The following is a 285,437-nucleotide window of genomic DNA, read 5'->3' as shown; positions in this document are numbered from 1 at the left end:
GATCCCACGTGAAAATACCCTAAAGGAGTTTTAAAAAAAAAAGGAATTTGACCAACCAATAAAAACTCTCAAGAGAATTGGGGTGGTGTTGTGGTGTGTGTTGGGCGCGGGGAGAAGAATAGCCCATGATGTGGGGAAGAACCCACCATGAAGTCAAAAGCAAAGGGGGAAGGCAGCCGTGAGGCTGTGAAAAAAGAAAAAAGAAAAAAGAAAAAAGAAAAAAGAAGCTTATGAAACAGAGCAAACCAAATGCTCCAAATCAATGAAACTGGCAGTTTCAATTCAAGAAGGTGAGCCACTTCAGTTCAACACCTTTATTTTTTTTTTGCATCGTCAACAAAGTTCCTCTCTGGAAGTCTTTTAGCTTGGGTATGAAACCCACAAACCAAATTATATGGATCACCAATCCATCATTGGTGGCAACCCGCAATCAAACAAATGGATGGCAATCCATGCTTGGGTATAAAACCCGCAAGTCAATAATACTCTGCCGAGCGAATCTCTATGTTCCCCCGAGCAAACCTCCATCATTGGGTACACCATACAAAACCCCACGGCAATTGAATTGCCTTCAACATGAAACACTTGCTGCCATCAAGTCAGCAAAAGGGAGGTCATCTCCATAAACTCCATAAAAGCATGAAAAAAGAAAAAGAAAAGAGCAATAAATAAAAAAAGGTAGGTGGTCACCACGTCAAACTTCTAATTAATTGGAAAGATTGTGTCTTTCCTTGTGATGCAGCACATGACAAAGAAATTTAGTGGCTGCCCTCCAATGCCATCTGCAAAAGTATTAAGAAGCATGATTTCTCTAATCCTATTTGGACGAGTTAGTTTCTTTAATGCTTTGGGAGTTCCAATCCAGCAAAGAGAAAGCAGTTGTTTCAAGCAATTTGCTTGGGTGTCCTAATCAAATTATGGGACATATGTTTGCGGTAAACGTATACTTGTTTTTGTCACCAAGTTGCAAGATGTCAGTTAAATATGAGACCCACAAAGCCACAACTCTCAAGTTGGCTTAGCAAGCAGATTTCTACCATGAAGACAATACTCCAATTCAAAATTAATTGGGACCAGTTAAAGGCTGCTGTGCATCTCTCTCTCAACATGAGAGTCTCAAGCCGATATTTAAAGACTTAATGGCCTCAAACACAATGGGCTCATTTATTGTAAGTGTTAAGCCCAATGGACTTACCTATTATAAGATTCAGTTGGCAAACAATTGGTGCGAAATTGCAAGTTTGCAAATTATGGATTAATGAGCTTGAATTCTAAAATGCCCATTAATTCCCAAATCATCAAATTGAAGCCCAAGTGGTACAAAACCATGTCACAAGCCCAAGTGGTACAAAACAACGCAAATTAAATTCAATTTTTGGAACTAAGTTGGTTTGATCTCATTAAGGGTACGTATGCAGTCTAGCATCCTACTTGACGCAATCGCAACCCAATTTGAATCCCTAGTTTATCCTAACCAAATTCGTCAAAACACTTTTCCAAGTTCAAATGTCAATTTTAGAAAATTAGTGAGTTAATCAAAATTGCTCATTATTTTTCTTGGACATTGACAATAAGAAAAATGGTACAAAACCATCTAATTTTTCCCATGGTCATCTATCCATGCAAATTTCAATGAGATTAAATTCAAATCTCTCAAATACAAATTCCCAATTAGTAGGCTACACTTGCCCATTAATTTCCAATCTTTCCTACGGGTCATCTACCCATGCAAATTTCAATGAGATTAAGTTCAAATCTCTCAAACACAAATTCTCAATTAGTGGGCTACACTCACCCATTAATTTCCATGGGTTATCTACCCATGCAAATTTCAATGAAATTAAATTCAAATTTCTCAAACACAAATTCTCCATTAGTGCGCCACACTTACCCATTAATTTTCAATTTTTCTCATGGGTCATCTACCTATGAAAATCTTCAAATCGTCTCAAAGACACAAATTCTAAAGTATTAGGCCACACTTACCCATTAATTCCAAACTTTGGAACTACGCCGGTTTGATCCCATCAAGGGTACATAGGCAGTTTAGCATCCCAATAGACGCAACCGCAACCAAAGTTTGAATAACTGGTTATATCAACCAAATTCCCACAAATCAAATATCTATCTCTACACAAATCAATTCCAAACTACGTTGGTTTGATCACATCAAGGGTACGTAGGTAGTCTAGCATCCTAATAGACGCAACAACAACCAAATTTGAATCCCTAGTTTATTCTTAGCCAAATTCACCCCAAATACACATCAAAAATCGAATCTCTGATTTATTAAGCTAAATTCACTCAAACATTCTTTTCAATCAAATTCATTCAAATTCCCCTTTTTACAATGAGTCATTTATTCATTGCAATTCTTTAAATTACGAGTGGCTTGATTCCCACATGGGATACGTAGACACTCTGAGGTTGGACTTGGGAGCAGCCGCAAGACCAAACATACACGTTCTGTTTCTTTATGATGGAATCAAAGGGTGTTCCCTTGAAGCAAGAGATTGTAATTAAGAGACATTGCGTCTCGAATGGGTCGAACCTAAAATAATAAAACCCCATTATTTAATTAGTGATGGTAAAATTATGTTGGGAGGATCATATTTTCCTTGAACTGTGACCAAAATTCACTTCCCCTTTCAACTGCTCTCTTAGCTTTTCTCACATCAGCTTTAGAAGTAGCTCCTGGAGTGCTTAGCAGGTAGTTTGAATGGACAAGGTGCCTGGCTGATTCAACAAAGCATGAAAAAGGCAGGAGAAAACAGGTCAAGAGGCAAATGTACTCCGCCTCTCTTATTGGAGAGTCCGGACAAAAAAATATCAGTATTCATCTAAACAGAACTTACGACAAATGTATATACTAGAAAAGATGCTTTGAAGAACCCACATGTTACAACAATGCCAAAATACCAATTATTATTATTATTATTATTATTATTATTATTATTATTATTATTATTTTATGAATGGTTGTACAACTACATTATATATGATATATAAGAGGTATATAATTAGTAGGCATGCTAATTAATTATTAATTCATTCTATATAGATATATTATTTTATTTTGAAGAGAAACAAAACGTTAAAAACCGACGCACATGAAGGCCAGGGACCAAAACTGTTCAACCCACGCTCAAATAGCACAGAGGAAAGCATTCATATTAAAGCCAACCAGAAGAAAGCAACAACGCCAAAGACAGCCAACACACCTTTTAATAATTTGAGGTAAGTGGTATTCCAGTATCATATAATAATTTCATATAGTTGTATTTTAGTATTATATAATAATTTCACATTAATTATTATTAATGTAATTTAAAAAAAAGGATTACCAAGCGAATCAAATAGAAGTATCATCTGATGATGTAAAATTAATACAAGTTTCCTATGAAAAATTGGAAGAAATTATAAGTAAAAAGAATATATCTGTAGCCTAATTAATTAAGGGTAGGTACAAAATGTTTCATTTTTTATACAAAGAAATAACCTCTCGTATGCTAATGCCATCTTTCTTGCAGTAAACATGGAATTTGCATATTCTCGGCATGCCTTTCCTCTTTGGGCAGCCCTCTTTGACCCTTCCTTCACACCCAATTCCAAAGCCTCCAACAACGACTCTACGTTTGGCGAAAACATAAAGCCAAACTCATTATCCACAACAATCGTACCTTTGATGCTTGGAAACCTTGACGCCATAACCGGCTTCCCGCTCATCATCGCCTCCATGAGAGTCAGATCGAGACCCTGCGGTCGCAGGGTCGGATTCACAAAAATATCGATGCCGTTGTAAAACGCATGTAACTTAGATGGACTCATAGACCCAAGAACTAGAACTTGAGGACCCAAATCCTTATACCTTTGCTCCCATGGCCCCGAACCGGCCACGACCAAATACACATTCGGGTACTTTTCGATGAGCTTGGAGAATGCTTCATAAAGTATAGGATGGCCTTTGTCCTTCACCAATCTACCAGCCACTCCGAACACCAAACTCGCATTTTTCGATATGCCGATCAACGACCTAAACTTTTGGCCAAGTTTATGATCTTCGCTAAAGCCAGCTTCATTGACCCCATTAACAATCACATGGACTCTTTTATTCGGTATTTGGTACACATCCCTTAGCATCTCCCCACAGCTATCACTAATAGCAACATGATGGGCATAGTTATGGAAGAACCTTATCTCATTCAACACCTTTGGCACAACCCCTTGAATGCTTCTGTTGAAATCTGGGGACATAGGCTCGGTAGGCTTACGTGTCAAGTCTTGGAATATGCCTGAGTGCAGGCTCTCTAGAGCAATCCCATGCCATGACACTGCCAGGTTTGGTAGGTTCCGGGCCAGCCAATGAGGAAGCGCCACGCTTTCGGAGTGAACCACGTCGAATTCTTCACGCTGGTTTTCTTCCAAAAACTGCTCCCATGCTTTGTTGTAACGCCAGCGCCCGGGCTCACCCTCGTGGAAGTGGATGTGTAGGGATGATGAGCTAGTGCTTCCTTGTTGAGTCTCGAGTTTGAGCTCTTGGGGGAGGACTGGGGAGGTGAACACGTGGACTTGGTGGCCAAGGAGAGAGAGGGCTGTGTGTAAAGTGTGAGCATGGCGTTCCATGCCTCCGGGGACCGTGCCGATAGGCCATTTCCTCGAGAACACGGCGATCTTGAGGGAGACCGGTCTAGGACGGTCCAGAGGGAAGGAGAGGCGGTTCCAGGCGAACTCCGCGGTTCGAAGATCCCCAGACCAAGGGCTGGGACGGGTGGAGAAAGTGGTGCAGTGAGTTGTGGTGGGTGTGTGGAGGAGAAAAAGGGCAGGGATGGTGAAGAGGACGATGAAGAAGAGGGTGGTGCAAAGATTTGATTGGGAAGAGGAAATGGGTTTCTTGGGTTTGATAATGTTAGAGGCCATATTTTGTTGGGAATTGAGTGGGGGAAAGGGAGAAAATTGGGGGGGTTAGGTTTTGGTAGATCCATGTTTGGTTCCTGTGTTTTGAATTTTATAATTTGTATTGCTGTATGGGAAAGTGGGGGAGGTGCCCACGCACTGAAGCAAGTGCGTCGACTGGTTGGAATTTCTTTGAGTGCGTTTCTCACGCCCCTTTTCTGAGAAAAAAGAAAATTCATGTGCCATATGCATGATTTTTGTTGTGACTTCTTTTAAGGGTTTGACTGAATTATAAATTAAATTCTCCCGCAATAATGAAAACGAGACAAATTCTATTTCCGTGGGGCAGTGAGGAAAATTGGAGCTTGTTTTATACGAGAGTTACATAATGAGCTAGGAACAGTGACGGATTTACAGAGAGACAAGCATTTACTTAATAAAGAACTGTGACGGATTTATAAAGGGATAAATGTGGGAGCATATATTTTCATCTCCAATCAGGGCACGTCACGTGGAAAAGAAGATTATCTCTTTAATTAATTAATTAAATCAGTTTATCTGACTAATTAATTAATTTGGATAAATATCTTAATTAATATGATATTATCTTTATTTAAAGAGATAATATCATTAATTAAGATATTATCACAATAAAGAGAAGATAATATCATTTAAATCAGATATTATCTTCTTAAGAGATAATGTCTATTTAATTCAGATATTATCAGGCCCATTCCTGCGAACCTAGCCCCGAGGCTCCTATAAATAGATGACCTCATTCATCATTCAAGGTACATCTAAACCTACTCCTTATACCCGAGAAATACCCGAAGCTCTCTCTCCTTCTCCACTCTCCATATTTTCTCCCCACGGCTCCAGCCACCACACGCGGCTCCGGCCACCCGGTTTACACCCTACATAAAACTCCGTACCCTTTGCTTAGCTATTGTTTTCCTACAAACACTCGAACTAACTTAGGCATCGGAGGGCCTTTGGCCAACACCCCCCGGGTGTGGTCTATTTACTCCAGTCTTTTTTACAGGAATCGAGGAAGAGAGAGAAGGAAGATCGAAGGTTAAAGGATCTAGAAGCGAATATTCTCCCGTGAGATTATTTGCACAAACAATAAACATGAGCGAGGATAGTTTCAAATGCAAAAAATATTAGAATGAGATGGGTTTAATAATTAGAAAGTTTTGGGGTCTAAATAAAATCGGCCTAGGCATAGAGAGAAGACCTGTCACATGTGTTGTGGTTTGGTTGCGTTTGACTTAGAAGACTTTAAGTAGACGCATCTGCATGTGGATTTTGACTTAGGGTGATTTGTAAGTCTAAGTCAGGTTTTTGGGTGATTTGTGAGGCACGTATTTGATTTAAATCCAAGCACATTGGACTTTTTGAGTCCCCTGCTTAATTTCCTTTCACTTTTGTTAATGTTAGTCAACCATATAATATTTTGCTTTGCAACGAAGCAGTTACTTCCTTTGCTTTTCCTTTGTATATCCAGCCAATTCCTAGATATACATAGGTGTGTAGCCGTTTGTAAATAATGATCACATGCTGCTTCTTATACTCGAAGAAATATTTTGGATTTTCCATTCAGGTCATACGTACAGTGAATGATTTCACTGCTACTCTTCTGTAAAATAAAAAATAAAAATAAAATTACGCAATTATGATCATAAAATAAAACGTATACCGTGAATAATTTCACTACTAATCTTATAAAAACAAATAAATCTAAATATTTGATGGGATTGAAAGAAAAATAAATCTCACTTTTTGAGGTAGTGATTTCAGCTGTATGATCTTCCTATGAGATTCTACCCATTGAAAGAAAAGTTGAATTTCTTAATAGCTCAACATGCAATATGCTCTAAGTCAAAAGACAATTGTTGTTGGCGTGATCCATAATTCAGGAATTTCGTGATTTCTGATGTCTTGGTGTAATTTATGTTATTTAATTAGAATAATTACTTAGTTAGAATTCCTTGTAATTAGCTAATTATTTTTTCTTGTAGGAAAGTTAACTTGTACTTGTATAAACAGTGACAGAGTCAGGAATTAATGTGTTGGGTGGCCAACATATAAACCAAACAAGACATTAAAAAATTTCAATTTTTCAACGTTAACAATGTTTGGAAAAATAAAAGGCAGAAAATAATTGTTTATTCAATTAGGTATCAAAATAACACTCGTTGTTCTTTCACATCTCGAAAACCATCTATGATTGAGTTAATGCTAAACTTTTCTACAATTTCCCTTTCGATGTACATAAATAAAGAGTCTGTGAGAAATTCGTCTTCCATCTTGTTATGAAGCCTAGTTTTTACTATACGCATAGCAGAAAATAATCACTCTGTAATTGCAGTAGAAACATGAAGAGTAAGCACAAGCACAACCACTCTATAAACAAGTGGATATGTTGTTGATCTTCTAGTCGTTACCATCCATTGAGATAGATCAGAAATTGTTGACAAGTTTTTGAACTCTAGAAGTCGAAGGACATCACTCTCAAAATGTTTTACGATCCTGGAATTACCTAGATCAACATACATGAATTCGGGTTCCAAAGTGTTGGTATCCAAAGCGATACCACTCGCCGGAAAATCTCAAGGGCCAAGCTTCCTACCCTAGGTTTAGAATATCAATTGGAGCCACTTTTGTTCTTAGACATACCCCTAAAAATGGCAGGAAGTGGCCGGAATTTCATCCCGAAATCTAGCCAAACTTTGGGTTCCAAATCAAGTTACTTATGCTAGGAATTGATCAAATCCTACCTAACAAGCAGCTAGAGCAAGAAGAATAAATAAAAATCCATACCTTGATCACCAAAAATGGCGGCATGAGGAGTGAGATTGGAGCCGGAGAAAACTCGTGAAGTTCCAGCTATTTTCTTCGTTTTTCTGGCACCTAGAGCAGCTGTTGATGATGCGGAAGAGCCGGGATGTGACGGCGGGGCTAGGCCTGTCCTTTTGGCACCGATCCCGTGCGCTACCGTGGCCGGTGGCAATGGAATCGAAGAGAGATAGGGAGTCGGGCCGAGAGAGAGAGAGAGAGAGAGAGAGAGAGAGAGAGAGAGAGAGAGAGAGAGAGAGAGAGAGAGGTTTTAAAATCTGATTTGAAAAATTACCATTTTGCCCCTAAATGTATTTTGATCATATCTCCCTCAATACAATTCGGATTCGGGCCCACTACGTGTCTACGGACTTATTTCGACGTGATCTATGCAATGGTACAATTGAAATTCTCAAATCCCTTTCCAGTAAAAAAGTCAACTTTGATACTAATAAAATATTTCGTGAGCAAAATAGCCTTTCATCTTAATAAATTAATAATTAAAAATTTATTTATGACCAGGTTGTTACATGGGTGGTGGGGGGCGGAAGAGTAGGATAACTGCCACATCCAGAAAGTGAATTTTGTGTGTTTTTTTTAATCAAATATATATATATATATATTCTCTGGCAGGAATTATTCTTAGGTATATATATATAAAGCAAAAGGTAAAGAATGGTGAAACATTCAAATAATAGAATATAAGTGCTACTTTTATGGAACATAACCACCCATATTGTCTTTTCTTAATTCTAAAAATAATATAAAAAGGAAAAAAGAAAACCATGTGCCAAGGGCCTAGTAGAATATAATGGAACAACTTGAAAGACTGAAGGACAAAAAATGTAAGTTTTGTGATTTTTAATATGTTTTAAATTATTTTATTTAAATGATAATTGTTATATCACATATATTTTTATTAAGTTTTGTGATTTTACATATATTTTAAATTTTTGGATATAGAAGCTCATTTCTTATATATTTTTATTTTATTTGTCCTTTTAAAATGAAGTAGTTGTGTTTTAAATTTCTTTTTTTCTCAAATGAGGATAACTTTGGGTTGTTTTAAATTTTACCATAAACTCATCTTCTTCATGATAATTAGTAGAGTTAATTAGACTTTCCACCCCTATATTTTGGGGGATGTAATTGTTTAGTCCATATAATTTAGAATTTCTATAAAGAACCTTGAAGTTAAAAATTGTTACACTACTAGCCCCTTCGTCCAATGTATCAAGTTAACCTATATGTATTGTTACAGAGCACTCAGACGTCAGTTTAATGATGTATGAATTAACGAATATCATATGGACAAAAACCAAGATTTTTTATTAAAAAGAAAACTTAACGGCTTCTAGAGATACAGAGAAGGATAAAAACTGGCCCACATGGCAACACTATGAGGTACATTTAAGCAAAATATGAGCTTAGTAATGGCCGGTTTGAGATTGATGTCACTTTTTAATTTAATTTATCTCTTAGTTAATCATGTGAAATACATCGTTAAAGTATTCCTTCATGAATATTCTACAAATACTCCCTCAATAATACATGGACCACAAGCTGCCTCGTTGATTGATTCTCTGTTGACAACCCAATTTGTTTTCTCCCTCCAAAATTTAGAGAAGAAAACCTAATTAATGCTTTATCTTTTGCCTCCAAACAGCAAGCGATAATAATTCTATTAGTAGAGTTGCGTCGAACGGTTATGTTCAAAATGGTCATAGGCGTGTCTGGTTCTTAAGAATAAAAGCACACTTGAAGCCAGCCCCAGAACCGAAATGCATGCCCACCACACAAAGGTTAGGAAATAGCAGTCCCTCCCCATGCACACTACTGAATCACTAAAAGTTAAGATGCTTAGGCCAGAGCTCGCGTTTGAATCATAAACTATTGCGGCAAGAAGCCCGTAGACGAGTGAACCGATTGGTATGTTTGTAATGACGATGTTGTGGTTGACGCCTACGCTGTTTGGCCCAAACAACTCTGACGTGATGGAAACAGCGGCAGAGAAAATGAATCCGGAGCTCAATCCGATTAGTGCAGTGCCGGTGTGCAAAGCAAGGCTACCGCCTGAGGAAGCAAGCAACATGAAAGCAATTGGGGTAGGCAAAAGTGCAATAGCCAGCCACCCTGTCCTTGCAAAGTAAAGCTTCCTGCAAAATTTTGGTGACAATATTTTGTTAGCCTAGTTGATCAACATGTAAAAATCACACAAGCTTGTAGAAATGAACATATCCCTTTGGATTGTCTTTTCAAACAAACTATTAATTACACATCAACTGTCACATGTGATCAATTAATTTTGTCTAAATAAAAGCAAAGTAAAAGAAGTATGTATTCGGATTACTTACGCACGTATGTAGTCCGGTGCAGCTGAGAGCAGCCGGCCAAAGAAGGAGAAGGATGAATAAAGCGTGACAAGTGTTGTAGTATTGGAGCTCTGTCCTAGTGATTGAGCTATCTGCCCCATATTGTTACTGTACACAAGACCAATAGTGCCCCCACAAAAATATGCAACGTAGTATAGCCAAAAATCCAACCTTCGCACAAGCGCTCGTGCTGTGTGGTCTTCCCCAAGCATTGCCAACTGATCCTTACCCACAATTGCCCCACAACACCCTGCGCTCTGATATCCATTCTTCTGTCTAAATGACAAAGTTGTAGTAGGGCCATCATTATTGTTCACGGGTTGAACAACCGATCCATTCCCATAATTAAGACTGTTCTCACGCGTAAGAAGCTCTTTATGAAGCTCGAGGTCATCGACATCAACAAGAACGAAGCCCGAGCCTTCAATGCGGATGCTAGAATGAATAGCACGATGAAACCAGTCACGAGCGTAGACAATGCCAGGGATAAATAGAGGAAAAATGAGTAGGAAAATGGCTCCACCTAAGAAGAGACGAGCTGTTTCTGTATCATATGAGGTTGAGCCAAAGAGAAGAAGGTAAATTCCAGTTAGAACAGCCAAGATATTCAAAAGGAGAAAGATGAGGGAGTCACGGCGAACTCCATCAGGTGGAAGAGGGTCTAGGGAGGGTTGGCGGACAATCGGGATCAAGGCGGCTACAGAAGTGAGAAGGGGGATAACAGCATTCAATATGAGAAATAAAGAAGTAGAGGATGAATCGATTGCATCAGCAGCAAGGTTGTACAAGGCTGCACTTACACCATTGAAGCTTACTGTGAGTGATATTGCTAAAGGTTGATTGGCTGGGAAGTTCCGAATGCAAAGAACGAAACACACAGTGTTGAACCAACAGATGCTACACCCAGCCAACAAACACAGAAGAAACATCTGCGTGAAATTCAAACATACAAAACAAAAACAAGATAAGTTAGCTACACCCATGAAAAAGAAAATTAGTATGTGATACTGATCAACAGTAAAGCTATGGATCTTTCACATGCAAGGTTTCAAAGTTTGGTATGAGGATTCGTTGTCATAGAGATGGAGCACCAAACAGGTTTGTTGATTATAATTGTGTGGTTTAGATGTCAAGATCATGTCATTAAAACAGATTCAATGTCAATGAAAGATAATTACATTCTAGGTCATCAGTAGAATAAGAATCATCAATCAACTGCGAACGAAAAAAGTTCCAAGATCTGAATTTTAACATGGAGCAGGAAACTTTAGGACTTAATAATTACTTATTGTTTTTGTCTGTAACCAAAAATTCCAAGATAAAAACGTTTACATGCTCAACAGCAAAAACAAAAACCATTTGGTATACATCATTATTGATCTTGACCTTGAATCCTAACTCTCAATCAATTGCTCTAAATAGGAGAAGAACACAATTTACGCTGGAATTGTCTTCTCAATAATTTCTTAAGCAAAAAATAATTCGCACTGTGTCGAGAGACATATGATCGACACGATCGACTAATACTAACCAATAGATATTTGGAAATATCCATGATTCATAGTCACAAGTTGAATGATTGTTGAAAGTATCCCACATCAACCGACAAAAGTTTAGCTTAAGAGCTTAAAAGATGTTAAGCGTCTTCACCTATATATTGTCACGCCATTTTTGGATGGATGTTCAAATTCTAATATTAATAGTCAACTGAATTCAAATTTTGTTGTCCAACATATTATTTTCCTTCAAGAGAATGAAAAATGACAAAGGTAAAGTATGTTGTGTAATTTTTTTCCATCAAGCAGAAATTGAATTTAGGTACGATATAACCAACTAATTAGAAGTGCCTTTAAGCTGTTCTATCCCATTTTATTTTGATCTATTTGGACATGCGTGCCCGTAATTTCTGCTTGTAAACTTAACTCCAACCGAAAATAAAAACAAAACAAAAATAGTGAAAGACAAATGCAAAGATAAGGCAAAGAAAGGTGAGGAAAAGTGAAAACAAAAGCAAATATTGACAAGTCTAAGAAGTTACCAGGTAAGCCCGTTCCAACAAGTCTGGTCATCATATTCAATGTGTTATTGTACAAATATTACGGCCCAAATTGAAAGCAGATTTTGGAGTGAAAGCAGATATTTTAAAGGAAGCTTCTTCCAAGTTCCAACCAACTCTTTTTTGGTTTCACATGGAAAAAATTTCATGCTAAATTCGCAATTTGAAATTTTGGGGAAAGATAAAACAAAACCAATTTTGTTCATCATGTAAAAGCCACCAAATAATTTTTAATATAAAATAATGTTCCTCCAAACCAAAAGTACAAAAAACACATAATATTTAGGCCCTTTTTGGAAAGAGTTAATTGGGGTCCACTTGATACTGAAAGCTACCAAAAAGTCACTTGATAACTAGTGAGATGGTCCTCTATTGGGCCCCGCCCTCAGAATTATGGAGATCTATCTATCAACGATGACTATGCCTTTTCCTGGAACAGTTTCTCCTATTAATAAATTTGAAAGAATCTAGCTATAGAATAAATAAATAAATTGTCCAAAAAGAAAAAGAAAGAAAAGGTTGGGTCACGGTTTTTTTTCCTTTTTTTTTCCTTTCCTTTTAACTCTGAAAAGAAGAAAAAATTAAGGGAAAAAATAACAGAATATCTCTATTTTGGAGGAGAGCAGGGATTTTGGTTCGTTGAACTCTAACCACAAACAGAGCAACATGAAACTTGCAACAATTTTTTTAGAAAAAAAAATTGAAAATAGCATGAATTTGCATCAAACACAGAACACCCAGAACAGAATTAAGAATCAAAGGAAGAAAAACAATGTAATGAAATCCCAATTAACCAAACAACATAAACAGCATGGCAATGGCATAGAATGTTGTAGAAATTAGAGGGAGCGAGAGAGAGAGAGAGAAGATGAATAAAATTACCAGGAAATAAGGCAAGGAAATGATTTGCCTAATGACAAGCCACTGAATGCCATAGCCAACGAAGCCCATGAAGGCAGCAATGAAAAGCACAACCCACAAAGGAAAATACATCAAAGCCAGCCCAGAAGACCATCCCAACACCTTCCCCAAATCAGAGGCCGTCGCCAAATAATTGAGCTGCACCTGAGAAATCCCCAGCACAGATTTCAACGACGAAGAATACGACGAGAAATCGAAATTCGTCCCTGTAAACGCCTGAATCCAAATAGTCGCCACCAAAATCATCCATTTTCTCGACTGCCCCGCCATCATAAATATTATCGCTCTCACAATCTGGTGGCTCCGCCTCCTAAAACGATCAGCTGCGGCGGAAACGGGGACGTTTCGCCGCGAACAAGAACACAACAGTCGCTGCTGCTTGGTTCAGTTTGTGCTGTTAAATGGTTTGCGTCTCTCGGTCTCTCTACGTGGCCTCATTTATAAACCAATGATCCCAGCATATCGCTTTGCTGGGGGCCACGCAATATTGTCGCTTTTGTAATAATGATGCTGACGTTCGCTTCTCTCTCATTTGTTATGTTTTGTGTTGTTTTATTTTTTGGTTACGATCAGATTCAATATCTGTTGGGGGGAATTTTTACTATATTTGATTTTTGGGGGTGATTTTTCTATTAACGACGATGAGGCTGTCATTCCTGGTAGGCACGTGATAATGTGATATAGCATCCAAGGGCGAGAGACCACTTGGCTTCGATGAGGATCGCTAGTCGACTCGTTACGTTCGTCTGGTTGAAACCGCCACATAACAGTATTTATCTATGACTTATTTTTGGCGAGCATATAAAAAACTACGAGATATAATATAAGAGTTTGTAGTTGAAGTGATTAAGATTATTGACTCGTGTATTCGAGGTCTTAAATTCATTTATCATATAGCTTTTATGTGATTAGATAACGTAATTAGTATGTTATAAACCTTAAATATAGTATTGCTAAATAGGGTTTTCTAGATCTAGGTCCAAAACTATTAGCTGTCATTAGGTTTAGTCCACGCGTTTTGGGTTTTAGATGTAGGTCCTTTGATATTTATTATTTTTTTGTTGTGTCGATTTTATCCTTTGGGGTAACTAAGGAAAACACATTGAAATCTAAATTTAATGCATTATTTCCTTGTAATTGAATTTCAGAATTTAAATTTTGAATTCTTTCCTTGATAATATTTACCTAATATATGGATAAAATACAATTTAATCAATGAAAAGTAAAGTCCCACATATTATACCAATCGATTAGACAAGCACCCACATGAAATTATGTCCTCAACATACAAGTAAATAATGTTATTATTAGCAGAAAAAAAATTTAGTGATAAATAGTGTCACCTATAAGTTAGGAACATAAATTAGAAGACTACCTATAAGTTAAGAACATAATTTAAGAGACTACCTATAAGTCATATACAAATAATAGACAAATAAAATTGTATATTACCTATAAAAAAAAGTACATAAAATACTATTACATATTGTCGAAAATAAGAAAAAACACATATATACCTATGCAATAGGCAATAGGACAACATACCTACACCATAAAATAATATATCTACAAGAGTATATAATATGCCTCTATCATAGGATGAACAAAAAAAAAAATTGTTACCTAAACTCATGTGCATAAACTAAAACACCTACTATACATCAAGTCGGGAGCATAGAAAAACATACATATATTAGTTTACCTACATAACAAGGTAAACTTAGGTACCTACAAAATGCCATAAGCATATACACAAAAAAAATTTAGATTAAAAAAGAAAATACGATATACCTATTCTGATGAAAAAAAACCCAACAAAGACAACGTTCTGTTAGTATTAGTACAAGCTAAATTAACCCATATAATAGGTACAATATGGAATGCACCAATTCTCTACCTAGGTACCTAGAAGAAGAAGATAGATACATTAACATAGCAAAAAATATATGAAAAAAATGAAGAAGAAGAGTATGTATATTAACATAGCAAAAAATAGATGAAGAAAAGATGAAGATGGAGAACAAAGAATAAGGAAGAAGAACAAGAAAGAATAAAATGGAGACAAAGAGCAAGACAGAAAAACGTCCAATGGTATGGGATTTATTAACCTATGTATGTCTCTATATTAAAATAATATTATAATAAAATCTCGTCATTATTGTACTGTAAATTAATTTTTACATAATTTATACTTCGAGGGCATAATAAGAATAATTAGATAATTTAAAATAATAAAAAAATCTATATTAGAAAATTCAAAAAATGAATGTAATTCTATTTGGCAAAAAAATCGAAGGACTTATATCAGCTGCAGCAAATGCAAGGATTAATCCCAACTTATGTTCTCAATTTTGGACTTATCCCAAATTTTCTATAATAAATAAATACACATATTTATATAACTTAAGTAAAATAACAATAACACATAATACTATGTAGGGGTGTACGTTGATTCGAAACCAATACAATTTAGTTAATTCGCATCCGATTCAATATAGATTGAATTGTGATTTTTTCAATCCGGTCCAAACATATTAGATGTTTAAATCCAATCTGATCCGATCCAATTGATGTTGAATTGGATTGGATTGGATTGGATAATTAGGTTTGATAATAGAAAAAGACAATAATGAAATATTAAATGTTTAATATAATCAAACTTATTAATAGACATAAATGTAAAATATAAATGAAATATTAGAGAAAAATACCTATAAGAGCAAAATAAGTATAAAACTAACTAGACTAAATTGGATTTCATCCGATCCGATCATTTTGGTTTTGAAAATTATGGATTAGATCCAATAGAATGCGCCAAATCTTCGAAACAGATTAAAATTAGATTGAATTAGTCGATTTGAGTGAATTGGATTAGATCTTATATACCCCAAACACTATGACCGTGACCCCAAAAAATTTATAATTTTCTTGATTTTACGAGGAGGAGTTTTTGGTTGTGGGTCATTGTATAAATATTCTCACTTGTTTCAGGAGAAGAATGAGGATCACAATATCAGAATATATCAATCAATCAATTAATTAATGGTCGGAATAATAGGTTGGAGGCCATTCTGCGGGTCCTATTCCAACCTAAGAAGCAAGTTTAGGTCACGATCTATTGGACTTGAGACCATATGCACGTGCATGCATTAGGAATTTCGTATTGAGATTTAGGTAGTCATTACCTCCCTTAAGCCTGCCCTCGAGGTTAACTACTCGTATGCACATGCAAACACTTAAGACACATTGAGGAGCACTTCCAAAAATTTCTTTTGAAGGGGAAAAAAACAAATTAATTTCCTCATCACTGTTGTATTTGGTTGTGCCTTTCTGGAATATTGGAACATGATCTAATAATACCTTTCAATAAATCCAAGGATTCGCAATCTCGAACATGATTAATCTGAAAAAACACATAATTTAAGTATAATTACATAATTACATATGTACAAGAGCTGCATGCACACGTGCAGATTTACTCTTAACTCTGTATGTGAAAAAATAACACGCTTTTATTTTATTAGAAGCGTGTGACATCCTTCACACTCACTGCCTTTGGTGGATATAACGATCCCTTAGCCCAAGCCAAACAGTTAATTGGTGAGATAGGCAATAGAAATGGAACTTGGGCTTCTCATCTCAAACAATTGTGGTAGATTAAATGGTTGGTTACAACGGTGGTGCTCAAGATATTTTAAAGATCTTGGTGATATAGCTACGTGAAATCGAAATAAAACTATTTTTAGGGCTATATTTTTCATCTATCTTTCAAACGGTGGGAGTTAAATCCACTTCATTAGTAACATTTGCTTGGAGGTTTTGTGGGCCTCAATTTGGCATCTCCTCTAGTCATTTGTCATATAAGATAGAGATGCTTTTATTATCAAGAACTCAAGAAAAATAAAAATAAAAAAATCAAAGTCCATAAGAATCACAAGAAATGATTTCCGATCGATTTTTCAATTCTTTACCTCTTTTGGCGCAGTACTAATGAATGTCGATAAGATGTATCTATCTTTCTTTCTTGTTGTACTCAAGTTGGAAACGCAGGGTTATAAAACATCTCACCAAAGGTTTCTTATCCGCCTACTCAAAGGGATTTGCTTCACACAGCATCCACCAATCCTACCCTCATCACCACTTGCCAAATAGTTCAAGGACTTTTTGGACCAACATCTCGGATTTTCTGAATGCTCTCTTTCGAATGTTTTCTTTTCAATTTCATATCATATTTGAAGATTTCCCCATTTCATAAATTTATAAGTTGTGTCCAAAACTTATATTAATAATATCAAACACAATATATTATTACTGTTATCAAGAAATGGAACTTGAGTCTCTGGTCTCGTATTTTCAACTAATTTTGTGTTGAATTGTTCTAAATATAGCTATGTAACGGTCCGTATCAAAGTCATGTTATCCACTTATTTTGCTCGAGTGACTCTACACTCAGTAGTGAAAAAATCTTATAGCTTTTTTCATGCCCTAGTTAATTTTAGATTGAATGCTCTCTAATTCTATGAATGGTCACAAATCAATCTAGCTGGCCAGTTTTTATTAACATATGTTAATCCTTTTCTGTTTTAAACAAGATGGAAAAAAAAAAAATTTATTAAAAAAAAAGAAAAAAAAGGCTAATCATGTGTGATCAACCTTTAGAATCCAAGCTTTGTCGAAGAGAGACATGTTGGCAGGTACTGAATTATTTGTCTTAATTTGCAAGATTGAAGAATCAATTCCACAAACTTGTTCTCATTCATTACCTCCAATCCAAATTTGCTGCCAAAACATAAATAATACAATACAAAAAATAAAAATCTTCGGAAGCACATGCATGTCATTGGTCCAAGCATTCAAGTTTTGTCAATATATTTGGATGTTACATCTCTCCTTGCTTCCAAGGGCGGAACTAGTTCGTAGCCTTAAAAAAAAAAGGAAGATTCATTATTATATTTAATATAAGAGCTCAAATTATAATAAAAAAATCCTATATGAAATGGACTTTAGAAACACACACAAAACTCATTTACAACATAACAAAAAGGCTTTTAACTTCTTTTAAATTACAAAACTGCCATTGATTTCTTAAAACAAACTCAACCCCAAAACTTCATAAAAAAGCCAAAAACACTCACTAGGGTATCAAAGTAATTCAATAATCAAAATTAAATTCAATATGGTCAGTTATCATTTTTTGGGTTCATTTTGGGTTTGTGTATAGAAATTAAATGTTATATGGTTTATTTATAGTTTTAGTGCTAATAATGGGTATATGACTAAATATCTCTTAAAAAAAATAAAAATAGACTATATGTATTCTAATGTGATTTACCCCATAAAAATTTAGTAGTTCACCAAATGCAGCTTAGTAATTCATTGCCCACTCAATTTTATAGGTCTATAATAATCGTATATTAATTTGTTTGCTCAATTAGAGATATAATCCCTTCGTAAACATTCACGACTTTGACTCTTTACATTTTTATATGCAATAACAAAATATTTCACTTCTCTCAAGGATCATAGAGTACAACACGAATAGGTACAATTTAAATTCTGTTGTTGAACATATTTTTATTTTGTGATGTGTTTTTATGTTGTGTTGAATATGTAATTGTTTTTTTTTTTTAATGTTTCATTATGTCGTTAAAAAATTCGTACTTCCACTCTTGCTTGGTTCTTGGAATTTCTTCAAGGTTTATGTTTTGGGGTATATACGGACAAGGCAATATTACGTGGACCACGATGATGCATGGGCTATTGTTCTGGCGACGCTGAGAAAATAAATATATTCTTAGACCATGTTGCAATAATTAATGGAAGTTGCCAGAACCAACTAGCCAGGAGTTTCCCAGAAATATGTATTCGATTTGGGGGAGTGGTTTTATTACTTTTCATTAGAGTTCAACCTTAAATTTGGCACGGCAAATTGGAAACATGGACACGTCATCAAAGATCATGGGTCACTTAATTATACAATTAACCTGGCTGCTCAGCCACGCATGATATATATGCCAAAGCCCCACAGCGCACGCAGTAATGGCAAAGATGACACAACTTTTTTGTGTTCAAAATATATGATTGGGGAAAAAAGTTAGTGTTAATCTTTACTAGTTAGTAATCGGTATGGAGGAATTGAATTAAGTAGGAGTTCAATTGAGAATGAGTATAATTTGAGTTCTCAATGAAGCTGTTTACTAAACTATCTAGAATCGGGGTAAGAATGGTATTGACTCCATATAAATTGTTTACTAAGTTCCCCTTAATCGGAATTGAAACTAGTTTGATTACTAAATGCGCTTATTCTCAATAAATTATTTTATATGGAAATTTTTGTTGGGTTCAAATGACAAACAAATTTGAAATTTTAAAAATTGTGTGAGGATTTAATGGGTAAAAAATATGAATTTCTAATGGAAACGCTCTCTAAGAATTAGAATATACCACCTCACACCCAAGAGTCCCATTCCTTATTCAAAATCAAGAGTTTTATATGGGCTCCACTTGCATATTTCATTCCTTTATATGAAGTAAACACATGAGTAGTCCGGAATCAGAATTTGATTACGGATTAATAAACATGCCATAAAATATTACGCTTATAACAATCGGTGGTATGTACCACTTGTACAAAATAGGGCCTGTTAAGAGGGTATATATGACAAGTTCAATTTACTGCCAAACAAGTCAAGGAAGGCTTCATTGATATTCCATACTGATTACATCAAAGCACACCTAATCATACAAATAGACCAACATACACAAATAACTCAATAAGAGAAAATGGATATTATCCTATAAGCTTAGTGTCTAGAATATCTGCTAAAGCCGTTTTATTTTTGCACATAGCTTATGGATTACAAAGAGCCCAAAGTACTTACAAACACAATCCAATAATATAAGGAAAAGATCTATAAGCTTAGCTTCTAGACTATCTCTACTAGAGCCAATAGCTTATGGATCACGAAGAGCCCAAAGTACTTACAAACACAATCCAATAACAAAAGGATAATATCTATAAGCTTAGCTTCTAGACTATCTGCTAGAGCAGTTTTATTTTTATACATAGCTTATGGATCACGAAGAGCCCAAAGTACTTACAAACACAATCCAATAACAAAAGGATAATATCTATAAGCTTAGCTTCTAGACTATCTGCTAGAGCCGTCTTATTTTTACACATAGCTTATGAATCACAAAGAGCCCAAAGTACTTACAAACACAATCCAATAACATAAGGATAATATCTATCTAAAAGCTTACCTTCTAGACTATCTCTGCTCGAGCCATCTTATTTTTACACATAGCTTATGGATCACGAAGAGCCCAAAGTACTTACAAACACAATCCAATAACAAAAGGATAATATCTATAAGCTTAACTTCTAGACTATCTGCTAGAACCGTCTTATTTTTACACATAGCTTATAGACAAAGTTTATTTTTGCTACATCAATTCTTGGAAATTGATGCAACGGGAGAGTGCATCCACGAGCTTCTCAATATCGTGCCTTGTGTGCATTGCGCTCAATGTCACTCGTAGTCTGAGCACAAAAACATAAATGAAGATGTAAGTTTTGGAAAGTTAGGTTTCAATTTCCCAACTCAAGTGACCGCTAATGAAGAATTGCAACAAACCTGCATGAGTTGGGTGGCACTGATGGAGGCCTGATTGCAGTGACATGGAAACCGTATTTTAATAAACTCCTGTTCTTCATCAATTGACGATCATAAACAAATTCAGTTAGATATCTGCAGTTGTAGTGTTATCGATCTCTAAATTAATCACACATAAAAAGATAATAGAGAGGGAAAGAAACAAAACTGGCTAGCTTGTAGAGCCTTCTCTTCACTCCCTACGACAAGAGAGATTATTGGACTTTTTATGGGGATCCCAGTAAGAGCACGAAAGTCTTCCACCCGATTCCAAATTGCCCGTCTACGCCATGTTTCCTTTCTTGCCACAATAAGAGCAGCTGCAAATTTATACTGGTAGTGTTAACACATGTGAATAATGCATGCATGATAAATTAATGCTAGGGTTTTACCATGGGCAGCAGCAGCAATTGGTACTGGCGTAGATGTGGAAAATATAAAAGAGCGACCCCTTGATTGTATGAGCTGCTTCCACTTTTTGCTGTATTAAAAGATGAAGAGATCAAACATGCAACTGTAAATCTCACTATTTGTATTGTTGCTACAAATCAAGGGAAAATAAAGCAAGAATATATAATTACCTGCATGCAATGAATCCGCCTTGGCAACCAACAGCTTTACTCAAAGTGCCAACACAAATATCAACATCTCTTTCACAGTTGAATTCCTCAGCTACTCCTCCGCCATTTTTTCCAAAAACCAGTGTACCATGAGCCTGAATAAAAAGGCAGGTTTAGGATTTTTAATATCTTATACTTATATAAAGAGCATTTCAAATCCGCCTTTATATTGTCGGGGCCAAGACAACCCAAATTCTGCACAAGAAGCCATATAAAAAATGTGATGAATTGGGGCTTAATTGTGCTAAAAAATTTAAGGACTTCTTAGATCTAAATCCAAAACGATTAGTTGTCATTAGGCTAAGTCCTCATTGTTTTGGTTTTAGATGCAGATCCTTTGAATTTTTTTTATTTATTGGTGTCGATTTTACCCTTTTGAGGTAAATAAGTAAACACATTGAAAATCCAAATTTAATGCATCATTTCATTGTAATTGAATTTCAGAATTTAAAATTTGAATGCTTTCCTTGTGAATATTTACCTAATATGGATAAAATACAATTTAATCAATAAAAGTAAAATCCCACATATTATACTAATCGATGAGGCAAGCGCCTACATGAAATTATGTACCTATGCATCAGGTAAACATCCAAATATTGAAAACACAATATGTTTAATACTTATCAAGTTGATTCGTGTGTTTAAGCATAGCAACAAATAAAAAACTTGAGAAAAATAATATAAATAAGAGAACTATGGTTATGCTCACAGACACATGTCAAGTGTTGAGAAGGGTGGTGATGGTAAACAATAAGAAAGAAAGCCAATGATTTTTTTGGGTTAAAATAAGAAGAAAAAAAAAACAACATTAATATACAAAATCATGGATGCAATTCTTTCCCGTAATTATCACATAAATTACAGTTACTCGATTTAAGGCATAAAGAAAAATATTTTGGAACAAAAAATGATTTTTAAAAAAAAAAGATTACATTATAAAATATTTAAAAAAGAATGTAATTCTATATGGTACAAAAGTCAAAGGACTTGTATCAAAGTCATCAACTCTAAGAATTGAAACCAACTTCTCAATGGGAATTTAAATCTATATCAACTTTTCTATTATAATTATACTCTTTCAAAAAACAATTTATTTATTTATTTAGAGCCAATAACAATTCACTTATTTAATTCTCCCTCTCTCTCCATCCCTTTGACAACGTTGTTATATGGATGGGGCCTTAAGGTGCAATTCTCCCTCCCCTCGCTCAAATATGTACGGTAAAAAACGCCTTTTCTTCACATGCATTAACACGTGTGAAAGGCTAATATAAATTAAGTAGTTCAACCAATTCAAGATGATCCAACAACTCTACATGTAAGTGTATAAGTAGTAGTTACCCTTTTTAAAATAAAATAAAATAAAATAAAATGAGTAGTTGTTACTTTAAATTGAGTAATCATAATGAGTCAAAAAGAAAGAAAAACTGAACTTGTTCTGCAGTTGCCGATAAAAGTAGGAGACAACCACCTTCAATATTTTAAGCTTTTTAGATATTTTTTTAAATAAAATAATTATAAAACTCAGTTTTTTAAATTAAAAGCAGAACAAGAGAATGACAAAAAACCCCAAATGGTACACACGCGGTTGTCATAGAGGTTACTATATATTAAATTAAACAGTTATATGGGTATCTTAATGCGGAGAAACGTTTATATGAAATAAGGATAACATTATTTTGCTATTCCAGGTCAATTACGGAATGTCACGTGTGATAACTTTTTTATGTGACAGACTATGATTGATCCGGAATAATAAAACTGTGTAATTCCCTTTTCATACAAGTTTTTCTGCTTAATGCGGTGGCCAACTTTCTTGATGGATTGCCCTAGAGGACTTACATCATCAATAACTAACAAAAAGTCATGCTCTTTGCGTAGCTTCACAAGCTCAACCATTGGTGCAACGTCTCCGTCCATACTAAACACGCTGTAATAAGAAAATTGCAACTCATAAGAAAGAAAGCAAAAAACAAAATCAAAATAGAAACACTATATCTAAACCAGAAATTGATTCGAACTGAAATGACATTATAGAAAGCATCACTAACCTATCAGTCACGACCACTTTCTTCATAATTTTGCAACTTGATCTATCAAAGCACAAATGCAATGCTAATTAAGCTATGAAAAAAATGAAGTATATATGTATATCTAATTATAAGAAGAGGCACACAAAGATTAAAAGAGAAGTTTAAGACTTACAACAAGGCATCAAGGTGATTCATGTCACAATGTCTATAGACGAATATCTGTACAGACTTTTGCTTGTCAGCAATACGAATACCATCAATTATTGACGCATGGTTCAGTGCATCAGAAAAAATGGCAATCTTTTCATCAGGTAAAGGTGTTTTGCCAGCAGCCAAGAGAGTGCCAACAGATCCCAAAGCTACCATCAAGGACGTATTGGCTGCAAATCCCGTTGGACAAAGAAGACAATCCTAGAGGATACATTGTAAACAAGATATATTGCATCATTTTCAATTGAATATACCTAAAACATCACGTGAGTAGCACATGACTATAAGAGAATGAAAGGTTAGCAGCTCATACCTCTTTCTCCTTCAAGTCTGCCAGGCATGACTCGAGTAACCTATGGTAATCAGTATATCCACAGATTAAAGCAGAACTCCTTGGGCCCATTCCGTGTTCTAGGGCAACCTGGTTGAATATATATAATTATATTATTATTGCATGGTTTTCAAAACTGATAGTAAACAGTAAATTAATGATACAATCTTCGCGCAAGTTGGTAGCGTCATCAAGAGAACCTTAGCTGCAGCTTTTCCAATAGTAGGATGTGAACCCAAGCCCAAATAATCATTCGTAGAAAACAGTAGCAGCTTTTTGAAACTCTGGATACCATCATCGTCCCCTATAAAATTCAAGAAACGTGATTCGTAACTTCAAAATTGAAAGAAAAAAAAAATTCTAAAACAAGTGAGAAATGGTTGAACTGAACCCTACCTGAACTGGGAATGTCATGGACCCATTTTTGGAATGTGGCTTCAGTAATTTGAACCTGCACAGCGGATCGATCCCATGGTTGCAGTTCATCGAACACATTGAATTCATCTTCAATAGGTTTTTGTGCTTCTAGAGCTGGTGCACTATGGAGGTGAATGGGTCTGAGAGACCCAACCAGTTGCAGGTGTTGGAGTTTCTGAAGAGCCTCTTCAACCCAGTGATCCCACGACCTCATCATCTCAAGTTGGGCAAATTCAAAGCAGAGAAGGGAAGATTGAAATATTGGAGAGTAGAGTAGTGCCCTTAGCTCTACATTCGGATGTAAGCACATTAAACCAATATATACTAATTGAAGAACCAATTGTTCCTCCCAATCCTCAATTTTTAAATCAAGATAAACTTTTTCGTGACATAATTAGAATAATTAAGTAAGCTTCATGATTGCTGTTAAAATCTCTCTCTCTCTCTCTCTCTCTCTCTCTCTCTCTGTGTGTCTTTGTTGAAAGACAAATTATATGTAGTTTTAACAATCATTGATAACGTGTTGTAATTGTTGTCGTGCTTGAAATAGACATTGCTGCACCTGAGATTTTCAAAAACCCTTCTTCTTTCGGGTATTAGACAGAGGGTTTTTAGGGTAGGTTGGGGTTGATGGTAGAGTATTAGTGTGTGTGTGTGTTTTAAAATCTATTTATAAAAAAAAATTATTATTATTTATATTTTTAAAAAAAAAAATTGAATAGGAAATGACTCATTTGTCCTAAAAAATGCCTAAATAGTTTAGCTTTTTTTTTTTTTTAACACTTTTACACTATGACCTATGACCCAACACTAGTAAAAAAAACCCCTTGCGCGACCAAATTTTGCGCGACGAAACTTGAAACTTCGTCACTCAAAGTCTTGCACGACCAAATTTTGCGTGACGAAAAATAATTCGTCGTGCAAAGTCACTTCGCGCGACAAACTTTTGCGCGACGACAATACATCGTCGCTCCAAGTCTTGCGCGACCAATTTTTGTTGACTTTTCCAACTTTGCTTGCTTCTTAAAGATGAGAATGGGCATAGTTGGATTGTTCCCTGCAGCTCTAATTTGGAAGTAGCACGCTTTCTTATATATATATATATATATATATATGCACATTAGTTTCGTGTAACTTTGTTGTGTCTAGGTTTGTTGACTTTTCTACTTTGTTTGCTTCCTTTTCAGGTTATATATATTTTTCCCAACTATCCTGACTATTTGTATTATGTTGCCTAATATAGAACATGCCTACTCATATATGACTCAATTCTTTGTTTGTTTCTTGGAAGAAAGAATAGGGAAAGTTAGACTGTGGCCTTCAACTTTAAATTCAGAAGAAGCATGGCTTTTAATATAGACACACATGGATAACTTTGTTGACTCTGCTTGTTAATGTGTTTCTTAAGCTACGTGTTTTCTCAATTATCCTTAAGCTACGTATTATTTTGCTCAAACACACTTAGTTATATTTGAACTAGTTTAAATAAGAAAACACACTTAGTCATTACGAATCAGTTTTATGTGGACAAGTTTGTTGACTTTTCCTACTTTGTCTGCTTCTTAGCAGAAATAATGGGGGAAGTTAGACTGTTGCCTTCAGCCTTAAATTAACAAGTAGCACAACAATGTGGACAACGTCATTGATCCTATTGTGGGAACATGAATTTTGGAATTCAATCACAAAGTGATACGTAAATGGGGGAAGTGACACGTAAATTGATCCTATTGTTGGAACATCATTTATCCTGTTGTGCGAACATGAATTTTGGAATTCAATCACGGAGAAGTGACACGTAAATTGATCCTTTTGTTGGAACATCATTGATCCTATTGTGGAAACATGAATTTTGGAATTCAATCGCAGAGTGATATGTAAATAGGGGAAGTGACACGAAAATTTTGTGGGATTGAATAAGGGCCCCCACCAAGTTGAACAAGTATCAAAAATATTGAAGGCAAGTTTAAAACATTAAAAAAGGCGGGTCTGATTGACAGACCTGATCCGAATTTCCCTTGGAATTTGTGTCAAATTCTGCTTTCTTCTTGACACCTATAGGATGTCGGACCCATTTATTAAAAAGAATTTTTTTTCTCTCTATAAAAGCATAAAAGGGTCAAGACTTCTAGTGAAATTTCGGCATAGCATTCCCTATAAAACGAACATTTTCAAAATTTACACTTGCAATAAAAACACAAATAAAGTACACAAGCACCAGCACACAGAATTAAAAGCACACATAGTTTACAAATGGCCTCTGGCCACAAATCCAACCCTACATTGGTGTATTTAGAGCATATTAAGAATTTCGTTAGTTTACAAGTTGAAAACAGTAGAAAAGTCACGAAAGGAAAATCCTACGATGGCGACGGTCGTGCGAAGAAGGAGGTTTCTGGTCTTGGTTGTTAAGCTCCTCAAGTCACGACCCGGGGGGCGCAAAACCATAAAAGATGTGACTGGACGAAAAGTAAGCTTAAACATATGTAAAACAAACATACTAACCCCGCCTTTTAGAAAACATTAGCCCCAAAGCCATGCATGTAAAACCTTTTAACCCGTGCTTGATTTAAAAACCTGTTTGATCTGAAAAATCTTTTTTATACAAATAAACGCAAGAACATCCATAGCTATGTACCAAGGGAAAACAATTCAACGCGGGGATTGTTTTACTAGACCACATGGTAGAATCTTCAATGCTCATGTGGCTAGGGAATGAGCAGTTCAATCGGGGGACTATTGCTCCCTAAACACGCATAGTAGAATCCTCAATACACGTGCAGCTGAAATAAGTCATACACGCGTTGACAGCCCGTCAAGGCCTTTGGTACACCTGGTCAGGGGTGCCCGATTCCCAACACGCCTCTGAAGAATTATTGCGTGTCAAACATAAATATCTGAAGTAACAATAATAGGGGAAGTACATACTATAGTAAACATATACACAAATCAAAACCACTGCATGCACAAATCAATACTTAAATTCTTTTTTACTTCCAAATAGTGCCACAAAACCCCTTATAATTCCTAAATGCAAACATGCATAAATTTCCAATATTTCCCATATCCAAGTAAAAACAAATATAAATTGAAAAATTCCATTTTATGCATGAAATTTGTACTTTAAAAAAAATGCTTATTCAAAACAAAGTCCACTCACGGCAAGTCCAAGTTGGTATGGCCCAGTGGGGGTCCCGCATGCTGGCTAGCCGGAGCCTAAGCACCTATTGAAGAAATATCAAGATATGTTAAAAATTGTATTTCGAACATGAACTTTAAATTAGAAAAAAAACCCTAATTCTCGGGATTTAAATGCGTAGTTCCTGTTAAGACGGTCTCGATAAGTTTATGGTTAACGGTTTGGTCAACCGGGCCCACGGGTCCCACGACCTCTGATTTTCAAACAGAGAGTTCCCAAAGGTCCAACTCAAAACAAACAACATATCCCGAGGGTTTGGTCTCGATTGAGCGGTCGGATTACTCTCGATCACACAATCGAATAGTTTTCGATTACCTAACCGTAAACTCTTTGAATCGAAGTATCTGAAACTCTGATTCCCGATCTGCGAATTCCTAACCAATCCTAAAGGTACGGAAAATAACATACTTGAAATTGGAGTCAATCCAACTGTCTGAAGATAACGAACCCAGATATCGCCTAATAGGTGTAGATCCGTTCGATTGTCATACGATAACCAAATTCGAATCCGAGCATACCGTCGCACTCGAGACGATATGGGGATCAAATCAGAACACAATGGGCCACCACACTATGACCCATGCTCCGCCACACCCGTTGGCAGCACGTGGGTGGCTTGAGAAATTTTCGACATAGGAAATTTCTCAAATCACCCAACAATACCTACACCTACGTGATCAGGGCAACTAGGGGAGCAACTTATACAACTAGGCCGACCTCTAATTTAGCCGGGAAGTGACTGAAAAATGCTGCCAAAGTTGGACAAAACCTAGGTTTCCAATCAAACACTCACAATTTCAAATCGACCCAAACCAACTATCAAAACAGTTGGAACACGAAAAATGGATGAAGAAGCATACCTTACTCCATGGATTCTGTCGCCAAAATCGCCGAAAACGACGACGGAAAAACTGAGACTTTTCTCCTTGTTCCAGTCGCTTCAAGGCTCAAAATTGGGTATGGAAAATTTGTGTATCTTGTAGAGGAGGTAGAAATGAGTGTTTTGCAAGTCGTGGTGTCATATTTGGTGGCCGGATGGCCTCAGAAACGCCGTCTGAAATGGTGATATCGTGATGGAGAAAGAGAGGGAGGAGAGAGAGAGAGAGAGAGAGAGAGAGAAGATGCGTAAGGGAGAGAGAGCATATCAGATTTTTAAAACCCAACTTAAAAAAATTTACGTTTGTGCCATTATACTTCCATTGACCACAATTTCTTCATTAAAACTCCGATTTGGGCCCACTACGTGTCTACAAACTCGTAAGAGCGAGCTCTATGGAACGGTGCAACTCAGTTTACCCTTACTCTTAAGGGTAAAAATGTAATTTCACAATTAAATTTTTAATCTAATAAATTATTTTAGGTCGAGATGTTACAGTGATCCACACGCATATATTCATTTTTTTTTCCAACACAAATTGAAATATCTAAGAAATTCAGTTGGCTTTAGTTTCATGGCAAAGAAAGGTGTTGCTTTAAACATCAACATCACTTCAACTCAAACTCTCCATTCAATAACCTATAAAAAGGCGTGACGACTTAAGTAAAAAAAAAAAAAAAGGAGCCACAGGAACAAAAAGGAGGAGCAAGCATGCAAGAGGAGCATAAGGCAGGGAAGAGCAGCGGCATAGAGGAGGACCCATCATTAGAAGAAGGTAACCTCGCTTTTCATCGAATGCTTCTAGGCACCTCAATTCGCAATTAATCCAAAAGGATTCCTGGCTATGATGACTTCTATCATCATAACTAAAGTTAGGAATCTCTCTATGGCAAGGCTCAGCTCAAAGACTTCCAAGGATGCATTTAGCATCCAGTACACTTAATTTGTGGGAGCAAATATTTTGGCCTCCAATCACAAGGCGCCATATGGACAAGAAGAATATATCCTAGGTCAATTAATTAGACCCATTTATTTGGTAAATTAATTGATGCTAAAAATAAGGATGTTGTCTTTATTTTAAAAAGATGATATCACAAATTAAGATATTATCCTAATTTGGAGATGCCTAAAGCCCTATGAAAAACCCTAGATGCCTCTAGAGCCCTATAAATACATGGCTTCATTCAACACACAAGATAATTAACCTAATCTTGAAATCCGACAAAAATACCCGAAATTCTCCATTCTCTCTCCCTCTCTCTCTCCTATCCGACCACACCATCACTGCTATTGACCACACCTCTCTCCTCTCTCCATATTTTCATACACAGCTCAACCACCCGATTCTCCCCGTAGAGAAAACTCCATATCCGTTTTTAGCTATTATTTCTCCTAAATACAATTAACCTAACTTAGGCATAGGAAGGCCTTTGGCCAAGACCCCCCAGGTATGGTCTATTTACTTAGGTCTTTTTTACAGGAACCGGGGAAGAGAGAGAAGGAAGTTCAAAGGGGAAAGGATCTTCAAGCAGATATTCTCTCGAGAAAATATTTGCACAAACATTTTGTGCTTTCATTGGGAGCACGAGTTATACTCAACGTGTGTTCTTGAATCAAATGAATTTTTTTCCTCCATTTTTTCACTCGACCAAAGCCTTTCGAATAACCATGGCTGGAAGCAAGCGTATGAGAAGCAAGACCACCAATATGGCTCAATTCACGATGGATCCAAACTACCAAGATGGCGCGATATTGAGCCATCCTTCATGCTCTGCCGCTGACGTCATGGACCGAACCATCATCGTGGTAGCTCATCATCTTGGCCTTGTGGACGAGAGCGCAATTACGGCCACCAAAGCTGCTTTGGCTCCCCGCCATCTCTTTACAAGCACGACTGTCACGGCCTTCATCCAGCCTACGGCACATCCATACGTCTAGCCTGCTATAGCACCCTTGCAGCCTCACGGAGACGCAGCCGCCATCGTCGTTACGCATGGGACCAGAGGTAATTTCCTTCACAGCCCCGCGGCCAATTTCGTCATGCCTCATGGCTCCTTAGTTAGAACCTACTTGGATTCTCAAAACCTAGCGGCCATATTCGGCCATCATCACTGCCCCACCGCTCAACTACCATCTCGGCCACCCTGTCGCTGCTATGAGCAACGACCCATTTTTGGAACAAGTGCAACCATTCCCTTCTTTGCCTCTACACTTGACATACGCTCCCGTGTGCACCTCCAATGAAACCTTAGCCCGTGTGCAATTCGGCTCCACATAATTATCTCATCCCAGTCGACGAAGTCAAGTAGACCTCAGTCTTAAGGTCGACCAGCTGACCTAGAGAATAGACGATCAAAATGGGGGAGGACACCATTGTGGTACTTGCTCTCAACATTATGAGACTTTTATTCAAATAATGACTGAATGGAACAATTGTTGTAGGAGGTGGATATCATTCATTATCTCCACGTTTTGGCTAGCAGTTGTCTCTTAATAGGTGAGTCAATTGTAAAGCAACTTTTATAAAAGGCTTGGTATCTGCTCTCATGTTCATATGTTCATATTATGTATGCTTGTCCTATTGTAAGCCTTGATATTTTTGAATATTGAGAGGAGAAGATCATCGTGTATATTTGATTATGGCTAATCCAAGTAAGTCTTATCTCTAATCATTCTTTTGTTCAAATGTCTTCCTGAGTTAAGATGTGGTTTAAGTGCTCACTTGGTTTAGAAATGTTTTTCATACAGAAACTCTTACATGTGGTATCAGATCACCCAATTAAGCCTTAAACTCATTTAAATAGGTTAAAGTTTATCAAAATTGTGTCGTTTATGATTAGAGCATTTTTTTGAAACAAAGATTCTTTTTCCGATGCGTTAATGATTATCCTTCTGATTTTATATCATTATATTTTGATGCATTGTGATGCTAGCTGATTATTCAATTAGATCAGTAAACATTAGGGATCAAATTCTGTCTCAATTGATTTGTCTAATGGTTTTTTGATGAATTTTGTTGATTCAATTCAATTAACAAGATTATTATACTGGGTTGATTTTGGGATTGGATGGGCAAACTGCCAAAGTGGTTTATATGATCCTTTGCTATTTAAAATCAATTTTGATGCTCAGTTTGTAGTTTATAAGCATTACTAGGTAGATTTTCTTCCAAAGAAGTTGTCTACTGGGTTTAACTATAAACTAATGTCTAGTAAGTCATGGAAAACTTGGTTAGTATTGTTTCATCTCACCCAAAGGTGTTGCATTTGTACTAATGCTTGTGCTTTATTCTTGGCTATACAAATTTTTTGATAATTCATTACATTTATAGAGTGATTTCTTGCCAAAGGTGTGATCAGTTTCTACAACTTAAGTATGACTAAAGCATTTAGATTCAATTTTAGTCACAACTGTTGTGAACTTCGAAGCTTATATTCTGTTTCTATAATTAATGGCAGGTTTCAATATGTTAAACCTTATTAACATTGAGAAACTGAATGGGACCAACTTCAAGGCATGAAAGCAATAGATTAACATGAATTTTGGATTACTTGAGTTCACCATAGCTTTTAAGGAGCCTAAGCCAGCATCCTAGAAAGATGTTAGTAGTCAAGAAGAAAAGAATGCTTTTAAGAAGTGGGAGAGAGAAAATGATATGTCTTTGCTTATAATGCAAAATTCAATGAAAGAGCACATTAGATGTGGCATTCCAGGCTGTGATCTTGCCAAGGATCATATGGCAGCTATGAAGGAAAAGTTTAAGAGGTTTAACAAGACTGAATCTGGTTCTTATCTTACCACTCTCACTTCAACCAAGTTTGATGGAACTGGAAGCATGAAAGAGCATCTCCTCAAACTTGTTAATGCGGCAAACAAACTCAACAATCTAGATTTGCAGATTATTGACCAAGTCCTTGTTCATATGGCTCTCAATTCCTTGTCTTCCGATTATGAGCAAGTGAAGATCAACTACAATACCTTGAAAAAGACTTGGACTGTCAATGAACTTATTGCTATTTGTTGTCAAGAGGAGGAGAGATTGAAAAAGGGCAAAGCTAAAGTTGTCAATTTGGTTCATGCTGGGAAAGGAAAGAAAGTAGCTACTGTCAATAAGTTTGGAAATCTCAATTAGAAGACTGGTGCACCTTAAACAAGTTCAAATTCCAATTCAAAGAAAAATGCTAATAACTCTGTCGTGCCAGCTCATAACTCTACTGCTACCACTAGTTCTGGTCTTAAACCTAACAAAGACAATTTCGAAAAATGTTTCTTTTACAAATCTGCTAAGCATGTGAGAAAAGATTGTCGTGGTTTTAAGGCATGACTCATCAAGGTATTCAAATTGTTGATGTTTTTGTTATTGTTGAAACAAATTTGGTTTTTTTCCACAAAACTCATGGTGGTTTTACATTGGTTGCACTATTCATATCACCAATTCCTTGCAGGGATTCAAAAGCCAGAAGGACCAAAATGGAGAGATCTACAAAGTCTTTGTTAAAAATGGAACAAAAGTTGACAGGACTCGACCCAAATTCCACTTTGAAATCCGAACCAAACCCTGTGCGTGTCCGACACTTGGCAAGTGCCGAGCATAATGACTAAATTGCCCTTCTAGGTAAAATTCAAGTTTATTACTAGTTCAACTTCTACCGAAAATTCGGTAGAATCTCCCCTGTAACTTGATTATTTCCCTGAATTTCAACCTGTAGCATATATATAAATATCTCAACTGCCAGCATGCTTCCAATTTACATCCAAATAGTTCTAATAAACTAAACGGCCTCAGGCCATACAGAAAGTCCTAGGGCAATTCATCAGAGCAACTAATTCAAGAATATACAACAGAACAATTTGATTTCAAAAGAAAATTCTATATAAGGAGGGTGGAGAGGAGTGTGGAATCTGCCCAGTTGTGGCGTTCTGGTGCACTTCTATTGCCTGGGGGCGCAAAACATTCAAAAATGTGAGTGGACAAAAATAAAGGTTTAGAAAATAACATATGAACATACTAACCCTGCTGTAAAAACAGTTATGCAAAACTAAATTATCCTCTTCATTATATTCGTACTGAAATCAATGCATTCATATATTTATGTACGTATATGCCAATCATACTCATGGTCAATAAAACTCTCTTAAAAGCATTGAAATCAATTTAAAACTACCACCTAGGTGTACCCCTTTATTTCCGTCAATTCCTGATATCCATCAATTCCTTATATCCGTCGATTCCTAGTGTCATAATTTGTGACACGTCCTCGCAGGTCTCGGTAGTACAAGGTGAATCCAAGCCGCAATCTCGCAGGATTCAAGAGACATTTAGTCAACTTGATCCGCATTCCTCGCTCCCACGGTCCAGGCGTCCCTGAAACTCATGGGGCAACTATCAAGCGCGCTGACTAAACTGAAGTCAACTATTATGTCCATGGACATTATCATAACTGAAGGCAACAATTTACTCTGTAGGCAACATTCATTCCGAAGGCAACATTTAATCCGAAGGCAACCTTGGGTACATAAGGTGGTTTTTAAAATAAATACATATTTATGAAAAATATTAGAATTTATAAAACTATTTCTTAATTATCCTTAAATCCTGCTGCCATTCAATCCGATAATATCTCAATCTTTACTTTCCAATCCTTTTAGCATATTTAACTAGGCATCATATAAATACAGATATTTAACTTCAACAAATCATGCTAGGAAAGCCATAATCAATAAAACTTATTCAAGATCAAATAAGGAAATTAAATTGCATAAAAATCATTTATAAAACAAAAGTCCACTCACTGCTGATCCGAGCTAGCCGGACCTTTTGAAGGTCCCTCTTACGGGTTTGTCTGAGCCAGTATGCCTGATTAAACCATCATAATATTTTATTAATAATCTTGATCAATATAATCTTTAATTTAAAACCCTGACTCCCGTCTCTTAAGAGTGCGTGCACCAATTTAAGATAATTTCTATGCCCACTTAAGCATTCGGATGGTTAGAACGGTTTGAAAGGACCCGAGACTCACTAAGCGATAAACTTCCATATTGGTCAACCCGAGACCCCGTGTGGTCCATGACCTCCAATCAACAATTCGGAAGTTTCTATAGATTCTACATATTTTAATAATGATGTCCTGCAAGTTTGGTCCAAACGGACAGTCGGATTGATCACGATCGCACGATCGCACGATTACGGTTATTTAACCCTAGGGTTCACGATTTCGGAGTATCCGGGACTCCGATTCATGATTCGTAAAATCCTATACGATCCTAGAATTACTTAGATCAACATATATTAAATTGATTACAATCCAACAGTTCAAACGTATCGAACCCGGATAACGCCTAATATGCAATATCCGATCAACGACCAAACGATAACCAAATTGAAATCCAAGCATACTGTTGTGCTCGGGATGACGTGGGAAACATTCTAGGACAAAAATCCAACATTGACACTCCCGCAACGCGCTGCCACGCGCCGCCACTGCCGGCGGGTGTATTGAGTAATTTTTCGGCGATTGGAAAACTCCAAACTGCCGGCCAATAATCAGACCTACGGATTAAGCACATCAAGCGGAGTAACTTTATACCTTGGCTCAACAATCAATTCCACCATTAAAGCCCTCGAATGAAGCTTTCTATCTCTTGAAAACCTAGAATTTTTAGTTTCAAAATCAAAGAAATTTGTATGGATTCTCGTTGGATTTTCAAAGAATAACACAAAGGGAAGGTATGAGAGTATTTTAGGTGCAATTACCTGAGTTGTGGCGGCCGGAATTGATCGAAAAAGACCACAAACAGCCACTGTTCAAAACAGCCTGGTTTTTGGGCTCGGGTTTGGCTCAAAATTGAGCTCAAAGTTGGTGGTTTTGATATGAAATTGTTAGGAGGCTTTAAAGAGGGAAGAAAGAGGAAGATTTCGATGCTTGTGGTGTTGAAAATGGCGGCCGGATGAGCAAGCTTGCCGGCCAACAATGGCTGGCTGTTCTGTGGCAGGGAGGACAAGAAAAATCGCAAGGGAGAAGAGAGACAGAGGAGAAGAATCAGATTTAAAAATCTGGCTTGCAAAAATTACGATTTTACCTCTCAATATATTTTGATCGTATTTTCTTCGTTATAATCCCGATTCGAGCTCACAACATGTCTACAGACTCATTTCATCGCGCTCTACGCAACGGTATAAGTGAAATTTTCAAATTCTTCTCCGGTCAAAAAAAGTCAACTTTTATTTAATAGTTTATTCTAGGGGCAAAATTGTCCTTTCTTCTTAATAAATTAATAATTAAATATTAATTAAGGATCGGGTCATTACAAAAGTAGAAGTAGAGTCTATTGGTATTGTTAAGTTAGAGTGGTCATCTGGTTTTATTTTAGTCTTGAAAATTGTTCTTTATGTACCTTCAATGAGAAGGAATTTACTTTCAATTTCAAAGCTTGTTAAGGATGGTTTTTCTTATATTGGTGATGAAGAAAGTATTGGTATTTTTCATAAAAATTAGTTTGATAAATTACTTGGTTATGCTTTTCTTAATGGTGACTTGTGGCAGCTTCAGTGTACTTATTTTCATGAATGTTTCCATATTATTGATTCTATTTCTAAGAGAATGCTCAATAATGACTGATCTTCTATGATTTGGCATAGAAGATTAGGGCATATATCAAAGGATAGAATGGAACAGTTAATGAAAAGACAGATATTGCCAAATTTGGATTTCAGTGATTTTGAAACTTATATTGATTGTTTTAAAGACAACCACAAGCACAAAGAAAATAAACTCAACTAGAAGCAGTAACTTGTTAGAGATAACACATACAGATATTTGTGGTTCATTTCCAACAAGGACAATATGTGGGAATTTCTATTTTATTCTCTTTATAGATGATTTTTCTAGATATTCATATTTGTACTTCATTTCTGAAAACTCACAAGTTTTAAACTGTTTCAAAGTTGAAAATTAGAAGTTAAGATCATATCATCGTGGAGAATATTTTGGCAGGCATACAGAGGCTGAACAACAAAAAGGTGAGATCGTGGTGGAGAATATTCAGTCAGTTATACACAAGCTTTATAGAACTTTCGTTGTCCTTTATAGTTGACTACCCTATCTTGGTACATTGCACAATGAACTTACGGGTTTGGAGTTTTGTTTGGTGTTGTGTAAGTATGATAAAAAATACTTTTGGTCACTATAGTTACGGTTGAAATTATTTTTAGTCACTGTGATTCCAATTTTCCCATTTTTAGTCAATTTCAGTTAGTAATGCATAAGTTTTATAGAACTTTTATCATCCATTATAGTTTTTTAGTTGACTGCCCCTATTTTGGTACACTACATTGAGGCGTTTTGATTATTAAATTGGAAGATGTTTTGGAGTACATAATTGGATATTTTTTTATGGGTGCTGATTTCCCACTTTCCTTTTGTCCACTTACATTCCTTTTTTTTTTTATAATCAATTTTGTTCTTTTTTGTTCTCTCTCTTTTCTATTATACCCTTACTTTGCATTAATTTCTTTTTACTTCACTTTTATATTATTTCGTTTTCTTTATACTTTATTTTCCTACTCGTGCAATCCATTTTCAATATTTTTTTTATTGGTTAAGAAATAATTAACATTGTTGAAAATGGAGTGCAAGTGGGAAAATTAAGTATAAATTAAGTATCCTAGTCTTGTATAAGTATATGATCATGATGAGTTAGGATTTCACGGTGCATGTTTATTGTTTGTCTATTTCATGATTATTGTGATTTTATTGATTGTCTATTGCCTGTTTATTGATGGTGTTGTTGGCGTGACTTGTGGATATTGACTTACTTTCCTTGCACACCAAGAATTCCTATTATAATTGTAATTGATTTACTTTAATTCCTGATTTCCTACTGTAAATAGATTTAGGAATTTATTATTTACTTGCCCATTCAGGTTTCGTTGTATTATAAATATGACCTCCTACAAGGAGAAGAATACACAGAAAATTCCCACAAACAAATATTCTCTCATAGTTTTTCATATTTTAGCATGGTATCAGAGCGGCGATCTTGGAATTGCTGACTCTAGTTTCAAAACCCCGCCGCCGCTATGAGGGTTGATGATTTTTTCAACCCTCATGGAGGTAGCACCACTGACTCCTTCTCTCATTCTCAACCAACCATCGTTGAGTTGAGTGCCCAGATGGCTCCGCCCATACAGATGCAGACTTTGACCCCGAACCCGATCCAGAATCAGGATCCTTTTATGACGACGACGACCCTGACCCCGACTCCGAAGACGACCCCGACCCCGACTATGACGACGACGACCCTGACCCCGACTCCGAAGACGACCCCGACCCCTACTCCGATAATGACCCCAACCTCGACTTTGTCTATGATTCAGACCCCGATCCCGACTTCGACTCCGACTCCGACTCCGGCCCCAACTCAGGCCCAGATTCCGATCCAAATTCCTACTCAACCTGTATCCTATGCTTCTTCCGCTGCACAGATTATGACTTCTAGACTAACGACCCCGACACATGGACCAAATTGCGCATATTGTGGTGATCCGAGACACACTTGTGAGACTTGTTTTACATCGCATGGCTACCCCGATTGGTGGGCTACTCTTACAGATCGAGGACAATGCCATATGACCAGTACTGGTACTGGTTATGGATTCCATACTTCCGATAAGATTGATTCCAAGAGCTGGATAATTGATTCTGGTGCAACTGATCATATGACGTTTGATCCTGATGATTTTCTGAATACTACACAACCTCGACGAACCTGTATTGCAAATGCCAATGGTGTTACTTATCCTGTGACAGGGGCTGGCACTGTTGCACTCTCATCCTCTCTCACACTGTCTAATACTTTACTTGTTCCATCTTTATCCACTAAATTGTTGTCAGTTAGTCAGCTTACTGAACAATTGAATTGTTGTGTACTCATTTACCCGAGTTTTTGTTTGCTTCAGGATATTCACACTAAGGAGATTCTTGGTCGTGGTACTAAGAGAGGGGGGCTATATTATGTCGATGACTTCAGTCCCGGCGTGGCTAACAGTGTGACACATCCTTTTGATAGCAAACAAAAGCAAATCTGGTTGTGGCATCGTCGATTGGGACATCCGTCTTTTAGTTATATGAAGCATCTTATACCAGATTTATTCTCAGGTTTCAAAGACTCCGACTTCACATGTGATACTTGTATTTTGGCCAAGAGTCACCGTGTGCCCTACCCGTTGAGTACGAACAAGTGTACTACTCCATTTACATTAATTCACTCTGATGTCTGGGGACCTTCGCCAATCACTGCTCCTTCTGGTGTTCGATGGTTTGTCACATTCATCGATGATTGTACACGGATGACATGGCTTTATTTGCTGAAGAATAAAAACGAGGTGTTTTCCCGTTTTCAGTCCTTCCACAAACAGATGAAAACTCAATTTAATGCTCAAATCCAGATTCTTCGCTCAGACAATGGTGGAGAATTTGTCAATCATGACTTTCAGACTTACTTCCAACAACATGGAATTATCCATGAGACGACTTGTCCTCAGACACCGCAACAAAATGGTGTTGCTGAACGAAAGAATCGACATCTTCTTGAAACCGCCCGAGCACTTCTGATTGGCGCTCATGTTCCTCGCCATCACTGGGATGATGCTATTGTCACTGCAGTTCACCTGATCAACCGCATGCCTTCTGGTGTATTGACCTTTAAAACTCCTTTGCAGGTGCTTGCGCAACACAGACCTCTGCCCTCTGTTTTGGTACTCACACCCCGAATCTTTGGATGCGTTGCTTTCGTTCATCTTCACAAAAATCAACGTAGCAAACTTGATCCCTGTGCGCTTCGTTGTGTTTTTGTGGGTTATGCCACTCATCAGAAAGGTTACCGTTGTTATCACCCTCCTACCCAACGAACCTATGTCACTTTGGATGTGACTTTTCTGGAATCTGAGCTGTTCTTTCATGACCCATCATCCAATTCTGCGCTTCAAGGGGAGATACAAAGTGAAGCACAGAATTGGAGCAACTTGGCAAACAAAGAAATCCTCCCATGTACAGAAATGATTGATCATCCCGAGTCTGGAGCACGAGATTACTCTCTGTTGAAAAGTGACCAATCGCCCATTCATAGCGATCACTTGCCTGACCCACCTGATCCATGTGAAGATATTTCTGATCCGAGTCCCACACCTACAGACAATACAGAACAACAAGATGAAGACCCCCCTTCTAACTCAACAGTACCAACAGACCAATCTCCTGAGAATATCCTTGAGGTAACTACTCCTACTAGACTTGTGCATTTAGATGATAAAACTATTGGATATCAATTACCTTTCAGGCAAAATCGTGGGAAGCCACCAAACCGTTATTCACCGGATATTGGCAAGACATCCAAGTATCCAATTGCAAATCATGTATCCACTGAGAAGCTGTCTGAACCACTCAAGGCTTTTGTGCATCAGTTGTCTGCTATCCATATTCCAACCAAGGTCTCTGAAGCATTGAAAGATCCTAAGTGGGTCCAAGCTATAAAAGAGGAGATGAAAGCTCTTGAGAAAAATCAGACTTGGACATTAGAGACTATACCACGAGGAAAAAAGACTATCGGATGTAGATGGGTGTTTACTATAAAACACAATGCAGATGGATCTATCGAGCGATACAAGGCAAGACTTGTGGCAAAAGGGTACACACAGACCTATGGTATAGACTATGAAGAAACTTTTGCACCAGTTGCAAAGTTAAACACCGTCAGAGTCTTATTGTCCCTTGCAGCTAATTTGGATTGGCCACTACACCAGTTTGATGTAAAGAATGCTTTTCTACATGGTGAACTCACAGAGGAGGTGTACATGGACATTCCTCCTGGATATAATACTACTCAGACTGGAACAGTTTGCAGGTTACGAAAAGCATTGTATGGATTGAAACAGTCACCACGTGCATGGTTTGGACGGTTCACCATGGCAATGAAGAACAATGGTTTCAAACAGTGCAACTCAGATCATACTCTGTTCTTGAAACATCAAAAAGGGAAGGTAACAGCATTAATAATCTATGTTGATGATATGATTATTACTGGGAATGATAAACAGGAAATATCACAGCTACAAGACTATCTGGCTACGGAGTTTGAGATGAAGGATCTAGGTGGACTCAAGTATTTCTTGGGAATTGAGGTGGCTCGATCGCAGCAAGGCATATTTCTCTCTCAAAGGAAATATGTCTTAGACTTGTTGACAGACACAGGAATGCTAGATTGTAAACCTGCGGACACTCCTATTGTTCAGAATCATCATCTTGGAGAATATCCGGATCAAGTTCCAACTAACAAAGAAAGATACCAAAGGTTAGTGGGAAGATTGATCTATTTGTCACATACTCGACCAGACATTGCTTATGCGGTGAGCGTTGTCAGTCAATTTATGCACTCTCCAAGTGAAGACCACATGAATGCAGTTCTTCGGATACTTAGATATTTGAAGTCTGCACCTGGAAAAGGACTTATGTTCTCAAAGCATGGTCATCTAAATATTGATGGTTATTCAGATGCAGATTGGGCAGGTAATGTAACAGATAGAAAATCCACATCGGGTTACTTCACATTCGTGGGAGGTAATTTGGTGACATGGAGGAGCAAGAAACAGAATGTAGTAGCTTTATCCAGTGCAGAAGCCGAGTTCAGAGGCATGACTAAAGGGATTTGTGAACTTCTTTGGTTAAGAAAGTTGCTTATTGAACTCGGGTATAAACCTACATCCACAATGAATCTCTTTTGTGACAACAAGGCTGCTATAGCCATTGCACAGAATCCGGTTCAGCATGATCGTACTAAACATGTTGAGGTGGATCGACACTTCATCAAACAGAAGCTTGAGGCTAAAGTGTTTCAGTTTCCTTTTGTGAAATCCGAGGATCAATTGGCGGATATTTTAACAAAGGCGATTTCCAGTAAAGCATTCCACAATTCACTGGATCAGTTGGGCATTGGCGACATCTATGCACCAACGTGAGGGGGAGTGTTGGCGTGACTTGTGGATATTGACTTACTTTCCTTGCACACCAAGAATTCCTATTATAATTGTAATTGATTTACTTTAATTCCTGATTTCCTACTGTAAATAGATTTAGGAATTTATTATTTACTTGCCCATTCAGGTTTCGTTGTATTATAAATATGACCTCCTACAAGGAGAAGAATACACAGAAAATTCCCACAAACAAATATTCTCTCATAGTTTTTCATATTTTAGCAGGTGTATTTCCTTTTTATTGCCTATCTGTTATATAGTTGGGAGTATGGAGTTTTTGCATTGCTTTCGTATTGTTGTCGTATTGCGTCCCTATTGCAATTATATTGCTGTCGTATCACCTTTTTTCTGAAGTTTGTCTTGGGAATAAAATTATATAGTTGGGAGTATAGAGTTTTTGTATTGCCTTCTTATTGTCGTTGTATTGCCTCCGGATTGCTATTCTATCGTCATCATATCATCTTTTTTTCCAAGTCTTTCTTGGAATTTTTTTGCTGGTTTCCAACAAAAACTTAAAGTTGATCAATGTCAACCATTTCAAGAACAAATATCACAAATTGGGTTTGGTGCTTGTGGTGGCTAATGGTGTGGATGGGGAAGATGGGTCTTTGGACCCATGAAAAGAATCACATGGAGAATTGGGAATTAGGGCTGGGAATTAGTGAGAGAGAAGAGATGCAGAATTGGGGTTTCATCTCAGATAGAGCATAACAGAGAAAAGAAGAAAGCAATTTGGGGTCGTATTTCAGAGGAAGCAGAGAAGAAGAAGAAGAAGAAGAAGAAAGCAGAATTTAGAGAGACAGAGAGAGCATATACCAATTTTACACAACAAGAAAGTGATTAAAAAAAAAAAAAAAAAAGGTGATGCGGAACCAATAGGGAGCTTTTATAGAGGGTGTTTTTGAATGTGTTTCAAAAAGAAGGCATTGTCGAATAAAACATTGGAAATGGGGACAGAGCCGCCTATTTCACAATTTTTTTCTCAATGACTAATTGAATTTTTGTGTCAAACCCAGTGACCAAAAAAGTATCTAATACATTTTCTTATAGGTGCTGATTTTCCACTCCCCTTTTGTCCACTCACATTTCCTTTTATTTTTTAATCAATTTTGTTCTTCCTCTTTTCCATTATACCCTTACCTTGCATTAATTTCTTTTTACTTCACTTTTACAATTTTTTTTTTATACTTCATTTTCCTACTTGCACTCCATTTTCAATATATATTTTTTTATCGATTAAGAAATAATTAACATTGTTGAAAATAGAGTGCAAGTGGGAAAATTAGGTATAAAGAAAAAGAAATAATATAAAAGTACAGTAAAAAGAAATTAATGATGGGTAAGGGTAGATTAGGAAAGAGAAAGAAAAAAAATTTGATTAAAAAAATAAATAAATAAAAGGGAGTGTAAGTGAACAAAAGGGGAATGAGAAAATCAACTCCCTTTTTCATATGGAAAAATAGGTCCTAAAATTTTAGAAAACCATGAAAAAGAAAAGAAAGTGATTTAATCTGAAGAAAAATCATGAAGTTATTAATAGGAAAATCAAATCTTAGAGAAATTCCAAATTTGAGAGCTCATGTAGCATAATTAGGCCAACCAATACTCTTTTATATTTTGTTTTATGTAATCCCCTACATACATATTCATGAGATAGTAAGAAAATCACATAGCAAAATATGGATTAATTGACAACTAAAATCTAAAGTTGAAGATGGGTGGTGGTGATGGGCTGAAAAATGGAGTCAGATTCCAAAGCAGCTGCTAATTCAGGCCATAAGATAGAAGACACGGTCCATGAGCCATCCCCCTTCGCACTTGACCTTTGGTTCATGTAAGCCACTCCAATCCTTTCTATTGTGGAACAAACAGTCCCAAGCACTGGGCTCCCAAACCCAAAGTCCAGCTCAGCAACTGGAAACTTTCTTCCCGATGACAAAACAAGTGCCGGTCCTCCTTGTCCCAACACAACTTTGGACAGCATAAGCCCAGGCCTATGGCACTCAATCCAGTCAATCAAGTCCAGAAAATGCTCCTCATTTGTTACCTTCGAAATTGCCTCACCAACAATACTAGCCACATCTGATATTGAACCTTGCTTCAAATCCCCCACACTTGCCTCTCCAAAAGCCAAAGACAAAACATTCCCAATGTAATTTGACATGGGATTTATCTGGTTTTCTTTCTTATGCATCCTAGACCGTCCATCTACTAACCAACCCATCTTGCACATTCCATGGGATTTTGTATCAATGGCAGTAACCATAGTTTTCCATATATAAGCTGAGACTGCCTCAATTTTTGTTCTCCTCTTACCATTTCTTGATGCAAGACTCTGCAGATGTTTAATGCTCGAATCTTCGATGTAATAAAGGCGCTTAATCAAGGTTTTGGCTGTTGGGATATTCATGATCTCTTCCATGGTGCACTTGACAAAACTTTGGTCCAAGGAAGAGTGATAGCTAGGAGGGCAGCGTGCACGAAGGTGCAGATTTCTCCGGTGATCCGGCACACATGAAACGGGCTTCTTTCGCGCTATTTCGGACCATGAGAGAAGAAAGTTACCAAAGCTAGTGGCATCCCCAAGTGCATGGTCAAAAGTGAACGTAATTGAAACGCCTCCACATGTATATAACGTGACTTGAATTTGAAAAGGGAAGTCGGGGCTGATGGAGGCCAGCTTATTGCTTTTAAGAGATTGATCAAGATCGTAGAAATTTAGTTCTTTCAAAGGAATGTTGGCATGAGCTTCCACAACTAGGACACCGGAGTTGTCACACATGATTTCGGGCTCGTTCGTATGCTGGTTTGGAACGATTCGACCGGCGAATGGGTAGTAAGAGTTGAGAGTACTGGCAAGGGAGGTATTGAGGGACTCAATGATGGAGGAGAAGTCGGTGGCAGCATGAAGATCATGTGGTTTGTTGGGATAGAAATAGAAGTATGAGACTGGAAACCGGCCAGAGAGCAAGTCAAGGTTTGAGAGACTCAGGATATGAGGGTGATCCACCATTGGATTTGTAGGTTTGACAATAAATTTTGTGGTGAAATTCACCTCAAAATGAGCCTCTGATCCCATTACAAAATATTTTAGCTGGGTTGCTTTTGAAACAACTCTATTTCTTTTTCCTCTGTCTCTCTCTCTCTCTCTCTCTCTCTCTCTCTCTCTCTATGGCAATGAATAAATCCCTCCTCATCAGCATATTTATAGCTTGTAATGGAGACAAGCATGACTCAATGTTGCTAGGATACTACCAAAAGATCCATCAACATAACCTATATATAATACGTAAGGGGCTATAAGTATTTTAGAAATAACAAAATAACCGAAGTTGACACAGGTTTACTGTTTTATTTTTCTTTTTTACATACAATAAAGATTTAAACTAAAGATCTACCATTTTCCCACCCTATATATTATTATATGACTTGTTTTGTTTTCATTAACTTTCTTCCGCACTTGAATGAATTTCCATGGAACAATTTTCCCCTTATATCACTTATATGAAATAGAATGAAAATATATATATATTTATTGGAGTTGGTGTTAATGTACGTATGATATTATAGATTGTGGTTAAGTTTATTAAGCAGCTGACATGCACAAGCTTAAAAGAGGCAAAATCGAGTTTTTGAAATTTTGAGTTTTAGTGTTCGTTTTGAGCCCATAATGTTATGTTTTGAAGTATTTAAAGTACTTTGTTATGTCGAGAGCAGGTACCACAATGATGACCTCCTTCTTCCCCCTGCTTGACACTTAGGTTCGAAACTCAATGGATTTCTTTCCTCTCAACGTAACCAAAAAAAAAAAAGTACTTTGTTACGTTAGAAGCACTTTGTGGCTAGAGGTAAGTCGAATTCCGAGTTGGGATTAATCCCACCCTTCGGGTGTGGGGACCCCTCGTGTTATTTATGATAAATAAATAAAAAAAGAGTATTTCAAGTAATCTTAGGGGTCGTTTTTTACGCTAGACTGTCTTGGCCTGGACTATGTTTAGGGATTGTTTTGGATTGGCTTGGCTTAGCTTAAGTTGAATAACACTTATCTTGCGTTTGGTATATGATTGGTTTGGACTAAATTTAAATATATTAAAATATTAATAAACACTTTTAAAATATATATATATATATAACATTAAAAATGAATTATAAAATAACAAAAAGATTATAAAATAAATAAAATTCATCTCCTCCTCTGCCCAGCAAAGAACCCAAGCCGCCACCACCCTTTCCTACCCTTAAATTCGACATCATCATCTCAAAAATCCCTTCCCCAAACCCCAAAAAAGTCATGTTTCGTTCTTTTCTTAGCCAAAATTGAAATCATTTATGTTCTATTTTGTTATACAAATGTTTTTTTTTTTTTGGATTTCCAAAGAGGGGTATAGAAAAGAAGTTGAGGGAGAGGGGCACATCGATGTTACTAGGGTCGAGGAAGACTGGGACAATGATGCAGTGAGTTTGTGTGGTGTTTTTTTCTTTGAATTTCGAACGGTTTATGGCTTATTGGGACGATGATGGAATGGGTATTGTGGGAGCAAATAAATACCACATCCAATCAGAAGGCGTCACGTGAAAAAGAAACTAACCCTAGAAATATATTATATAAACCATAAATCAGGTTTAATAATATATTTAGTAGGGAAGTTACCTATTTAAGTTTAGGGAATCAATTCCATAAATTCCCTCAATCAAATTATTCAAGAAATGAATAATTCTCTTTTCCCTCAATCAAATTATTTTTTTTTTTGCCAACGGGGTCTAGCCTAGTGGAAAAGGGCCTTGACTTGCATACTAGAGGTCTCAGGTTCAAACTCCCATGACATCATAGTTGTGTGTGTGTGTGTGCGTGAGAAATCCTCCTTCGCTGTAATTTAGACTATTGCTTGTACTTTAAAAAAAATGGAAAAAGAAGAGGTTACAAAGATGGAAGGATAAAATCCCTAAAATTACTCTCTCTCTAGCTAAAATCCTCCCCTGCTCTCATACTCGTGGCTGACCAGCTCAGGCTGTCGCTACCTCTCTTACCTACTTGGTTCCCAAGCCACATATTCACCCGTACAGAAATATCTCCATTCTTTTAGTATTATTTGCATTTTCCTAGACCATATTACTGACTTTGGCATAGGAGAGCCCTTAACTACCACCACACCAATGGTCCTCCATTGACCGCTCTTTGTCTTACAATTAATCTAGTAGGGAAACATATGAGAGAGAAGAATCATCCGCGAATATTCTCCCGTGAGAAATTTGCACAAATATTTTGGTGCTTTCATTGAGAACCTCGAAATATACTCAAAGTGAAGCGTTCACAAATTTCAATAAGGAAATCCGTTTCCTTCCATTTATCAAATCTATTTTAAGCATTCGAACAACCATGGTGAAAAGTGTCACTACGAGGTGCAAGACGGCGGCCACGAACTCTCTCGCGGCACCAAGTCCCCATGGTATCGCCGCCACCGCTGCCCTGCTTGGACCAGTTTTGGAGCAAGTGTCGCCACATCCACCTTTGCTGCCACAACCTTTAAGTGTTGAACCTATTCGCGCCACTGGAGAAACCCTAGGTCATCATCAACTTGGCTCCACACAATTCTCTTTTGCCTACCCGAGCAGCCAAGCAGATCTCAATAACAAGGTTGACGAGTTCACCAAGAGGTTTGAGGACAAAAATAACTAGGTCGATCAGCTACTCAGGAAGATTGACTTGATCTACGACTGCGAATTTAGACCAGTCGGTGAGGAAGAAAGGCTGGCGAGTGTATAGGCAAGCGATTCGAGAGGTCCCATAAAGATCGTGCAGGAACCATAGGCTAGGCGCAAGGCAGTAACATGTAGATCAGCAAGCTGACGAGTCATAGACATCCGCAAAGGATCGTGACCAGAGCAGGACAAGCGTTCGTTTGAGATTACGCTTGCAGACCAATGTTCACACTCGTTTGGGCTCATAAGAAAGCTTTTCAACAAATCGAGGATCATGATGCTACCAAGGAACCTCCACAGAAGGTCATAAGAATCAACACTATCTGAGCTGACTCTGAGGAGTCTAGGATGACCAGTAAGGAGAAAAATAGGAAGATCAAGCAGGCTACTGTAATCTCCCAATAACTAACCAGCGTTCGATTGGTAGAAGACTATCTTATGACCAGCTTCCAGAAGAAAGACTTGTTCGGGCTTGATCTGCCACATAATGATGCCTTAGTCATCAACATCCAAGTTGCACAAGCCATAGTTGAAGGTAATACTACTAAGATACTGTAACTTTCGGTTGTCCAACAGATGGGCATGGAGAACAACATCAGCACGTCTACCAAGTCACTAACCAACTTCAATGGTGCAACTTCAATTACCGTGAGGACAATAGATCTAGATGTCTATTCTCCTCTGGTGATCAACTTGAAAACCTTTATGATCATCTTCACAATCTCCCTCTACAATGGCATTTTGGGCAGATCATGGATTTGCAAGATCGATGCAATCACATCTGCTACACATGAGAAGGTACGCTACCTAATTTCGAGAGGCGAAGTCGGGCAAATGAACATCAATTAGGTAATGGCAAAAAGATGATCAGCCTAAGAGCTGAAAGAAAACAAACAAGCCCAATTCATTCCTTAAGTCTAGCAGATCGGGAAGGGGAAAAATCGACAGAGGAGATTATGGAGTTCATTCCTGTGAGTTTAGCAGACTAGAAAGAAAAAGAAATAACCACTCCTCAATAGCAATTAAAGAACCAAGATTGAGAGGAAAGAGTTCGCTCGGAAACTTCTCCCGAACAAGGACGGAGGCCCGAAGAAGACGTCAAAAATATAGATCTTGAACCTAACAAGCCAGAAAGAAAAAAGCATATTGGCTCGTGCCTTAGCCGAAGAAGGGAAGTTGGTCAACAGAAACAAGAAAAGTTCAAGAGCAGAAGAGAGATCATCTGCCGAACCTGACCAACCCAAAGACATGTGGTAGTTGCGGTAGATGGAGAATCAAATCATATGGGAGTTGGAGTAGGCGTCTTCATAGTCACCTCAAGCAGAAATATGTTGGAGTAAGCCATTATACTTGGCTTCTCAACTTCAAACAACGAAGTAGAGTACTAGGAATTGCTTGCTGAACTGTGCTTAGCAAAAGAATTGTCGATCAAAAGGCTAGCCATCTATGTAGAGTCCTAACGTATCACTAATCAAGCCTCAGTGGTGTACACAGCAAAACACCCAAGAATGATCCAATACCTCAGCAAAGTTCAAGAACTTTTAAAGGAATTTTTGACCTTCACTATCTAGCAAGTTCCCTGAGTAGAGAACAGTCATGCAGCTGGCAAGCCTAAGAACAGCGTTGCACACCCAAATTCAGAAGCTCAATCCCAGTCGAGCACCTTGATCAGCCAAGTATTGAAAAGGTAGAGCAGACAGACTTGATACAGATCAATGAGGATCCCAATTGGCAAGACCTTATCATCAACTACTTTGTGAATGAAAATTTGCCAAAAGAGAAGTCTGAGGCTACAAATATCTAGTATAATGTCGTAAGATACTACGTGCAGGACAACGAGCTTGTTCGTAAATCATATTTTGGGCCTCATCTCACATGCATAAAGTACCCTCAAACTTTTAAGGTGCTCTTCAAGATTCATGATGGCAAATGTGGAAATCACTCTAGGGGCAAGTCACTCGCCCAAAAGCCCTAAGCATAGGCTACTTCTAGCCTACCATAAGCCACGATTTCAAGGAGTATGTCAAAAGATGTGATCAATGCCAATGATATAAGCTAGTTCCTGGTCTACCCGAAAAAGTTTACCACCCACAAAACAACCCATGACCATTCATGCAATGGGCCATTGACTTAGTGGGTCCCATGCCACCAGCATCTATCAAGAAGAAAATGATAATTGTTGCCACCGACTACTTTACTTAATGGATAGAGGTTAAAACTCTTTCCTCTAATAAAGACTCTGTTGTGGAACAATTCATCTGGAAGAACATCATCGTCGCTTTAGCTGTCCATTGTCCCTGGTAAGTGACAACGTATCACAGATCATTAGAAAGTAAATCACTAGATTCTTCGCAAAGTATGGTATAAAGCAATATTTATCAACTCCGAGATATCTACAAGGCAACAATCAAACACAAGTCTCCAACCAATTTGTGACCGCCTGCCTGAAGAAGAGATTAGAAGGTGCCAAAGGAAAATGGGTAAACAAGTTTCCCAGAGGACTATGGGCTTATCGCAAATCAACTAGGAAAAATTCATTTTCCTTAGCCTTCGGAACCGAGACAATCATTCCTCGTCATATCACTCCTTAGATGGATAACATTGATCAGAAGTGCGAGTAGATAAAGATTAACCTTGACTTGCCCGAAGAGTGATGAGAAAACGTCATTGTATGAGTTGCAGCTTATTAGTAGCAATTGATGTCCTACTACAAAAAAAAAAAAAAAAAAAAAAGCAGCTTCATCCTAAGCAGATGACTAAGTCCACTCCATTTCGGTTGGAAGAAATTTTTTCATTCAAGGAAATGTTCGAGAAATATTCACTCCTCAGCAAAGGACAACAACCTACTCAAGAGAATTCAAACCAACGGCTACTTGATCCTTCAAGTCGGTCACGTGGTCAGCAAATCACAAAAAAGACAAATTCGAGAAGTCAAACTTTGAACATTTATCCCCCTCAATAGAAGATGACACCATTTCCTTAAGGGTGGGTAAAAAATTCATGCCCTAGAAGATGCACAAGATCAAGCACATGGTAACTCACTTGGTGGCTGATTAACTCGTTAACTCAGCCACGCAGTCAGCAAATCGCAAAAAAGGTGAATTCAAAAGGTCTCATGTAAGAGGCAACTCTACGCTTCAGCTATAATTATCCAACGAAGTGGCAACAGGTCCACATAAGAGGCAACTCACGCTCCGGCTAAAGTTGTCCAACAAAGTGGCCAATATGTCCACATAAGAGACAACTCAACGCTCTGGCTATAGTTGTCCAACCAAGCGGCCAACAAGTCTACCTAAGTGACAGCGTACAGCTCTGACTATTCTATCCAACCAAGCGACCAACAGGTCCACCTAAAAGGCAACTCAACACTCCGGCTATAGTTGTTCAACCAAGCGACTAGCAAGTCCACCTAAGCAATAACGCAGAGCTTTGGCTATTACTGCCTAACCAAAATGTCGACAGGTCCACGAAGGCAATAATGCACAGCTCCGATTATTGCTGCCTAACCAAGCAGCCAACAAGTCCATCAAAGCGACAACATACATCTTTGGCTACAGTTGCCCACCCAAGCGGCCAACAAATCCACTTTAGCGACAACTCACAACCCTTCTATTCAAGTGTCAGCATGCCGCACAAGTAGACCAGTTAGGCAGTTAGGAAGCCAAAAACTCAACAAAGAACATACTATCAACAGATCTATAAGTTCAAATATATTAACAAACGGCCGACATACCCAAGTTCAAAAGAACATATATAGTGGTCAACCGAGACCAATGCTTAAAGAAGAATAAAGCTACAAAGAAGACAAAGTCTTCATCTACTTTGAGACTTTAGCAAGAGACTCTCCTTTTCTACTAGTCAGCTACATTCTCCTCAGCCACATGCTCGTCGACTTTAACCACATAGACTACCTGCTTCTCAGTTGGATTTATGTTCGTGAGGGTATCCTGTTCACCTTAAGCAGAAGACTCTCCTTAGCCGCATCCCCGTTGACTCCAGCCTTATCGGTTATCTGCTTCTTGGCTGCATCTATGTTTTTTATTGTATCCTACTCACCTTAAGTAGGAGACTCCTTTGAAGAAAGAAAAAAAAAAAAAAAAAGCAGCTCAACCCTTTCATCACTAATAGGGTAGAATGAAGTATCCCATTCCCTCAGGAACATACTTCCTTTTTCCAGACAAGCCGGCTAAAGACTCATCCCTTTCATCGAGTTGATCATTCGAGCCAGGATCATGATGTTTCCATCTTTCAACATCTCTAGCTAGGGGTAGAATACCTTCCTGCTTTCATGGCTTGGTGAACTTAGGCCATGACAGACACAAGATCAAATCTTTTACTAATCTCGTCAACTGCAAGCAGAAGATAGAAGTTAGTTAGTCACAAGAATTCACATATAATAAAACTATTGGATATGTGAGTAAAGCAAAGCAGCAGTTCAAGACATACTATAGCAAAACATTACACCGGTTGGCCAGCTCAATAGCTACATGATCTAAACTAACCTCAACATAGCATAAATGCTTGCCCAATCCCGCGATTGGCCCCAACTCAAAGAAGGAATCTCAAAAGCCTCCTCCAGACAGGAGCCCAACTTTCAAAAGTAGCTCAAGTGTAGTTGGAAAGCCCCACGAGTATTTCACATCTCCTACATGCCCCATATGTGACATGCAGAGGCTGGGGGGATGGGGCATTTGTGGGAGCAAATAAATCCAACGTCCAATCAAAATGTGCTACGTGGAAAAAAGGCTAACCCTAGAAATATATTATTCAAACTAATAAATAAGGTTTAATAATATATTTAATGAGGAAGTTACCTATTTAAGTTGAGGGAATAAATTCCATAAATTTCCTCAATCAAATTATTCAAGAAATGAATAATTCTCTTTAAAGAGAATTATTCCCTCCTTAAATGGAAAAGAAGAGGTTACAGAGACGGAAGGATATTTAAACAGAAGGAGAAGACAAAGAAGGTAATTCTAAACTCTTCCTAACTCATAAAAATCCCTACATTACTCTCTCTCTCTCTCTCTCTCTCTCTCTCTCTCTCTCTCTCTAGCCGAAATCATCCCCTGCTCTCATACTCGTGGCTGACCAGCTTAGGCTGTCGCCACCTCTCTTACCTTCTCAACTTCCAATCCACATATCTCTACTGTAGAGAAATATCTTCATCCTTTCTTTATTATCTACATCTTCTCATACCATATTATTGACTTAGGCATTGAAGGGCCATTGGTCACCATTACAATCGTGGTTCTCCGTTGACCACCATTTATCTTACATGGAATCTAGCAAGGGAGCGTATGAGAGAGAATAATGATTCGCAAATATTCTCCCTAGAGAAATTTGTACAAACAAGTACGGCATATGGTGAATCTGGGTTGTGGCTGGAGGAGATAGAAAGTAGTGGTGGCGGGTGGGTATGTTGGCTCTTGGTGGTTGTTGGTTGTGGCTGGTTGCAGGTGATGTTGTTAGTTGAGGGAAAGAGCACATCGATGCTGCAAGAGACGTTGCTCGCTAGCGAAGGGCTTAGGACAATTTGTCCCCCCCTTTCCACACAGGCTTTCGTAAGAACACCTAAGGAGGTGTTTTTGATGGGGCCCAGTATTAATAATCCCATTTAAGATTTGAACCATGTGAAACAAACATGGGATTATTATGACCAAGGCTGTCCAAGCCAAGCCCTTAGAGGTTTCTCTCAACTTTCAAAGTATTTTAAGTGATTTTAGAGGTTTCTCTCAACTCTCTTTTATTTTTGGTTTATATAGAAGCGCTATAATAACCCAAACCTAAATTAATATTTATTTATTAATTTATTAAGAGGAAAAAATAATTTTGCCCTTGAAATAATTTATTAAAGAAAAGTTGACTTTTTGACCAGGAAGGAATTTGACACTTCCACACACACCGTTGCGTAGAGCACGATGAAACGAGTTTGTAGACATGAAGTGGGCTTGAATTGGAGCTTTAATGAAGAAAATACAGTCAAAATACGTAGAAGGGCAAAATGGTAATTTGGGAAATCAGGATTTTAAACCCTCCTTTCTCTCTCCTGTCGCGCAGAACCCTCCTCCCCTTCGAAATTTCTCCAGCCGTCACCTTCAAACCGCCAGAGCTTCCGCCAACGACTACCCCTGCCCCTGCCGTCGGTGCCAAAAGGACCAACTCGATTCCGTCTTCAAGCCCCGACCATTTTCCGCCACCAGCCGCCGTGAAGTCGCCGGAAAACTCGAAGGAAAGTCGCCGGTTTTGACAGAACTTCCTACCCTTCGATCTCCGTCATTCGGCCACCAAATTGGACGAGTGAGGTATGGTTTTCTAGCTATTTTTCATGCTCTAGCTGCTAGTTGGTTAGGATTTCAGAAACTACAAGCGTAGATTGTTCGATTTTCAATCTAGGTTTCAGCCGGTTATGAGGGTGCAATTCCGGCCAGTTCTAGCCAGTTTTTGGGGTAAATCTAAGAACAAAAGTGGTTCCACATAGGGTGTTTTACCTAGGACAGGAGTTTGGGCTAGCGGTTTGGTGATTTTCCGACCGCCAGAAATTTATCAAGCCACCCACGCGCTGCCGGAGCGTGTGGCGGCGCGTGGGCAGTTTAGTGGAGCTCACTTTCAGTCCTAGAATGATCCTCGTGTTGTCACGAGCGCGTAGGAATTCGCGGATCTCAATTTAGATATTGTTTGAGCCTCGAATGGATTTTTACATATTGTACGATTTTCAGGTTCAATACTGTTGAGCCGTTGGATCATAATCATTTTCAGATATGTTAATTTAGACTATTCCGGGATCATTTAGGATTTGACGGATTGTGAATCGGAGTTCCAGATACTCCGAAATCGCGAACCCTAGGGCTAGGGTTTAGTAATCATGCGATTGTACGATCGTGATCAATTCGATCGTCCGATTGAGATCAAACCCTCGGGACATGTGTCCTAGGTATATTGGAACTTCTAGAGGCTTCCGGATCATAATTTTGAGGTTGTGGACCCGCGGAGTCCAGTGTTGACTTTTTAGGACTTTAGCGCTTTTTGAGTCCCAATATACTACTAAACTATTCCAAGTGGAATGAAAACTTTTTTGGGCATAGGAACAATTTTAATCTGACACACGTACTTCTAGAGCCAGGGGTCAGGGTTTTTAAATGAATACTATATTGAGTATTGTACTAATAGAATATTATGGTCATTGAATCAGGCACCCGGGCACCAGTTGACCCGAAGGAGAGACCTGCAAGAGGTCTAGCGAGCACGGACCATCTGTGAGTGGACTCTTTGTTTTTATAAATGAATTTAAGCAGTTCAGTTACAGTATTTGATCTTGAATAAGTTTTATTCAAGAATTAGTGTTATATAAGCTGTTATATGCTTTTAAATATTTTGTTTTGCATGCTGCCGAGTGGAATCTCCTTTAAAGGATATAGGAAAAGAAATTCTAGTGAATTATCAGATTGTCAGATAAATGGCAGCAGAATTTTAGAGTTTACAGAAATTCAGTTATTTAATAGATTTTCTTCAAAAACTTTATATTTTCCTAAACCACCTTAGGTACCCAGATATACAGATGTTGCCTTCGGTAAATAAGTTGCCTTCACATTAAATGTTGCCTTCGAATTTTATTGGTTGCCTTCGGTTTAGTCAGCATGCTTGACAGTTGCCCCACGAGTTCTTTGGTACTCGAACTCGTGTGGAGCGAGTAATGCGGATCAGGCTGACTACAGTCCCCTGAATCCTGCGAGTTGCGGCTCGGACTGACCTTGTGTCACTGAGACCTGCGAGTACGTATCACTCATGGTGATGCGAGGAATTGACGGATATTAGGAATTGACGGAAATAAGGGGTACAGCTAGGTGGTAGTTTTAAACTGTTTTCAACGCTTTTAAGGAATTAATGTTAACCATGAGTATGATTGGCATATATATGTATAATTATATGAGTGCATTGATTTCAGTAATAAAGAGAATAATTTAGTTTGTACAACTGTTTTTACAGTGGGGTTAGTATGTTCATCTGTAGTTTTCTAAATTTTGTTTTTGGGTCCACTCACCCTTTTTAATGTTTTGCGCCCCCAAGCAGTAGGAGTGCACAGGGATCCACCACTGGGCCGTTTTTCACCTTCCGCGCTTTCCTTTTGATGTAGGACTTTTTGTTTTGTAAAAGGATTGACTCCTTTGTAAATTCTTAGTAGTCGCTCTGATAATTTGCCCTAGAATTAGAATGTAACTGTTGGAATGTATATATACGTATGCTGGCAGTTGGTTGTGTATATATACTTGTTTGGCAGGTGTAAATGTTTTGGTATTGATCCAATTTACAAGGGAGACTCTGCCGATTTTTCGGTAGGAGTCAACCTTGTTATTTTATCGTACTTTATAAGGGAGGGCAATTAAGTCATTCGTGCCCGACATCCCCCAGGTGTCGGACACGTACAGGGTCTGGCTCGAATTCCAAAGCGAAATTTGGGTCGGGTCTTGTCAAGCGATATTTGAGAAAGGGGGAGCCAAACTTAAGACCTCAGATGTAGAGATAAATGCTTTTAACCATTTCAGTTACAAGCCCTTTGCGGATTTCAACTTACTTATTATAGGGTTTACCCATGTTTTTCTTTTCGTGTTACATTGCATCCATCTATCCAACATCAACTTGGCATAAGTGCTCACTTAATCAACTTAATTTGAGGGACACCGACAATGCTTTAAAAGCTGCATTCACATGAATGATTTTTTTTTTCTTGTATATGCCACTTGAATAAATTATGACAAAAAGTCACTTTTGGTCTCTGTAGTTTGCCACTTTTACTACTTTGGTCCATGTCGTTTCAATTTGGTCAATTTTGTCTTTGTGGTTTCAATTTGAAGCAATTCAAGGACAATATTCAATTTCTGTCAAATTTTTTTATAACTCATGTTAGTTGTAGAGGGGCAATTCAGTTCACAAATTATTAAAAATTAATTCATTTTAAAAATAAATATTAAAGACAAATATTTAAAAAAAAGTAAAATCTTAAAATTAAAAAGAAATTTTTTTTCCCACCGCATAGAGCATCGTCTTGTCCATGACGATGGAAAAAAAATAATAAAAAAAATCTCCACAGCCTTGTCCATCAAACCTAGAGCATCGTCAAGGTCCAAGACTCCATCGTCGGACTTCCAACTAACCACCAAAATGCATCACACCACCGCCTCCCTCCCTTTCTCTCCACTTCCTTCCTCCCTCTCTTTCTCTCCCCACAAAATTTATCAAGACACCCCATCCAAATTGAATCGATAAGGACCAAAGTGATAGAAGTGGCAAACTATAAGAACCAAAAGTGACTTTTTGCCATAAATTATAGAGTCCATTATTTGGTCCAACATGGACATGGCGCTACTCTGGGATTTACTGTAATAATATAATGCACTTTTTGTATGGCCCTTGGTTTAGGGTTCAATAGAAAGATTCGATCACATTTACTGAAGAAAAAAGAAGAGTTTGTGTTTGGTGATGATGATGAGTAGGTTAAAGAACACATTTGAGCCCTCAAGTTTGGCAGGCAGCATGATTATGAAGAGAAGATTTATCAACACCACAATGCGATATAGTTGTAAAATAGCCAATCATAAAAGAAGTCTCAGAATGCACGGAACTTAGCTGGAAGCTGATGTGCATCACGAGGACATATTTAATTGTAAGAAAATGTACCAGATTCCATAGCTTGTATTCCCCATTAGCTGGTGTGAGGGTCAAAAGTTCTCATCATAACTAGCCTACCCATTTCGACAGGTATTTCCAATGTAGGCAAATATGATTTGGTCAAGCATAGTTCCATAAATTTTGGGGGCCTTTGCTTGCTTGCTAGCCCACTTCCAATATATCATAGCATATGCTCCATTACAAAAGAAGATGTGATTGTAAGTCTAAGTGCTCCTCACCATAAATGAATGTGTTGAGACTTGAAAGGCATCACCATGCATCTTGTCAAGGCATGTTCACTAAAATGCCACGAATCCAATATGTTCCACAAGAGACAGTCGGAAGGGAGATTCCTTGTATGTTGTATTTGAGGTGGAATCCACGTCGATTAGGATGAAATATAAATTCAAAAGTTCCTTTCTTGTAAGAATGGTAGGACGGATGACATGATCCTAAAAGTCTTCACGAAAAAAACACATCAAAAGTTCCTTTCTTGTAAGCGTGGTCGGACAGTTGACATGATCCTAAAAGTTTCCATGGAAAAAAATCGCACTCTACACTAGTGGTTTACTTACAATCTCACATTCAAATGTGCATGCCAATTAGGAAAACCACCATATGAGTATGACCTATCTCATCCCTGTCTGGTAAGCGGTACCTGTGGAGGGATTCTTTCATTTCGACTTTCATTTTTCGTTTTTTTTTTTTCCTTCTTGTTCTTTGGTTATGTGGCTGAAGATAATCTTTTGTTACTTGATTTCTTTTTTTTCCTTCTTGGTTTTCATAGTTTATCACAGTTTTGTTGCACAGGATGAGCTTGCAAGGATGCCAAGGCACTTTTCCTCAACCTCACTCCAAGCAGTCGCTTTTGATCTTAATCAATCAATCCTCAATCCTGTTCTTGATTTTGTCTGTGTCTTTTTCTTTTTCTCCCTCTTCTCTGGTGCTGGGAATGGGTTATATTTCATCTGGTAAGAATCATGTTAAGTCAGATTTCATGTGATAAACACAACATGAAACTTAGGACTTGGGCACAACCAAACTTGGTGGTATAGTTTCATAAAAATGAATACCCAATTAGGACAGCAAAGCGTGGTCCAATTCTTCACATTCACTTCATACCACTAATCAATTTTACCTATCTCTTGGCCTCCCAACTCTTATGCCTAGTCGAACCCCAAGAAGCACCATTGCAGAAAGTTCACCAAACTAGCATCATGCAGAGAAAGAGTGATGATGAATTATACATCATCACCCGATTCACTGCAACATAGATATTTCGGTCACCAGCATAACAGTTTGAACCATGTTAAGCTGGAAAGTGATGAAGAATATGTGAAGGGAAAAAAGAGAAAGTTTAAGGGACGATTCGAGGCACAGAAGCTGCCCTCCGGTTAGGGTTTCGGTACCGGACATCTTGTTTTAGCTACATGTTAAGGAAAGCAAGAGCATTTTACAACGACTTCGCTGTGATGCATTATTTGATGGTGGTGATAGTAAAAGGGCACTGGGATATGATGAAGTCATGTTGGTGGATCCTTATTTTGTCAATCCCAGTTACTCCTTTCACCTCCTTGGAAAAATGGGGTGTGTGTGTGTGTGTGTTTTTTTCCCCTTTTCTATATCTACTGGAGTTTTACGTACTAATTCTGTAATTAATAATTAGTGAAGACAGTTATAATGTTCATGATGTTGTACATGTGATATCCATTAAACTCCTCAGTATTATATATGTACTTTTTTCTTAATTAGGAAAAGTGGGGAGTTTATAATGGCTTTTTTTCTTCTTCTCAATTTGGAGAAGTAAACCTAAAATTATGCTGCTAATGTGAGGAATTTGTAGCTCCAGTCCAATAGAGTATTTACCTCACATCCAAGATCAGAGTAAAAGATAATTTAAAAACCCATGATTAAAGGCTAAAGGCAATGAAAATTACAAGTTATATAGGTCTTTATAACTTTGACTAGGCAGAGTGCACAAGTGATAGATAATGTGTTGATATGAAGTGTCAGTCTTTACCTTTAGAGACAAGGACAATACTTCTTACATGTCCCATTCAATATTTCTTCGGTAACGATTTCCAAACGACAAAAAGATTTATTCAATAAAGGTGTTTTCAACCAGAAAAATATTTGAAGCAAATGTATCATTTCATAACTTAGATAACGCTTTCACTCAAACATTTGCCTAAAAAAATGTTTAACTCGAGGGAAATATTAAAAACATCAGTTATTTTATTATTTATTTGTCCACAATAATTATTTGATAAAATTTGTTTACCCCTTAAATTGCCTCAACTTTTCAACAATTTTGTCAAGAGGGAAGTCAATTTTTACCTTACTTCTAAACTCACCTCTTCCAATGGTAACAATACGGCACTGTAAACAAAATCTTATGCGTCAATTTGCAAAAATAAAACAAAACTTGAGGAAGCAAATATTTCTTTCCCTATCTGGAGATCTCAAATTCAACACCAATTGGTAAGTGATCGCTTGGGTGACTGAAGTTTGGTAATCCACCATCAAGATCAGACGAGCCTGGTTCCGGAAGCTCAAGAAAACTGACTGGTCTTATGCAGTCAGAAGGGGAAAAGAATATATAATCAAGTGTACCAGTGAAACCAGGAGTGTAATTTGTAAATGGTGGTTCACCACGTGTAGTAGCATATGCGCTGCACAAGGGAATAGGTAGATCTACAGAATCTATCGAGGGTGCAGATGAAGAGTTGCCAGAAATAAGGTACTGGTAAACCTGGAATGTTCAAAATGTTAGAACTAGTGGAAGTATTCGAGGTCATTGAAGTAAAATATTTTCTAAGCTATCCAGCTACTTGCCGGCAACTTTAGATCAGCTTGCAAATCTTTTGCATGTATACTTTTAGGAGCTCTGTACAGATAAGCTAGTACATCTCCACAAACAATTTGTACATTCTTATTTTATCTTTACTCACACTCGCATCAATTTATCTTTTTATTTTTATGTGTACCCCATGCAGGCATGCATCACCACCTGCCTGAAGGGGCCAAGGATAAAACCTAAAGAATCTGAAATTATTCACACAAAGCACATGCAATAGGCAATGCAAAGAGGAAACCAAGTCAACTAAGAAGTGAAAGTGTGTGATAAGCCTTATCCCCTGGGGTACTTCTCTTTCAACAAGCTGCCACCAACTAGAAGAACTAAAAGAAGAAAGTATTTGAGCCAAACTTCGGGCAAGTTTTTACCTCTCATATTAATCTATGTCAATATGGTTACTCACGAGTGCTGCTATTTCCACCCGCATGTCCTATTTTCTCAATCCCCCTATGTTCCCACACTGGTAAATGACTAAAACCCGAAGGATCTGAACTGAACCAATTCAAACAAAACCAAGCCATAGGCAATAGGAAGAGGAAACTGGGTAAATTGAAAGAAGTTTAAGGGCGTCAAACCTTATCCCCTGGAGTTGAATTGAAGTCACCAGATAAAATTAATGAAGGACTGCAGTCAAATCTCTGGGATACCAATGTTTTAAATTGAGCTAAGCGTGATAGAAGATATTTAGCTTGTGCAAGCTTAACGTCAGCCCAGTCTGGATCCCTGAAGCATAAACATCAATACCCTTTACAATTTGAACCAACAAAAAATATTAAATCCATGCTTATAGGCCAAGATGCATAAACACAACACCACATAATATAGCAGGAAACAAATAAAAAATAATAAACCACTTTTACCAGTAAAGGTGTGTGTTTGCCACAATAACAACATGATTAGAAGGATTTTTAAGCTTGAACACTGCCATAATTCCAACACAATCACGCTTCAGTCTGACACGAGGATCATCAGGATCTCCCTGATCCAGGGCGCTTTGTAATGTTGAACCTAAAGACAGAGTGAAGAAACTTTACCGGAAACCAGATTGTAGCCATCAATGATCAATAATACTGTGGAAAAATCCATAACTGGACAAAAGGAAGCTGTGATTAAAAGCACCCAAAGAAAGACATGAACCTGGAAAGTGATCGAATTTAAAAACAATGAATAAGTAATACAAGTTACCAATTTTGGGTCCATCGTCTTTGTTTTCAACAGCTTCTTTGTTATTTGGTTTATCATCACCATGCCCATTTCCATCTAGAATTGAGTCTACAAGATCGTTGTATTCTATTTTCTCCTCTAACAGCAACTCTGCCCTGAAGGACGAAGAACATTTAAACAAGCACAATTAAGATAGTTTTAGATTCAAATTTGAATACGTAACACAATGCTGAGAAGTTTAAAATAGCTGGAGAGGAATAATGTAAATTTGTCACAATATCTATCTCCCATTGCTAGAGACAATGTTAAAAGTTTTGACATTCAAATAATTGAGCATTAGTATCGACTACTACATGAGACCATGACATTGACATTGTAGGTGAGCCCAATAGGGGATAAATATGACTTGCCTAATTTTTCTTTAATTTTTTTTAAGAACACTAATATTTCATTTCACTTAACCTAACTCTTGTATTTCTTAATCTACTACTTCCCTGCTAGGCTTAGCGCCTCCTTTCTTTTGGATTAAACCTTTTTTTTTGACATGAAACAAAAGTTTTTTAGAATCAGAACAGTTAAAATTTTCGTGGATGAGGTATCCACTAAATACAAAGAGACAATGTGATCAAGCTAACGTACAATTAAAACCATAACATCTAGATAAACATCTTTCCAGTCTTCAAAATTGCCAAACAAATATGGAATTTCCCAAGATTCCGAAGAAACAGAAGCCCAAAATGAAGTACAAAACCTAGTTTATCAAATTCAACCTATGCCCTTCCCCTTTAAAATCTTAAAAATCCTTTCAGTCCTTTCCTACCACACTACCCAGAATACAGCCAGTACCTCACAATTTCATACCACCTTAGCCTTCTTTCCACCCCAAAAGCAGTGTGCCTTTCAGAAAAGAGAGAAGAGAAGCTGCTGGAATCACCCAACATAGTGCAGCCTCCCCAAACAATCTTAACCCTAATGCAATGGGACAATAAGAAATAAATCGTCCACAGTTCCCCTCCTCCTTTTGCACATGATATGATCGGGGAGAAGACGAACATTCATCATTGAATCCAGTTATAAGTGTTCGCCCTACCATGACCTTTAATCCAAGCAAGGGCACATAGGAGGCGCTTAAATTAAACCTTCCAAATCATAGAATAGGGTTGAAACAAAAAAATAGATGGATTATCAAATAACTCCTTGAAATAACATTTACAAGAAAAACTCCCGAAGAATCCAACATACATCTCCTCCTATCTGGACTAGAGGGCTGCAAAATAACAGTTTCCAATGAAATTAGAAAAGAAGTGACCTACCCAATGTCAGATCCACTCAAGTTTCCGTGAAAGCCTAAACCTCCACTTAAAGGAAGCAAAGAACTGACCATTCTAGATATGTCAAAACTACAGTATATGGACAATCTGTAAAGACACAAAAAAGTTATCGACAGAGTATCCACAACCCAACTCTCTTCTCAAAATCTGACCATCCATTATCCACCCCAAAATGGCAGCAAGACACAAGAGTCTAAACCTTGGTAACTGTCTTTCAAAGGGCAGTGAAATGAACCTCTTAGCGGTGCTAGTCTACAAAGAATACTTTCCATCTTCCTTCTTTGGCGCTGCTATTGGATTAGAATTGTCCATTCTCTTACTAATGACAGCATGTCATATGAAAACCCCATCCAACAGAAATTTCCTTAACCATTTACCAAGTAACACCTTATTTCTATTTTACCAAATTGGCAACTCCCAAACCACCCTTCTCTTTAACCAGAAACACTAGCTCCAACTAAGTCATCCTTCTTCCCCTAATCAAAACCTTCCCAAAAAGGTCCTCATCAATTGCTCTATTCAACTGGCCACTTGTGCTGGAATTTTAAAAATAGAGAGATTATAGGTTAGCAAACTGCCTAAAACTGAATGAATCAAAGTTATCCTAACTCCCTTGAGAGAAATGCTTTCTTCCAATCTCTTTTCCACTTTCTTCACCACCAGATCCCAAAAACTACCTACCCATGGATTAAAGTGGAAGCCCCAAGTATTTCAAACGCCAACTCCCCAATCCACTACCCAACGAATTGGCTAAATCAACCACTTTACTTTCTTGAGTATTCATCTCTGCAATTGAAGACTAGGCCTTGTTATTATCCAGCCCCGATTACAAACAAATTGTCCTATTTTTCTTCTTTCTTATTTTCCTATTTTCTTGATGGCATGTCTAGTTAAAAAATATTTGATTCATACATTTTGGACTGGAAAAAGGAATCAATTAAAACATACATGTCGTGCTTATAAAAAATTCCACATCCATCACGCTTTTGCCCACTTCTCTGAATATAAGAACTATAATAGCCATTGCTCTCCATGTTTCCTTTGTAAAAGCTGTTGTACTCATCAACTTCCTGGAAATAATTTTATATTGTTCAAAACAACAGGTTATATATGGGATAGCAAGTATTTAAACTCAAAACAGGCAGCCATCAGGAAGGAATGTTAACTCCGCAGTCTAAAAAAGAAAACTTAAAATAAGATAGCAAAGGCAAGAAAAACAAACCTGCAGGCAGAGAAAGTCAGCTCCAAGGTTCTTGAGAACACTCAAAATTGCCTGTGAGCGAGCTTTCCACCTATAACAAACATATTTCCAAACATAACATTACCAGTTCAGATTATAGTAAACCAGATAAAATCTGAACGATAAGAAGTACACATTAACTTTAAATACTTTCAAGCGAGTGCTGTACCAAATACATTGTGACGAATGTCATAACTTAGCCAAATATTTAACTTTCTTGTAATATTGCAGTTTATTGGTTGCACTTAGATGGCTATCTCGTCTATCTTTCTCACAACTCTTTTTTTATTTATTATTTATTACATTTCCTATTCAAAAAAGAAAAGAAAAGGTCTATCTAATTTTCTTGTGTAGTCTGTCTAGTAAAAGATCAATCATAAGACCAAACTCATTATTTAACAGGATCAAATGCACTTACATGTGAAAGACTTCTATATGCGTGGAAGAAAAAAATTCCAAAAAAGATTCCCGGGACCTCGCCAAATGGGCACATATATTACCAAGCCATCAAAAGATAATTGCAATCTGAAGTTAATTAATGTAAAAAAATGTAAAAACCATGTAGCAGGCATATGCAGCGTTCAAACATACCATATGGGCAAGCAAAAACATACATCTAGTTGTTGTATACATAAAACGATACCCAAATTCTATCTTATACATGGTCTAAGTTCCTTAGTAGGAAAGATTTTGAGCTATGTATCACTATGACCCAATATTATCATAATATCATGCGAATGCAATAACTAATAATGAAAGGTATTCATATCAATTTTAGAAAACAATAGAGCAACTTATTCAAAAAATACTTAAGTTATGATTTCTACCTCAGACAAGGGGATGGAGAGTGTGGAAACAAGGAACTCTTTACATATACCTACACATACAAAAAATAAGTAAACAAATTGTTAAACTTAAGTGATCAAAATATGAAAACAGAAATCAACATATGACGGTTAACATTCACAGGGGTTTTAAATTCCCGACATGGAATCTGTAGGGTGTTTCCGCATCAAAAACAAATTATGCCGTAATACAGGATAAGAGAATTCTAGAACCAAGGACGAGAAAATGAAATGAAATTTACAATAAAACATAAACATATCATTTTGACAAGGAATAATGAGAACATAACATATTCATCAAAGTTTGTCAAACAAACGCACTATGACATACATAATAAAGCCAACACTACAATTTATATCACGGTAAAGATAATTTGGGCTATTATGAGTTTATTGGGGCCCCGCCTATCTATGCTCCGTTCTTGGTGGAAGATTATTTTGAAATTACTGAATCCAGAAGCATAATTAGTTAAGTTAGTTAAGTTTTCTGGCTATATATTTTCTTTCCATTCGGGCCTTCTGCCCCAATCATCAACAAAGAGAATATAAATTATGTCCCATACACACACAACATTGCATACAATCAATACCATTTGTTCGCATTCATTCCATTACTGATAAAATTAGAACATAGAAAGTTATAGAATAAAAATAAAAAAAAGAGCTGACTTGAGAACGAGAAATTTTAAAATTTCAGTTTTCCTACCTCTCTAGTACTGTGAAGCAAATGTTATTTGTTTATAGGGTAAACCAAGTAGGAACAGGGCGGCATAGAAAGCTAAAAAGAAGAGCTGAATTCAGTTGTTTTGTTATACGTAACTTCCATTTATTTAAATAAAGTTAATTATTCTCATTATCCAGTTCTTTGTGTGACACAATGGATTGTCGAATACCAATTCATATGACAAGTACCAAAAGGAACAAACAATAACAAAATGAATTGGGCACAAAATGGGAAATTAAGTGAGACGAGTGAATGCCATAGCCATACCTGAGCCAAAATGTTATACGACACAAGACTAAACCTGATACCTGCAATATCACATCATAGAATTCATGCTTACTGAATTTCTTTTGCACCATAAAACACAATGGCCAAAAGAAACAAACCCAAAAATAATCAGATATAAACAAATTAAGAGCATAAGTAAATACCATCAGGTTTACTTATCGAATGGATGGTACTCTCTTCCACAGGAACAAATTTTGGGAATTTTGGTGATGGGGCTGTTGAGCTCATTCTGCTCAAAACACTCCTGCGAAAAATTACAAATTACTAAAAATGGAAAGAGAAAACAAGAAGAAGCTAAAACTGAGCCATCGTTCTCTGAGTCTCTGACGAGCATTACGTAGTCTGAGTACTTGTGGGAGAGGGAATGGGTAGGCGGGAAACCACAGGAAAAGCCCTTAGCATTGATAGGGAGGTTGAGAATTGTGCGGACTAGGTGTTTGTTATAAGGCGGAAGAGGGAATTGGGACTAAAATAAAGATGGTACAAGCGGCGAGGGGGCGGAAGAGGGACTTGGGACTAAAATTAAAATAGTACATGGGAAAGGAAACATTCGAAATTTGACCGGCTCTTCCATTTCAGTTTTCAGTTTTTAGTTACACACTAGCAAAGGTGCCCGAGCGGTGCAGTAGGTTTTGAAATTGCTTGAAATGTGTATAAAGTCGTCAAAATATGTAAGCAATATAGCACTGCTTATATGTACATTGAGATCTAAATAGTGGCATCATGCTCAGTTTAGCAAATTTGAGTTACAAAAAATAAATTAATAAGATGTTCTATGTGATGCTTGTTATGTTAAAATTTTTGGGTCTGTGTTTATTGAGATCTAAACAATGCTCAGTTTGGCAAGTTTAAGTTACAAAAAATAAACTACCAACATGTTTTATATGTTGTTGGTTATGTTAAAATATTGTGCATTTTTATAGATCAAGCAACTATTAAAACATCATAATATGAGCAGTCTTGAGCGGCGTATTGTTCAAAAAAACTTGTACTGGTGTTTATCTATAGGTTACTGGGTGGTGGATGGGGATATTTTTTCTTTAATGTTTCTTGCAAGGGAATCTAGCTCTTGCTGGCTTTGCTGTGTAGCTGGCTAATATTCTTTCTTCTTCTTTGTAAAGATTATTTTGGAAAATAGCAAGCGTTAATTATTATGATAGAATTAAGTTTAAAAAGTGAACAGAACAAACAACAATTTAGTTACATCAACCATTCTTTTAATCTAATGGATAAAAGTATAAGCTCAATTTATTGAATCAATTGAAAATAAATTAAAAACAATTTTGACAATTTATTAAATACGTATAAGAGAATTAAGCCAAAACACTTGAGATATAATAAAATCAAATCAACAGGTGTTGACTCTGTTGCTACAAACTTGGTAAACGGTAGGTGTTAGTGCGGACAAATTAGAAAAATTTAGTAAAGATAATGGCTATTGTTATAGAATTAAGGCCAACAATATAAACTGCACAAACCACAATTTAAATAATCTATAAACATCTAATGACCTATAAACAGAAATAAGATAACCTAGTGACCTAATGAGTAAGTTTGTTACAAAATTAAGATAATCTAATGGAGAAGTAGCTAGAAGTAGTAACAATGTATAAACAACTATATGTTATAAAAGTAGAATAAAGGTAGAAATAAGACGCTATAGGTTATAATTTTGTTCATTACATTTTAAAACATTTAATAATAATGTTTCAAATTCAATAAATTTAATTGAAAGTTAGTTCATATGGGAGCTCTTAAAAATATAAGAAAATAAGATAATTTTAATAATCAATAAATAAAAAAAAAGTAAATAAATTTATGCATCCATTGAAGTTATCAAATATCCATACTCCAACTTTGATATATATTTTATATAAAAGGGAAGTTTCTTAATATGAACTAAAATTTGCAGCAACTAAATATTAGAATCGGGAAGAATTGAAATATATGTATATCACTTGTGTGAACCACAAAAATTAATGTAGAACAAATGCTTAAAATCAAACACATTGGCCCAAAGGAATCAAACCAAATTGCATTCTAAAAGATGTCTAGAAAAAATCATATTTTAGAAGAAGAGTTGATAAATTTTCTTTGCAATTGAATCTTAATTGAAGACAATTACGAGAAAATGAAACTTTCCCCAAATTCAATACAATCAAATACCACTTTTTTTGAGAAATGGAATTCATTCATAGAATCAAAGTAGCGTATATAGAACGGCACGAAACAGTGGCCTCGTTATAACCTTCAGGAGGGACAAACCTCAGGGTAGGAAAGAGTACCACACATGTTATAGACTAACAAGAGAGTCTGAAACAGTCACGCAGGACCAATGCTAGAGCAAGATAAAATAAATTAGCAAATTGACACATAGACCTTCTATGCAAAGACCTCCGACGAGAACACTACAACACAATCCAACTGTCAAAAGAGTCCTGCTATGAAATCATAGTCCTTTTCACAGCCACAAGACAGTGAGAACATTCGACATAAAACATAATACGCCAAGAGGAAGAAAACAGCCACAAAGCACACCATCCCCATCCACCTCCAATAGCAATTGGTGATGAAAGAAGAGAAATCTGCAATGAGCAACACAAAGAAGAGACTAACCGCAAACAGGCATGGAAAGAAAATAAATAAATAAAAAGCCCCCAAGCACACCGTATCATCTCAACACTGACAAAGAAATCTCTTATGAAAACACAGTCATTGAGACAGGCGGAGAATCAAAGATCAGTTAAGAGGAGAACCAAAAAAAAAAAAACATCATGCAACAATAACAAAACTGGCCTAGCCACTTAACCAGAACACGGGGATTAGCCATAAGAGTATCTGTCGAATGCCCAGCCCACGAATGCTCTAATAACACATTAAGAAAGGCGTCCAGGAGACTCCACTAGACCAGTCTCCATAGGTTTGTCAAGAAGGACACCAACATCACTTGGATTCGCAGTTCCCATCGCAGAGTAACCAGTCAAACCCGTAAAGATGGGTAAAAGGATGGTACCCAACAACCCTCGATTCCAAAAACCTGGCCCAACACCTTGAAAAAGAGGATCAAAGCTATAGACCCTAGGTGAAGAGGCACCCACGCCAAATCTCCATGAGAGTAAGGCTTAAGATTGCAGATCAGACGATGAAGAGGGCATGAGGAAAGCCACCTCCACCGTGATCGCTAACCCCAACGAAGCAGATTGCACCATGATCGTTGTTGACGTGGAGACTATCGGCACAATAGCAGGAAAAGATCCGCTAAAACCACTAGAGACGTCAACGCACCAAGGAGAAAGATAAAGACGAAACCAACACCTAGGATCTTAGAGAGACAACAAGGCCAGCACCTCAAAGTCGAAGAGAGGAGTGACGACAACGACTCGACGTGGAACAAAGACGATGGCGACTTGACGTGGAAGAAAAGTGGCTCGACGCGGTCAAGTCGAGGAAGGCAACGACGGGGCTAAATGTGGATGAAAATGAGCGCGGTTAGGCCGAGGAGGGGACTATGTCACTGTATGATAGACATCCAAGGGGGAGTGTTGTAAATGCATGAGTTGGTGGATGACCAGCATACCTCTTAGTATTCCACCCTTGGATTTTATGTAATCTATGCACTAATTATTTATAATTAGTGCTTGTAACCTATAGGTATATTGTAAATGATGATATTCAATCTCCTATCTTATAAGCCTATAAATTGGTGATTCTACCAAAGATTAAAAGAAGAATAAACATGGTGAAACTTTATCTTTAGCATATCACTTCTCTCTACATTTTCTCCCTCTAGTTTTATAACAATTACATTATTTTATTATATATTTAATTCAATTTAAATATAAAAAAAAGTGGACCATTCACATGACACATCATCACTTGTTATAAAAAGACAAATACCCATGACACATCATCAAAACTAATAGAGTTATTAATGAAGATAACGGTATGGGGTAAAGTAGAACACGAAATCACAATCAATGGGATTAAGTAGGTCACTTTAACTTTCGGGAGTAAAATGAGATTTAATCGAAATTTCAGAGGGCACTACAGTAAATAATCCTTAAATAAATGTCGACTGTTATCAAACTCCATTTCTCAGGAACTTGAGAAAACTTTACAATTGGGATAAATAAATTCAAGAAGAAATAGTGCTTTAGAAAGCACCAAATCTGCATTGTTACAAGCCAAGACCACCAAATCTCAAGCGAATTAAAATTAGCTTGTCCCCAATAATGGTAATATAATCTGCACAACACATTGTTTTCAGAATTTTGGTAATAGAATATCCATTCAATATACAAATAGGTGGACAAGGAAATAATGATAGCAGGACATCGAACTTTATAGCCTTCACCAGCTTCTGATAAACAATTTTCTTACTTTTTTTAACTTCCATGCATGAAGCAACAGATTTAAACAGAACATAGTGGGGTACAAAATGAAGTGGTCAGTGGTAAATATACCCTATATTCTTGCTGTCTAGTTAGCAGAATAGAAACGTATAACTGAAAAGCAAAACTCACTTGGTTGTCCTGAAGATGGAGGCAAGGATCACGATCAATATATATCTACTTTTCATTTACAAAGAATCAGTTTTTAACAAAAAAATCATAACTCTTCTCCTCTCCATAGAGCCGCCTGAGAATGAAAAAGAGGGGAAAATTGTACAATTAGTTAACAAAAGAAAGACTTTTTCCCAGAGAACTTAATACAACACATGGGTTTATATTGCTGATAGTGATACAGAACTGAAAAAGCATAAAAATACTCATAAAATTTCTAGTTTCAGTAATCATCACAAACCCTAGGGAATATTACACGGAAAAAAGTGATCCAGGTCCAGGGTTAGGGATCATGCAAGCAGTGAACAGAGATGAAATTATATAATGGGTAGTGTCAATGCATAAGCAATCTAAACCACACTTACGCTAAATCTACCAAGGAATCTGATTTTGTCACAGCCTTTCCTTCTGGGAGTTCAAGGGAAGAATGATGCATTATCATTTCTTTCAGTGTGTGCTTTGTGCTTTTAATATCATTATCCCATAAGATACTCTGCAGTCAAAAGTACAAAAACAAGTTAGCATGCCTAGCTCCAGTCTCTCATGATAAAAGTGAAAATGTGGATACACTGACCTACTATTATAATAAATAAAAATGCACTGTAAAAGATTTTCAAATATGTCTTGAGTTGAAAACATGAAATTGACTCACGCCACTTGGGGAAAATGACCAATATCTTATTCTATGGCGCACAACTGAAAAATTAAAAATAAAATAAAATCACTAGGAGAAGCGTACCTTCCTAACATATTCTCTCTTCACGTCTTCCCATGGTAATTTTCCCTTCGGACAGAAAATTGAAGCATTCCAAAGTGCTCCTCTTGCAACCATCACAGATGAGGTACCTTTAGAAATTGCGTGCATCATTAATACATTCAAAGCACACACAAATACCCATATAATATGTATACATAATCTTAAGTTCCATTTGGAATGCGAGATTTCAAATTTAAGAAGCTTATTTAAATTGTGTGAGCATAATCTTAACAATGCATAAAAGGTTGTATTGCATAGGATGAAATAGAGGAAATGCGTGGATTCAATTTAAACTAGTCATTTCAAATTCATAACATAACATTATATGTAGTCATTTCGAAGAAACTATATTTAGTATATTTAGGGTTCTTCTAACCATAGTAAGCTTATTTCCAAAATCCAAATCTATTCTATTAAACCCCTAGATCCAAATTGAGCCTTGCTAGATTTTTTTCCATTTGACGGGAACATATTTTGCGATTTTTACCATTTTAATGACACACAATGTTACATTAATTGCCTGGTCCCATGAAGCGGGCTTCTAACATATTTATCTGACAATGAATCCCTATATATTAACCTTGACATAAAGGAAATATATCAAGCTAATACAAACATGAAGGTTGATATAAAATTGGGGTACTTTCATGACCAGGATATTAATTCTCAAGATGAAGGCTACTTCATGGTGCACGGCTTGAAATACCCAAGGTGAAATTTTTATTCTCAACAAACAGTATGATATGGTCCTAAAGAAATTCTATTATCAAAAGATTACTTAAAGATTGTATTACTGCTACCTGTAGCAACTTTAATACGCTGAAAATCGTCATACTCAAAAACATCGCCATTTGCTATAACTGGAATGGATAGTGATGCTACAACATCAGCAATCTCACTCCACTTAGCCGGATCTCGTGGCCTATCTGGAACTTTTCTGCATTTTATTGAGAAGAAACGCATCAGACCGAACACCATGCAATTGAGACAAATAGATTGATATTATTTCACTATTACAAAGACATAGTGGGACCATCCCACTTTAAAGAAATATAATGGGATGAAAATATTTATCCTTATATTTGAAGTGACTCAATATGTAGCATGAAAAACCTATCAAGATGCATTTGACTCATAGGGATTCCAATTTAAACTTATCTATACCCTATTGCTTTGCAATGTTAAACTTATCTGTCAGTTGTTTTCCATTCTTTATAATGTAACATTGCAAGGAAATAGGGTATAGATATGTATTTCCATTTTGTTTAACATTGACTTATAGCCAACTTTGAAGCTGGTTTTTCCACCTCAGTTGATACTTTTATAGCATCCTATGCAAATAGGATTTCTTTTTCATGACAGTTGAACTTACGGTTTTCAAAAAGCAGAATTCGGGTAGGGCATAGGTGTCCTCGTTTGATTTCATTCCCAACAAATTCTACATTTGGTAGTTCCACTTCCTGATCTATTCAGTCTCGACAGTTCTCTTCACTTACGGCAGCAGTGTCTCATCTGCAGATTACCATTGGTGTCGAAACCAATGGCTTTCCAAATACAGGACTAAAGTTGGTGTTATTGTCTCAATGATGGCTCCCAAAATTACCATACTTCACATTTCTTATTCCTCCCATGCTCTCAAATATTGGTACTCACCTCGTCTTGTTTTCTTTTTTCTAAGGTAATTTTTGTTTTGGCCCAATGTTCACTAAGCTGTTACAACTCAACACCTTATCTCTTTTTATGATTATCATCATACTCTAATAAACCTCTTTCTGACTAAAATCCAATTCAAGATTTACGTTGACAGCCTTTATACAGGACAGCATGGCAGGTTTAAGTCTTGGGACCTAAGAGTACTTTTCTTTTCTTTTCGTTTCTTTTTTAATACAGAAGTTAGGATTTACAGGGATAACAACAACAGGGTTCTAGGGGTGTTAGCAGAACCTGAACTAACACATAACCAGGGGTAAGAATAGCTAGTTTTGAACTAGGGATCTATTAGTGTTGCTTATGGTTTGTTATCTTATGGTTTGATAGAAAATGGGGTTAGAATGTCGTACATCCAGTTGAGTGAGGGAACCCATTACATCCATTTACATAGATTCCATCTTCAACTACAGTTGAGTGAGGGGCTAAATTAAAATGATAACATAGCATGCTAAGCGCAACTTTACCAATAGGATATATTAGAGATCACCTTCCATGGACAGCGAGAGCAGAAACTCCAGTTTTTTCAATTCGCCTGGCCAATTCCACAGTATCCTGAGATGATTTTAGTAGTCGAATCTTACAAGTCACTGGTATACTCATGTTCCTCCTTAATGTAGTCAAAATCTGAACAGAACGGAAAAAAGCGAGTTAGGAATCAACTGCAAACACTCTTCAGATGGAAATAAAAAACATCTTCGGGGAAACAAGATTGTATACATCATGAATAAGATCTGGTTTAGTCAATAATGCGGCACCCATTCCCCCACTCACAGAAAATGATTTTGGACAACCCATGTTTATATCCACTGCTGCAACATCTTTACACCTAAAAGAAAAAGGTCAAAAAGTATATAAGATACTGTTGAGACAAGCCCATATGTTACATTGAGATGGATACAGACCCATATCACATACTTGGGTGTTTTGTCCAAATTGAGTAAGAAGATCAGATTGGGGCATGAGATGAAACAGATACACAACAGGTTCAGCCAGGAAGAGTAGATACCAGACCACTATTCTATGCATGAACCCAAACAAAGATAAAGCCACATTTTCAAAACAAGTTGTCTGCCTAAACCTGATTCTTTCAAAGAAAAGAGATTTAAGGGTTGATTCAATTACAGCCAATCTTTAATGGGTTACAGTTAAAAACAACCTTATCTATGATCCAACATAGCACGATATATGTGGAAGAAAAAAATAAATAAAAGGTGAAAATTTAAAGGAAAAAACTTAGGAACATGTAGTAAACATAGCTAAACTTAGCAAAACTTATTCAAATCACTAAATGCTTTAACCTATTAATTTATAGGCTTGTATGCAATTGTTCATGTATTCACCCATGTACTTCTGAGTTTTCGCTTCCTACAGAAGCAATAAGTGGTTCAAAATGAACCCCAAGCTCAAATAGTGAATACAAGACCACAGGAGCATATTCTCTTCCCACACGACCCATGATCCTGATGAATTCGATAAAAACCATATTGATCGCCTTGAGCTCTCACAATCAATAGAAGCAAGAGTATCAACTTAAAGTTGCAATCCACTAACTATATCAATTAATTTCTTGTTACTTTTTAAGATAAAATCGACCAATCTCAAAAAATTACAAACTTCACAACAAAAGGAGAACAATGGAATGCAACAACATTCAACTTACACCATCTGAGCAGCCATGAGAGCCCTTACAGCATCAGAAGTGCCCATTTGAAACACTACTCGATCTTTTTCCTCATCACAAGTCCTGAAAACGACACTTCCTGTCCCCTTCTCAACAAAATCAATGGACCCTATTTTCTCTGAGCAACGAGCACAAAAAAATTTCATAAACTTGTCAAAAAATGAAGTACCCCACAAGCAATATACACCAAATTATCTGCTTCCGTAACTCTCCAGGTCAAATATTAACAAAATTAACAGAAATTTATAACCAAAACCATGAATCAATAACTTGTAGCAGAAACAAATCAAAAAAAATAAATGTACCATTTAATCTGCGGTCGCATTTGACAAGTTTGTGATCGATAATTTCCTCACCGTAGGTTATATCCGCACCATATTCGGCAGCCAGTAATCTAAATGGCAGCGTCCCCTAACCAGTTTAAGAAATTTACAAGTAAATAGCATGAATTAGAAGTTAATTTTGTATTAAAACCCAAGATAAAAATAGAAAAGAAAGAAAAGTCGGCAGCTAGAAGGGTTTGTGGGAGCAGTACAAGTAGGTACTCACAATGCGAACCATGGGAGCAAGGACGAGTTTGTTCTCGTACTCCATCTTCGTCGGCCTGGTCAGTTTGGATGATCTGGCCTTGACCTGCTCCTATTTTCAGGGGAATCCACAGTACACCCGACCAAATTTGATTAGTGCACCGTTTACGCACTACAACACCAATGTCTCAATTTTAAAAATATTTTTATATTTAAAAGAACATTTAGAAGGGCTTAAACAAATACACGTGAAAATATTTCAAACTTACGTCTTTTTTTCCAACCAAAAAAAAAAAACCTTCTTCCTAATTTTCTATGGAATTTCCTATTGATATGATTTTAAATAGTTGAGTTGAACTTTATAGTTAATTTGGATGTGTTGAATGATAAGTTAATATGAAACTTAATGTTAAAATGTATGATAAATGTTTTTTTATGCAAAAAAATCGGGGATTCGGGGCAGGCATGGGGGATAGTCCCCCGATGGGGACGGGAACGGAGATTCCCCAAAACCTAATAAACGGGGATGGGGGCGGGGATGGAGAGCGGGGATGGGGATGGTATTGTCATACCCGGCCCCTACCCGACCCATTGTCATCCCTGCTATGACCATGTATAAATTTTATTATTATTTTTTTTAATAATGAATTTTCCATTTTTAAAATATCCTTGAAAATAGAAAAGACTAAAATATCCTTTAAAATATATGGAAGATTGGATAGTGTTAAAGTCAAATGACAAATCATGGATTTTGAAAATTTTAGGTGACATTTCTCTTAAATTTTTCTTTAAAGTGACAAATTGAAATTGAGATATAAATTCAAGTAACATGCCTACAAAAATCCCTTTTTGTTTGACATTTCACTAACATTTGTGGCTCGGGGCTTATCTGACATTATGTACAAGGCTTACATGTTAGATGACCCAACGTAAGACGGCTAACTAAGTTGATCCAACGGTTAAAAGATAGAACCTCACTTGAGGGTCATATATAAGGCCCACACTATAGAAATTCTTGTAGCAAAGGGAGAACGTTGATCAAAGTTCAAAAATAGGAAGCACATTCCAAGTGACCTCAAACTTAATGAGAATGTGATATCTGTCCAAACCTTAACAAAATCAGGAAACAGCGGGAATGCACAGAATTTCGGATACAACAATGGGGCCTCTGACTAAGCATATTAACAGAATTCATCGGAGAAAGGAAACAGCTCTCTCTCTCTCCCTCCACTTCCCTCGCCCTCTGGCTGGAGGTGTTGCTGATTGCAAGTAGTTCAGTCCGTTTCTACTAACGTTCAGTATTACATTTGACAATGAGAACAATTAATGGCGGGCAGCAACGATGATACAAGCAGATAAGGACTGAACTTCCTAAACAATGATACACGAAAACACTGCCTCCGCGGAAAGCTTCACTCCTCAATTGTCCATTCACAGAGAAGAAGAGTGAAAAACCACTACCTTAGTTCTCTGCAGGCAACACATCAGATCTACAGATATCCCTGCGACAGAGTGGGCATACCCTGCATACCGGATACACATTAGCAATTTCCAGGATAAGTAGCACCAAAATATTAATACAAACCTAAAATGTCAACAACAAGAGGCATTGATATTTCAGGCATAAGGAAATTGAAATTAATTAATGAACAATTCATAATATGAAAAAATTTCTATGGAAGTTCATATATTCTACAGTTACTTAACGTATCAATTTCCAATTCTTGGTCATTGAGATTAGCATTTTCATGACTTGAGCTTATGCTGTCATGGTTAAATTAGTTAGATCAGTTAGCTTATTACTTAGTAGCCATATTAGTTAGAGGGGTGGTCGGACAAAATGAATGGATTGTCTGAATAATAGCAACGGTGTATAACAACATCCATTGCAGAAATAGAATACAATTCTGATGCATCCTTTGGAAGTGTTTACATTATTGTTAGGCCAAAAAGGAAAACTGGCTGCTGCGATAAATATGAGCATCGACAAGAAAGAATTGAGAGGATTTGATATTTATTGGGGAAACAATGGAGCTAAGTGTTGCATTAGTTGCGATAAACAACCTGACAAGCAGTGGCAGTGAGATACACAGTACTTGAGTTCCGGACAAAAAGATTTGAGTGACGGGTTCAAGTAGAGCTCAGAGAGGGAAATGGAGAAGTAAATCAAGGCAAGAACTTCTTGCCAATAATACAAGGAACATATGAAAGTGAAAAACCAATTAATAGTAGAAAGGAAAGAAGAAAGAGATGTTGAGAATGTTGAAGACTTATAGCTGTTGCCAGTTTGCTATAAATGATAGAGCTTGTGCATGCTGAGAATTCCCAGCAGTAAAAATGATGTCATAACTAAGTCCTTGCTGATACTCACCACTAGTACTTTCCTTCTATTCATTTAATGAAGTATACTTCAAAGCTCAAATCTCAAATATCCTTTCATTATTTAATTATTTAAGTACACAGAAAAAAGGTTTATTTTAAAAGAGCACCAAGGGAGCACAATCCAACAGAATTTCATCGCTCCTTAAAATAATATTTCCCCCAATGACAAGCTGTTCAGGGCACTTGACATTCCAAACTATGATTTGGGTGAGGCATCCCACAAGTAGCATCTAGGTAATACGTATTAAACAAGTGCAAACTCCTACATGACACTAAGAGAAAAAAGCAAATGTAAAATTCGATGGTACAAGTGCATGTACACATACTTATGAAATCTGTTCTAGTAAACATTCATGTTTGCAAGAACTTCTTGTTGATCTGTTCTAGCAAACATTCTGCTGGCAAAGAATACACTTGTTGAAACTATACATAGACTTTAAAAAGAGGTAAATATTACAATTAAGAATAAACTTTAAAAAGAAAAATATTAATATTTCCAATACCTGGAACAAGACAAATTTAACTTCATTCCAAAGTTCCTAGTAATAAATAAATTCATACTACACAACAACACAACATTTAGTTCATAAAAATTCCCAAAATATAGCTGTGTTGAAAAAGGAAACTATTTTTTTGCACTGCATGAACGAACCAAAAAACATGCACAGTTAAGGGGGGATAAGGTGGAATAGATCACTATTTAGCGGAAAACAAAATTGGAAGGTTACTGGTCAGGTGATCACATTGAAAAATAATAATAATAAATTCCATTCTAGTAACAGAAAGGAATTTATAACTATGCAATTTCTTTAATTACACTGAGACTTGAACCTAGGACCTAAACATTTGCCCACCCTCCCCAATGACACTTGAGCTAAACGTCTTAGGCATGATATGCAGTCATGCATCTGTCTGGTTTAATTCCAACTTATTATGAACCGCCATTTTCCAACTTCAAGTTTATGTCACTGGTACTAGCACGTTTCAGGATCACCAAGTACCAACTACCATACAAGTGCTACTAAACAAGCAAACAGCCCGGGGACAAATTTTATACAGTGATTACTATTTTGAAATTTTCCAAGCCTGAACATATAAAATTTTATTGCAATAACACTCACCATACTATCTTATTGTAGTCAATAAAGTGTATGTGCCTGTGTTTAAATAAGTCATATTAGACGATTTGAAAGAAGCAAGTTCATTCCAAACCTGTGAATCTCCTTGAGCCACTTGTCAATACAAGTTTTATGAAATTCATGATGGCAAGGCAGTACTCGCATTATGTCTCCTTCTTCGTACTCCACAAGGCATATGTAGCATCTGTTAGATTAAAGGATACGCAAAGCAAAAGATATTAAGATACTTCGATATTAAAGAGATGTAACTTACAATCTTTTTCCCAACCAAAATAATATATTTTGGAAAATAAAGACATTGCAACCATGTTATAGTCAGCCCACAAAAATCGTCCTTCTAAAGACACTTCCATTTGTTTACCAAGAGAGATGAAGTACCAACAACAAAACAAGAATCATTAAATTCTAAATGTAATACGAAGGATGCAAGTTTACATCCACATGCTACTAAAAAATTGTCAGTACCAATTCCTAAACACGAATAGTATTTATTAAATTAGAGCTGAATAAAGAAAGATACAGATAAGGTCTTGACCTAAAATGTATAAACCATTGTAATAGGACAATAAACTCATATAAAAGCCAAAAACATGTACCTAAAATGGCCCGAACTGGGAAAATAATATATTTTTTTTTTTTTCAAAAGGAGTAAACTTTATTCTCTTATTAACTACCAATATGAAAATTTATGTTTAAATACTCTAATATGTTGTGGCAACATGAAGTGATGACTATGATATGAAAAGCCAAAAGTATGTACCTAAAAATGGCCAGAATTGGGAGAAAAAAAAAAAAATTCAAAAGGAATAAGCTTTAAACTCTTATTAATTAAAAAAAAACAAACAAACAAAATCTATGTATGAAAGTCTAATATTTTGTCCAGTGCCTATAGCAAGTAAAGGAACAATTTCCCTAAGCTAAACATTCTTTTGCATCTGCAAAGAAATTGCTTGTAAAATAGACACTTTTGAAAGCCACTGGCTGCTGAGAACATCATAAAAGCGCAAGGCAGATTAATTCTTGTACTCTGGAACAATACTGAATTAGGTCAGTCACCTCCTTCAGAGATATACAGTGAATTGAATGTCGAACATTAGATAGACTTGGATACTTACTGTGCAGCCTCCTCATACTGATGCTTTTGCAACTTGGAAAACAATTTGACAGGCAAAGATTCCACAACTTCAGTAGGAGCGGGAACAGATCCAATTGACGATACAGAAGGTCGAGAGGATAAAACCACAGATTGCTGGTGAATTTCATCCAGAACCTAATTAAATTACATATAAACGGTTCAACTTATATAATTAATAAGGAAACTGGCCGACAAAAAGGTAATCGCATATCAACATTACCTCAAACAAAGCCTCAGCTAACATAACTATTCTTGATATGCTAGCCCTAGCACTATTGTCATCATTTGGACGGGCATCTCGGCTACTCGTACGACATGTACAACGACCCGTTCGCTGTTGACCAGATAAGATACAAGATCTCTCATGTCCAGACACGTTTTCAAAGCGGCTCCCTAATCTCTGAAGTGCACGAACCTATAAAATTTGCATGGGCATCAGTAAACCAAATAAGTTACATAAGGAAGTTCAGTAAATTATAAAATTTATATTGAAAAGTAAAAGGCATGAGAAAACGTCTCAAGAACAGATGGTTTTATATAGAAGGAATAAATTTACGCTGTCACTTTTAGCAGAGTTCTGGACAAGTTATACCCAAACTAATCACCAGGAACAATGGACATAGTAATGTCCATAGAAAGGCAGCCAACTGGTTGGCAACCCTATACCACTATTCATGTATTGGTCAACTGGATTTGCAATAACGGTAAGGTGGCAAATTTAATAATAAAAAAATTGATTGTGTGAAAAAGATGTACCGGTCAACTGCTATTCATTGTTCTATAATCTCACCCAAAGAATAAAAAATAACAGTGTGAAACAGATACAAACCTGAGATCGTATTCTTCTCCTCCGCTCTAGGAAATTTGATCTGTGTTCAAGTAGATCATGATATCTAGCTTCTCTTGGTCTTGATGTTTCCACCTCATAGTCTTGGATGCTAAACAATGAACTAGACATATTGGATGGAGGATAACCAGACCCATTTTCGAAATTTACAGCATTGCCTTCAGGTGCCATTGTTCTTGTATCATCACCTTGATTTGTATCTCTCACTTCTCCTTCTTGTTGCAAAGAAGAAAATGTTAAATCAGATAATGATGATCGACGGAGTACCCTGTCACGAAGTCTTCCAACACTTAAAGTTCTACTGAAACGAACATTCCGTTCAACAGGTTCCCGAGCACCTGGGCGTCTTTCGGAAGGTCTAGTTCTGTTGCTCCCTGTTTCATTATGATTTCTCGGAGAACACAAGTTTACACCAACCCCCATTATTGTACCGTTAGCATTTCTACCAACATCGTGTCTAGAAGAATTTGTCTGGTTATCTTGCAAGTTGACAGAAAAACCACATCCCGGAGTATTTAATCCTATATTGTCAGAAGTCTCTTCATAAAAATGTGTTGCGCTCCTATTCATCTGTGACTGTGGAAGGTCACTGGCTTCTTGGCTTTCATCTCTATTTACAAAACTTCTAGCAGGTCTTGAATGCAGATGAAGTTCATCTTCGTTGTTCGGTATTGTGAGACTTGTTGGAGATAGAGGATTGGATGACCCTAAACTGGTTGCCCGGCTTAATCTGAAGCTTACATTACCTGGAATGAAACTAAAACGAGAAAGGAAACGACTTGAAGGGTTCAAAGATGGAGCAGCAGCTTGAGCAGAGCTGCTACCAGCTCTGGAGGCAGTATCAGTGATACTAGCCTGACCCCATTCATTGAGCTGAACATTTGAAGATATACACGGAATTTCATCAGGTTGTTCAACGTTAACCTTTCTGAAACACTCAACCTTTGCATGATCTGGCTCTGTGTCATTCAAAGTTGCACATGGAGCATTATTTCTAGTTTCTTTGTTCTGATGATCACATACCTAAAGCATGAGTTACACACTTCAGTTCCTTAAATAATTTTTGGCAATTAACTGCACACCAGCAATATAAATAAATAAAAGTTTTAAATAACAACCTATCAGAAACATTCACCATATACATACGTTTGGTAGAGGAGAAGAAGTGAAGTCTAGTATCAGAAACATAGAAGCAACCATAGACAAAGAAAGGTCCAAGTGGCGAGGCATATACTGCATCAACTTTTTATTATAAAGAAATATTATAGTCCAAACAATGGGAACTCCCCAGATAAAAAGCCTTAATGTACACAGGACAAGGGGTTAACGGTTTTTGTGAGCCTGCAGTCACAAGAGTTATTCATGGGATCTGTATAAATATCAAAGTTGGAAAAGTACGATGTGATTTTGTGATGTATAAGATAACCTATGTGTACGGAAGGCAGGCCCATATTTGCAATACATCTTTTGTGAGAAAACTTTCCTTAGTACACATAAATATTAGGATTCAAGAATAGCTGGATTTCATTCCAGTAGCCACCTTTCACAAAGCAGTCTTCGACAAGATAGCTACAATGTTTTCTAGGAAGAAACTTCTACATGTGGAACATTCATTCAATTAGGTCTGCACAGGAACTGAAGCAATATAACCAATGTTTAACAACAAGAATCCTCCTTTCTTTCCTATCTTTTCACTACACACCAAAAGAAAAAATGGTTTGACAATAAGAATTATAAAATATTTATTAAAAAGAAAATGCAACTCTCCCATCTTCTTTTCCATCTTTGTAACTCCTATACCAACCTCGACGCTAAATGTTTTAATTGAGAAGCATACAATTCAAAAAATTTGAAAAAAAAGTTTACTTGTACTCTTCAAAAGAACTCTCAGGGAGCAAAGTACCAAACAAACAAAACAGAGACTTGGGACCCGAAAATATATTATTGAATTAAAACAGCGGCGACAAATTTATCTCTTTAAATATTACTTCACCAACTGATAATCTGATACCCATTACAACAAACATAAATTAAAGAGGAAATAAGTATTCATTAAAAAAAAAAATTTCTCTTTTTGTTACTAAAGTCCATTGGCCGCATTTCACAAATAAAATTAAATTAACCCGAAATTATACCAAAAAATTTTCCACATTGATGCTCAAAACCAAAGAGAAATAATGAAGAACTTTAAATGAACGGATAAAATGGAAATTAAAGCAAAAGGAGAGGGACCTGGTCGTCATTGTCGCTGTCGTGGGATCGAGATGTGGTTCCCAGACAAGACGACTTGAGCACTCTGCTGAATTTAGATTTGGATCGACGCCTTCGACCATTGCCACCAAACGACGACGTTGAAGAAGAAAATGCAGACGCCGTCGCTTTGCTCCCACCCGATCCCATCTCCCTCCTTCCTGGCTCTACCCACCCCTCCAAATCCAATGCCCTTAGTACTTCACCCTCAAAATGTGATTCAAATTACAGTACGAACCACACATTTGAGATCTGGATACATGGAGCGGGAGAAGCTGCAGCAGCAGGAATATCTGCTTTCCAATCACATTTACATTTGGAAAATAAAAGCAATAATTTTGAGACCAAGTAACTTACTTGCAGTTGCAGAGAGAGGAGAGAGAGAGATCGCAGATGCGGAAATGGGACGAAGGCCTTTTTCAGGCTTTTAAGTTTTAAGCCAAAGCAACTTGTTTTATGTTTATGTTTAAAGTTGAAGTAAATTTGTCTGTGAGTCTTGGACTCTTTTTGAGAGGACGACATGAGAGCAGAGAGAGTGGCGTTCCCTCTGCCTAATTTTTGTGCCATTCAAAATTGGTTTTTGGGCAACTGGATATGGATACTACTTGTTAGGCTTGGGCCAACTCCGACTTCTTTCAATCCAGAACAGGCCGAGACTGTAACTTTGGGCCATATACTCAACAATAATTTATTACAAGCTTGTTGATATTGATGTTCTAATTTTTCACTAGCCTAGGGAAAAAGTCTTTGACTTACATATCAGTTGTCTCAAATTCGAATATCTATGACAATGGCACTTAAGTAGTGTGTGTGTTGATAATTGCAACCCAAAAATATTTTGTCTAGTTTTTGCTATTGAGCATGACTCTTGCCATCTTAATAAAAATTCTCTTTTTTCCTCTCAACAACACTATTTTGTTGAGGAGAAATAAAAGCATAAAACTCCTTTTGTATTCCAAATATTTTCAAATTGTGAGTTCTCAAATTTAATGTCTTGGAATACTAACTTGCACTTCAGTCGAGCTTTGAGAATAGTGATGGCAGGGTAGCAATTACATCTTCGGTTTATATCACCATCCCAATATTGTCCTGTAACAAATCCAAACCTTCTTAAATACCTCAAACTTCATGATTGGCAGAGGTTAAACAAGTTTGGTTTGTTAGGGTCCTTTCTTCCTTTTCTTTCAAGTTACCTTTTTTTGTTCTTTTCAAAGTTGAACTATGACTTAGTGTCAATTGTTGATTTGTATTATTACATAGAGCCCCACATCAGGAATCATACAAATTTGTGCCTATTGGTTTGTATAAACTCAACATCAATTCCACATGCCCTCCCTCCTGGCTAGATGTAATCCCAAATGTGGATATATCCACCATTGGGCTGCAAAGAATAGAAATCCTAAATAAATAGAAAATAAAAAGTAGCATCCCTAATGAGAAGAAAATTGGGCTACAAAAAATGAAGACTACTATAGCGATAGAGCCACATTCCTATGTGAGATTGTGTCATTTCCCACCAACGGTTAAAACCCATTCAACCTTAACTCAATATACCAAGAGAGAGAGAGAGAACAACTTTATTACTAATGACAGTACAATATTGTTTCCCTCTTTTTGACCGAGGTGTCCGACGGAATGAACTTTTGGTCATTCTTCTCTTGGATTGCGTAGGCGTGCCACCACCAAGCCACTGATTGGCTTGCATGGAAAAAGTTGGATTGTTGCATTTGCGCTTTTGACTTCTAACGAGCCAATTGATCGGCCAAGCAAGGAACCTCCTCTTGACCTAAGTTTTTTCCCTTCCTTGGAGTCGAGGATGGTTAGGCTTCATATGGGTGTCTTTAGTATTTTTTGGAATTTAATGATAATGACGCAAATTTAATTAAAAGGGCGATTAAACTAAATAACAAGAAAGTAAATGTTTATAAGATCGAAGCAACAATAAAAGTAAATTTAAGTAAGCATAAAACAAGAACTGTATGAATGATAAAGGCGATAAAATAAAGCAATTTGAAATTAAGTTAAACTTAAAGAAAATTCGATAACTATCAAAAGTAAAGCAATAAACTTGAATCTAAAAACAAAGTAATGAAAAATGAAAGAACTTAACTTACACTGACGACAGTGAAGAACTAATATAGTCTACTTGCTTGGAAAATAAAACTTAGTCTATGGATAGAAAAATGAAAGACAAAAAGTAGGTATTTTGTGTCTAATGTCGGGCTTTTCTTTATTCGTCTGATGAAGTTTATATAGGGACATCCGTCAACCCATGTGTTGGTTATTAAATGGCCCGAAGGTCAACATTGTTCAAAATCTTTCCTTTTGAAGTCTCCTAAATCTGTGGGATTGCATTGATGGATATTTCATGATTGTCTATCTAGTTGCTTGATCTTCTCCTCATTTGGAATATTCCAGATTAACATCAATTCCCTCGATTGCTTTCCTTTTGTGGCTTCAATCAAATGCATGCAATCCTCTAGAAATCTCACGTTTAAATATGCGGCATGGGCTTGGACCTCGAGACTTGTGTTGACATCTAGTGAGACATTGTAACTTTCGGAGTTCTAGTATTGATTGAAAATAATCCACCGATGTTGGGTAACTTGGAAACCCAATGAGTCCACCCATATCCTTAAGGTTCCTTAATACATATATATTATCATTATACTCCGTATATTGAGTTTAATTATTATTTTGTACATAGTATAAGGCCATAAAATTGGCCTTTGAACTTTTATCCGATCTTTTTATGCTTGTAGAAAGGTCTTAGGCCCTTTGGCCATTTCAAGAAACTTGATCAAGTCCACTGGTTACTGTTAAACAACCTTCACTATTTGGTAAATAGCCTAAAAGCTAGATCATGCCAACAAACATGCTAAAATATTTTGCCTAGCCTTCAACCCCACTACTCAAGAGTTTTGTAACTTTCATAGCTAAAACCTAAACACTCAAGCATAGCCACTGATGTATAATTTTACTACCTGAAAATTAGATAGTTAAATTCAAGAAATAAACTTGCAAGCGCACAGGGTTAATGCAATATAGCCAAGGCAAGTACAATGTCGTTCCCACAGAGACTGAATAAATTCTCAAGTTGTTGTGAATTATAAACTAAATTAAATCCTAAATTACTCTAGATACCCTAATTAATAAACTTAAAACTAATGACTCAACTAAAACTTAATAGAGGAGTTTTGAAAGTTGGTTTTGAAAGATTTTCTTTAAAATAACTTTGAAAACAAGAAAATTAAAAGACAAGATAACAAAGAAAACGTGAACTAAATAAGTTTGTCTCACCAAATAGCTTTTTCAGTGAGCTTCAATCTACAACATTTTATCCTGCAGTTGAAACAGAAGTTGATGCATGAGGAGATGAAGTTGAGGCTGGTTGTGCTCCAAAAGTGGCATGTCCTCTCTTACTTGGTTTTGGCTGCAAAATGTTTAGGATGTTAACCTTTTATTTCGAAATTGAAGAAAATTCATAATAACCATCATGAAGAGAAGTTACTTACCAGAGGCTTCCCTTTTTGCACACGCCTTGGAGGCTTGAATCTTTGCTTTAGGGTGCTTGGACCACCAGCTGGAGTGGATGCGTCAGATGGATCAATAATGGTCTACAACATAAAAACTACATCAGTTAGCAACAAAAGCTTAGGGTTATTAAGGGATAGAATTAAACAAGATTGAGTTGATATACCTAGGTATTTTCAGTACCCCTCTTCCTCTTAATTGTAGGTTTGGCTTTTGGAGGAAGATTCCTATGGCAAGTCCTCTTATTGTGCCCATTTTTACCACTTGCCCACATTTGAGAGAGTCATGTGTGTTGGGAATACGAGACAATGCAGTTTCAGCTTGATTTCTTGATGCTCTCATCGTCATCTTGCCCTTGTACTATCCCTCTTCTTTGTTTCTACATTTTCTTGGCCTTCCATGTTGTTTAGAGTAAGACGGAGGAAGACATGACGGAAAGTCACTCTTATCCCACATATCCATCCCATTCATAGGCAGTATGAGATTCTCATATGTCTTCAAGTAAGTTGTTGTCAAATAGCAGTCATCCACAAAATCCAAGACATTAAGACCCCATTTATAATTTATGGTTGCAATAGCATGAACACAAGGCCATCCCTGCAAATCCCAAGCTTTACAAGAACAAGTTCTGAATTCCAAGTCCACAATATATTGTGCATGGCCATCAGCTGACACTTGAAATTTAACTCCACCTGACCACATTGCCACACAAGCACTGCCTTGGCTTTATTTCCCTCCACCTTCTTAAATATCCTTGGGCAGATAGGCATGTTCCATGTTAGCATTTTGTCCCTTCTTCCTTGTATTCTCCTCATCAACTTAAATATAATATACTCAAACATTGACAGAATTAGTATATCCCTACATTCCAATATGGTAGCATTTAAAGACTCACAAAGATTATTCAATAACATGTCACACTTCAAATGAGTGTTGAAGTGTGACTTGGACCAATGCCTTGGAGGTTTATCTGGAGTGGTTAGCCATTCATATGCATCCTATGACAATTTTTTTCTGGTCTTCCATGGCCCTTGTAAAGTGGGGGATAGTGGTTGCATATGATGCTTCCCAAAACTTGTCTCTAAGGCTTTTTGCTTTGAAAAGCACCCTATAGTTGGAAAACAGTGTCTTGCACAGAATCTGTGGTCAAAATTAGGGACCACTTGATCAAAAGCAGGCAGTAAACCTTTTTGTTTGTCGGATATAAAGGTGAAGCCAAATTCATTAACAATATGACAATCCTTAACCAATAGCTCCAGAAACCAAATCCAAGATTCCTTGCACTCTGATTCCACAACTGCATAAGCAATTACCTAGGTTTCATTGTTGGCGTCTATACCCACAGCAGTTAACAGTTGCCCTGCATAAACACTCTTCAAAAAGCACCCATCTACAACCTTTGAAACTTTGGTTGCCCAAGTGTTGTTGGAAATCACACTTAACCATTGTTGTGGTTCCTGGGTTACTCTTCCTTAATTCCTCACAATAATCCCAAATTCTTGAATATTGTTCATTGAAACTGCCCTCAATCAGCTTTAGTGCCTTATCTTTTGCCCTATACACTTGTTGTCTTGACACCCTTGTATTATAATCTTTCTCAACAGTCTGCTTGAATGACCTGACTGGCCACTAGGGATTGGACTTCAAAGTGTCAACATATTTCTTACTTATCCATGTTGACTTCATAGTAGGGTTCTCCCATAGCTGTGTACATGTGTGCTCACCTACATATGTCTTCACTTGCAATGTGTTTTCATGTTGCATTTTTTAAGCATATATCATCCACCCACAATCTGGGTCCCCACAAACTGCCTTCAGCTTCAAAGCCTCATTCCTAATAAACATTACATCCATATTCTGCAAGATGGAGTATTCTCTGACAGCTGCCCTAAACACCTTACAATCAGTAAACAACATCCCAATCTCAAACTTTGGATCTGCCATGTCAATTGCAGCATTGAACTCTGATCAATTCTTATCAACTTCCTCGTCAAAATTATACTTGGCATAAACCTTGCACTCAGAATCTTCATAATCCAATTCAACATCTGTAGGCCAATCAGGATGAGCCTCATTCCCATTTCTTTAACCCTTGTCCATTCAGTTTGGTCATCCACCCATTCATTAAAAAAAAAACATCATCTTCATGTTCATCTTCACTAAAGTTCTTGGGAATCATATAATCTGAGTCCTCACTATCACAAGCATCATCATCTTCATCTTCAAAGTCTGCAGCATTTGCCAATCTTCTTCCACTTCTCAACATCATGGAATGCCTTTAAAACTCGATCCTGACGCCATCAACCCTTTCTTCCACAACTTGGTCTTTATGGTGAACAGTCTTTGTCCTCCTCAAACTGTTGCATCTTTTTTTACCAAAAGCACGCTTCACCCTATGTGACATGTATTTGTCTTTGCCTTTGCCTTTATCAGAACAACCTTGAGTTGGCCTTTCTTGGCCCTTGTCAAAATTCTCCTCATTATTCACAGTGGCAGTTTCTTTGCCTTGTTTAGAAGCTTCTTCATTCAACTCTTCTTCATTCAACTCTTCTATTACAACACTTGTTTTTTTTCACCTTTTGCACCTGGGATATTCCCCCACCCACTAGAACAATGGCACCATAATTGTCATCAAGCTCTTGAATCACTACCCTAGTCTTGGTCCCAAATTCATCATCCAAATTTATAAATATGTTTGAACCTACTTGACTGTAAAACTGCTCTTGACTGCATGCCAAGACATGTTCTACGAATATATTTATCACCCTAGTGTCTAGCACAAATACTAGCATGTCTAAGACATCTGTATCCTCACTCAGCTTAACTAGGCTACCATCAAAACTATCACCTGGAATACTGTACCAGTAGTTAATCAAACCTTCGTGCCCAAACTCCTTGACCATGGCATCTATCTCAGTCATTGACATTCTATCTTTATCACAATAATCAAACCAATCCACATACCCATTCACATAATAATTACCTCTTATTTCACCATTGTGGTACATTTCAATAGAAAATCATACCTCATCCCCTGCAAGTCGAAAGCCACACATGAATTTTACCAATTTTACCAACAAAAAAAACATGTAATCCTGTTTACAAATACACACATACAAATACAAATACAAACACGCATATACAAATGCAGCTTTCTATGTCAGTACACATATAAACAAAAGATAAGATTCCCAGTGGTTGTAGGACCACATACAAAAGCCAACGTTTACTTCCGCATACCACCTACAATTCACACCATTCCATCTACCAATTAAATATACACAGTGATACCGACACCTAACTCAAAACTCACAATCCATTATAAAAGCCAAACTTTCAGTCGACACCAAACTCGAAACTGACTCTATTTGAAACTTTCACTCGAAAACATCATCTGCCAAGAACCTTAGAACAGTAAGCCATACTTACTGTAGAAAGGTTCTCCATATCCTTTCGGACGAAGTCCCCAACTCATATTCTTCATATCCCTCGGAAACCTCCGTTTCAGTATGATTTTTGCAGTCTATTTCAAATTTTTGCACTCCAAACTCAATCCCTCAAACCCTCTCCTCTATGTTTGTCTCAGTACACGAACACAACTCAAAAACTGAGTTTCTTCGATTTTTCCAAGCCTGGTAATCGAAGCACGCCTTGGAACGCGTGCATTGGAGAGAGAAGGCGACCTTTTGGTTTTTTTTTCTTCCGAAATTGCCCTTCGTCTTGTCTCTTTCTAACTACTGTTTGGTTATAAGGTGGGTCCCACGCCTGCCACTTCAGCATTTAACGTCTGACTTTGACGGTCAATGTAACGGCAGGTGTAAATTGGTAATATTTCAAAAATGTTGGGTGTGAAATTGATTAAAATGAAACCTTGAGGCCCATTTTGATACTGACACTAAGTCTCCAGGGACTAAAGAGCAGTTAATCCTTCTTTTTTTGGTTCAAAAATTCAACATATGTTTTGGATAAGGCAATATAAGCACATGGGAAGCACATGGGTAGCACCACAGTTGAGAAGTGGGCCAAACTCTTCCCTCACCCCTACAAGTGCACTTGCGATTCACGTAGGAGACAATCTTGAGGCAACCCAATATATTACTCCCCCTTCCCCTCCCTAGTGAATGACGAAAAAGAAGAAGAAAAGATGCAAAATAATGGCAGATGCGCTCGCCAATCATGGTCATCTACTTTTAAATCTTTGTATTTGGTTTAATCATGTTACTCATTTGGTAGCCTTAAAAGGATCTTATATGACAGTTGAAATATTGGGATCACAAAGGATCCTCATAATTTTTGTTTCTGTTAAAATAAGAATAAATCATATGCCCATCCCACCATATCAATTTAACATTCAATTTGGTTTCATCCAAGGCTTGCAATTTTCCGATAACAGCACCTTTGCCAGTAGGATCTTCGTATTAGCAGAATAAAACAAGACGAAAAGGGCAACTCCAGGGTGAACCATTTTCATTCAAATTGGATGCATTGCATCTTATAAGCCTTCTTTGAAGCAACCTAGTACCTACAATAGCAAAGAAAGCACGTTATGATTAGAAGAGTAATTTCTTTCATGATTTTGTGACAACTCTGGTGTGATCATTATCATCTCTGGGCTTTTTGAACTATACGATGCCAATACCATGTACCTTACATTGTTTGTAACTTGAATAAAACATAAGCAGAAATTATATTCCCCAGTCCTATAACATAGCAGTCGGATTTCAAACAAGCATGGTAAACTCAAAAAAGGCTGGTGATAAAAGCATCATCGATTTGAACACGCATAAAGAATTTTCAAGGTTCCAGAGTGAAAAGTGTTGCCTAATTGATGCATTCTTCGATTTTACAAGAATATTTCATTGACAATATGGTTATTATAAGGGTATTCCCTACGCTACTTTGCTTTATGAGGTTGTGTATATGGGAAAGCCATCATGTCCTAAGACTTCTTTTTTTTGGGAGGGAATGTCCAAAGGCTTGTTGAATCAACTGATGCTGGTATTATTTCTAACCTATGTTGCATCATTCCAGAGTTACTGGGGTTGAGCATGGCAGTTTGAGCATGTATAAGAACGGTACACGGATTATTTACGGTCACAAAATATTTGAGCTTCATTGCAGCATCAGCTGTTTGAAACCACAGATGCATGAACAGCCTGATTTTGTTAGCAGGAACTGTATTAGCTTTTGTTGCCTCAATGTAAAATCCGATTAAATTTCCCTAAGAAATTTTGGTATTATACAAAACCGGCATCAATTTTCATGCTAGATCTCCATGTCACATATTAATAAAGATGTGACTTGAGTAAGTGACGCAAGAGCATCTGATGGGCATTCCAGGTCTAAGTAGCCCGATAGTCGATTGGGCTAGGGTTACTTTTGATATTATAGTTTTCCTATTCCAGTTAGGATTTGGTTTAATTTCCTTTGTCAATTAGGTTTTCCAATTTGTTAGGGTTTGATGGGTAATATATAAGCCTAGTTAACAGTTGTAATAAGGGTCTTTTAACAACTTTATTCAGAAATGACAGAATATAGAGTTCCTCTGGGGTGTCTTTGGCCCAGAACTCATTTATCTTAGTTCCAACTTCACTTTATCCATCTATTTTCTGTGTTGTTTATCGCTGGGATTCCGTTTCTACTGTGGTTTGGCACTGTTTTAGCCGCTGGACAGCAGCTTATCACTACTGCCCTGCATCAGTAAGCATAATGATATAATTATTATAATTATTGTGGCAACATAATAGTGGCAAGTGATGAAAAAAAAAACACAGAATAATTAATCAAGACATATTCAAGGTGCCAGAGAACATCACACTAAAAACTTACACTATCTTTTTGACAAAGTTACAGATTCTTTCGAGTTAATTGCCACGCAAACTGATCAACAGCCACCATAGCACGAGATGCTGAGCCAATAGAACCATCGTACCTGCATGAATGAATTATAATTCACAACAAATTATCACAAATCTCTTGAAAAATATACATTATTTGAGTTTCTCATTCTGTACATATTACAGTCACATCCCAAACCTCATTTCAGTGCTTAAAGTAAAAATTACAGACGGTAAGTGCTTACAATGCAACCAAGAGAAATGCTGCTGTATGCATAACGATAGCGCCTTCACCAGTAGATTTTGATGTGTTCATGCACCTTGCACAGAACCAATTCTCATGAATTGATGTGACTATATCTGCCATAATATTAGATCTAGTAAAACTTACCACAATTAGATCTCAAAGCATAAATCATTGTAGATGGGATCTGTAGGGTGCAAATAGGAGCCGTAAAAAAATAGACACGTATAGAAGCAAATCAGTCCTAAGATGCATATATGAGCAGTTCTCATGAACTGATGCAACATCTATCATAATATGTGCAACCTTTTTTGCATTTCCGCAGCAGTTTTCTGTTGTCGTCAAAAGCTCATTTATTGTAGTGAAAGAACACACATTGTCAAGATATTGAAAACCTGCTGTAAAATTTCATGATCTAAACTGAAAGACAACTTTACAGGATTCAGTAGTACCATATAAGGCCACTTTAAATCCCTAAAAAATGTAATAAGGAATACAAAACCATATGCCCCTCCAAATCCTCCAGTTAAGCAGACAGTTATTACTTATTAAACATAGTAATTGTGGTAATTGCAGCCACATTAAGAACTTACATTGGTTTGGTCCAATAATGAAGCTCTCAGTCTGGAGCTTGTCACATTTGATGAAATCAATGAATTGACTCAATTCGATGGGATTCACTTTTATCCCTTCTTCTTCTGCGCTGCATGCATACAATCAACCTTCAGGTACAGTGCTTCCAAACAGAACAAAATGATAAGCATCATACATTTAAGTAAAATTTTCCCATGGCCAAATCAAACAGAAAGCAACTATAGACGTAAGGGTTACTGTTCCCTATCATTATTTCTGAAAGAAGGTACACATACAAAACATGACAGGCAAACTTGAATGTAAGCATATTGACATGCAAGCCCAGTTTTTTAAGCATTCAACAATATGTATTGAGTTTTAGTCTGAACTCCAAATTGATGCAACTCTTGGTAGACTGGTTTACGTGGATCCCAAGCAAATAAAACACGAAAAGGCAACATTTTTACTTTAAAATTAGGATTTTATATCAGAATTTAAAACACTATTAAACACTTTGGGGAAAATTTTGACCTAAATAGCCAAATAATAATGATAATAATAACAATAATAACAATGTATATATCTAAAATAAAAATTCACAACTCTTGGAAAACTTCACTAGAGAGTAGACTGTTTGACAACTATACTGCACAGCTTGATACCAACTATCAAGAAGATCAGTACTATTGCTTAATTCATTTTTCATCTGCAGTTGATGAACTTAAGAAAAATGATATTTATCTTCCTTATTTTTCCCTTGTTTAATAGTTCGCTCATCATCAGCCCCAATCTCAGGCTTTTCCAGATATTCAATTGGTATCACTGCCTGTCATGAGAAGTTTCTAATCCTTGCAATTCCTCTTTCAAAGCTCAAAACTTCCCTTAAGACTCTTCTTTGTGTTATGAAAATTCAAATTTATACCCCCAAATACATCTAGAAGCATCTAAAATACATCCATGAGAAGAGAACTGTAGCATCTTGATATATATGTAACAAAAGTAACATGTAGCAAAACCTATATGCACATATCAACTTCCAATTTGACTGCTAACCACAGGCACCATCAAACAAAATTTCCCAATGAATTTCTCCATACATATATGCATATAGGAAATAGGCCAATAAAAAGTTCTATGAGGGATATATTTTTCGATTAATCCATAACATTTGAACTTATAAATGTAATAATGGATATAAGTAGCAAAGCTGAATTTGTCCTAGTGTATTCACATATCTTTTTGCTTTTCCTTGAAAATAAAAAATGGGCAGGTGCAGCAAATGAATTAATGGTGAAGAAGGGAAAAAGAACAAAAAGATTGAGTTATTGGTGCTGAAGAAGGAACGATGATCAAGCTAACAAGTCAACTCAAATCAATCTAAAATTTTACAACATGACATAATGTCTGTACCCATTGAGTGGTCCAAAAGTATAGACCTGAAACAAGCCTATGGCTCAAACATCGTATATATCTCAAAGATAAAACCTAAATTGGGGTTGAAGGGAATATGAAGCACGGTTGTCGAAAACCACTTTGAAATCTAGACTACAGAGGAAAGAAAGCAATTTTCCTGAAAGCTACGAAGACAAAGGTTCCTGAAAGTATAATGCCAACTTTGTGAAAGGTTAACACATATAGCATGACACTCACATTGAGAGAGAAGGATGGAATCAAATTGCAGAATGATAACATTACCAATTCTCCCTCAAATATCACGTCTTATGTTAATTCATCTATATTAGAAACACCAAACAAGATGCTTTTAACCTGATCCTTCTAGAATAGGTCACCCACTTATCAAAGTCATCAAAAGCTGGGCTTTATTAGTGTAATGATATTAAAGAAAGTAAAGAAAAGTTGCAGTGGTAATAATCAACCCCTGCTCATGACACTACCAAAAGTTTTACTAAACACATCCTAAAACTAGCCCCCAATAAAGAGACCAATATTTGAACCAAATAAAACCATTTCAGTTAATCATATTGTCCTCTCCTTCTATAGCCAGCCCCTGTCCACTTTTATTTTATAACGATAATTCATAAGCTGAAGATTCAACTATAAATACAAAATTTGAAATAAATTGTACACAAGCATCAATTAATCTCTGGAATTGGATGAACAATTTGGACTTGTAACCTTTAAATTGAACCCATCAGAAAGACGCATTATACTACAATCTTGCTTGAACATAGGTCCATTCCCAAAACCCAAAAACAAAAAATATTAAAGGGGCGCACGAGTTGGAATTTGAATCTGACTTACATAGTAGACAATAAGCGAGACGGACCAGTTGGGTCATAGTTGATCAATATAGCTGCTTTTAATGGCTTATCTGCAACATTTCAATGCATGAAAACCAAAATATACAGACTTATCGGGAACATATGCACAGACAGGCGAGGCTCTGCAGGCGGCACTCACCAGAGCCGATATTGGGAGAAGCCCACTTGTCCCAAGCTTTATGTACAAAACCCCAATCCATTTCGTCAACTTGGAATGATCGTAAAACTCTGATGCTCTCCTGCTCTGTGGTTATGAATGACCCAAGATCAATTGGCTCGAAATGACACTGTTGGATGTTGGAGCATCTCCAACAGTGTAGCAAATAAAACCCTTCAAATTGAAGTTTGTTGAACCAAGTGGCAATTTGAAAAGCATTATTTGTTACTTGAATAATTTTTGTTCAAATAGATTCTTTAATTCAATTAATATAATATCATGGAAAAATATGAAAAATATGAAAATATGTGAAAAATGTCTATATATTTATTTTTTATTATACGAAAAGAAAAAAATGCATGTTAATAACATTTTAGGAGATTTTATTGACACCCCATTATTTGCTCTTTGCACCCCGTATTAATTTTAAATATGAATAACCTATTTTATCCTTATACATAATTACTGTTAAGACAAAAAAATTTAAAATTAAAATTAAAATTGCTCACTACACCCCACATATGTTCCTGCCACCCTAGTTTGACTTTTTTCTCAAACCATCATGTTCATAGAACTCTAACGAGATTTATATGTTTATATTGGTGAAAAAATATCTTGTATTTATTCATGAAGGATGAGATTGAAGTTAGAGAGGCTTCGAATGAGGTATGAGTTTATTTTTTGGCGTTTTGTAAGTTAAGTATTTCATGATGGTTGCTAGTTGCGTTTAGCACATTAGTACCAAACGTGATAGGTAAATTCGGTGGGATGCCACCGAAACGTTGCACCTATTTCAGTTGTGTTTGACCAGTCATGAACTTAATATGTGGTGGAGATCCACCGTAACATGGAAAGTTGTTCAGTTGTTTATTATCGAAATTTTACTTGCGTTTCAGTGGCAACGAACCAAAATATATATATATATATATATATTTTAGTAACTTACTGGTCGACCACAAATTTAATGCAAGCTATTTTGATATTATTCCCATTGAAGGAACAAAAACAAGGTGACGCCCCTACTGAAGGCAATAGTGTGGAAATAGAATGTGTAATGGATTATAATGATCAATTCACAATTATTCAGTAATTATTTTAAGTTCTTTTTTGTCTGAAATCCTTTTTAGTATCATTAACGTGGCATTAATGTTTCAAATTTTATCTTTAAATAACATGAGTTTTACGTGTAGATATTCAATGATAGAGATGCATTACTTAGATGGGCTCGTGCACAAGGAAAAATGAATAATATTGTCATTGTAATTAAAAGGTCTGATTATGGAGGTGAGGGCAAAAGGAGACCTCGAGTAATATTTGCTTGTGAGAGGAGCGGTAACTATAAGTCTTGCAAGTCTAGTGAGACAACTTATATAAAGTCGGATGCAAAGAGTTATATGAAAAAATGCATGCCAATAACATTTTGGGTGATTTTATTGGCACCCCATTATTTGCTCTTTGCACCCCATACAAATTTTAAATATGAATAACTTATTTTACCCTTGTACATAATTACCGTTAAGGATAAAAATAAACATTTAAAATAAAATTTAAATTTGCTCACTACACCCTACAAATGTTCATGCAACCCTAGTTAGACTTTTTCCTCAAACCATCATGTTCCTTCAACCCTAATGAGGTTTATACGCTTATTTGGTGAAAAAATATCTTGTATTTATTCATGAAGGGTGAGACTGAAGTTAGAGAGGCTTCGAATGAGGTATGAGTTTATTTTTTGGCATTTTTCAAGTTTAGGATTTCATGATGGTCGTTGGTTGCGTTCAGCACACCAGTACCGAACACGATAGGTAAATTCGGTGGGATGCCACCGAAACATTGTAAGCGAGATACTAGTGTAATTAGGAGATTTACTTCCTAGTATATTAGGATTCTATTTCTTTCCTTTTTGTATAGATATTATGTAATAAGGACTTTATCTTATTTCCTAGTATAACCCTACTAGGGTTTGTAACCTTGTATTATAAATACCTCCTTTTGGAGAATGAAATACAACCTGTAAATATTCTACCCATATTGTTTGACTTGGCATCAGAGCCGACTTTGTGGTGACCTGTGTGTTGTGTCCACTGGTTTTCTACTGTGCGCCCTAATTTATTTTAGGATTTTCTCTTATGCTCGTGCATGTGCCTTGTTTGTCGTATCTGCTTCGTGTTGTGTTTCCGCTGTGCCCGTGCCTATGCCGTGTTTGTTGTATCTGCTTCGTGTTGTGTTTCTGCTGCTATCATGGGTGACACTTCCAAAGTTGTGTCGTATTTAGATTAATTACCATGAACCAGACTTATATTCTGCTTTCTATTGTTACAGTAAAACGACTTACTTAGTTATTCCAAATTGCAGCTGCTATGTGAGTTTTAAAACTTGTAAGTAAATATGGATCAATGGGACCTACTCGAGATGACTCAGTAGGCTCGACATCTACCTCAACATTACTATCATGAGTAGCAACTACATCTTCAACCTCTATAGTATCCTTAAAGTGGTCTTGGGGACCATGTTGGGGCTAGTCCACTTGAGGGGATAACCTCACTGCTTTATGTCTCCTCGTTGAGGCTGTGGGACGTTGTCTATTAGGTCGAGATGATAAAGCCTCAGTAGTACCTCTTCGAGTCCTCTTCATATCTAAAAAACAATATTAAGTACAAACTTAGTAACGAATTCGGTAAATGATCACTGAAACAAGAAATGAATTCACTGAAACAAGAAACGAATTCAGTATACTACCACTGAAAAACGGAAACAAATTCGGTGAAGTACCACTAAAAAACTAAAACATATTCGGTGGACTACCACTGAAAAACAAAAACACATTTGATGGACTACCACTGAAACAAGATAACGATTTCGGTGGGATTTACACATGTAAGTTAAGGAATGGGGTTTATGAGGGCAATTTAGGAAGAAAAATAGGGTGTAGTGAGTAATTTTACATTTTACTAAAATTCAGTAGGGTGTAAAGAGAATGTGGGGTGCAAAGAGCAAATTTTGGAATGCCAATAAAATCACCCCGATAAATTTTGTATGAAGAAACTGAATTCTATACTTACTATATATTTTGAAATTATGCTTGTAATCAAAGCTAAGCACTAATAACAGGAAACCAAGCATGAGTGCACTTGTGCATTTTATTGGAAGTTTTCGTATTGATGATGCACAAAATCGTATATACAAATAAGGATAGTGATAATGCCCAAAAAAATATTAAGTAAAAGATGATGTCATAGTTGTTGATGGTCCTGAATTATTGGCGGACAATAAAAATTCAATAAATAAACTTGTCAGCGCCAAAATGAAAACCATCACGACTTGCTCGTGTCATGCGATTCAAATTTCTTGGCGTTGAAAGAGTGTTCAAAACAATCCTTTCCTTGGTCCATCAAGAATCCTTTTATGTTTCTTGGCGTTAGTCTTCTTTTAGCTGTGAAAATTGCATCCTATAAAGCATGCAATAATGTGGTACAAAAATTTGGAGGTTTTGTTCCTCAAGATACAATAACGTACTGCAAATTTTATTGCCGATGAAATCAATAAGCATCAAACCCGATTTACCAATTGTCTCAAAACCACTATTGAGCTAACTCCAGAGTTTATACCACGATAGTCGCGATCTCGTGTGCAAAATTTCTAACCAGGGATATGCTGAATTTCCGGTTATCATAACTAGTCTGGAAAACCTTGAGAAACAATGAAACGATCATCTACTTTTTGGGGTTACAATAAAGTTCAAATGCAATCAGAAACCTGCAAAAGAAACAAAATCCGCTATTCATGATCGCGCTTGTACCTAGAAACAGCAGCTCACTGGCCATGCTATAGAGGAGTTGCAAAACCTGCATACAGGTACAATGTACAAGGTGAGACATTGAAGGGAACCTAGAGGATAGAGTCATGATTTGACAAGCCTCAGTGAGATAATATTATCGACAACGATCTCTGTTTGCAATCACCCATCAGTAACAAACCCAGTTATTAATGGGACAATATGAGAGAATGAACCACTGGAAAAGTAAAGTTGCAAGGAGTTTTCATGAAGGAAATTCTAACACCGTGGATAAGAAGAAGAAAAAAACAATTACATGGATTAAATCAATTGGCATGTCTGTCTACCTATACATAACATAACCACCTCCGGATATTTCTCTATCTTCCTCCCCCATGTCACCTGAATATCTGTGAAGAATTCTAAGAACACTGCATTCTTCGATATTTCTTGGTGCAGCAATTTTTCAACATAAGGCATTCGGTTGAGCCAAATGCACTAAAGAATTAATTTTCCTTCTCCATTAGAGAGATTTACAGAAATCTAAGAATTTGAACACACATGACAGATGCTTTCTGGTGCGAGAAATGGTGTTAATCTTCTGGTCTCATCTAGGTAGTTAAATTGAGCGATAACATGCTGGTTCCTTTGGAAATGGAGGAACAATAAGATTTTTTATCCTGGGTTTGTCTTCCCTCCCAATCCCAGTCATAATTCTTTTGGCTGCTGCAGATTGGCAACATGCCAACACTGATTTTGCTCATAAACCCGTCCGCTCCCTAGCCACTCTATCCTGGCAGTACCCTGCTGCAGGAGTGACCATAATTAACACTGATGGTTGCCAAAATGGAGAGACTGGTTGCATTGCTGCTGGTGCTGTTCTTAGATCAAGCTCTAGGATGTGGATTAAAGGGTTTGCAGCTAATATTGGTTATGGTCAAGTATTAGATGCTGAGTTATGGGGTATCCATGATGGTATCCACGATGGTCTCAAATCTGCTTGGGATATGGGGTGCAGTGATGTTGTGTTGGAATCTGACTCAGCCATTGCAGTGCATCTTCTCAATAAAACTGTAGATGCCCTCCACCCTCTTGCTACCTTGTTATGGGGCTGCCAGGACTACATCAAAAAATGTTGGGGCTGCTCTATTTATCATGTCTATTGTGAATGCAATATGGTGGCTGATAGACTTGCTAACTTGGGCTCTTGCCTTGATTTGGGTCTCTGTACCTTTCAAATGCCTCCCGAGAGTATTTGGTCCTTTGTTGTTGATGACCTGCGTGGTCTCTGTAGGCCTCGAGCCGTAGTTTAGTGTTTTCTTTTGGGCATGGCCCCATCTTTTCACCCCAAAAAAAATAATAATAATAATAAGCGATAACATCTCTCACCTCCTTTAGATCCAATATGAATGAGATGCAACTGGTCCATTAAAAAAAGGAAGAACAAAAAAAATCTGACAAACTCACAATGTATCTTAGCCATCCATATCTGATATAGGAAATTCTATTACTTAAGTTACCTATTTAGTAGATTGATACTAAGTAAAAGATGATGTCATAGTTTGGTAGCTTCACAGAAATTAACAGGCTAGGCACTGCCTTCAGCGAGAAATCTTAATCTGACATTTAATTAAATTTCCACCCCCACCTCTCTCATTACTCTCCAAATTATAGGTCCAACTCATCTCACTTGAAAAACATGTAAAAAGAGAAACAAGTGTCTCATAGGTACACCCTCTTCTGCAATAAAAATAAAATAAATAAAAGGGTGTACATCAGTTCGAAACCAATGAATTTTTATCAATCCAATCCAATTTTTTATTGGATTGGAGATTTTACAATCCGATCCAATGTGTTCGGTTTGAATTGGATTTCAAACTCTTGATCCGCTAACCAAACCGATTCAATCAGTTTTTTATTTTTTGGATCCAATCCAATTCGCCAATATTATCGAAACCAATAAAATTGGATTGGATTGGATTGGTCAGTTTTGACAGATTGGTTTGGATCCTGTACAGCCCTAATGGTTGGTGACAAACATTCAGCTTGGTAATAAACTACCCCATTCACGTTGTTTCCACAGAAAATATCATTAACCAAAGATCATGGAAGAGGGTTATGCTATGGATTCTCGAATGATATTGTGCAACAATATCTAATGTCATAAGCCACAGACATAGCCACTGTATGAAAACAAAGGTAAACTCTGAAGAGTACCTTCTGATAGGCATCCCCAGCTGTTATTGTGCAAAGATAGGAGCGAAGTGAACAAGGCAGAAGCAGTAGCACTATGCAATGGGATCAATGACTGCACACCCGCCAACTCCACTGGAAATCTATGCTTGGCCAAATCATAGTAAGTTTAGTAACAAATTCAGCAGTCTTCCTAATAATGCTCTCAAGCATTTGGAACCACTATCACAATCATATATGATCAATAAAATAAAACAGAAAAAACCATATTTATATATATATATATATATATGAACAAAATAGAACTGAGATAGAGGCATTGTCATAATGAACTGAGCTCTGAACATGTGCAATTATCACAAGTAAATGCAATATTGAACAAAATTCCAGCTTTGGAATTCAAGGAAACAAAGAGGCTGAACTCAATCAGCTTAATGCAAGAATTATGAACAGTTGGAGCAAGTTCCATTTATCATTTTTCACATAACTAACTACAAAGAAAGGAAGAAAAACCGTGAGCAAGCACAAAAGACCCAAGATTCAGATTTTCTTTTCTCGGAAGCCAAACAAATTCACAGCGCTCTTTTCCATTCCTCAGGCGATAAATTTCCAAAGTATGTCAAAATTAAAGATACAAAAAAAGAAATCGAACCTTGATAACTTGAGCTTCTGAGCAGCGAGTCGAGGAGCAGAAGTGGGCTTGACGGCAGTAAGTTCGATAAGATTAGAAGCTTTGGAGGCGAAAGGTGAAGATGGTGTACGGCACAAAAGGGTTTTTGCAGAAGATGAAGAAAATTGTAGGGTTCGTCTAGTAGAGTTAGCCGCCATCTCTATTTTCCTGTTTCCGAAAGCTCACAGCTTTCTTTGTTACTTGCTGGACCGGATACTTTGTTGGGAGCTTCTACAAGAGCATCACAGTGGGGGGTGTATTGTCGGGGGTGAAGTCACTTTTACATCTCATTTACACTTCGGGATTATAAATGTGATTTTTATTTCAACGGGAAACATGTAAATCTAAAACTGTGTAACTAATTTTGCTCGCTTTTGTCCACATTTTCTCACTTTTTCTTATATAGGGCCCACCTGTAAATGATGTAAATTTGCATTTCAGGGTTGTAATGCAAATTTACAATCGTTTACACCTCTCTATTGAAGGTGATTCCAATCACAAATTGTGTATATTTAACATATACCTCATTATACAACCCCCATTGGATATGCTCTAATGAGTAACGCTGGACACGATTCGGCTTGGTTCTTACGATTCTTGGGTTGTAGCTGAAGCTTCAAACATTGATATACCTTCTCTGCATAGTGACGAAAGCAAAATCAACAGCAACAATCCCCATAGGGCCAAAATCTTTCTTTAATTATGGTGTATTTACTAATCAGGAATTGGAATTCTCATCATGAATTGAATTCAGCTATGGAGGATTCCTGCGTTTACTTCACATCAAGGAATTAAAAAGTAAGTGGGCCCCACACAAAATTAGGAATTGAATTCCTAATTTTGGAGGAATTCAATTCTTGGGTGAGATGTGGTATTCTAATTCCTAGAGAATTAACCCACTAGGAATTCATGTTTTTTTACCCATTATATCCTCACACAATTTTCAAGTTTCCAAATATGTCATCTACCTTAACCCAACAACGATGACATTTTAGTAATTAGCACCACTCCTACCCAAATTCCATATGGTTTAGTAAACAACTTCAATAGGAATCCGGACTCTAACTTCCTTAAATCCATATGGTTTAGTAAACAACTTCATTAGGAATCCGGAATCTAATTCTCCTCAATCCAACTCCTCCTCAATTCAATTCCTCCTAATCCAATTACGGATTAGTAAACATGCCATTAATGTTGTATGAATTTTTTAAAAAAATAATAGAAATTACACGTGGCGCCATCATAGATGGACACACATCAAAAATACTACGGACTCCTTGTGACATTTTGTTCACCCTAAAATTTCAAAAATCATATTTTGACCTAGAAAAATTCAAAATGACAACAAAAACTCAAATTTATTTCAAAACAAACCAAAACACTAGTGAATGTTTTATAACATAACATTCTTGTTTCTTTGATTCAATGATTACTATAAACTCAAATATGTGATGTGGAATTATGATTTTTTTACACCTTAAAATTCGAAGGCTTTGTAGTAAGAAGCGCGTGTAATAACCCAAACCAAAATATCTAAAAATTAAGATTTCTTTATTCTAACCAAAAGACGATTTTGCCCTCGCATATTCTAATGGGGGAAAATTTGACTTTTTGATCCAGAAAGAATTTGGGAATTTCGCTTGCGCCGTTGCGTAGAGCACGACGAAACGAGTCCTTAGATACGGAGTAAACCCGAATTGGAGTTGTAATTAAGAAGATACGATCAAATTACCGCGAAGGGCAAAACGATAATTTGGAAAAAAGTCAGATTTTATCTCTTCCTTCTCCCTTCTCTCTCCTCATTTTTCTCTCCTCTCTCTCTCTTCGTCCCGCGTGCGACGCCGTCGCCTCCTCCCCATTTCAGTTCGAGCTTGTCGCCGCCACAGGGCACGGCGACCTCCGCCGTTGGTGCCAATCGGTCCGTCTCGTCGCCGCCTCCCTTCCTCGACCCGTCGCCGGCCTTGGACCGCCGGGAATTGGCCGGAAACTGGCGATTTCCGCCGGTTTTTCATCCAAACTTCATCTCCTTTGTTCTCCCTCAATTCTCCACCAAATCAATCGAGTAAGGTATGGTTTCTCAGCTATTTTTCGTACTCTAACTGATGGTTGGCTGGGTTTTGATCGATTTCACCTCTAGATCACTCGATTTTCAACTTGAAAATCGGCCGAACTTCGGCCGCCGTGATCGGCCATTTCCGGCCACTTTTTGGGGTATGTCCAAGAACAAAAGTGACTCCAAATGGGGTGTTTTACCTAGAATATGAGTTTGGAGTCTTGGTTCCGAGATTTTTCAACGAACCATAATCGCTTTGGACACCCGATCTGCCCGCGCGTGTGGCGGCGCGTGGGCGAGGGTGGTGGAATGACTCTGGGCAGTTTTGAGATCCTCGTGTCGTCACGAGCGCGTAGGATTTCGCGGATCTCGATTCGGAGTCCGTTTGAGCCCTGAACGGATTTTCCATATTGCGCGATCCTTGGGTGCAGTGTCGTTAAATTGTTGGATGGCGCTGAATTTTGGATATGTCGGTCTACGTGATTTCAGGATCGCGTAGGATTCGACGGATTGCGAATCGGAGTCCCGGATACTCCGAAATCGCGAACCCTGGGGCTAGGGTTTGGATTTTAAGCGATAACGCGATTTTGGGCTAATCCGACCTTCCGTTTCGGACCAAATTCGCAGGAAATGGTTCCTCCTCTGTGAGAAACCTTCAGAGAAGCCCAGATTGGCCATCGGAGATCGTGGACCCCACTGGTCCCGGGTCGGCCGATCTGGCAGTTTATCGCTTAGCTGAGCGTCAGACCTTCCAAAATTGGTCTAAGTGTCTGAAAGGGCTAATGTGGGCATAGGAGTAACTTGGAATGAGAGCACGTATTTCTAGGAGCCGGGGGGTAGGGTGTTTAATTTAAATTCTTTTTATTCAGCAGTTTATTAATTTATTATTCATTTATAAGCAGGCACCAGGGGTCCGACCGAACCGCAGGAGGGACCTTCGAAGGGTCCAGCTAGCTCGGACCAACAGTGAGTGGACTTTCTTTCATGAATGATTTTATACAAATGAGTTATATAAATGATTTATATACATGAGTTTACATAAATGATTTTATATTAATTTTATATAAATAAGCTTTTATAAATAAGTTTATCTGAATAAGTTTTATGAACTGTTTCTTTCGAGCATGATTTGTACTGTTAAATACTTTGATTTACGTGAGGCTTAGTTACTGAAGCTCCAGTAATATAAAAAGTTGAGTTTGAGGTTCGAATCAGATGAGATAGCAGCAGAATTGAGATTACAGTGAATTATCAGATTTTTCTAAATTAGAACCACCATGTACCCGCTTGTTTTTGGTGATTACCCTCAGACGGACCGATGTCTATGGACATCCAGTCTGTTTACAGTTCTGTCAGTGCACTTGACATTGCCTCACGAGTTTCGGGGACGCTCGGACCGTGAGTGCCAGGATTTGCGGCTCGGCTGACTCTGTGTCCCCGAGACCTGCCAGGATTTGCGGCTCGGCAGACTTGGTGTCCCGAGACCTGCTAGGATTGCGGCTCGGCTGACTCTGTGTCCCCGAGACCTGCCAGGATTGCGGATCAGGCTGACTACGGTCCCCTGCATCCTGCCAGAGCGACTCGAGCTGACTTGGTGTCATCGAGGAATCTGCCGGCAGATCAGGCTGATCATAGTCCCCTGATTTCGCCAGTTTGCGGCTCGGGTAGCCTGCGTGACGCCCAAGACCTGCCAGGGAATTGACGGTTATTACAGGGGTACAATTAGGTGGCAGTTTTAAAGGATGTTTTAAGCTTTGCAATGCAGTTATTGTTTCACTCATTTATATCAGTACCTTCGATACTCATACATGTGTTATACCGATATATCTTTGTTCAGTTATGTGAGCATTTATACAATTATATTTATTTATGTTTATCTGAATGTCTCGAGTTTGATTATGATCGAATCATAGCTTTTCTATCCCTATGTATTTCAAACGGGGGTTATTATGTTCTAAATTGTTTTTAAGAACCTTATTTTTGTCCACTCACAATTTTTAAACTTGTTTTTCGCCCCCAGGCCGTAGAAGTACGAAGGAAACCACTAGGGCCGTCTTCCCAGCTTTCGCCCCACCACCAAAGTGTAGGACCTCGTTGTAAATTCCTTATAGTTCTGTAAATTTGTATAGAAATGCTCTGATATCTAGTTGAACATGAGAAAATGGAATTGAGATCTATTGGTTGAGTTAGTCTGGCAGTTGGTGTGTTATCTTGAGACTGTTTGACAGGTGGAAGACTTTGGGTTTGATCAAAATACAGGGGAGATTCTGTCGAATTTTCGGCAGAAGTTTAAGGGAAGTTTTAAAAAGAATTTGAAAAATGAAGGGCAAAAAGGTCATTCGTGCCCGACATCAGCCAGGTGTCGGACACGCACAGGATTCGGCTCGGATTCCAAAGCGGAAATTGGGTCGGGTCCTGTCAGCGCGTACCTTTTTTCGGCGTATTCTTCTAATTTTTAATTAATTGTTTATGAATTTTTTAAAATAAATAATAAAAATATCAAAGAAATCACACGTGGCGCTGTAATTGAAGATGTGGAATCATGATTTTAGACCTTCGTAATTGAAGATAGTGTCATAAGAAGTTTGTAACAATTTTCGGTTTATTTTTCTGATTTTTAATTATTTATTTATCAATTTCTAAACAAAAACAACAAAAAGGGATCAAAATTGTATTATTGGATATGAAGAGGAAAGGCATTGTACATAATGTGTGCTCTTATACCGGTTTAGTTTATGGGTTTGGTAGAGAAGGCTTGTGGAGAGATCTTGTTGGTTGTTTAGATGAAATGGAGAGTGAGGGGTGTAAGCCAAGTGTAATAACATACACTATAATTGTTAAGTTTCTTTGTGTGGTGATGGTTTAGTTGGAATTGCACAAGTAGTTTTTCAGCAATTGAGAAACACTGGATTTTTCCCTGATACAACTTGTTATAATATTCTTAAGAGAGGGCAACAAGGTGATGGTGAAATATTATTTAGAACAATAAGTAGGCCTCGGCCATTACATAAATGTTCATATGTCATACAAATTATACACTTTGACATAGATAAATTAATCTTGTTGCTCATCCGAATCAAACACGCGGTTTTTGCATGTAGGATTGCAAGGGTAAGCACAATCTATCTTCTGGAACGGAGTTCGGTCGGTGTACCAGTCTCCAACTGCCTTCCCAATTGTCTGCAGAATACATTTAGGTTGTAGATAAAATTTAAAACCACCTCAATAATTTTCGTTCAAACAGAAGAAGTCAATGAAACAAAGAACTACAAAAATTAACAACAGAAAGCTATTCTCAGTTTTTGTCAATTTTCTAATAATCATACAAGAGAGGAGATTAAGTGAAGACTACACGACTCTTACCGTCTTACTCAACACCGGAGAGTCGGCTGCCAACCATGTCTCCTGTGTTCCAATCTGGCAGTGGGCATAGCAAGAGTCTATGAACAGTCCATGAGTTGTGGAGCTGCTGGCATGACTAAGTGCGCCTAAGAACTGCAACCGATATTCTGAAACAAATTCCATATTAAAAACCCAAGTAAATTTTCCAGCGGCCGGTTTATGCCAATGATGCAAAACATAAGAAGCTTTCTTGGACAAGAAGCTTTCCTTGGTAGGTACAAGGAAGCTTTCATCAAATTGACATAACTCATATGTCTAGCTAATAAGTTGACATAACTGTCTGGTTCCATGCTTTCATCAAATTGCTTATTATCATCTAAATACTAAAGGGAACGGGCAGCAGTGCATGAGACCCTAATAAACTCCAAATATCAAATTTTACTACGACAGAAAAGATTTAACCAAATTCAAATCTTGGTTTAAATTTTCACGGGGGCTATAAAGGATTCTATCAGCTTCAATCTGTGAAGGATTGCTTGCTGGTATGAAGGAGGGTTTTGATATTCACCTTGCATGGTTTGAAGTTGACTGGGTGAACAGTTCTTTATATCAAGCTTGCACTTTTTCCAGGCGCCTTTAGGATCAGCAATACCCGGTGCCAAAATGTTCTTTATCTGAATGGATACAACAAGGAATCAGAGAAAGTGCACGCTAACGTATTCTCCTAATGCGTACAAGTGGGGGAAAAGAAAATATGAGAACGAGTACACAACATTTGTATTGGAAATATATACATTTCTAGTAATTGTTGCTTTTGGAGTCTCATAGCAAAGTTCAGGTGACCTACTACAAGTCTACAACTACTTATATTTTCATACAATTTTAGAATAATAAGATAGAAAATATAGGTCCCTACAATTTCTATTTCCTAGACATATACCCATCATTCTATAAATCTATGTGTAAAACCCAATTTCAAACTTAAATGACCAGTAGGATATAAGAGGTCATAATATTCCTATGTTTTTACATCCTTGTCATCAGACTTCATATTTTATTTATAATATACTCCAAGCATTTCATTAACTGCCATAATTGTAATTAAAACTCCCTATTAATAGCATATCAATCACCCCATTTCTTTCAGTTGCCATTCCCTCTAACATATCGCCTCCTAAAATTGTAAACCAAAAAAATACATATATGTAAATTACATATCCAATAATGTACGTATGAAAAATATAAATATAAATATATACGTATAAAAATATAGGTATATTATTTACCCAAAAAATAAAAAAAAATAAAAAGGATCAGTTACTTTGTAATTGAAATTTTTGTACATTTTTCATAAATTAAAAATAGTTACAAATAATTTATAGAAAATAGGTGTGTTGTGTAATTGAAATTTATGCACATTTTTTTATAAATTACAAATAGGTACATTATTTAGAAGAAAAAATAAAGTTCATTATACTAGGTAAATTGTTTTACTAGGTATATATTATTAGAGAAAAAAATAGGTACATTATTTAGAGAAAAAAAAATAGATACAAAATTTAGCAAAAAAATAGGTTCATTATATTAGGTAAATTGTTTTACTAGGTACATAAAACAAACAATAAAAAGATGATCAAATTATTTTTCATAAAACAAGTAATAGGTGCTTTATTTAGAGAGAAAAAAAGGTACATTATTTAGCGAAAAAATAGGTTCATTTAAAAAAATGTTTTTCAAAAAAAAACAATAAATAGATTATCAAATTATTTTTCAACATAATTAAAATTAACACTATTATTCATTAAACTGTAATAAAATAGATTACTAGTCGTATAATTCATAAAAGGAAAACAAAATTAATTCCTAAATTTAATATTGAATTTAAATTACAAATACATTAAATAGATTACTAATCGTAATTCATAAAAGGAAAACAACATTAATTCAAATATAGATTACTTAAATAGATTACTAACTAGGCAAAAAGGTTCCATTTTTGCCCATTGGGCATCAGTAAGTATGTATCTATCCATTTACAACCATTTGAAGATCTTTCCAAATTCAACGTGTGCAATTAGTTACACACCACCCCACACGTCATAAACAGGGGTAGTTTTGGAATCCGAAAAATACAATAAATCAGATTTTAAGTTATATTAGGTAACTTGCTTAGTTAGATCCTAGTCATCGGGTATTATTTGAAAAAATTGGGTATTTTAAATAGAAAACTAAAGGAAAGGGTTGTATGTGATTTAAAATGAATTTTATGCGTCTAAGCTCAATTTACAAAGTTCCCCTGTAGTGAGCCAAAACAACGACAAATTGTTTATCGAGCCTACAAAGGAAAGCAAAACAAAGAGACTCAATATGAATGATGAAAGGCTAAGTTGGGTTAGGGAGAATCTGAGTTTATTCTAGGAAATTAGATAAAATAAAATATATTACGAATATATATAATTTGGACGAAAAGAAAAAACTTATTATGAACCAAACTATTACTCAGTTTTTATATTTCGGGTAACAGATAGACAACATATATCATATATGTCATTAACAAGTTGTTGGAATTTAAAATTTTGATCATAAAGATGATATGAGGTATTTCAACCTGCATACAATTAAAAAGTTGTTGGCATCACATACTTTTGATAGGCACACCAAAAATAAAAAGGGAAATGGCAGCACATGTTCTATATCATTTTTAGAACAGAAAAAGAAAAAGAACTAGAAAGAAAAGTACTACAAGATTCAATAAATTGGAAAGTACTAATCTATAAATCAAGGATTAGAAGAATGAGCTAACCTGCCATGAATCATAAGCTGCATTTACCAAAAATATTGGGGTCCGGGTCACTGGTACCACATTTTGTGGGAAGAAGCACTGAACAAAAACAATGAAAAAGGAAATATCAGAAGTAATTAGGAAAGAGTGGAGCAAATCATACAAAACTATCAAAACTTACCAAGCCTGGACTCAATTTTGAAGTGCAGGATGCGGGTAAGTTCTTTGCCGAACCCTGCACAAACAATAGATAATCAAAATCTGAAGCTACTACTTATCACCTGCACAGAATGGAGGCCAAACAAATGGAAGAACCCTCTTCTCCTGAAAGAAGTAAGAGGCCACTTTATTATCTTAAAGAACAGAGATGCAATACATGTAGCGCAACCACTTCACTGTAAAAGGCTTGAATCTGTTGAGATCCAGAAACAGTCTTCCTGTAAATCATTACAAGGTGTTAAGAATTCTGAAATAGATTAAAGATAATATGGGGTCAAGTCTTCAAGACAGACGACATAAAATACATCTTACGCATTAATGAAGTAACCAGCATCTGCCAGACATTTTACTTTAGTACCCACAGGTAGGAGAGAACGAAAGTTATCACAATTAAGAATTGAGGCCAATCCACCAGCTGAACAACCAGAGAGTAGAGCCTGTAATCATAAGTGGTACTAACAAACAATCAGAAATGAGGACAAGATGACAAAAGTACAGTTCCTGGAATGGGACATACACTTTGAGCATTTTTCATTCCTTTTGCTAATAGATCATCAATGATGGCGCGAAAAACTCTTGCTCCTCTGAAGTGAAGATTTGTTGCCTGATCAAATTAGTAGAATAAACTCCAGGTTCAGAATTTCGTATGAAAGTAAAACATGGGTCGCTGATTGAAATTTATTAACTTACTGGGTTTACTGCTTCAACATCACCAGTGAATGACGACCCATCACAGTACCTAACTTTGATTCTATTCCAGTTATAGAAGTCTAGCATAAAAATAAAAAAGGGTCCAGTTTTTACAGTTAGCCACAAAAAAACAAAAGAAGAAGAAGAAATTCAAACTAAAAAACAATAGGTATGTTCATCAACTATTGAGTCATTCTTAGGAGTTGTTTCAAGTCTCAAAAAAGCAAAGATTGAGATAAGAAGCAAACCAAACCTGGATTAAACTTTTGCTTGTTGCCAAGCACCCCAGAAAAAGACATGGACTTTTCCATTTTGTTTGATGAACCACGGTAAGTATTCTTACGATCAAGGCAAGTCTCAACACTGTTACACCATCCTCCTCCCTAAAAATCAAATATCAATTAAAGAAATCTCAAACTTTAATGCAAAAGTCTTTTACAACTAGTTTACTAAGCTAATGCTTGGTACCCTAGTGGCATGACCAACACCCTAGTTCAAGATCCCAGGTCCAGACCTGGACAACAGTATAGTGAGGAGAGGCATATGGGAGGGAAAGGGCTACCCCACATTCTGTAGCCTATTCTATTCTATAGGCCCTCCAAAAAAGGGGGAGTTACTAAAGGTTAAGTTCACAGCCTTCTAGAAAAATATTTGACTAATATTATACCTATCCTTTCTATCTTTTTTATTTTGGTGAAAGCTATCCTTTCTATCTTTTAAATCCATTTTAACATGGCAGGAAAATGACAAACCTCAACATGAACCAACCAATTGTTGATTCCTGCACCAAATCCCTTGTCAAAGTGGTACGCTGGTGCGCTCCCATCCAAACAAACTGTATAACATGTCAAATTTTAGAACACAGAGTGAAAAGTAAAAACAGCAATAAAATACAGTTATTGGAACAATGAAAACTGAAAGGAAAGTGAAATGGAACAAGGAAACTTTTTAGAGAAGTATTCAATTCCCCAAATATTTCTCACCGGCTCCTTTGGCAACTGCATTCTCAACAAGAGTGATTCCCACAGGATGACTTTCTGCTTTCAGCAATATCAGTAAACATACTAGAAGACTTAACCATTGGCCTAATCTTGCATGGGCCATTCTGCACACAAATTTTAGCCATAAATATAAAAATAAAATAAAAAGAGTATACAGAACATTCGTTTCATAGCTTAATGGTAGACTTAGTTTTCCCCTAAATAACAGTACCATAAGTTCCTAATAGAATGCAATACTCAAAACTAAAAAGTCTTCTCTTTACTCAATAATCCATATCTAACTTACAAAGTATAACTCCATAATTCATATAATTGTTGAAGGACCAAACAAGTATTATCTTCTTTTTTTCTTCCTCTAAAATTCAAGGCAATCTAGTTTACTTAGCAGTTTCCTGTCATAGCTAGCACCCCAATACATCCAGCCAAAAAGTAATCCACCAAACAAATTTTCTCTCCCTTCACATTGCTTAATGTGAAAGGAAGAGCAACAGAGGGATTTTTTAACCTTTACTCTGTACTAATAAGAGCATAAAGTTAGCTAATCAACCAGAATCCAGTTCCATTTTGAACCAACACCATCCATCTATTCGATGGAAAACCCAAATTTGAAAAATCAATATATACAAAGAAAGAGAAGAAAAAAAATCCATTTGGCAACTATATAAACATACAGACACAAGGAAAAGAAAGCAGAGCAAAAGACTGGCACATTACTAGATCATCAATTCCAAATCTTAGATTGAAAATTCTATCCCAAAAAAAAAGATCTGAAATTGCAAACTATTGTTCTTCAGTTCAGAATCCTTTTTCTAGCCAAAGCGACTATTTATATCTGTTTAGCCATTAAGTCTAATCAGCTTGATGGGTTTTTTATGCCAAAACCCAAACTGCATTCAGCTCATATGAGACATTCCAATCCAATCTCAAGCACCAATTTTCATTACACAATGAACAGAAACTGAACCAATGTTTGATAATAAGCTCGACCCTGGAAACCAAATAAAGAAGAAGAAAAAAGTAAAACAGAACAGCTTCTTTCGATTACCATGAAAACCAAAAGCATTATTACTCTGTACCTGGAATGAGAGAAGCTGAGAGACAAAAATCTGAAAGAGTGAAAGAATGCAAGAGAGAGAAACGCAGTTATGAACTTGGGTTTCTTTCTTAATGGTATGAGTAACGGTAGAGAAAGCAATAGCAGGAAGGAAAATAAATGGAAAGTGGGATGAGTGAGGTGAGCGTGAGGGAAGCTATTTGATACACCCAGAGTTTGGAAAGTGAGTGATCGCGAACGAAGGGCGTAGCTTTACAGAGAGCTTTGAGTTATATTTATTGTAGCGATTAGGAGAAGACAAAGCTAAAAGGCAACATTATTGGCAACAGCTGCAAAGCAAAGAACCAATGACTAGGACAAATTTTGTCGGTGAACGCGTGTTATGGATACGAGTGTCAGTGCATAATACAAGATAGCATATGCCTAGAAACTTCATGCACGCAAGATAACGTTGCAATTTTTATTTTTTTTTTAATTCAAAAGATTACAAAGACTGATCTTAACACCATATCCTATATATCAAATTTTGCATAAGATATAAGGAAAATAACTGAGCCGTTGGTTAGTGGTTGGTTAGTGGTATTTATTTGCTGAAGAAGGTTCAAGTTCCACTCACATAAATGATGAAAATGATATATATTTATAATAAGTTAGATATTTATTCTAACTCTTTGACTGCAGTAAATATCAAATTTTTAATCATGATAGTTTTTTATGTGTCGGTTCATTCTTAACCATATTTTGCTTTATCAAAAATTGGGATTTTTTTTTTCCGTCCCGACTAACATTCAAAATCTAAACACATTTTCTTCTTTCTTTTGTTTTCCCTTCTCTCTTTCGTGGTAAGATTGGAAATAATACAGACCAAAATCTCAAATTTTTGGATTTAGGCTTCACATTCAAGACTAAAAGTCGAGCTGATGGTATTCTAAAGCTAAATCATTTTTTACAGTTACCTACCACAAATTTAGAAGTTTTAGTGACCACATTATGCTCACTTGATAATAAAGCGATCCTCAAACTTACAACTGATTGGTCTAAGGACAACCATTCCCGGACAAGTATGTTGGGAAGGAGAGGAACAATATGCAACATCCAATGTGGGTTGCCATGCAAAGTTTAGAATTAATAATGTCATTCTCCGAGTAAAGGATTGATTTTTCAGTATTGTTAACGCATGGTTTGACCCTACTTAGGTGGGCCTCTAATGGGCTGCCATGTTGGCGGGCCCAAGGATAGAAGTTGCTTGTTGTTCTTCTACAAAAGGCTCTCTCCTTTTGCTGAATGGGGACCCAAAAAGAAAGACACTGAACCAAGAGAAGGGTGCTTTCAGCAACTCTCTCTCCTTTCCTCCAGATTTCTCCCATCTCCCATCTGTAAAGGCTCTCAAGCCTATCCCAATGTAATCTCTACACATATATACAAATACAACAATTACTGGATGTAGCCCAAATTCATGGGTGAACCTATTTAATTTCTTCGTTCTACTTGTATGATTGTGATGCTACGGCTATCCAAAATTACGGGTACAACAAATAGTAAAAAAAGGGAGATTTACTATTATACTTAACATAAGGGACCAATTTATTATTAAAAAAAATTAAGTAAAATGGACTTTAGAAACACACCCAAAACTCATTTACAACATAACAAAGAGGTTTTTTATTTCTTATCAATTACAACCTATCATCAATTTCTTAAAACAAGCCCAACTCCAAAACTTCAATTTTTCTTTTTAACCCAAAACAGTCAATAGGACATCAAAGTAATTTAATAATCAAAATTAAATTAAATAAGACCAGTTATCATTTTTTTGGGTTTGTTTATAGAAATTAAATGGTGTAAGGTTTATCTATATTATTAGTACTAAGAATGAGTATATAACTAAATATCTCTAAAAACAGATGCTCATATTTGAATCAAGATGGAAGAATGCGAATACAATTGAGATTTTGATGATCGATTACATAAACAATGAGGGAAGACACCCATCACACAGGTTTTTGTGCCATGGTGGGCTTTCATTATTTTCATATAACTTGATGAATTACCTTTTTTTTTTTTTTTTTCCTTCTTGTTCGAGATAATTTAACCTATAAATAAACCTAGCTAATGAAAATGATATATGTTTGTCCTGCAAATGAATATTAATCTATTGTTCTAGTAGGTGCTGGTTCGGATCAAAAACACGGTTATGGCAAGAGGGGTTGCAAGGGTAAGGGCAATCTATCTTTTGGAACGGAGTTCTGCCATAGAACCAGTCGCCAACTGCCTGTGCAATTGTCTGCAGAACAGGTATTTTACACAGTTAAAATGAGATTTTATTTCAAGTCAAAAATAGAAAGGCAAAAGAACTGATAGAAACATGAAGGGAAAAAAATGCCAGGAAAAAATTTAAGAAGTGGATGAAGATATAAGGCAATGCATGAAATTGCAGAGTTTGGTTTTTACCGTCTTGTTGAGCACCGGAGAATCAGCCATTAACCACGTCTCCTGCATTTCAGTTTGACAGTGAGCATAGCAAGAGTCTATGAACATTCCTTTTAATGGACAGCCGGTCATGCCACCAACTGCACTTAAAAACTGCACCCTGAAATCTGAAAAAAGGAGAAAATTTCCTTGGAGTTGTTCATGTTTCTTTCTAAAGGGTCATGAAGGTTCTTATTTTATTTTTTGAGTTGAAATCTTCTAATTTCGAGGATTTACCTTGCATGGCTTTGAGTTGAGTGGGTGAGCAATTCTTTATATCGAGCTTGCACTCGTGCCAAGTGCCATGAGGATCGGCAACTCCCGGTGCCAAAATGTTCTTGATCTGCATGGATGGATGGAGACACGGTGAGATGAAGATGAAGATGAAGAACAAGAGAAATCCCAGCTGAAATTTTGCACTCTTTTTTCTTCCAAATAAAAATGGTCATTGAGAGAAAAAAATTGGTCTAGTTGTTAATTCATCCATAAAACTTAAATAAGGAAGATGGATCATGAAAAACCTATCCTGCTAAACAGAACATAAATTTGAGGAAACAATTTAACAGAGTTCATAACAGAGAAGAGAGTCAGGGAGTTAAGCTAACCTGCCATGAATCGTAGGCTGCGTTTACAAAGAATATCCGCGTCTGGATTTGGGATGCCATATATTGCGGGAAGAAGCACTAAAGTGTTGTTGAATATCATCAGAATTTACAAGTCACAAGGATATGGTCAAAAGTGAAAATCATGACAGGATAGCAATACTTACCAAACCTGGTCTCAATTTTGAAGTGCAGGATGGAGGCAAATTCCTGGCTGAACCCTACAAAAGATGACAATCACAAATGAGTATTGATGTTTGCACCACATTATAGATAGATAGAGAGAGAGAGAGAGAGAGAGAGAGAGAGAGTACATGTGTTTCAACCACTTGACTAAATAACTCTTCGATGTGTTGGGCTCCAGAAACATCCTTTCTGTTATTCGGTATAAGGTGTATGTATAAGCAAACTCTCATTGTAGTTTGGAATATAGGACAAAGCTAGAAGGTACTAAATGTGAGCTTACACATTAATAAAGTAACCAGCGTCTGAAACACATTTGACATTCGTTCCCGCAGGCAAGAGAGCATGGAAGTTGTCGCAATGAAGAATAGAAGTCAATCCACCGGCAGAACAACCAGAGAGAATAGCCTGCAGTCAAATGTCCTAACAAGTCATCAGAACTAAAGATAACAGAAGTGAAATTGTTGATTGTTAAGGGATCATACATTTTGAGCGTTCCCCATTCCTTTTGCTAATAGATCTTCAATGACGGCACGAAAGATCCTTGCTCCTCTGAAGTAAAGACCAGTAGCCTGCTCAAATTGTTATTTTATTGAAAATAACTCTATCAGAAAAAGAAAATGAAAGGCAGTGTATATATATATATACACAATTTATGGTGTATGTAAAACTTGGACTGCTACTTGAATAAGTAACTTACTGGGTTTACTGCTGCAACATCACCAGTGAATGATGCCCCATCGCAGTACCTAACTTTGATTCTGTTCCAATTGTAAAAGTCTGGCATTGGAAACATAATTTTTATTTTACTGTTAAAAAGAAAGGGAAGCTCAACAGACAAAAGAAAATTAAAGCTATGCTGATAAACTACTAAGCCTTTAATTCAATAAATTATTTCTAGTAAGTTGTAAGAAAAAAATTAGATATCAAACCTGGATTAAACATTTTCCTGTTGCTCAGAATCCCAGAAAAGGCAATTGCCTTCAGCATTTGCTTAGATGAACCTAAACGAGTGTTTTTACGGCCAAGGCAATTTGTGACATTGTTACACCATCCTCCTCCCTAAGAACCAAACAAAAAGAAGAATTAATATGACAATAGAAATATATAACTATCAAATATTCGGATTTTCATTAAAATTTATATTAGAACTTGTTAAATCTACCAGTAAATCCTTCTGGATCACCAGAACTGACTGAAAATTGTTATTACTATACCTTCTTTTCTTCTCTCTTTTATCTGGTGAAAGAAATTGTAATGGGAGCAAGAGAAAAGGACAAACCTCAATGTGAACCAACCAATTGTTAATTCCTGAGCCAAATCCCTTATCATGGTGGTAAGCTGGGGGACTCCCATCCAAACAAACTGCAAAGTATGTCAAATTCCAAGAGCTAAAGTGGATAGCAAAAGAAATTATCTTATTTTCAAATTGAACATATAAAAGAAAAGGACTGTAATCAGCATATTTGCATTAAGTTTCTCACCAGCTCCTTTTGCGATCGCACTATGAACATAAGTTATTTCCACAGGAACTCCTGCTGCTTTCAGCAGTGTGACTGCACATGCTAGAAGAAATAACCATTGGCCTAATCTTGCATCAGCCATCTGTCTCTGTCAAACATAAAAATTAATATACCAACAATTCTAAAGGAAGTAAAAAACGAAGAAGACAAAGGAAACAGAGCATTTCATTTTGAAGTAATCTCTTGAAGATTGAATATTGCTTGTGGCTTGAAACTTTAAAATCTAATAAAATTCTGTCAAGAATCTATGGATAATAGATCTATCATATATGTAACATATATATATACACACATAAATAATTCAGCAGAACTTATTTATAAAGAGAAAGAAGATTCAACAAAAGCAGGGCAATCTAATTTGAAGGCTTATCATCAAAACAAAAAATTCCACCGCATTCAACTAGAAACCATCCTGCAACCCAGTCTAAATATCAGCCTTGGTATCGCTTAATGCTCAAGGATGAGCAACAAAGAGCTTTTCCAACTTTTGCTCCTTTGCACGGTATCAAGGTTCCGTAAAGTTGGTTAATCTTATAAAATCGGCTCCTTTTAGATTAAGATTACTTTTGTTTGTTCATAGATATATACATCATACGCACACGCAAAAGGTAAAGTTATAAAGGAAACAAAAACAGAGCAGTGCAGCAGACCATTCAAAAGTTATCACACAATAACCAAATAGATTGGAACATTGCAGGTATGTAAGACATTCAAACATTTCCAAATCTAGAAGGTAAAAGTGATTCCTTATCATCCCAGAATCTATGGCCTAAAATAAGTAATCATTGATACATTTTTCGAATAAGAACCAATTTGATTCAATCTTTTTCCTGAGACATGTCAATCCAGTCTGACCAAAAACAACCCCATCTTTCATATTGCATCAAACTACACAACACAACTCACCCATCGTTCACTGAAAAATCCAAGTTCAACCCAAAAAAAAAAAACCCCCGTTAACCAATTTATCTGAAAAGCACAATAATCAACAACATTATCTTGTAAATGTATAAGTTGACAAGAAACATTACCAACCACACTTAAATACAGTCAAAAAAGAAAAGGAGAAGAGAAGAGAAAAGCATGAACTGATGAAATACAATGAATGCAATAAATATATATACACACACAGAATGTAGATGGTTGTTAATCGTACAAACAAGAAAAAGTGGATCTAAAATAATTAAAAAGCTGACCTTTACAACAGAAACAATAACCCATTATTATGAAGAACCCAAAAACACCACTATGTATCATGTATGTACCTGAACGAAAGATAGGAAGAAGAATGTGGAAGAAACCCAGTTCAGTACATTGAGTTCTTATGCCGAAACAAAAGAAAACTTATGCGTTGATGGGTTTGAGGAGCAATGGCAGCTAGATATATAAGAGCAGAGAGCTCAAAGCATTAAATTGAAATGAAAATGGTGGAGAGAAAAAGACAGAAACTTTCGTTTGTGTTTCGTTCTTTGTATGCAGAGAGTGAGAGCGTTTTACGAAAGATTAGCTCTTTCCAGTTTTGAGCAGCGAACCCAAGAGCCGACACTTATATTCGCTCCCTTCCAAAGAAAGAGGGTTAATGATTGGATACGCGTTCGGGTTTGTGTCTGACCCGACTGGAATAACCCGACTCAGCTTGCAAAGTAAAAGCCGACTGGTAAAAAACTATAAGGAATCTTATCAGCTCACGCGTTGTTTTATAAGGATTTCCTCTTCAACAAAAATACGAAATGTCTTACTTGCAAATTGTAGTATTTTGTTTTCGTTTTAAAATAGCTCTCTGATTTTTGTATAAAATGTCATGTTATAATAGATCTATTTTTCGTGACTTAAATCGTTAACTAGACTCTAATCAAACAAATTTCCTTAATTTACTTGATGAGTCAAATTTTGTATTTTTCTCTCCCCAAAATATTCCTATTCAATTTAAGTTGCGTTGTAGTTATTTGCTTTTTGTGTGGAATTCAATACCAATTTGTCTCTAAGTATTGATTAGATGTTTGAATTTCAAAGTGGCTTGTCAAAATGGCATAGAATTTTGGATTTGATGGGTCAATTGTTATCCAACGTAGACCAATTAGGTGGAGACCAATACCAATAGAGCAAGCTAGTTGGTGAAGATTGTTATATATTTGATTGGTCACATAACTCATCTATTCTATCGTTTGACGAAAAAAGAAAAAAAAATTTAGACTCCTCATATTAAACTAAAAAACTAAAAGATTCAAAAAATCAAAATATTAGACTAAAATCTTTATCCAGTTTGTCAAATACAATTTGATCCTCTTCATATCTCAACTACTAATGATTAACAAAAAAAATTTGCTTGAATTAATAATTAAAAGGTACTTTAGGAATAATGGTACATGAAAAGATAGGATTGTGTTTTTTTGTAAAATTTATATTGTGGATGGAAAAATAACATAAGTGGAAAAAGAAAACATGGGGTTAAAACAGCGGCATTCTATATAAAATTAGGAAAACTTTTATCTTACATGGCATGCTATTCAAAGTTTGGATTTTCTTTAGAAGTTAACAAAATGGTGGCATGTCTAGAAACGTGTTCTTGCCTTCTGAACTTTCAAAGCACAACAATTATGAAATTTGAGAATTTAATAGAAATAAAACAACAAAAATCGACACATCAATGTGGAATTTAAAACAATTAATGATCACATTGTCAAATTTGCGATAAATTCCTCCAAATACCAACGAGTATATCCCAAACATATGCCACGCCAAGTTTTGATAAGAGAAGGAAAAAAAATTACCTAATTTTGTAAAAAAAGGAAAAAACTAATCCAACAAATCCCAAAATTTATGCAAAATTGAAACATCATTATGCAATTCAATTCAAAAACATAATACCAATGGGGTGTTAGTTGGATTGACTCAGGTCTTTGGTGTGCTTTCAAGTGATTATGGATTCAAGCTCTCGTGATGAATGTGTGTATGAGTAGGACCGTAAAATATAATTAAGGGTATTTTGGATATTTAATTAACCTCAAATTTAGGTAAATAGCATTCTTATTTTTTGATAAGAAACGATCTTCATTCAAGCCAATCAAACATAAGATCACTGAAAATAACATCCTGGATAATATTGGGGGGTCCCCATTCCAAACTGATGGAGCAGATAAAGATCATGCAAACTAATTAAAGAGAAGCAGAAGTCAAACTGGACAATAATTCATTTCAGTCCTATCAGCACACCAATTATTCTTGAATTATCTTTCCACGACTAACCCTAAATACCATTCTTATTTTATTAGTGCCCAAAGAAAAATAACTCATTAAATTATTTTCTTTATAAAACACAATTGGGTAGAAAAATATTGATAAAAAAAAGCCACTATCATGATTCTTGTGTCACTCTTTAAAATGTTAGTGCATGCAAAATGATAAATTCATGTTGTGTTACTCTTAAAAAAAAAAATACTATCCTAATTCAAGAAAGTATAACAAATGAGTCTCCAAAAGAGTACGTTTACGTTGAGGAAAAAAACTTATTAGTAATAAGAAGGATGCGAGGGAGGTCAAGGGTGTCCTATTCTCCAAGTGGGGGAGAAGATGAGTTCCGAAGGAGTTGCTCAAGATTCTTATATGACTTTGTACAAATTTTATAAATCTTCTCCAATAATGTTTTAATGCATGGGTTGATGAAGACTTGGACTGCATATTTGCAGCTGAAGTATGCTTGAGGAGGAGAGATATTTTCCAAGGGTCAAGTTTGTGTGGTATCTAACTTGCTATGGTAATGGGCACCTTATGGTGCATTGCGGCGATGTGATATCCGAGGATGCTCACTTCAAGGTGGAGGTTCACTGATATTTCACAAAGGTGCAACTTGTCGAAAATTGTGGCTCAAATTAGTTGAGAACTGTGGATCAGGCTATCCACAAAATGAGTTATTGGTCAATTCATCTCGATACTCACTCTCAGAATAAATTTAAGCAAACGAAATAAATAATAATAATAATTGATTAAATTATAAAAGAATAGTCATATAGACAGGAAATTATAATTAAGTATGCTTGACTATATTTTCATTTTTTTAAAAAAAATGAGTTAAAAATTATTCATTTTCCAAAACTTAGCGGGAAAAAGCTAACCAGCCATTAAAGTCAATTTTGAATATACTGGGAAATTATTGATTAAAAAAACACTATCAGATCAAAGGTAGAAAAATATTGATAAAAAGTTGACTATAAAAGCGGTTTTGTTGTTACTCTTCATAGTGTTGGTTGGTGCATGGAGAATGAGAGGTTCATGGTTGGTTCTAATGGGCCCCACATAGGGATGGTGATCTGTTGGAGTGGGACCCAGTCGGTTGATGAGTGTTTGAAAACATAACACGTGATTGGCGGTGATTAGCTGGTCCAGAATCAAATCGTTTGTGGTGTTCACAAATGCACATGAGCAGCACATCAAACTATTTATAATGTTCTAGTGCTACTTCCTAACTTCCTAACTTCCAATGGAGGTGAATTTTTACTTTTTGTCTGGTGATGAAATTGTTTATTTAGAATTCGAATTAAGTATGTATACACTATCTAACTAGTTTTTATTTAATGATTTTCCTCTTCATTTTGTTCGGGTAGGTTTCAAGTTTCACACACTCAAATCTCAAATAGAAAAAATAAAATATATTTGTCATAAGTTCGATACATAATTAGTGATTATGTAGTTTTATTGTGAGTTCGTTGTAAAGTATTTTGTAATTATCGATTACTTTTTTTTATATAAAAAAGTAATCGAACCAAAAAAAAGAATTAAGTATGCCTAGGAATCTAGGATGAACATACCACTACCATTGGTGGACACTTTTCCAAAAATAATAGATAAATTTATGCGTCCACATAAGTATATAGCTTACAATCTTGACCTATCCAAGATGTTAGATCTAGGACTTCACATCTTCCTTGCTGTATTTCTTTCATTAGCATTTTACTGTTTTTTAATATAGGGAATTTCAATCCCTCTAGATGAAAATTTTTGGTGCCATTTTCAATTACTTTTCATTCTTGGTTTTGCCAAAGTTGAGAAGGGAAAGGGGCTTTTCGTACACATACATTGTCAAGGAGAGAGAATTTTTTAAACATGAGACCATTAATCTGTAAATCAAAACTCTTTTCCACTGGTCAACTTACCTTGTTTAATCTTCATGAAGATTACACTATTGTTTTAGTGTAGAGCAGTGTTATTCCGTTGCAACTTGCAAGCCATTCCATTTTCAAAAGCATGTCATCTGCGTCCATTGATCAAAACAGCCATAATTGCTGTTTGTCGAAAATACAGTAAAAAAAAAAATTTGAGATAATTATATTTTTATTCTTGAACAAGATGATTTTAGTAACATTGCAGCTGTTAGAATTATCTACATTTATTTTCGTTTTGGTTACATTGAAGGCGATTGATATCTTTTTGGCAAAAAAAGTAAAGAGATTGATCTCTTGACCTATTAATATATATATTTTTAACACAAGCGATAGAAATTATTCTAAATTAATAAAATTTACGAAAAAGGGAATTCGAACCTAAGTGTAAGGGGATGAGCTCATTCCCCTGACTAACTAGCCTAATCTACATCACCTTAATCTATTCTTATCATAATCATAGATAGAGCAGGCATACAAATCAAAAGGAAAGTTTGGCGATTATTGTTTCAATTATTGAACGGATAAGAGTCAAGAATTTGTTAAAAAAATGAAATTTAGAGACAATTGATGGCTAGGGGTCATGTAATACGAAAATGAAACTTTGAGACAATTGAATGTGGACGCATCAGTCAATTTCGTAGTGAGAAAAGAATTTGAATTAGTGGCTAAATTTTCGTACCCAAAAGAATCTTCTTGTTTTCAGAAAGCTCACATTAAATTCTTCCCATTATATATCAAAGGTGCAATGTTTTGATTATATTCATTTGACCTGGCAATATAATTTTGGTCCCACCTATGGCTAGCTCCTTCTAGCAGATAGAGAAAGAGATGGGTCACCTTGTGAGATGGGTCACCTTGTGAGATCGTAATCTCACTTTTATGATCTGCTAATTTTTTTTTTTCGTGGACGAGGTTTAGTTCAGTGAAAAATGACATTGATTTGCATATCGTGATAGTGTGTGTGAAAAACCCCTCTTTCTTTGTAGCTTATATTATCACTTGTATTAAAAAAAAATATATGTGTATATTTTTTTAGCTATCAATCAAGTCACGCCACGTGTCTTGTAGCTCATAATCTGCACAATTAAATGTATCAGAAACTCCTAAAGGATCCACAAGTTAGCTTACTTTGTTCAAAATGTGATGGCTAGCCACCGCTCTCACCTCTCCTTACATGTGATCAGTTGGAGGTGAACATGTGCGATTCAAATTATAATTGCAGAGATATATTCCTACCTAAAATGAACTACGATGATATGATACCATGTGTCGATAGAAATGAACACCAAAGGGTAGGTGTTATTTTGCCCATTTTAATATAGTTTGAGCCAAATTGATTGAAAATAATAATATGGGGAGTAAGGTATTTAGTTCTTCTCTCTTCCTTTAATCCTTGGACTTGTGCTTTTTCAAGTGCTACTTCTTGGAGCTACCAGACTCAACTTTTTTTTAAAAAAAAATTCTTGCTGTCATCGTCAAGCCCCTTTTGGGAAAATCACATAACTCGCGTGAAGGCTTCTGATGTAGAACAGATGGCAGATTTTATCGCGGTTGAGCTAGAAAAAGGACGTAGCGGGAATATGCAGTTTTGTCGTCCAAACTCCGATTAGGACGCAAAATACCTTTTCGGAAAGGGAACGACGCCACGAGTGTAACTCACAGCTTTGCTGTGACATAAGGTGTATTTTGGCATTCTGAGGTCGTTTGGCCTTCTAAAACTGCAGTTAAAGTTTGGTAGTTAATTTTCCAATAAATTCTGTTTTGGACAGTTTATGAGTTACGTTATTAAGACTCCAAATTAATCCTTTTTTTTCAGTTTTATGTAATAACTCCTCTAGTAGTTGAAGGGTTGAGGGTTGTTGAGAATTGTGTATTTAGACAGGTTTGTCTAATGTTTCTGGCAACTCAGTTTTTAATAACATTATTCCAAGAGAGCTTCTCTTAATTTTCTGGTGGAATCCAGTTTTATTGTTACTCAAGGTTTCGCTTGAAACCTTTGTGCTTGTGCTGCGTCAAGTGGTATCAGAGCGGGTCTCTCTCGTCTCGGTATTCTTGTCTTTATCTTATTATGGGTGATCGAGAAGCTGATGTCCCAACCCCAATTACCCGAGCGGATCTGGACGCTCAAAACCGACGGATCGACAACCTAACCAACCAATTTGGGGAGATGCGAGAATTGTTGTTGCAAGCTCTTGGTGGCAACAATAGGAGAGAAGGCAGAGATAACGAAAGAAGAGATGGCGAGAGAAGAGACAATATGAGGCAACTTAATCCGGATAGTGAGTCAGAGTCAGAAGAAGAACTTGAAGAACCACCACCGCCGGCTAATAATCCTCGTCATCATAATCGTAATTACGAGAATTTTGGCGATTATCGGATTAAAGCAGAAATTCCTAACTTTTGGGGAAATCTGAAGATTGAAGACTTCTTGGATTGGCTTGTAGAAGTGGAGAGGTTTTTCGATATTATGGAGGTTCCTGAGCATAAGATGGTGAAGATGGTAGCTTTCCGTCTTAAAGCTACAGCGGCTGTTTGGTGGGATCAATTGCAAAATTTACGGCAGAGGCAAGGAAAACAGAGGGTTCGAACATGGCGGAAGATGAAGTCGCTTATGATGGAACAATTCTTGCCCACAGATTATGAGCAGATTCTCTACCGTATGTACCTAGGCTGTGCGCAAGGCACCCATTCGGTTTCTGAGTATACCGAAGAGTTCATGCGTTTGGCAGAGCGAAACCATTTGACCGAGACTGACAATCAAAAGGTCGCAAGGTACAACAATGGGCTGAAAATCTCCATCCAGGAAAAAATTGGCATGCAAAATATATGGACTTTGCAGGAGGCGATTAACATGGCATTGAAGGCTGAACTGTTGGAGAAGGAGAAACGCCAACCCAACTTCCGCAGGAATACGACGGAAGCCTCTGATTATACTGCTGGTGCTTCTAGTGGCGCAGGAGATAAGGGGAAAGCACAGCAGCAGAGTTCTGGAGGGATGACAAAACCAACAACAGTTGGCCAAAACAAAAACTTCAACGAGGGTAGCAGCCGGAATTACAACAGAGGGCAGCCCCGAAACCAGTCCCAGAATCTGTATGCTAAGCCCATGACGGACATATGTTACCGTTGCCAAAAACCAGGGCATCGTTCTAATGTTTGTCCAGAGCTGAAGCAGGCTAACTTTATCGAAGAAGCCGATGAAGATGAAGAAAACGATGAAGTCGGGGAAAATGATTATGCAGGGGCTGAATTTGCAGTTGAAGAAGGAATGGAGAAGATTACCCTTGTTTTGCAGAGAGTTCTTTTGGCACCAAGGGAGGAGGGGCAGCGTCATAGTATTTTTCGTTCCCTCTGCTCAATCAAAAACAAGGTTTGTGATGTGATCGTCGACAATGGAAGTTGCGAGAATTTCGTGTCAAAGAAATTGGTGGAATATTTGCAGCTATCAACGGAGCCACATGTCAGCCCTTACTCACTAGGTTGGGTTAAAAAAGGCCCTTCGGTTCGTGTAGCTGAGACTTGCCGTGTGCCGCTGTCTATTGGTAAGCATTACAGAGATGAAGTCTTATGTGATGTTATTGACATGGATGCATGCCATATTTTATTAGGGCGTCCTTGGCAATTTGATGTGGATGCGACTTTCAAGGGACGAGATAATGTCATTCTGTTCTCTTGGAACAACCGGAAAATTGCAATGACAACTACACAGCCCTCAAAACCCTCTGTTGAGGTCAAGACGAGGAGTTCTAGCTTTCTAACCCTAATTAGCAACGAGCAGGAGTTGAACGAGGCAGTCAAGGAAGCGGAGTGTTTTTGTCCCTTGGTGTTGAAGGGGTTGTTGAAACTTGGCAGAGGAGAAGGTGACATTCCACAAGATGTGCAGCAGATTTTGTCTCAATTTCAGGAATTATTTTCTGAAAATCTGCCAAACGAGCTGCCACCTATGCGGGACATACAACACCGAATTGACTTGGTGCCTGGAGCTAGCCTTCAGAATCTGCCCCATTATCGGATGAGCCCCAAAGAGAATGACATCCTCAGAGAGCAGATTGAAGAATTACTGCGGAAGGGATTTATCAGGGAGAGTTTGAGTCCCTGCGCAGTTCCTGTTTTGTTGGTTCCGAAGAAAGACAAGACTTGGCGAATGTGTGTTGATAGCCGAGCAATCAACAAGATAACAGTGAAGTACAGGTTTCCCATTCCACGATTGGAGGATATGCTGGATGTTCTTAGCGGTTCAAAGGTGTTTTCCAAGATAGATTTGCGAAGCGGTTACCACCAGATTCGCATCAGACCTGGCGACGAATGGAAAACAGCGTTCAAGAGCAAGGACGGATTATTTGAATGGTTAGTGATGCCATTCGGATTGTCAAATACGCCTAGCACCTTCATGAGACTCATGAATCAGGTTCTTCGACCATTTATTGGCTCTTTTGTCGTGGTTTATTTCGATGACATTTTAATTTACAGCACCACAAAAGAAGAACATCTTGTGCATTTGAGGCAAGTTTTAGACGTTTTGAGAGAAAATAAACTGTTTGTGAACCTTAAAAAATGTACTTTCTGCACAAATAAGCTACTGTTCTTGGGTTTTGTTGTTGGTGAGCATGGTATCCAGGTTGACGACGAGAAGATCAAGGCAATCCTTGACTGGCCAGCTCCAAAAACAGTTTCTGAAGTTCGAAGTTTCCATGGCTTGGCCACCTTTTACAGGAGATTTGTGAGGCATTTCAGCTCCATCGTTGCACCTATCACAGAGTGTTTGAAGAAGGGCCGATTCAGTTGGGGAGAGGAGCAAGAGAGAAGCTTTGCAGACATAAAAGAAAAGCTTTGCACAGCGCCGGTTCTAGCCCTTCCAAACTTTGAGAAAGTTTTCGAAGTTGAATGTGATGCCAGCGGTGTGGGAGTCGGAGCTGTGCTTTCACAAGACAAGCGGCCAGTTGCATTCTTCTCTGAAAAATTGAGCGATGCGCGTCAAAAGTGGAGTACTTATGACCAAGAGTTCTATGCGGTTGTTCGAGCTTTGAAGCAATGGGAGCACTATCTTATCCAGAAGGAATTTGTTTTATTTACAGATCATCAAGCGTTGAAGTATATTAACAGCCAGAAAAATATTGATAAAATGCATGCTAGATGGGTGACTTTCTTGCAGAAATTTTCGTTCGTTATCAAGCATACTTCCGGCAAGACAAATCGTGTGGCGGATGCGCTAAGTAGAAGAGCTTCATTGTTAATCACGCTGACTCAAGAAGTTGTGGGGTTTGAATGTCTGAAGGAATTGTATGAAGGTGATGCTGATTTCGGGGAAATTTGGACTAAGTGCACCAATCAAGAGCCGATGGCAGATTACTTTCTTAATGAAGGATACTTGTTCAAAGGCAACCAGTTGTGTATTCCAGTGTCCTCTTTGAGGGAGAAGCTCATTCGGGACTTGCATGGTGGAGGGTTGAGTGGCCACCTGGGTCGTGATAAAACAATTGCAGGGATGGAAGAGAGATTTTACTGGCCACAACTCAAACGAGATGTTGGAACTATTGTGCGCAAGTGCTACACTTGTCAAACTTCGAAGGGGCAGGTACAAAACACCGGATTATATATGCCATTACCAGTTCCTAACGATATTTGGCAGGATCTTGCTATGGATTTTGTCCTCGGCTTGCCCCGAACACAAAGGGGAGTGGATTCTGTATTTGTGGTGGTTGATCGGTTCTCAAAAATGGCGCATTTCATAGCTTGCAGGAAGACTGCTGATGCATCAAATATAGCCAAACTGTTTTTCAGGGAGGTTGTTCGCTTGCATGGGGTCCCTACATCCATTACATCCGATCGTGACACCAAGTTCTTGAGCCATTTTTGGATCACCTTGTGGAGGCTGTTTGGGACTACTTTGAATCGTAGCAGCACTGCCCATCCCCAAACCGATGGCCAGACTGAGGTTACAAACCGAACATTGGGCAATATGGTACGCAGCGTCTGTGGAGAAAAGCCAAAACAATGGGATTATGCATTACCGCAGGTGGAGTTTGCGTATAACAGTGCAGTCCATAGTGCCACCGGGAAGTCTCCATTTTCCATTGTTTATACTGCTATGCCTAACCATGTTGTAGATTTGGTGAAACTGCCTAGAGGCCAACAAACCAGTGTGGCAGCGAAAAATTTGGCAGAGGAAGTAGTGGCTGTTCGAGATGAAGTCAAGCAGAAACTTGAGCAAACTAATGCTAAGTACAAAGCTGCTGCGGATAAGCATAGGCGAGTTAAAGTGTTTCAGGAAGGTGATTCTGTGATGATATTTCTGAGGAAGGAGAGGTTTCCAGTTGGCACATATAGCAAGCTTAAACCAAAAAAATATGGTCCTTACAAAGTGCTCAAACGGATCAATGATAATGCCTATGTTATTGAGTTACCGGATTCCATGGGAATATCCAATATTTTTAATGTTGCAGATTTATATGAGTTCCGTGAAGATGAGGTCCTTTATCCAAATCATAACTCGGGGTCGAGTTCCTCGGAGGTGGAGGGGACTGATGTAGAACAGATGGCAGATTTTATCGCGGTTGAGCTAGAAAAAGGACGTAGCGGGAATATGCAGTTTTGTCGTCCAAGCTCCGATTAGGACGCAAAATACCTTTTCGAAAAGGGAACGACGCCACGAGTGTAACTCACAACTTTGCCGTGACATAAGGTGGATTTTGGCATTCTGAGGTCGTTTGGCCTTCCAAAACTGCAGTTAAAGTTTGGTAGTTAATTTTCCAATAAATTCTGTTTTGGACAGTTTAGGAGTTACGTTATTAAGACTCCAAATTAATCCTGTTTTTTCAGTTTTATGTAATAACTCCCCTAGTAGTTGAAGGGTTGAGGGTTGTTGAGAATTGTGTATTTAGACAGGTTTGTCTAATGTTTCTGGCAACTCAGTTTTTAATAACATTATTCCAAGAGAGCTTCTCTTAATTTTCTGGTGGAATCCAGTTTTATTGTTACTCAAGGTTTCGCTTGAAACCTTTGTGCTTGTGCTGCGTCAGCTTCTCTGGACAATGGACAAGATAACGATCTGTTTCATCCATCCTTGATCCAACGCTTGACCCTGCCATATCAAGAAATGTGTAAAAATTCTTCAACTACATCTCTTAGACCATTTTCTTCTCCTCTTGAATGGCATGGCAGCTCTCATATTCTCTTTTTCTTGATGAGTAAGTAGGTAGGACTAGCGACGGTTGTCATCCGCGACAGCATAGCATGCCCCTTGCTACTGCTTCTCGGACAGTTACTGTCTCTGTGGCTTCTCTCATTTCTGCTCTCATCTTCATCTTTCTTTTAAGAGTCGCCACATTTCATTCACTTCCACAGCTCGATTTGCTGAAGCAAACAAAAGAAAATCAAAACTTATTGAGCTGAACCACGCAGCATTCACTAAACAAATAAAATAGAAGTGTCTATGGAAATGAAGTTAACAAAATGTGAAAAATAGTAGAAAAGTAAGAAACACTAAAATTTTCTTTGCACATACATAGCCACATATGTTGTTAAACTTTAGAGTAAAACATGTGAACTTTCTAAATGAGGGGAACCACACCATTCAAAAACACTGGGGAAAACACACTCATAGGGGCTACCATATTGGTAAAACATCATACTGAGAATAAACAAATCAATAATCTTTTGGATTTTCTAATATAAAATAATTTAAAAACTCAAAAGATTATTTTTCAGGAAAGGACGGCATGTTAGGTGCAAAGCTAATGTAGTCTCTTATAGGTAGTGATGATGCAATGTTAGAAAGTATATCAAGGAGATGAGTAGAAGAAAGATCCATACAGTGTCAAGTACATCTTTGACAGATCCTTCAGTCGAGCTACAGCAAGTCTGCGGAGAGTTGCTACCATGCCTAACCTAAGGTTACTGAAAAAAAATATTATCCCAGCCACTAAACACAACATAGACTTCATGTGGCCTCACCGGGTGGAGAATGCGTTGCATCATGTTCATAACCATGAACAATTAATTCTATTCCAAAAAAAAGCTTCTGACATAAAAGGGAATAAATTCCTCCAGCACCAGAAGTTCTGTATTACTTCTGATAGTTTGAACATCATCTGGAATCTAAAGGAAATAAATATTGTGATGATTATTTGTAAATGAGTGCATCGCGTCCAGGCCCCACACCAATGTAGTGGACGGGTATGCCAACAAGTTCTTCTATCCTTTCCACATACTGGCGTGCAGCCTTTGGAAGGTCAGAATAGTTTCTGACAGAAGATATATCAGACTTCCATCCAGGCAATACTTCATATTCCACCTAAACATAGAAAATCAACAGCATCAACAAGAGTTTGTCTTTTAAGATATCAAAAATATCCACCCAAAAACTCAGAAAAACAATGGCATCAACAAAAGTTAAACAAAAACTTCATCTTTAAAATATCAAAATATAAGCAGGGGTTTGATAACTCAAAAAAAGAGAGTATATATTTAGCAAATGATAAACAGCATATCCAAATAGAAGGGAGAGGCGAGGGCATGCCTTTAACTGCTCAAGATCACGAAGGTCTGCAGGGAATGATTTGATTGGTGTACCATCAATTTGTTTGTAGGCAACACCCAACTGAATTTCAGGAAGATCCGACAAAACGTCAAGTTTGGTGAGATTGAGAGAAGAAAAGCCATTAATCTGACAGCAGTATTTCAGTGCTGCTATATCAAGCCAACCGCAACGACGAGGGCGACCAGTAGTTGTGCCAAACTCCTGACCAGCAAACCTAAGGAGATCACCCCCTTTATCCAAGATTTCTGTGGGAAAAGGACCAGAACCAACTCTTGTAGTGTATGCTTTCACCTACAGAGACGAACTTCAAGTTAGCAACATTACTTCACCATCTCAATTGGCCTTTGTACTAACTGCAAGAATACATGTCATGAAATAATAAATTTAGTTGGAGATACTGTTTACTCATGGAATTGATTCCTCTAACCCCATCTCATTGAGGCAATGTGAGGATGACAATGATGACACCAGTAAAATGAAAATCAATTATGCGACTACAAGAGTGACCTTCTACTTACCACTCCAACCAGATTGCCTAGAACTCTGGGAGCAATGCCAAGACCAGTGCAAATTCCACCGGCTGAAGGAGTAGAGGATGTTACAAAGGGGTAAGTTCCAAAGTCAATATCCAACATTGTTGCCTGACCCCCTTCGACCAAAATCTTTTTCTTCTCGGAGATGGCTTCATTCACGACAAACACAGTATCAGCAATGAAGGGTTCCAATCTCTCAGCAAATCGCTTGTACTTCTCAACTTCTTCTTTGAGCACATGAGGACCATAGTCAAAGCCTTGGAATCTCGATGCAGCATCTGATAATAGAAGATCTAGCTTCTGAGGGAAAGTATCCATGTGCCTCAAGTCACTGACTCGAATGCCATTTCGGATAACCTTGTTAGAGTAACAAGGTCCAATACCTCTCTTGGTAGTGCCAATGAAAGATTTAGCAAGCTCATATTCTCGAAGCCCATCCACTACTTGGTGGAAATCGAATAAGAGGTGAGCACGATCAGAGACCAATATCCTTCCCTTGCAGGAGACTCCATTAGATTCAAGGCCATCAATCTCCCTAAAGAGACCTGGTAGATGCACCACAACTCCATTCCCAATAACACAAAGAGTCTCTTCATTAAGGATACCTGAGGGAACAAGGTGAAGTGCAAACTTCTTTCCCTCTGCATTGTAAATGGTGTGTCCAGCATTAGCTCCACCCTGAAAAGATACAAAAACCAATCAGGAAACCACAAAATTTGGCTATAGAAATGAGAGTTTTCTGTTACCTGACAACGAGCAACGATGTCAAAGTGTTGGGCCAAGATGTCGACAAGTTTGCCTTTACCTTCATCTCCCCACTGGCAGCCCAACACGCCTGAGACCTGGGTTAGAGACTCAATTCGACTTAGCCCCTGGTTGGGGGACCCAGACACACGTAGAGATGAGGGAGGGGCAACTGAGGGCTTCACCGAGCATACCACAACATTTCTGGGACGCTGGAGGTGAATGGGCTCGTGGTGGTGGGGCCCCAAAGAGCGAGGCTTGGAGAGTGGATTGGAGTCGAGAGCTGTGAATGATGAGAGGGTGTTCATGGTGAACCGCTGAGTGAGAAAGAAAATGTTTAATCAATGACAATTCAAACTTAAAAGACATGGTTTTTAAGCAATTGAAGATAACACACATACAATAAATAAATAAATAAAAACAATGCTAACTATTATTATTAGGCCAATAAGAACAGAAGAACTGCGAACTTTGCTCTAAACAACTAGAAAACATAAAAAATTGCAATCCCCTTTCTTTTTGTTGCGGGGTGGGAGAATACTAACATTTAGTATGATGAACGGTTAACAAAAAAACATTTAAGTTGCATTAGGATTACAGTTAGCCAGACAGGTAAAACCAAGCCCAGAATTACAAAATAAAATTAAAGAAGACCAAAAAAAAAAAAAAAAAAAAAAGCAAAATTTTCATTCTCATAGTACAGAAATCTTTTTTTTGTAGACAAACTACATTTTAGCAAGCAACCAACTTATTACTGATGACTTAAAATGTTGCTACTTAATTCTAAAACTTCGTACTAACCAAACAGAACTGAGTGGGACAAAGTTGGTTGGTGGTCAGCTTACTTTAGAATAGAAGCTTCTGTAATTATTAGCTATGGCAATGAATCTCTGAATAGAATAGTTAATCCCTAAACATCACCACTGCAAATACATAAGAAAGAGGAAAATACATTTTGGCCCTTTGAGCACAAGTAGAAAATCAACAAAACAAGCACTCAAAGACACAAACTTGGACTGTGAAAAACAAGAAGCTTAGAAGAAGAGTGAAAAACTGAAGGAAGAGAAGAAGGGGGTTTGAAATGAAGAAATAGCAGTAGCAGGAGCAAAGTACCAAAGAGGGTGGCTGAAGGTAACCAAAGAAGAAGGGGGAAAAAAGAGAGGTGGGCTGCTGGGTATTTTTTATTTTCCATAAGATCCATTTAACTTTCTTTCTTGTTCTGAAAAGTCCATTTAAATACTTTTGTTTTCAAATCCCAAAATGACCTCAAATAAAATGAAATTCTAAGAGAAAATAAATTAGGGGTCTGCCCTCGAGATTTTCGGATAACTCGGGCATGTTTCGGTTGAAGTTGATCGTTTTTAGAGATTACCCAAAACAAGGACTCAACCTATTTCTGGTAAGGCCACCGGCACTTGACTTGATTCAACAAATTATGGAAATATGTATATATGTGGAATTAGGCCAAACTAAACCGAATGAAATCAAACTAGTTGCAAAAATTCGGTTTATATGAACACTTCAAAATCATTTTTAGTGTAAAAACAAAACAAAATCATTCTGATTGTTTTGATTTGGCCAGTTCGAACAATTCAAATAGTTCCCCCCTGCTATATTAACTTCACCATTTTTCACCCCAAATGAAACTTAAAATTTTTGGGAAATTGTAAGGACTTCTGAGCACTGTTTGGTTCTCACTCTTGGATTGAGTTCGGTTCAAGCCAACAAGACGAAATACTTCACAACTTTGAGGACCTAATATGTATCTATTGTAAACTCCTAACCTATTTCCAGAGAACCTGTTTTTTTCTCACCCCATACAACTTAAAAATCTTTCTTTCTTTTGTGTTATAACTTTTCATCCATTCTGCATTTAGTGGTTACAGAAAACAGGAAAAATATATTCCCTTGGGCATAAAACCAAACCCACCCAACTTAAATTCACCGTTTCTCATGCAAAAGAAACAAAAGTGAAACGGTATAACAAATGAAAAAATAAAATTGTACAGAGCTCTAGTCACTCAAACACGAAAAAGAAATCAATAATAAAACTTACAAAAATGTAAAATGCGAAAGGAGGAGGCAGCGATAGAACAATTAACACATCTAATCAACAAAAACCAAATACTAACCACACGACCAAGTAATTCAAGGAGCAGATGCAAAGTAAGTGAAGAAACAGATGCAGTTGAGAAGAAGGTGAGTTAAGATAAAACAAATTATAAAAAAAAATACTTCGTGGAGCAGATGCAGTCGAGAAGAAGAGGCTGGACCTGGTGGAGCAGAGCTTTCTTCTTTTTCTTTCCTCTTCTTTCTTCTTCCTTCCGGTGCCGGCGTTCCTTCTTGTTTACAGTGGAAAAGAAGAGGCTGGGGTGCTGGGTGCGATTAAATCAAGTTTTAAAAGTTACCTTTTGACCCTACATTTTCCATAACTTCAAACAGACCACAACATTTTATAAATTATTTCAATATAACCTAGGGGTGGGCATCGAATAGTCAACAAACCGGCACCAAATCGGACTGGATCGGTTCAAATTGGTTCTAATACTAGCTTCACACTTTACAAAACTAGACCAGACCAAACCAAATTGACTGCGTATTTTTATTTTTTAAATTATTTAAGTTCAATGTTAAATTTCAAATCTCATAACTAATATTTCTCTAAGCCCAACTTCAAATCACCTTTCTTTTATAGGCCCAATTATCTCTCTTTGCATGAAATTGGATCATTTGTGAATTTTTAAGCCCAAAAAATAAAATTTTAGTTGGAATTGTAAAATATATATATATAATATCTTATCTGAAATTGAAAAAACTGAAATTAGTTTAAACCAAACAAGGCAGTTTTATAATTTTTTTTATAACAAAACTAGACTAAACCGCATCGATTAAATAGTATCAATTATGGTTCCGTGTATGGTGAAAATCGAATTGAGCCCACCTCTAATATAACCCCTATTGTACACTGCCCGTATAACCTTTGTGTATCAAGGATGTATCAACACCGTATCCGGTGGTCGACAAAACAAGAAAGGTCAACAATGCTTGTATTCGTGTATCGCACTCATATTTGTTTCTTATACATGTCTTCCCCTGATTCTTGTGTATCAATGTTGCATTAATGGTCTATGGTAGCGGACACACGACAGGACAAGAGGGGTCGAACGATGCCTTGGAATGCGGAAAAATTGGTTGTGGATTCCACCGACGACCCCTTGGCCAGCTTGTGTGTGACCCTTTAGGTGCATGCCAAGTGCTCGATGAAAGTCCCATTCCCCTTTGTCCTTCGCTGCACAGCTCCCAGCTGTTGCGCGAGGGGTTAATTATTTTTTTTTTCAAAGCACTTGGCCAAATGACGTCGTTTGGTCCAAGCTCATCAAATTTTTTTTTATGACATGGCCTCAAAACTACGTAATTTTGGGCCAGGTAGCACCCCTACCCCCTTTACCCAACTCCACGACACCCCCAACCAAACCTTCATTTCCAAATCAAAAGCACAGTTCAATCCCTCTCAAACCCTAGGCCCCAAGCCCCAAGCCCCAAGCCCTAACTGCCAAAATAAAGGTTTTTCGCTTGGTGTCAGTTGCGGACCTGTGCAGGTGCAAGGAGGTGCACTTACACCTCCAATGGCCGGAAATCTCCATTAGAGCTGCTGGAGTTGCATCTCTGCTTCAAACCATTGACGCACATAAGGTGTTCGATGAAATGCGCAAGTGACTGGGACCAGAGTTTTTAATTTAAAAAAAAGAAGGAAAAAAACGAAAACTGATGCTGTAAACACATGGGCTTTTTGTGGGCTTTTCAAATGGCTTTTATTTCCTTACTTAATTGGGTTTTATTTCCTTACTTAATTGGGTTCTCTTTATTCAATTGGGTTTTCGAAATTCCTTAATTAAGTAGGATTGAGAATTCTCTTTATAAAAGACACCTAATTTCATCAAAGTGTGTGTGCATCACAAGAATCCTGTGTTTTTTTTCCTTCTTGACTATGTCAAACCAAAGTAAGTCAAATGCATTTTTTTTCTTAAGCAAACTCCATTTTTGTTTTTTTTTTTGTTTTTTTTTGTTTTTTTTGTTTTGTATTTTTTTGGTTATTCAACTCTCTCTGTGTTAGTAAGATCAGTAGCAAACTCGAGTGAATACCAAGCTACATGACATGTTATTTGAGCTATAATTAATTTTTATTTGTTTGTTTAATTGATAATTTGATATTGATTTATTTATTTAAGTGATAAATTATAGTCAATTAGTCATAGTAATAGATATAAAACCCTTATTTTGTTTTAATTGTACAGTTATGAAACGGTACTTTCAGAGAAAGAGTTTAAATCCTCCTTCAAATATCCGGGTAGTTCCAACCCTTCTTCAAATAATCCGGCTAGTTCAAATCAACCTTCAAATAATCCGCCTACTTCACATCCTCCCTTGAATAATTCGGGTAGTCCAAAACGATCAGAGGTCACTGAGTTGGATGAAATATTGGCTAATCTTCCTGCAGACCCTGGACTTAGACCTCCAATGACTTATTATAATCCCAATTTTAACAAATCCGAAGAGCCTATTTGCAAAGGGGTCCTTGTCAGCCTAAAAGCCAAAACGACATGCCTCAAACACTTATGGGGGGAGAGTAATCGACGTTTTCTTGTGAAATGGTTTGATTCATTTGTTTGGTTGGAGTATAGTAAAGAGAAAGATGCTTCTTTTTGTCTTCATTGTTATCTTTTTAAATGCGACTTTGATAAACAAGGAAAGGATAGAAGCGATGTCTTCACTGAGAAAGGGTCTAAAAATTAGAGGAAGGGACCCGAGAATTTTAGGGACCATGTTGGACAAGTTGGAAGTCTTCACAATAAAGCTACACAACATTGTACAGATTTAATGAATCATAAGCAACATGTCGAAACCATTATGATTAAGCAAACAGACCAATCTCGTATTAATTATCGCATTCTATTAACTGCCGCACTTGATTGTACTAGATATTTATTGCGACAAGGTCTTCCTTTTCGTGACCATGATGAAAGTGAAACATCTAGCAATAAGAGTAATTATGTGGAGCTTTTGCAATTTCTTGTCGATCATGATGAGAAAGTTTGTGCCGATGTGTTTGAGAACGCTCTAGGGAATCTCAAGTATATTGCTCCTAAAATTAAAAAAGATCTTGTCAACTCTTGTGCCGTTGAAACAATTGATGCAACTATTAGTGATATGGACAATGCATTCTTTTCTATATTGGTAGATGAATCACGTAATGTTTCAATAAGAGAGCAAATGGCGGTGGTGTTGCGTTATGTGAACAAAAAAGGACAAGTAATTGAAAGGTTTGTAGGTGTCCAATATGTCTCTGATACGACTAGTTGCAAATTGAAAGAGGAAATTGAGCAGTTGATTTCTTCAACAAATTTGAGCATGTCTAGGCTACGAGGACAATGGTATGATGACGCTAGTAATATGAAAGGTGAGCTCAATGGTCTTAAAACACAGATTTTAAGAGAATATCCTCAAGCATTTTATGTCCACTGTTTTGCACACCAACTACAACTAGCTCTTGTAGCCGTAGCAAAGGGAAATGAAAACATTGTTACTTTCTTCACAACGGCTAGTAATGTCGTTAATATTATTGGAGCATTGTGTAAGCATTGTGAGGCACTTAGAGAGCAACAACAACAAAATACAATGAAAGTTCTTGAAATTGATGATCTTGAAACGAGGCGAGAGGTAAATCAAGAGACTACTCTCAAACGTCCTTGTGATACACGTTGGAACTCACATTATGATACTTTACTAAGTATTAAATATGCCAACACATTGTATAAATTGCAAGTGCACCATTATTAGCTCTTTGAAAAGCCGAACAAATTGAAAAAAAATAGATAATTTGTGCCTTAAATAACATGACTCCTAAAATCAAACCATTATCCTCTGAGTGGGGAGCTGGCTCTTAGTTGGTTAAACAATTTTTTTTCTTTTTATGCCTTGAGTGAATAATGACTTCAATATTTATCCAGGACAAAAGAAATAAGGAGTTGATTAGTATGAAATTGAATGCAACAGAAAATAGTAAGAATGACTAGTTACAGAGCATAAATCTAGTCTAAATCACAATTGAAATGGTACGTTAATTGTTAAAGGATAATCAGTTTGAGAATTATGTCGGGAGAGAGAGAGCGCCTCTCATTAATTTTGAATATTCTTTATGTTGACCTTTGACCTAACTTGACTAAATTTTCTGGGTCTTCTTGCTTTGACACTTGAACATATTTCTTACTCGTTTTGGTTCTCCTTTAATAAATCAGAAAACACTGACCTTCACTTTTTTGGGTAATAAAACACTGAAATTCTCTTCAATCATCAGAGCCTCATCAGCCCATTGTTGAATAAATTCAACACCGACCAAATTTTGACAGGCCCAAACCAGCAACTACAAGCTCTCATAAATGAACAGAAAAAAAAAGACACAAGCAAAGTAAAAAGCCCCTGTCTTTTCTGACATATCCAAGACAGGCCTAGAGATAGCCTGTGTATAGGACAGTGAGATACCGTATCCAAGAAGAAAAGGTTGAGGTTTGGATTGTTGTTATGTTCCCAATGGTGTATTCTCTCTTCATCATCCAAAATATAAATTAATATTTACCTTCCAGAGGGACCGCAGTCAAATCACAAGTGAAAACAACCCTTGAATTGAAGAAGACTTGTTGTGGCGCCACTTTTTCAAAATTCCCCCGCAGTCCGCTTTTGCCCACTGTTTTTTTGTTTCTTTCCAAAATTAATTAATTTAACCCATCCAGCCAAGTCCCCATAGTTTCCTGTACTTTCCATCTTCTCTTTAGTTTCCTATAAATTATCTAACTTTCTTTCTCCTAAATAAATTTGAGTTTCCCCCCGCACGCACACAATCTCACTGACAGCCCCATATAACACTTTTGTCCAGAGGGGAGAGAATACGAAAAGGTTTGAGCGAGTTGTCAAATTTGGGTTGTGATGGCGAGGAGAGGAAGAGGAAGAGGAAGAGGAAGAGGCAGAGGAAGAGGCAGAGGAAGAGGAAGAGGCAGAGGTAGAGGCGGAGGCGGAGGCAGAAACGGGTCAAAGCAAGAAGACCCAGAAATCCACAGAGACCAAGAAGTCCAGGAAACTCACGAGAATGGTGTCTCAGAAAACGGTAGCTTGCAAAAGGAGGAGACTTTGGGGAATCAAAGTGATGGGTCTAAAGGGGTTGCTGAGACTTTGAAGAAGAAGAAGCGTGGCAGGAAGAGTAAGAAAGATTTGGAGGCTGATAGAGTGGAAATCATAATGGGGAAGGAGGAGCATAGTTTGGAAAAACAAAATGGAGAGGAAGGGGAAGGTAAAGGGGTTGCCTTGTCTGAGAGGGAGAGCCGAGGAAGGAAGAGAAGCAGAGATTTGGGGAACTCTGATGAAAGTTTGAGAAAGTCGGCAGGTTATTCGCTTAGGCCTGTAAAAATTCCTCTAATGCAAGAAGAGCAAACAACAAATAAGCAATCTAAAGAAGTAAGAAACCTGTTACTCCCTGCTTATGCCTTTTGTTGTCACTATTGTTGATTTATGTAACACTATTGTTGATTTATGTAATTGCTGATTTTGGTTTTTAACAGTTTGTTGAGGAGCAATCCTTAATGTGCCATCAATGTCAGAGGAATGACAAGGGCAGGGTTGTTCGCTGCAAAAGTTGTAAGAGAAAACGATATTGCGTTCCTTGCATACAGAACTGGTATGCATTTATCTGCTTCATCTTTCTTATTTATTTCTGATTACCAACTGGTAAAATATGCTGGATTGTTTGAGTTTGTTTTATTGGACTAGCCACGTTTCTTTGAAGTGAGTTTGCCTCAGTAGAATCCAGTAAATAAGATATTGTATTTCATTTTGAGAAAGAAGGGGATTATGGAATTTTTTTATAAAAAAATTGGTGATAGTTACATAAGAAAGTTGCAGAATAGGGCCTTATCCTTTTTCCTTTTAAAAAAAAAAAAAAGTTTTGGTGCTTGGGTTTTATGCATGATATTAGTGGTAATCGAAGTCAACTGACTCACATGGAATATGGGGTGAGTATTGCACTTTCTTAGAAGTAAATACTTGAAAAATTGTAGGGTCTAAGTCTACTGAGGAATGGCAACTGATTAGGTCTTTGAACAAGGTTGTGAAAACTTATATAACTTGCTTACCTTGAGTACTAATAGTTTCTGCTATCTGGTTCTTTGTGAATAATGTGCATTTGACTAAGCCTGAAATCAAGCAACATGTTCTTTTACTCGGTAAGATGCTCATACTTGTTAAAGGCCTTAGAATCAATTTGAATGGATGAAACCTGGTGTCTGTTAGGATTGGATGTGGCTTTAATAGAGGTCTCTGTGTATGTCTGGTTGCGAATCTCCAATTATTTTGACACACCAACTCTCTTTGCATAGTTTTTGTGAGTATTTATTGTCAAGTTTTGTACTGTCTAGGTATCCTCAGACATCAGAGGATGCCATTGCTGAGTCTTGTCCAGTATGCCGTGGAAATTGCAATTGCAAAGCATGCTTGCGCATAGATGTACCTGTGAAGGTCAGTTTCTCTCCTTGTGCGCAAATCTCCTGAGTTATATGTCAGTAAAGTTTTAGATTTATTGGTTATATTGCAGAACTTGATCCTGGATTTTAAAATTGAGGAGGGTGAAAAAGTTGAGCACTCCAAATATTTGATTCATACTTTGCTTCCATTCTTGAAAAGAATTAATGATGAGCAAGTTATTGAGATGGAGATGGAGGCTAGGAGACAAGGTACATTCTTTCTGTCTCTTTCACACAGGTGTTGGAACTCATTAGAGGATTAACTCTTGTTTCTCACCACCTTGTGTTTTGATTCTGAGGCAAGGAATAATTAGTCTAATAATTAAAAGAGCGTGGTTGTAGGTTTGTGTTCAGGTGGCTACATGTATATATATAGGGGGAGGGAGGGGGGTGCTGATTAGAAGATGAATTCACATGAATACAAAAATTGTTTTTTTACTGGGTGAAGAGAAGCATTCTGCAAATGACGCTGCCACACACACACACAGAGGCTTATAGCTATACTCTTTGCTTTTCAATAGTTTACAATCATTTGTGTAATTGAGTATTGAGCTAGTGGATGTTATTGCTGGTTCTTTGTTGGGGTTTGTTTATTTTGATATCTGAGATTAGAAGAGAAAACATGCAAAATTATCTTATTTCATGAAAGATGTGACCACTGCCATCTGAGTCCTACAACACAAAATATTAATGTGCTTTTACCCTTTTTTTAAATTTTCATTTTGGACATTCTTTGGGACAGGTTTAACTCTTTTGGAGCTAAAGACAAAAAAGTCAGATGTAAAAGCTGATGAGCGTGTGTATTGGTAGAGCCATTACCCGGAATATATTCTATATTACATTTATTCTGCATCCTGATTAATCATTTGATATTAACTTTGTTTATATATTTCTTTGTCAGCAACAACTGCAAAACTTCGATTTTTGATCTTCACAGAACCTGTCCTAGTTGTTCATATGACCTCTGCCTCAACTGTTGTCGGGAGATCCGAGATGGACGCTTGCAGGGAGGTGGGGAGGAAGTGATTATGGAATATGTCAGTCGGGGCCTACACTATTTGCATGGTGGAAAGGAAAAGGTGGAACTGCCTCCAGAAACTAGCCCTAAGTGTTCTGGAAGGTCAACATTTGAGTGGAAACCAAATGAAGATGGAAATATTCCTTGCCCTCCAAAGGACATGAATGGTTGTGGTGATGGTATTTTAGAATTGAGATGCATGTTTCCTGAAAATCACATCAGGGAGTTGGTAAAGAAAGCAGAAGAAATAGACGAAGCTTACAATCTTATGCGTTTAAGTGAAACTTTGGCAGAAAGGTGTTCATGTCTCAACTCTGTGGATGATGTTGGCTCAAGCAGCACTAAATCAAGGAAAGCAGCTTCTAGAGTTGCTTCTGATGATAACTATTTGTACTGTCCAAGGGCTGGAGATATCCAGCGTGATGATTTTAAGCATTTCCAGTCGCATTGGTTCAGGGGTGAGCCCGTAATTGTGAGTAATGTGCTTGAAACTACAAACGGTTTAAGCTGGGAACCATTGGTCATGTGGCGTGCTTGTCGTCAGATGAAACATATTAAGCATGATAGACTTTTGGATGTGAAGACCATTGACTGCTTGGATTGGTGTGAGGTTAGTTATTCTCTGGCTTTGAATTGCCTACTACTATTTATAATTATATTTCTAATTGCTCACTGCTGGCTGTAATGATGTTTTAAATATGTTAACTTTTTAAAGTTATAGTGTGATAATATTTGAGAAATATCTGTATTCTGTACAGGTTTTTTCAACAATTTAGGTGGATATTTTGATGGTAGAAATTTTATAGGGGGTTTGTTAATATGGCTTTGTGCAGTCTGAATGAGCACAAACATCTTTTTGGTCACTGGTCTAAATCATAAATTGTTTATTCTTTGTTGAGTATATATGTTGGACGAGAAAAAAGAATCTGTTCAGATAGTATAAAAATTATGAACACCAGTCTAACATGGTTGCAGAAAATTTGTTCTGGGTAACTACATGGAAGGTTTTCAACTTGTCTCAGTCTCAGCTCATATGAATTAAATGATATGTGTTTAATGTGAAACAACTCATGTATATAATTATGTACCCAAAAACATTCATGTATAAATAAGCAATAAATTTCTTTTTGTTGATTTGGAATGCTAACCAACTAAATATTAGGCAGGGATCTAGATTTGTTTCTTTAATAATAATTCTAGAGCAGAATTGCCATTCAGATCTTCCTAATCAGGTTTTGAATATTGTCAAATGAGCTTTTCTTTCTACATGAAGTGATTCAACTGAACTAATCACCATCTTCAACCAAAAAAAAAGAAAAGAACTAATCACCATCTTGGAAAGTTGAGCTCGAATGGGAAACCACTTAATGTAATGAGTTTGTAAGTGTGGTCAAACAAAGGAGTTGAGTGGGTTTTCTTTTTCGATTGCATGTTTATACGAGGGATTTTACACATGCAAAAACCTTGTTTCTGCATGTTGTCAGAATCACAAACCTCCCTTTAGATTGATGTTAAGGGGGGTGGTCATTACCACTGGTTTTTTCATCATCTCAATCCAGTCGTTTAAAGATATTTGATAATCTGATTAGCATATTCTGTATTGTGTTTATTTATCATTTTTATGTGCTTGTTAGTCTCTTATGATAATCTAACATCATTTTAATTTGTCAGAAGTTTTTATTTCTTAATGGATTGTTTAGGGGCATTGTTCGTAATTTCTTTCCACTTTTGTCCTCCCACTATAGTTATCACTCTCTTCAAAACTTGAACTGTTCTATGTTTATTGATGGTTTGATTTTGATAAGTTATATTAACTTGTGATGAAATGTAGGCGGATATCAATATACACCAATTTTTTACTGGATATTCAAAGGGCCGGTTTGATTGGGAAAATTGGCCTCAGATTCTGAAACTTAAGGATTGGCCGCCGTCTAATTTATTTGAGGAGCGCCTTCCTCGTCATGGTGCTGAGTTTATTTGTTGTTTGCCATTCAAGGAATATACCCATCCTCGCAGTGGTTGTCTGAACCTCGCTACCAAATTGCCTAAGGAGCCTAAGGATTATGTAAAGCCAGACATGGGGCCCAAGACATATATTGCCTACGGTTTTGCCCAGGAGCTGGGGCGTGGAGATTCTGTAACCAAGCTTCACTGTGATATGTCTGATGCGGTAATCTTTCTTTTTCTCTTGTTATATATATATTAAGGGGGGTTGTGTGTTTGTAGGGCTGCATGTGGTTTCTTTCAAAATGTAGTGGTCATTTAGGATGTGAGATGCATGGAATAAGCAATAACCAGATGAATTTATCTTGTGCATGCTGGTAGTGGTTGTGCTAATTACTGCCCATCTGACCTTTCTGGTTGGAGTCTTCACCTGAATATATATTGTAAATAAAGTCAATGCTCGGTCATTGTTTTGATTCAAACAAAAATTATAAACCGCTGAGACATATCAGAAAATTTAAAATAGTTAGTTGCAAGGCATTTTATATGTGTGACTGTATCCTTAAATGTCACTGACATGTGCAGAATGTGTTCGATATGTCATACTCATATGTTTGTCCTTTTGGTTTAGAATTACTGCATAATTGATGCAAGTAAGTGACAGAGGAGAATCATTTGAATTTGTTTCATTTATACTTCATGTCTTTACCACCCCCCCTCCTTTTCATATTCTAACTTTCAGCATATTTTGTCCTGACTAATTTGTTTCAGGTCAATGTTTTGACACATACTACTGAAGTGACCCTTACTCCTGAGCAACTTGCTACTATAGAAAAGTTGAAGAAAAAGCATATGGAGCAAGACCAAAGAGAATTTTTTGGGGATTGTCAGACTCAAGATGACTTTATGGATAGTGGTAATCCTGGCAGTGGATCGTGTTCCAGGGATGCAAATGATAAAGAATTTTGTCTTGAAGTTGGTAATAAAAAAAGTGGTACATTGGTTCAAGAGTTGGATAAATCAAATGTTGGGCATGATGGAAACTTTTCAAAGGGATCTGAGTCTGAAAAGAGTGTTTCAAAGGGATCCGAGTCTGAAAAGAGTGTAGAGGAAAAATTAGATCATGATGAAAGTGGTGAAAATAGTGAGCATTCAATAAATACTGGGAATAAGTTGGAAGGGTCAAATGAAGCAGAAGGTGGTGCTTTGTGGGACATTTTCCGGAGGCAGGATGTTCCTAAGCTGGAAGAATACCTCAGGAAGCACTCTAAGGAATTCAGGCACACACACTGTTGTCCATTGCAGCAGGTAAATTGCTTAGTAACAATTCTAAAGCTAGATAATTTTTATCTCTTGGAGATATTGCTGCAATAGTAATGGTTTAGGCCTATACATAATCAATATATTTGTTTTGAATTATCCATATTTCTGCATTCTTTTGGTTGGGGAAGGTTCATTGGTTGGTGCTCAAGGAAGTGAATTATTTTCTTTTTGTGCTTAGTATGTATTGATTTAGGCAAAATTTATTTGGGTTGGATTACTGCAGAAATGTATGAATAATTTGATATACGACTGAATATAAACTCAAGTCATTGATGGATTTCATGATGTGCACTTACGCACTTGTGTGCCACGACATCTTGGTGGCTTAGAGTTTTCAATATAATTTGATTTTTACTTAGGTATTTCAGACTTCCATATGAGGTCCGTTTTAGGGTCTCCTTATTCGGGTTTGTATGGCCTCAATAATAGGTCGTTTACCTGTGAAAGGAATTTTTTGCTTTCTATTGATTGTTTCCCTTCTTTTATGGTCATTATACATTGGCTTTTGGATCTTTCAGTGCACCTCCAGCCAGTTTTTCTTTTATGAAAGTTTCTTCTTATGGTCATTTATTGTCCCGACTTGTATACTATTATTTTCTTTTAATGAAAGTTTCTTCTTATGAAAATATAAGGTTAATTGGCTGACTCACCAAATTTGATGGGGCTATTTAATGGGATTCAGTAAAAGATGCGCTGGCAATTTGGTAGTGCGTGAAATCTTGCTTCCACTTGCAAAATTGTAGCCCATCAGATTTAGTGTTTCAGATAGGAAAGTTATTGACGTATTTATATGCATATATTTTTTGTTTTTATCTAATTTTTCATCATATAGTGTGGTTTTTTGGATGGTCTAGGTTATTCATCCCATACATGATCAGACCTTTTATCTGACTCTGGAGCATAAAAAGAAGCTCAAGGAAGAATATGGTTAGTTCATTAAATACTTATGAGTAATTGGATTCAAATTATATATCTTATGCTTTTGTGCGTTCTAATAGGAATTGAACCATGGACGTTTGTCCAAAACCTTGGGGATGCTGTCTTTATTCCTGCGGGTTGTCCGCATCAAGTAAGAAACTTGAAGGTAACTTGTTAAATGATATTCAGGTTTACTTTTGCATGTACTTGATGCTCTACCTTTTTGTTTTGTTTTGTTTTGTTTTTTCAAAGTTTATATCAGACCAGATCTGCTGGTATATGAAACTTTTCTTGCTCTGTTTGTGAAATATGAAATTCGTTTGTTTTGGTTTCCAGAGTCCAATGTATTTATTTATTTATTTTTTTCAGTCATGCATCAAAGTTGCAATGGACTTCGTTTCACCTGAAAATGTCAGCGAGTGCTTCCGCATGACAGAAGAGTTCCGAAAACTTCCACAAAATCATAGGGCTAAAGAGGACAAGTTAGAGGTATGTAGATTTCTTTATCTTTAAAATAGGATGTCAATGTTGTTATATCAGCATGTTCTGATAAATGTTAAATACATTAGATGGGTAACCTGACCAACTGATATATTGCTTATTCTAATGTCTTGAGTTGCTTGGGTCTTTTTCTTGATTTGGTGGGTTAGTATGATTGTTCGAACTTATGCCTAAAATGAGCTTCTTTTTCATTTTATATTTTTGTCATCATTTTGTTGAACGATTTTGTGTTAATTTAAGGTTTTGTTTGAATTCTATCTCCGTTTTAGTTGATACACACACACAAACACCACACACGCATACTGATGGGTTCTGCTTTGAGTATTATCTAGAGACCTAATTAGGTGATCATTTCAGTCCTGGATGGTACAGATATAGGCTTTTATGATTTGCACACAAGAATTGTATTATGTGAGACAAATTACAAGACTTATTCTTCTGCTCCTCTTGAAACAGGTCAAGAAAATGATTGTTCATGCTGTTAATGATTTGATGTCTTCAGATCCGAAAGCAAGGTTAGTCGATTAGTATACTACACATATGTGATGCCTTTGGATAAGAATGCTAGTCAGCATGTACTCAAAATTTAGCAGTGTTCTCTTAATATTTGGGCTTGAAGAGCCAATGCATGGTCGGAGGTGTGCTGGTGTCTCAAAGTCTATGGCAAAACCTGACAAGACTAGCCTTTCTTTATTATTATTATTTTTTCTCTTTTCTTTTCTTACTTTGCTAATATCCAGATTAATAAAGTTACTAATCATACTTCCATTATGCGTATAAGATTTAACATTTTGACAAATACTGTTTTGTTTGTTGATCTTCTGATCAACCATTTTGAGCAAATGATTTTGTTTCTTGATTTAACTGCATACAAACACGCACACATATTCCTACTCATCGATGAGCGTTAAATGCACACATGCAAGCACGCTCATAGACACAAACATAGTCACTCATTGATGAACAAAGAAATTTATTCTCAGTAAAGCAGAAATCCAACAGCCACTTATTAAAAAAAAAAGTACTTTGTTGAGATTTGAATATCAGTTTAAAAGGGTTCCTCCTGGTTTACCTGGTGAGTAGGAAATCAAAGTTTTCCTTGCGTGTGTGTTGTATTGTACTGCTTGCAAAATGTAGACTGAAATCAGCTGCACAATAGCAAATATCTTAAAACACAGGCTGAAGTTTAACTTGTGTCAGTGAATTCTCCTGGAGTGCTGTTACTGACGTTTTCACAAATGTAAGAAATCAATGTTTTCAATGGAATTTGAATGGAATGTAAGCTGCTAGTTGAGAAGGTCAGGAAAAAGTGTTTTTATACAGATATTAGGATGTAATTAGTTTATTCACTGTTGGAATACTATCTGCTGGAACATTGTTTAATTAAGTACTATTTTTATGTTTAATTTGTTTATTCTTGTGCACTTGAGAATATCCGTTGAGATGACTGGTTCTATATTTTTTGATTTCCAGGTCAAAGAAAACTGAAGACACAACGCATAAAAAACGCAAGCATTGAAGATGGTTGAACTGGGAAAGGTTCTTTTGAGCTGTGTAGGCTGCTGGATCATGCACAGTGATCTACGCCATAAGAACTATTGTCTACATTTTGCTACATATTAACCGATGATTGTGGCATTTTGTCCTCCATGCTCAAATTTTGTTCTTGTTGCTTGAGAGTTTTGGAGTTTCTACTGATTGGGTTATGTTTTACAGTCGTGTAATCTAAGTTATATAAGTAGTTTCTAATTGTATTATGTGAATCAATTGTGCCATTATTTTGTGTGTTGTAAAGTGTAGACACGATTGAAGCTCTAGTAACCGGTTTAGTTCATTGGTCATTCTTCTCTGTTTTTTTTTTCTTTCTATCAAGTACTCTGTTTCAAATTTCTTCTACCATTATGTGATGAACTTGCCAATGCAATTTGAAATTAGTAAAATATAATTAATAAATTGCAAGAATGATTTGGTGGTAAATTTTAGTGTTTTGATAAAGCCTAAGGCCACCTCCAGCGCAAGCCTAAACCCTACCACTGTGTGATGTCGTGCTGACATCAATGCTGACCCACCAACCCACAAAAACCAACTGTTACAAGCTACGTGTCTTCTCTTGGAGCCTTTGATTCAAAAATCTTATTCAATCCAAAAACTATCCAATCTTTTGCTTAAAAAAATTGAAAAAAAAAATATCAAAAGAATTTGTAAAAAAATCAAAAAATTATTAATTTTTTTTTCTATAAATACCTACCAATATTATTCACTTTCCACACAAAATTTTTTACTACAAAATTCTATTTGTGCAAAAATATAAATGACCTCTTCCATCGAAGCCGGAGGGTCGTGGACAAACGTTCGAAGAGGTCAAAATCTTGGCGACGAGGTAAAAAAAAAAAAATTCCATTTTATTCAATTTAATGTCATTTAAAAAAAATTATATTTTTGGCATTTTCAATTTCATTTTTTAATAGATTATTCAAGGCAAAACAAAAAAGAGGAAAACCATTACACATGGCTCCTCAAGTTAACAATGCTAGCAGTTGGTTTCAGTGATGCGTTTTGTATCGGAAATAATGGCACTATTACATCATCCGAAGTAAAATACTCCCCCACATCGTGATCCGGTTGAACCGCCTCCGCCAATGATTGAGTCGTCCTTATACTCGATTGTGTCAAACTATAAGGACCGAGAGTATTTCAATTGTATGATGAGTGAGTAGGTATTTCAATTGTATGATGAGTGAGATGCGAATTTTATAATAAATATGGACACATGACAACTGAAAATCTTATCTGAAAATTTAATTCGAAAATGTTATCTAAATTTTAGGTGAGAATTTTATAATAAATAGTGACATGTGGCAATTGAAAATCTTCTCTGAAAAACTTATCAAAATTAGTGATTTAAGTATAAAAATAAAAAATAAATTAACGTGAATTATTGCCTTTGCTCTTGCCTTTTGGGGTGAAAACAAAGCTGCTATTATTGACATAAATAATAACAAACTTTGCCTTACCTTTGCCTTGTCCTTGCGTTTCAGGGTGGAGGGGCCCTAACTAAATTGCATGCAAACAATCAAATATTAAGGCTTTCATACATATGAAAACGAAAGTTAGAATTTACGAAAAATTATGCAGAAACATAAAAAAAAAAAAACCCCCCCCCTGCTCTAGACATTAAAAACCCAAGTCACCTAATTTCCTAACTCAAGCTAAGAGCACAAAGCAATATTTAAAGAAACAAACTCCATTGGTAAAGGGTACATTGAACAAGGTTAATTCCAATATATATATATATATATTAGTATTCCATCCCAACAAAGACGCACCAAAACAAGGAAGTTGTGTTGTGTGTGTGCGCCACAGTCCAATATTCTGTGCTTCCCAAGTCCATTTAGCTAAGAAAATAATAACAAAGAGGTAGTGGTGGGAAGGGAAGGAGCCATTGGATTTTTGCACTTTTTTCCAGGCTTTATTTTTGTTGGGTATGAATAGAATGTGATTATTTTTAGAGGTCGAAAGGCAAAGACAAGGGCAGGGCGCGGGGTTCAGAAAGCAAAATGGGGACCAAATGGAATGGAAGCATCCACTTGTGACAATACCCAACATGCACCAAAAACAAAGCCAATGTGCTCCAAAGGAACCCCAAAGGCAATAATCATTCCCATAATAATGGGAATGAGAGGAGAGATCAAGAGGCTCCAAGACAAAGCCCCTAATCACCGGCGCCTTTCGTGGCCCCCTTCCTTTTGTTTTTGTGCCCAAACAAATAATCTTTTTTTTCTCTCTCTGTCCTCCTCCTATCCTATGCAATGCAACGTTTTGCCACACCCACACATGTTGCTCTCTACTCTGCCCTGATAACTCTTATCAATTCAATCTTATTATGATGAAGAGCAATTTTATCTGGGAGTTGTACACACGAGTTTATGGCAGATCAAGTTGGGGAGAGGCACTAACGGATCTAAGAATTTTTCAGTAAAGGTGCAATTTTTAAAGGCTAAAAGCTCAACAACAGGGGAAAAAAAAAAAGACAACTAAATATCCTTATAATTTAAACAATACTAATGTTATTCATAATTAATTGAAAAAAATAATATTATAATTAACCTACAATTGTTGCCAACGAGGTTTTGATATCATGAAAACGTCGCATTATAATTTTATTGCTAATACAAGACATATTTCTCTATGTAAACAACCAAGCTATCACAACTACTGATTCTTCATTTTGTTACGTAATTGTATGAACTATCCGGATTGTTTGGACTACCTAAATTATTCAAGAGAGGATGTGAACTACCTGGATTATTTGAAGGAGGATTTGAACTACCCAGATTATTTGAAGGAGGATTTAAACTCTTTCTCTTAAAGTACCATTTCATAACTGTATAATTAAAATAAAATAATTAAAGCAAACCTGCCAAACCATACTCGTGGAGACTGCTTCAAACCATATATGGATTCTCTCAATCTACATACTTTTCGACAATTTTTTTTAAAATGTTACACCCAGGTGGAAGATCAATGTAAACTTCTTCTGTCATGTCTTTATGCAAAAACACATTTTTCACATCAAATTGTTGTAGGGGCCATTCCAAATTTGCAGCTAAGGACAACAATATTGGAACCATGTTGATATTAGCTACTGGCGCGAAAGTCTTCTTGTAATCAATTCCTTATATCTGAGTGTACCCTTTTGCTACCAACCTCCCCTTAAACCGATCAACGGTACCATCTACCTTGTACTTCACGGTATAAGCCCATTACATCCCACAGGTTTCTTGCCAACTGGCAAATCAATTATCTCACAGGTAGCATTATTCTTCAAGGACTTCATCTCTGCGTTCATCGCTGTCTACCAACGAGGGTAAGCTAATGCTTCCTGCACACTGTTAGGAATAGATACAGTAGTAGATAATTGATATGTAAATGACTTATTTGATTTATACAACTGATGGGTAGACATATAATTATTCATAGGATATTTGACATTGCACTTTGGGTTGGCCTCATAAGTGGGTTTCTGGATACCTCTATTAATACGGTTCGGGAGTCGACTCCTAGGTGGTTCGTTGTTACGGGAATCAGTGAAAGAGGACGAATGGTTATGGTTAGAGGTGTCAAACAAGTTCAGTTGGTTCATTTTAATTCGTGCCTTTAAGGTATTCGTGCCGTGCTGGGCCGACCCATTTAATTTATTGCGACGTACCATGCTGGCCTATTTAGTAAATCATTGATCCCAACACCCAAGTCTATATTAAAACGGGTCGGGTCAAACTCGGGTTGTGTCCGTTCTCATGCTCGGGCCATACTTAGGCCCAAGCACCAGCCCATTTAATTTGAATTTTTTTTACTCGATTTTTTTCCAACTTATGTTAGTTGTTGTGGCACAAAAACTGTATTTTGGTATTTGATATATTCTCTTCAGTGAAATGGATTGGATGATATTTTCTCTTTCAAAAAAAAAAAAAAATTCAAATGTAAAGTACAATTGTACAAACCTTTGCTACTCATCAATTCAGAAACCTGCACACCAACAATGTAAAAGAGAACAAAAATCATTCGAAAGAAGGAGGCCTTAGAATGTAAGAAACTACCACTTGTTTCTTCAGCAACCAAACATATATGTCTCTAGGCATATTCAAATCCATCAAAACATGCATGCATTACATATAGTTTTTCCTTTAAATCGAACCTTCCAATATCTTTTAGTATCTAACTAGGCACAACTAGCAAATTTAACCTTCCAATCTCTTTCCCTCCAATCAAATCACATCATCTCCACTACTATATAAAGCACAAGCCATGCTATATTTCTATGCACACCAAAGTCTCATATCACAGCAAATAGGAAATATGTATTATATAGCATGGAGTTATCATAATATGTTTAACTTGGAGTTATGGGTGTTAAACATTTCCTAAATATAGTAATTAATAAAAGTTATGGGTTTTGAAATAACAAAAATAAAAAAAATAAAAAAATAAAAAAATAAAAAAGGTTAAGTTGGCCGAGCTTGAAGCAAGCTCGGGCCAAGCACGGCCCATGTTGGGCTATGGGCCAGCTCGGTCCATTGGACCTAATTTTTTGATCTCGGTACGACCCAAACTTTCATGTTGTGCTCACTAATATTCGTGCTTGTGCCATGTTGTACCCAATTTAAATGGATTGGGCTTTTGCCGTGCTGGGCTGACCCGTCTCGTTTGACACCTCTAGTTATGGGGAATTGAACCGTGCAGATTCCCTTCTGATGGCTAGCTCACCCTCACCCTCAGCCTCACCCTCATCCACACCCTATAGCAACATTTTACAGATTTGAATGGAATATATCGAAAAGAATTTAAATTCTCATTCCCTATCGTTGCTTGTATAAATAAAATAATTGAAGAAATAACTGTAGCCCAATGGGCTAAAGTGGTATTTTAGCCCTAAACCCTTAAATGATATGACAAAATTATATAGTTAAAGAGTATAGCTGTTGTGTATAGCCGTTCGGCTACTACCTTTAAATATTAGTATATTTGAATATTCTAAAAGTATAGCCGCGCAGCTATATGCTTTCAATATATTCAACACGAACACTAAGCTTGCACTTGCAGTCACAGCCATTTCGCCTCTCTATCAACTCAACCTTCGATTTGTTTCCCTCGGTTTCGGTTGCTTCGTCCTCCAGGTTCGGTACCAAAAAATGAGTCAATCCGCCTAAGCCGGTTTTTCAAACACAGCGATTGACTGAAAGTCTGAAATCCAAAATTGAAATTTTTTGTTGCAAATTTGAGCTTGAGATTGAAATTGGGAAGCACAAGTCAGTTCCATAGAAGAAGAGATCTCATGCCTCTAATTCCATTCCTCTCCATGCTTCTTGCCTTATTCTCTTTTCTCTTGGCTCTCTCCCAAACGACATGTTCACCTCACCACACGAACGACAACAATGACAATTCCTCCTCTCTGCCAACTCCGCATGAAACTTGATTAATCTTTATGCATTCAATGTTCATCCATTGATGGTTCTTCTTGGTTGGACTGCTTTTCATGCTTTGGATATTGCATTTCTGTTATAGATTTTGACATTTGATCATGCCCTCTTGTTTGCTGAGGGAAAGAAAAAAAAAAAAGATTTGTCTCCTCCTCCTCTTGCACATAGGAACACAAAACCAACCCACCAAAGAACAGAAAAAAAAAATATTTGAAATATTACACCACCAGAACAAAATAGGAGATCAATGGTTGAGTGATAGTTTGATTGTTTATATTGAGAGAGATATTTTTGCTTGAATTGAAAATGAAGCTATAATGCTACGTTTTCAAAATATGAAACCTTGTCGTGGAAAATTGTGAATGAAAGTACTATGATTTCATTTTCAATATTTATTTCCATCCTAAATTTTCATTGGAACTTTTACAATAAGACCCCTTGTGATAAGATTCCTGGCTCCGCCACTACTAAAGGGTGTCTCTCAAAAAAAATTATTTGAGGAATCCCTCAATGTAAGTGGATTGCACGTATATATATATGGATATTTGAGAATTGATAGCTAATCAACAAAGATGTTGTAACCTCCTTAAGTTCGATGAAGGGAAATATAGGATTGGAAGTAACTAGAGGCTTTTTGTAATTTGGAATTTGCATAGGAATTAACAAAACCATCAAACCGAATAGAGAAAAAAAAAATTACATATCGAAGTGCCCAATTGAGAGATGAGAGAAAGAAATCAAAACTCCAGATATACATCAAATGAATAGCGAATGTCTAAATAAAATAAATATATGAGATAAATCAAACATCATGGATATATATAGTCTTAAATAAAGAGAACCATAGAATGAGAGAAAAGATTCTCAAACCTTTTTATTTTCGTCCATACACGAGGGGTATACGAGCTCCAAACCTCTTTTAATATTGGAAAAAGAAGTACTACTGGACGAAAGCTAGTTGGTGAAAGATGATCAAACCTTAAACAAAAGAAAGGTCTGAGATGTTTCCAAGAGTGAATATAGGTCCCATATCTAATGATATAAGGGTCGAAAGTAGAGAGAATTAGAAATGGAAGAGAGGGAATTGCTCTATTGGGACTTCTAGGGATAGAGGTTGAGTTAGGACATGGAACATATATGGGGAGGATGAAAGAGGAAGGTGAAGAGGGAAGAGACAATGAAAAGAGGAAAAAAGAAAAAAGAAGACAAGCAGCCCCGGGATGATTTCGACAGACCCTCAAACCATCTCGAGGTACAACTGTTGGAGGAGGGGTAGAGGGAGAGAAATATAGAGAAATGTTACATTCTCTTCGACATACTTTTAAATTTATTTATGCAAGTTCTTTCCTTGTTTGGATTTGAATAATTGAAAGTTACACCCACAATGAAATCTAGGGAGAAATCATTTACTTATATAATTTATTTTTTTGGGGTAAATAATTTAAAAAACAATTGTCAAACATCTAATCAAGAGATTCATATATAATTTTGACTGTCTAAAAAGAAAAGAAAAAGTTACTCTTTAAATACATACAATGCAAAATTGACCATCGCCCTCGCCCCTTACAACTTGTGTGTCTATAGAAACATCAAAATCAAGAATAGTAAAGATCATAAAACGTAAAGCAATTCAACTAATACAAGTTACAACTCAAAAGATTTGAATAGAGCTCTATTCTTTTTTCTTCAAATTCAAATATGCTTTGGGTAAAAGGCAATTATGGATCCCATTCCGATTTGTGTTTTCGAAATTACAATTCGGCGCTACCCATTAGATCTCACCAAGTCTTCTTTGGCCCCACTAACGTCAAGTCAGGTGGACCTTCCTGCAAATCTCCTTAAGATATCCTGATCGTGTAAGTGTCATTTGGGTCCACTGTTTTCTGGGTCCCAGATGTCGTGGACGGTCAAGATGGAGTTTGGATGCGTTCAAAAACAGGAGAGGAGCCTCTCAAAAAGTTTTCTTTTTTCGTTTTGGGTTATGTCCCTGTTTTTCTTCCTCTCTACTGTATCTCTGAAAAGCATCCATTCCTCTGTATTAAATGCCACAGCCCCTATATTCTCTCCTTCACTCCCCCAACCCCATTTCTACTCTCTCTCTCTCTCTCTCTCTCTAAAAATCAATACCTTCACACTCCAGGTGATGATGAGTCATATCATATGTATACACAAATCACAAAATGTATGAGTGGTTTCTTTGGGGGTGTTTGTTGCTTAATTTATTGAAGTAGTTGCAGTTGGAAGAAGAAGTGATGAGCTTTGGAAGATTCATTGGCACTTGAAAAATTGAAGGTAAGCAAAAGTTCATATATATGCTTGCTTCACCAACCACCACCAACCAAAATGCACTATTTTTTCTCCAATTCTCTGTTGGTCCTTTCCTTTTTCTCTTGGGTTTTCCAAGTTTGTGTTTCAGCTTTTAAGTGATTTCATAATAATAATCCAGAATGATGAACATTGAAGCATTTGTGTTCAAAATGAGTGGGATTTTTATTTTGTGATTTTTTCTGATCTCTTTGTAAAAGCAGGGATCGATCTCAGGCTTTTGAATGCTTTTTGTGAGATGTGACATTAAAGAAAAAAAAAAAAACCCCTTCTTCATCTTTTGAGATTTGATTGTCAGTCCAAAAAGCACTCATTATAATCAGTCTCTTCAGTTTTACTTGCAAAGATCTTTTCCTTTAAAGTTCACTAAAAGGCTGTTTATCCACAAAGAAAAACATAGTTTCATTTGAAAGTCACTCATGAGTAGAAACGTAACGTACCAGTTGAACCACCAGTCCCAAAAAAAAAAAAAAAAAAAAAAAACTTTCTTCCCCTTTCCCAGATTTTAGGCCACTTTTAAAAAAAATTGAAAAAATGTTTCCATTAAGAGGAGCAAAGGAAAAGAAATAAACTTGTCAGATTGCTTGACTTCTAAACGTGTCATAGGTGCATTAGCTTGGTAGATTTGGACTCAATAATGTTTTGCACATGCCTACCACACTGGGTTTTATATATAAATATATGTTATGGTCTCTCTAAGCAGCTCGTGCTTAAGCGAGCTTAGTGTGTGTGTTAAATCTTAAATAACTAATTAAATATGCACATACATACATAATACACATGTTAGTGAAGTGATCTAAAGACTCTAGGCAATAATAAAAGTTGACACTCGAAACTGGGTATTGGCCTTTCAAAGTCATATTGAGTCCCAGTATAAATTCAATAATGCCTATCTACCAATGTTGTTTTAAATCTAATTGAGGGAGTCAGAGATTGAAATTTGGATGTACCCTAGCCAACTCGCCTAACCCACTTATGCATCTATCTAGTAATGCTTAATTTTTATTTTATTTTTATAACGGGTATAATTTAGTGGATTCTAATACATTTTGTTCTTGATTGGGAATGATTGATATGTATAGAGCGTGGTGCCTCAGCTTTTATTGCTTGAGCATACTTCGGAATCACTGTTTGGTATTTTCAATAACAAAAAGATCAAAAAGGGATTAGCAAGGATGAGGAGAGGGCTTGCTTGTTGCACCCGGGACAGAGAGATTAGCATCGACTTTGATGAGCAAGAGAGTAAGTTTTTAAAATATTTTAGTATTCAATATTTTATGGGAGTAGTTATTCTCCATTATTGTTATTATGATTATTCAATTGTGCCGTGATTTAAGATATATAGTCACTTTAGTAGGCAGTATATGACAAACAAATTGTGCAATTTTGGAAATTTTTAGGCTTTTATGTACCTACTTCCTACCACATGGGTGCAGGCTGTATATTTTGTTTTTTTAGTTTTTATTTTGGCGAATTGAAAAGCTGGGTTTTGCATAAGGGCCCGGGAATGAGTGACCCCAACCAGTTGTGTACCGCATTTATATTTCTGAGTAGCAAAATTTATGGTACCATTGGTAGACTTTAATGTTCTTGTCTCCTGGAAGTGAAGACCAAATGCATTTTCACTATTCATTTTTGTTTTTTTTTCTGCACACTATTCATGTACTTTTAGTTTATTTCTTTGGTATTCTTTGATCGTGAATTTTTGAAAGAGTAATATAAATGCGGTCTTCCTAGTATTTTTTTTTTTTTAATTGTCGCATTTCTCTTTGCATTTCCAGCAGAGGAACCAAACAATATATATATATATATATTTTCTTAGGGACAAAAGTAAGGTTTTACCTTGTAAAAAATTGATATCCATATGCTGCCCAAAAGAAGATATCAACATGTCATTCTCATGTTTTGAAATCTATTTGAATCTTGAAATTTGAAGGCCAGTAGGTAATGATAGTTAATGTTAGGATCATGTCAAGTGAAGGTAGCTATAAAAAATTAAAGATGAGATATCAATGTCTGTATTTTCATGGCAAAAGGTACTGTAAGTGGGCCTGCTTATGGGTTTACGTATTTTCTTACATGCAAACTACATGGGGCTCTTTGCCCCATACTTTGAACCTTTTGGCTTTGTTTTAGCATGGAAAGAATCTTCTTTCTTTGTTTCTTTTTATCTTTCTTTTTTGTGTGTTCAAAATAAAATAGAGATATCATAACTGAAGTGACTGTGATTTGTCAATAGGACCCCAAAATTTCATGACTATAATTATTTGATTGAAATGGGTGGACCCAGCAATATATGGTAGTGTCCACTGAATGAGACAATGACTTAAGTAAGTGGGACACACAAAAGTCGTTGTCTTTGTATGCATGACTTTTCATCTGAAAAGTTTAATGCAATATTTGGTAGGGATTTTATTTCCTCCGTTGATCAATGATCTCCTTCCAGGTTTTATATGTATTCTTTCATTGTGTTTTCATTATGAAAACCATCGCAGGTTAGAATCTCAACCACCACCACACTATGGTTAAGAGAAACGTACTGATAGATAAATTATAATTACCATCTTAAGCAGGCCATGTTTTCTTTAACCTGGCTGTTCAGAAAAGAATATTTTCAAGCCAAAGAACACCTATCAGTCTATTTTGGATGGTTCTGGGAAGGTTCCTTGCTGCTTTGCTCCAATTTGTATGAGTTGGGAAGTTTCTACTTTGAATTAGAATCTTTGTTCTTATTAAAATTTGAACAGTGATCAAAGGTAGATTTCTTTGCCATCTCTTCCAAAATTGTACCTAATTCCTGTGGTGGATTCACTAAGGGGCAAAAGGGGTCAAGTGACCCCACAAATTTAATTATCTTTCCATACATTTTAGTTGTTTGGCCTTTGATTTTTTGGTTTTGTTACTTAAAGAGTTGGGGGAAGTTGTTTGACAAAATGCCTTGAAGTGGCAACCGAATTTCCTAAAGAGTAATCAATGGATGAATGATAGGCCACTGCAGTTAACCTGCATGAGGACTGAGAGCTTCTTAATCTCGCCTCCATGAGGAAAAATTCCTGGATCCACTACTCTCTCTGATGGGAAGTAACTCAACAATAGGCTACCAGACTGGACAGACAAATAGTTTCTAAGGAATTATTACTGAATAGGCTTGGGATCTGGATATTTTTGCACGCCCATTTAAACATACCGAAGGAACATTTAAGGAATGGTTTCTGAATTATGGTTTCAAACAGGGGAAAAAAAAGAGTTGTATCTGGATAGAAGTTTACCTGACATGATTCGTCCTATCTGTCTGCTGCTTAGAACATTACATTGCACAAAAGATTTGAGGATTAGTTAGAGACAATTCCTATTTTAAAAAGAACAAGAAGTCATCATGCTTCCATTTTTCTTATGGAACCTGCATTATCATAGCTTATGTAGTGACTAAACTCATATCATAGCTTCTTCGTTACCAAACTTGTAGCTGACATTTTGCTTCTTTTTTTCTGCTCAAAAGCTATGTTTTAGTTGTACCAAGAAAAAAATTCAAGCATATTACTCCAATTTCATGTGTCTTTTTATCCTCTTCTACTGCTTAGTTGCACGTCTCTGATGAGATGAAACTTGAACCTTTCAGGGATAATGACATACAATGGACTTGAAAATTGCATTCTCAACGGCCAATCTCTCGAAAATGAAAGCACAACAAGCAGAGGAGATGGGTTTGCAACTGACTCACTGGATGATGATGCTTCAACCTGTTCTTCAGGGAAAGATGCTTTTGGATCATTCTCTTCAAAATGGTTGACAGTGAACAGAGATGAACAAAGACTGGATGAATGGGAGCCCTTAGACAGCCCCAACCATTTCTATGTCAAAGAAAAACCATCTTACGTTCTTCAGAATTCAGACGTGGAGGAAATGAAAGAAAAATTTTCAAAGCTGTTATTAGGTGAAGATGTCACAGGAGGATACAAGGGCCTCAGCACAGCAGTAGCACTGTCAAATGCCATCACAAATCTAGCAGGTTTGCTTTATATTTGCTTCTCTCACCTGCGGAAAAAGGGATCTTCGTAACCTTTATATGTTTTCCCATGATTTTGTACTGGTGTAGAAAGAAAATGGTAGAATACTCAATAGGACATATTACGATACAATATTGTCTATTCATGTGGCTCATGAGATTGACATTCATTAAGAACAACCAACATACTCATCAAAATTATTGGCATAAATTGTCTTCATAATTGATACAGAATGTTTTCATCACATTGATATGGGCATAAAATTGCACTTGCAGCAACAGTTTTTGGAGAGCTGTGGAAACTGGAACCACTACCTGAAGAGAGAAAAGGCAAATGGCGAAGAGAAATGGACTGGTTGCTCTCCCCTACGAACTATATGGTTGAGCTGGTTCCTGCTAAGCAAAATGGTGCAAATGGTCGGATGTTAGAGGTACCTTTCAGTTCAGTTGTGTTTATATTGAGTCGTCACATGTAATACAGGATGATGAGATTTGTGACTGATTCTTATTTCTGCAGATTATGACCCCAAAAGCCCGTGGAGACATACACATGAATCTTCCAGCTCTTCAGAAGTTGGACTCCATGCTTATTGTAGGTGGTCTCTTCAATGCCAACAATATCCATGGAATGGAACTTCTATTTTTTTAATGTTTTTTTTTTTTAGCACTTTAACTATTAACTTGTGTTCCCCTTATTAATCTTCAATTTTTCAGGAGACACTTGAGTCAATGGTCAATACTGAGTTTTGGTATGCAGAAGGTGGTAGCCGGGCAGAAGGAAGGAACAAAGTTTCACGTCAGAGCAAGAGATGGTGGCTTCCAGCACCCCAAGTACAAGCTACTGGGCTGTCTGATACAGCAAAACAGAAATTGCTCAATCAGGGTAGGGTGGTTCATCAAGTATTCAAGGCTGCCAGATCCATCAATGAAAGTGTTCTGCTTGAAATGCCTGTGCCAACTGTTGTCAGGGATGCACTTCCGAAGGTAATGAAGCTTTTTTTTTCTACGAGAGCATTCTTAATTACTTACAACATATCAAATTTTTTAATTTGGGAAAATCAAAAGCTAATCCGAGTAAAAATCATCATGTGCTTGATAATTATACATATTATGCTCTTCTGATCATTGTGATGATCAATGCAGTATGGGCTGGTTTTAGTTTAACTCATACATATGAAGACATTGAGTCAACATATTGCTAAGCTTTGGTGCAGAGTAGTTCCCATCTCAACTTCTAAAACAAACTCTATATTGTTCTTTTCCTATAAAGGATGGTGATTAAACAGTAGATTAACTAGCAGGATGAACTAACCTTGTAGCTTGTTCCACAAAGTAACTTTAAAGGAAAAAGAAGCAGATTCTTCCTTTTTGACTGAGTAGACCTTGTTGAGTTGGTCATAATTATATTTCTTTTCATGTATTAAGTCTGGAAAAGCAAGCCTTGGTGAGGAACTATACAAGGTCTTAACTGCAGAAACAAACTCAGCTGAGGAAATGGTCAATTCACTTAACCTAAAATCTGAACACAATGCCCTTGAGGTCATTAACAGGCTGGAAGCTGCTGTATTTTCTTGGAAAGAAAGAATTACAGAACAAGTTAGCGGTAAATCTCCTGTTCGAACATCTTGGTCCTTCATTAAGGACCCGTTGTCCGAGATTGATAAGGTGGAGTCACTATTGGACCGAGCAGAAGTACTTTTACAACAGCTGAAAACCAGATATCCCAACCTTCCCCAAACTTTTCTTGATGTTACAAAAATCCAATATGGCAAGGTAAGCTTCATAACTATCCATTTGATAAAAGCTTCACTATTTGATTGGAAAATCAACATTGATCATCATGTTGCATTATCATAAACTTGCAGAAGCATGATAAATTTTGGTCACCTTCCTAATTTCTACAGGATGTTGGGCATTCAATTATGGAAGCATATTCTCGAGTACTTGGAAACTTGGCTTTCAGCATACTGTCTAGAGTAGGAGATGTTTTGCAAGAAGATGCTTTGAACAATCCCAATTCATTTACAGCATCAAGTTACTTTCCATGGATTAATATCAGCCATAACTCTTCAATGGCTGGCCAAAACATTAGATACTCATTCATTGATGGGAACAAGGGGGATCGCCGACATTCTGATTCGACTTTGGGTAGTATCGACTTAGAATTTTCATACAGTGTGGCTAAAGACAGCCCTGTGACGGCAACACCAAGTCGAGCACGTGTATGGTGCATTGGTAGAGAGGCTTGTGTGAGTGTTTCCCCTACAAACTCCCCTTGATGAGAAAAGTATGGTCTGAAGCAACTCTTATTGTAAATGATTATCATATATGCTTAATGGATTACCAATCCATTTTAGGTCGACTCTTTGAATAGTATACCCATAGCATTGCTTCTATGCATGCATTTTGCTAGCAAGAAGATGGAGAAATAATATTTCAGAGTAAATAAAGAGTTGTTCATGTGATAAATTAATTGATCAAGGTTCAGAATTATTCTTACTGATGTTTTGTTGTGGCAAAGTATCACCCCACCAAGTGCCTTCGCAAAAATAATACTTCATTGGATGAACAGGGCACGGTGTATTTGCAATTTTAAAGGTTGTTTTAATTCTGCCAATTTTAAAAGATTGGAACCAAACTGTTACAGGCCCCAAAAGCCATAGAGATGCAAAGTGTAATTGAGCCACAAAAATGCATTGGATACAATCAAAGGCCCATTAAAACTTAGGGGTGCATCTGTGAAAGTTGCTACTGTTTATAATTATTATTTTCGAATTCGGTGAAAAAAGTGAAGAGCACATCCACTCTAGCCAACTTAGTTAAGTTTATATCTGCAAGTTACTACTGTTTATAAGGTACCATTACTGATCCAAATTGGAGGTTGCCAGTGATTTTTTTTGGTCACCATGGCGGCTGCGGCTTCTTGATTTTTTTTTTTTTTCCTTTTCTTAGTTGAAGTTTAAAATGATTTTTATTTATAGTTTTAAAGAAGAAAGAAGGTTAGCTTTGGGTTGGGTGTTATGAGAAACAAGGGTTTGCAGAGACCACCATTGAATATTAATTTGTAAACAGAACCCAGCCCAAAGCAAACATAAAAACAAAAACAATATTAAGCCCAAAAATATAGTGTCATCTCATAATGGATTATTCAACAAGAGCAACCCCACAATAATGTTATTGGTTATTCCAGTAGAGAGAGAGAGAGAGAGAGAGAGAGAGAGATTTCTAGTCTGCCTCCTTCCAAATATCCATTAAACCCTAAACCTAGTAGGAGTTTTCTGGTTTCCATTATTCATTCACTTCTGTCCCATGGTCATGGCCTCAGCCACCTTCTTGAAAGCAGGCCTAGAAGAAATGTCCTCCCACCAAGCCTTAACATGGGAGCGCTCATTGACCAACGAAGCCCATGGAGTCTTCATGAAATAATGAGTGTAGGGAAGGTGGTTTAGGTCAGCAAGGCTATAGAAATCACCAGCCAAGTACTTGGTGCTGCTCAGCTTAGCCTCGTACACGTCCAGCACTTTCGCAAGCTTCTCGAGGTTGGCGTCGATGACCGCTTGATCTGGTGTCATGCCGTATATTGGCGCCACCAAATGTTGGAAGACAATGGCAGAGATTGCAGGGTTGAAGTTCTGAGACTCCGCTTCTGTCCAGACCTTCACTAATGCAGCCTCTTTCAGGTTGTTGTGCCTAATCAGATCGGCACCAGTGTCCTTGAATTTCTCAGCCACATATGCTGTGATAGCTCTAGACTCTGCCATTCAATAAAACAATTTGTTCCACAAATGAATGAGTACGGAAAGAAACTAAAAGCTTCAATATATGCGCACACAAAAAAGTCAGATGGTTAAGGACACTGTTTCCCGTTCTTCAGAAGAATACGATTCTTGTTCCTACAAATCACAGTTTAACACATTTGCAAAAATAATTTAACAAAAACACAAAATGTTTTACATACATGTCAAACTGTGATTGATAGTGAAAATAGGAGTTCCAACTTCTAAGAAAGGACGCAAATATTTTTGTTATTACAATCATTGCGTTATGTTGGTATTCAAATTCGTAACCCATAAGCAAAAGTCATAAAGTAATCATGGGTATATGATTATGAATACATATAGACTAGGGTTCACTCAGAATGTTCTCCAAAAAATATTTTAAAAAAGGTTCCTCAAAAAATTGAATCAAGATAGGAAGGGGTTCGGAGAAGATTGGATGCCAGACAAACATTTATATTAGCTTTTGTTTTTCCGTTTGATTGTTTTCCCCACTCCTCCAATCGTACAGTTTTTTATTGATTTGCCGTTACAGATTCCATGATCTTTAGTTTGTGAAACGGCTTATTCATTAAAAAATTTAAAAACTGCTGGACGTAGATGAATATTGCCGAATGAGTCATGCGTATTGAGATACCTATAATTTCAATCAAATTCAAGAGTGCAATTCACAGAGGGTGCATGCAATAGCGGAACTAGAAATTTTATTTTATTTTTGAGTGGTATGGGAGTTCTATATAAACAATGAGATTTTTTTTTTTTTTTATTTATAATAATGCTAATTGATATAGTGAGAACCAAGTGGGAATCAGAAACTAAAACTGTGAAAAGCATAAACACAAACAAAAGTACAATTTGTTGGAGTAGCACATCCAAAAAGAGAACTGGATACAGAAAACAATGGTTCCCACCACAGTAGTGGTGGATTCCCCACCCGGGAGAGAGAGAGAGAGAAATAGAATACAGAAAAAGAGAGAGACAGAGACAGAGAAAGAGAGAACTGGAAAAAGAACAGAATGAATAAGTGATTGACCCAAAAAAAAAGAAGAGAAGAAGTGAAGGAAAAGCTAATAAAAAAACAACGAAACAATACAAAATGGAGAGAAATGACTGTGAGTTGTTTTTTTATAACACCAAACAAACAATACAATAGGCACTCACGTGACCTCCAAACCAAAAAGTAATAAAAAAACTTATATTAATATATATGTGCAGCCATTATGTGACTTTGTGAGCTTCTAGCTTAAAAAATGGTGGGCTAGTATTCGTGGGAATAGGAAAGACCTTATAAAATTTGCACCAAATTAATATTTGATCAGATCTTGTACTAGGCTAAAGCCCAATCTAGTCTACATGTAGTTCCGCCTTTGGGTGCATGGTTTGAAAACAAAACAAAACAAAATAAAATCACGAAGATCGGTGCATAAATCCAGATCTCCAGGAGAAAGGGAACGAAAGGGAGGATCTAGAGCAATATTATCAATTATAAATACTGTTCTATATATAATAAATTGAAGAATAATTACCAAAAAGAGTAAGATCACCATCTTCTAGCACTGGAATCTGTCCAAAGGGCTGCAAACGAAATCAAATCAGAAATAACAAAAAGGCAAAAAGAATGACTTGTGCGATTAATTGAATTGAAACATCCCCAAAAAAGAAGAAGAAATAATTACATTTTTGGCGAGGAAAGCAGGCTGCTTGTGTTCTCCAGCAGGAAGGTTGACAGGGACGAGCTCGAAATCCAAGCTTTTTTCATGGAAAATGGTTAAGACACGACCGGTGCATGTTGAGAGGGGAAGGCCATGAAGCTTGAGTGCCATTTGTTGTTTTGTGTGTGATTGTTGAGGAGAATATCAAAGTGGAGGTGGAGATGGAGAGGGTCTTGATTCTTTATTTATTTATACCGATTACTGAGGGGCTTCTCTTGTGCTTGGTACGTGTTAGGTAGTATTTGATGTAGATTTCCTTCCAAGAAATCTCTACAATTTCCCGATTTCTGACATTCCTTCGCAATTAGGAAAGAAAGTAATTAAATCAAAATAACATTTCGTATCGCAATTAGTATAGAAAGAATTTACACACACATACATATATATAGAGTCCATTTCTATTGAGGAATTCCTTAAATAATGATTATTTGAGGGACGCCCTTTAGGGTCCCCTACGATTTTTTTTTTTCAACGATCAAACCATCTATTTTTTAAGTTTACATTCATAGATCATTCTTACAAAAATTTAGACAAATCTGAAACCGTTTCAATATCCAATTGTATCCTACAAAATCAATGAACACGGTACTTTAAGAAAGTACTAAAATTTCAATAACTCAATTGAGTGGTCAAATGATGTCGGATTTAAGTGATTTTTTTGTAGAGATAATCTTTGAATGAGTATCTAAAACATAGATAGTTTGGATTAGTGAAATACAATGTGGAGTGGGCCATTCAAAGGTGTCCCTCAAATAAGCTAATTTAAGAGATCCCTCAATGAAAGCTGTGTGTGTATATATATAAATTTCATATCTGATTAGCATATCAAGTTTTATTTTTTCGACAAGGGTCAGTTTGTTATACAGGTTTTAAAAAAGTTATAAATATATATATATATATATTTTTGTTGTGAGAAAATTACCAGTTTAAGCGTTTGGTAAATTGTATTTTAAAAATTTTTTTGGTAAATTTTTTTATAAAAGTGATGTCACTGTGTATAATCACTAAAATGTACATGATGTTAAAAATGTTACGTCCTAATCAGATTCAGAAAGAAAATATATTGATTTGGGTTTATACTTTTCTCTTAACCTTTGATTTGCCAAATGCAGCAAAAAAAAAAAAGAAAAGAAAAGAAAAGAAAAGAAAGAAAGATCAACTAAAAAAAAATGCTTTATTAGTTCTTTAGAACCAATCCATTGTAGAGTACACTACGAATTTTATTTCAATCATAAGAATCGTCTATTTTTCAAGTATTCATTAATAGATTTCCTTCCAATAAATCTCCATGATTACAAGATTTCCAAGATTCCTTCGCAATTAGTAAAGAAAGTAATTAAATCAAAATAACATTTCTTATTGCAATTACTATAGGAAGTATTTATATAAAAAGAAAAAATAAATAAAAGTTCATATCTAATTAGTACATAAAGTTTTTTTTTTCTTCAACAAGGGTCTGTTTGTATTGATGTAGTTTTTTTTAGTACAAGCAATAGTCTATATTATTGTTGTAGCAAAGAAACTAATTATATATTTTTTTAAAAGCAAGAAAACCTATCCTGCCGACGAACGTTTGTCGGCAAAGATATATGCCGTCAACGTTTCGCCAGGATATATATGTGCCGACGGAATTTCGTCGGGAGAGATTAAAAAAAAAAGAAATTTAAACTTAGTATCTTTAAGTCAATAATTTTTTTTAGTAATTAAATAATATCTTAGTCTTATTTAATTACTTTCATTAGTTATTATGTTTTATTTATTATTTTAGTGAATAATTAGTATTAAATATTTTGGTTAAGTTCATAAATTATATTACTTGATAAGTAGTAATTAATTTTTAAAAATTTTTAAATTTAAAAAAAAATTTAGGATTAATTTCAGTTTGGTACCGTGAAGTGAACTCTAAGGCATGTTGTTCCATGTTTCAATTTAACAATGAGGTACCTCCACATTTAAAAATTGTTGCAACTGGTTTTACCGTTAAGTGATGACATGTCATATATGGGGTCCATATTTTTGCTTATGTGTAATAAAATATTATTTAAAAATTTAAAAATTTAAAAATAAAATCTCTCTCCCTCCTCTCTCTCAAGCAGCCCAAATTCAACCCTAATTGAAAAAATATATATTTCTTGGGGCTCTTTAGATGGTCCTTGGACTTTGGGGCTCTTGAGCCCTGTTGATTTAATTAATATTTCTTTTTAGTAACCGTTGTATGAGGAGGTATCAGACCTCTATATATTGACAAAATCAGAAGATATACAGTTTGGAATAGCATTGTCATCTATTCAAGTTAGTATTCTGTAATTTTTTATTTATAAAAAAATTGGTATAGTGGTTTTTTCTATTTTTTTTTTAAATAGTACAGCCGGTCGGCTGTACTTGGATTTTGATTTTTTTATAAAAAATAGTACAGCCGTACGGCTATACTACGTTTTTTGAAAAAAAAGGGGTATAGCAGCACACGTGGCACCCTAGGCTGGGGCTTTTTTGTTTAAAATAGTATAGCCGCACGGCTAGACTTGGTTTTTTTTTTTAGCCGGTCGGCTATACTCTGAAACTATTCTATCTAAAGAGTATAGCGGGACGGCTGTCTCTTGCCAATTGTGCAAATTCCCCTAAAAATAGAAACAAAAAGAAGGGAACTACAACATAAAATTCCAGAAAATCGCGAACACCATTGATTGAATTGATGGGTTTCACAAGATTTGGGCGGCCAAAAGGAGCGCAAGGGCAGTCGAGCCCCAACCTGTACGTGGCCAACTGTGGGCCAGCGGTGGGACTCTCCTATGACACCATTGTTTCGGTGTTTAGGGCCTTCGGTGAAATCAAAGGAGTCTATGCGGCTGATGAGAGCGGTGCTCGTGTTGTTGTGTGTTTTGCTGAAGAGGGCTGTGCCCAGAATGCCTTCAATGCACTGAATGGACGGCCTTGCGCTGAGCTTGGAGGGCGTTCCTTGCACATTCGCTATTCTGTGCTTCAACCCACTTCACAATCACAGGTACTTTCTCTTTGTGTTGGACTTTTGGTCTTGAACTTCATTGTTCTAGCGAAAGTTCGTTTCTTGGGTAGTAGGAATGAATAGTTGGAACTTTTTGATTCTGTTGAAGAAATTAGATACTGAGTATTGATTATTGGTTTGACTGGTGAAAATGATTCAGGTTGAGGACTTTTTAAGTTGTTTGAGAGGAAAAAAGAAAACCTGATCTAGCTGAATTTTTTATTCGTTTATTCTTTTGTAGCATAGTTGAGAAGAGCTGTGCTTGTAAAGGCAAATGCCATGACTTGCTTTCATCTTCTAATTCTCACTTTAGGAAATATTGTGGTTAAATATGGTTGATTAATGATTTGATATCACTACATTGTTTCCTATGTCTTGTGCAGATTAACTTGGTTCCTGGGTGATTCATATTTTCCTTGAAATGAGGTTTTGATGTTATTTGCAAATGTGGGATGTCAGAATTCCCACTTTTAAAAAACATGAAAAATTATTTATTTCAATCCCTTGTTTGTTCTATTATAACAATGCAAATTATTGTTCAGTTGCAGTGCATGGCTGCACGTCTTGCTTAATTTTTTTTGTTTTCTTCTTGAGTTCGAGAGTATGTATATCATTCTTCAATTTCTTCTCACATTAACAAGATTGATGTCTTTTTAGGGCCGAGTCAATGACTCAGTTCCTGTATCTTTGCTGGCCTCAGAGCTAAACATTCCTGGCCTTTTCCTAATGCACGACTTTGTCACTGCTAAAGAAGAGGAGGTGTTCAGTCTTTGTCTTTTGAAACAGTACTTAATTCTTGCTTTATTCAGTCACATGCATTTTCTTTTAAACTTTTGGGGTATCAATTAAAATTTTCTGCACTCACCTTACAAATGTCTCTTATTTTGTTAATTTAGGAGTTTCTTGCAGCAGTTGATGAAAGGCCTTGGAAAAATCTTTCGAAAAGAAGGGTTCAGCATTATGGCTATGAATTTTGTTATGAAGTAAGCTTCAAATACTTCAGAGCTAGCCACCTCCTTTACTTTGATTATTTAGTCATCAACTACACTGTTTTTAATATATCCATTGTGTTGAATTTATTTTAATTAAAGACAAAGTGGTATCCCATCAACTCTTTATATGTTAATGGAATGCTCTCTAATCACTCTTTTTAGAAACCATAAATAGTGACAAAGTGTAAAGGGATAGGAGCTACAGTGGATGCCATAGTGATTCTGATATATAATCCAGTTTAAGATGTTATTTGTGCTTTTTCCTGTTTCCTCTTCAAATAAAAAGTGTTGTTGTGGTTATTTTTTTAATCTTTCCTTAAACTTCTGTCGTTTATCAATTCTTTTTTAGCAAGGTTACCAAATTCTAGATGACTCTTGTTAATTTAGGAATGTGAATGAATTCCCAAGCGTTTATGTATAATCTCTGTTTACTTGTTGCCACAGACAAGGAATGTTGATTCTAGAAAGAACTTAGGTGAACTTCCGGCATTTGTTTCTCCTATACTTAAAAGAATAGCTTTGCTTCCCATGCGTGAGGATGCTGAAGCTATAGTTTTGGACCAATTGACGGTATGCAACTACGTTTTTCTGCACTTAATTATTATGCCAATTGACAAAGTAAATCTTGTTTTCTTACTTTTATTTTGTGTTGAAATAGAAGAGGATAGCTGCTATATATGGATTTTCACCCTATGTCTTAGGTTGAGTTATTGAAGCATGGTATGCATTTAAGACTGAAGATAGACTATTATATTACAGGTTAATGAGTACCCACCTGGGGTGGGCTTGTCCCCACATATAGACACCCATTCTGCTTTTGAAGGATTAATTTTCAGCCTTTCGTTAGCAGGGCCTTGCATTATGGAGTTCAGAAGATATCTTGACGAGGGGTTGACTCCTAGAGCTTCCTCAAGTTCTGATATTGAAATAGAAAGTTCTGAAAACAATTCAAATTTCTTAAGGAGGGCCATCTATCTTCCTCCTCGATCTTTGCTACTGTTATCTGGAGAGGCACGCTATGCTTGGAATCATTACATTCCACATCATAAGGTATATTTAATAGTTTGTAATTTAGCATATGTTTGTGTGCTGAGGGCTTGTCTGGTAATTACCTAAACCATTTTACTTGGTGCAAGAAGTTGTTAGAACTATTACTCATGATTAATCATATAAGGCACCATCATATCACAATCACCATCCACCCATCATCAATGTCTCTCTGTCTCTCTCTGTCTCTCTGTCTCTCCTTCCTTCACGGTGTTGAAACTTTGCTATTATAATTGATTGCGAAGGTTCAATAATTGCTTTGGTTCTTTGACAGATTGACATGGTGAAAGACAGTGTGATCAGAAGAGCCTCAAGAAGAGTATCTTTCACATTTCGTAAGGTGCATAATTTCAAGTTTTTTTCTTTTTTTGGTTTATTTTTGGGTGGTACTGTGGAGAATCTAATTCATGTCATATGATATAATCATTTGTCAACAGAATCCTTGAATTCAATTTACAGAAAAACAAAAACTTATGCTTAGAAGATATAGCTGGAAAAATTTCTTAAGTGACGCAGAACCGGTTCTGAAAACCATTGTAATTGTTCCTAATATGATTTAGTATTTGGAAACTTATGATTCAAAACCCTTGCGTTATATAGGTGGTAACGTACGCTATTTGAATCAATCATGGTCTGAAAGGGTAAAAGTTGCACTGAAAGTTGCTGAAATGTAGATTTACCTTTGCTGAAATTTCTAGACAGCACTTGTGACATTTCGTCTGTTTTGGATGGTAGCTTAGGAAGTGAATTTAGGGTTTTGTAATGGAAAGAGTGACTACTGTGCAGTGTGATAAATAATGCATAAAAGCAGAAACTTAAAAAGACTTGTGCTCAAAGGAAAAATGAATATATGTTCGTATATTTACAAGCTTCTTAGAAAGTATCCCACTCTACAAGATCACACATGGTTTGAATGGTAGGAAATTGTTTTGAATACTGTTCGTGCTTGGGTTTCGGGGTTTAGGCTGTGTATGATTTAGGGCTTAGATGGGGTTCAATGCAACGGCCTGTATTCTTAATAATCTATCAAATTACAGGCATTGTATCGAATCCAACAACTGTCTCACAGGCGCTGACAAAATGCTCTCAATAGAAGAATAGGATAATACCTGTAATACATAATTATACAATTGCTCTGGTGATGCCTTTTTCGTACTCATTATAACTACAGAGCCATAATATCTGTGAGGCTGTATACAATGACAATATTTTTTACTTTTCCTACCCATACAAGATTTAGTTATTGTTACATCATCATTATGTCCATGGTATGTAATCTGCAGTGATAAAGCATGTCGCCGGATGCATAGTATTACATAATAGCATAAATGTTTGCCATTCTTCTACTCATTAGAAATTAAGAACTAAGGAAAGTTAATAACTTTGAAGCTGTACAAATACCAATTCGTTTTTATCTATTCCTAATCTTTTCCAAGCCCTTTCTGTCTTCCCCACAAGAAGTCAATTGTGTAGTGAGTCAAACTAACAAGCAGTAGCTTTATGAATAGAAACTAGTTTCTGAGCAAAGTGATTTATTAAAACTATGATGACTGGAAATGCTGCAAGAATGGAGCAATTTGTGTTTTGATGAAATATTCATTAAGTCATTCTTTACTGCTTTTGCTTTCTTTTCTGTTCACCATACATGTGGTTGTGTGCATGCGCATTATAGTGCTTCAGCTCACTTTCCATTTCTCCTCCCATGTTCAAAGTAGTTGCACTTATAAACTGAACTAATTTTCTTCAGCTTCCATTGGATGTGCATATGATTCCACACCTCAGCCTGAATCCATACTACCCTATTCTTTTCCATGGTCTTTTGTCATTAAATTTATGAAGATATACTAAGTATGTTCATGTTTTTCAGGTCAGAGCAAGCCCTTGCCAATGTGAATTTTCCCAATATTGTGACTCTCAGAGATAAAATAGGTATGCTCCTTAAAGGTTGAAGATGTTTGGTTTGAGCTCTGCTGCTTTCAGGCACTGTAATATTTTATTGGAGATGGTAGGCGTGGAGTTAAATGAGCATTAGGCAGACTTGGTTCTTTTGCTCTTGGAACAGAGCAGCCTGCTCTTAAGTAAGAGTTGGTTTCGTATGCATTCATGGAATCTACAATGAGTGAAAAGCATGAAAAATGGAAGTGAAACAATGATTTCTTATTTTAATTAGAGAGAGGATCATCTACCATACGTTGTCTTGATACCGTGCTTATGGCCTCACTCTAGAGTTTACTTAATATAAAATATAAACAGCATATGGTCAATTATGATTCTAATGATAATATCAACATATAAAATATAAACAGAATATTTGAATTTATAGAGGTTGGTATTATAATTTCTTTTGTAGTAGATTTCAGAATGGTGAAGAATTCCTGTTAGATTGGTATTATTTTATCAACAGTGATTTCTTTTTTTTCTTTTTTTGGTAATGACTGTTGCTCGTAGTAATTTTTAAATTTGTCGAAAATGTTGATTGTAAGTTTCTACTCATGGAAAACTTTCAGAGACAAGAATCAGCTTTGACCCCTAGTAAAACAATAAGGTGGATTAACCACTATGGTGTTACTTGAGGAGGCCTTCAATGTGGCAGAGAGTATTCACATTCACTATATCACGTGAGTAGCATGTGATGGGTAAATATGAGGAGAGGGAGAGACCTATACGGTTGTCCCACCCTAGAATTTTGGCTCTCAGATTTTGGCTTTTGGATCTACATGATTCCCTGCAACGTTTTTCTACCATAGAAGAGTATGAATCTTGATATCTTGTTTATTTTTGGCTCTCAGTTATAATCATTGTGTTATTTTTTGAGCGTTCTTCTCCTCCTTAGACAGTTCCAATGACTCCTAAAATCACAATCGTAAGGGAAAAAAAGGGTTAAAGTTATTATGGTTGGAAGGAAAAGTAATAAGGAAGAAACTTCTGTTTCTACTACACATGCTTTTCATTTTACCCCTTTCAACAAACTTTGTAATTACAAATTTGTCATTTATCTATGCTATTATATAAGGTAAGAACTTTAGGGTTTGGTGAGAGTTCTGAAAATTCGAATAGGTTTTTTGATACAAGCTATATTGCAGGATGGGGGGAGTCGAAGCTAGGACCTCAGTTGGAGGGGTAAATGTTTTTAATCAATTGAGCTACAACCCCCTTGAGAAAAGGTTTTCATTTAAAGAAATTGTCACAAGAAGGATTTCATTTAATGAATATATTGAGGAGAATTGCTCTTGTTCCCTTAAAAAGAAGAAGGCCGAAGCCTAAAGGGCAATCAGGTGAATTACTACTTGAAGCTAGAGATTTATGTTTTCTTTATTCTCCAGAAGGACAAGATAAATATCTGATGGATAACAAAAAAGTATAGACAGGTTCTGTATATGCATCTAATTCTTGGTGTTATTAGATGGTACATCATAGTTTTATGTTAAGCTCAGCTCCACACAGGGGAAAGGGAAAGAATGGTACGTAGCAATGCAAGTTTGGTATATTGCTTTATCAGAATAAAGTAGTGAGCAAGATACCTAAATGGAACAGCCGCACTGTACAAGATATATGATATATTTATACAACAGACAACAAATGCTTTCAAACTAGGAAAGGAAGATACCAAAACCTTCCCTACCAATAAGAACTAGGAACAACCTCAAACTTAATTCCATGTCTTGCCGAGCCCCCCCTCAACCCTAAATCACCACCACATCTTCCTCCAACATAAAACCTCGCCAAAAAACCCCAAAACACTCTTGCCCTATGTTGTCACTATCTGGGCACCAACCATCAGTAGCCCTCAATGACAAGAAAGTTTTTCCATGGTGCCACCCAAAGAACCACACACCCTCTGGTTTGGTTTGCGGCTGTTATCTGCACTGTTATTGCCATAGCCGTGATCATTGCGGGGATCGCTTTGTTCGCGGGCTACATGATCATCCATCCGAGGGTGCCTTTCATCACCGTCACCTCAGCTCACCTGGACAACTTTCAAAACTCAGTGGCTGGTCTTCTTGACACAGAAATCACCATTATTGTGAAGGCTGAGAATGACAACACAAAAGCACATGCCAGCTTTTCGGATACAAGCTTCACACTGAGCTTCCAAGGCCTGAACATTGCCAGGTTGGTGGCATTGCCATTTGATGTGAAGAAAAATAGTTCGGTGGATTTTCATTATTTGGTGCAATCTTCATCGATTCCATTGAGCCCTGAGCAGATGGATCAAATAGATATTTCATTGAAGCGAGATAAAATTAGTTTCAATTTGAAGGGGAATTTGAGAGCAAGGTGGAGAGTAGGGCCGATTGGCTCTGTAAAATTCTGGGGTCATTTGAATTGTCACCTCAGGTTTCATCCTTCAAATGGAAGCTACATACACTCACCTTGTAGCTCCAGGGCAAAATAGTAAAATTGTTAAGTACTTTCCCTTCTTCCCTTCTTATCCTTTTAGCTTTTATGTAGACAACTTGAGTTCCTCTTTCAAAATAAATAGGCTTCATTCCAATTTTCATGTTTGAGATTATTCAAAGACAAATAATTATAATCTCATCTTTATATTCTCTCTCTCTCTCTCTTCTCTCATCTTTATACAAGTCTATTTTACAATCAGTCTCTTTCTTTTTTGTGTTTTTTAATTTCAATTTTCATGTCCATTGTTAATTTAATTTCTAGCACCAAAATTTGCAGGCTTTCTTTCGGCACCAAAAAAAAAAAAAACAAGAAAAAAAAAAGTAAAATTCAACTATATGACAAATGGGTATGTCAGAGTACAAACAACTTTCACATGAAGCTCGTCTGAAAATTTAAAAAGAAAAAGAAAAAAAAACTTTTACATGAAGCTTTCCCATAAGAAGAGAGAACCGTGCAAATTAAGCAAAAAAAGAAGGCACCTTTTTCTTTATTGTGCTTTTATTATTGCCTTTTCGTTTAGATATCTTTTGGAGTTGCTTCGAGCTGGTCCTCACTCCTTTTAAATAGGAGGGAGGGAGGGAGGGAGGGAAGGAGGCCAATGCGCGCCTAAACATTTTGACTACGACCCAAAACAAATTCATATACATTGATTCTTTTTGCTTTTTTGGGTCGAAGTTTTACGTTGATTTGATGTTAATTGAACCAAGACGTGTGCTTTAGTTTAGACCCACCCTTTTAACACATGGGTCACTAAAACATAGTCCAAATGATAGAGGCCTAACGAACCAAAAAGCTGTTGACGCAAACATGAAGACAAATCGGTTAACTTTTTAAAATGAACTTAAAAATTATATTTCTTTAACATTAAGGTCTCGTTTGTTAGGGAATATTAGACTAAACTAGCAAATTGACTACATTTCATGTGCAATCAAGGGATAATATAGATATTGTTGTCGAACCGTCTTAATTACTTTAAATTTCTTCTAGGGTCAAAACTAATAATCAATGACATGAAAAAATTATCTTATTGGGGGTCCAAAATCTTAGTTCCCTTCCTCACCCTTCAAGGTTTAGCCTGGTGTTTGATCATCTTGCAGTGGAGGCAGATCTATTGGAGCTTATATGATTGGTGCAGCATTATGATTTTTGGTTGGTTGGGCCTAAGTTCCAGCAGTGTCCCACACAATGATCTGGTAAAGTTGTTTGTTACCTGCTTTGTCTTCGTTGCACGCTATTCCTGGCATGTATGTAACTTTTGATACTGCTCTTGCACTGTAAACTGATCCATTTGGATGAATTCCTGCATTCATTTTCCCACAAATTTACTTTTGTCAATTAACAAATTGGAGCATGGTACGTAGCAGCACCTAGCCGTTGGTTAAGTGATATTTTTCATTTTTCATGTTAAAATGTTGGGAGAGTCTTCAAGTTTGAATATGTTCCGACATTTAATTTTGAAATGTAAAAACTACGCTAAAAATTTAATTGAAGTTAATTAATTTAGAATGACCTGCATCGCTGAGTAGCTTCAGGATGTCTACTGTTTTCAAAAGGTTGAGGGCTGCATGAAAGTATTGATATTGGCCTCCGAAGAGTTCTTCTGAACAAGTCCCATATTTCAGCCATTCATGCTTCCATAATTTCTCACTCCTCCTGCTTGGGCAGGAAAGTGATGGCCAATTTTTTTCCAAGCTCTGTCAGGTTTGTTGTTGATAGGCTTAGAGTAAAGACTATCAAAATGCACAAAGGTGAAAGGGAAGCCAGGGTTTATATTATTGATTTCCCCTAGCTACTTTCTAGGGGACTATTTATAATTGTTATGATAAAATGGTGGAGCTCTGGGATTTGGCATAATTCATTACTGATCTCTATTGGAGATATTTGGGGTGGAGAGCCACTTGAAATCTCAGCTATTTTTCTGTTCGCAGTTTTTAGGTTTGGAAGTTAATTATTAGTACCTTTTTTTTTTTTTTTCCAAACACAGGTGCCTTGTGTTGACATATTGAACACAATGGAGGAGGGCCTGGAGGTGCATTTCTAGACAGAGAAATTGCTTCTCTCAGATTTCCACTGAACTCCATGTCAGCTCTATAATTTGGCATTCCAATTCCAGGATCCCTATCGAGTTTCGAAAATTTCTCTAGCAAAGCTTTGGTTGTGGATGCTTTAGAATTATCATTAGTTCTGTGTGAACTTTCTTCCATGTGTTGCGAGGATGGACGATGAGAAATTTATTTGCTTGAGTAAAGTCTGGTCCAACAACCACTGCCATAATAAATTTAAAAGTTTATCAATATCTATATGTCTACTGACTAAGGTCTAGAATATCATGAGTTTTAAAAATATCGGTGGTTTAAAAATACAAAAATATCAATATTAATAAAAATTGAATAAAAATAATTGAAATTGTAAGAAAAATTTTAAAATTTTGATTGAAACTTTAGGGGATGTTTATGTAGTCAATTATCTATTGTTTTATCACAAAAATTTGGAAGGAAATGCATTGCATGGTGGGTTTGACTGATTTAAGTTGATTATATAGCGAGCTGACAAACACTGTGAGTGTAGAAAATATGTAGTAATTACTAAAAGAAACACACCATATAATCATTTATTTATAATGACTTACTATAATATTTCGTTGGAAAAACAACATCAGTGTCTAATAAAAATGATTATATATCAACAATATGGATCTCGAGCCTCTGCATTTAGCATCCGTGCATTTACACGCATTTAAGATAATGTTAACCATTAGATTAATTTAATGAACTTTAATAAGTCCACATCATCATAATTGTATTAATGCAATTATGATGATGTGGACTTATTTATATTCATTAGATTAATCTAATGGTTAATATTCTCTTAAATGCGTATAAATGCATGGATGCTAAATGCAGAGGCTCGAGATCCCAACAGTATATATATATACCAACGAAATTGAATTTATTACAAACTGTAATTTGAAATACAGTAAACAATAAATAAATGAAACTGACTTGGATTCGAGGTAGAGGCTTGCAGATTTGATGCAATGTCATAAAGACAGTAATTTCACCCCTTATCGGTGCTTGAAGTTCTACGGATGACTGTCTCCCAGGATTTAGCTGTTTATATTCTAAGCCCTACCACTAGGACTTAGAATTTGGCGAACTTTGTTTGTTTTCCTCTTAGACAATATCAATGTGCTTGTAGAATGCTTTTTCTGTGTTTAACGAATGAGGCCTCTTCTAATTTAAATAAACTTCTAAAACTCTATCATAAGAGTTACAATTGTTAAAAAAACAGTTATTTAAACTAATCCAAATTAATAAAAAATTATTAATTCGAAACTAAAAAATTAATTTAAATCTAAACTACCCAAGTGGCCCAAGGCCCATCTTTTTTATAATTAAATATTAAATATTATCTATATAATATTTAATGCCTAAATCGAATTTGAAGCTCAATTGGCTTTTACTTTGCCCAACTTCCAATTACTAAGTGTGGGACTACCACACGTATTAAGACCTCACTTTTTCTTCTTTCTACCAATGTGGGAATAAAGTCCTTGAATTTCATTCAAACTTCCAACATATTTTACACTTTATACATTACATGGTAAGATATATGAGTGACTTAGTACCACATAGAGTTCCTTTAAGATTCACATTTTTCATTGTCTTCATCATCTGTATACGTAAAGTACGTGTACTGTGAAGAGTACTCATCAAATGATAAATTCCCAAAATAGTTTTGCATGTAATTATTAACATGTCACCCGTATGGATCTGAGATTGGTTGACATTATCCATAAGCAACATCAGTTGAAGATTGGGTCTCGAATTCTTTCCATGAGCCGCTCAATTCCATCCCAAAAGGCATCAAATCCCCATGTGTGCGTGTGCAGTTGTGTGCTTGTGCAGCTTGGTTTTTTTTCTTTTTTTTTTCCATCCATGTACATATCCTGATATTATCAATAATATCCCAATATTTTATCCATATGTTACTGAAGAGAGAGCGAAATTCTCGGATTCGATATTTATGGTAGAAATTATCGATACTTATATGATAATTGCATAGAGAAGTTCCAAAATATCCTCCTCCTACAAAAGGATAATATCTATGATATTTCTCTGATATTATTGATTTTTTAGGCCTTGCTACTCACAAACCCAAAAAACATGTCGTCGTAAATTAGATAGAATGCAAGAGTAAGTTGTTTTAAAAAAAAAAAATCAAATTTTTACTGTTTACTAAGGTTATCCACTCAACCAAGCTCAAGGACAGTACTATGTCCATGCTAACACTTGTGGGTTATAACCTCGGCGACTTGATATTTTACTAGTCCAATATTAATATTTAGCCCACCAAAGCACACTTTTACACACTCCATCCCAGTGATCCTAGCCACATAAAATCTCTTTTTTTTTCTTTAGTTAACTAATCCCACAAGTGTGGCAGTAAGTAAAATAAAAACTAACCCCACATTAATATTTAATACTCAGCCCTTTTCAGAAAACACACATTCCTAGAGAACATCCTTTACTTTTTTCTATAAAAAAAAAAAGAACTTTACCTTTTCTAGTGTACATAAAACGTAAATTCAAAATTTTTTTTCTTATAAATTTTGGCTAGCTTCTTTTCATTTTTATTTTCCAAGTTGGCTTGGTTAGATGGAATAAAATGGTTCAGTTTTTTCTTCTTCTTCTTTTATGATGGATCATAAATGCTTTCAATTCTTTTTCCTTTCATGGAAAAATTTATCATGTAGTTGCGAATTGACCTTAAAATTCATACTTCAATGAAATTCGCTTGTACCTGTCAAGCTTTCTAGGTTTGTATGTAAGGTAAATTTAGCCCACCCTATTTTCAAATCCTGGGTCCGTCCCTGCCCAAGCTTATATGTACACAACTTATCAACATATTTATAGGCATATGGTGGCAAGTTTTTCCAATATGTAAAGATTTCAACGTCAGATTGCCTTCACAAATTAGCCTATCATTTAGTGCATTTGTTGAAGTCGAAAACTGGATTCAACTTAAAATGGGTGAAATGTGGTATCTTCAGCAAGTGATGGGAAGATGAGAACCTTTGGCAGTAACGCCTTCAGCAGGCACCACCAAGATACCAAGCTCGGTGAGACTATTAAACCTCTATCTCATTCTGAAAGGCCTGGTAGTCGAGGTCTAGAACCTCACAGTCGAGAATCTGTTCCTATCTCGATCACAATCGTTCAATAAAAAGCCAAGATCAATAACATATTCATCATCCACTCGTATCCAGAGTCATTTTTAATCCTGATACTGGCACGCCACGCATACATCATTAAGGAATGGCATATTTGTTAGCAAGTCTGCTCAATTCACTCGATTATTTTACATTGAAATAATTGACACGTGTTGAAAAGATTCATAGATCAACAAAAGAGGACATTTCAAAGCATCCTCCCAATTATTTTTTGTACTAATTAATCACATGCATTGCGATTTTCAATAGATTTGATACTCAATTTTCTCCATTTCCTAGGTCGGAAATTTCAACCTGGTTTGAAAAATAAAATAATTCTTGTTTTGAGCTGGCAGTCCTTAGGTTGAGCTGCATATGTTGCGCATAAAATAGACAAAATGGCACTTTGCCTCTCCCGAACCAAAGTGTAGCCTTGGGACTTGGGAATAGAAGCTAAACTTCGACTTCTCAATAAAGTTTTTCGTGTATTTATTGGAATTATAAATACTTTTATAGAATTGATCCAAGCTTACAATGAATGATATCACCGACGAGGGATCTAACTCTATATTTATTTATTGTTTTTTTTGTAGAAACTTGCATTAATTTGTTACTAAAATGAAGCTATGGCAAGAGGTACTCTGATCTCCCGCTTTGTAGATTGTAATTACAAGATTTACTTATAATTTTAATAGATTTTAATTCACGTAAGACTATGTATCCTTCAAAATAAAATTTTTCAAAGCGTGAATTGAATTCGGGTTAGCCAAAGTCCCTCAACCCCCACTCCTAGTATGCTTCAAGCTTCATTTAATGAAGATTGGTCTAGCAAAGCAAGGGCGTGGAAAACATGGTTAAACAAGTAATACCAAAATACCAAGTTGAGATGGAGAGCATTAAAAACTAGTCATGAAACACGGGCTTGTTCATTCATTGAGTCAGTAGTCTGCAATAAGCAACTTTGGCTCTGCCTCGAGTACAAAATGCCAACACAACAACACACAGAGAATAAAAAAGAAGCTTGTCTACAAGGAAAGAAGAGCCAAAAATTTGTCCAAAATGTGCGGGAAGCTCAACCAATCTATGCTGGGGGGATAATGAAGAGGGAGGAGAGGGCTTCCTAGATGAAGAATCTGACAGCTTTTGTGCTCTCTCTGCTAATCAGGTTTTATAGCAAAAAAAGTAAATAAAAAAACATTTGGTCAAAGAAAGTTTCAATTTGAGTTAGGAATATGTGTTTTGTTAAATTCAGAGAGACGGGCATGTGGCCCACCACTAATAACATCGATATTATCCTCAATTTAACCATCTATAAAGTCCAATAAGTGTGAGGTTTTATTATAGAAGGTCTTGGTGTTATTAGTAGTGGAACCACTTATTATAAGTTATAGTTTATTTAGTCAAGTTTATGATGTGAGACTTTATATTCTTCAACATGTTTTTGCTATGTTCTCCTTATTCTTAAGTTTTTGAATACCACAGTACTTTTTCTTATCTTTTAAAAGTCCCAATTGAATACCACCAGACTTGTACTGATTACTTAAAAATCCTAATTGAATATTAAGTTTCAAAGCAATCCATTAAAATCTCAATTGAAAGATTACTTAAAAATCCTAATTGAATACCACTAGACTTTTAAGCTTCAAAGATTTCCATTAAAATCTCAATTGAATACACTCCCCTTGTAAACACGAATTTCCTGCGACAAATGAGACAAGAACACGTGTACAAAATAATTTTGTATTAATGAAATTTAGGGTTACAATCTCTGTATTGAATCCTCTGATTCGATCTCCAAAGTGTTTAAAGAAAATTTGTGTTTGATACAAGGGTCTTAGAGACTTGATCTTGATCAAACGGGTAGCACGAAGCTTGTTTGGTGTTTGGGATTTTTCTATGATGAAGGAACCGGCACGTATTTGTTGTGCTTGGTGGCTCTTCCAAAGTAGGGCGAAGAATGCAGAGAGTTTTCTGTTTCTTCTGAGTGCTAGGTTTTTTTCTCCGACCCCTTCTTTCGTCTTGAAGCCTCCTATTTATAGGCTTTTGTCGGATGCTTGACCTAAATAACTTTCCCTATTTAAAACCTTGATTTGTGGGATTCTGATTTGATTTAAATCAATTCCCATAATCTGGCGATTTAACCAGATTATCTTCAATTGATTGACCTGATTAATATTTGATTTAAATCAAAGTCAATCACAGAAGATTCTTTCCTTTAATTTTGTCTTCATCTTGAACTGTTCGATGCACTCCGTCGGATGTCGCCATGTGTCATTTTTGACAACTAATCCGATTTTGATGAGTCACATGCCACATGGGCGAATTACGGGGCCCACGATTTAATCCACCGAACCCTAATTATTTTCTTGTCAATGGAATTTATTGCACCAAAATTTCTTTGTCTACAAATTGCCCCCACTTCATGATGCATTGTAGACATGTGCCTTTTCACATGTAGGAGGTGCAGCTTGAAGTGTTCCTTTTTTTTTTTTTTTTTTTTGGGGGTAGATATCATTGAGAATATCTAACCTATTTCCAACGTTGGTTTCCTTTTTTTTTTTTTTTTTTTTTTGGTAGATATCATTGAGAATATCTAACCTATTTCCAACGTTGGTTTCCCCCTTTTTTTTTTTTTTTTTTTGTGATATTATTAAGCTTAATAATATCCAATATTGGTAAGATCTTGGGAAGCAAGATACAAAATCCCATACTTTCCTAAACTAGGAATGAGAAACCCTACTAGGAGCTTTGATGGTCTTTGGTTTCTTTAAATTGCACTATGTTCATGAATATTGAGAAAAACTCCTCTTGTTGGCAAGAAGGTCTACGACTTTGAAGTTTGCATCATCCGAATTCTCAACAACCAAAGTGGTGAGAGTTGCTTGTTGGTAGGCTTGAACCCATTCTTTGTTTCATCATGTTCTTGTCAATTTTTTTTATATTATTTTTCTTCTTTCTTCTAGCCACAAGAACCTACCCTTGGCATGTTATTCTTTCTTTGTGCCGGCGTCTTCTTCTCCTTCTTCATCTATTTTTTTTTCTTTTTTTTTTTTTTTTTTTTTATCTTCTATTTTGGGTGCACTCCCACCATGCAACATCAAACTCAATATTGGCATACTATTGCTGTGCTTGCGTCGTCCTCTTTTTTTTTTTAGGTGCTTCAAAAGAAAGTGAAGAACGTAGACGTCCTATACCGCTTGGGTTTGATCCATCTCTCCGACTTGGTGATAACCCGCTCAAGCGCGTAGGCTTTACGTAAGTGGAGGATGAGTGAAGAACGTAGACGTCCTATACCGCTTGGGTTTGATCCATCTCTCCGACTTGGTGATAACCCATTCAAGCGCTTAGGCTTTACGTAAGTGGAGGACGAGTGAAGAACGTAGACGTCCTATACCGCTTGGGTTTGATCCATCTCTCCGACTTGGTGATAACCCGCTCAAGCGCTTAGGCTTTACGTAAATGGAGGATGGTGAAAAGAACGTTTGGTGCCTTGTGCAGTTTAGGCTCGTGCAGGCGAACGAAGGAGCAATTGGTGCTTTGTGCAGTTTAGGCTCGTGCAGGCGAAGGAGCGTTTGGTGCCTTGTGCATTTTTGACTCGTGCAGGCAAAGGAGCATTTTGGTGCCTTATGCAGTTTTGGCTCGTGCAGGCGAATGAGCATTTGGTGCCTTGTGCAGTTTTGGCTCGTGCAGGCGAAGGAGCGTTTGGTGCCTTGTGCAGTTTTGGCTCGTGCAGGCAAAGGAGCGTTTAGTGCCTTATGCAATTTTGGCTCGTGCTGGCGAATGAGCGTTTGGTGCCTTGTGCAGTTTTGGCTCGTGCAGGCGAAGGAGCGTTTGGTGCCTTGTGCAGTTTTGGCTCGTGCAGGCAAAGGAGCGTTTGGTGCCTTGTGCAGGCAAAGGAGCGTTTGGTACCTTATGCAGTTTTGGCTCGTGCTGGCGAAGGAGCGTTTGGTCGAATTTATGTTAAGCGAAGTGAGAAGTATCCTCCTTATGTTTTTCACCTCGGGAGGTGCTTGACGCATTATTCTTGAAGAATCCCTTGGGGAAGAAGTCATGTAGCATGATGGGGCTAGGCGACCTTTGTTTCAAGAGTTCATCTTTTGGAACCATTTTGTTCATATTTGATAATTCATTTCCTCTATGCCTTTTATGTGATTGAGGAGAACTTCTTTTGCTTACAAACCTTTTTGATCGAGGAGTTCTTGGCAAATGTGCACTCTTATGTAACTGCTTCCGAGTAGCCAATGCCCATCCTTCATTATTGTCATCGAATGAATCGACACTACTTTGACTTTTCACCCCAACACACTCATACGGATTGAGTTGATGGGTTTCAGAGAATGCCCCCAGTGATTGTAGTGAGGGCGAATGTGCCGAACCAGATAAGACAAATGAGATCGTAGCATGGTTAGACTCTACCACCTTGTCAAGATCCATTTCGATTCTTCCTTGTTGTGCCAACTTCATGATGAGATCTTTCAACACGAAGCACTTTTCCACTGGATGATTGATGACACGATGGTACATACAGTATTTCGGGTGGTTAATATGATTCATCTCTTCAGGGCGTTTGCACTCAGGTAACTCAATCACCTTCTTCTCAAGTAAGTCTTCCAGCATGCCTTCTACGTCAGAGTCTGGAAAAGGATACTTCTTCTCCTTCATTTCTTTTAGGGTGTGTCGTCGTGGTTCTTGATCTTGAGTTGACTCGGCCTTCCTCGCATCTTTCTTGCCTCGAGTGGAAATCTTCATTGGAGTAGCACTGATCGTCATTGACTCCAAGATGCGTGTCCTCAAAGAGTCTGCCCCATTTCTCGACGACTTGTCATTTCGATGATCACTCACCATTTCCTTTCTTCCATCGTGATTAGCGATACTTAGCTCTATGTCATGCGCACGAGTGGTCAATTCTTCAAAGCTACGGGGTTTGATCCCTTGAAGAATGTAGAGCAGACCCCAATGCATACCTTGAATGCACATCTCTACAGCCGATAACTCTGAGACTCGATCTTTGCAGTCGAGGCTTAATGAACGCCAACGATTGATGTAGTCAATAACAAGTTCGTCTTTTCGCTGCTTTGTGCTAGTGAGCTCTAGCATGCTAACTGAGCGACGAGTGCTATAGAAGCGGTTGAGGAATTCTCTCTCCATTTGTTCCCAGCTGTCAATTGACTCAGGTTCCAAGTCAATGTACCAGTTGAATGCAGTGCCTCGGAGTGATCGGACAAATTGCTTCACGAGATAATCGTCGTTAGTGCCAGCGCTGTTGCACATCTCGATGAAGTGGGCAACATGTTGTTTAGGGTTACCTTTTCCATCAAACTGCATGAACTTTGGAGGTTGATAGCCCGTTGGCATTCGAAGGTTGTCTAACCTTTTGGTGTAAGGCTTGGAATAGATAAATGTATCTTGAGAAGGTCCACCATATTGAGCCCTGATGGTGTTCGTGATCATGTCCTGAAGTTGTTGGATAGATAAAGAACCCACCGAGGCTGTGTCGCCTTTTCCGTGCGACTTATCACCCGACTCTGTTTCATGACCCAATCCTTTCTCACTGGATTCAGCTTCATGATGTGATTCTTTCTTATGCACGTCTTGGCTAGGTTCCTTATCTTGATGTGTCTCCCACTTGTTAATGAGAGAAGCAATCTGCACATCCTTCTCTTCGACCATCTTCGTCAGTTTCGTGACCGCTTCACTCATATAGGCCAGTTGTTCTTCAATAGACATTGCTCCCGTCACCATGACCTGCATAGCCATAGAATAAGACTCACCTACAGACGCCGAGGCAATCTTCTTCTGTTGGTCGTCAGGTGGGGATCCATGGTATGAATCTGTGCTCGAGTCAACGTCTGAAACAGGCGAGAGTAAGCATTCTCCTGAATTCTTCGAACATGAAAAACTCTTTTCTTCGTTCGAAGAGTTTCTCTCATCCGCTCTGACGATAGTCTTCCTTGCCAAATTGATGACTGGTTCACGCCTTCGGTTCACATCTTTCGCCTTGGCTTGAGTCGGTATGGAAGTGACATGTCAAGTTACGGATATCGCCTTGGCCTTGCTCCGGGTGACGACCCCAGCAGAATCTTCGCTTGAGAAGGAGGTGCTCACGCTTTTGCCTCTCGTCGCGGGAACGGATTGAATCTTCTTGGAAGCCATCGTTTTTCGATGTGTTGATTGATTTTGGAACTGGAGAAAGAGATGAGAGGCAGAGATTGTCCCACCGGGCGTGCCAAATTTGTAAACACGAATTTCCTGCGACAAATGAGACAAGAACACGTGTACAAAATAATTTTGTATTAATGAAATTTAGGGTTACAATCTCTGTATTGAATCCTCTGATTCGATCTCCAAAGTGTTTAAAGAAAATTTGTGTTTGATACAAGGGTCGTAGAGACTTGATCTTGATCAAACGGGTAGCACGAAGCTTGTTTGGTGTTTGGGATTTTTCTATGGTGAAGGAACCGGCACGTATTTGTTGTGCTTGGTGGCTCTTCCAAAGTAGGGCGAAGAATGCAGAGAGTTTTCTGTTTCTTCTGAGTGCTAGGTTTTTTTTCTCCGACCCCTTCTTTCGTCTTGAAGCCTCCTATTTATAGGCTTTTGTCGGATGCTTGACCTAAATAACTTTCCCTATTTAAAACCTTGATTTGTGGGATTCTGATTTGATTTAAATCAATTCCCATAATCTGGCGATTTAACCAGATTATCTTCAATTGATTGACCTGATTAATATTTGATTTAAATCAAAGTCAATCACAGAAGATTCTTTCCTTTAATTTTGTCTTCATCTTGAATCGTTCGATGCACTCCGTCGGATGTCGCCATGTGTCATTTTTGACAACTAATCCGATTTTGATGAGTCACATGCCACATGGGCGAATTACGGGGCCCACGATTTAATCCACCGAACCCTAATTATTTTCTTGTCAATGGAATTTATTGCACCAAAATTTCTTTGTCTACACCCCTTATTTTATTTTCTTTTATTATGGGCAGGATGGCTTGGCCCGATATTATGTCGAGTAGGGCTTGGGTTAAAATTTGAAATCCAAGCCCGACCTTAGTCTGACTTGTTCGAGCCCGATGTAGCCTGGCTCGTGTAGACCCAGTCAAGCCTGTCCATTTCATATTTAAAAAATATTATTTGTAAATCTTTAGTCTATATTATGTATGATATTTGGCTATGAATTATGACATATTTAATCAAAGATACAATATATTTAGTTTATAATATATCTATATATATAAAGCAAAAGGCAGAGAATGGTGAAACATTCAAAATACCAGAAAATGCCCTTGGTTAATGCAAACATTAAGAATTCAAATTATTAATTAAATGAGGATAATATAGTAAATTCACACTTTTTCATATTTAAAAAAATTAAAAGAAAAAGAAAAAGCAGATAATGGATCCTATTTTTATGGAACACAACTACCCATTATCTTTTTTAATTCTAAAATAAATTTACTTATTTTTTTTAAAAAACCTCTCGCAAGCGCGGAAGCGCGTGCAGAGAGGCTAGTATATATAAAACAAAAGGTAGAGAATGGTGAAACTTCAAAATACCAGAAAATGCCATTTGTTAATTCAAACATTAAGAATTGAAATTATTAATTAAATGAGGATAATATGGTAAATTCATATTTTTTAATATTAAAAAAATTAAAATTAAAAACAAAATAAGATAATAGGTCCTACTTTTATGGAACATAACTACCCTGTTATCTTTTCTTAATTCTAAAAAAAAATAAAAAAGAAAAAAAAATCAATTGGCACATGCATGAACATGCGTCAAGAGACTAGTATGCAATATAGTTGAATATTATTTATAATAATATAATTTCAATGAGCGGACCAACGGTTCATATGGGTAGGCTTGGGACAAGACATTGAAACCCAAGCTCAACCCAATCGGGCCCTAAATAATAACTATGCTGAAATGGCCCAGTTCAAGCTCAACCCAAGCATGAAATCTTTGAGTTTTGGTTGGCCCGACCTCATTGTTGAACCATAACTAAACCTATGATTTTGTTTCCAATCTTTAAATGTGTATATTGTTCATATGTAAATATGGTTATGTAGGCTATTTATTTGTTGTCACTCCAGACCTCGATAAACTCAAGGGTCGGCTTTGAATGGAGCTAAGATGAATGACTGGAAGAAAGCCTAAGGACTTCTCATTAAGCATTAAGGAAAAATCACATTTTGATCATAATTAAGATCGTTTATATGCTAAGTGTGATACTTCACAAACAGACTGAGTTATTATATAACTAGCCTCTCTACACGCACTCCCAACCGTAAAAGAGACCCTTTTTTTTTTTTTTTTTTCATCATGAGCACTACGTGGAACTTGAAGATCTGCTTAAAAATTCATGCATGTTGAGAGCCTAATTTTTCTCCATTCATTTGCCAAGATATATAACTATATATAGTAAAAATGAATTCAGAAAATTGCAGAACATTTGAGAAGATCATAAACTATATTTAGGGCAATTAGATGAATACCTTTTTGTCGAGGATGTTAGAAATTGAAAGCCATCTCTGTAAACTTATTACATAAATTCTTTAGACACACTTAGAATCACATGAAGAAGAAAAATTATCGAAACACATAAAAATATTAATAGCAATAGTACATACCTAAAGATGTCATTGATAAAAAGTTCAAAAGAAGGTCTACTCTTTGTAGATTCCTTACGTTCAACCAGCAATAGGGACTAGATGTTTTGAACGACACTTACTAAGAGAGCAGGGACCTCCTTTTATGTTGATACAAAACCCTAATTAAATCCACCTATTAAAGAGCAGGGACCTCCTTGGTATCATATACATTTCCTTATTCACACCTCATAAGGACTTTGGAGGTCCATATAATCAGGATATCCTTGACCAAAATAATAATAATAATAATAATAATCAGGATATCCTTGACCAAAATAATAATAATAATAATAATAATCAGGATATCCTTCATTGAAGTGTATTGGACTCGTCTTTATGCATACCAATCCCTAGCCTCACTTGAATAAGAATCCACCTCCTTGGCGACTAAGTCCAGCTAGATTCCCCTCTTACTCAATATCACTTGCATTAAATAAAAAATTTCACTTATAATACACTAGCCTCTTTTCCACGCCTGCGAGAGGTTTTTTTTATTATTTATTTTTATTTAAAATTTAAAATTTATTTTAGAATTAAAAAAGATAATGGATAGTTGTGTTCCATAAAAATAAATTCATTATTTGATTTTTCTTTTAATTTTAATTTTTTAATATGAAAAAGTACGAATTTATCATATTATCCTCATTTAATTAATAATTTCAATTTTTAATGTTTACATTAACCAAAGGCATTTTATGATATTTTGAATGTTTCACTATTTTCTGCCTTTTGCTTTATATATAGATATATATATATATATGTATATCCCTCAAATAGTTTTGCATTAAAATGCTTCGAGACCACAATTTAATATAAAAAAGATAAAATAGTGTTCGGCCTGATTTCATCACAGGCCAAAATGTGGATGGTATGAGTTTATTAGAAAATCACATGATTCGGGTTTGGGTTATTTATTGAATGAAGCCCAATTTGTTTCTTGATTTATTTAGGAGACCCATATTTAGAAGGAAACTTTTAAGTGTCTATTATCTTTATGTCAAGTGTGGTCATTTGATAAGATTTCACAAAAATTTGCACACAACTTACGTAGAAATTACAACTAAATTGACTTTAGGTGCAGAAATAAATGCTCTTAGTCACTTAAGTTATTATTTAGAAGATCCTTGCTTTAAGGCTTGCGATATAAATAGAATCCATATGTTCAAAAAATAAATACTCTTTAACTACTTGAATTACAAATCTCTCTTTTAAATAATGAAAATTTTAGGCTTGCGATCAATTTCCTTTCAAAGCAAAACTTCAAATGCCTAGGACACTTCCAAATTTAATTATATAGTGTATATCTTTCACTAAAAACGTGTCAGTCATTGGGCACGGTCCCGCTGCCACCTCTGCACTTGCGCAACGGGTTTTGATACAAACAAGCCCCGCACTTATCCATTTTGTTCTCTTTCTCTCTCTGTTTTGGCTAGGCTCAAGCTTAACTCGTTGTCTCTCTGTCCTGCTCTGTAAGTTTTCTGTTTTTCTTCTTTAACTCATATTGCTTTCGTTTTCTGGTTATACCTGGGATATCTGCATTGGTCATTTTAAAATTATTGGTTCGATTCTCTCTAGCTTTATTTCTTAAAGTTTTCCTATTGGATGATGTCCTTGTTAATTTTTCTTTCTATCGCCTCGGCCTCCCTCTTGACCAAAATAAATAAATAAATTCCTACTGGATGCATTTGATGGTTCCTTGCCTGATTCTATGACATTTAAGGGATGTGGGTTTTCTGGGTTTTGCATAAATTTTGTCCAGAGATGGAGTTTGTTGTGGTCTGTTGCGGTTAACATAGTCGGATGTGGTTGAACATTTTTTTTTTCTTTCTATTTTTTAAGGTTTTGTTCACTCTTTACTCTTATTGTCTCTTCCCGAAATTTATTTTAGTTATCATAGTAGGTTGATTGGGTCTGGCCTTGAAACCTTCTTTAGCTTACATCATCGTTCTATTGAATTATTTTCTGCGAAGAATCTCGCTTCACCAACTTGAATGGAAAAGTACCATATTTTATGAGAAGTGTAGTTAATAATAAATGAACAAGAATTCTCTTATCTTTAGGATGGAAATTTGCATAATTTAAAGTCTCCAAAGTCTATATTGTTTAGGATCTGATTGATAATCTGCATGTCTTATTTTTCTTTTTTACAATTAAACAGAGAGGAGGCAGATGAAGATGAGATTAGAGAAAAGAGGTGAAAGCTGAGGGAGAGAGGACATAAAATAGTTTTTAAAATAAAAACTAAAATTAATATCATATGCTTTTTGGTTTTTTAATTTTAGCTATCCAGTCACCCCCCAACATCTCTCATTTCTCTCTCTAAAATAGGAAGGGGAAAAAAAACTTTATCGGACCACAAATGCCGTAGGTATCATTTTCATCTAGTGATGTTAAAGTATTGCCGAAGTTGTTAAAATGAGAATCTATTGCATCAACCTCTATTAGTCATTTACCACACCCCTAGATAGTGAAAATTAGAAAGGTATATGGAACACTTGAAAGATGCTAATTTCTAGTATTGGAAACTAGATGATATTTTGCTTTCATACTTGTTTACTTTGAATTTCATTTAGTGTGATGTTAAAATTTTAAGACAAAGCTCGAATAAGAACTACTAATCAAAGTTTACGTGGTTTGTCTCTTTTTGTACTTTGGTTTAAAGTTTCTGACTTACAATAGAATAATCTGGCTGGAGAAGTTTTTAATTGTAATTTGTGTGGTTTGTCAAAAACTATCAGGGAAATTACTGCCTGCACTTTTACATTTTTCTTGCATGATGGCCATCTAGCATATTCTTTTTTTATCATTTTATTTTGTTCTCTTGTTTCCTTTTCTGTTCTTTTTGAAGGAGTTATTGATTATGCAGGATATCAGGAACTCAAATGAAGGCTACAGAATGTCTTGCAACTTGTGGACAGATAGTTGATCAGAAAAGGCACTGATACCCATGGATGTGATGGCATTGGTTTCTGAATTACTAACTAACATAATAATCTTAGTGACTAGGCCTTTTTCACTTTTCAAGCTGTTATGCTTGTTTGGCATAAAAACTACTTTTATTATCGTTTATACATGCATAGAGTTGATGATGGCATCAGTCTGCTTCCATGTGAACCTATTCTGGAGAATAACGATGTGGACATTTGCACTTATATCTCTGCCTGGGCGAGTTTTAACTGCCTTAGAGAGGGAGAGACAGGTCAGTTTTATCTGCTTTCAGTAACTTTTAGTCTCCTATTTTGAATACAAACCTGATTTCTGAATTTTTATTTGGTGAAAATGACCACATTGATCATGTCATATCTTCTAAAGGGAGTCGACTGACATGTTTGGTATTGACTGACATGTTGTTTGGTACTTATTACTAAAAATATCGAATATAGGGATTCAGAAAAATGGGCATTCTAACCACATCTTTTTTTTCCTTTCTTTGTCGGTTTTCTTCCTTAACTATTTGTTATTATATATTGCTTTGTTCCTTGGGTGATTGAGCACAATTTTTCTACTAAAATCTCAAACTAGTGAATGCTCACTCATTTTGTGTAACAAAAGTTTAGGTCAAAGAGAGAAGTATTAAGTTGGCCATGTCAACTCAGGTTTAAATTCCAATTAAGGACCCATGAACCAAAGAGGTAAAACAGATGGAAACAGGGTTGAAGGAAGGGTTTTGAAGAAAAAGAAGGAAATTGCATGCTATTTTGAGTACGTTGTATGTACAAGCAGGAAGAATAAATATACATGAGTTGGCCAATATGTAGAAACTGAAGGATAAACTTGGTGAGAATGCTCATTTTACAGAAGTTACTGTAACCATCCTTGTAGTATGCTTCTGATACAGCACTTACTGTATACTGCAAATAATTTATTTAACTGTCAAAGCTGTCAAAGTGGTTGCATGTGTGAGTGCATGCGTACACTTCTTGTGTCTCTTTAAAAAACTCTGTAAGGTTAGTTCTATTTGAAATTAACTCTTCATTATGCAGGTTAAATCTCTCCTTATTAGACTCTGTAAGGTAATTATATTTGGAATAAAGCATGTAAAGATAATGGGTGGTTAGATTTGTGCACTAGCTGCAGACCAGGATGATGGTTTTTGTTTGTTTACTATGCCTGTTCTTTCTTTTCTTGATGGTTATTTGCAGTTGTTTGGCTCTTAGTTTTTGTTCCTACTTGCAATTTCGTAGATTTTTTTTTTTCCCGGTTTATTCCACTGTATTAATCTTTTATCTTGTTATTATAGTTCCTATATTACACATTCTCACAGTATGCCTGACTTATGAGAATTATTGCCGTGCAAGCAGCTGGAACGGCATTTACTTGATATGCAAATTGAGTTGGAGAATCTGGCATGGGATAGGAAAGAACTTCAGGAACATCTACAAACAGCCATTAAAGAACAAAAAATGATGGAGTTGATATTAGCAGAACTTGAAGAGGAGCATGACAAGGCCATTGCTAAAATTGAACTGCTAGCAAGCGAGGTAAAGATTTTATCATCCTCTTGCATGCAACCAGAGTGGTGGTCCAATGATCCGAACTTTTAAATTTTTAGATATCATTCAACATTCATCCATAAAATGAGCAGAAAGGGAAATCATGAAGACGTAACAATATGGTTTGGATCACTGGATCATGTTAAGGGTTGGGTACACATGCAGTCCCTTCTGGTTCTTATAAAAAGTGATCCTTCTTAATGAATTTCTTCTGAAACTAATTGCCTAAGTTCAATGATTAACCATATGCAAACTACAGACAGAGACCAAAAACCTTCATTTGCTTTTACTACTGAGATTGAAAACAATGCTGTATACACTACATGAACAATGAAGATCCTTGCTTCAGCATTAAATAAGATCATGTAACAGATTAGGGTATGATTTCTCAGTTCTTAAAGAAAACACTAGAAGAAGTGTTAACTCAGGTTTCTTGCAATGGGACATTAGATTGTGTCTTTCTATACATAGACATAATTATGCCGCTATCGAATACTGACCCTTGTATGTGCTCTGACAGTTACACGATCTGAAAACTGAAAATCTTCGGCTAAGAGAAATTCAGGGCAAAGGATATTGGAACAATAAAGGTAGAGATGAAACAGGCAATGTCAAGGACTTAGCCATTGCTGACTATGGCATTCCCTATGGGATCCCGTCATGGAAATCCCGTTATGATGGAAGCGGTATGATCCTCCAAGACCTTCTGATGCACAAAGATGCTTGGGGAGACGAGAGCAAAACTAAAACAGAGTTGCTCAAAATCTTAAGAAATGAATCAATATCTAGTGGGCCTATACATCCTGTTATGTCTGAAATCAACCTGAGACATTTAGATATGAGTGAAGTTTTGGACCAGCGAAGGGGTATTGCAATCAAACAGAGTCTTTTCAGTGCAGTGTTATCACTTTTGGTTGGAATAATTGTTTGGCAAGCTGAAGACCCTTGCATGCCCCTCGTTGTTGCTCTCTTCACCGTAGTTGGTATGTCACTGAAGAGTGTGGTTCAGTTTTTCTCCACCATAAACAACAGACCTGCTTCTGATGCTGTTGCTCTCTTAAGCTTCAACTGGTTCATACTTGGCACGCTTACCTACCCGACATTGCCGAAGGTAGCTCATATGGTGGCCATAGTGGCATTAAATTTTGTGGACCGAGCATTGAGCTTGCTTGGTTTTTCTTTTTTCCTAGCTTAAGTCTCCCGGCCTTTTCATACACTACATGTACAATAGACCCTGAAATATGAAGTTTTGTTTGTTGTATATACATGGTTTACACTTTGTACAGTAGCGTGTTCTGCTATTCAATTTTTCCTGGTGCATTTTCTTGTATCTTTCACATTTCTGTTGACCAACTGTGATTTTGGCAACTTTAGGTGATGAAGATAAATCCGATGGGACAGCCATGTGGCATAGTCTAATTTAAGGTTTATTCGAAATTCTGATGTAAATGCAAGCTTTTAAAGTAAATGTAACTACAATTGTGCTAGCAACAGTCGTCCACGTCACAACAATGTAGAAAAGTTCAACAATTAAGGATAAATTCAACTAAGGATGTCACCACAATGTGGAAAAGTTCAACAATCAAGGATAAGTTCAACAACTAAGGATTTACCTGGCGAAAAGTCCAACAATCAAGGGTCTGTTCCAAGTTCGAGGCATAAATCTAGGGTGTAAATTGGTTGGCTTGTACAATTTAAGTTTGATTCGTGTTTGGCTTGTTAGCAAAATGAGCCGAGCTGAGTAAACTAGCTTGAGCTTTAGTTTACTCAGCTCATGAAGCTGGTGAGCAACTCGTAGTTCTTTTACGAGAAAGCTCGAGTTTGATTTGAGCTCAGCTCGTTCCTTAAAACGTGGCTCAGATTGACTTGGGAATTTTGCATCAGAGTATTAGGGTAATGCGGAATTGTGGATAACAATGGATGGCAGATATTGAAGAGGGGACGCATCAATAACGTTATTGCAGGAATTAAGCACACGTAGGTGAATGGATAAAGGACTGAAGCACACATAAGTATATTGATTATAGAGGCTGCTAAGTTTGATTTGCTCATCCATTTTGGAATTTGATGGTATGAGCTGACGCAGTGCTTTCTGTTCTCCTCTAGTCATAAAGGCATCTGTCTGGCTAAGGAGACTTTTTTGGGTTAGTTTTTGTTTTATTTTCTGCTTTACCAAAACGGTAACCAAAAAAAAAAAAAAAAAAACAACTGTTGTCCCAAAGGAGAATCATGTCTGACTTTCCCATCTTAATCTGTGCTGTTAAATCTGCAAGTGAACTTGTGTAATGCCTATTTCCTTCTTGAGAAATATAGCTACACTACACAACATTGGAAACAGCAGAAATACAGCAGTCTATTTATCAGGGTTGAACCTTCTCGCATTAATTTGTAGCTGTAGGGTGGTCCCTATATAGGACAAAGGTCCAGAGTGGACAACCTTTTCTTAGTTTTCTTAGCTCATCTCAAAATCTTATACCCAATTTCTCATATTGGGTCCTGATATTTGCCCAAAATATTCAAAATCAAGTGGATTTCGTTTCGATTCTAATTTGTAATCCAACTCATAAATAACGGTTTATGATTTTTTGGGTCTAAGACCAACTTATTATTGGGCTAATTCAAACAAACTGAATTCTCTTGTGATCGAGTTAGTTGACCCGAAATTGTGCACACATAGAGTGTGGTTGTAGTCTACGGGTTGAGTTGCGTCGGTTTTGGTCTCAACTAGTAACCCAATTCATACATAGCAGTTTATGATTTCTTAAGCTCACGACCCGCTTATTATTAGGCCAATCCAACTCTCTTGTAATCGGGTGAGACGGTTCGGTCATATTGAACCAAAAACCGAACTGAAATTGTGCCCATCCCTACTCCCTATCTCTCTTTCCTCCTTTCTTCCATCTGCAGCTGCCAAATGGGTTTTAATTTAAACACATAATAGGCTTTTCACTAGTTCTTGAAAAAGAAAAATGGAAAAATATAAAAGATGATAATGGATTAAATTTACATAACAATAACAGTACTAGCAACACATAACACAACAGTTGTAAAACACCATAATACTAGTAATAACGTTCGTATCCAACTTATAACATGGAGCCTTGTTTGTCGAAATTTATTGAGGGGTGTTTTTTATTTTAGTAATAGTTCATGACACCACACTTTTATATGTGTTAACAGTTAACTATTAATTTACTTTTTATAACCATGAATACACTTTTTATGACCCTTAAATTACTATTTATAATTCTTAATAACTTTTTATTACTTTTGTTGACATATGATCTCCACCGAGCCGATTGACTAATTGCATGACTCAATCATGCGTTACCAATGCCATGAAAATGGGCAGACACACACAGGGACAAATGGGGTCAGGCTACCCTATGGCAACCCACAAATCAGCAGTGGAGGTCTCATGTGACCCTAAGCCTTGCTGGTTTGCAACCCCAAGGCGCACACTAGCTGTTCGACGAAATGCGTTGGAGAACCTCGCACTGCTGCTGCTGCCTTGTGCAATGCGGGCGAGGCTCTTTGTTTTTTGTTTTTTCAGAAGCGCCTGGCCAAAATGATGTCGTTTGGGTCCAGGCACATTCAAATTCTTTTTAAATGACTTGGCTTCAAAATAGCGTCGTTTTGAGCCAGGTTTAAAAAATAAAAAAGAACCCACCACCAACTAGACGCACCAGGTGACAGCTAGACACACCACCAACTAAATCTTATTTACTAATACGAATTCTAAAACATAACTGAATTTTTACCTATGTTATTGCTAAAATATGAATATGGTTTGAATACCTTAGGTTAATTGTATTCTTCTCCATAAGGAGGTATATATAGGAGTTTACAAGGAAGTAATTAATTAGGAGAATATCTCCTAATTATACAAGGATGTGTAAACTATATAAAACAAGGAAGTAAATCACCTAATTAACTTAGGAAATAAATCTTCTTGATTTAGTAGATTAACTCACGTCTACACTCCTCCTCAAGTTGGTGCATACATGTCACCAATGCCCAACTAGGTAAGTGAGTCATAAAACACTCGTCCACAGACAACTTTTGTTAAGACATTCGCTAATTGATCTTCTGATTTTACGAAGGGTAGACAAATGATCTTGTTCTCAATTTTTTCTTTGATGAAATGTCTATCCGCCTCAACATGTTTAGTTCAATCATGTTGAACTGGATTATGAGCAATATCGATAGCTGACTTGTTATCACAATGTAACTCCATTGGCTTCTTTGGTTTAAAACCCAATTATGTCAAGAGTCCTATGATCCACAATAATTCACAAACTCTTTGAGCCATACCTCGATACTTTGCTTATACACTAGACCGAGCAACCACAATTTATTTTTTACTCCGCCAAGTGACTAGGTTATCTCCAACGAATGTAAAATAACCTAATGTAGAGCGTCTATCTGTAATGGAACCAACCCACTCATCATATGTATATCCAACAATTTCAAGATTTCCATTCTTTGAGAACATTAATCCCTTTCTAGGGCCTGACTTTAAATATCTTAAGATTCGATCAACTGCATTTATATAAGAAACACTAGATGAATGCATAAACTGCCTAACCACACCCACAACATATGCAATATATGGTATTGTATGTGCCAAATATATCAACCTTCAAATAAGGTGCTGGTATTATTCCTTATTGGTTGGCAACCGGTCCATGTCATCACACAACTTATTCATCTCAATAGTTGTGTCAACAGGCTTACATCCAAGCATTCCTGTTTCAGTGAGTAGATCCATCATATACTTCCTTTGAGACAGAAATATACAAGTTTTTGACCTTGCTACTTCAATTTCGAGGAAACATTTAAGAGCACCTAAATAGTTCATATCAAATTCATGAGACAAATACTTTTGTAGCTTCTGTTGCTCTCTTGTGTCGTTCCAAGTTACGACCATGTCATCCACATAAACAATTAATGCAATGATTTTTCCTCCATCATGCTTCAAGAACAGGATGTGGTTTGAATTACTTTGAATGTATCTAAAATTATGTATGGACTTAGTAAATCTGTCAAACCATGCCTTGGGAGATTGTTTTAACCCGTATAATGATTTTTTCAACTTGCAAACTTAATTTTTCTTGTCATTAGCTAAATTATATCCTGGTGGTAAATCCATGTATACCTCTTCTTCCAAGTTTCCATATAAGAAGGCATTTTTAACATCAAACTGATGTAGTGGCCAATTTAGATTTGCTATTAGAGATAGTAAGACTTTGATAGTGTTGATCTTAACTACTAGGGCGAAGGTCTCTTGGTAGTCTACCCCATATCTCTGTGTGTACCCCTTCGCCCCCAATCTAGCTTTATATATTTCAATGGATCCATCTACTTTGAATTTCATAGGATAGATCCGCCTGCATTTCACGGTCCTCTTTCCGTAAGGTAAAGGCATGAGCTCCCATGTGGCTTTCTTCTGGAGAGCTTGCATTTCTTCATTCATGGTTTTTTTTTTCTTTCTATTTTGAGTCTTCTAGTGCTTTAGTCACATTATTGGAGACAGATATGTCAGCACTGCTTCACAAAATGTACATGTGACTCTGATAATTTGCTTAGAGATATATAATTATTGATAGGATATTTTCATTTGGAAGATCTGCTTCGTACTGTACTCGAGGTTTACCACGCTTCTTTCTTTTTGGAAGTTGGTATATAAGGGTATCTGTATCTTTCATGCTTTTTGAAATTAAATCATCATGATATATTTCATTAGTGTTATCAGTTTCAGGGGGTGATGTTACTTGAATGACTTTCTCAAAAGGTGATTGGTGTGGTAGTAGAGCTGAATGCGGGTCCGGAGCGGGTAAAATCTCCAAAAACAATTCAACCTCCTCCTCATAATTTTGGCAGTGTGGAGTTGATTGATCATTTTTCCCTGGCGACCGGTCATTTTGACACATATGCTTAATGTTCGGCAAAAGTGGACAAAACAACTAGTCGTTTGGTTAGAGCAACCGGTTGTTTTGACACAGTGGCTTCGCCAATGAAGGAATAAAAGGGGGAAGTCGGTCATGTGGGAGAGGCGACTGGTGGCTTTGAGATAGAGACGCCTCATGTGCATGGATAAAGAGAGGCGACCGGTCGTTTTGATGCTGAGTCTTTTCCATTGTGAAAAAGTCTAGAAATGTTGGGGTGTTTGGCTCTAGATTCTCCTCATGTGCTTCTGAAAAATATATGTCGTGTTCCCAGAACACTACATCCATGGAGATATGGACCTTTTGACTTAGAGGGTGATAACATCAATAGCCTTTTTTATGAGGAGCATAGCCAATGAAAACACACTTTTCTGTAAGGGGATCCAATTTGTTATGCTGGTGATCATGTAAGTATACGAATACAACATAGCCAAAAATTCGTGGTTCAAGGTTTAGGGTAGGAGGTATTTAGAGATGGCAGTGAAGTGTTTGAAGAGGAGTTCAAGATGCTCAAGCAAATCCTATTTATAAGGTAAGCTGTAGAAAGGACGACCTCGCCTAAAAAAGATCGAGGCATGTTGGCACCAAATAAAGATGCAAGAACGACTTCCAATAAATGTCGATTCTTTCGCTCAACCACCCCATTTTGTTGGGGAGTATATGGACACGAGCATTGATGTATGATGCCATGATCTTATAAGAAGTTTTTTGAGATCATGATTAAGAAATTCTCCGCCATTGTCAGAATGGAGAACCTGGATTTGGGCATGAAACTGAGTCGGCGCCATTTTATGGAACTATTGAAACGTTAAGCTGACTTCCTCTTTGGTTTTGAGAACGGAAAACCAGGTCATTTGGGTGTAGTCATCAATGAAAGTGACAAACCATTGACTCCAGCCGGAGTAGCGATTTGAGTAGGCCCCCAAACATCAGAATGAATAAGGGAGAAGGGAACCAAACTTTTATTTGTACTTAATGGGAAAGAAACACGATGGCTCTTAGTCAATTCACACGTATCACACCAGAAGCTGGAAATATCAAAACTGGAAAGAAATTATAGAAACAACTTCTTCAAATAATTGAACGAGGCATGCCCAAGACGTTTATGCCATAACAAAATTTTGTCTCTCAGCCTCTCAGAACTAGCTTCACTTGTTGTGAAAGCTTGACCACCCTTGGTCTCACTATCTAGTGCCCCATCTTAGTAGTAGAGTTTGCCCCGTCTAGTACCACAACCAATCTTCTTCCTCGTGAAGATGTCTTGAAAAATACAATGATTCAGCCAAAATGTTACAGTACACCCCAAAGTAGTAATAAGTTATGCAACAGACAATAATTTATGTTCAAAGGATGGAACAATCAATACATAATCCAGATGTATGGACTTAGAGAGAGATAGAGAGTCTCCCCAACCATGAGGGAAGGGGTACCATTAGTATTAGACATCACCGTCTGAGTAGTTGGTTTGCCACTAATAAGTTAGCTAAGATCAAATGTCATATGATCTGTAGCACCCGAGTCAATAATATATGTGGGCTTTGGAGAGACGTATGAAAAGCAGAACCTTTGGTGGTGGTGATAGAAGCACAAGCCCGAGTAGCCGATTCAGCAGGATTGACCGCATGCTTCTGTGAGTCTGTAAGGAGGGAGAGAATCATAGGAGGTCCTAACATCGTAGCGTAAGTAAGATTTGATATGAGTGTGTGTTTGTGATTAAGGAGTTGATTTAAGAATTTGAGGATTTTGATTTGAGGAATTTGATTTAGGGATTTGATTTTAGAGGTATGTGTTTAAGGAGTTTGATAAGAGGATTTGATTTGAGAGGCAAGGAATTTGATTTAGGGTTTGAGTTTGAATTTGAGGGTATGATTTGAGGGCTTAGAGACAACCTAGAATCGATTGCTCTGATACCATGGTAAAATATGAATATGGTTTGAATACTTTAGGTTGATTGTATACTTCTCCAAAAGGAGGTACATATAGGAGTTTATAAGGGTGCTTTACAAGGAAATAGATACAGTAACTCATTAGGAGAATATCTTCTAATTATACAAGGATGTGTAAACTATATAAAACAATGAAGTAAATAACCTAATTAACTTAGGAAATAAATCTCTTTGATTTAGTATGTTAACTCACGTCAACAACTATAACGCGTGAATTAGTAACGCCAGTTTGTGATGGGATGGTAAACCAAAGAGTTTCTCGGGCCATGAAATACTTAAATGTGATTCTATTTCCCTATATAAAATTTTTAGTGTCAAGAGCACATTGATTTTCCACTTAAATGTGATTCTATTTCATTCTACACGTCCGTTTATATGTGTTTTATGTTAACCTAGCAAAGTTCTCTTCTTCCACTTATATGTGTTTATGCTCTTAGTCTTTTTTTCATAGATATATATATATATATATAATATTCTATTTTATAAAATATTGTTTGTATTGTTAGTTTTGCCATAAATTATGAATGGAAATACTATATTTTATTTTTTTAAATATTATTTTCTTCTTAAAAAAATTTCAAAACTTTTACACTATAACCCTATGAGGTCACAATCCTTCGTCCGCCACTAGCCATGAATCAGTCATACGTTACCACACTTTCATATGTCTCAATCCCACCACTTGGTCACACCTGACCCAATGCGTTACCCAGATGACTCAAGGCAACCCTCCACCAGCAAACTGAGCAATGTTTGGGTCTAGTCAATACCAACCATCCTACACGTGGGGAATACTTGATCAAAATCAATAAGTGCCCTCTCCAAGGATCTAATTAAACCAGACTAGGAGTGGTTGGAACATGATTACAGACTACCTCCCTATGCATACCAACTTGGATAGGTGTGATCACATGATTGGAGCAAGAACTAAATGGCTCTCCCTAGCTGCCAAAAAATCCTTCACTGCCTTTATCTGGCTGGCTCTCTCTGTAATTAGCACATCAAGCCATGCCTAAGCACTCCCCATGATCATGATAATAGCATGGGTAGACACCCTCTCAACCCTATTTCAAGGATCCTTGCCTTGTTGAGATCTCTATAAATACCCTCACTTATATTTAGAAAAAAGGTAATAACTTCATAGCTCTCAGAAACGCTGCCCATTTCCACTCTCTGCTTCACTCTGACTTTGGTATTGGAGAAAGTTGGATGGTACCACACTAGTACCTCTTTAGTGACATGTTATGTCTTCTCTGCAGACCACTTTGGTAAATAAGTGAAGACGAAGTGTACAGTGTTGACTTGGTAGAAGCTCGACTTCAACTCAGTCAAAGCCCTTAGTTCACCATCTGAAATCAGGTATCAACAACTATTAATACATTTTTATATTGTTATTACACTTTTTCTACTTGACTTACATCTCACTTTCTCTACACTACTGCGTTATAGTGCAATGAACACCTCATAGTGATTACAGTTTTGAACTACAACTATAAAAATAAACAAGATGTTGGCGAGTCTTAGTTTCCTTTTATTTATTTATTTTGTAATCACTTACCCTATGTATAGTCCAATTGTAATTAGGATATCTTTTGTATTTTGCAATCACTTACCCTAACTATTCTAAGGGTTAGCACACCTTGTAATCTTTAAATAAACCACTATGTTGGAGAAGAATACATATAAAAAAACTTCTTGTATACTTTGTTTGGCATGATATCAAAGTCCAACACTTTTGTGACCTGTGTTTGCTATACCCTTGTCGTACCTCATTGCCCTTGCCCTTGCCGTGCCCTTGTTGTGTCCTTGCTCTTGCCGTGCTTGTCCCTTGCCATGCCCTAGTTTTTAGGTTTTGATATTGTCTATTTTTCAGAGTTTACTACCATATAATTCTATTTCAACTTCAATTAACTCAAGACTCCTCACTTAAAAGAATGAGTAACAAGTCTCATCCACCATAACGTTTGTGAATTTCATCAAGAAGAAATTAACCTCATTGTCCTTTTTTTTAAAAAAATATCAAAAAGAGAAACTTAATTAGATAACCTTCAACAATACAACTAAGACATCAACATGACATCTAAAGCATCAAGGTTAAATAAGCAACAAAACTAACAAACTAAAACACAAAACCAAAATGTACAAAAGCCACACAAACAACTATTAGCCCACATCAGCATGATCTCAAGTAAATCCCACATAACCCAAAAGAACCAAAACCCTAAAACAACCAATAACCCTAAATGAACACTATTACCACCACCTAGAGAAAAAGCAGCCATCAAACCCACCACACCTAGCCTTTAAGTGAATAAAAATCATGTGATAGATATGGAGAAAACATGATTTCCAACGATCTAAGTGTGTATAACAATGAAGAAATAACTCGGTATTTATCTCATTGAAATTATTATTAAATTCTTGAAGTTATTTATCAATGATCATGTAAAAGAGATTAACACGATAATAATGAAGGTTTGTATTTTCCTCTACTCTACGATGTGATCTTCCTCAAGCTATGAACACATCATCCATATTGGGAACGTCAATATATTGCTTGCAAAAAAGGAATAAACTTTATCAAGCAAAATAACCCAATCACCATTCCTCATTGATAGCATTCACAATATTTTGATCTTTCTTTTATAATTTTATTACAGACCATGTGATTACCAATATACTTTCTTTTAAAATCATAAATACATAAAATAAAAAATGGAAAGATTGCATCAACTCAAACAAATTAATTGCTTCACCTCTTTGATCATAGTTTACTCTATCTTCAACAAAAAATTCAAGCACCACAACTACAACATAAAAATCATAGTTAGTAAAGTAATGTGAACGCTAATGAGTATCACCAGCACGTTTAAGACTAATCTCTTGACTTTAACCATGCCCACTTAGAAGTTCATAATTTTGAATAGTTTCAATGACTTGGATTTTTTCTCTCAAATCATATCACAACACTTGCATCACGCTCCGACAACATGAAGCACACTACTAACCACAACAAAAAAAAAAGGCAATTTCAATATGATTCTTTGCCACAACCATAAAAGCTAATTGAAGTTAATGTGCAAAAAAATGAACAAAATACACACATTCATTTTCTCTGAAGATGAGTTTTTTTAACACCATTTAGCTCACCTTGCATCTTATTAGTCCTATCATAACATTGTCCTCATAGCGTAGATCTGCTCAATTTATGTCTTGAAAATAAATCATCAATTATATCTTTTAGAAGTCCAAGGTGGTACTAGTAACATGTTAAATTCCCACAAACCTTTCAATTACTTGGCCTTTTAGTCCACATACCAAAACACAATTTTCGTTTTCTCATTCTTTACCACATTAAGTGATTTATTGGTCAAAATAGAAAACATTAAACCTTTTATATCACGGAGGATGACACCAATGATCTCAGTGGTAGCGGTATTTACAATATCATTCTGAATTACGGGTGTTGTTAACTTTAGATTACTTGGACATTATCCAACATAATAGTCTTAACATTGTCATTAACAAGAAATTGAGAAAGATCAAAGAAAGAAATTACACATATTGCTTGAAGTTTATGTTTCATTATAACCATGAAAGGCAAGGCATTGTCTAAATAATAATCAAAAGCAACCAACTGATGCATTCAAGCAAGTGCAATGAGCAACATGAGCTTGTTCTGAATTACTTAATAACAATTGTTTGATTATGTTGTCTTTAAATTCATTAGAGCTAGACAATTTTGTGACGCTTGGTTATGAATGTTACCCCAGCCACATGAATTTGCAGTTAATTTTTTTTTCTCCAATTATAAAAACCATCACTAATAAAGACGTCACCACATACTTAATCACCATTTTTTTGTTTAAAAAGATAGCAACAAAGACAAAATAGAACATCTTTGTATATGCTATACTCCAACCAATTAGGATAGTCATCAAACCAAGAATAGACGTCATGAATATTTTCCAAATTAATCTTTGTGGAAAAACATGGTTTCGAGCTACGCTCCTCGAACTTGATCTAAAATATTAGGATTGTAATCCAAAATCTAAGTTTGACGTCCATAGTTTGACGAAAGAATCACTAACATTGTTTCTAGCTCACGTGCACCGTGCACACACCTCTATTGTGAAGCTTAGCTCATTAGGAAGGAGATTATTTATGGAACTACATATTTGTCAACATAAGAGAAGGACTTTAGATAATCCTATTCGCATGTCATACCATAAAAGAGGTTCATAAATCAGACTGTGCAACCAATTAAGGAAACAATAATAACCAATGGGATTGGGCAATTAGAAATGCATCTCCAAACCTCGCGAGCAAACATGCCGTGAATAAATACACAATCTCGAGATTCATTGTCATTCTAACAAAAAGAACAAGAAGCATCATTGCCTAAATCAAGTTTTTCAATTTGAAATTTGATTCTGAGTCTTCCATAAACAGAAAGTTCACTGAAAATCTCCACTTTAGATATTTAACTTCCCTCTCTCCTTTTCCTTTTTCATTTCTACTTTTACTTGAAAAAAGTTGCAAATAAAGATGCAAGAACGACTTCCAATAAATGTCGATTCTTTCGCTCAACCACCCCATTTTGTTGGGGAGTATATGGACACGAGCATTGATGTATGATGCCATGATCTTATAAGAAGTTTTTTGAGATCATGATTAAGAAATTCTCCGCCATTGTCAGAATGGAGAACCTGGATTTGGGCATGAAACTGAGTCGGCGCCATTTTATGGAACTATTGAAACGTTAAGCTGACTTCCTCTTTGGTTTTGAGAACGGAAAACCAGGTCATTTGGGTGTAGTCATCAATGAAAGTGACAAACCATTGACTCCAGCCGGAGTAGCGATTTGAGTAGGCCCCCAAACATCAGAATGAATAAGGGAGAAGGGAACCAAACTTTTATTTGTACTTAATGGGAAAGAAACACGATGGCTCTTAGTCAATTCACACGTATCACACCAGAAGCTGGAAATATCAAAACTGGAAAGAAATTATAGAAACAACTTCTTCAAATAATTGAACGAGGCATGCCCAAGACGTTTATGCCATAACAAAATTTTGTCTCTCAGCCTCTCAGAACTAGCTTCACTTGTTGTGAAAGCTTGACCACCCTTGGTCTCACTATCTAGTGCCCCATCTTAGTAGTAGAGTTTGCCCCGTCTAGTACCACAACCAATCTTCTTCCTCGTGAAGATGTCTTGAAAAATACAATGATTCAGCCAAAATGTTACAGTACACCCCAAAGTAGTAATAAGTTATGCAACGACAATAATTTATGGTCAAAGGATGGAACAATCAATACAGAATCCAGATGTATGGACTTAGAGAGAGATAGAGAGTCTCCCCAACCATGAGGGAAGGGGTACCATTAGTATTAGACATCACCGTCTGAGTAGTTGGTTTGCCACTAATAAGTTAGCTAAGATCAAATGTCATATGATCTGTAGCACCCGAGTCAATAATATATGTGGGCTTTGGAGAGACGTATGAAAAGCAGAACCTTTGGTGGTGGTGATAGAAGCACAAGCCCGAGTAGCCGATTCAGCAGGATTGACCGCATGCTTCTGTGAGTCTGTAAGGAGGGAGAGAATCATAGGAGGTCCTAACATCGTAGCGTAAGTAAGATTTGATATGAGTGTGTGTTTGTGATTAAGGAGTTGATTTAAGAATTTGAGGATTTTGATTTGAGGAATTTGATTTAGGGATTTGATTTTAGAGGTATGTGTTTAAGGAGTTTGATAAGAGGATTTGATTTGAGAGGCAAGGAATTTGATTTAGGGTTTGAGTTTGAATTTGAGGGTATGATTTGAGGGCTTAGAGACAACCTAGAATCGATTGCTCTGATACCATGGTAAAATATGAATATGGTTTGAATACTTTAGGTTGATTGTATACTTCTCCAAAAGGAGGTACATATAGGAGTTTATAAGGGTGCTTTACAAGGAAATAGATACAGTAACTCATTAGGAGAATATCTTCTAATTATACAAGGATGTGTAAACTATATAAAACAATGAAGTAAATAACCTAATTAACTTAGGAAATAAATCTCTTTGATTTAGTATGTTAACTCACGTCAACAACTATAACGCGTGAATTAGTAACGCCAGTTTGTGATGGGATGGTAAACCAAAGAGTTTCTTGGGCCATGAAATACTTAAATGTGATTCTATTTCCCTATATAAAATTTTTAGTGTCAAGAGCACATTGATTTTCCACTTAAATGTGATTCTATTTCATTCTACACGTCCGTTTATATGTGTTTTATGTTAACCTAGCAAAGTTCTCTTCTTCCACTTATATGTGTTTATGCTCTTAGTCTTTTTTTCATAGATATATATATATATATATAATATTCTATTTTATAAAATATTGTTTGTATTGTTAGTTTTGCCATAAATTATGAATGGAAATACTATATTTTATTTTTTTAAATATTATTTTCTTCTTAAAAAAATTTCAAAACTTTTACACTATAACCCTATGAGGTCACAATCCTTCGTCCGCCACTAGCCATGAATCAGTCATACGTTACCACACTTTCATATGTCTCAATCCCACCACTTGGTCACACCTGACCCAATGCGTTACCCAGATGACTCAAGGCAACCCTCCACCAGCAAACTGAGCAATGTTTGGGTCTAGTCAATACCAACCATCCTACACGTGGGGAATACTTGATCAAAATCAATAAGTGCCCTCTCCAAGGATCTAATTAAACCAGACTAGGAGTGGTTGGAACATGATTACAGACTACCTCCCTATGCATACCAACTTGGATAGGTGTGATCACATGATTGGAGCAAGAACTAAATGGCTCTCCCTAGCTGCCAAAAAATCCTCCACTGCCTTTATCTGGCTGGCTCTCTCTGTAATTAGCACATCAAGCCATGCCTAAGCACTCCCCATGATCATGATAATAGCATGGGTAGACACCCTCTCAACCCTATTTCAAGGATCCTTGCCTTGTTGAGATCTCTATAAATACCCTCACTTACATTTAGAAAAAAGGTCATAACTTCATAACTCTCAGAAACACTGCCCATTTCCACTCTCTGCTTCATTCTGACTTTGGTATCGGAGAAAGTTGGATGGTACCACACTAGTACCTCTTTAGTGACATGTTATGTCTTCTCTGCAGACCACTTTGGTAAATAAGTGAAGACGAAGTGTACAGTGTTGACTTGGTAGAAGCTCGACTTCAACTCAGTCAAAGCCCTTAGTTCACCATCTGAAATCAGGTATCAACAACTATTAATACATTTTTATATTGTTATTACACTTTTTCTACTTGACTTACATCTCACTTTCTCTACACTACTGCGTTATAGTGCAATGAACACCTCATAGTGATTACAGTTTTGAACTACAACTATAAAAATAAACAAGATGTTGGCGAGTCTTAGTTTCCTTTTATTTATTTATTTTGTAATCACTTACCCTATGTATAGTCCAATTGTAATTAGGATATCTTTCGTATTTTGCAATCACTTACCCTAACTATTCTAAGGGTTATCACACCTTGTAATCTTTAAATAAACCACTATGTTGGAGAAGAATACATATAAAAAAACTTCGTGTATACTTTGTTTGGCATGATATCAAAGTCCAACACTTTTGCGACTTGTGTTTGCTATACCCTTGTCGTACCTCATTGCCCTTGCCCTTGCCGTGCCCTTGTTGTGTCCTTGCTCTTGCCGTGCTTGTCCCTTGCCATGCCCTAGTTTTTAGGTTTTGATATTGTCTATTTTTCAGAGTTTACTACCATATAATTCTATTTCAACTTCAATTAACTCAAGACTCCTCACTTAAAAGAATGAGTAACAAGTCTCATCCACCATAACGTTTGTGAATTTCATCAAGAAGAAATTAACCTCATTGTCCTTTTTTTTAAAAAAATATCAAAAAGAGAAACTTAATTAGATAACCTTCAACAATACAACTAAGACATCAACATGACATCTAAAGCATCAAGGTTAAATAAGCAACAAAACTAACAAACTAAAACACAAAACCAAAATGTACAAAAGCCACACAAACAACTATTAGCCCACATCAGCATGATCTCAAGTAAATCCCACATAACCCAAAAGAACCAAAACCCTAAAACAACCAATAACCCTAAATGAACACTATTACCACCACCTAGAGAAAAAGCAGCCATCAAACCCACCACACCTAGCCTTTAAGTGAATAAAAATCATGTGATAGATATGGAGAAAACATGATTTCCAACGATCTAAGTGTGTATAACAATGAAGAAATAACTCGGTATTTATCTCATTGAAATTATTATTAAATTCTTGAAGTTATTTATCAATGATCATGTAAAAGAGATTAACACGATAATAATGAAGGTTTGTATTTTCCTCTACTCTACGATGTGATCTTCCTCAAGCTATGAACACATCATCCATATTGGGAACATCAATATATTGCTTGCAAAAAAGGAATAAACTTTATCAAGAAAAATACCCCAATCACCATTCCTCATTGATAGCATTCACAATATTTTGATCTTTCTTTTGTAATTTTATTACAGACCATGTGATTACCAATATACTTTCTTTTAAAATCACAAATACATAAAATAAAAAATGGAAAGATTGCATCAACTCAAACAAATTAATTGCTTCACCTCTTTGATCATAGTTTACTCTATCTTCAACAAAAAATTCAAGCACCACAACTACAACATAAAAATCATAGTTAGTAAAGTAATGTGAACGCTAATGAGTATCACCAGCACGTTTGAGACTAATCTCTTGACTTTAACCATGCCCACTTAGAAGTTCATAATTTTGAATAGTTTCAATGACTTGGATTTTTTCTCTCAAATCATATCACAACACTTGCATGACGCTCCGAAAACATTAAGCACACTACTAACCACAACAACAAAAAAGAGGCAATTTCAATATGATTCTTTGCCACAACCATAAAAGCTAATTGAAGTTAATGTGCAAAAAAATGAACAAAATACACACATTCATTTTCTCTCAAGATGAGTTTTTTAACACCATTTAGCTCACCTTGCATCTTATTAGTCCTATCATAACATTGTCCTCATAGCGTAGATATGCTCAATTTATGTCTAGAAAATAAATCATCAATTATATCTTTTAGAGGTCCAAGGTGGTACTAGTAACATGTTAAATTCCCACAAACCCTTCAATTACTTGGCCTTTTAGTCCACATACCAAAACACAATTTTCGTTTTCTCATTCTTTACCACATTAAGTGATTTATTGATCAAAATAGAAAACTTTAAACCTTTTATATCACGGAGGATGACATCATTGATCTCAGTGGTAGCGGTATTTACAATATTATTCTGAATTACGGGTGTTGTTAACTTTAGATTACCTAGACATCATCCAACATAATAGTCTTAACATTGTCATTATGAACAACAAGAAATTGAGAAAGATCAAAGAAAGAAATTACACATATTGCTTGAAGTTTATGTTTCATTATAACCATGAAAGGCAAGGCATTGTCTAAATAATAATCAAAAGCAACCAACTGATGCATTCAAGCAAGTGCAATGAGCAACATGAGCTTGTTCTGAATTACTTAATAACAATTGTTTGATTATGTTGTCTTTAAATTCATTAGAGCTAGACAATTTTGTGACGCTTGGTTATGAATGTTACCCCAGCCACATGAATTTGCAGTTAATTTTTTTTTCTCCAATTATAAAAACCATCACTAATAAAGACGTCACCACATACTTAATCACCATTTTTTTGTTTAAAAAGATAGCAACAAAGACAAAATAGAACATCTTTGTATATGCTATACTCCAACCAATTAGGATAGTCATCAAACCAAGAATAGACGTCATGAATATTTTCCAAATTAATCTTTGTGGAAAAACATGGTTTCGAGCTACGCTCCTCGAACTTGATCTAAAATATTAGGATTGTAATCCAAAATCTAAGTTTGACGTCCATAGTTTGACGAAAGAATCACTAACATTGTTTCTAGCTCACGTGCACCGTGCACACACCTCTATTGTGAAGCTTAGCTCATTAGGAAGGAGATTATTTATGGAACTACATATTTGTCAACATAAGAGAAGGACTTTAGATAATCCTATTCGCATGTCATACCATAAAAGAGGTTCATAAATCAGACTGTGCAACCAATTAAGGAAACAATAATAACCAATGGGATTGGGCAATTAGAAATGCATCTCCAAACCTCGCGAGCAAACATGCCGTGAATAAATACACAATCTCGAGATTCATTGTCATTCTAACAAAGAACAAGAAGCATCATTGCCTAAATCAAGTTTTTCAATTTGAAATTTGATTCTGAGTCTTCCATAAACAGAAAGTTCACTGAAAATCTCCACTTTAGATATTTAACTTCCCTCTCTCCTTTTCCTTTTTCATTTCTACTTTTACTTGAAAAAAGTTTTTTTTTTTTTTTTTAAATCTTTGACCAAGAACAGTGTAATTTATTTATTTATCATTGAAAGCAACAGCATGTAATTGAAGTAGAAAATCCACAGTGCATTACCAATTTATGCGCGTAAAAATATAGGAGGAATTAACCACATGCCACACAGTTTCCAAAAGTGCCCATCATCAAAACATACAATTTTGGCGATGTGGCCAGACCTGATTGGGCGTCCTGAAAAGTGCCGAAACGCGAAACCACAGTCAACAAAAATCTGCCCACTAGATCCCAAATCGGCGAGTCTGGCAGCACTACTAGACCACGTTGCAGCAGCATCACACGCGCACGTGCATCCACTGTTATGCTGACCTGAGCCCAAACTCCGATGGCACACCCGTAATTAACCGATATCCCAAGGGCCATTCCAACCCCCCACCACACCAGACGCGCAAAGTAAACTTAATTTCCTGAGCGTGGGCCGCTGTTTCAGGTTACAATTACCTGTGGCGTTAGCCCAGAAGAGCCGGTGGCAGCCCACGCGTCGCAACGTAACTGGTCTGTGGCGGGTATAAATAATACCCACCCCGGCTGTTGTCATAGATTTCATAGGGTTAGAGTATAAGAGCCATCTATAAAAATAAAAAATAAAAACAACCTCAAAACAGACGTATTTTGCTTTGCTTTTGCTCTGAGAGGGAGGCTTGTGTTGTGGGCGTTGATTCAGTTACTGGCGGTCTCTAATTCGCTTGGTGCAGGTCGGGAACTGCTTCGCGTTTAGGGCCTTTTTTTCGTACAAGACCTATGAGCCAGGTGGCGCCATGGTATTGGTCGGTGGGTGCGAAATGGGTCCCGCCTTGCATCAACTGAATCGGAGACCGCGGTGAAGAGAGGGGTTGGGTTGTTTGGTGGTTCATGGATCTCGCGTTTTTTGCTTTTGCTCGTTTCTCAGATCTCATCTCAGGTTGGCCACTTCCAACAAATATATATCTATATATCTATGTATCTCTAATCTGTATATATTCTTAATTAATTAACAAAAATTTTGGGTAATAAAAACATAAAATTTTAATTACATGGGTGGAAAATCAATAGATCTTTACCCATTTCATTATATGCTAACACAGAAAACACTAATTTCCTATTGTTTTATCTGGAATAGTTTTTTTTTTTTGTTGCTTTGTTGTAAGGGAAATAGTTTTGGTATCTTGTTTTCTCTTTCATTGATGTGCTTTTCTTTTATGATTTTTTCTCCTAGTTTAGATTAGATTAAAGTAGAATATCGCATGTATCCTCGTCTAATTGTTGGATCGATAAAGTTGGTAATTATTCCAATTTCCACTACAAGATTTTGCTTTCGCTTTCGATTATCTTTTTAGGTACGTGACATCACTATTATTCTCATTAATTTTGGTTTTATGGAATTTATTTTACATTTTCAGTTAGGCAAGAGTAATTAACTGCATTAAAAATAAATTTAATAGCATAGAAAGTAATAAATTGTGCCTCCAAATATTTTTATTTTCATTTCCAAATTGTGTTGCTACATCAGGGGGAAAGCCTTTCTCTTTCTTTAAAGCCTACATCAGGGGGCAAGTTGTGTTTGCACGTCTTGTTTAAAGTAGAGTTAAAAGTATATAGTTGCGCTATTTCAATCCATTTTTATTTTCACACACACTTTTTAATTTTGTTTCAAGTACAAAAACCGGGAAATGAGCACGCCCCTTTACACCCGAGTACAAATCTCCCTTACTTGTAGATTAGATTAATTTAGAGTTGTTTAAACTATCGCTTATGTAAAATGTCGTGAATTTTAATTGGCACTGCTATTTTATTTATGTATTTGTTTTGCAAAGCTGGTTACTATTAGCTAAGTCCCTCCTCAGCTTTTGTGATAACATATAGATTGTTACTTTTTCGGGGAAAATTGAGAAAAGCACAGAATCTTTCAAAAGAATGAATGGGTTGTTAAGCGGTCATATGAAAAGGAAAAAAAGCATCCTGTGTTCAGACACTAGGGTGTAGGATTTTTACTAAAAAGGGCTGCAGAAAACCCTTCCATAGAAAGTCCGCAGTGCCCAAAAAGAATAAATATAAAAGAAAATACAAGTTGTGGTTGTTATTTTCTGAAATATTATTCTAACACTCCTTTTTTTACCACTTTGGGAGTGCACTGCACATACCTAAAACATAAGTGCCGAAAAAGCTTCCCCCTCCTCAGCGACTTATTTCTGCAGTCTGGGATATTCGACAACTTCTAGCAGATACTTCTTATACTTTGCGGCGTATGTTTAGGGGAGCTAATTCGGTGGTGGATGCCTTTGATTACCATATTAATAGTTAGTCATCGTTAATGGGGTATAATTCAGTTGGTTGAATTTTTTCACCTTCGCTAATGTGGATAGATCTTGATAAATATTTGTGTGTAAACACACCTTTTCTAATTAAAGAGAATACCACCGCAGCTAATCCCATGAAATCAGTCGATCCCCGAAAATCAGCATCGATGGACTCTTCATCACAAGATCAGCGGCATATCCTCTAAGAATTGATTTGTAATTTATTCTGAAATATATGAGATTAATGCTAGACTTGGGAAAGTCCCAAAATCATCTTGGTCAGTTCAATTGCTCTATACTTCTCTCATTTTTCGTCTTCCTTCTCGAGTTTGTTTTCTTTCATCAATCGCTTGTGCTAAAAAAAAAAAATGGTTTGTAATCATCTTTCTTACATTTTTAGAGAACCTCTATGTAATCTGCTGTGATTCTTATTATTCAATATTTCCTTTTTACAAGTCAATTTTATCCACAAACACAACAAAAACAAAGACATAAGTTAAAAGGAGAACAAAACAAAAATCCCAACCTACATAGTCCCTAAAGTTCTAAGGTTTTCCACTGTAATTAAGGAGAGATTCAACCAAAAAAATTTAAAGAGGTCAAGAAAGGCACTGAATGTTATTGTTTGCGTTTGGATTGGTTGATTAAAAAGTAATAAAGCGTTGTTCAACTAAGCTGATTATGGTTCAAACAAAGACAAATTTCTCAAACCCACAATCATTCGCATGGCACAAATTGGTGAGAGTCTTCTAGTATCATGACTGGTTACTTTTGTGGAAGCTATTTATACTCTTTCTTGTCTTTTTTTGGTTATGGAGAAAATTTCCAATTTAGATACTAACTAGCTCTCATTTAGTAATACTTTTTTTGGGATACTCCTTACCGCAAATCATGTTTGACACTTGTGCAAAAACAATTTATCAAGAACACAAAATTAAAAACTTTTATACACGTCATATTAAAATTGACAGAAATGTAAGACTTCTTAATTACAGAAAATGAGGGAAGTATTTCCTCTTAACATGGACAGAAGTTAAGTAGGAGGAAAGTATCAGAAGTTAAGTAGGAGGAAAGTATTTTCCTCTTAATATTAACAGAAGTTAAGTAGGAAGAAAGTATTTTCCCCTTAATATTTACAAACGTCTTAAATTATAAACTCTACTAATCTCAATTGATAAAATAAAAATTAAAAAGGATAAAACTATTATGAACCTCCCTCCATGACATCCAGCCTTTAATAGACATTTCTTAAATTTCACTTCATACAAGATAGTTTGGCTAGTGAGGGTGCCACATGAGGGTACTATATATAAACTCCTTACGTGGATTTTCATATTAGACATATGATCATTTCATTAAACTTAAATGAAGTTACTATTCAGATGAATCTTGTAGCTAATATGAAGGTGCACATCTATTGTTCATATATGGCACCCTCACCCCATAGAACGACTCAGTTTGGCTAATGTTGTTTTGCAATAGCATGTGTTTGGGCCTAAAATGAAAAAACACCTATGAAGGGATTTTTTAAGCCAAATGGGCCTTGAGCCACTGAATTTCTTAAAAGATTAAAGGAAGCAGAGGCCTAAAGTCAATTACTTGATCTCATTGAACTCAATTACTTTCCTCTGTATTAAGATATTTGGTTGACAACTCCTGAGTTATCTTTTAAGTTTATTGCTCTGTCAACACTTGATATCAATGTCCTAGTTGCTAGGATTTTCTTATATCAGTTCGTTAGTAAACTGGTTTATCCATTTACCAGTTTGTTTCCCTTTAAATTCTTATTGTAATGAATTAAATCGAGAAATATTCAATTCTAAAGATTTCTTTTTTACTGCATTTAAGTTTATAAAGTGTTCATTTATCATTTTTCACTTGTTTCAGTCAATATCAAACCATAAAACACCAGAATCAGCTATCAACTTTTTTAGTCTGATCTAGGGTTTCTTAGGATCTTGATGTTTTTAGCCTAATCTAGGGCAAAACCTTAAGGAACTCCTGTGCACCAGCGCGTACAAGTAGAATTTTGAAGTCCTTAGTCATACAAGGCATTAAAAAGAACTAATTTAAGCCAATTCCCCACTCAAAGCACAATGGCTTGATTAGAAGTTAAGATATTTAAGCGCAAATCATTAAAGCCTAATAACTAATTACTCAATCATGTTTTCTATTGGGTCTAGCCAAGTTCCAATAGAGGCACACCTATTAAAAAAAAAATAGTTGGATCAGTCCAGGGCATGTTACTTGGCCTTAAGCAAACTTCAGTGCCAATATTGGAGGAGAGGCCAGAATACTGTTCACACAGGTGTGCCTGGTCCTATTTCTTCTCCTTGGGCAAACAACATATTTAGAAATGCATGGCCAGTAACCGATCAACATTATTTTGTGGAAGAGGATAAAGAGATATAGTGCTTTTGGATAACCTTTACTAGATGATAATGAATTTATTTGAAATTCAAGGTGTTGATTATTTATGTCACACCCCAAATTCACACTAAATTAACTAAAAGAACAACTAGATTTATCTTATTACATTGCTCAATTTGAACTACCAGGATTTACAAGGTTATAATCTAAAGTCTCCCAAATCAAACACATCTTCATTAGTGCAGCAATACATCACAAATGAACCAATCTTCTATTCCAAGCTAATTTGAAATGGAAGAGGAAAGGGTGGGCTACAAAGCTCAGTAAGTAACTATATATGGCCACTAATGAGTATGAAGATCACAACTATACAATATTTGAAGATGAGACTGAAAAGAGTACACAAAACAAAACTGAACAATTCAAGGGCTGAGATACAATTCATATTCAGAATTAGAGAAACAATATCAATGAGACAGCTTTTGTAATCCTCATTAGGGGTTCCAATGAGGCCATATTCCCATGGTGGTCGCATGGGTCTTATTACCAACGAGCCAGAGGTCCTGACTTTTTCAAAAGAAGGCACAAACATTGTAATTTAGATGGTATGAATCAACCACAAGTTCAGATGCTATTCAATGTTCACTAGAGTTCCTTTAACAATCAAATGAAGGCAAACATATATATTTGAATTGGGGGTATTAAACAAGGCTTTCATATCACAAAGATCAAATAGAAATGTTCAATACCAAGGAAGTTCAGACGCTTGGATTGATGGGAGGAACAAAGCTAGAACCATAATAGAAACTTAGTTGAAACAACAAGCTGAGACTATAATCTCCGAACACTTCAATCTCTTCTTAATGAAGAAAGCAATCCTAGAGCTTCTTAGCTTCAGTTCTTCCTTTCCCAGCAACCTAGAGCTGTGTTTTCATTATAACTATAATATTTGTACAGACAAACAAGGAGTTGCTATGTAGCTAAAACATGTGGTTCTGATTTAGACACTTAATGTATGAGGTGGCTTTCAATTGTTAGAAGTCAAATGCAAATTGAACTCTAATGGCTGAGACAAGCTGCTCAAGGAAACATGAGGTGGCACCAACAAGCAGCAGGTGCTAATATGAATCAAGCAAGAGGTGTCGGCGGCTATGAATGGGTGTGGGTTGTGTTTTGGGTGCATAGATGGGAGGTGCAGGGTGTTGATGACTTCTCTAGAAGAGTATGGGTGAACACTATGAAACATAAGGATGAAGCCTTGAAGATATTCCTGAAATGGAAGAAGATGATTGAAACTCAAAGTGGTTGAAAGATCAAGACTCTTAGATTTGAAAATGGCGGTGAGTATAGGTCTGATCATTTCTTGAAAGTTTGTCAAGATGAGGGTATTGTGAAGCATTTCACGGTTAAGGAGACACTGCAACATAATGGGGTGGCAGAGCGCATGAATCGTACTTCGCTTGAGAAAGTGCGATGCATGTTGTCTAATGCTGGTTTAGGCAAAGCGTTTTGGGCTCAGGCAATTACTTATGCAAGCCATCTCACTAATCGGCTGCCTACTGCTGCGAATGAGGACAAATGCCTATGGTCTAGTAAACCTTGTACTCATTATGAATACTTGCATATATTTGGTTGCCCTGCTTACTTTCATGTTAGGGAAAACAAGTTAGATCTGAGAGCACATAAAGCCTTTTTTATGGGCTTCAGCACTAGCGATTAGTGTCAAGATATGAAGAAATTTGTTGTAGTGAGGTTTGAACAATAATGACTCTAAAAGTGATGTGACCAAGACCATGAGTGGTTCAAAACATGTGGAGTTATTGAAAACTCCAGTTGTTCCAGTGAGGTCTGATGATTTAGACACTAGTCTTACAGTTGATTTTGATGATGAGAACAAGAATAATGAAGAGGATGCATTTACCCAAGACCCTTCATAGCAACAAAATACTATTGCAACTAGTAAACCGAAAAGAGTGATTCGAAAGCCTGCTCGATATACTGATATTGTGGAATATGCACTTTCATTTATTGAAGATGAAATTTCTTCGACTAGAAGGGGATGAATATACTTTTATCAATCAAATTAACAAGAAATTACGCGTCGAATTTTAATGAGGAAAAACCCCAAGACGAGATTTTTTTTTTAAAAAAAAAAACCACTGGTACTTTACCATGCAGAAATCAATCCACTAAGATTAACAAGATGTACATAAAGGACTCGACTCAACTCAACTTACTTGAATCTTCTATAAGGCAGCCAAACCTCTGGCCTCTTGCTACTTCTCCAATCTCGCAAATTGATTCTCATTCGTCTTCTCAAGCGCGACACAAACTCCCCTCGTTCTTCAGTCACCTTGAGGCACAAACCCACCAAGACTTGTCTTCTTGACTTAACATGCAAGAAACAAGTCACCAACTCAATGACATATGTATGAATGAAAGTAGATTCAACAAGGAACAATCTACTTGAACTATACATGTATGCATGATGAACTCACTCAAGAAAAATATTTTAAATCCTAGGAGTTCATATATGGAAAATCAACTCACTCAAGAAACAATGTTTGAAGCACAAAGATCTTTGTATATGAGTTGTGTATTTTTACTTCTACAAAAACCAAGTATTATAGAGTTAAAACTTGTTTTATAATCAAACTAGGAAGATGTAAAAAGACCCAATAAGATTAGGAATAAAATTCCTAAAACAAAACATGTGTAGTGCTTGTAGGAAACTCATATCAACCATAGGAATAAGTCCTAAAAATATTAGGAAGAAAAAAAAACTATTTAAAACTCTCCAATACATAAAAAGGAAACTGAAATTATGAGTATGCCGTTCAAGCGCCTCTTTTCAAAAGTGCGAATTTGGACCTAAAACTTTTACACAAGAAACGTAACATCTTGATGAACATGCTCCTAAAATGTCATGAAATTCAAAGCACTTTAAGGCACTTTGCTCATCACGTCAAGGTTCATCACTTGAACCTTACTCAACCTACCCTAAAGATTATATAACATAGTTTTGGGCTAGAAACATGCCAACACATAAATCTTGCACTAACAGTATGTCTCAGCCAGAAGGTTTTATTACTGCTGGAAAGGTAAATTGGCTTTGAAAATTGCAAAAGGCATTGTATGGTTTGAAGCAGTCTCTAAGACAATGGTATAAGCGATTTGATCGGTTTATGATTAGGCTGAAGTACGCTAGAAGCCAATATAACCATTGTGTTTATTTTTGCAAGCTACAAGATGGAACCTTCATCTAATTGCTTTTATATGTTGATGATATTCTTATAGCATGTTAGAGCAAAGTGGAGATTGAAAGATTGAAGACTCAATTGAGTAATAAGTTTGAGATGAAGGACTTGGGAGAAGCTCAAAAGATACTAGGTATGGAGATTGAAAGAGAGATCAAATGACAAGATTAGTGTGTGTCAAAAGTAGTATTTAAAGAAGGTACTACATCGTTTTGGGATGAATGACAAATCTAAACCGGTTAGTACAGATCTTGCTTTTCATTTCAAACTTAATGCTTTTATGTCTCCAAGCACTGATGAGGAGAGTCGTTACATGGCTTAAATTCTATGTGCAAGTGTTGTTGGTAGTTTGATGTATGCTATGGTGTTACTAGGCCTGATATTTCACAAGTTGTTAGCATTGTGAGTAGATATATACATAATCCTGGAAAAGGATAATGGCAGGCTGTGAAATGGATTCTACAATATATTCTAGGTACTGTGGATATTGGTTTACTGTTTAACCGTGATAATAATATTGGTTAATGTGTGGTTGGATATGTGGACTTTAATTACGCAAGTGATTTGGACAAGTGTAGGTCCACTACATTTTTTCTATTCACTCTTGTTGGAGGACCAGTGAGTTGGAGGTCGACTTTGCAATTTACGGTTGCTTTGTCTACTACTGAGGTGGAATACATGACTGTAACAGAGGCTATTAGGGAAGCTATTTGGCTTCAAGGTTGATTGATGACTTGGGAGTTCCACAAGACCATGTGGATGTTTATTGTGACAGTCATAGTGCAATTCATTTAGCAAAGAATCAAGTTCATTATGCACGTACGAAACCCAGTGAAGTGAGGTTCCATTTTGTTCGTGAGATTGTGGATGAGGGAGATATTCTTCTTCATAAATTTGGAACAGTTGATAATCTTGCAGATATGTTGACAAAGCCAGTTGGTTTGTTCAAGTTTAGGCATTGCTAAGACTTGATTGGTATTTGTAAAATTTGTTAATTGCCTCTTGGGGGGATTGTGAGGTGACAATTGGGAGTAATATTTCGAATGCTTGGCACAATTTAATCCAAGGTAGAGATTGTTGACTTGTTGGCTCAAATTGAGCATATGGTTATTTACTTGGGCACGTCACCTTGAAGTCTTGGCTTGTTGGAGAAGCCATTCTAACTTAAATGTATGGTCTGACTTGTGTATTATGTTGGACACGCCTTCGGTAGCAACCCAAGGAGAAGAAAAAAGGCCATGTTGTGGGTTATTGAAAAATTGAGACTTTGAAACACTTTGAGTAGTCTGCACTTTTAGAGAGATAGAGAGAAATATTGTTGGGGTATTGCTGCTCCTATTTGGAAGAGAAGAAGACATTGGTAGGTGTGAGAACAAATTGTCTCGGAGCTTGGGTATATTTCGGGTTTGGATTTTCTTGAGTGAAAACACTTTGTATTTCTCTAATTTGATTATTGTGATTTGCTCCGTCGCCTCCAAACTGGACGTAGGCCTATAAAGCCGAACCATATAAATCTTGGTGTTCTTTTTGTTTGATTTGTTCTCTTTGTTTCTTGCCTATTGTTGCATTTGTTTGCACTCACAATTTTGCATGTATTGGGTGACGCTTCTGCACGACACTTTCTTCATTCCATAGTGCAAATACCCAACACCCCTTGGACGTAGCCCGATTATGGGTAAACCACGTAAATCTCTCATGTTGTGTGATTGCATATTTTGGCATAATCTCTATTTGCAAGTTGCAATACCTAAGCACTAAAACTCGTTCTAAGGGACCCTCTGCTTGGTCATGCCAAATTGATTCGGAAAGATTGTCGACCTCGATGTCGAAGAGATCATCTTGTTGTTGAACCAAATTTAGGCATGAACAAATTTCCTTTGGGTTTTTCATTTCTCAACTAAAGCCATAAATTTATCTTCAAGTAGCAATTTAGTTTTTCTTTAAATAATCTCCTTTCCTGATTTCTTGTACTCCACTTGGCTAGGAATCCTTCACTGTGTTGTACAATTTTCACAGTTTCCTTTCTTTTTTCAAATTTATAATGGTTGCCTCGACAGTTTTCCAGGATATGGCAAGAAAAGAATCATTGTTTTGTTTTTTGTATTTTCAATTGTACACATTTTGATGATGTCAATACCATTACTGAAAACCCAAGTAGTTTTGTACCTTGTGGGAAAAGAAATTAGTTAACATAAAACCAAAAAATTAAGAAGACAAAAACTATTACTTCATATTAACATAGCTCTTCAGTAGAGGAGGAAGGCTTTTTTGGATAATGAAAGGGCAGACATGAGCGACGGTGAGAGATTGGCATGGTTAGGTATTAAACTTGTTTGGTATCCTACTGAAGTTGGGAATTCAAATTTGTTGATTTTTCTTAAAAATAAGGAGTTCTAAAATTCATGTTTTAAGATCCAATCCTTCCAAATCGACCGATTTAATCCAATCTAATCCAATTCAATTTCGGGGTTTTGATGATTTGTTGGATTGTATTAGATCCGTAATTTTTAAAACTGGCATGATTGGATCAGATCGGATTTGCTTATGAGAATCCAATCAAATCCAATTAGGTTAGTTTTATGCTTATTTTGCTCTTGTATGTATACGTAGTTGAAAAAGTTATGAATATTTTAAGTCATTTAATGAAATTATGTTTTATATATTATATAATCAAAACATTTTTTTTATTTATAGTTTTTCATTTATATTTTACATTTACGTTTACTAATATGTTCGATTAGATTAAACCTAAGAACAAATGTTTAATATTTCATTATCAAAACCGATCATCCAATCCCATATCAATTGGATCAGATCAGATTTGATTTAAACATCTAATATAATTGGATCGGATTGAAAAAATTACAATCCAATTTATATTGGATCAGATGCAAATGAACTAAATTGTATTAGTTTCGAACTGATGTATAACCCTATTATTTGGTATGCAACTTAAAAACTATTTCAAGAAAAAAAACAAATTTAAAAAAAAAGATATTTTTTTTTTTAATTGGGCCTACCAAACAGAAGATTATTTTGGTTTGGACTCAAATTATGTTTTTGAATTTTAAAGTTTTGTATTCAAATAGAATACCAAAAAGGAATCTTAAAGAAAGAATTTTAAAACTCCTTGTGTTAAAGAAAAATAAAAATCTTTGAATTCCTTACTTGAATACGATTCCAAACATCCCCTTAATTGTTTTTCGGGCATATTAGTTTTCTTATATTGAGGCACTGATCATAAGTCGCCGTTGAATTAAATCTAACAGAGTAGGTGACCATTGTTTTCCCTGGTCACAACGGGGCTAGTTGAAATGATAAACAGTAGAACTATAACCCAATTCCAGGTTCTGGTTAACGTCAGTACTGTTGCCCAATATCAGTTTACAATATTTTGAATAAGTTAAGTTGATAATATAATATAAAATACAATTCCAATATACAGCTTCATTTCCTCTGCATTCTGCAAGACGCTAAATAGCCGTTGTACCTCCTTGTAGCTTTCCCTACCCTCAATTTACTATCTCAACAACAAAAATGAGAACGTCACTCTGTATAAAGGCTGGTTAAAAAGAACGACAACAAAAATGGCGCAACTCAACATAAATCCTCCCCTGGATCATTAAGTTGTTTAAATGCACTCGACTATCGCTCTGTATTGAAAACATCTTTAGTTGAACTGTCAATGGAGAGGCCAAAGATAGAAGACAATAAACAAAGTGATGCATGCGTAAACGGATTGGAAATAATTTACCAGCCACCACTTCTACCTCTCCCACGATGCCCTCCTCTCCCTCTGCCGCTTCTCCCTCCTCTGCCTCCTCTACCTCCCCTGCCTCCTCTCCCTCGACTTCCGAATCCATTACTATTTTGTTTTAGTCCTAATGATTGAACTCCCCTCCTCTTTCCACGCTGTGCTTCTTCATCCTCCTCGTCCTCTTTGTACTTAGCAGAGCTTCTAGCTCTAAAGGAAATCTCACGTGAACCTCCAGGTCCCAGCTTAACATCACTTGGGATAGCAGAAACCTGCCGATCATCTCTGAGAGCTGCTACCCTCTCGCCCAATGGAAGCAATTCCTCCTTTGCAAATGACTCACGATTTAAGAATGCTTCTGCATGCCGCTCATCCTTGACTTCATACAATCTAATAGGATTTCAATAAACAGATATTTGGTAAGTCAGATTTAGAGTTTTAAGCTCAAACAGACATTTCAAGATTTGAATCAAAAATCTATACATAAATATGCAGAATTACAATGCAACAGTTCACCGGAAAATAGACAAATCACCTTGGCGTTCAAATCACCAAATCTAGCAAAAGTTGCACGTCTGACAGATCCATTAATTGATCAGTATAATTATGCTGACCTCCTAAGGTTTTATTCAAAATTCCCCGACATCCCTTCAGTTTTCAATATTCTATTTTCCGGAATTACACCGACCTCCCTCCCATAGAGAACATACAATTTTCTTTAATACAGTTTTGTATTGTCTTATGTTCACATTTTTTGTCTTTTAGACTCCTACATTGGTAACTGAGCTCAAAATGTTTATCAGGCAAACCAATAACTTTAATCTAGTTGTCATGGACACTCTGAAAACTTCTACAGATCAACTGATATTTCTACCCCAAAAGCAAACACTTGTATGATCGAAAGCCACTCCTGAAGTGAAATTTCCCTCAACACTAAAATGTATTGTGAAACCTCCTTATACGGGACAGGATAGTGTAACTTCTAAACATAAGAGGGAGATACTTGAACTTCCACAAAAACTCAGGGACATGGAAGTAATGTAAGTTGTAACAGATAAATAAACAGGACAATGAGTGTCGGCAAAGGAACCAGAAATCTTTACCTTGGAGTTCGTCCTTTCTTTCTCATTTTACTCTTTTCATGGCCAGGTTCCTCTGATGACAAAGATGTTGCGGAGGCATCAGAATCACTTAAGTTCTGATCTTCATCCTCCATGGCAGGTCTAAAATGTTCATCCACCAACGATGGTTGCTTCTTAGAAGGCATAGGGTGTAAAGCCACATACTCTTGCGAAAACTCATCAATTTGATAATCCTGAACACAAAACACAAAAACGAATCATTATAAAAAACTGTTCAACCCAAAAAAAATAAAACACGATTCGGCCCCGACTTCTCATTATTTATTTATTTATTTTCATTTTGTAGGAAACTAATAAGATGTAATAAACAGAAATGGAGCTAATACAGAAAATGACCCCGCAGTCCACTAAACTAAAAAGCACTGAAACAGTTTAAGCAGCGGAAGCCTGAAAAAAAATGAGCTAACCAGCAAAACAACCAGCCAGCCAAGCAAGCCATAATGCAACACAACCAGGGTCATAAGATAGCTGCTTCCTAATCCAAACTCAGAAGGAAGAAAGAATAGTCTCTCACTTCAAAAGACGCGGAAGCATAAAGTCAGGCCCACAATCTGGCCATAGGTTATACAACTAGTCTACTGCCTTCCCTTCTTTACTCCTGAAAATTGAACTGTTTGTTCCCAACCAAAAAACCCAGCAGATTTTCTTTAACACTACAAAATCTTTGCGTTCTTCCCTCCACCAAACCCCTCCATGAATGGTCACAAGAAGAGGAACCACCCAACTCAACCTAGCCACATAAAGAGCTTATAAAACAGTCTCAACGGTCTCAACGCATAGAACTAGGAAGGAAAAAATGTGATCAATACTTCGCTTGCACTTTACACATGTTGCACCAATGGCGAATAAGGGACAGATGCAAGCCCTTTTTCCATTGTAGGACTTGCAAGTATTTTAACTATACCATGGACAACAATCCAAGCAAAAAAGGTTTACCTAGCAAAGAACTTTAGCCGTCAATATCAGCTATGAAGGGAACTAGAGTTACATGACAGACATACAAGTTATGGATGCATTATGCGACAAGAAACTCCGACCAAAACTGGGGGAAAGTGACATAATGAGGGATCTCCAATTCATATATCCTCACAAAAAAATGTGGTTGCCGATTGACCAGCAAGTCAGCCAATGCATTTTTGCACATTCTGCACTTGAACAGTGGTCCTCTTATATTTGTTAAATATATTTATACATTTATATTCAAAATATTTTAAGTGTCAAACAGCTTACACATCAATGACTTGAGATTTACTCGGCTGTGAGGTAACAAAATGCCTCACATCCACCATGCCATTGAAAGCATTGGAAGGGATGGGAAGAACACATGGCGAGGTAAGAACAGAAATGAATCAGTCCACTGATGGGTGACCCATTCAACAACCAGAAAGGATGACAGATTCCATCGATGTCACTTACGAGTTTCGAGACCCTTAGAATCTTCTGATAATACTCAAGAACATGAAGGTATTGGGGACAAGGATAGGTGTCGGATGGAGATGACCGGCTTCAATAATGGGGAGGCAACGGGGAAGATGCATTTTTTTCTTTTAGCATCAAACCACCAACAGAAGACATTACTGACACTTAAATGCATAGACTCTTTATGTTGTAACTAGTAATAAGCTCAACAAACATCCAGCGGATTTCATGCTATAATCACATAAATGAACGAACCCTTTAGAGAAGAGTTGGGTAAAAAGAGGCCATTACCAGGGAAAGGAGACAGAAGGGAGGAAAGGGAGGCAAAGGAGGTGGAAGGGGGAGGGGAGGAGAGGGATGAAGAATTCTTTTGTGTTTATTTCTTCTTCTTTTTTTAATTAAAATTTATAGAAAGGGATGGTGAACTACTTGAACAAATTTTTGGGTTAAATTGTCGCCCTTTTCTTACAGGAGCCAAAGGTTCAGATTTTCATACCTTATTTTCAAACATATTTCCGAATCGCTCGTCCTTGAGAATTTCACTACCAAGTGCCTTCTTTTTCTTTGACAGCTTCTTAGTCTCGTTGCTATCAGCATCTTTAATTTCATTCTCTGCATCTTCATTATCAAGAATACTCTTTGCAAGAGTCCGATTGACCTTGGGCAATTTCCTCTTAATCTGCAGCAAAGAAAAGTACAACATATAAGAGATATAGTAATCAGTCTCAAGAAGATAATCTGACATGACATAAATCTACCACAAACTAAAGTCCATAGCCATATAATTCACTCTACAATCCTGCAATCTCCTAAAGGAGATTCAAAACCCCCAAAATTTAACAGTTGAATCCCACTCATATTGCATTGAAATACAAAAGGGTCAGTTCTCTTTAAAATTTATGAGAGCACCTCAAAGCAGAGGAGCATGCTCTATGTGGATGGTTAAAATTTTGTACAGGAAAATAACTTAGGCATTAATTTGGATTTAAAAGTATTCAGAGATATCTTGGGGGCTCCGGGATAACTAGAGTCATAAATTCAGATTTTCTGGAAACTGAACCAAAAATAAAACTGAAAAAGGGAGCAGATAAGGGTCACAGTTTGCTCTGGTCGAACAGTAATGAGACAATAACTGTATAGCTTCAGTTGAGAGATCCCTCAAATAAGCTTATTTGAGGGACACCCTTGTAGGGCTCAAAATATATATATATATATATATATATATATATGAGTATTTTTCATAAAGTGTGTGGATGTTAAGATTAAGAAAAATGAGAGAAGATATGTTTACAATGTATAGGGTGAAGTGGAAGAACACAACTCATGCCTAGTCTAACTACTTTGAGGAAAATACCAAGTTTTCCAACAATTATTCGAAAACCACCCTGCCTCAAAATAAATATATACATATACGCATATGCAAATAATATGGGGAATTGAGGAAACTAGAACATCCAGGCTCACAAATTCTCATATACTTTATTGCAATTGCCTCGGTCATAACATAAATTTCTCAAGAGCTGCACATAGTGATAAATGCAGAGTAATTGAACAAATAAATAAAAACTCTATATAAAAAATAAATAATGTAGATGAAAATAATTAACCGTAATTCGCTGTGCACGTTCTTTCTCTAGCTTCTCTCCTTTACGTTGTTCAATGTATTCAGCATAATCAAAAGTCTCTGCCAAAGCTTTTGCCTGCCAGAATGTAAATACCATCAAATAAAGCAGCAAACTTTGTATAATAATCAGAAGCAATCGAACAAATACCACACTCGAGCACGGAAAACATCATCTTTGACTATGAAGATATGCATCTTTCAAGACAGACAACTTAAAAAACACACCCAAGAACTCACTAAATCCTAAAACAGCCAGCTCGAGAACTCACTAAATCCTAAAACGGCCAAAACCATACATTTCAAAAAACAATTATAACCAACCAAAAAACCACAAAACAATAGAAACAGATAAGAGTCTTGAAAGGGCGAGAGAAAAGTAATTATAAAATAAAGGTAAAAAGCCTAATACAGATTATTGTTCTCCGCTTTCTGAAACCAAACCAACCATTCTAAACTGGATGATACGGATTATTTTGTTTCACGAAACAGCCATTGCACCCTTCTTAAAAATAATTATACATACAAAGGAAGGCAGCCTAACCTTTTTATACAACCGATAATCAATAAAAAACCCATGCATGTAGGCTCTAAGGAGATTGGTCCCAATGAGACCAGTCAACTTCAACCTCTCAAGGTCTTCTTTTGTCAAAAATTTGAAATCATCATAGATGGTTGTCTGTCCACCCTCCTCTAGCTCTTCCTGTAGAAAGAAGTCAAACATTAGCACTATTAACTGATGACCTCACACAAAATGAAACTAAATCCATATACGAAATAAGTAAATAACATCTGAAAACCCACAGTAAGCTTTTGGAGTTCAGAACACCAGTTGGGTGCAGGTCCAAGATCAGGGATGAAATAAGATGGAATCTGACTGCAGTCTAGAGCCAGCAACATTAATCCACTCCCAGGAAATGCACATATATCATTAATTGTTCCAGCTGTTGGCTCAATGCTGGTCATGCCTTCACCCTGCAACAAAGGAAAAATGCAACATATATTTATTTATAAATACAGAATTCTAATATCCAATGATCAAAGAAAACAATTGTTTTCCAAAAAAAAAATTGTCTTCTCAAATATAATGTCTTACCGTGTCAGGATCCCATATTCTAACAATGTGATTATCAGTGGTTATTAACTTTGGCGCCTCAGAATTAAGAGTTTGATGCCACTTAATGTCTAATATCGGGCTGCCATACCTATAAACCAATGACAGTATTCTCAACAACCAGAAAGTTATAAAAGGAAAAACAGACTCCCTCATTGTGCTCAACCAGAAAAACCACATAATAAGAAATTCACATGTAAGTTATAATGAAGTCGCTTACATGTGATCCTTAACCTGTATAGGATGTGATGAGCGCAAGTCATAAATGAGTACCTGCCAGTTCAATGACACGATTGAAATTATATTTCTATGGACGCAACAGTAAAAGGATGTAGATTCAATGAATAGCAACTAAAATGTAAATTGACAGAGCTACATTCTTTTTGAAAGATTGGGCACAGCTCTGACATATTCTTGACAGAGGCTCTATTCAAGACTCCAACTGAAGGTGAAAGAAGTGATTGTGCCAACCTATATTGCATGGATACGGGTACGGGATTTGCAGTACAATATGATTCGGTGATACTGCAGCTCTCAAAGAACTTATGGATAGTTACAATTATATATGTAACATTTCAAATAACAGTAAATGACCATTTATAACTCTGGAACACAAATTGAGACTGTCATCCCTAACAAAGATATCTCAAAACGGAATTTTCAAGAGAAAGTCCCTGTTTATTCAATCTCCAAGCCCTTGAATCAGCTCTGTGTAGCCTACATTCACAACATATTATTGCCCTAAGAGATCCATATATCCTAGTCCTCATCCTTCTATCTTTTCTTCAGTTATAAGTTCATGAGACTACCCACAAAGGGTTTTTTTTATCACCACATCCTCCAACAAGGCACTCAGTCATTCTCCACAAAATGACCATAAACCAGTAATCTACTGCATCACCAAATGAACCATGTAAATCACCACCTACAACCACCTACCTGATGGTTGATCCCAGTTATCTCTTATCTTGACTACCCTTTTTTTTTATATTAGATATCTTAAAAAACCTTGTTTCCACCTTCATTAATAACATTGTAGCCAAGGGAAAATCATCCCCCCATCACGTTAAGACCATTTCTATTTGGACAAATGATTACGCACTAAGGTGCCAGTAACACTGGGACGTAAATACGACAATTAAAATTCCCCCCTCGTTGACATAAAGAATACAATTCACATGACTTCTCCATAAGAGTAAAGTCTGCAAAATTGTTGATAATTTGACAAACAGTTTTGATTAGCTCCTAAGTTGGCTGGCAGTTTCATTTTTCACTTCAAACAGTATTTGTCACCCTTCCATGAGCCACTAGCTTAATTGAGCCTGTCAAGTACCTTAAATTTTGACCCTCTATGTATCCGTCATGGAAAACAAGTGGCTGTCTCAAACATTTTTATGCTTGTTAAGTGTAAAATCTATGCATGCAGATACAGATATACGGTACCTATCAAGTTTATAATCCAAGAGAATTCTGTAAAATTGAACATAAAAAATTGACGAAAACTACAATTATTGCATGGTTGACAATAAAAAAAATATGGTGCCTAGTTCTGATAACACACATAACTAAAATGAGATCACAGCTATATCAGCAAATAAAAAATATACAAATTACAGATTCTTTTACTAGCGAAAAGAAAAATGACATCATACCTTCCCTGCACTGCTTCCAACAGCCATTAGAAAACCCGTTTTTTCATCAAATTCCAATGCAGTGACCTCCTGCAAATCCAGGAAGCAGCCAGATTAAGGATAATCGTGTCAGATTAATAGTTGATGAGAAAGGATCATCATTCACAGGAATACCACATACAACTTTATTCCCCTGACATTCATGTGTGACTGAACTGATGAACCAGCCAGATCATTCAACCCACTTCTTTTATTTCCATTTTCAAAAAAGATAAGTAACAATTGAGACAATATAAAAAGTGAACGAGGAAAACTGATGCTAAGAAGGTCATGAGGCCCTCATTTTCACTGTGCTCTTGTCAAACTACCACAACAAAGCCTTGTGGTTAAACATTGACATTATGTAGTCTAAAACTCTTGGATTTCAACTAGTTTTGAATTAAACTTTAATTGGAGCAATGTGATTGATAATACTGTCTTTTTTGAAATTTTCATGAATATAAAAATAAAATAAAAAGTCTGCTGTTTTCTAGGTGAAATAGAACAAAACTGAATTTTACCATCTAAAACCAAGATACAAAACCAATTCAAACTGATGGTCATTGGTTTGGATTGGTGAGTTCCTTTTTTTTTTTTTTTTGGGTATGACTCTACAGTTTCAAGTACGTCAAAATCAACAAGGTTGGTCAGCGTGATTGTAAAACCATACTACCAAACATACCCATAGTTACATCTTTCAAAAGCATAGGAAACAAATTGGCATTTGTATCATGGCCAAATTATCCAGACAACCACAATAGACACATGCATATCCTACAGCTGACCAACATAGTATTTGAAAATAATTTGAACTTCGAAGGGTGATGGATTTGCCAATTAAAATAGCATTTTATACAGCAAGGAACTTCAGCTCAAACCGAGATTACATGCCATAATTCTTCCTCACATCTTAATCCATGACATTGAGTACATTGTGGCAACCAATTAGACTTCTTCCTGTCTTCATTAATGAATATTTACTCAAAACAAATAGATCAAAGGACTGTTACCTGGTCAATGTCACCAGCAGGTGCCACAGCATTAATCCTACCAACCGAGGATTTCGTCCTCAAGTCAAAACATTCCACAGCACCATCCTCACCACCACAAGCAACTAGACCGTGAAGCTTGCTGAAATTTAAAAGAAAATCTCCTTAAGCTTAGATAATTAACCAAAAATTACCAAATATAATGAAATCCTACATATATCTGATAACTAAAGAAGCAAAAGAAACTAAACTAGTAAAAAAAGATCAATAAGCAACCTCCGAGAAACTACATTTAGTGCCGCTGATTGTGTGCTCAGGGAAGAGAGAAACCGCCCCTGCAAACAAGTCAAAATCATTATCAACATACCTATGAATTAAAGGAGATTAAATAGAAAATTCTAGTTAAGCAATAAAACCTGTTCCAGATTAATCCTGTACAATTCTGGGGAAGAGGCAGCACAAAGCAAGTCACAAGACCAGCAATCATACACAATGTCCCTTCCCATTCTGTATACACAAGTTCAATAAACTCATTGCAGAAAGAATATCATTGCAGAAAGAATAAGTTCAATAAATTTATTCAAGCTACAACCCATGCATTGTACAAGTATTAATCTAAATTACAAACTAGATAAAATTGAATCTAAATTACACAAGTTATACAATCTTGACCATAATTCTAATTGTGAATAAATTATGAAGTTATTTTATTATTTTATCTTTTTATGTAATGGAAATAAATTTTCAAAATGTAAGGATAAAAGTTTAATTCATACATTGCAAAAGAGGGCTAAAACAAAACCGACTTGGGCAAATGCTAGATGTACTAAACTTTAGTTCTAGAGTAATGTAGTTGCTCAAGTATTTCATTACTGTATTGGTGCCATGTAGTTTTAGAAAACAATTTAATGAAAACTCTTAACTTGGGTAACATTAAAGGGGAAAAATATGGTTTGAATAGAGAGAAAGTGGGTCAACAAATACTCGAGAAAAAATAGAAAACAGAATTCAGAAAAGGTTACGTATTTAGTTACTTACCTTTCCACATTTCTAAAAGGTTGGTGGTTTTTTAATGGGTTGGTGATTCTATCAACTCATTCAATGATAGAGATGGTGGAAACATGATGCCCCAAAAGGGAGAAGATTCTGAATTATTGCGGGCCCATTTGTAAATAATAAATGTGTGAAACATCATTTCATATTTTTATTGATACAATAAAGGGCGCTGTCATTTTGTGGTGTATTATAGGTTGAATGATTCAAAAATACATTTACACACGCAGGCAAGCAGATGTAAACTCCCCTTTTATATATATATATCCACACACACATGCATAAAGTTACTCATTCTGTATCCAATTTTCCCTCTTGTTTTGTCTTTGTTTTTATAGGAAAATGAATCCAATGCAACAACCGAAGGCATTCAGAAACAACAGTGTTCCAATCTAGGAAAAAAATAACAGAAAATAAGCTCGCCCAAAACTCCGATGACACGAATACCCAAAGAGATGCCCCAAAACAAATCCTCTCCAACAAATAAACCACCACATCGCCCCTCACATCCTCAAATATCCATCTGTATACTTTCTAACCAAACAACCCAATAATACATAACAGCCAAAAGGAACAGAAATAGAAAAGAGTAACCACAGTACATAATGAAACATAGAGTTCAAAGTTTAATAAAGCAACCACATGGTTTAAACACTATTTCCATTCATGAGCCATTAACATAAACAAAGTATAAAGAGTAACCTTGGAATTCGCACACTGTAATGTTTTCCATATTTTGCATGTAGATAAACGGAACGATCAGCACATAAAAATGCAAGCTTTGAATAATCACCAGCCAAAACCTGAATGTGTAACGAAAAGTTGAGTCAGTAATATTTTAAGTTCCATGAGAACATATTGAAAATACAGCATAACATTGGCACCTTTAAGGAGCAAACATGAAATGATGATATCCAAAATATAATATTGGCATTTAAGTTATAAACCAACTACAAAACTTGAACAAATTTTGGATTTTGGAAGGAGAAAACAGTACCATTCAGAAGCAAACTATACTGGAACAAGGGGAAAAAAAGGGTGTGCAATTGCATTTTCTTTGCTAATTAATAAAAATAAAACTCTTGTAAGATCTATTAACTATTAAAATTTTCTTTCAACTTCATCACATTCCTTAGAAATGCTCTTATCCTTACTCTACAAGAAAGACTAACTGAAATTGCAAGAGCGAAGGGTAAGTGAAAAAGGAAAAAAGAAGTAATTGCAAGCAAGAGTTTACATTAACGATTGTAACTGAAAATTCAAAAATATGAAAATTATTTAGAGAGGAGCAACTTCACCGATAAAATACTGAAAAACCCGAGAGACGCTGAACACAAATCAGCCATGGACCATCAATAAATATTTCAAATATCATGTCACATCAGAAATGAATTGAAATGGTGAAACTGAACTACCTCAAAATCAATTATCTCTGAATCCAAGTGCCTTTCAAACTTGAGTGAAAATTCCCTCAGCTCATAAACTTTGACTTGTGGTGGGTAAATACCTGAATTTCAATAGTAAAAATCACAGTGGGTACAAGTTCAAATGTTTTTACTCTATACGAGTACACCCACGACACACAAATAGACATTTTATGTAGAATTAACTTTTTATTGTGAAAATAAAATTACCATACCACACAGAACATAAAGTAAAGCTTAAAGGCACCTGCTGCAATTACGAACTCCCCGTCAGGAGTTGCCTTGATTTTAGTAGTTGCAGTTTCAAATCTCAGGTCTTGGATCAACTCCATCCTTTGCAAATAATCTGACAAATAGACAATGAAGACAGAACTCCCATTAGATGAAATTGATGCCAAAAAGTTTTGTGTCAGCTTGAAATGATTTTGAAAACATATTTCCATCTCAGACTAACTCTTAAATGATCATAGTCATAGAAATTAAGCATATGTTATGATGCATTCCCTTAAATAAGTTTTATTGGGAAAGTATACTTCAGAACTCAAGCAAGTATTTTAAAAAAACAACAACATTGTATTGCTCTGTAGTATGCAATTTATCCTTAACAGATTCCACACTAATGATTAGCACCCAAAACGAAGTATGAGAAGAATCAAAGTATCCCAGTAGCAGTGCAAGTTGATATTAGTCTAGGGTTTAAGCGAAGATTCAAGCGAAAGTACTCAAAATCAGAAATAAATTCACATGAAGTTACTGTAAAGTCGACAAAAGCATAAATAAAATAAACAAAAGTTATCTCCATTACAACAAAATTAACTAACTGGAAGAAATTAGCAAAGAAGAGGGTTGTACTTTGATCTTTGCGAAGCGCTCGACGCTTCTTAGGGTCAAGCCAGGTGGCGAGAGAGCGTTGCTGGGAAGCAATGCTGTACATCTTGACACCATTGATGGAGGTCGACTTAAGTTTGCCTCCATCGTAATCCATGGAGCCACTGACTCAAAGTTTAGAGAGAGAGAGCTGCGCCTGCTTGGTTCTTATAGAAAAACAAATAATTCGAAATATAAAATATATATATATATATATATCTGAGGTTATTTCTTCTAGTAATCCAATAAATATGATACCAAAAAAGAAATACAAAACTGAAAATACATATATATATATATATATTTACCTCTAGACTAAAAGAGAAGAGAGAGCGTAAGAGAGAAGTTGTTTGGCAGTGGAGATTGAGGTGGTGGAGGTCGTTAGTGGCGGCTGCGGGTCGGAATAGAGAGAGGAGTCGTGGGTGGTGAGAGCTCAGAGAGGAGGTTGCTGCTGGGCTGTTGAGGAGCTGGGTTTGGTGACACAGAGGGGGAGAGAGAGAGAGAGAGAGAGAGAGAAAGAGGCAGCAGAGAAGGCGGGTGGGTTTGGTTCAGAGGCCAGGGGCGTCGTGGGAACCTTGGGGATGTTTTTTTTTTTTTTTTTTTTTTTCCCAGGGCTTGGGGATGTTGTTGGGTAGGTCTTTTTTGTTTTTCAATTTATTTTATATTATTATTTTAAAAAATTTATTTATTTAAAGGTAAATAATTTTTTATTAATATAAAAAATAAAAAAACAAATTGGACAGAAACGCCCCTGAAACAAAAAAAAAATAAAAGCTGATGGAAAATTTATATGGGTGTTGCTAAACGAACCCTAAAATTAACTGAGTACACCATATTTAACTACCAAAAACACTCATGATACACCTTAATACACTCTATCACACAACACCTAACTCATTCATGAGTCCAATTTTATTGTTACCTTTTATTGTTACCAAATGCCATGTGCCGACATGTTTCCCTTCTATTTTTTTGACATGTGGTAAACCACTTAACTACACTTAAACCTGTGAAATCGACCTCCCATCATCCCCCCACCCAGCCAACCCCATCCTTCCTCCGACTTAAGCCCTCTCGCATCCAACCCAACCCTACCACCACCGCCCTTCTCTCTCTCTCTCTCTCTCTCTCTCTCTCTCTCTCTCTCTCTCTCTCTCTCTCTCTCAGCCCAACTCCACCCTTCCCTTGCTTATCGCCAGCCAACCCAGACCCGATGAGCATAAGATTCTAATAAGCCCGTAATATCGTGTTGGAACCTATCTCCCTTCAACTAGTGGAAGAAGGAAAATTCCAAAGTGGGTTTGTTTCTTAGACTGTTGAGGTTGCTATCAACCCCAAAGGTATCTAATTAAGAAGAAATAGGTTGTATTGGAGTTGTTGGAAGTTGGTGTTTATGGTGCAAACAGCAACATAATTGCCATTAGATTCATCAAATGGTGAGGAGCTAGAGTTCTAGTGGGCAAGTGTAAGAGCCGTTTGGGAATATGCTCACTTGAAACCACCAACACCGTAGATGAACATCAAATGATTATTGTTTTGGGTGGGTTGAATGTATTAACCAAGTCTAATGGACGAACGCCACATACACATGGAAGATTTTGACTCATTGCAAAAAATTTAGAGCAAATAAGATAATTTGGATGAGAGAGAGAGAGAGAGAGAGAGAGAGGGAGGGACGGCGGTGGTGGGGTAGGGTTGGATTCATAGCGTTCAACGTCGCTCCATCGAATATTAGGGTTGAATATGGTGAGTAAGGTGTACTTACTAAAATTACATTTGCTTCACAATTCAATATATCCTTTTTGGTCATTTTATATTAAGGTAAATTAGTAATTCAATAAATAGTTTGATAGTAGGGTGTACTAAGTTAATTTTAGGGTTTATTTAGCATCACTCATTTATATTTGGACAAACTACATAAAACCCCCCAACCTATAAGGTCATTTACGAGTTCATAATTGATTTTGTGGACATTTACCAGTACATACTTAACTTCACGGAAACACCAATTTGCCCCCTCCGTTAGCGAGATCGTAAGAAAATCTGTAATCAGCCTACATGGCGTCTAGCTGGACGATTTTTTAAGGGCATTTTCGGCATCTCATGCTCATGGCGCTCTTTAATTATAAATAAAAATAATTTAAAAAAAAAAACCCAAATCGATTTCTAGATAGTCATACAAAGCGCCTCCCCCCCCCCCCCCCAAAAAAAAAAAAAATTTCACATCGATCAAAAGTACAAAAAAGGCTAGGTTGCTGTAAGTCAAGATGTCATGGGCCTTTCATCCTCTTGGTTGTCATGCTCCTTGTTACTATAAGTTGTTTGGGGTTTTATTCCTTCTAGCTTTTTGGTTTCGTCGTAAAGGGCTTGTGGTTTTATTTTTTCTGAACCTTTGATTTGCTTTGAAGTGTGCTTGAGAGTGATATTTGTGGTCCATGGTCCATTTCTGTCGTTGTGTTAAAAAAGCACATTTTTTGTCAGACCAAACTGCTTTGGATTCTAGACAATACTTAGTGGTCCAAAACCTCTACATTTGTTTATGTCCTTGTTTATTCACCATTTATATATTCAACAATTGTTTATTGATAGGTTTGACTGTTATGTGGCTTTGTAGATGAAGATGATAAGTTTACTAGTCGAATGAACCATGGGGGTTCTATATGTGACAACCTGTATGTAAATGAGACTCTAGACTTCATTGATTTTTGTGATAAGGACCAAATGTCTATGTTTGAAATTGGTCTGATGGTTAAGGAGTTAGGCTATGATGGTATAGTATTATATCACTATAAGCTTCCCAACTCTTCTTCTGTAGAAAAGCCTCTGTGTGATGAAAATGTTATGAAAATATGTGAATGTTTGCTAAGAGTAAGGGAGACAGATATTTATTTGACACAGTTGGTTGATGACCCTTATACTTTTTTAAACAAACACAAATAGATCGAGCTGCAAAGGGTGGAAGGTTCCGAGGTACAAAAATAGAGGTTAGTGGTGATTGAGGATCTAGGATATGCTGATTGTAGTCCCGTTGTTCCTTATAAGACAAAGAGCAATGTTGAGCAGCCAACTAAATATCCTAAGCCACATAAGGTGAAGATAGTGGAGCAAGAAGCAGTGAATGATGTTGGGGATTTTTCAAAACCTAAGGCACCAAAGAAGGGAAATGGTAAAACAATGGTTGAGGCACAAAAGAAGGGAAATGGTAAAACAATGGTTGAGGCACCAGAGAAGGGAAAAGCTACAAGGTCTTCAAAAGGTAAAGAAGTGGTTGAACCTGAGGCACCAAAGAAGGGAAAGGTTACAAAGTCTTCAAAGGGTAAAGGTATGGCAATGACAAGTGCAACAGAAGGGATGACAAGTGCAACAAAAGGGGAAGATAATGATGCATCCTTATCAAATACATCTAGTTTTATTGATAATGAGTATGAGGGGATAACATTGATGAGATCGCTGAGGAAAACAATTTTTTGCAACAGTGGATTACAGACCATGCCCCAGTTGAATATACTTTTCGGCCTCTTGAAGATGAAGAGAGAAATGAGGGTGAAGGTGGTGTTGTTAATGAGAGCGAAGGTGGTGTTGTTATAAGGGTGAATGTGGTGTTGTTAATGAGAAGGTGGGGTCCGTAATTTTGACAACTTGGCGGTGGGACCAACCTTCACAAACTGGTCAAAATGAAGACCAACCTTTACAGACTAGTCAAAATAAGGACCAACCTTCTTGGACTACGGATTTTCACTATACAAATCTTCAAGACACCAGATTGGAAGAATGTAATTCAATATACCTTCCCTTCAAGATCTCTTTTGAAGGTGCAAAATCAAGCAGTGGAGGATGAGTTAAGAAGTATTCATTCAGATGAAGATGATGACACCGTTGCAGGGGAAAAAATTCAAACACTATAACCATGAAACAGACAAACAAAACCTTGTATTTTATACTGGAATGTAAGGGTGGGCATCGGGACAGGAAAACAGGAACACCGAACCGGACCGGTGAAAAAAAAGGGGAAAAAAATTGATTAACCAAAAATGTCAACAAACCAGACCAAAATTGGACCGAACCGGTTCCAACCGGTTCTGATTCTGGTTTTACACCGCACCAAATTGAACTGGACCAGTTGTATTTTTTTTTTAAATTTTATTACAAAATTTTAAAATCCAATGCTGTATTTTAAATTTTATAATTAATATTTTTCGAAGTTCAACTTCAAAAAATTTCTCATTGTATGAATTGGATCATTTGTTAATTTTTAAGCCAAAAAAATAACTTTTTTTTATTATACTTTTTATTTTAAAATAATAATCCGGTTCAAAACCGGAACCGGCTAATTTTTTTAAAAAAAATTTCTTAAACCGGACCAAACCAAACTAATTAAATAGTATCAGTTCTGATTTCGATTTGAGGTGAGAATCAGACCGAATCGGACCATGCCCACCCCTACTGGAATGATATTCAGTGACTGCAAGGTTTTCAGGGAAACTGTTCGTGAATATTGCTTGTTGAGTGGGAAATATGTCACTTTCTCCAGGAATGAAAGGTATAAGCTGAAGGCAATGTGTAAAGCAGTGAGTTGTCCATGGCAGATTTATGTGGCTTGGAAAAACCCTGCAGATCAAAGCTTGGTGGTGAAATATTATAATCTTATTCATAATTGTGTCAGAGTGTTTGAAAACACACAAGCCTCAAGTAAATGATTAAGAGATAAGTTCCTGCCTAGAATTCAGTCAAATCCCACGATGCCTCCACAATCTATAGTGAACTCAGCCTCTTCTGAGTTTAAAGTAGGTATATCTATGGTCAAAGGCAGAGGCGTTTCGAATCATTGAAGGAACAGTTGCTGAGCAATATGCCATGCTTTGGGATTATTGCCATGAACTGGAAGACAAAAACTCTGGCTCCACAACAAAGATGCACTGTGAGTTTGTTGATGGTGAAACAGTTTTTAAGCGATTGTACATTTGTTTATAACCATTAAAGAGAGGGTTTAAGATGAACTACATGCCTTTTATTGGGTTAGATGCCTACCATTTAAAAGGAATTTATGGTGGATAGTTGCTTACAGTAGTTGGGATCGATCCTAATAACAAGACTTGGGTGCTAGTATATGATGTGGTTGGGATGGAAAGAAGGGAGTCATGGACATGGTTCATTGATCTGTTGGCCAAGGATGTGGACATTGTTAATTCCCATGGATGGGCCGTTATATTTGACAAGCAAAAAGGACTGCCTGGTGCATTTGAAGACATTGTGCCTAATGCTGAGACAAGATTCTGTGTGAGGCACCTTTATGATAACTTCAACAAAACTTATAAAGGTAACATTTTGAGGGATCAGTTATGGACCTATGCTAGAGCTACCAATGTGCCTTCTTTTAACTATCAAATGGAATTAATGAAGGCCTTAAATAGCAATGCTTGGGAGTGGCTTGCTGAGAAGCCACCAACACAATGGTCTAAGTCTCACTTCAGAACACTTATTAAGTGTGACATGCTGCAGAATAACTTGTGTGAAAGCTTCAACAATAGTATCAAGACAGCAAAGGACAAGCCAATTATCACAATACTAGAGATTATCAGGTGCTTGTTGATAAGAAGGATCTAGTAGAGGAAGGACAAAATGAGCAGTTGGCCTCATCAATTATGTAAGAACATTTTTTACCATGTCCAACACAAAAAGTTAAAAGCATGCAATTGTACTGTGCAATGTTCTGGTTGTCCTAAATATCAAGTGGATGTAGGAAGAGGTGACCAATATATGGTGGACTTGGATAATCACACTTGTTCTTGCAGAAAATGGGACTTGTTTGGTATTCCTTGTGCTCATGGAATTGCTGCCATACATTACAAATGAGGTAAAGCTATGGAGGATTATGTGCATTCATACTACAGCAAGGACAGTTACATGGCCCTTTATAACAATCTGATTATGCCAATTAATGAGTCACAACTATGGGAGAAGACCAACAAATAGCAATAAAGCCACCAGCCTACACTAGACAACCTGGAAGACCTAGAAAGGTGAGGATAAAAGGGGTTGAAGAGAGAATAGATAAGACTAGGAAAAAATGGTTGGGAAAACAAAGAATGCAAATTAGGTATAGTATTTGTGGCTCAACTGTCCATAACAAAAACCCTTATCAAGGAGTAAAGGAAGACCAAGAAAAATACCTAACCAAGACTCTGCAATTGCTGCTGTGAGTGCCTATTTTTATTGCCAGCCTATTCATGAAACTATTTTGTCGTTTCTTCCTTATAACCTGAAACTGTTTTTTTCTCTGTAGGATGAAGCAAAAGCAGCTGCAAGAGCAAGGAGAAAGCTTGCATATGTAAGGGCAAAGGCTGCTGCTATTGCAAAGAAAGCTGCACTAACTGCTTCCCAGCCAAATGCAGCTGATACTGCTAGAATTAGATTGAGAGCATCCAAGAGACAGAGAACATAAGCTCTTACACTGTGTTTGGATGCGGTAAAATAACTCGGGATTTTAATAAAAGTCAGGATTTGGAGCGTGGAAAAGGAAAAGTTCAGCGTTTGGCAAAATCAACTCAGGATTTGCCAAATTACACGCAGAAAATATCGTGGGAATAGCACATCTAAAATCCCGAGTTGAAATTCCGTGGTAATAGGCAAAATTGTACAATTCCCAACAAAGAGGGAATTTTCATCTTCTACCCGCCAAATCTCCTCGATAACCTATCTTCTGCTCGCCAAAATTTTCATCTTCTGCCCGCCAAATCTCCTCGATAACCTATCTTCTGCTCGCCAAAGAGAACAAGCCTGCGCACCATGGGTATTCTCTTGATGGTGTTCTACTAAGTTTTCTGGTGAGTTTTAGTTTTCAATTTCTTTCCTTGTCGTTGGCCTCTTTTTTGTCTGCTATATTGATTCTTTTCATCTATGGAACCACAGTTTTGCTTTATTTTATTTCTCCTCTCTGTCTTTCAATCTAACAAGAGTATTGCTCTTCCAGTCAAGGTAAGAGTCTCAACTATCCAGACTCATCTTTCTCTATTCTTTCCAGACTCATCTTTCTCTGCTCTTCACGTGGCTGTACTTGCTAATTTTGAGTTATCTATTTTCCTTTTTCAGTTAATTGAATTTTATTTAGAAGATAATAATTCTTTGTTCTTTTCCTTGTGCTTGCCCCTGCTATGTGCTTGGTTGTGCTTTGTGTTATATTTGTGTTTGTATTGATCTTATTGTTGATTAGTTGGAATGGAAAGCAGTCGCTATCACGTTCTAGGATGAAATAACAAGCCATGTACTTAAGTTTCATCAAGTCTCCTTATTAGAAATATTGATATATGCTCCTTTTACAAAGCCAATGAAAAAGACGAATCAGATGATCATATTCATAACAAGGTGATGAAATTAAGGTTGGTCTCTAGGTAGGACCAGGAACAATGTAGAGGTCTACCTGTGGAAAATCAATCTAAAGCAGAAACCCAAGGGAGAAAACTAAGGAAAAAACTCTCTAGGTGATATGATAAATATTAGAACTTGAAGGAGATTTCAAACTGCTTTCAAGAGTCTGCATCTATTGTTTAGTTTTAATTTCCTATTAGTTGCTAGTTTGCTGGGTAGGGACTGTTGTTCTAGGCTCCGTTGGAATCTAGCTATGTCTGACCTGCTTTTGTTATTTGTTCTTGTGTTCTGTTGGCTCCTCGTGGCTTTAGCCTTCTGTTTGTATCTCTATTCCCTGTTTTGGGGTTTTTTTTAATACAACATGAATTTCAGACCCAAAAAAAAGAAAGGAGATTTCAAACTCTTGAATGAAGTGAACTTAAACATAATTATAAGCTTGACAGTTCAAAATTGTTAAAGCAAGAGATGTTACATGTATAACAGGTTCAGAAAAGGCCACTTCCACCTACCTGTTTTAAAAACATTATATAAATCCAACTAATCAACATTACAACTTTCTTACTTATCATATAAAATAAAATTTTCTCCACAAATGCCACTGAACTCATCCTTCAATATTTATTGGAACCTGCTGTTCCTCAAAGCAGAGAATTTATAATCATATAGTGCTTGACACCCATGCTTAGCAAATCAGTCTGCCCACAAATTTGAGCAATGGAAAATGGACAAAGGATAGCCTAAGAGACCCATATTGGAATAGAAAATCCAAATGGCAGAGGCAATTGCACACTAATTCCTTCCCAACTTTATTTTTAAAAAACTCTTCTATTTCTTTATGGATGCACCTCTGCACACCCTCATTCACTTTACAATTGCGTGTGTAAGGACATGTTATCCAGTTGCAAGTGTCTTGGTAAAAAGGCTGCAATGCATTTGGTTTAATTTGCTTGTCAGGTTTCATATCATAGAATTGTGTGGATCATGTAATCCCTAGGCTTAATTTGGTCATTCATTTGTATTTATTTAATTAGTCTTCAGTCTAATTTAGTCTTAACTCTTTATGCATGCTGACAGGTTTGGTTCAATGGACTACTTTTCGTGACACATTAGCAATGCATATGTTTCTTGATTATCGAGCACGAGGCGCCACTAATTCATGATTTTCAGTCATTATATATTAATTGAGTTGGAACTGTCTCAAGTTAAATTTATGTATGGAGTTGTAAACATTTGAATCATGTTTTTTCTTATCAATTTTAATAAATGTGTACTCTTCTTTATTGATCGTTTTTTTTTCTTATTATTCAGCTTTATGCGTCTATTTTGTTATATATGTTGATCATTTTTTGATGCAAATATATGTTGATCATATTTATTAATATTGTTGTTATAATCATTTTAAATACATAAGATGGCAAAAAAAGTAAACAAAATAAAGCAGAGGAGAAGAAAAGACAAGCAAATTAATGACACTGAAGGAGATGACAAAGTTTATTTTCGATGGAATACACAATGGAGCGTTCATTAGCGGATATACTTAGAGAAGAACGTCAGCTCGGTCACAAAGGAGATGGTGGTTGGAATGCAGTTGCTTATAACACCGCTGCTGCCATATTGTCTGCACAATTTGATATTGAAGTAAGTGCTGATAACATAAGAAATCGTGTTAAAACCTGGAAAAGGTTTTATGGTATAGTCAGTGATATATTAAGTCAGAGCACTTTCAGCACTGAGGGCCAGTCCTGCAAAAGAGGGCATGAGGGTCGTTTTGCAGTTCCATTGCGCAACAGCAACCCACCAGGCAAGCCCAAAGGCAAATCGAGCTCGTGCTATTGCTCGAAGGCTATTGACGCCAATCTGGCGTCAGCGCACTATTTCAAAATTTTTTTTACTATTGCTGTGTGACGTACATGCGCCAAAAGTAAAAAAAATTCAAAATCTCATGCACTGACACCAGCCTAGCATCAACCCTGTTTTTCCCCCAACAGATAGAAGTCACGTGGCGTTTCTAGGGGCGTCCAATCCAATATTTCTCCTCCAATCTAACAGCAGCCAATTGTGTGTAAATTTATAAAAAAAAAAAACCCAAAAATTCTATAAAAAATTTCTATAAATAGCTACCAAAAGTTTATCTGAAAATCTTATTCGAAAATTTTATCTGAAATATGAGATGTTAATTTTATAATAAATATTGACAAGTGACAACTGAGAATCTTATCCAGATTAATCATTTAAGTAAAATAAAAATAATAATTAAGTGAATAATAATTACCATTTACCATGTCAATGGATGAAAACACAATTTGCCTTTTGCCTGCCTCCCCTTGCCCTTTGCCATGGCAAATGAAGTGGAAATGCTCTTATAGAACTTGTTGCCCTCGCCTGAAATAAATGCAATTTTTCTACTTGCATTCTTCGTCAGATAAAAAGAAAAAGAACCCTGGCCTTTCTAAAACAAAAAATATTCCATGCCTTGAAAAACAATTCCTTTCAAGATTTTAAGAAATGAATTGATCTAAACGATCATTGGGTTTTAATAAGTCCTTTAGTTCATCGATTTTAAGTTTTAGAAAGGTGAATGAAGAGAATTTGGGACTTCAACAATTCATGAGTCATCAAGGGAGAGAAAAGGGTTACAGATACAGAGATGACAAACCTGCACCAGGAGGCATCATTTACATTCCAAAGAACAATCCAACGATGCCTCATGAAATGTACACCAATGAGTCAAAACAAGCATAATCACTCTCAAGTTATGATTTAAGGACACCAACTACCAGGATGAGAGGCCATCTAGCAAAGTCTAGAATAGAAATTCTCAAAAAGACATTGGAAAGGGCCAGCGACTGTCATAAAAATTATAAATAAAATAAATATGAAACGAAGCACCAAAATGCAGTAAAGTAAGAGAGCTACTAATGCTCTCAGCATTTATATGCAGCTTGGTGATTGCACTGTTAAATAATAAAAGCTCTGGAAACACGTAACAAGAAAGCATTCATACCAGGAACTCAAGGAAGGAAAGAATTTCACAACCAGCAGCAGGCACATTGAACAACAAGAAATCAAAATCAAACTGAATATATCAGAAAAGAAAAGCAAAATCCAAAACAAAAAAAAAGGAGGAACGGGAAAGAGAGAAGACGAATAGGTCAGACAGCTACAAGAGGCAATTTGTATAATAACAGTTAACCACAAAACCTGCTTGGTACGGAAAAAGAATATATACGCACTTTCCACAAGTGATTACGCCTATGCAAGTAAAGAACATAACTCCTATACATATCGAAAAAAGAACCTAAGCCATAAAATGTCTAGCGACCTAGTGAGGTCTTCCACCTCCTTGCCAAGCCATCATATTTGTCCCTTGCACCTCTGCCATCCTTATAGTAAGCACTCTTCAAGCTCGCCATTGTTGATTCGTATATGCTGATCCTTCTATCAAGCATATCGTCAGCATTCCTCTTCAACTCTGACAACCTATCTAACTTACAAAGCCCCAAGAGCAAGGCATTGGCCGCTGCATCAAGAGGCTCGACCTTGTTTTCAACCATAAAGTTCCAAATCTGAACCCCCATTTCAGGGTCATCCCCTTCAAAAAACATGGTGATGGCAGCAGCAAAATTAGCATGGGTGGGAAGCCACTCATTCTTCACCATCTCCACAAAAAACTTACCAGCATCACCAACCTTCTTGTTCTTAAGCAAACACTTAAAGATCACATTATAAGTGAAAGAATCAGGAAAAGCACCATGAAATACCATCTCGTCAAGGAGCCTAAATGCATCATCGACCTCATTGCAATCACACAATAATCCAATCATGGCATTGTACATTGACAAATTAGGCACCAACCCATTACCATTGCCAACCACAACATCCCAAATCAAAATTGCATTCTTCGAATCCTTTCGCTTAACAAGAATATCAAGAGCACTGGAAAAGAATCTCAAACCTGGCAAGCAGCTATTCTTCTTCATCACAATCAAGAATTTCAGAGCCTCCTCCACTTGTTCCCCTCTCACCAGCGTCATCAAGAAAGCGTCGTAAGCCGCCACGTTCGCCGGCATCCACCCAACTCTCACCACCATTTCCCCAAACGTTGTCTTCGCCTTCGCCGCATCCCCTTCCTTCTCCAGCCCCTCGAGCAAAATAGCAAACGAGTCCCCGTCGGGGCCGAATTCCGGCTTCGATTTCATGGTCTCGAGGAAGTCCAGAGCCCTCAAAACGCAGCCGTTTTCGCCGCACATTGCGCTGAGCAGAGAATTGGCGGCAACGACGTCGTTTGGGATGCCGTATTTGTCCATGACCTGAAAAGTCATGAGGGCGTCGTCGAAGCTTCCAGAAGCGCAGTAATTTCCGAAGGCGGAGGCGAAGGCGGCCAAGGAGAGAGTCTTTTCCTGCCGCATTGAGCGGATGGCGTCCCACATGGACTCGAAGAGGCGGTTGCGGCCGAGGAGGTCGACCATGAGGTTCCAGGCGTGGGCTGAGTGCTTGTGGGCCAGCCCGGCCCATCGGAAGAACTTTATGGCGGAGAATGGGTAGTCGTACGAGAGCTTCAGGACTTCGACAACGACTTCGGTGGTGGGGATTATTCCGGTGGAGGCGAGAGCCGGTTCGATCTGCTGGGGTGTGGTTCGGATTAGGATGTCGAGGATGATCTTGACCGACGATGAGATGGAGGTCGGTGATAGGGGGAGCTGCGAAGAAGGAGGGGGACGGTGAATTGGGTGTGGTGGTGAGATTTGGTTCTCAGCCATGCCCTCCTCCATATTGAACTTTGAACAGACTACACACTGGTTATTATTATTACTAGGGGTGGGCATCGGGACCGGAAAACCGGAACACCGAACCGAACCGGTGAAAAAAAAACGGAAAAAAAACCGGTTGACCAAAAAAGTCAACAAACTGGACCGGAATTGGACTGAACCGGTTCCAACCGGTTCCGGTTCTGGTTTTACATCTCTCCGCACCGGACCGGATCGAACCGGACCGGTCATATATTTTATATTTATATTTTTACAAAATTTTAAAATCTAATGCCATTTTTTAACTTCTATAATCACTAATTTTCCAAGTTCAACTTCAAAAAATTTCTAAATGTATGAATTGGATTATTTGTTCATTTTTAAGCTAAAAAAATAAGTTATTTATTATAATTTTTTTATTAAAAAAATTTAAAATTTTTTTTAAAAATAATAAATTAATAATCCGGTTCAAAATCGGAACCGGTCAGAACCGGACCGGAACCGGTTAGAACCGAACCGGCCAGTTTTCGAAATTTTTTTTGCCTAAACCGAACCGAACCAGACCGATTAAATAATACCGGTTTCGATTCCGGTTTGAGGTGAGAACCGGACCGAACCGGACCGCGCCCACCCCTAATTATTACCCCATCTCCAACACTAACGAAGTCCAAACACTAATTCTTGCACTAACAAAATACAAATATTCTCAAAATAAATAAATAAAATATTTTTCCTTAATCATGTGTTTGAGTTACAATTTTATTCATCGTTTCAACTTCGAAAGGGCTTAGTTCCATAAAACAAAAAATCTCAAGAGCATATAACTCAACTATTTGAGAATATTTTACAAGGGGAATTACTTAAATAATTGTTTTTTGTTGAGAAAATGATTAAAGTAATTAATTTAGGATGGTTAGATGAAGTTAAGGTCTAAAATATCGATGGTTTCAGAAATATCGGTAGTCGAAAAATATGAAAATTTATATAGAAATATAGGGAAATTATCAATATCAATAAAAATTGAATAAAAATCAAGAAAATTATAAGAAAAACTTGAACAATTTTCTTAAAACTTTGGAGGATGTTTATTTAGTCAATTATCTATTACTTTATCACAAAAAATTGGAAAGAAAATGCATTGCATGATGAGTTTAATTAATTTAAGATGATTACATAGCAAGCTAACAAACATTGCAAGTGTAAAAAATATGTAGTAATTAATGAAAGAATAATAAAAATACACCATAATAATTTATTTATAATGATTTACTACAATATTTTACATTTTATACATTGCACGGTAAGATACATAAGTGACTTAGTATCACATAGAGTTCCTATAAGGTTCGAATTTGAGTTATTTACACTAACAACCCCTTGGGTTTTTGGTTTATCACTAAACTGCTTGAGGTTTAAGAAATTACAAGAACAGCTCCTGAAATTTTAAATTGTTTTCACAAAACTCATTTTCATTTATTTTTCATCCAAAGATTGATGATTTTATACCCAAAAAAAATTCTCCAAATGACAAAGTTGGTCATTGAGATTAGATTGAATATACTTCATTGAGGTTAATTTGTCATCTGCATAAGTTTTTTTTCAATGAAATCATCAATTTTTAGACAAACTAGAAACCTCAAAGGGTATTTGTGTAATTTTTGAGACCTAATGGGGTTCTGTGAAAACACAAGAAACCTCAAGGAGTGTTAGTGTAAATAACTCTTCAAAATTTTCACCGCCTTCATCATCTCGATATTATCAATATATAGCGATATTGTGGCCAAATGTTGCTAAAGTGTGAGAGAAATTATCGACGTCGATATTTATCGATACTTATACGATATGTGTATGGATATGTTCCAAAATATCCTACACCAAAAAACAATAATATCCTCAATATTATCGATATTTTAGTCTGTAGATGAAGTTTAGTAAGTGTTTTTATATTTACTAAAAAAGAAAAAAAATTAATCCTACTAACATTAACATATTAATTAAAAATAATAATTTTGATCAAAAAATAATTTTTATAAAAAATTCTAAAAATATATATTTCTTCTCTTGTTCAAGAAACCTATATTTGTTAATTAGAGTAAACTGTCGAATTACCCTTCGAATTATCACCAAATTTTTGGTTTCTCCTGTGAATTTGTTTCTTAGTCAATTAAAGATACAAACTAATTTTCTTCGCTAATGTTCCCATACCGTCAAATCCCTTAACATTTCATCCACCTCTTCGTCAATATTAAGGGCAAAATTCTCTCTTTCACAACCTTCTCTTTATTTTCTTCATTCCTCTCCTAAATTCAAGACTATATACTTATAAAGAAATAAAACCAATTTGATTCAAAAAAATAAAGAAACACACTATTAAGGTCTCAAAAAACACCTAATTAGAAAAACAATAACCCTATCACCGTCACCTAGTACCGACAAACCAATGACCCACGCCACGACATCAAAAGCAACTCATCCGCTCTTGTTTACCCAGAAAAAGTTAAAACATCTAGAATAGGTTTTGAGGAAGTGTGAGTTGCGAGTATGCTACTATTAGCAATGTTAGAATTCTAATAGACTTAAAAATAAAGAAAATATAAATAAATAAAGACTTGCGCACCAAGTAAATAACTTAAAATCAAACGATTGTGAATTGAAACGGTAAACTAAGTCAATGAGGTTCTTTTCTATGCCTTAAGACAAATAACGACTTCATAATTCTCTAGCACAAATGAAAAAGGGAGTAAAACAAAGTAAAAGTAAACAAAAGTAGTACAATAATGAAAACAGATGGGCAGGTTTGATTAGAGCTACAAGTTGCCACCATCTTGTAATAGTTATGGTTTAAGACAGCTCAAGATCAAGTGGCAATTAAGTATAGAATTAGAACAATGCACTGAGGGATCATAATAGGGCCTTTAATTGATGGGAGTCAACTGAAAATCAATACCAAAGAGGCTTGGCAGAGCAATAAACAGTAAAATTGGTCTTTGATGAAAGAGCTAGGGTTTTTGTGTATAGTTTGTTATTGAAAAGTTGTTGTCTTAGTCTAGGGATGGTAACAATCCTTGTCTAGGCAGGTCCTCATCGAGCCCCCGGCCCTAATGTGGGGGAATTTCAGGGGAATATAGGGTCGGGTACAGGGATCCCCGATTTTTCAAAATAATAGATCGAAGACGGGCTCAGAATGATATTATTATCTACATCCCCGAACCTGAACATTAAGTGATGCATTAGTTTTTATTACTAAATATATAGTATAATATAACAAATAAAAAGCTACCTAAACAAAAATGATGAAATTGACATAAAATTTCATTAATGTCAATTTCTATGTGCTTTTCTTCCATCTATTTGCGATTTAGTGTACCCACATTTTGTTGGAATTATGCTCTAATGTGATGAAACTTTAATGGTGTGTTTGGATGAAGGAATTCTAATTTTTATAGAATTTGTAAATGACGAAATTTGTAATTACAACATTTGAAATTACGTCAATTCCAAATTTCAATGTTTGGATATCTTGTATATAGAATTTAGGAAATGACGGAAATTACAATTTTCCCTGTTTGGATAATCATAGAAGGAATTTTAAAACTGAAAGTCAATACAACCGTCTCTGCCTCCCCTTCGAAAGTCAATACAACATAAGAACGAGTAAAACAAGATAAAGAATCCCCTTCATTCTTTGAACTAGGCAGCTTCTATGAGTTGAAGAAAAAGACACCTGCATTTGACTCTTCAGCCAAAGTTGGATTAACCTAAAGCATGCAATTGTAAAGCTGGTAACATTCAAATCCCTTTAAAAAAAAAAAAATTCATAATCGACTACTGTTGTTACTCAAAATTGTAATCAAGATAAAATCGTCTATATTACTCAAAATAAAAATAATTAATAAAGATAACATGAGAATGAAAAATGTGTTCTATGCCATCAACACCATTCCCTTTTTTCTCTCAACTGGAAGTGTCTTCAACATGAGAAATTGTTTCTCATTTTCTATAAACCAAGTGCATGCCTTCAATTGTTCGTCTGGACTAAGTTCTGGAATTGCATTCACTTCATTATATACTTCTAATGGATCAAGCTTTTGTGTAGTAGCATTGAAAATTTGTTTGAAAGATGAAGCCATTTTAGCCACTGAATCAGCAGAAATATTAGGGGTACCTCTTTTCTTTGGTGGGCGAATATCATAAGATGGTTGATTTCTTTTCTTTGGACAGCTAGAGTTAGGTGAGACATCATCAATGTGAGAATTCTCAAAACCTTGAGTATCAACACCCAAGTCAACAAAATTATTGGGTTCACTATCAGGGGTCATAAACTCAACAGCTCTAGCACATGTTTCAGCACCTTCTCTAGTAGCTCTATCTTTGCCACATAAATCCACTATATCATCCCAATTTGCAATTACTTTATATCGAAAAGTTCTAGCATCTTCATGAGACTATCAAGAAAGGAAAAAAAAAAAAGGAGTTAAATAACTCTAAATTTACCACAAAAATATTCTAGTCATGCAAAAAGGTGTAATTACATTGTAAATTACCTTCCAATACTCATTCTAAACAATCTCTTCATCTATAGTGATCATCTTTTTTGTTGCATCCCAATTGAATCCACTCTGACTTAATATGTCACTGACTACGGCATAAAACCTTTTCCATGTCTTGACACAATTTTTAATGTTATCAGCACTTACTTCAATATTATATTGGGCAAACAATATGGCTGCAGCAGTGTTATAAGCAACTGATTTCCAACCACCATCTCCTTTGTGACCCATCTAGCGTTCTTATCTAAGTATCTATGCTAATGAACGATCCATTGTATGTTCCAACATAAATAACATTTGTCATCTCCTTCATGTTCATTACCTTGCTTCTCTTTTCTTTTCCTCTGCTTTAGTTTGGTTGCTTTCTCTGCCATCTTATGTAATTGAAATAATTACAACAACATTAATACATAGCATTCACAAATTCATTCAAATTGATAAAAATATTTAAAATTCAATACATGAAGTAGACACTTATTCAAATTAAAACATTAGAAAGTTCAAATTGAAAAATCATGAAATCGTAGTGCCACGTGCTTGATAATCATGAAACATCTACAATGCTAACGTGTCACGGAAAGTAGTCCACTGATCAGTAACTTGAACACTTGTAATTCCATTTTCATTACCCTCTAATGTAGAATGATTTGATATCTCATGATCCACAGAAGCTAAAACCCCCAAATCTTGATCTTGTAACACAGGGTCATTATGTTGCTCGAGTCGGATAAAGTTATGCAATATAAAGCATGCACTTATAATCCTAATTTGGGTTTTGATGTCGAAAAATGAAGGGGTACGCAGTATACTCCATTGCTTTTTTAACAACCCAAATGACCTTTCAATTACATTCCTTGCAATTGAATGACGCAAATTAAATAATTCTTTGTAAGTTTCAGGCCGATTGTTTCCAGTCCATTCATTTTCCTCTATACGGTGCCAAAAAACCTTGTCCATTAGCGTATCCCTCATCCACAAGATGTAGGGATTTCTTGAATGTAGGGATTTCTTGCCGAACCCAGCTTACTGAATGTAGGGATTTCTTGGGGGCCTTTACAGAAGATTGATCTAATTAAATTTCGTGAGCTCTATATTATGTGTGATATTATAATGTTTATTAATTCTTGATATTGTATAATGTTCTTGATATTGGATGTTTATATATCGTTAACTATTTGGTTAATGTGGTATTGTTTGATTGACATTCCTTGTATTGGGTGTTTACATATTCTTAACTATTTGAACAATGTTGGCATAATTGTATATACATTGGTGATGTTTTAAGTTGTTACATTGTTGTGAGATACATGGGATATGTGAAAGGCATAATTATATCATGTCATGAAAATTGGTTGGAGTTGTTGGGTTAAGAAAATAATGATGGAAAAGAGGGTAATGAAAATAGTCTTTTGTGTAGTTGAGTCTAACTCTTGGCAGGTACCAGGTCTCAGGGATCCCACAGTACACATGGTTTTTATTGGGTGATTCGGGACTGGCAACAAGGAGTTAGACAAGATGACTAACAAAAGGAGAATTATAGGATGATTGAAATGGGTGTTAGTTCATATAAATGGGCATTCGGGACCAAGTGGTATAAGCATGGTATGGGACGTGTAGGTCTGCTTGTCCAGTTATATGAATTAACAGGATTAGATGAAGAGCATTCATGCATTATTATTAATAATGTTATATTTGGCTGTGTGATTGCATGTCACTTAATTTAGTTATATCAATCTACTGTGGTAAGGTCTCATGTCCCTATTGAGCGGTGGTTGCTCACCCCTCACCCTGTTTAATTTTTGAGATGAATTAGTGACCAAGAAAATGACTAAACCAGTTGAGGCTGAATTAGATGAGAGTGTTAGAGCTTTATTTATTGTAAAGTTGTAAGATTTCGGATCTATTTTTATAAGATAAGTTTATTTTAAACCCATGTTTTTGCTTTATTTATTTATATATTTTATTTTAATTTTTATCTTCTTACGCACCGGACGCGGGGTTTTCCTCAACCCCGGGTCCGAGGTGTAATAGAAGCTTAAAATAGTGGTCGTGCTTCATGGGAATGGGTAAGAGAGGGCAGGGATATCCCGCTTTGTGGTGCACATTGGCAAGTTATGAGCGAGGCACATATTAGAATGTGGTTTGATCGATGGCTGCCAACTTCTCCAAACACTTGTCCTCGCCCACATTCTACTGAAACTTTTGATCGAAACTTACGAGTTGAAGCTATTATTAACAGGGAGCTCAATGAATGAAATTTGGACCCAATTAGGCACGCCATTACTTCTAGTGATGCTCGTGCAATTACAGAGATCAAGTTTGGTAGCATCAAACTGCCAGATCGACTAATTTGGCCAATGGAAATGAATGGATCTTACTCTGTGCACTCTGGTTACCATTGGCTTCACAATACTGAATTGAGGCGAAGAAATCTGCGCCCTTCCTCTTCAATGGCAATTGATCCAAGGCTTTGGAAGCAGGTTTGGAAAGCGGATGTCCCACCAAAAATTCAAAACTTCATGTCGCGAGCTCTCAGAAATTGCCTCGCTACATCGGCAAACTTGCACAAAAAGAAAATTGCAAGATCGCCTATGTGTCCTCTATGTAATGATCAATCGAAAACAGCTAAACATATCCTTATCTTTTGCCCTTGGGTGGACCCTGTTTGGTGCGGATGCTCCCTCAACCTGCGTATAAATCGACAGGCTGTGACATCTTTTGGCCAATGGTTAAGGAATGTTATTGAAGAAGAGAAAACCCTACAGCAGCGGTCACAATGCATAATTGTTATCGCATACTTCTGCTGGCAGATTTGGAAAGATCGGTGCAAAGGGATGCTGGAACACATCTCCCTTTCACCAGCTAGAACTATTCATGTTGCCTCTATTTCCATCAATGAATTCCTTGGCACCCTTGATCATGGCAGACATCAAACTGAGCCTCCTGGCCTCTCTAATGCCAACCAGAAACATCTTTGGAACCTCCTTGCCCCTCGCTTTGTCAAGGTTAATGTGGAAGCATCCTGGAATCCAAAATCAAGGAGGGTTGGCATTGGAATCCTGATTAAGAACACATATGGAGACTTTCTCAAGGGTACATCCATCCCATCAGTGGCGAACTTTGCTACAGAGGCTAAGGTGCTGGCTTGTCTCGAAGTTGTAAGCTCGCTGCTGAGATGGGTTATTGTCAAGTCACATTTGAATCTGATTGTAAGGAAATAATCTCTTCTTTGAAGGGCTCCATATCCAAAGGAATGTGGGAAATCTATCATATCCTAAGTAATGGTCGGGATGTTTTAAACTACTTCCAAACCTGCGTTTAGACGTGGATTCCTAGAATCGCCAATTCGAGGATGAGCCCTGAAGTATGGGTCAACCGACCCCCATCCTCTCTAATGCATATCATAAACAAGGGTGGCTTACCATGCCCCCTAAGGAATGCCTAATGGTTGCGGCTGTGTGGGCTTTTTGACCTATTTGTTTGTCTTATGACTATGTCTTCTTTAGTTATCCTCCTTCTATGTAGCTATGTTGTTGTTATGTCTTGTTGTATGTTGTGCCTTGCTGTTTATGGGCTTTGTATTTCTCTTAGCTTTTTGCCTACTTGTTATGAAATTCCATCTTTCAGACAAAAAAAAAAGAAGTGTAGGGTCTATCTAGATGTAAATAATGGTGATTATATATAAAATGCAAAAGTTGATCAAATTATTCCTATCACTAATTATTTACCCACCACACTAAAATTAATTATGATTACTTTGGTGAGTGTGGATAGCCTACCATGTTGGATCATGGTCTTGGATGGTGATTCATTTTAATTACGCTTGCATAAAAAAAAATTAGGCATGAAAACCATTTCATTATTACATAACTGATCAAAATCAAAATCAAATCCAATACGCGGCCAATCATATAGCTCAATTATTTGGTCTAAGTCCATAACCATCGTTTAATTATTCAAACTCACAATGTAAGTACATGCTATTGGGTTATATACATATATGAGTTTAATTCAAGTGGTAACCATATTCAAATAAAATAAATTTACCATGGAATGAAAACATTTTACTACAATAGTAAATGTAATTGTAGAAACCTTTTGGGCATAGTTTCACTTATCATATATTGCAAGTAGGTCTAAATGTAACGCCCCCGACCCAATTTAATTATTTTATTCAATTTGATTCAATTTATATAATTGTGAAATTATAATTTTGCCCTTGGGGTAGGGTCACATTAGTCACTTTTTGATTTGTAAGGATTTTTGGGATTTACGTGCCATCATTGTGTAGAGCTCGCTCTCACGAGTTCGTAGACATGTAGTGAGCCAAAATCAGAGTTTTAACGAAGAAGTTGTGGTCAACGAAAGTGCAGTGGCACAACCATAAATTTTTTGAAGTTTGATTTAAAAAAAAAATCAGGTCAGCTCTCTCTCTTCCCCACGTGTTCTCTCTCTCCCCTGACACTTTCTCTCTCCTCCTTCTCTCTTCATCGCTACACCGCCTGTTCAAACAGCGATTTCGTCATCGTCCAGCCACCAATTCCTACGAAATTACATCCAAAAGAACCACCTCTCTCTCCTCTACGCCGATGATTTCGAGGAGAAAATTTGGCCAAAACTACCATTGACTTCGGCGACGATTCCAACCACCTCAGGTCACACCACAACTTGAATCATGAATCTCTCTCTTCTCTCTTGCTTTCTCTTGGGTTGCGCAACATCTTTGGTGGATGTCGCCGCCGTTTCAAGACTGAGAAGTTTCGGTCAAACTCGTACGGTTCCAGCTTCAATTCGACTGGCTCTGGTCACTTTTTGGCCATGGTCCAAGAATAAAAAATGCTCCTTTTCTTAGTCTAAACGTTTTGGTATAGGTATTGTTAGGTGTTTCGAGAATTTTTCATTGCCGAAATTTTCTTAAGACACCCACACTCTGCCAGCGCGTGTGACGGCGCGTGGTCCATTGGGTGGCGGCCCATTGTATTAAAAAACACTCCCTACATCGTCCTGTGCACGACGGTATGCTCGGATTTGGAATTGGTTACCGTTTGACTATCGAACGGATATTGCTCCTATTATGCAATATCCGGATTTGATAGGTTCGGACTGTTTGATCCGTTTCAATTTCAAATATGTTGTTCCCTGTATCTCTAGGATCTTGTAGGAACTCGCGGATTGAGAATCGGAGTCCCGGATATACTGAATCAACGAGTCTAGGGTTAAGCGAAACGATCGTCATCCGATCGTGCGATTGGCTTAGTTCCTATTGCTCAATCGAGACTAAACTTTCAGGACTTGTTCAGTAGACTTTGTTGGACCTATAAGAACTTTCGGATCGAAAATCGGAGGTCGTGGGCCTTACGAGCCGGTTGACCAATATGGGAAGTTTGACCAATCGATTGATCGTGAGTCTTCCAAGGTCGTTTCATCGTTCGAATAGTGTTAGATTGGCCTTAGAAACTCCCCGTTAGTCCTACACATACTTTGAGTCTCGAAAAGTTAGGAGTTTGTTTTAAAGTGCTCATTTGAGGCGTTTTTATTAATTTAGTCCTCATGTTCTTCAAAATAGGTACTCAAGCCCCACGAGCTCAACAAGAGAGACCCTTGCAGGGTCAAGTAGCTTAGGATTATCTGTGAGTGGACTTTGTTTTGAATGAGCATTATTTTCAAAGATTGGTTACCATGCATATAAGTTGGATTATTTTGTCTATGGATTTTATATATTGTTTTAATTGTGGAATTATCAGTTATTTTTTATATTTGACGTTTATGAATATTTTGGGCCTGGATTTTATGCTTTTGAGAGTTGTTATCTTCACTATGAATAAATATGTGGGTAGTGAGTTATGGACACTATATTTGTCCAAGTGTCTATGTTGTTGGGATTGGGATATTTGGATTTGATTGGTTGTAAAAGCGAGTCTTTGGGACTCGGCTTTGTTATGGGCAAGTGGTTTATGAGAGTTAGGTACCTTGTTGATTGTGACACGAGTCTTAGTATTTGACTATGATATGTACCTTCCCTTGGTTACTTTACCCATACATGGCGTTGGATTTTCCGGCGTGTGGGTTCACTTGGTTATTAGTACTTTATCACATGTTGCGTTGGATTTTTTGACTTGTGGTAAAGATCTAGGCACCTTTGGTTGGGTGTGCCGTATGCCTTGACAGGCAGTCTGCGCACATAAGACATGGTTTGGTTTGGCCGCACATGGCGTTAGATTTTTCAGCGTGTGTACTATAGAGCGGTAGTCCCCCGATTAGACAACTCATCCTTAGACGCATGGTAGAAGGTTTACGGGCTAGTCAAATGATCCCCATGTCGGATTATTTTCCCCGGTACTTGTCATGGTGTGAGGTTGTCTTATATAGATATTATATTTACACTTATGAACTTTGTAGTTTATACCTATACAGTCATAGGAGTTTTTGTGGTCTACTTTTATGCATTTGTATATATGCATAAGCTTAGTTATTTTTAAAAGCTTTCCTTGCATATTACATCTTGTAAGTCTATATCTCAGGAAGGGGTTTGGTTATAGTTAAGAGAGTTGAGTTTGGATATTATTGTACTATGTCGGGATTGTGGGATTACCTTGGTTTTAAATTGATTATGTATGAATGGTTTCAATTGCCTGTTTTTAGCATCATTTTCCAAACGGTGGGGTTAGTATGTTGTTTTCAATTATGACAAAACTTTTTTTTTATCCACTTACAATTTTCTGTTTTGCGCCCCCCAAGCAGTAGTTGACGCGAACTGAACAATCAAGCTGAGCCTTCCTCTACTCGTGTCTCGATTAATTTGTAGGACATTTGTGTCCATTTCTTTTAAACTTCTACTTAGGTTATTTAACTAAAGATTCTTAAATTGCTCTGATATTGCCCGTGTAGGATTGAATTTAAGGCAGGAAGCCTATTTCGTAATCTATGTGCTATTGCATTGTGCATGCTGACAGTTGGACTATTGTTTTTGTTGTTTTTCACAGGTGAAATTTTTTGGTAAAGTTCATTTTTCAGGGGAGACTTTGCCGAAATTTCGGTAGGAGTCTCGATCCTCTTTTCCTTTGTTTTCGGAGAAGAGGATGTTGTTATAAGTGGGCCGGGCATCGGTTTGATGTCAGTCACGAATTTCGAGGAATTCGGGGCAGTTCCTGTCACCAAAACTACTCAACAATTAACAATGAATCCAAAGTTGATCCACTAGGGTGTGAGGTTAAAGCATGCATTTATTTTACACAAAGTGGTAATCATGATTATTCCAATTAGGTAAATAATCATGAGTGTGACTAGGTAGGCCATCCACACTCACCAAAGTAATCATAATTAATTTTAGTGTGGTGTGGTAAATAATTAGTGACAGGAATATTTGGATCAACTTTTGCATTATATATCAAATCACCATTATTTACATCTAGATAGACCTTACACACTCACCAAAGTAATCTTATTAATTTTAGTGTGGTGGGTGAATGTTTATTAAGTGGAAACATTTTGACGAACTTTCAATTTTATAATAAAACATCATCATCATCTTTATGACCTATCTTGCTGGAAAAAGCTACTAACACAATCATAAAATATAGTCACCTAACTTATGGATCAAAAAGATCCCATAACAAGAACATCAAGAACACCAAAAACATGCATATGAACTAAAATGAATATTCATGCTATTTCCGGAAAAACCATATTCTATTTTAACCATCTCATGCTCTTAATTAATCATATTTTCATGATGTTAAAATCATTAGGGTTATAATGCAACTACGCTCTAACGTTCATGCATACACATATGCATACAAAGAGAGCATCAATCATTAAAACATGAAATCGGGAAATCTAAAATCCCAAATAACCCCTTTCACTCTATATGATTTTCATTCAATCATATCAAAATAAATCAAGTATAACCATTGTACTTTTAAATGAATTTACAACCCATATATGTATCTCTAAACCCTAGAAACATATCAAGTTCATGACCTATGGCTACCAATTGTTGGTTTTAAAACATTTTAAAGAAGTTCACTTGAATATTAAACATGCATTTAATCAAATTAATCGCAACATAAGTATATGGTGGTTGTTTAAATTAAAAAAATAAAACTTTGTCCAAGTAATGAACATTATATGTTTTCATAAAAAGAAAGTACAAGAAAAAATGATAAGTTCTAATTACCCTTGAAGCAATAATATGAACCAAGTTGTGTTTGGTCTTCTCTTGATGACTTCCCTTTATTGATCTCCTCTTGGATCTTTCTCCCCCTTGTAAGCCACAAAAGGATATGACCTCTAAGTCTCAAAACTAATGGAACCTTGAGATGAGAGGGAAGAATATTGGGAATTCAAGGATGCTAGTGCAAGATCCTCAAGACTTGGTTTCAATCTAAACCCCTTGAAAGATGAAAGTGTTTCGCTCTTGAAAACTCTCTTTTATCTCTCTTTGATCTCCCAAACCTATTTGGTTGATGTTGGATTGTGGTTGTATGTTTTTAGCTTATTGAAACAATTTCCATATACACATGCATTTTCGGCCAAACCTTATTGGGCTTCCAATTATGGGCGTTGTGACACTTAAATCATAATGTTTAGGTGTCTTAACCCCTTGGGCTTGATACAAACCATTTGGATTTACCGTTAATTGTTACCGAGGCCCAAATACACTTTTACATACAGTAAATCATCATCAACAAATTGATCAAATTTATTTCCACATTCTCATATGTATTACTCAAAGTTAACCATTCAAGGTATGCAATCCATTAGGTTCTAATAAGCAAGACAATGAGAAAATATTAGAACTCTTTCTAATCAACTGGAATTAAAACCCTTTTTTAATTATTCTTTTATATGTATTGATCAAAATCAATCCTAGGACTTCCACGAGCCTAGAGTGACATCTAGCAATATATCAAAGCTACCCAAGCTAACTAGAATAGTTGAAGAACCTATTTAGTTGGAATTGCAATGTAATACGGTCCTTCTCTAATACAGTGTTTCGAATCATGTTATTAGGGTACAAATTGATTATATCAAACCCCTAATATGATTAACTTCATGTGATTTAATATAACATGATTGAGAACCACTTTCTAAATCATGCTCAAATACTTCGGTTGAAGATTCACTAAATCATATCTCGAAACATTCTCCTTAATTAAAGGTAGAGATTCCTTATTGTATATTCATATGCCTCTGTGATGAATTAAGAGATCCTAATAACACATAAGGTAAATCTTTTACGACTTACATTTGCGAGCTATTAAAGATCAATAACGCATCACAATGAAACTATGATGCCTCAGGTGACAGGACTCGACCACAATTCCACTTTGAAATCCGGGCTGAACCTTGTGCGTGTCCAACACTTGGCAGGTGCCGGGCACAAATGACCTAATTGCCCTTCTATCCAAAATTCAATAAAAATCAGGCTTGACTCCTACCAAAAATTCGGTAGAGTCTCCCCTGTAATTTGATCATTTCCCAAATTTACACATGTCAAACAAGCATATATATACAATCCAACTGCCAATATGCGTATATATATACATTCTAATAGTTAAATCTAAGTTCTAAGGCACGTTATCAGCGCAACCACTAGGAAATTACAAAAGAAGTCAACTCATTTACAGAAGAGCCTTACATCAGAATGGGGAAGCTCAGGAAGTGGGAACGACCCTGTGGTGGATCACTGTGCACGCCTACTGCCTGGGGGAGCAAAACATTAAAAAATGTGAGTGGACCAAAAACAAAGTTTTAGAAAATAGCAAAAGAACATACTAACCCCACTGTAAAAACAGTTATAAAAACTGAATCAATTTCCTCATACATACTTGTACTGAACTCATGCATTCATATTTATACATATATTACCAAACATTAATCCTGCTGAAAGACCCTGTGGTGGATCACTGTGTACGCCTACTGCGTGGGGGCGCAAAATATTAAAAAATGTGAGTGGACCAAAAACAAAGTTTTAGAAAATAGCAAAAGAACATACTAACCCCACTGTAAAAACAGTTATAAAAACTGAATCAATTTCCTCATACATACTTGTACTGAACTCATGCATTCATATTTATACATATATTACCAAACATTAATCCTGTTGAAAGACATTGAAGTAAAGATCAACCTATCACCTAGGTATACTTATTTATTTCCGTCAACTCCCTTAGTTACTATCTATTCCTCGTGTCACCGTGGTGACACATTCTCGTAGGACTCAGGAAACACTCGGTTAGCCTGATCCACCCTCCACGCAAGACTCAAGGGACACTAGGCCCACCCGAGCTGCATCCCTCGCTCCCACAGGTCGAACATCCCTAAGCCTCATGGGGCAAAAGTCAAGCATGCTGACTTAACTGAAGACACTACTAAATATACTTGGTTACCTACGGTAATTAAGGAAAATATAACTTCCTGAAAGGTTTGGAATAAATAAAACTAACTCCACTAGTCTTAAAACTCTGCTGCCATCCTATCAGATTTTTGAAATCCTTATTTCTACTATTCTTTAAGTATTCACGACTCGGCAGCAAATAAACAAAATACTTAATCTTACCAACATATGCTAGAAAGCCCTCGATCTATTGAATACTTATTCAAGATCAAATAATGAATTTAAATTGCATAAAATCATTTATGAAAGCAAAGGTCCACTCATTGGTGATCCGAGCTAGCTGGACCTCTCGAAGGTCCCTCTTGCGGGTCTGCCTGGCACTGGGTGCCTCATTAAACCATCAAGAATATTTAAATAATAAAATTGCTCGGTAGAGGTATTTAATTAAAACCCTGACACCCGGCTCCTAGAAGTGCTTGCACTAACTTTAGAATCTTTTTTTATACCCACAAAAGCTTTCCTTACATTTGGAATGATTTAGAAGTGCCTCGGGACTCAAAAAGCGCTAAAGTCTCAAAAAGTCAACCCGAGACCCCATGGGTCCACGACCTCTAAATTCTGATCCGAAAGCTCCTAGAGGTTCCAGTATACCCAGGACACATGTCCAGAGAGTTTGATCTCGATCGTACGGCCGGAGAGATCACGATCGTCCAATCGGCGGTTCCTGTAATCCTAGCTCTAGGGTTGGCATTTTCGGAGTATCCGGGGCTCCAATTTACAATCCGTCGACTCCTATATGATTCTGGAATTATCTAGATCAACATATCTGAAAATGACTACGATCCAACTGCTCAAACGTATCGAACCTGGAAATCGCACAATAGGCGAGATCCGTTCGGGGTTCAAACGTTATCCAAATTGAAATCTGCGAGTACCTACGCGCTCGTGAGGAACAAGGGATCATTCTAGGACTAAATGTGGTCCCCACCATGATGCCCACGCACCGTCACATGCGCTGGCAGCGCGTGGGTGGCTGGATAAATTTCTAGCGGCTGGAAAAACTCCAAATTGCCAGCCCAAACTCCTACTCTAGGTGTAAAACCCTATTTGGAACCACTTTTGTTTCGACCTACCCCAAAAAACTGGTTGGAAGTGGCCGGAATTGCGATTCCAAAACTGGCCGAATCCTAACTCGAAAATCGAACTATCTACGCTTCGAATTGATAAAAACCTACCAAACCAACAACTAGAATATGAAAAATAGCTAGAAATCTATACCTCAATCGATTGATTTGGCTGTCAGAAGGGAGAGATCGAGAGATTTGAAATTTGAAGAAAAATCCTGTCAAAACCTTCTGTTTCCGGTGGCTATGGCATCGGTGGGACGGGGGAAGGCGTTGGCTGCGACGGCGAAAGCTGGTCGGTGCGGTTGGGTCTGGTCCCGTGGGTTGTGACGATAGCTGGGTGGTTATAGAGGTTTGGAGTGATCGGACGAAAACAGGGGATGGGGAAAGACGCAGGGAGAGAGAGGGAGAGAAAGAGTGAGAAAAAAGGTTTTTCTAAAAAAATCTGCATTGGCAAATTACCATTTGCCCCTCCACGTACTTTAATAATATTTTTTTCGTTATAACTCCGATTCGAGTCTACTACGTGTCTACTGACTCATTTCATCGCGCTCTACGCAACGGTGTAAGCGAAATTCCCAAATTCCTTCCCAGTCAAAAAGTCAACTTTTTCTTTAATAAACTATTCTATAGGCAAAATTGTCTTTCTCTCTAATAAATTAATAATTAAATATTATTCAAGGACGGGGTTATTTCATCAGGTCTAAGAACTAATTTGCATTATTGCAACTATGAGTTCTCGTTTGACATGTAGATAAAGCTTCGTATGAGAACTACGGTTGATTGCATTCAATGTACTCAATCACTATTAAGCACAATCTACACAAATGGTTTGAGACTAATCATCTACCTAAATTGAGCATACACAGTATGTGCTAATCTTGATGGTTTATCAATGCCCATTTGATAACCCTATGATTAGGAACATTTTAGGATACTAAAGTTAGGTAGCATTCCCTGTACATTTGTTTCTTTACTAGGTGCAAAAGATAACAAAATAAGCTTGCCCTTTATTTATCTTTCACGAAATATATTCTAAGGAGATTACATCAAATGCATTGGCTCTTAAGGCACATTTCTAACAGATATTACAACACCACTTGTTACTAGGATGTAAGGTTGCATGACAATGATGATTTGATTAAGACCAATTCCAAGTCTCTACACATGGAAAACCAGAATGGTGTCGTCTTTCACTTGAAGGAATAATCTTATATTAGGCTTGAAATTTAATAACATATAGGTATTCACAATAAATATTAAATAAGGAAAATCTATATTAATAAATGATTAATATGCAGTATGAATATTTTTTAAAATAATAATATATAGTTTTTTTAAATAAATAAAAAATAGGTTCTCACAAGTTTTTTCCGATTCTTTTCAACCCAATTCAGCTCGATTTCCATTTTCTGATTTGAATTCCCATCTCTACTCAATATTGACAGAGAAGTAGATGAAATGTTAGGGGATTTGATGGTAGGGAGACATTAACGAAAAAAGTTTGTTCATATCCTTAATTGACAAAAAAAAAAAAAAAATTCAAGGGAAAAATTGAAAATATGGTGATAATTCGAGGGGTAATTCGGTAGTTTACAGTTGTTAATTAAGTACACAAGTGTATGAACATTTTTGGGGGAAAGAAACAAGCTTATTACTTAACTCACTTTTTTTTTTGGTGAATAAAAATAACAATTCTTTTTTTGGGAAATTTGTATAAAACTTTTAGGCATGTGTGAGAATACCACTTGAACTTTTAGGGCTTGTTAGGTATCCAAATTTTTTTAAGCTCAAAAGTAATTTTTTTAGTTTGAAGCCCATAATTCGCATTTGGTAAAGCCCATTTTTCAAAAGCTCAACTCAAAAACCACTTAAAAAAGGCATAGTTTTCAAAACAAAAAAGTGAGGTTTTACAGTTCTCTCTCTCTCTCTCTCTCTCTCTCTCTCTCTCTCTCTCTCTCTCTCTCTCTCTCTCTCTCTCTCTCTCTCTCTCCCCTATTGGTCTCCTCAAAGCCCGATCCAACTTGGACTTGGACTTGAGGGTGGTAGTCGTGGGGGAATCAGGAGGAGGATGAGGAGGGGGTGGTCCGGGGATGAAAAAACAAAAAGGGGGAGGGGTTTGTGGGATGGGGGGGATTGGTTTGGAGTGAAGGGTGGTGGTCATGGGGAATGGGAGGAGAAGAAAACCGCAAGTGTGGTAGGGTTCTGGGGTGGTCCCCAGGAAATTTTTTTCTCTTTTTTCTTGTTTTCTTTTTTGTTTTTGTTTCTTTTTCTTGAATTTTTTCAAAAAAAATTTTTTGGTAATGATTTGATGGATTATTGGATGATGTGTTGTTGATTTAGGCTGTAGGGGAGAAATTGACAATAAAAATTAGTTCATCTACTTAATTTTCCCAAAAAAAAAATAAAGTGACAAATTAAAAAAAGTAGGGGAGAAATTGACAATAAAAATTAGTTCATCTACTTAATTTTCCCAAAAAAGAATTGGAGTGACAAATTAAAAAAAAAGCATACAAATTCAAAGGGTAAATCGATACTTTAACTCTAAGAAATTGGCAAAAACTACAAGCCAAACGATAAGATCGAGTCATTAAAAAGACAAAGAAAGAACAAGCCAAACAAGGATGATAATTTTGTCATTTTCCCAAACATATTATTACACAACTTTACCTTCCCAATCAGGCCATTCTTTCGAATTTGGCAACAGCTTCGTCTTCACAAAACTCACGAGTTCCCAACTGAAACTGACTCACCGAGTGACAAAGTCGAACTCAGTAAACCAACGAAATAGCTTTCATGACACTGCCTCGGCCTTTGCTCTCAAAACCCATTAGAACAGTACCACCTCCACCTTTACCATCATCCTTCAACAAAACTGCAAAACTGAGTCCAAATTTGAATAGGGTCTCTGGGTTTAGTCCCCATGCTTTCAAATTCATCGTCTCCATGGCTGCCAGCTCTAGACATGGCGTTTCTTCTGACCCTCAACATTCATCGTCCCAGCTGATCCCTTCCAATGTCGCCTCCGACTCCAGTTCCTTTCAGAATTCACCAAGTAAAGTAGAAGATATTGAGGGACACTTAGACAAGGTACCGCAAGTTATATTTTAATAGCACAATTTTAAGTTTTTAATCAAGTAGCCTCTATTCGGTTTGGCATAGTTTTGATTTTATTTCTTCTTAGCTTTTTTTTTTTTTTTTTTGGGTGTTTTGCTGGATATGTAGGTAATATACAGATTTCGGTTCATGGCGTTTTTGGGAGTTTTGGGGTCTTTGATTGGGTCGTTTCTTTGTTTCATCAAGGTATGATTATCAAATCGCTGAGGTAGCTTTTATTCTACTTGTAGCCGAACCATGTTTTGATTATGCTTTTATTTTCTTCTTCTTTTGGTACTAATTTTTTTGATTCTGCTTTTGTTTGTTCTTTTAGTTGTTAAGAATGATTGTTATTTTGTAATTGCCATCTCCAAATTCCTTCCTCTTGTTATCAACGTATAAGGCAACACTTTTCTTTTGTTGATGAGAGATGTCTCACAGTGGGATGGTTTTCCAGTTTGGCATCGATGATATTTATAGAATGCAAGAAAAAGAAGATTTTGCTAAGGGTAGAAAATATAGCATAACAAAAAGGGTGAATCTTTAGTTTCCTAATGTATTTGTTAGTTTCCTAGATTCTTTAGTTTTGTAAATTCTAGTAGGATTTCAACTTTTCCAGATTTCCAGACTTTTAGTTTTAAGTTTCCATTTTTATTTGGGTTAGGATTTCTGTTTAAGCAAGGGATTTTTATCCTATTATGTCTAGGTTTTAGTTTGCTATAAATACCCCCATGTAGTTCTTTAAAATGCAGATTTGAATGTTGAGTAAACCTTTTCCTAGAACTCTCTGATTTGGTCCTTTCGATTTATATTTCTTCTCCTCGATCTCGATATACTTCTTTGTTCTGCTGTTTCTGCCCTTTATCTCGTCTTTTCGATCTATATTTCTTCTCCTCGGTCTCTTATATTCTTCTCCTCGGTCACCTACGGGCCGTACTACGTCAATTGGTATCCAGAGCCAGGCCTCAATTTCGCTTGTGTCTACTCTCTGCCATGGCACCCCAAACTGTGGCCAGCCTCGCGGAACAATGTCATGAGTTCCAAGACAAAATTTCTGACGATATTGCCTGCATTGAAACCCAATTCTCCAAGCTCAGCGCTGAACAAAAAGAAGAGTTGGTACAGGTTCACAAACATCTTGCGATGATGGACCTTGCCATCAACAAACTCCAAGACTCTGTTAAGATGCTTATCAATCACTTTCGGGCTGGAGCGGTGGAGCCTTCTTCTACCTCAGCGGTGCTCTCGAGTTCGTCTACGCTGCCGCCAAAAAGTGGCCTTCTGCCCAATCCACCGGTGGATAAAAAACTCAAGGCCGTGCCATACGGCATGCCGCATCAACCTCAACCTGTCTCTTGCTCGGCACGCCCAAGGCTCAATTGGAGCCCCTCTTTTCTTTTGGGTCTATGTCGCCGCCCCATTATACCCGGCACACAGTGGGCCCTCCTCCAGTGACTACTCAGGCTTCTACCCCGCCACCCGTTCCACATTATCAGTACACTCATCTCCCTCGCCATTTTGACAACGATATCATCCACCACATCAAGCCTACCGCTCCTACTTTTGATGGTCGTGGGGATCCTATGATGTTTCTTGATTGGGTTCAAGCCATGGAAGATTATTTCGCACGGTACAACTTGACGGATGCTCATAAACTTCGCATTGGTAAGATGACACTACGGGGAGCCACTAGACAATATTGGAATTCGATGGAGGAGCAACTCTATCAATTTGGACGTCCGCCTGTGACTCTATGGGATGAGATGAAATTGAAGCTTCGCGAACAATATGTTCCCACCGTTTATCTACAGCAATTGTTTGATCAATTATGGACCATTTCCCAAGGAAATTCAACCATTACTGAATTCCATGCTCGTTTTATTAAACAGAAAATACGTGCGGGGATTCGTGAAGAACCAGTGTCTCGCTTCATCCATGGTCTTCATGATGATATTCGGCATGAAATCCGTCGGTTTTCATCCTCATTGCTTGGAAGATGCATATTGCCACACATTGGAAGCTGAAACATATTTGCTCCCTCAACATTCGGGGTATCCTGGCCAGCCTGCAACCGCCAACCAAACTCTTCCCACTACGGTTATGCAGACGGGGTTTTTAGGACCATCTAACCCTACTACACGGCCACCTAACAAAGGACCGGCTGTTTCAATTCATGCTCGCATTGAATGTTTCCATTGTCATGCCAAAGGACATATTGCCTCTCGTTGCCCGCAGTGAACTTTAACCATCCACACTCTCGATAGTGAGCTTTGTGAGATTGTGGAGCCTCTTGAAGGTGTCTATGATCCAGACATTGATGATTGCTGACCCTCATCCCCTATTATTCATACTTTTAGTTGGCGTCATCGTCGTTAATTTACATTTTGTGGTTGTTTACTCGTCGGAGTCGAGTTCTTTTTGCCGGGGGAGAATGATGCAGTACGCGTAGGACCTAAATTTATTAGTTTCCTAATGTATTTGTTAGTTTCCTAGATTCTCTAGTTTTCTAAATTCTAGTAGGATTTCAACTTTTCCAGATTTCCAGATTTCTAGTTTTAAGTTTCCTTTTCTATTTGGGTTAGGATTTCTGTTTAAGCAAGGGATTTTTATCCTATTATATCTAGGTTATAGTTTGCTATAAATACCCCCATGTAGTTCTTTAAAATGCAGATTTGAATGTTGAGTAATCCTTTTCCTAGAACTCTCTGATTTTGTCCCTTTGATCTTTTCTTCTCCTTGATCTCCGATTGTTCTACTGTTTCTGCCCTTTATCTCGTCTTTTCGATCTATATTTCTTCTCCTCAGTCTCTTATATTCTTCTCTGCTCTATTGTTTAAGTGCTTAATCTAACATCTACGGGCTGTACTACATCAGAGGGTATTGTACTTTTTATTCATAGGAAATCAAAGATTTCAGAAGAGAGCTCCTCAAAGTGATGCAACCACCAATTCCAATAGAAATTTATATAAACACAAATGCCAACCAATTTTATTGAAAAAATATGTCCCACAACTTCCAAAGCTGCCAGCAATACTTAACTATCAAGAGCGCTAAATGTAAAGAAGGTTCTGGTATCGAAAATTTCAGTTTAGCCAAGCTGGGATAGTATCTCTTGAATTTGAGCTGTTGGTTATGCCTTTGGTCATAACCTAGCTAGTTGTTCATCACCACGTTGAACCTTTTCCAGTACAAATGACAATCTACCACATCTTCTGTTCTTTAAAGAAAAACTGGATATGAAGCTATATGCATGGTAGCTTGGTCGTGCAATTCTATAGGCTATCAAAGACGTACTGCTAAATTACCTCACTTTATTTTAGATGCCATTCATATATTCTGTTTCAACAGCACTCTATTTTTTGCTCTTCAAGTAACCAAGTTTTCTCCAACAAATGTGCAATAACCAGTTGTGGATTTGTTAAGTATCTAGCATCCTGCCCAATATCAATTGCTATACCCAACAATTTAGGTATGAGGTTTCTATTAACCAATATTACCCATTGTGAAACCACTTTGGATACCAGAAAATTTGATTGACTGCATTCATTTGCTGGTATTCCCGGTGTGATATAATTTGGTTGTTCAATCAGATTGTTTCCCAACTTCGGTTATTCTAATATTTTTTTCTTTCTTTCTGAAGTGGCATTCCCATTCGCTTGGTTATGCATGGTGGTTGTTGTGGCTGTCACTTTATCCCCCTCCTTTTTTTTAAAATTAGGAATTGAAATTTTAGAAGTAGGGATTAGAAATTAAGAGTAACATGATATCCGATAGAATCTTGCTTTTACATTGATCTTGTTACACATGTAAGCTTCCTCATAGCATTGATTTACCATGTTTACCCTGATATGCAGGGCTGCACTTATGTTGTACGGTCTTTCATGGAATACAGTGTAAATCGCAGTAAAGTGATCTGGTCGCTGGTTGAGGCCATTGGTGAGTGTATAAATATTATTTTTGTCACGATTTACGTTTCAAGTTTTGTTGTCCGTGCTTTAAGAACCATGAAACAAATATTGGTTTTACTAAAGATATTTTTCAATCTATAGAAAGAGCAAGCAAGAGGAAGCATGCAAAGAAATGGTTTATCTTTGATTTGACAGACAAGAAAAGAACAGAGCTTTTAACTTCTGGAGTAATGAATTTAGTTAGAGATTTACAATTTCCAATTATAAAACTTTATACCAGCCCCTAAAGTTTATGCATTTTCATTGATCCAGTGTTGATATTCTGAATTTAAGGACACAGAGGTACAATTAAAATTAGAAAAAATTTGCAGTCATTAGGCTTAACTGAGATTAGTGGAGTTATGATTAAGACAGCTGATGATTCGCTCTCTTGTTGGACGATAGTTCCTTTGTGTGCTATGTGGTGTATTTGGAGCACAGTTGCTTTGTTTGCTATTCCATCATGAGATTCTATTTGAATTCATGTTTTTGTTTTTCATTTTCTCTGGGATATATGATCCATTTAGTCAGTTTGGATTGTAAACTTTTGCCATAATGATTTCCCTTCATACAGAGAGTGGTCGTTTGTGTTTCAGTAATCGCATGTCTTTGAACTTTTTGTATGCAAAACTTGTTATCAAATAATTCCTTCATATTTAAAAAGTAGGACTAACATGTCCGCTGTGATTACAAATTAAAAAATGATATAAGGATGTCATAGATAGTGTTTGGTTATACAAAACAAATATACCATTTGCAAATGCCTGGCCTACATGTATTATCCTGAACCTGAACCAAAACAAAGCAAAAACAAAAATTGAACCACTACTTCTAAAAGCACCTTAATGAGTTGCAATTAGAGTTAGACTTGACACCATCAGTATTAGAAATTGACCTTCTCTATGAACTTGGGAATGTAGGTGATGCAGAATAATAAAATAAGAACGAGGGCGTACGTCCATGTGTTGAATTCTATTGTTCATACATGTTTGCTTTCTGGTTATACTGTCATATATTCAGCAAATTACTCGCTCACTATTTTTTAATGGAATTTTTAGATGTCTATCTTTTGGGAACAGTGATGTTGGTGTTTGGAATGGGTCTTTATGAGCTCTTTATCAGCAATCTCGACATTGTGAAGTCTTCACAAGAGAATAAACCTGCTGACAGATCAAATCTTTTAGGCTTGTTCACTCTGAAGGTCAGACTGAATTTTTTCATATCTGAGCAATATTCATAGCTATGTTTTTAGAAATACTATTTTACTTTCTAGGATTAGTGGGCAATGCCAGAAGATACATGAATGAAATGTTGTAAAGTGGCCAACTAACTGCTGAAGTTTTGAAAATAAGAGGCGGACTTTCATTGCCCATGAAATAGGTGTTTAACATCAATCTTCTAGTAGTATGATCAAGAAATCAGCCTTGAATTATGTTAGCCGACAAGAAAAGCAAAGAAAGTTGCCTTGAATTAAGGAAATCTAAAACGCTGCAGACTGTCTATATTAGCAAACACTGACTAAAGTTGAAAATTCTTATGCAACATGCCCTTAGGGTAGGTCCTTGATTATATTATATTATATTAATTTATTTTTCAGTCAAAAGTAGTTTGTTAGGTTGGGTATCTTGGCTAATTATGGAGTTTATCTGAATTAATTATCTATATTTCAGTTTCTATGGGCTGTATATTTTATGCAGCAGTGAATTATCATTTTACTGTTCAATGCATTCATATGTATGATCCTACTTCGAAAAGAAGTGGTCAAAATAAGTCGTGTGTCCCCTTGAACTTTGAAAATGTTGCAATGTAGAGCCTACTGTCAAATGCGTCCAATTCTGTTGAATTTTTTGTATGTGAGGATATTTTCATCACTTCCCTCTTCTTTCTCCCCTCTCCTTTCTTCTCTCTCTTTGTCTTCCTGTATCCATTTCCTTCTCTCTTCTGCGAATTCTCAAAACAGGGGTAAAGGGATGTTGCATCTGGAATTGGTATGGTGACTTGTACATTTGCAATGGCTATCTATGGAATGGCCATGCCTCTAAGACCATCGTATGATGATATCACTGGCCTTGACCAATCAGGGAAACCCATATTTTTTAGGTGAATTCCATTTCTGTTTCTCACCAGTCTATGAATGTATGGAGGAGTCATATGGGTACTTGACACGAGATACATAACTTAAAAGGAAGAATCTATATGATGCTCGAACAAGAATTGAATGGGGAGTTACACAAGTTTTACCCTTTAAACACAACTAAAAACAGTCATTGAAACACTTCAGAGACACAGTTGCTATACCCAGAAGTTGCCTCGATATGCTTGAAGTGTAATGAATGCAAACCTCAAAAATTGCTGGGGCCAACAATAATAACAACTTTATGTCCCAGAGGAGAAGAACAGTAATAGCACTTAAAAGGAATAACAAGAACAATGTAAGGTAATCTATGCCAATAATCTGGAACCATGCTTCAAGACTTGGACATTATTTACAAACTCCTCTAACTAATGTTTCAAAACAAAGTAGAAGAGAATGGAAAGGATAAGTGCAAAATCTAAAGAAACAGTCCCTCCGACCCAGATTTTTCAAGCTTCTCAATTTCTTCGGGGTGCTCTCTGTCTTCCTCCTGAAGATCTGTTTCAAGGTCCTGAATTTTTGGAGCTGTGGTTTCAGACAAGAAGCAAACGTTGGTGGCTTCTCAACCGCTCCAGCTTCCCTATGACATCCATTGGGGAGGGTGGTTGTTATTTTGGTCATTGCTCCATCTCTTATTCATTCAGATTTCCCCTGTTGTCCGAGCCAGTGGTAATATCAACCAGATGGGTCTTGGCATGCCCACTCCACCGTAGCCATTCTAGATACACAGGTCTTTCACCCTTGTTCTGAGAATTCGCAGAAGAGAGAAGAAAGGGGAAGGAGAAAGAAAAGAGAGGAGAGAGGAACTGATGAGAATCCCCTAAAAAGGGGGTCGAGTGGGAGTCACACATCAAAATTCATAGGAAATTGGACAGGTTTGGCGGCCCTACATTGAAACTTTAATAGCTTCAGGGGGCACCACTGGCAATGATTTTTCATTTTTCCAGGAGGCAAAGTGCCACACAGGCCAAAGTACAAGGGAAATAGGTGAAAGTTTTCAGTATTAGTATATGTAAAAATAAGAATTTTACAGAGTAGAGTTAATTTTATAAACTTTTACCCTCTTCGTTGGGATTCGAATGAAACCATGGATGCTTCTTGTTGGAACAAAAGGTCATAATTACAGTTGTGGTTTAACTTGCAACATCTGTAGGCTAATTTGACTTGTATAAATGTATTGAGCTTTTGATTTCCTTCTTTTCACAGGAACGACCAAAATGGTTAGATATAACAACTGTGAACGAGCTGAAAACGAAGCTTGGCCATGTCATAGTGATGCTACTTCTAATTGGGTTGTTCGAGAAGAGTAAGAAAGCAGTTATACAATCTCCTTTTGACTTGCTTTGCTTTTCTGCCTCTGTCCTCCTTTCTTCTGGTTGCCTGTTTTTATTGTCTAAGCTCAATGAATAGAATTGAAAATCCACGATAGATAGCTTGTGAAAACACGGTATATATTTTTCACAGAGCTTGTGAAATGTGTGCGTGTAAAGAACACCTATATGGTGAACAGTTTACTTTTAGTGGAGATCAATATCTTAACCTTTCAATTTCTAGCACAATGTTGAAGTTTCTACAACAGAATCGTCTACGGGACCATGTACCTGTTTTAAGCCACCAGAAATGTTAATAAAATCATGTCATATATGCCACAATTTAGCCCATGGAAAATTCTGTAATGATCATGTCTTGAACATGTAGTTATGACATGTATTAATTTTTTTAAAAACTAGTTTAGATGTTTAGGGGGGTGTATTCAATTAGGATTATAATTCGTTTAAAAAGATTTTAAAATTTTGGGTGTATTCAATTTAGATTGATATAAACTTTAAAAGAGGTTTTACAAGTCTGAGTATATTCAATTCGGACTTATATGAACTTTTAAAAAGTACATTCAAATATGGGTGTATTCAATTATGATTATAAAAAAGTTGAATCAAATCTAGGTGTATTCAAAAGGTCATACATTTGGAAGGATTTCATCAAGTGATAAATTTTCGTAGGTTTTAAGGGGAGAGTTATAAATAACAAAGACCAAAATAAATCCAACCTCTCCCCCCCCAAGTATTTCATCAGACGTTTTTCTCTTGCCCTAGCTTTTCTCTCTGTGAAGACGAACAACTTCCTTTCTCCATCTGTGAAGGTATGCTCCCTATTTTTTCTTTGGTCAATATCTCGTTGGGTTTTCTTTTTCCATGATTTTTTCTTCATCGTGTTTTTCTTGTTATTAGGTTTATGCTTGTTACTAGGGTTTATGCTTGTTTACTAGGGTTTATGCTTGTCACTACTTGTTTTTCTTCTTAAATATCCATATACGACTAGATAGAAAATTGAAATAATTGACAACCTTTCTATAATTGAACAAAAAAACTGAGACAAATATAGATGAACATTTTAAAAAATAAAAATCCAAAAATTTCAACTTTTAAATGTTGTTTTGGAAGCCTAAATGACCTCAAAAGCCCAAAATTTACCATATGTCACAGAAAAACTGTGAGTTTGACTCGTGGCATCGTTCCCTTTTCAAAAAGGTATCATACACCCCAATTGGAGTTCGGACGCCAAATCTGTAAATCCCTACTGCTTCCTTTAACATAAGATGTGTCATGTCTGATCTATGGTTGCTGATGTACATTTTGTGTAAAGCCCACAAGAAAGAGAAAGAGAGAGAGAGAAAAAAAAACACAAAATAGCTAGGAATTACTTCTCAAATGCTATCGGGTCTTTGGCCTAGTGAAGCAACCGTGCGCTGGATTATGACTGAACGCCTCTAAGTCATAATTTGGGCTAGAAGAGACGTATACGCCCCCCACCAGTTTGCCTACCCTTAGTAGGGGCCTTGGGCCACTGAAGGCATGTGTCGTTGGTGAAGCCTTTGCGGCCAAAGAGCTGCAAGGGCCGCCTTAAATTACAATTTCTATTGAGTGGTGGATAGAATCCTTTGCATATGACTTAAATAAGTGATGAGGTATTGTAAGTGGCAGAGTGGCCTTGTTGCCACGATCCACTGAGATTCAGCCCTGCATTGCTTCAATTTTTCCCTTCCCTTCCTTTTTCATTCAACTTTTCCCCAAAACTTGGCGAGGCTACCAACCCGACACTTTGTATTTTTATGTAGTGGTATCTTTGGTTTACCTCGACATTGCCTTCTCTTGGCACGACCTTCACTTGTCTTGGCATTGCGTGGCCTTTTTTGCATTGCATTGCCTTACCTTACCTTGCCTTCGCTTCATTTGCATCATATTGCCTTGCCTTGCCTGAATTGCCTTGTTGTGCCCAAGATGTGGCCTAGACCAAGCCATTCAAGGCATGCGTTGCCTTGGCCTGGCCTTGGCATTGCGCCTCATTCAAGGCATTCCGAGAAAGTGAGGCTATTGTAGGTTTGGGATGGCGTAGCTTGCCTTGTCACAGCCTGGGCAAAGCTTGTCGCACAGGGTGCGCCCGGTGTGCGTAGATCCCTTTGAAAATGTCGACATAATTTTTCAAACCTTGTCAAACCCCATGTTTCTTGAAATTTCCTCGCACAATAAGCTCCCCATAATTAGAATATGATTTCAAGGCATTCCGAGAAAGTGAGGATATTGGAGCCTTGTCGTGCCATGGCATGCCTTGCCATATTGAAGACAAAAGAGGCTATTTGAGCCTTGTTGTGGTTGTTGTACAAATAGCAACCTAAAAATAAAGCAACTATATGCGTGTTTTAACTCGCAAGTGCACAAGATCAGACAAATAGTATAGAAAGCAAATACGAGATCATTCCCACGAGGATTGGATTAATATTTATTTAAAATTAATTTCCTAGAACTACTAACTAAATGGCGCAAACTAAGAATGCAAAAGTAAAAGAAAACCCTAAAAAAAGCTTATTTCAATACCCTAAGATTTCTAATCAAAATTAAGCAATATACAAAGGCACTCAGTGTAGACAAGGTGTTCAAAAGGATGATTTTAAGAATTGAAAATTTTGAAACAAAATATTAAAAACAGCGTTTGATTAAAAATAGAATTGGATTGAGGTTAAAACAATGAGAAAACTAGTTAGGGATTCGATGTTCACTGCTAATCTTCTTCCTTAAGGAAATGACATCCACAATGCTACAAAACAGATTTTAGATACTCATGTTTGTCAACCTAAAGGCATGATATCTACTCTTTAAATGATTGATTTCTCTAAGCAACAAGTTAGGCATGGGTATCTACGCTAACTCTTTTCATTCTTAAAGTGTTTAGCATGGTATCTACTAAGTTGCACTTTAAGAAAGCATAACACAATGAAAATCGACAAAAACACAACTCCTAGAATATGGTATCTATTCTAGTTATTCTGACGATTAATTTCAAGAACTTATAGCTAGTTCTTTTGTTACTCTCATAGGCACAAGACTCGGTCATCTAAATTTACCTATGTAACAAACTCAATACACAACATGCATATGGTGGTCAAGCATAACATAACGTATTTAAAGAGTAAAATATAATATAAAATTAATCAATTAATCAATTAAGCATCACAAAAGTAGTTTATAGCAAAGGTATATCGAAATCCTTAAAGAAACATGATTAGAGCTTCAATCAAGCCCTAATTAAAGTACTTAGTTACCCATAATTTAAATAGACAGCAAGAACATACAAAACACAAAATAAAAAGAGGAAGAAGATACTTCCTTTAGCTATATGGCAGATTATTGGGGTTTTTTTTTCTCCCGTTCTGTTTTGCTTTCCTTCGTGGGGGCAGATATTTCCTTTAGCTATATGGCACCCGCCCTATAAAATTTTACAGCTATAGTGATGTTGCCCCTGATTGTTATCCATGTTGGATTTTGTTGGCTTAAATTAAAAGCCCATTTGTATGGGTTTGAGAAAGCCCACTTGGCCCACTTGCTTGGTGGCTCAGGGTTTTAAAGTTAGCCATTGGTCCCCGCCTATATAAGCCATTTTATTCTCATTTGGTGGGTGTGCCTAGGGGTGGGCACTCAAACTGGCGAACCGAAAATCCGAATTGAGCCGTACCGAACTATAACGGAAAAAAACAGAATTGACCAAAAAGTCAACAACCGGTCAAAAATTGAACCGGACCAGTTTGGAACGGTTATGGATTCGGTTCCTGTCTTCAAAAACCAGACCAAGCCGAACTGAACCGGTCAAATTAAAAAATATATATAATTTCAATATATATATATATTTATATTTAATGCTATATTTTTAATTTCACAAAAAAAAAAACTAATATTTATCCAAGTTCAATTTCAAAATATCTCTCTTTTCTAACTTTAATATTTATTTTTTATATGAAATTGAATAATTTGTTAATTTTCAAGTAAAAAAATAATATTTTAGTTGAGAATTGTATTAAAAAATAATTTTTATAATCCGGTTTAAAATCGAACTGGACAGTTTTTGAATTTTTTTTTTATTAAAATTGAACTGAACCAAACCGGATGAATAGTACGAGATTGGTTCTAATTTAAAGCAAAAACCGGTCCAATCCAAACCGTGCCCTCCCCTAGGTGTGCCTCCACATTTGGTGAGAGAAAAACCTCCCTCCGTTGTTTGGGTGGAGGTCACCATATGGAACCATTTAAGAGAGCCAGAACCATTTTTAAGTGAAGGAAATCTTCTCCTTTTTGTTTTGGATGAGTGTCACATTGTATGTTACTTCTGTTTCGTTGTGAGTTTGTTTGTTGCAGCATTCTTGCAAGGAAAATTTCTTATTCTCTTTTGTTTGAGTGGCTTCAAATTTGGTATTGTTCCTCTTTTGGTCTTTGTATTTGTGATTAATAATAGGAGATTTGTTCTTGGCTTATCTGTATGAGAGTGATTTGGGTGTATGTGGGATGTGGATTATGAGAATTGAACTCTGTAATATCCTAGTGTGGTCTTAACTCATATGTAATCTCCTTATGTTACTAGTGGAATTTCCTCATCGTCTTACAACTAGACGTAGGCTATAGACCAAACAAGTATAAATTCCTGGTCTTGTTGGATTTATTTGTATTTGCCATATTTTGCATCTGCATGATATCAGACTCATATCTAACACTTTTGCTTCCATGCACAACAATCTGATCCTTATGTTGATGGCAACAACTCCTTTTATCTTATTCTAGGTTTTGACAAAAGTCATGCCTTAGTTGTTGCTTGGGCTTTATGTCTGTTTTAGGCTTTTGTTGACTGTCTAGGCAGTGACAGACACAGGATTGTGACCTCATAGGGTCATAGTGTAAAAGTCTTGAATTTTTTTAAGAATAAAATAACACTAAAATATAATGATAGTACTTCCATTCATAATTCATGGCAAAACTAACAATACAAGCTAGTTGTAGACAATTTTCTCTTAAAATATCGTTCCATATTTCTACACATCAATTAATTCAATAAATAAATAATTTTTATCCAAATTATCATATGAATATGAACAGTCCTGATCTCTTGGACCACAGGAGTCCAAGAGATTGGGGCCGCTCACCGTTGGATATTAATCTAATGGATCAAAAAATATTCTTAAAACGAGTTCAAAATTGAACGAACCGTTGAATTTACATCCAACGGTGAGTGACCACAAATCTCGTGGACTCCTGTGGTCCAAGAGATCGGGACTGTGAATATGAAATATCAATAACCCACTACTAATAAATAATTTCCAAACACATTATCAACATAACAATATCAATAACAATATCAATCAATTATAAACTCCAATCCAATCCAAATATCAATCAATTAATTTATAACCTCTAATCAAAGTACAATATCAATATCAATAAATTCTAATTCATAAAAAACCACTCCACATATCTATCAATTTCATAAAAAAATATAAATTGGATTCATTTGAAATTAGGGGACGTGTCTGTGCTTGTTGGCGTTTGAAATCCTCAATTGGTTTTGAATTCCAATTGAGTTTCTTTATTAACTGTTTTTTAATAAACAAGATATATTGGGGGAGTGTGAATTCGAAAAACCGGACCTCAAGTGCAGGGGACCTCTTTTATCTTACTCTCAAAGATTGTGCTAATAGAAACTGATTGCGATGAGGGTTCTGTAAATATGCAATTTTGTCCAGCAGCTTAAAAATGGAACTTCAATCACCTTTACAATGTCAGTGGCAAATACTAGAACGAAAGCAAAGTACATACACAATACTGGGCACCTCTCGCAAATAATACCCAATCATGGTTAAACACAAATTGGATTCATAAAAAATATAAATTGGATTCACTTGAAATTGGGAAGAGTTTTGGTGTTGGGGGTTTCTGTTCTCTCTTCTTTTTAAATTTTTTTATTTTTTTTAAAAACCTGGCTCAAAACAACGTCGTTTTGTCTGGACGTTAGAAAAAAAAAGTTGTGTTGTGCTGGCCTTTCGTCAAGCACCTTGTGTGCATCTTAGGGTTGCCCATCTGCTGCCCATAGTGTCGCTTGAGGACTTCACCACCTTTTGTTTTGTTGTTTTTTTTTTTCTGGCAACCATAGGGTCGCCTGACTCCATTTGTCCAACTGTATATCCGCCCCGGTGTCCAAGTCGCTTCAATCTGAATTGTTTGAACTTACCAGAAGGCTTTTATGTATAACTGCCTTATAGCAAACTTTACTTCTTGTTTTTTTCTTTTTTGATCTTTTTTTGTAATATAATCTAAATTACAGGGAGGGAATTCGAACTAGGGTGTAGAGTGGGAAACACATTCGCTCTAACCAACTTGACAAAGTGGGGGAGTACATATGCTCTAACAAATTTAGCTAAGTCCATGTCTACTTAAACTTTCCTTTTTAATAGAACTTCATTCTGAGAAAAACAAAAAAACAAAAAATTTAAAAACTGCGGACTCAAATTTTGATGCATCCTTCAGGGTTAGGGGAAAAGTTAGGTGAGATTGTTGTGTACATGAACAATTATTGTTTTTGGTAGGGGAAAATTTGGGTTTGAGTCTATCTCCGTTAGAGATGGTCTAAGGACATCGTTTTGTGGCTTAAATTCCATGTTCCATTCTTCACTGTGAGGGAAAACTTTGGCTCGAACAATTTTCAAACCATTTGAGTACCGTACGTGAAGACTGTTGGCGAGTCTTTGTTTGACAAAGACAATATTGCAGAAGATGATACATATATATAGATGTCATGTACATGTCCAACCTAAGTAGTGGTTGCAATGACCAAATCTGTACTAAATACGAGGATGATTATAAAAACCCTCCTTTTCTGTCCTCCCAACAGAATCTTATGCTCTGTTGTAAAGTGCAGTTCATGGGAGCTATCTAATCTAAGTATCACAGATTTGGTGACCTAGTATAGTTCACCATGGCCTACCGATGCTAGTGGAGCTAGTTTCGCATAGTTAACAGTTTTTAAGGAAAAAGAAAAGATCCCAAAGGCTAGGCCTACTGTTGAAATATTCCAAATGTCTAGCCTGGACATGCTGCAATCATATTATTCTTGATACATCACATGGTGCTGAATGGTCAAGCAAAGACAGAGAAAAAGGAGATATATATCTCCCCAACCGTGTGGGCTGGCCTAGGCTATCACCGTACGTATATTAGGGTTAATAATAAGGTGTCATTTAGACAAAGGGAATTGGATGCATTCTTTAATGTTCTTTTTTTGCTCAACTGCAAGTTTCAAATGTGCTCTGGGCGAGAAAGGTACGCATTTCATGATCAGAAAGAAGAGAAAAACAAAAGCGCATAAAAGTAAGGGAAAGGGCAGAAAGCTTAGCACGCAAGGAGTTTTCCTCTCTCTCTCAATGTGTGTTTATATATATACTGAAATTCTCTTATTCGGACATTTGGACGTGATTATCGTGCGGACGTTCTCTATATTTTCATTATCCCTCTCTACTTTTCTCCATATTTACAATGACATTCACACAATAATAACGTCTAAACGTCTGTATAAAAATTCATATATATATATATATATATCTTTGATTTCATTGAATATGAGGCCGACAGAAGCTGATCGAGTGCTAATGATTTTTCTTATAATGGTCAGTGGTGGAGCTTGACTTTTATTTCCTTAATGTGCAAGTGGCAGAGAGAGGACATGCATAGTAGTCAAATTTCAATAGGTATCCGTCTAGATCACGTATACGTACCACCACTTAGCTAAGGGTGCCTTTATTATGATCACGTGAATATTAAGTTTCTGTTTTTTATTATTTATTTTTACATTACAAGGAACTTGAAAGATTATAAGGGTTTGTTTTGTAATCATTTCGTATTAATTATAGTTTTTGTTTTCAATTAAAAATATTAAAAATAAAGGACAAGTACATTGGAGAAAAGAGGGATGAAGAAATGGTGGTGAAAGGAAAGTGGGAAAAAATGTATATGAAATAGTACACCAATAAAAGCTAAAAATTAAAAACTAACTGCCTCTCGCAATGGTGTATTTTCATTTTTTATGTTAGAAATGCACGAGAAATATATGGGAGAAGGAGGGATGAAGCAATATGGAGGAATTGTGGTGAGAGGTTTTATGATGAAATGTTCGTAGAATGGTGAAAAAATTGAAATACTAAAAACTGATATCAATTTGAAATATGTCCTCTTTTTTTTTTAATATATAAAGCTTTTGTTTTCATGCACTTTTCTCATCTTCTCCCAACTTGACCTAACAAGAATGACTTACACCATTTTTATATCATTACTACAGAAAACTTCATTTCCATGCTTAACGAACTACATTATGTGCTGACGATTGTTACATTATATGATCAATTAGTAATTGACACATCACTTGCATCATAAACACAAATATTATTTAACATTATTGTAAAAATTTCAGGATATTTTCAACTAAAGTGCTAGGCCATGTTCATGGCATAGTAAATACTTCTCTCAGAGAAATACTAAAAAATATTTTAGACCCACTATAATTAACTTCCAACTTAGCGACATTGGTGTGTCATGACATCAAGCCTACCTCTGTGTCTAATCAGCCACACCTCTCTGTATACAGAAAACACAAGGGTGGTGGACACGTGCGTGCACAGCGATGGACACAAAACCTAGAACAAATATATATATATATATATATATATTTGACCGAAATATATATGAATAAAAATATATACACACCTGGTATGATCTAAATGCGTGTGTTTTTATTGGAGAAATTATAAAATAGTACGGTGATACAATTATATGGTATAGTATGTATACGTATTATAATATGAGTGGACGACATGATTTGAGAAAAGTGCATGAAAATAGTACGCACAAGTTATACTACGTGACTGTACTACCGTACTATTCTATAATCTCTCAATTGATACTAAGCTTTAAATACACGTCTTCCCTCTTCTAACAAAGTGGTGATAGAAAGTAGTAAACGCGGGCGCAAAGAACACCTAAACTTACAGCGCTCAAGTTGTGAAGGAAAAGCTTAATAAATTGCTTTTGATGAAATGAACAATGCCCAATGAACTCAGTGGAAGAAGCATTTCCTTTATAATTAAAGACTAGGATGTTTCTTAATTGTTGCGAGCTTCATGAGTACATTATACTAAACTAACCAAAAAAATAAAAACAGAAATGATAAAGACTATTAGTTAATGTTAAAGCAAAGTGTTGGTGGTGTTTAATCAAAAACCATGGTCTCCCCTTTAAAATATTTTATATATACATTGCAATGAATGGCGGTGAGAAAGTTGTTTAACTTCAACAGAAATGATCTGAGTCAAGAAATGCTGTACTTGCCAATTTTGGAAATTATTCCTTACCGTTTTTGGTATGAAAATTATTAGTGTGCTTACTTTCTTTTTAATCTTGATTATTCCAATAATATCTCACAAACATCATCACGTGGAGCTATTCCTTATTTTATGCTCAAGTTGAAGGTTAAGAAAGCTTCACCTGCGACCGTTACAAACTTGTTAAATAGCCGCCGTAGGCTCATCTAGCTAGTCACAAGCATCACTGCTAATCGTGATCATTGCTTCAAGAATCTTGAGTTCTTCTCTATTTGGTTTCTTCTCAACTTGTTTTGTGTCGCCATCCTTTTGATATCCCTTCATATAAATGACACCCACAACCATCATGGTATCCTTTTTTATGGTTGCCCTCCTTCTAGGCCAAAACTCTGATTTGGTAGCAGCATCAAGGCCACTACATCTACATACACATCCTCCAGCCATACATATAGGATCCTTGAACAAGCCAATACCTCCTTCCATTGGGCGGTTTACTATAAACCGCTACAAGATGACTGAGTCGTCGTCAGGCGCTGATGCCTTCCGGCCAACTAGTCCCGGCCATAGTCCTGGCGTTGGCCATCAAGATCCACCTGGTGCACTACTGTGATCTGCATGTACGTTGAAGGATATATATATATACATATATCAATGAGACATAGACAAGAAGATTTTTATCCTTCAAATGATGGCTTGTAATGCCAGTACCAAGATGTCTCCGAGTGGGTTCTTGTAGAATCGATGAGTTAGGGTTTTTCTCGTGAAGAAAGTACTTGCATGCCATATGGTAATATTTTACGTATATTGAGTTTGTTTATTGCTTTGAGAAAATTATTGTGATCACTTTCTTTTTCAATTGGCTCTCAATAAGTCAATCAAGTTATATGTTATTCCAAATATTGATGATTTTACTTTATCCGTTTAAATTTGTGAACACTTAATACACATAAATTCTATGTTATTAGTTTTTTTAAGATACAATTTAGATGTCATATAAGCCGTACAAGAGTCTGAATCTCGCTCTCCCCTCCCCTAAATAAAAAAGAAAAGTTGGTGTGTAAATAATAATAAGGCTATACTAATTATAATCATGAGCTGACATAGATAGAATAAGAGCAGGAAAAAACATAATATTGTTTTTTATGTATTTCTCCACGTACTTTATAACCCTTGACTTAATTGAAATATAGCTCGATAGTCCACCAACTTTTGCCTTTATTTGAAAATGCGTCCCTTATATGTTTTTGGGGTTCAAATTTATGTCAGAAGTTCCCATGTGCTCCCAAGGTGTGTCGAACATCCGCTTATTTCAAAGCTGCCTTATATAACAAAGGACATAAGAAACTGCTAATTACACTAACTAAGAAATGAGACACAATCACTTGCATGTTTTGAACAGACATTTGACAAACTTTCAGCCCCTCTATCTCTCTAAGTCACTCAAAAACAAATGCGCACGAGAGAGAGATGGGTGCAATTATATATCCTTTTATGCATATCTCTCTTTTCACTTGATATGTCGCATTAACAAACTTTTAGCCGCTCAATCTCTCTCAATCACTGAAAAAAAATCTACACGAAAGACACATGAGTGCAATCGATTGTATATATTTTTTTGTCTATCTCTCTTTTAACTGATACACAAAGGTTTTTCTGAAAGCAAGCATGGGTTTTATTGTTATTTTATAAGACTAGTGCAGCAATATTTTTGTCTTCGATGACAGTGTCTCTAAGGGTGTATAATAATATATATGTGCAGATAAAGCTCCTCTATCCAGAATCTGATCTTGATAATAAAATATTTCTTCCTAGGCCATATACGCATTATCTACCAAGGTGGCGGCCACTTACTAAACCACCAAAATTTCGAGTTCATTTAAAAAATTACTGCTCTAAATGCTAAAAACCGCACTCTTGAATCTGAGTCCATTACTAAACACTGCGTAAGCGTAAAGCGTACATAATATCTCATTACACCAGAACAAAAACAGATATGTTCTGACCGGAAGCGCTTGCGAGAGGTTTTTTCTTAAAAAAAATTAAATTTATTTTAAAATTAAAGAAGATAATGGGTAGTTGTATTCTATAAAAATAAGATTCATTATCTGATTTTTCTTTTAATTTTAATTTTTTTAATATAAAAAATATGAATTTACCATATTATCCTTATTTAATTAATAATTTTATTTCTTAATGTTTCGATTAACTAAGAGCATTTTCTGATATTTTAAATATTTTACCATTTTCTGCCTTTTACTTTATATATATATATAGATAATTATTGTAATATATTGGGTTTAATTGCAAACTTTAGTTTAGAGTATTTCAAGACAAATATTTAATTTTCAACATAATACTTTATTTATTTTATGATTAAAAGAATTTTTAGGATGTGATGATAAACAAATATATTTAACTCAAGAATTATATAAGTGAAAGTGCTTTTCTTTTATCAAACACTTAAATAGAAAATCATTTCAACTTAATGCACTTTTTAGTCATTATACACAGTTGACAACACTTTATACAAAAATGTACCAAATATCCTAAACCTTCTCACAGAAAATCCGACTGTGATTATATTTTCACAGCATAACAATGCCAAATTAGCCCTCAACTTGAAATGAAGAGCCAACGAAGTAATTACATATATGGTGGCATGATTAACACTAAAGAGTTGCAGCAAATTACTCAAATATTGTTACTGCCTCAGGTATACCAAGCATTTCTCTGGTTTTTTGTTTTTGTTTTGAGAATCTCATTTCTCTGATTTAGGCGTAATTTCCACACCAAATATCTTTTTCGCTTCATCAAGATGTTTCATCC

The 285,437-nt window shown here is 36.5% G+C and overlaps 23 protein-coding genes and 3 long non-coding RNA genes across 45 annotated transcripts; 11 read left to right on the top strand and 15 right to left on the bottom strand.

Moving 5' to 3' along the window:
* LOC18777076 lies at positions 3,341-5,174 on the bottom strand. Its single transcript, XM_007209899.2, has one exon. The coding sequence runs from the start codon at positions 4,915-4,917 to the stop codon at positions 3,454-3,456; it is 1,464 nt and encodes a 487-aa protein (XP_007209961.1). The 5' UTR covers positions 4,918-5,174; the 3' UTR covers positions 3,341-3,453.
* On the bottom strand, positions 9,188-13,589 carry LOC18776011 (protein NUCLEAR FUSION DEFECTIVE 4). Its single transcript, XM_007210191.2, has 3 exons — positions 13,042-13,589; positions 10,086-11,032; positions 9,188-9,887 (listed from the first exon to the last, which is right to left on the bottom strand). The coding sequence occupies exons 1-3, from the start codon at positions 13,351-13,353 to the stop codon at positions 9,416-9,418; spliced, it is 1,731 nt and encodes a 576-aa protein (XP_007210253.1). The 5' UTR covers positions 13,354-13,589; the 3' UTR covers positions 9,188-9,415.
* Positions 20,038-24,615, bottom strand: LOC18777786 (8-amino-7-oxononanoate synthase). The gene is made up of 11 exons (XM_020564296.1): positions 24,329-24,615; positions 24,133-24,236; positions 23,915-24,022; positions 23,564-23,802; positions 23,410-23,451; positions 23,201-23,288; positions 21,317-21,450; positions 21,128-21,216; positions 20,905-21,055; positions 20,718-20,786; positions 20,038-20,623 (listed from the first exon to the last, which is right to left on the bottom strand). Exons 1-11 carry the CDS (start codon positions 24,564-24,566, stop codon positions 20,527-20,529), a joined length of 1,359 nt encoding a protein of 452 aa, XP_020419885.1. The 5' UTR covers positions 24,567-24,615; the 3' UTR covers positions 20,038-20,526.
* LOC18776138 (anthranilate N-benzoyltransferase protein 1) lies at positions 42,941-44,644 on the bottom strand. The gene has a single exon (XM_007210091.2). It carries the CDS (start codon positions 44,532-44,534, stop codon positions 43,158-43,160), a length of 1,377 nt encoding a protein of 458 aa, XP_007210153.1. The 5' UTR covers positions 44,535-44,644; the 3' UTR covers positions 42,941-43,157.
* Positions 57,117-58,506, top strand: LOC109949225. Its single transcript, XR_002271772.1, has 2 exons — positions 57,117-57,468; positions 57,619-58,506. It is a non-coding gene; the product is annotated as an uncharacterized LOC109949225 (long non-coding RNA).
* LOC18776236 (carbon catabolite repressor protein 4 homolog 4) lies at positions 59,037-65,916 on the bottom strand. Of its 2 annotated transcripts, XM_020563312.1 has the most exons (11): positions 65,608-65,916; positions 65,414-65,514; positions 65,250-65,290; positions 64,241-64,290; positions 63,396-63,465; positions 63,122-63,243; positions 60,864-60,997; positions 60,713-60,766; positions 60,539-60,599; positions 60,254-60,401; positions 59,037-59,573 (listed from the first exon to the last, which is right to left on the bottom strand). In XM_020563312.1, exons 1-11 carry the CDS (start codon positions 65,670-65,672, stop codon positions 59,271-59,273), a joined length of 1,149 nt encoding a protein of 382 aa, XP_020418901.1. In that variant the 5' UTR covers positions 65,673-65,916; the 3' UTR covers positions 59,037-59,270. The 2 variants fall into 2 exon arrangements, with proteins under 2 accessions (XP_020418901.1, XP_020418900.1); XM_020563311.1 differs by lacking the exon at positions 60,713-60,766 and having other exon boundaries at positions 60,539-60,686.
* Positions 69,259-74,701, bottom strand: LOC18777077 (tRNA-dihydrouridine(20) synthase [NAD(P)+]-like). 3 transcript variants are annotated; one of them, XR_002271905.1, is made up of 10 exons: positions 74,530-74,699; positions 74,286-74,391; positions 73,960-74,098; positions 73,017-73,125; positions 72,787-72,923; positions 71,390-71,526; positions 70,572-70,678; positions 70,198-70,325; positions 69,794-69,908; positions 69,259-69,515 (listed from the first exon to the last, which is right to left on the bottom strand). XR_002271905.1 is itself a non-coding variant. In XM_020564929.1 (9 exons), the coding sequence occupies exons 1-9, from the start codon at positions 74,572-74,574 to the stop codon at positions 69,860-69,862; spliced, it is 903 nt and encodes a 300-aa protein (XP_020420518.1). In that variant the 5' UTR covers positions 74,575-74,701; the 3' UTR covers positions 69,259-69,859. The 3 variants fall into 3 exon arrangements, 2 of the variants coding, with proteins under 2 accessions (XP_020420518.1, XP_007209372.1); XM_020564929.1 differs by having other exon boundaries at positions 69,259-69,908; positions 73,071-73,125; positions 74,530-74,701; XM_007209310.2 differs by having other exon boundaries at positions 69,259-69,908.
* Positions 75,467-82,783, bottom strand: LOC18776475 (E3 ubiquitin-protein ligase RLIM). Of its 2 annotated transcripts, none has more exons than XM_020564622.1 (7): positions 82,618-82,783; positions 82,243-82,535; positions 79,993-81,033; positions 79,384-79,578; positions 79,144-79,277; positions 78,102-78,212; positions 75,467-76,030 (listed from the first exon to the last, which is right to left on the bottom strand). In XM_020564622.1, exons 2-7 carry the CDS (start codon positions 82,408-82,410, stop codon positions 75,970-75,972), a joined length of 1,710 nt encoding a protein of 569 aa, XP_020420211.1. In that variant the 5' UTR covers positions 82,411-82,535; positions 82,618-82,783; the 3' UTR covers positions 75,467-75,969. The 2 variants fall into 2 exon arrangements, with proteins under 2 accessions (XP_020420211.1, XP_007210254.1); XM_007210192.2 differs by having other exon boundaries at positions 79,144-79,298; positions 82,618-82,781.
* On the bottom strand, positions 89,998-95,077 carry LOC18777960. 4 transcript variants are annotated; one of them, XM_020564945.1, is made up of 6 exons: positions 94,870-95,075; positions 94,711-94,780; positions 92,469-92,578; positions 91,877-91,991; positions 91,624-91,726; positions 89,998-90,316 (listed from the first exon to the last, which is right to left on the bottom strand). In XM_020564945.1, exons 1-5 carry the CDS (start codon positions 94,928-94,930, stop codon positions 91,642-91,644), a joined length of 441 nt encoding a protein of 146 aa, XP_020420534.1. In that variant the 5' UTR covers positions 94,931-95,075; the 3' UTR covers positions 89,998-90,316; positions 91,624-91,641. The 4 variants fall into 4 exon arrangements, with proteins under 4 accessions (XP_020420534.1, XP_020420535.1, XP_020420536.1 ...); XM_020564946.1 differs by lacking the exon at positions 89,998-90,316 and adding an exon at positions 91,131-91,486; XM_020564947.1 differs by lacking the exon at positions 89,998-90,316 and having other exon boundaries at positions 91,492-91,726; positions 91,877-91,985; positions 94,870-95,077.
* Positions 97,246-101,809, bottom strand: LOC18776088 (protein NUCLEAR FUSION DEFECTIVE 6, chloroplastic/mitochondrial). 4 transcript variants are annotated; one of them, XM_020564951.1, is made up of 4 exons: positions 101,508-101,809; positions 100,880-100,998; positions 98,687-98,732; positions 97,246-97,524 (listed from the first exon to the last, which is right to left on the bottom strand). In XM_020564951.1, exons 1-3 carry the CDS (start codon positions 101,681-101,683, stop codon positions 98,713-98,715), a joined length of 315 nt encoding a protein of 104 aa, XP_020420540.1. In that variant the 5' UTR covers positions 101,684-101,809; the 3' UTR covers positions 97,246-97,524; positions 98,687-98,712. The 4 variants fall into 4 exon arrangements, with proteins under 4 accessions (XP_020420540.1, XP_020420539.1, XP_007211124.1 ...); XM_020564950.1 differs by lacking the exon at positions 97,246-97,524 and adding an exon at positions 98,193-98,576; XM_007211062.2 differs by lacking the exon at positions 97,246-97,524 and having other exon boundaries at positions 98,193-98,732.
* LOC109949384 lies at positions 103,293-105,871 on the top strand. Its single transcript, XR_002271908.1, has 3 exons — positions 103,293-103,592; positions 104,481-104,544; positions 105,599-105,871. It is a non-coding gene; the product is annotated as an uncharacterized LOC109949384 (long non-coding RNA).
* LOC18776617 (pectin acetylesterase 8) lies at positions 106,474-113,056 on the bottom strand. The gene is made up of 13 exons (XM_007209155.2): positions 112,689-113,056; positions 111,595-111,716; positions 111,364-111,446; positions 110,865-110,994; positions 110,612-110,691; positions 110,439-110,525; positions 110,234-110,358; positions 110,079-110,139; positions 109,884-109,937; positions 109,724-109,801; positions 107,489-107,594; positions 106,942-107,087; positions 106,474-106,758 (listed from the first exon to the last, which is right to left on the bottom strand). Exons 2-13 carry the CDS (start codon positions 111,713-111,715, stop codon positions 106,633-106,635), a joined length of 1,197 nt encoding a protein of 398 aa, XP_007209217.1. The 5' UTR covers position 111,716; positions 112,689-113,056; the 3' UTR covers positions 106,474-106,632.
* LOC18777013 (pectin acetylesterase 8) lies at positions 114,558-119,047 on the bottom strand. Of its 2 annotated transcripts, none has more exons than XM_007209150.2 (13): positions 118,709-119,047; positions 117,405-117,531; positions 117,203-117,285; positions 116,853-116,982; positions 116,621-116,700; positions 116,406-116,492; positions 116,204-116,328; positions 116,052-116,112; positions 115,905-115,958; positions 115,741-115,818; positions 115,373-115,478; positions 115,118-115,263; positions 114,558-114,950 (listed from the first exon to the last, which is right to left on the bottom strand). In XM_007209150.2, exons 2-13 carry the CDS (start codon positions 117,523-117,525, stop codon positions 114,819-114,821), a joined length of 1,203 nt encoding a protein of 400 aa, XP_007209212.1. In that variant the 5' UTR covers positions 117,526-117,531; positions 118,709-119,047; the 3' UTR covers positions 114,558-114,818. The 2 variants fall into 2 exon arrangements, with proteins under 2 accessions (XP_007209212.1, XP_007209211.1); XM_007209149.2 differs by having other exon boundaries at positions 117,405-117,525; positions 118,709-118,979.
* Positions 129,464-134,805, bottom strand: LOC18777760 (adenylosuccinate synthetase 2, chloroplastic). 2 transcript variants are annotated; one of them, XM_020564371.1, is made up of 6 exons: positions 134,654-134,805; positions 132,421-132,735; positions 131,660-132,352; positions 131,121-131,432; positions 130,415-130,895; positions 129,464-129,955 (listed from the first exon to the last, which is right to left on the bottom strand). In XM_020564371.1, exons 2-5 carry the CDS (start codon positions 132,724-132,726, stop codon positions 130,725-130,727), a joined length of 1,482 nt encoding a protein of 493 aa, XP_020419960.1. In that variant the 5' UTR covers positions 132,727-132,735; positions 134,654-134,805; the 3' UTR covers positions 129,464-129,955; positions 130,415-130,724. The 2 variants fall into 2 exon arrangements, with proteins under 2 accessions (XP_020419960.1, XP_007209945.1); XM_007209883.2 differs by having other exon boundaries at positions 134,692-134,803.
* Positions 137,297-138,256, top strand: LOC109949176 (zinc finger MYM-type protein 1-like). The gene has a single exon (XM_020563930.1). It carries the CDS (start codon positions 137,297-137,299, stop codon positions 138,254-138,256), a length of 960 nt encoding a protein of 319 aa, XP_020419519.1.
* Positions 139,116-148,534, top strand: LOC18775974 (lysine-specific demethylase JMJ25). Its single transcript, XM_007210890.2, has 13 exons — positions 139,116-139,924; positions 140,029-140,144; positions 140,881-140,980; positions 141,057-141,195; positions 141,728-141,791; positions 141,887-142,613; positions 143,835-144,173; positions 144,719-145,255; positions 146,125-146,197; positions 146,269-146,354; positions 146,558-146,677; positions 147,146-147,204; positions 148,163-148,534. Exons 1-13 carry the CDS (start codon positions 139,400-139,402, stop codon positions 148,206-148,208), a joined length of 2,931 nt encoding a protein of 976 aa, XP_007210952.2. The 5' UTR covers positions 139,116-139,399; the 3' UTR covers positions 148,209-148,534.
* On the top strand, positions 155,610-162,490 carry LOC18776437 (rop guanine nucleotide exchange factor 14). Of its 3 annotated transcripts, none has more exons than XM_020564523.1 (8): positions 155,610-155,958; positions 157,074-157,233; positions 159,611-160,000; positions 160,280-160,428; positions 160,515-160,589; positions 160,712-160,981; positions 161,423-161,770; positions 161,902-162,490. In XM_020564523.1, the coding sequence occupies exons 2-8, from the start codon at positions 157,167-157,169 to the stop codon at positions 162,274-162,276; spliced, it is 1,674 nt and encodes a 557-aa protein (XP_020420112.1). In that variant the 5' UTR covers positions 155,610-155,958; positions 157,074-157,166; the 3' UTR covers positions 162,277-162,490. The 3 variants fall into 3 exon arrangements, with proteins under 3 accessions (XP_020420112.1, XP_007209099.1, XP_020420113.1); XM_007209037.2 differs by having other exon boundaries at positions 155,615-155,958; positions 160,274-160,428; XM_020564524.1 differs by lacking the exons at positions 155,610-155,958; positions 157,074-157,233 and adding an exon at positions 158,619-158,747 and having other exon boundaries at positions 160,274-160,428.
* On the bottom strand, positions 163,107-165,925 carry LOC18778000 (glutathione S-transferase F13). The gene is made up of 3 exons (XM_007209525.2): positions 165,450-165,925; positions 165,300-165,348; positions 163,107-163,751 (listed from the first exon to the last, which is right to left on the bottom strand). The coding sequence occupies exons 1-3, from the start codon at positions 165,594-165,596 to the stop codon at positions 163,294-163,296; spliced, it is 654 nt and encodes a 217-aa protein (XP_007209587.1). The 5' UTR covers positions 165,597-165,925; the 3' UTR covers positions 163,107-163,293.
* LOC18776672 (alkylated DNA repair protein alkB homolog 8) lies at positions 168,074-172,926 on the top strand. Its single transcript, XM_007211130.2, has 7 exons — positions 168,074-168,486; positions 169,144-169,245; positions 169,383-169,469; positions 169,923-170,048; positions 170,238-170,528; positions 170,800-170,865; positions 172,393-172,926. Exons 1-7 carry the CDS (start codon positions 168,178-168,180, stop codon positions 172,447-172,449), a joined length of 1,038 nt encoding a protein of 345 aa, XP_007211192.1. The 5' UTR covers positions 168,074-168,177; the 3' UTR covers positions 172,450-172,926.
* On the top strand, positions 173,135-175,073 carry LOC18776124 (NDR1/HIN1-like protein 12). The gene has a single exon (XM_020564533.1). The coding sequence runs from the start codon at positions 174,316-174,318 to the stop codon at positions 174,919-174,921; it is 606 nt and encodes a 201-aa protein (XP_020420122.1). The 5' UTR covers positions 173,135-174,315; the 3' UTR covers positions 174,922-175,073.
* Positions 190,136-194,627, top strand: LOC18777919. Of its 2 annotated transcripts, none has more exons than XM_020564401.1 (4): positions 190,136-190,266; positions 191,664-191,996; positions 193,099-193,278; positions 193,811-194,627. In XM_020564401.1, exons 2-4 carry the CDS (start codon positions 191,745-191,747, stop codon positions 194,483-194,485), a joined length of 1,107 nt encoding a protein of 368 aa, XP_020419990.1. In that variant the 5' UTR covers positions 190,136-190,266; positions 191,664-191,744; the 3' UTR covers positions 194,486-194,627. The 2 variants fall into 2 exon arrangements, with proteins under 2 accessions (XP_020419990.1, XP_020419989.1); XM_020564400.1 differs by lacking the exon at positions 190,136-190,266 and adding an exon at positions 190,294-190,356.
* Positions 211,598-214,400, top strand: LOC109949379. The gene is made up of 2 exons (XR_002271904.1): positions 211,598-212,569; positions 214,071-214,400. It is a non-coding gene; the product is annotated as an uncharacterized LOC109949379 (long non-coding RNA).
* LOC18776683 (nucleolar protein 10) lies at positions 222,807-235,792 on the bottom strand. 2 transcript variants are annotated; one of them, XM_020564402.1, is made up of 17 exons: positions 234,933-235,792; positions 234,610-234,791; positions 234,005-234,103; positions 233,749-233,840; positions 233,036-233,136; positions 231,697-231,787; positions 231,557-231,615; positions 231,302-231,422; positions 230,274-230,342; positions 228,842-228,894; positions 228,604-228,712; positions 228,312-228,482; positions 228,052-228,210; positions 227,494-227,586; positions 226,383-226,565; positions 224,429-224,640; positions 222,807-223,715 (listed from the first exon to the last, which is right to left on the bottom strand). In XM_020564402.1, the coding sequence occupies exons 2-17, from the start codon at positions 234,740-234,742 to the stop codon at positions 223,322-223,324; spliced, it is 2,139 nt and encodes a 712-aa protein (XP_020419991.1). In that variant the 5' UTR covers positions 234,743-234,791; positions 234,933-235,792; the 3' UTR covers positions 222,807-223,321. The 2 variants fall into 2 exon arrangements, with proteins under 2 accessions (XP_020419991.1, XP_007211111.1); XM_007211049.2 differs by having other exon boundaries at positions 234,610-234,781.
* On the bottom strand, positions 243,435-246,794 carry LOC18777862 (pentatricopeptide repeat-containing protein At1g52640, mitochondrial). 2 transcript variants are annotated; one of them, XM_020564691.1, is made up of 2 exons: positions 244,262-246,794; positions 243,435-243,607 (listed from the first exon to the last, which is right to left on the bottom strand). In XM_020564691.1, the coding sequence occupies exon 1, from the start codon at positions 246,759-246,761 to the stop codon at positions 245,304-245,306; it is 1,458 nt and encodes a 485-aa protein (XP_020420280.1). In that variant the 5' UTR covers positions 246,762-246,794; the 3' UTR covers positions 243,435-243,607; positions 244,262-245,303. The 2 variants fall into 2 exon arrangements, with proteins under 2 accessions (XP_020420280.1, XP_007208892.2); XM_007208830.2 differs by having other exon boundaries at positions 244,269-246,794.
* On the top strand, positions 253,651-254,508 carry LOC18777420. The gene has a single exon (XM_020563929.1). The coding sequence runs from the start codon at positions 253,651-253,653 to the stop codon at positions 254,506-254,508; it is 858 nt and encodes a 285-aa protein (XP_020419518.1).
* LOC18776984 lies at positions 265,376-273,588 on the top strand. Of its 3 annotated transcripts, none has more exons than XM_020564540.1 (5): positions 265,376-265,840; positions 265,976-266,053; positions 269,701-269,782; positions 270,873-270,994; positions 273,134-273,588. In XM_020564540.1, exons 1-5 carry the CDS (start codon positions 265,547-265,549, stop codon positions 273,335-273,337), a joined length of 780 nt encoding a protein of 259 aa, XP_020420129.1. In that variant the 5' UTR covers positions 265,376-265,546; the 3' UTR covers positions 273,338-273,588. The 3 variants fall into 3 exon arrangements, with proteins under 3 accessions (XP_020420129.1, XP_007211222.2, XP_020420128.1); XM_020564539.1 differs by having other exon boundaries at positions 265,380-265,840; positions 270,852-270,994; XM_007211160.2 differs by lacking the exon at positions 265,976-266,053 and having other exon boundaries at positions 265,377-265,840; positions 270,852-270,994.

Source organism: Prunus persica, chromosome G5, assembly GCF_000346465.2.
Source record: "Prunus persica cultivar Lovell chromosome G5, Prunus_persica_NCBIv2, whole genome shotgun sequence".
Taxonomy (NCBI): Eukaryota; Viridiplantae; Streptophyta; class Magnoliopsida; order Rosales; family Rosaceae; genus Prunus; species Prunus persica.
This window is presented reverse-complemented; position numbering and strand designations above follow the sequence as displayed.

What these genes read in the sequence shown, in the direction of transcription:
- LOC18777076 (XM_007209899.2), bottom strand. Translation starts at nt 4,917, where the DNA reads ATGGCCTCTAACATTATCAAACCCAAGAAACCCATTTCCTCTTCCCAA.
- LOC18776011 (XM_007210191.2), bottom strand. Translation starts at nt 13,353, where the DNA reads ATGATGGCGGGGCAGTCGAGAAAATGGATGATTTTGGTGGCGACTATT. An exon ending in TTTCCTTGCCTTATTTCCTG is followed by an intron (nt 11,033 to 13,041) that starts GTAATTTTATTC and finishes AATTTCACGCAG; the next exon opens with ATGTTTCTTCTGTGTTTGTT. An exon ending in GCACCGGACTACATACGTGC is followed by an intron (nt 9,888 to 10,085) that starts GTAAGTAATCCG and finishes AAAATTTTGCAG; the next exon opens with GAAGCTTTACTTTGCAAGGA.
- LOC18777786 (XM_020564296.1), bottom strand. Translation starts at nt 24,566, where the DNA reads ATGATGAGGTCGTGGGATCACTGGGTTGAAGAGGCTCTTCAGAAACTC. An exon ending in CCATGACATTCCCAGTTCAG is followed by an intron (nt 24,237 to 24,328) that starts GTAGGGTTCAGT and finishes TGAATTTTATAG; the next exon opens with GGGACGATGATGGTATCCAG. An exon ending in CAGACTTGAAGGAGAAAGAG is followed by an intron (nt 23,803 to 23,914) that starts GTATGAGCTGCT and finishes TGTATCCTCTAG; the next exon opens with GATTGTCTTCTTTGTCCAAC.
- LOC18776138 (XM_007210091.2), bottom strand. Translation starts at nt 44,534, where the DNA reads ATGGGATCAGAGGCTCATTTTGAGGTGAATTTCACCACAAAATTTATT.
- LOC18776236 (XM_020563311.1), bottom strand. Translation starts at nt 65,672, where the DNA reads ATGCTAAGGGCTTTTCCTGTGGTTTCCCGCCTACCCATTCCCTCTCCC. An exon ending in CGTATAACATTTTGGCTCAG is followed by an intron (nt 64,291 to 65,249) that starts GTATGGCTATGG and finishes TTGTATGTGTAG; the next exon opens with GTATATGTAAAGAGTTCCTT. An exon ending in AGACGATGGACCCAAAATTG is followed by an intron (nt 60,687 to 60,863) that starts GTAACTTGTATT and finishes CTCTGTCTTTAG; the next exon opens with GTTCAACATTACAAAGCGCC.
- LOC18777077 (XM_007209310.2), bottom strand. Translation starts at nt 74,574, where the DNA reads ATGGAGTACGAGAACAAACTCGTCCTTGCTCCCATGGTTCGCATT. An exon ending in GCTCTCGCTGTCCATGGAAG is followed by an intron (nt 71,527 to 72,786) that starts GTGATCTCTAAT and finishes AATAAAATGCAG; the next exon opens with AAAAGTTCCAGATAGGCCAC. An exon ending in GATTCCTTGGTAGATTTAGC is followed by an intron (nt 69,909 to 70,197) that starts GTAAGTGTGGTT and finishes TTTCATTCTCAG; the next exon opens with GCGGCTCTATGGAGAGGAGA.
- LOC18776475 (XM_007210192.2), bottom strand. Translation starts at nt 82,410, where the DNA reads ATGGGATCGGGTGGGAGCAAAGCGACGGCGTCTGCATTTTCTTCTTCA. An exon ending in ACAGCGACAATGACGACCAG is followed by an intron (nt 81,034 to 82,242) that starts GTCCCTCTCCTT and finishes CTCATGCTTTAG; the next exon opens with GTATGTGATCATCAGAACAA. An exon ending in GGAGAAGAATACGATCTCAG is followed by an intron (nt 79,579 to 79,992) that starts GTTTGTATCTGT and finishes CAAATTTTATAG; the next exon opens with GTTCGTGCACTTCAGAGATT.
- LOC18777960 (XM_020564945.1), bottom strand. Translation starts at nt 94,930, where the DNA reads ATGGATTGGGGTTTTGTACATAAAGCTTGGGACAAGTGGGCTTCTCCC. An exon ending in TTCTCCCAATATCGGCTCTG is followed by an intron (nt 94,781 to 94,869) that starts GTGAGTGCCGCC and finishes GAAATGTTGCAG; the next exon opens with ATAAGCCATTAAAAGCAGCT. An exon ending in TCTCGCTTATTGTCTACTAT is followed by an intron (nt 92,579 to 94,710) that starts GTAAGTCAGATT and finishes GTATGCATGCAG; the next exon opens with CGCAGAAGAAGAAGGGATAA.
- LOC18776088 (XM_020564948.1), bottom strand. Translation starts at nt 101,683, where the DNA reads ATGGCGGCTAACTCTACTAGACGAACCCTACAATTTTCTTCATCTTCT. An exon ending in CAGAAGCTCAAGTTATCAAG is followed by an intron (nt 100,999 to 101,507) that starts GTTCGATTTCTT and finishes GGCCAAGCATAG; the next exon opens with ATTTCCAGTGGAGTTGGCGG. An exon ending in CTGGGGATGCCTATCAGAAG is followed by an intron (nt 100,001 to 100,879) that starts GTACTCTTCAGA and finishes TGGGGTGAAAAG; the next exon opens with ATGGGGCCATGCCCAAAAGA.
- LOC18776617 (XM_007209155.2), bottom strand. Translation starts at nt 111,715, where the DNA reads ATGGCCCATGCAAGATTAGGCCAATGGTTAAGTCTTCTAGTATGTTTA. An exon ending in ATGTTGAAGCAGTAAACCCA is followed by an intron (nt 110,526 to 110,611) that starts GTAAGTTAATAA and finishes TAATTTGATCAG; the next exon opens with GCAACAAATCTTCACTTCAG. An exon ending in CAAAATTGAGTCCAGGCTTG is followed by an intron (nt 109,802 to 109,883) that starts GTAAGTTTTGAT and finishes GTTTTTGTTCAG; the next exon opens with TGCTTCTTCCCACAAAATGT.
- LOC18777013 (XM_007209150.2), bottom strand. Translation starts at nt 117,525, where the DNA reads ATGGCTGATGCAAGATTAGGCCAATGGTTATTTCTTCTAGCATGTGCA. An exon ending in ATGTTGCAGCAGTAAACCCA is followed by an intron (nt 116,493 to 116,620) that starts GTAAGTTACTTA and finishes CAATTTGAGCAG; the next exon opens with GCTACTGGTCTTTACTTCAG. An exon ending in CAGCCTACGATTCATGGCAG is followed by an intron (nt 115,479 to 115,740) that starts GTTAGCTTAACT and finishes CCATCCATGCAG; the next exon opens with ATCAAGAACATTTTGGCACC.
- LOC18777760 (XM_020564371.1), bottom strand. Translation starts at nt 132,726, where the DNA reads ATGAACACCCTCTCATCATTCACAGCTCTCGACTCCAATCCACTCTCC. An exon ending in ACATCGTTGCTCGTTGTCAG is followed by an intron (nt 132,353 to 132,420) that starts GTAACAGAAAAC and finishes GTATCTTTTCAG; the next exon opens with GGTGGAGCTAATGCTGGACA. An exon ending in TAGGCAATCTGGTTGGAGTG is followed by an intron (nt 131,433 to 131,659) that starts GTAAGTAGAAGG and finishes TCGTCTCTGTAG; the next exon opens with GTGAAAGCATACACTACAAG.
- LOC109949176 (XM_020563930.1), top strand. Translation starts at nt 137,297, where the DNA reads ATGAATCATAAGCAACATGTCGAAACCATTATGATTAAGCAAACAGAC.
- LOC18775974 (XM_007210890.2), top strand. Translation starts at nt 139,400, where the DNA reads ATGGCGAGGAGAGGAAGAGGAAGAGGAAGAGGAAGAGGCAGAGGAAGA. An exon ending in GCATAGATGTACCTGTGAAG is followed by an intron (nt 140,981 to 141,056) that starts GTCAGTTTCTCT and finishes GTTATATTGCAG; the next exon opens with AACTTGATCCTGGATTTTAA. An exon ending in GCTGATGAGCGTGTGTATTG is followed by an intron (nt 141,792 to 141,886) that starts GTAGAGCCATTA and finishes TTTCTTTGTCAG; the next exon opens with CAACAACTGCAAAACTTCGA.
- LOC18776437 (XM_007209037.2), top strand. Translation starts at nt 157,167, where the DNA reads ATGAGGAGAGGGCTTGCTTGTTGCACCCGGGACAGAGAGATTAGCATC. An exon ending in CGACTTTGATGAGCAAGAGA is followed by an intron (nt 157,234 to 159,610) that starts GTAAGTTTTTAA and finishes TGAACCTTTCAG; the next exon opens with GGATAATGACATACAATGGA. An exon ending in AGTTGGACTCCATGCTTATT is followed by an intron (nt 160,590 to 160,711) that starts GTAGGTGGTCTC and finishes TCAATTTTTCAG; the next exon opens with GAGACACTTGAGTCAATGGT.
- LOC18778000 (XM_007209525.2), bottom strand. Translation starts at nt 165,596, where the DNA reads ATGGCACTCAAGCTTCATGGCCTTCCCCTCTCAACATGCACCGGTCGT. An exon ending in CTGCTTTCCTCGCCAAAAAT is followed by an intron (nt 165,349 to 165,449) that starts GTAATTATTTCT and finishes TTTCGTTTGCAG; the next exon opens with CCCTTTGGACAGATTCCAGT. An exon ending in TGGTGATCTTACTCTTTTTG is followed by an intron (nt 163,752 to 165,299) that starts GTAATTATTCTT and finishes ATTGAATGGCAG; the next exon opens with AGTCTAGAGCTATCACAGCA.
- LOC18776672 (XM_007211130.2), top strand. Translation starts at nt 168,178, where the DNA reads ATGGGTTTCACAAGATTTGGGCGGCCAAAAGGAGCGCAAGGGCAGTCG. An exon ending in TCACTGCTAAAGAAGAGGAG is followed by an intron (nt 169,246 to 169,382) that starts GTGTTCAGTCTT and finishes TTGTTAATTTAG; the next exon opens with GAGTTTCTTGCAGCAGTTGA. An exon ending in TATCTTTCACATTTCGTAAG is followed by an intron (nt 170,866 to 172,392) that starts GTGCATAATTTC and finishes CATGTTTTTCAG; the next exon opens with GTCAGAGCAAGCCCTTGCCA.
- LOC18776124 (XM_020564533.1), top strand. Translation starts at nt 174,316, where the DNA reads ATGACAAGAAAGTTTTTCCATGGTGCCACCCAAAGAACCACACACCCT.
- LOC18777919 (XM_020564401.1), top strand. Translation starts at nt 191,745, where the DNA reads ATGGATGTGATGGCATTGGTTTCTGAATTACTAACTAACATAATAATC. An exon ending in CCTTAGAGAGGGAGAGACAG is followed by an intron (nt 191,997 to 193,098) that starts GTCAGTTTTATC and finishes CCGTGCAAGCAG; the next exon opens with CTGGAACGGCATTTACTTGA. An exon ending in TTGAACTGCTAGCAAGCGAG is followed by an intron (nt 193,279 to 193,810) that starts GTAAAGATTTTA and finishes GTGCTCTGACAG; the next exon opens with TTACACGATCTGAAAACTGA.
- LOC18776683 (XM_020564402.1), bottom strand. Translation starts at nt 234,742, where the DNA reads ATGGATTACGATGGAGGCAAACTTAAGTCGACCTCCATCAATGGTGTC. An exon ending in TACAGTGTGCGAATTCCAAG is followed by an intron (nt 231,788 to 233,035) that starts GTTACTCTTTAT and finishes TTGTGTATACAG; the next exon opens with AATGGGAAGGGACATTGTGT. An exon ending in CTAAATGTAGTTTCTCGGAG is followed by an intron (nt 231,423 to 231,556) that starts GTTGCTTATTGA and finishes TTTAAATTTCAG; the next exon opens with CAAGCTTCACGGTCTAGTTG.
- LOC18777862 (XM_020564691.1), bottom strand. Translation starts at nt 246,761, where the DNA reads ATGGAGGAGGGCATGGCTGAGAACCAAATCTCACCACCACACCCAATT.
- LOC18777420 (XM_020563929.1), top strand. Translation starts at nt 253,651, where the DNA reads ATGAATGGATCTTACTCTGTGCACTCTGGTTACCATTGGCTTCACAAT.
- LOC18776984 (XM_020564539.1), top strand. Translation starts at nt 265,547, where the DNA reads ATGACACTGCCTCGGCCTTTGCTCTCAAAACCCATTAGAACAGTACCA. An exon ending in CGTTTCTTTGTTTCATCAAG is followed by an intron (nt 266,054 to 269,700) that starts GTATGATTATCA and finishes CCTGATATGCAG; the next exon opens with GGCTGCACTTATGTTGTACG. An exon ending in TAGGCTTGTTCACTCTGAAG is followed by an intron (nt 270,995 to 273,133) that starts GTCAGACTGAAT and finishes TTCTTTTCACAG; the next exon opens with GAACGACCAAAATGGTTAGA.